Source organism: Thalassophryne amazonica, chromosome 11 (genome assembly GCF_902500255.1).
Source record: "Thalassophryne amazonica chromosome 11, fThaAma1.1, whole genome shotgun sequence".
NCBI lineage: Eukaryota > Metazoa > Chordata > Actinopteri > Batrachoidiformes > Batrachoididae > Thalassophryne > Thalassophryne amazonica.
Window position 1 is genome coordinate 76,891,835 of NC_047113.1, and position 209,201 is coordinate 77,101,035.

General features: G+C 43.8%; 2 protein-coding genes and 1 long non-coding RNA gene across 6 annotated transcripts; all 3 read left to right on the forward strand.

The window, feature by feature from the left end:
- The first annotated feature begins 7,144 nt into the window (after positions 1 to 7,144).
- LOC117520881 (cytochrome c oxidase assembly protein COX18, mitochondrial) lies at positions 7,145 to 118,289 on the forward strand. Of its 4 annotated transcripts, XM_034182217.1 has the most exons (7): positions 7,145 to 7,392; positions 7,958 to 8,349; positions 69,803 to 69,903; positions 71,851 to 72,005; positions 95,360 to 95,475; positions 102,552 to 102,659; positions 117,852 to 118,289. In XM_034182217.1, the coding sequence occupies exons 2-7, from the start codon at positions 7,966 to 7,968 to the stop codon at positions 118,026 to 118,028; spliced, it is 1,041 nt and encodes a 346-aa protein (XP_034038108.1). In that variant the 5' UTR covers positions 7,145 to 7,392; positions 7,958 to 7,965; the 3' UTR covers positions 118,029 to 118,289. The 4 variants fall into 4 exon arrangements, with proteins under 4 accessions (XP_034038108.1, XP_034038111.1, XP_034038109.1 ...); XM_034182220.1 differs by lacking the exon at positions 7,145 to 7,392 and having other exon boundaries at positions 8,264 to 8,349; positions 71,864 to 72,005; positions 117,852 to 118,288; XM_034182218.1 differs by lacking the exons at positions 7,145 to 7,392; positions 7,958 to 8,349 and adding an exon at positions 39,000 to 39,231 and having other exon boundaries at positions 117,852 to 118,288.
- Positions 118,290 to 156,855: 38,566 nt separating this feature from the next.
- igfbp7 (insulin-like growth factor binding protein 7) lies at positions 156,856 to 207,184 on the forward strand. The gene is made up of 5 exons (XM_034182223.1): positions 156,856 to 157,301; positions 168,235 to 168,344; positions 172,830 to 172,937; positions 195,263 to 195,386; positions 206,660 to 207,184. The coding sequence occupies exons 1-5, from the start codon at positions 156,887 to 156,889 to the stop codon at positions 206,680 to 206,682; spliced, it is 780 nt and encodes a 259-aa protein (XP_034038114.1). The 5' UTR covers positions 156,856 to 156,886; the 3' UTR covers positions 206,683 to 207,184.
- On the forward strand, positions 198,177 to 206,652 carry LOC117520886. The gene is made up of 3 exons (XR_004563804.1): positions 198,177 to 200,420; positions 203,077 to 203,082; positions 206,168 to 206,652. It is a non-coding gene; the product is annotated as an uncharacterized LOC117520886 (long non-coding RNA).
- Positions 207,185 to 209,201: the final 2,017 nt, after the last annotated feature.

Sequence of the window (209,201 nt, forward strand, 5' to 3'; positions counted from 1 at the left end):
GTCAGTAACGGTTACTTTTTTAGACCAAGCAGAGGGAAAAAATATGGACTCACTCAATACTGGGGAATAAATTATGGAATCACCCTGTAAATTTTCATCCCCAAAACTAACACCTGCATCAAATCAGATCTGCTCGTTAGTCTGCATCTAAAAAGGAGTGATCACACCTTGGAGAGCTGTTGCACCAAGTGGACTGACATGAATCATGGCTCCAACACGAGAGATGTCAATTGAAACAAAGGAGAGGATTATCAAACTCTTAAAAGAGGGTAAATCATCACGCAATGTTGCAAAAGATGTTGGTTATTCACAGTCAGCTGTGTCTAAACTCTGGACCAAATACAAAAACATGGGAAGGTTGTTAAAGGCAAACATACTGGTAGACCAAGGAAGACATCAAAGCGTCAAGACAGAAAACGTAAAGCAGTATGTTTCAGAAATCGAAAATGCACAACAAAACAAATGAGGAACCAATGGGAGGAAACTGGAGTCAACGTCTGTGACCGAACTGTAAGAAACCGCCTAAAGGAAATGGGATTTACATACAGAAAAGCTAAACAAAAGCCATCATTAACACCTAAAGAGAAAAAAACAAGGTTACAGTGAGCTAAGGAAAAGCAATCGTGGACTGTGGATGATTGGATGAAAGTCATACTAGGTATCTTATAAAACTAACAGGCAGTTTTATAAAAAAAAAAAATATGGATTTGATTGACATGCAATTACACCAATCATGCTTGAACCCTCGTGCGTATGCGTGAGTTTTTTCACGCGTGTCGGTGTTGTCATTTCCCTGTGGGCAGGCCTTGAGTGAGATGTGGTCCCACCCTCTCAGCTGAATTCCTTTGTTTCACACGCTGCTCCAGACGGCGCGCGTTGCTTTATCAAAATTTTTTCTGGATCTGTGAGGAATATCCGAGTGGATACTATTCGAGAAACTAAGCTGGTTTTCGGTGAAAAGTTTAACGGCTGATGAGAGATTATGGGGTGTTTCTGTCGGTGTAAGGACTTCCCACGGACCGGGACGTCCTGCAGCACTTCCAGGCGCCGTCGTCGGCCTGTTTCGACCTGAAAACATCCTAATTTAAGACTTAATTCACCCAGGACGTCGTGAGAGTACAGAGAAGATTCAGAAGAGGCCGGCATGAGGACTTTATGCGGACATTCCACTGTTTAAGGACATTTTGTAATGAAAGACGTGCGCGCAAGTTCGCCGAGTCGTTTCCGTGACAACTCTGCGAATCTGTGTGTGCCGCGACAGGAAAAACACCTCTGTGTTGAAAACCATTTGTGAAATTCAGGCGGCTTTTGATGGCTTTCCACAAGTGAGTAACTGAGAAATTGTTTAACAGCTTGGGCATGTTCCAACTTGCCCGTTAAGGTTTCCAACAGAGGTGTTTTTCCTGTCGCGACCCCCCGCGGTCGGGTCCGGCCCGACATGCGACTCTGCCCGCACGTTCTTTCATTACAAAATGTCTGTTAACAATGGAATGTCCGAATAAACTCCTCATGCCGACTTCTTCTGAAAGTTCTCTGACGACTTACTGGGTTAACAGAGCCTGAAATGTGGAAGTTTTCAATTTGAAACGCGAGACGCTGCCACCTCGAAGCGCAGATCGCTGTCAGGCGCCGTGGGCCGTCCTTAAAGCGACACTACCAGACCAAAATATCTCATCAGCCATTAAAATTTTTACCGAAAACCAGCTGAATTTATCGAATGGTGTCCACTCAGTTGTGCCTTACAGTTTTGAAAAAATTTTGATCAAACAAAGCAGCAGTCTCTGAGCCATTCCTAAACAATGAAAAAAATCGACGAGAGGGTGGGCCACTCCTCACTCAAAGACTGCCCACAGGGGAATGACGTAACCGACAGGTGTGAAAAAACTCTCGCATGCCCACGAGGGTTCAAGCATGTCTGATGTAATCACACGTGATTCAAATCCATATGGTTTATGAAAAAAATAATAAGGTCGGATACTTTTCTAATAGACCTCATATTCAGTGATGAATCTCGAATCTGCATTGGGCAAGGTGATGATGCTGGAACTTTTGTTTGGTGTCGTTCCAGTGAGATTTATAAAGATGACTGCCTGAAGAGAACATGTAAATTTCCACAGTCATTGATGATATGGGGCTGCATGTCAGGTAAAGGCACTGGGGAGATGGCTGTCATTACATCATCAATAAATGCACAAGTTTACGTTGATATTTTGGACACTTTTCTTATCCCATCAATTGAAAGGATGTTTGGGGGTGATGAAATCATTTTTCAAGATGATAATGCATCTTGCCATAGAGCAAAAACTGAAAACATTCCTTGCAAAAAGACACATAGGGTCAATGTCATGGCCTGCAAATAGTCCGGATCTTAATCCAATTGAAAATCTTTGGTGGAAGTTGAAGAAAATGGTCCATGACAAGGCTCCAACCTGCAAAGCTGATCTGGCAACAGCAATCAGAGAAAGTTGGAGCCAGATTGATATAGAGTACTGTTTGTCACTCATTAAGTCCATGCCTCAGAGACTGCAAGCTGTTATAAAAGCCAGAGGTGATGCAACAAAATACTAGTGATGTGTTGGAGCGTTCTTTTGTTTTTCATGATTCCATAATTTTTTCCTCAGAATTGAGTGATTCCATATTTTTTTCCCTCTGCTTGGTCTAAAAAAGTAACCGTTACTGACTGCCACAATTTTTTTTTCCTGATTTCTTATAGTGTTTCTTAAAGCCAGAAAGTTGCCATTTGAAATGACTTTAGTTTTGTGTCATGTCTGTGATCTGCTTTTTTTCTACAAAATTAAACAACTGAATGAACATCCTCCGAGGCCGGTGATTCCATAATTTTTGCCAGGGGGTGTATTACTGGATCGCTCATTTGTCCACACACACACACACACACACACACACACACACACACACACACACACACACACACACACACACACACACACACACACACACACACACTACGTCCAATCCGCTGAAGGAAACTGGCGGCCATCTTGCCACTCCCAACTTATGCAGACCGAACATAGACAGCTTATTAGAACGTCAACAATTTCAGGTAATAACTGAGCTTATTCTCTCATTTACTTATTTTTGTTCTTAGGATAATGTAAGATTGATCCCTCCTAATCGATGCCTACCATGATTAGCTATTTGATTTATTTTCTTTCTTTCCTTTATTACTTTGACACTTTCTTCCATTATGGAGCTAAATCAAGGCCAAAAGTTTTGTAATCTGAAAATAAAAAAAGATTGAAAAAATAAATTTTGAAACTGAAAATTAAAGTTTTGTAATCTGAAAATAAAAAAGATTGAAAAAATACATTTTGAAACTGAAAATTCAGTTTGTTCTTGAATTTTATAATAATTTAAAAAGTACGAGGTCTGTGATGAAAAAAGCGGTCCTTTTTATTTTTTTCAAAAAATAAATGTTTTTGATTCATATGTTTTTACGTCAGACATGCTTGAACACTCGTGCGCATGCGTGAGTTTTTTCACGCGTGTCGGTGACGTCATTTCCCTGTGGGCAGGCCTTGAGTGAGGAGTGCTCCACCCCGCCCGTCGGAATCTCTTTGTCTGAATAGCCGCTGCGGACGGCGCGCATTGCTTTATGAACATTTTTCTCGACCTGTGAGGAATATCCGAGTGGATACTATTGGAGAAATTAAGCTGGTTTTCAGTGAAAAGTCTAACGGCTGATGAGAGATTATGGGGTGTTTCTGTCGCTGTAAGGACTTCCCACGGAGCGGGACGTCGTGCAGCGCTTCCAGGCGCCGTCGCCTGTTTCGACCTGAAAACATTCTAATTTAAGGCTCTGTTGACCCAGGACGTCGTGAGCGAATAGAGAAGATTCAGAAGAGGCCGGCATGAGGACTTTATGTGGACATTCCACTGTTTAAGGACATTTTGTAATGAAAGATGTGCGCGCAAATTCGCCGAGTCGTTTCTGTGATGACTCGGCGAATCTCTGTGCGCCGCGACAGGAAAAACACCTCTGTGTTGAAAACCATTTGTAAAATTCAGGCGGCTTTTGATGACTTTCAACAAGTGAGTGACTGAGAAATTGTTTAACAGCTTGGGCATGTTCCAACTTGCCCGTTAAGGTTTCCAACGGAGGTGTTTTTCCTGTCGCGACCCCCCGCGGTCGGGTCCGGCCCGACATGCGACTCTGCCCGCACGTTCTTTCATTACAAAATGTCCGTTAACAATGGAATGTCCGAATAAACTCCTCATGCTGACTTCTTCTGCAAGTTCTCTGTTCTCTGACGACTTCCTGGGTCAACAGAGCCTGAAATGTGGAAGTTTTCAACTTGAAACGGTGAGACGCTGCCGCCTCAAAGCGCAGATCGCCGTCAGGCACCGTGGGCCGTCCTTAAAGCGACACTACCAGACCAAAATCTCTCATCAGCCGTTAAAATTTTTACCGAAAACCAGCTGAATTTATCGAATGGTGTCCACTCAGTTGTGCCTTACAGTTTTGAAAAAATTTTGATCAAACAAAGCAGCAGTCTCTGAGCCATTCCTAAACAATGAAAAAAACGACGAGAGGGTGGACGACTCCTCACTCAAAGACTGCCCACAGGCGAATGACGTAACCGACAGGCGTGAAAAAACTCTTGCATGCCCACGAGGGTTCAAGCATGTCTGATGTAATCACACGTGATTCAAATCCATAAGGTTTTTGAAAAAAATAATAAGGTCCGTTACTTTTATCACAGACCTCGTATTATCAAATAAAAATGTGTAAGATATATGTTTTTTAGTTTAAATAAATTTTTGATTCAGCTCTGTAATTTTTTTGATCAAATAATTTATTTTCATTCAAATTTCTTTTTTTCACCTTCAGATCTTTTTTTCACTTTCAGATCTTATTTTTTCAGTTTCAACTTTGGCCCCGTTCTGGCGTGGGAGGGCGTGGCTTCGATTGAGAGGGGCGTGGAATTGTGAGTAACGGGAAAGCAATCAGTCCTCACATGATGTTGCATTCAGGTAACGTGGGTACTTTGATAGATAATGATTCTGCTCCCGTCTCCGTCGTTTATTTACTACGCGGCTGGCGCGTGAAAGAAAGAGACAATGAAAGCTTATTACGAGGCTTTAACCCCCGTGATAAAGCTGTTTATTGTGATAGATGTACACATCGATCATCACATCGCAGTTGGTTCAGTGGATCCGTATGTTGTACCGGATAGTGAATTTAATGACAATGTAACAAAGTTGACCGCCCGTAAATCCAAATCCAAAGCCGCCCGAAAGAGCGCTCCGGCTACCAGCGGTGTGAAGAAGCCCCAACGTTACAGGCCTGGCACTGAGGCGCTGAGAGAGATCCGCCGCTACCTGAGCTGCTGATCCACAAGCTGCCGACCAAGTCAGCCTCGCCGGCCTCCTGCAGAGCATCACAGCGGAGCTCTGAAAGCGGAGTTCCGTCTTGAAATCCTGAGCGATTTCTCTCACCAGGTGCTGGAAGGGCAGCTTGTGGATCAGCAGCTCGGTGGATTTCTGTTAACGGCGAGGCTACTACACCCCCCCCCTCCCGATAGCCGGAGCGCTCTTCCGGGCAGCTTTGGATTTCCGGGCGGTCTGTTTGGTTGTGGACATATTAAAGCTTCCTTCAGATCTGCTGAGCCAGGTCTCTCTGTGTCACTTAAAAAGCTCATAGCACTCCACTGCTTGATGGACAATAACTGCTGGCAGCCTGTAAAATGAGCAACCTGCCTCATGTTCATGCGGCGATGCTGCGCTGCGTTCAGAGTCTTCATCAAAAATGACCAAGAGTGGTCTAGAATTACTTGTAATAGACATCTTTAGCATCACCTTATTTACAGGTATCAAGACAATACAGTGGAGAGAAAGTGTTAAGTCATTATCTATCAAAGTACCCACGTTTCCTGAAAGCAACATCATGTGAGGACTGATTGCTCTCCTGTCACTCACAATTCCACGCCCCTCTCAATCGAAGCCACGCCCTCCCACGCCAGAACGGGTCGAAAGTTTGAAACTGAAAAAATAAGAACTGAAAGTGAAAAAAGATCTAAAGGTGAAAAAAAGAAATTTGAATGAAAATAAATTATTTTATCAAAAAAATTACAGAGCTGAATCAAAAATGTATTTAAAATGAAAAATATATATCTTACACTTATTTTTATTTTGATAATACTTTTTAAATGATTATAAAATTCAAGAACAAACACTGAATTTTCAGTTTCAAAATTTATTTTTTCAATCTTTTTTATTTTCAGATTACAAAACTTTAATTTTCAGTTTCAAAATTTATTTTTTCAATCTTTTTTTATTTTCAGATTACAAAACTTTTGGCCTTGATTTAGCTCCATATTCCCTTCTATTTTCACTTATTCATATCTCACTGGGACAAATACTCAGTTCTAAAAATTCTTTAATCAAAGTTTATACAAGTGTTGCGGAATCATCAGCAAGCTTTCATATATATATGTATATATATATATATGTGTATATATATATATATATATATATATATATACACACACACATATATATATGTGTGTGTGTGTGTGTGCGTTGGTGCCATATCATGAACAAAAGTGGATGGATAACAAAAGTCATGATGGATAATACACAAATAGTGGATTTTTTTTAATAGTTGCACTAAAAGAATAAAACACCACTTAACTAGCTAGACGAGAGTTAGTTTTCCCTGCAATGACATTTATTACACACAGCTCTATGAGCTTCAGCCTAATATAAGTAATAAACCTCGTAGTAACAACACCTAATGCTCCAAAACTATGCACAAGTAGACCTAATAAATGTCTTAAAATAGTTCATCCAACACAAAATACAACATGTGGTTGTGTAATTATTATTATTATTATTATCTTTGTCTCTTCAAATTATTGTTCATTACTTTCTATTTCAATCACACTCACAGATGATATGTTCGTCCACAGCCTTTGATCTGGTGATTTGCGCAGTTTATAGCTGCACATGAAGGTATTTTTTTTTAAACAAAATTACAAAGAATAAAGTTGCGTGCGTCTCATTAAAGATCAGAAGAAAAGAGCGTTCGGGAGCGGGACATCGGAGTGGTAATATGGCGGCCGGTTTGCTTCAAAGATATTGGCCAATGAGCGATCCAGTAATATGTAGAGATCAGTGCAGTAAGCAAGACCCGTGACGTCATAGTAAGTCGACGCTTTGCTGTTTGGCGGACATAAACCACGAATCTCAACAAAAACATTTTAAATTAAAATCGAAAAGAAAATAAACTCTACAAACTGATCTGAGTGGAGATTATGTCCGCTGACATACACCGCGTTCTCGGCTAATCGCCTCAGCTAGCTGTTAGCTGGTCGGTTTCCTTCATGTGTCGCGCCACCTAGCGGTCAAAGTCACCTACGTCAAGCTGATCAGGTAACTATCACATCAATAATCATTAGCGTAGTGGTTACACAAACAAAGTTCAGGCTTTGGTCCTTTCTGTGTGGTCCTGTCAGTCCTGTTTCCCACCATCCAGCTCTCCCATTTATTCCTTAACCCTCTACTGATTTGATCATCTGCTGCTTGCTTAAAGGTAGAAAAGCAATGCCTCCACAGTTTGGCTATAATGCATTTTAAAGAGAAACGGGAGATGTGATACCAGAGCAAGGTTTCAGCCTTGAATCGTCTTCGATAGGATTTTTATCCACAGGTGGCCTTCTTCCTCAGGTGGTCTCCTTCTTCTTGTTCTTTCAGCACTTCTCAGGCAAATAATAATAATTAATTAATAATTCATTGCTTTTATCTCAGAATGCACATGTTCAATGCCAATTTTTCAAAGGTTTTGTAGGTTGGGGTGGGGTGAGGTGGGTGGAAAGTGTCAGTCAGGGCCAGCAAGAAAATCCAAGGGAAACCCTGCAGTGTTCTGATTTCAGTTTGACTTGCCGTTACTTGAAGGCGAATGCTTTATCTGTGCTTCTTCACTCTGACTTTATTTTAGGAGTTACCATGCTGGGTCTGAGGGTGATGGCAAGCTGCTCTGGCCTCCTGCAGCCCCTCTTGCTGTATTCCCCAGTACGGTGCGTCTGTTCTGCTGCATTTGTTAGGATTTCTCTCTCCCCTCATTACTTTGGTGCCACGCAACTGGATACTGCTGTTTCATCTGCCCGCTGTCACTCAGTGAGTGTCAGAAAGGCTTCAGGCAGCGGAGCATCCGGCTGGACTGGTGCATTTGCAGACTCGCCACCAGTGCACCTGGCTGAGCAGTTCCTTGTGGGCATACAGCAGGTGACTGGTGTGCCATGGTGGCTGAGTATTGTGGTCAGCACGCTGTCCATCAGGACTTTGATTACTCTACCACTGGCTGCCTATCAGATGGTCATCATTGCTAAGGTCAGTGAGTGTGCAAAGCATGCTGGGAATGAGTTATATATTATCATGTTCACCCAGAATTTAAGTGTCAACACAAATACCCTGCGAGCTTGTTGAGTTTGAAGTTGTGATTCATATATGAACTTTAAATATAATTGTTTCAGCGGCTGTCATTCATATCACGGGTGATCATGTCCCAGGGAAGCAGAGCTGTTAAATTTCAAATGTATTAATTTATATAGCGCCAATTCACGACAAACTCGTCTCAAGGCGCTTCACACAACATGAAACAACAACAAAAAAACTGAATTAAAAATTTAAAACACAATAAAAAAGATGACCATAAAAGAATACAAGAATAAAAACATCATAACACTAATGATAAAACAAGGAAAACAAATGAGTCTTTAAACGTGACTTAAAAGTCTCCACAGTATCAGACTGCCGAATGTGTGCCGGGAGATCGTTCCACAGAGCTGGAGCACGGTAGGAGAAAGCTCTGTGACCGGCAGACTTTTTATTCACCCTGGGAATACACAGAAGTCCTGCACCCTGAGAACGCAGGGCCTGAGCCGGTACATAGGGGCTTACCAGGTCAGCCAGATAGGGAGGTGCAAGTCCATGAACAATTTTATAAACTAATAACAGTACTTTAAAATCCGATCTTGCAGCAACTGGAAGCTAGTGCAGGGACGCCAAAACGTGTGTAATGTGGTCAAACTTTCTGCTTTGTGTCAAAAGTCTGGCAGCAGCGTTTTAAACCAGTTGAAGACCCCTAATCCTGGACTGCGGTAAGCCAGAAAATAGAGCATTACAATAGTCCAATCTAGAAGAGACAACTGCATGAATCAAAGTCTCAGCATCAGCTATACACAGGATGGGACGAATCTTCGCTATATTTCGCAAATGGAAGAAAGCAGTCCTCGTAATGTCTCTAATGTGGAGATCAAAAGACAACGTAGGATCAAAAATTACTCCAAGGTTCCTCACTTTATCCGTATGATGTATAACACACAAACCTAAGCTAAGTGCTAGCTGATCAAATTGATGCCGATACCTCGCTGGACCAAGAACCATAACTTCAGTCTTAGAATTTAAAAGTAGGAAGTTACTAGACATCCAACTTCTTACTGATACAAGGCAATCTTCCAAAGATTTTATGTGAATGAGATTACCAGCAGTTATTGGCATGTACAATTGAGTGTCATCAGCATAGCAATGAAAGGGAATCCCAAAGCTCCACAGTATATTCCCAAGGGTTGCTAATAAAGGGAAAAAAGCAGGGGGCCTAAAACGGATCCCTGCGGAACCCCAAACTTCATGTCCCTATGATCAGAGGAGGTCCCATTACACAATACACAGTAAGAACGACTGGACAGGTGTGACGTCAGCCATGCAAGAGCAGTTCCAGTAATCCCAAAGTGATTCTCCAGCCTATTGAGTAAAATATGATGATCCACAGTATCAAACGCAGCACTAAGATCCAACAGCACCAAGACTGTAGCGGTATTTGAGTCCATTGCTCGCAAAAGGTCATTCACTACTTTAGTAAGTGCTGTCTTTGTGGAGTGATATTTTCTAAAAGCAGACTGCAGTGGCTCAAAAAGATTATTCTCAGTGAGGTAGTCCACGAGCTGTCGCGAAACCACTTTTTCCAGGATTTTAGAACAAAATGATAGATTTGATATCGGTCTATAATTTTTCAATACACTAGGGTCGAGATTGGATTTCTTAAGTAATGGTTTAATCACTGCAGACTTGAAACATTTAGGAACAGATCCAGAAGTTAATGAGAGATTTATAATTTCCAGCACAGTCAGTCCAAGAATGCGCCACAGGTCTTTAGACAGTTCTGTTGGTATAGGATCACATAAACAGGTTGTGCTTTTAGTAGATGTCATGAGCTTCATCAGCATGCCTAGCGAGATACCATCAAAATCTGTAAATCTGGGTAACACCTCAGTGGGCGCATCCACCTCCATAGCAGTATGCGGTGGCTGGCCCAAAGCCTGCTGAGATATGCTCAACCTAATATCCTCAATTTTCTTCTCGAAATAGTCCAAGAAGTCCTGTGCTGAAAAGGGAGAGTGAATAACAGGTGGCTGTCCATGAATGAGAAATGCTACAGTTTCAAACAAAAACTTTGAATTACGCTTGTTTTTATTGATCAAATCAGAATAATAGGCACGCTTTGTAGGCAGTAGTGCATGCTTATAATCTAAGACAGCATCACGCCATGCAAGGTGGAACACCTCTAATTTAGAACTACGCCATTTCTGTTCCAAACCTCGAGCCTTCTGCCTAAGGTCACACAAGTAACCATTGAACCAACGCGACTGCGCCCTGGGAAGGCGTGGCCTTAAAAGAGGAGGCGCAGCCTTATCCAGTGTAGCCTTGAGCACTGAATTCAAGCCATCCGCAAGACTATCCACTGATTGAACATTCTCCAAACCTGAAGCCAAAATTTCAGGCAGTCTGGCTTCGAGTTCAGTCATAGTTGAGGGATTAATGCGTCGCCACAGAAATAGACAAGGCTTTCGGTCCACTAAACGTGGCAACATACTAAATGCACACCTAATAAATGAGTGGTCAGAGACCACCGAGGCAAGAGGCAACATGTCAGTGTTCGTGACAGCAAGGCCACGTGTGAGAACCAAATCAAGGGTATTTCCGCTAATGTGTGTTGAATCCTGAATGCATTGCTGGAATCTCAATGCATCCACAAGTTCCATAAATGACTTGCAAAGGGGATTAGAGGGCGTATTTATATAAATGTTAAAGTCACCAATAATCAAAATGTTGTCCGCACTAGCTGACAGGCTAGAGATGAACGCACCAAATTCATCTAAGAATTCAGAATATGGGCCAGGAGGCCTATAAACAGTGACAAAATAACATGACTGATTTCCATACTTCTGACCCTGACAATATGTAGCATCATGAGCAGAGCGGAGAGTCAGACGCTCAAACGAATTATATTTATGACCCCCAACAGTCAATAAGGTAAACCTGGATTTATAAATAAAAGCAACACCCCCACCTTGCTTTGCACCACGAGACGTGACCAAATGTGTACCCTGGTGGGCAGGCCTCATTCAGAGGAAGAACAGCTGTGGGTTTGAACCAGGTTTCACATAAGCCAATCATGTCCAAGTGATGATCCATAATTAGATCGTTGATCAACAGGGATTTTGAGGACAGTGATCTGATGTTAATGAGACCCAAACTGAAGACTTCTGTTGGTTTGACAGGCTGACATCTTTGAACAGGCCTGAGTAGCTTAAAATCCACTCCACGTTTTCCATCCAGCGCTCGGAGAGTGTCAGAAACCGCTGTCGGCACATCAGGACTACAAGTCCCAGAAGCTGCAGCGCTCTGATGACGTGGGCGCCGAGCGCCGATGCGCTCAGCTGACCAGATAACCGGCACAGACGACCCAGTCCGATGGAATACAAACTTTCTACGGGAGCCTCTTGTGGATGCAGCGACGTCGGCGGAGCAAACCAAGCTCTCTGATAGCGAGAATGTCCCGAGGGACGTTGTTGTTTAGGCTCCGTAGCTCAGCTGCAGAGTAGCTTAGCATCGCGCTAGCCGAGGGAGTGACGTGCGGCGTCATGCAGTGCAAAAAAGGCACTAAACAATTAAAAATGGTTAAAAATGCACACTGAAGGACCAGAACCACGTCAAGTGCTATACCCAAAGATAAAAAAAATCATACTCAAAAGCACTAAAAACTAAGTTACAAACGAGAAAAACCAGAGGAGAACACACAACGCCAGTCTCACACAAACTGTTAGTAATGTCATTTGACACGAACCAGACAAGTTTTACATTCCACATCCAGCATGGCACCAGATTCAGTTACACAAGTCTCTGTCCACAATTTTGAACAAATGTTTGCCTTGGATTAGACAGAAATCATTCAGTTGAATTAACTTCAATTTATTCACACATTCAAACATAAATCACTTTAAGGTGCTACAGCCGCGCAAGGTATAAACCTAAGCAATTGGCCACAATGCTCAGGAAAAGTTTATATATAAGAGGTCTGTGAGAAAACTATCCGACCTTTTTATTTTTTCAAAACTATATGGATTTGATCATGTGCGCTTGCATCAGACAAGCTTGAACCTTTGTGCGCATGCGTGAGTTTTTTCACACCTGTCGGTCGCATCATTCGCCTGTGGGCAGGCTTTGAGTGAGCACTGCTCCACCCCCCTCGTCGGATTTTTATTGTCAGTGAAATGGCTGAGAGGCTGCCGCTTTGCTCCATGAATTTTTTTTCAGAAACTGTTAGAGACAGCCTTTTGGAAACCATTCGAAAGATTCAGATGGATTTCGGTTAAGAGTCTGTCGGTATCACACGGATTAAGGACCATTAAAACTGACTTAAAACGGCCCATGGCGGCGGAGGGCGCACCGCGCCCCGAGCGGCCATCGACAGGCTGGAACGAGCCGATCACTTCCAAACTTAAGGCTCTGTTGATGCAGGACGTCGTGTGACTAGCAGAGAAGTTTCACAAGAGGTCGGGATCAGCACTTTATCGGAACATTCCACTGTTAAAGGAGATTTTGTAATGAAAGACATGCGGAGGATTTTGCGTGTCGGCACGGAGCCGCTCATTGCGCGCAACAAAAAAAAACACCTCTGTGTTGGAAACCATTCAGAAGATTCAGACGGCTTTTGATGGCTTTTCAGTCAAGTGAGTATCCGAGAAATTGTTTAAACAGCTGGGCATGTCCAGCTTGTCCTGTGAGACTTCCAACATGGAAGTGTTGTTGTCCAGCGGCTGTGAGCGGCTGCGTCCCGACGCGCGAATCCGTCTGCACGTCTTTCATTACAAAATCTTTAACAGTGGAATGTGCTGATAAAGTGCTGATCCCGACCTCTTCTGAAACGTCTCTGCTAGTCACACGACGTCCTGCATCAACAGAGCCTTAAATTTGGAAGTGATCTGCTCGTTCCAGCCTGTCGATGGCCGCTCGGGGCGCGGTGCACCCTCTGCCGCCGTGGCCCGTTTTTAATCCAGTTTTAATGGTCCTTAATCCGTGTGATACCGACAGAATCTTAACCGAAATCCATCTGAATCTTTCGAATGGTTTCCAACTGGCTGTCTCAGTTTCTGAAAAAAAATTCATGGAGCAAAGCGGCAGCCTCTCAGCCATTTCACTGACAATAAAAATCCGACGAGGGGGGTGGACCAGTGCTCACTCAAAGCCTGTCCACAGGTGAATGACGCAACCGACAGGCATGAAAAAACTCACGCATGCGCACGAAGGTTCAAGCTTGTCTGATGCAAGCGCACATGATTCAAATCCATATAGTTTTTGAAAAAAATAAAAAGGTCAGATACTTTTCTAACAGACCTCGTATATATATATAATTTGTAGTCAGAAACAATTGAGATAGAATGGAAAATGGTAATATCCCCCCCCCCTTCATTGCATGAACCTGAGATGGTTCCTGTTTTGTTTGTCAGCTTCATTTAATTTGTTTATCAACATCCATTCCTGCATTTAAAGTCCTGCAGCACATTCCAAAAAAGTTGGAATGTGGGGCAATGTAGGGCTACTATTGAGGTTTAAAAATTATAATATTGATGTTGAAACAGCTTATTGTAATCATGGTTTGGTACAAAAGCAGTGTCCATGTAAGGTCTTTGAGAATCAAAGATGGGCAGACAATCTCCAGTTTGTCAAAAATTGCATGAGAAAATTATTGAAATGTTTAAAAATAATGTTTATCACAGAAAGATTAGAAAGACTTGGCATATTTGTCTCTCTGCAATGCATAATATAATGTGCCAAACGTGTGTGTGTGTATTTGTGGAGTTGGGGGGAAGAATGTCCAAGTGGTAACATGCTAGATCACATTTTGAGATGAATTTTTTTCTGTTATTAGAAAAATGGCATTCTTGCTGTATGTAGTGACTCTGTGGTCGCCAAGTTCCTGCTTCACATGTTCATTTTTTAAAAAAGAGATAGACTTTTGCATTCCCTGAGACCAGAGCGCAAGCTGCAGAGCAAAGCTGAAAGCAACGTCTCTACATCTAAGTGAAAGAAAAAAAAAAATTCCTTCAAAATCCTTCATTAAATAATCTAGAGTGCCTTCTCTGTCCGTAGCTGCCATTACTTTCAGAAATTAACGCTTTATTTTACAGTTTAAAGGCTTCATGTTTCCAAAATGCTTAGTGTTTGTCATGATTCAGCCGGGTTGGGCCTGGCTGTTATTGTTTTGAAGCCTTTTTTCCACGTTTGTGCTCTCCTTCATTCCATGTATCATTGTCATGCTTCTGCTGGTCTTGTTTCTTGTCTGGTTATTTTCCTTTAGTTATTTGTTGCACTCTGTTGGCCAGTTATTTTGTGTTACTTTATTGTGCTTTAGTCACAGGGTTTTGTTACTATTTATTTCAGTGCTTCTTTTCTGTATGTTCAATTTGTTATTTATTGCACCTTCTGTTTATCAGTTATCTTGCTCCTGGTTATGTTCCTTTAGTTATTTGGTGCACTCTGTTTGCCATTTAGTTTGTGTTACTTTATTATACTTTAGTCACAGGGTTTTTTGTTATTTACCTGCAGTGCTGCTTATTTGATTATGTTCCCTTCGTTAGTTATGGCATTTTCTGTTTATCTGTTATCTTGTTTATTGTTTGCATTATTCTCTGTTTTTCAGTAGTTTATTTTGGCTGCTCTCAATTGTGATGTCTGTTACGCTTTTATGTCTGGTTTTGTTCTCATGTTCATGCTCTATTTTTGTCCTCTGTTTGATTTCTGTTCTGTTTGCCCTCACACCCATCTGTTTTGGTTCATTTCACTTCACTGTACCTGCCTCACGTCTTTCACTCACACTCTTGCCACTAGCTCATGTGTTTTTGTCTTTTACATCACTCCACTCAGTTTCCCTTCCTTCACTGTCTTGCACAGTGTTTACTCTTTTGCCAGAAGCCACACCCCTTCTAGATTGTTCCTCACGTGCACCTTGTTTACACCACCTGTCCCTCGCTTCTCACTAATTAGCCCACAAGTATTTAAGCCTCCACAGTCTCACGGCTCACTGCCAGATTGTAGTCTTTGAACTCTTTCCAGCACCATTCACAGTCTTGTTTTTGTCTTGCCTTGTTCTGAACATTGCTCTGTACCTCGACCACGCCTTTTGCTTCATCCCGGATGTCTGAGTTTGCTTGTGCCTCTGAACCCTGCTCGTTTGTGACTACGCCTCAGTCTAATCCTGTTTGTACCTCTGCCACGCTGACTGATAACCTGTGTATCGAAACCAAGCCTGGAATAAAGACCATGATTTCTCCCACACTAAAGCCTTGTCCGGGGGTTTGCATTGTGGGTCCAGCCGTCCCTGGTGACAGGCTCCTGCCCACCCTGACAGTACAATCTGGCCAGAATATGGACTCTGCAGACCCCACTCCAGCCAAGGATACTGCTGCGGTACCCCCAGATATTGAGTTGACAAAGAGGATTTTTGCTGACCTCTCATTTTTTTTTTTGTCTGTTTTCGTGACTGTCACACCCCTGTAGAGAAATTTGATTTTCTTGACCAGGCTTGGGATTTGGTGAACGCAAATCCGTGGCTGTTTGATTATTTCCCAGAGCTTCTGAGCCTGGATGACGTTTTTTGTCTTCAGAAGCGTCCAGATTGGATGAAGCGACCTGAGGCCTACTTGCCGTCTGAGGATGACTGCGAGTCTGACTGGACAGATGTGGATGAGGACGAGGACTCTGAATCAGAGCAATTAGCTTTGCAGAACTTGGCTACGTCTTTGTTCAAGATTCAGGACTTGTTTTTTTTGACTATCAGGACTGCTATATCTGAACCAGGGCTGCTAACCACGTTTCTGGAGTTAAGAGACATAAAAACGATGTTTGAGCAGGGTGAGGCCCCTTCCTGCATTGAGGACCCCATGGACCTTTTATTCGAGTCCGAACTCACCGCCACCTGTGGTGAGGAGCTGCGCGTCATTACGCTTTCTGATGCCGCTCTCGCCCCACCCTGGTACGACATAACACCGAAGCCGACCACTTACCTCACGTCTCCTGTTCCAGAGATGTCACCTCCTAAGCCTGTTCCACGACGAAACCCGGCGATGTCCAGAACTTCGTACCCAGAACCCACGAAGCCACTCATCCCCGTCGCTACCTCCACAGCGCGTCCGGCCCTCATCGCTCCGGTACCGGCGCCACGAAGATTGCGTACACCACAGCATGAGCCTCAGGCCCCAGCTGCAGAGACCCCCGCTCCGATGATCACCTCTGGTTTTGTGTTGCCCAACTCCTCTATTGCGAGCACTCCTCCAAAATCAGCTGATCACATATCTTCGAGATCGCGGATTGAGCCATCGGGAGAAGTCCTGTCGTCATGGAGCTCTGAGGAGCCCGTGTCTCATGAGCAACTTAAGCCGCCCACGTCTTCTGTGTTTCCAGTCTGTCACGGCACGCGGCCCGCCGCCAGAAGAGGAAACAGTCGTGTGTGGCCTGCTGCTTGAAGTGGAAAACGTCACGGCGCGATCCGCGTCGTCTTGTCCCTCTATTGGAACGCCCACAGCCGGCCCAGCTTCTCTGCTACCTGCAGCCCTCTCTGATTCTGCTTCCACATACATCGCGGTCTCCTCATTGGTGACGTCACGCCCATCTGCTTCCTCTCTCTCGCCTGCCGTCATCATAGCTTCACTATACTCCACCACAGATTTCCCCCCGGTGGCTACTGAGGGGGACTTCTCGCCTTCTGGGTTTCGGCCAGCGGCGGCTCTAGAGGGGGGTAGCCGCCCACATACTGACAGCAGTCCTGAGCTTCTGCAAGCTGTTCCAGTGTCAATCCTGAGGACAACCTCAGAGAATTGTGACTGTGGGACGTCAGTGTCACTTCTTTTCCCATCTGGTTTATGACGTTGTGTATACTTGCCTGTGACTCTGTCAGAAATCTGTTAAATCTACCGCATCTGAATCGGAAGCAGTTTTCATGGAAAACTGTGAGAGGTCCGTTTAACATGCTACGTCAGAGTCTGAGATGTATTTCTTGTAGGCCACTTATTCAATTACTGCTTTTTATGTGCTTTTGGATGAGTTCCAATATTCCATTCTGGGGGCTCTCTCAGGGGAAAGGTCATCATTGTGTAGGAATGAACTACACATGTGAGGTTGCGCAGTTTGGTCTGGGGTTCCTGCTGCTGCGGCTTCTGATTTGCTCAGTAGAGTTTTGTATTTCCCACATTTTGTGGAAAAGATGGGTTTTCTGACTCGCTCCATTGCTGGGGAAATTTCTCTCCCTTGCAGCGTACCCTGTCTTGCAATGGGATAATAAATCTTTTGTATCTTTTGTTTAAGGGGTATACTGTCTCATGGAAGCTGTTGCTAGGTGCTCTCTATAGCATGTTAATCAACTGGTTAAGCTCTCTTCGAAGCAAATTGAATTGCTGGTTCTCGAACGCAGTTGAGGGGAGTATAGTTGAGATTTGGAATTGGGGAGCTACGTCACACATTTCCCGGCGCATTGGGCATTTAGGGTGGATTGGGTCTTATATTTGTTGTATGGTTGGGTTGAGCATCTGAGCGCGGCTTTTCGCCTCTCTTCAGTTGTCCTCTATAATGCTCTGGTAACGCTAATTGAGCTTCCACTGAATACATTAAGTCTCCGGGGCCCATACGTAGTAGGGTCAATTGATGCCTGGGTTAGTATTCTGGACATTAATGATGTTTTCCTGCTCATTGGGTTGATGTTATTTCTGGGGTTCTATTATTGTACCTGTCTCAATGGCTTCTCTTGTTTCGTGGGCACCACCTGTATTCGTTCAGTTTTCTCCTTATGGGGTTCCAGGTGTTTCGGCTTTAAGTCTTTTCCTGCATGCCTGTCTGCCTCTGCCTTGGGGATCTGTAACCCCACTGGTCGGCTCCCTAATTCAGTCAGTTCTGTTGATAAGCCTCATGGTCGTCCCCCGGACCCTGTCTTAGGTCGGTCCCCTGACACTGTCATGCCCCGGGTCCCATCGTTTGGCCGACCACCTGCTGCAGTATGTTGCCCTGTTTTTCCGCCCTCTGGTTCCCTGGCCTGTTTTGTGGTCATGTTTTCGGTCCTCCTCGGGGTCTCCACCTTTTGGGCCTGGTGGACTACCCCTGTCCCTGGTTCCCCCCGTCCTGGGTCCCCCGGCCGCCCGCCCTTTGTCGGGTTGGGTCTGTGGTTCCCTGGGGCCCGCCGGTGGCTGTCCGTTGGGGGGGAGGTGCTGTCATGATTCAGCCGGGTTGGGCCTGGCTGTTATTGTTTTGAAGCCTTTTTTCCACGTTTGTGCTCTCCTTCATTCCATGTATCATTGTCATGCTTCTGCTGGTCTTGTTTCTTGTCTGGTTATTTCCTTTTAGTTATTTGTTGCACTCTGTTTGCCATTTATTTTGTGTTACTTTATTGTGCTTAGTCACAGGGTTTTGTTACTATTTATTTTCAGTGCTTCTTTTCTGTATGTTCAATTTGTTATTTATTGCACCTTCTGTTATTCAGTTATCTTGCTCCTGGTTATGTTCCTTTAGTTATTTGGTGCACTCTGTTTGCCATTTAGTTTTGTTACTTTATTATACTTTAGTCACAGGGTTTTTTGTTATTTACCTGCAGTGGCTGCTTATTTTGATTATTTCCCTTCGTTAGTTATGGTATGTTCTGTTTATATCTGTTATCTTGTTTATTGTTTGCATTATTCTCTGTTTTCAGTAGTTTATTTTGGCTGCTCTCAATTGTGATGTCTGTTACGCGTTTATGTCTGGTTTGTTCTCATGTTCATGCTCTATTTTTGTCCTCTGTTTGATTTCTGTTCTGTTTGCCCTCACGCCCATCTGTTTTGGTTCATTTCACTTCACTGTACTTGCCTCACGTCTTTCACTCACACTCTTGCCACTAGCTCATGTGTCTTTGTCTTTTACATCACTCCACTCAGTTTTCCCTTCCTTCACTATCTTGCACAGTGTTTACTCTTTAGCCAGAAGCCACACCCCTTCTAGATTGTTCCTCACATGCACCTTGTTTACCACCACCTGTCCCTCACTTCTCACTAATTACCCACAAGTATTTAAGCTTCCACAGTCTCACGGCTCACTGCCAGATTGTAGTCTTTGAACTCTTTCCAGCACCATTCACAGTCTTGTTTTTGTCTTGCCTTGTTCTGAACATTGCTCTGTACCTCGACCACGCCTTTTTCTTCATCCCAGATGTCTGAGTTTGCTTGTGCCTCTGAACCCTGCTCGTTTGTGACTACGCCTCAGCCTAATCCTGTTTGTACCTCTACCACGCTGACTGATAACCTGTGTATCAAAACCAAGCCTGGAATAAAGACCATGATTTCTCCCACACTAAAGCCTTGTCCGGGAGTTTGCATTGTGGGTCCAGCCGTCCCTGGTGATGGGCTCCTGCCCACCCTGACAGTGTTTTCTTGAAGAAAACACTGCAAAGACAGTGCTTCAGGCTGAGTGAGGGAGGGAGGGAGAGAGAGGAGGATGGGGAGATCATTCATTATCACATAAAAAACAAAAATTAAGTTTTCACAGAAGTGTTTACAAACTACACTGTTTACAAATGATCACAACCATTTGTGTGAACAGTGAAGTTTATTACCAAACGCTCATTAAAGCAGCGCAGCAACTTTAACCGCAGCTTTGTTATGATTTGGTGCTATGTAAATGGTAAATGGACTGCATTTATATAGCGCTTTTCCATCTGCATCAGACACTCAAAGCACTTTACAAATAATGCCTCACATTCACCCAGAGACACTCACTACACACCGGGAGCAGTAGAGGATTAAAGACCTTGCCCAAGGACCCGTAGTGATTTTCCAGTCAGACTGGGTTTTTGAACCAAGGATCTTCTGGTCTCAAGCCAGAAGAGCCTTAACCACTAGATCACGCTTCCCTGTAAATGTAAAAGAAATAAATTAAATTAAATTATTTCTTACTACTTTTTACTCTTTATTTTACTTTGTTGTACCCCCTCGCTTTTTAAGGAGGTTTGGACACCATTGGCTCTTTTGTCTGAGAAATTATTAATAGTATTCTGTCGTGTGGAATGTCTTCTTTTGTATAAAAGCTATTGTGGAGCCACTGACAAAAAAACGGATTGGATCCCACGGCTTTTCAAATTATCGCCCTAGCGTCAGTTACCCGCTTGTGTCGAAAATTTTAGGGAAATGCGTCTTTGCACAGTTGCAGCCTATTTTAGATAAAAATGGCTACATTGGATCCATTTCAGTCAGGGTACAAAGCATTTCACAGTACTGAGTCTGCACTTTTAAAGGTTTTAAATGATCTCCTTTTAATAACTGATTCTAGCAGGTCAGTCATTTTAGTGCTTTTAGACCTCACTGCAGCTTTTGACAGTCGACCATGCAATTCCACCTGAGAGACTGTGGGGGTCAGGAGGACTGTTCTGGAGGGTTTAGGTCCTACCTGCCGGAGAGGTCTTTCTCCATCAGGCTGGGGGACTCCACCATCGTCTTCAGCCCCTCTGCATTGTGGAGTCCCCCAGGGTTCTATCCTGGGACCCATCCTCTTTGTTCTACATCTCCTCCACTCAGAGAGATTTTTTAAAAACATGGCATGGCCTACCATTTTTATGTTGGTGATTGTCAAATCTACATGCCCTGTCACTAAAAACAGCCTTTGCCCCCTGACGCCCCTACTCGACTGTCTGTGTGATGTCAGGGCTTGGTTGTCACAGAATTTTTTAAAACTTAATGAGGGCAAGACAGGTTATGTTTTTGGAAGTGCCCCTCGTTGACCTTGGGACCTCTCAAGGATTTTTCACGTTCCAAAGTCACCAGCCTTGGCGTCACCATAACAGCGATTTTAAATTTGCTAAACAAATTAATAGTGTTTGAAATTGTGCTTTTATCAACTCCGGCTTTTATCAAAGGTAAAACCGTTTTTGTCTTTTAACCTTTTTGAGCAAGTTGGTGCACTCTTTTATTTCAGTCGTCTTGGACTACTGTAATGCACTTTATTTTGGCATCAGCCAAGGGGCTCTTTCTCTCTGCAGTTAGTCCAGAACGCTGCACCGCGACTTTTAATAGGGGCCTGGAAGTATGATCACATAACCCCAATTCTAGCATCTTTGCACGGGCTTCCTATTAATTTTAGAATTGATTTATTGTTTGTTTTTAAAGCTTGAATGGAATGGTCCCTAAATACATTGCTGACCTCCTACAATTTACTCCTCCGGCGCGTGCTCTGAGGTCTGAGGGCCATTTCCAGCTCGTGGTGCCTAAGACGAGGCTTAAAACCGGGGGGACCAGGGCTTTCTCTGTGCTGGTCCCAGACTCTGGAACGCTCTGCTTCTCCATGTCCAAACAGCCCCACAGTGGAGTGTTTAAGTCTTGTCTGAAGACACACTTTTGTTCTGTGGTTTTTAACATCTGCGTGAGTTGTGTGGTCCGCTGTTTTATTGTTGTTTTTGTTTAGGTTTGATTTTAGTGGTTTATCTTTTGTATGCTGTATTTATTTATCTTTGCATTTTTTATTTATTTTTATTATTATTTTTCTTATTTCTAATTTATTTCTTGACTATTGGGGTTTTATCTATCGTGATTCTATGTGCAGCACTTTGGAACATCTTTGTTGTTAAATGTGCTATATAAATAAAGTGGATTGGATTGGCTTTTACTTCAGGCAAATATCGATCTCAGCCTCCAAATCTTGTCAATATTCGGTATCGGTATTGACCTAAAAATCCAAATCAATCGACCCCTACCCCATACTGTTGGACACCTTAGTGCCTAGTCACACATGGTTGGAATGAGCATGAGCCAAGCCGAATCAGGCGGAATGTAAAAAAAAAACACAATTCGTGCCACATCTGGGAGGGAATAAGAATTGCGAAGGACAGCCATCTGAATACCCAGACTGCGCTCCGCCCCGCCCTGCCCCAACTCATTCATGCACATTCTGCATGCATCAGCTCTCAACTGTAGTCCAAATGTATTTGGAACACAGTATGAATAGTAAGAATGCTGTTAGTTTGCAGTAAAATATTACAAATGCATGCCAAATGCCGTACGACTGCGGTTCAAATGCCACCCGAAGTCTGGGTGGAGGGCAGTTAAGGGGAGGAGTGTGGCAGAGTGAGCGCTGTAGTCCGCTATCTTTTGGTGACCTACCGTGTATGTTTGCATGTCAAATGACATCCAACCTATGAAATGATGACATGTAAACCATTGGCCACTGACTATCACATCATTGTAGTGCACGTACACCCATGTGATCAGACTACTATGGCCATCAGATCACCAACGTGCACACGTGTCATTACCAGTGCGACAGTGATAGCCCCCAGCCTGTGATGTATCACAGTATACCCACAATTAGGAGAACCTGGACTACATGTATCAGGCCATATATTGGATATCATATGTAATCCTGAGAAGTGTCAAGGCAGGTGCTGATATGAAAGCACCTGCCTTGAGGTTTTTGGAGGGAACCCATCTGCCCCGCTCTCTTACCTTTTTTGTTTGCTTAACTCTTTTCAAAATGAAAGCTTCATCTGAGGCTTTATTGTCATCTGATTGGTCATTGTTTATTCGGCAAACACTTCCTTCTGTGCTGGCGGACGTTTCTCATCGGGGGCACAGTCAGAGGCAACGCTCTGTCAGTGTTCGGGACACACGGAACAGAACATTTACACCGGTTGTCTTGTTGGGGATTACAAGTTGGGGAAAATGCACTGGTGCGCTCATCAGATTTAAGGCTTACGTTTTAGCCTTTTCGGCTGATTCTCACCTTGGATTTGGACTTTCTGCCCAACATTTGATTTGGCGGTGAATCCGCCTCATTTTCCTGGAGTTGTCGCCCTTGCTTGTACCGGTGGATGGATATTCTGCTCCCACTTTGCTGACAGCTTTAGGGTCCACGCCCGTGCCGCGGTGCTCACCACGGCAACCTCCGCCAGCTGAAACATGCTACATCATCAGCCGGCTCAGATGTGTTTGGCGTAGCCCTGCTAAACACAAGGTCAGTGGTCAATAAAACTTTTATTTTAAATGACTTCTTCACCTCCCACAAGCTGGATATTATGTTTGTGATGGTGACCATACACCGTTTTCTGAACTTCTTCCCCTGATTGTTCGTTCTTATCTCACCCTGCTCCACGGGCGGCGGCGGCGGTGTAGCCTCCATGTTTAAATCCGAACTTCAGTGCCATTTGTCCCAGCCTGCTACGAACTACAGCAGCTTTGAGCTGCAGGGTTTTGAACTGAATCTGTCATTTCCCATCCTTTGCACCATTGCTTATCGTCCACAAAAATATAATGATGACTTTTTAAATGAGTTTGTGGACTTTGTGTCCAGGGTCGTGGTGAAATACGATCATATTTTAATCTCTGGTGATTTTAATATACATGAAAATTCAGTAAGGTATACGAGGTCTGTTAGAAAAGTATCAGACCTTATTTTTTTTTTTTTTCAAAACCTGATGGATTTGAATCACGTGTGCTTGCATGAGCCAGCCTTGAACCTTCGTGCGCATGCGTGATTTTTTTTCACACCTGTCGGTTACGTCATTCATCTGTGAGCAGGCTTTAGAGTGAGCACTGGTCCTCCCCCCTTGTCTGATTTTCATTGCGAGGAAAATGTCTGAATGATTGGAGCAGCGCTGAATCAAATTTTTCCAGAAACTGTGAGAGACAGCCAGGTGGAAACCATTCGGAAGATTCAGATGGCTTTCGGTGGCTTTTCAGTCGAGTGAGTATCCGAGAAATTGTGTAAGAGCTGGACATGTCACAACATGCCCTGTGAGACTTCCAACACGGAGGTGCGTTTTGTTCTGCGCCATTAGTGGCCTCCATCCCGACGCGCGAACCCTCCACATGTCTTTCATTACAAAATCTTCTTTTACAGTGGAATGTGCCGAAAAGTGCTGATGTCCACCTCTTCTGCAATTTCTGTGGTAGTCAGACGACGTCCCGGATCAACACAGCGTTCACTTTGGAAATGATCTGGTCGTTTCAGCCTGTCGATGGCCTGAGCCATTGTGCACCATCTTTAAACTGTTGTAACACTCCTTAATCTGCGTGATGCCCATAGGATCGTCACCGAAAGCCGTCTGAATCTTCCCAATGGTTTCCACCTGGCTGTCTCTCACAGTTTCTGGAAAAATTTGATCCTTTCCTTGCAATGAAAATCCAATGAGGGGGGAGGACCAGTGCTCACACAAAGCCTGCTCACAGGCGAATGACGCAACTGACAGGCGTGAAAAAAATCAGGCATGCACACAAAGGTTCAAGGTTGGCCATGCAAGCACACATGATTCAAATCCATCAGGTTTTTGAAAAAAAAAAATGTCTGATACTTTCTAACAGATCTCGTATCTTATATATTATATTCCACATTCTAAGGTGGAACTATGCCAGTATACAAAGGTATATCTAAAAGGAAGAGTAAAATAGGAAAGTAGAAAGAGTAGAGTAGAGCCACTTAGGTGGCCTGGTCTTGGAACCAGGGATGGTAGGTCTGTTGTGATTCCCGTCCTCTGGTCAAGGACTTTTTAAACCTGATTGAGTCCTTTAATTTTATCCAGTGTGTTTCTGGCTCGACTCATGAAAAGGGCATATTTTAGATCTTGTGTTGTCTTGTGGTTTATCTATCTCTATTGAACAAATCTGTGTAACTCTGTGTGTTTCACTACACCCTGCTATTGAGGTGGGTGCCATTACTGAGGTATTACCTAGATTTACAGAATTTGATAGTATCTCACTAGGCATGCTGACAAAACTTGTAACATCAACAAAAAGCACAACCTGCTTATTTGATCCTATACCAACAAAACTGTTTAAGGACCTGTGGCCCACTCTTGGGCCGACTGTGCTCGAAATGATTAATCTCTCATGAACCTCTGGATCTGTTCCTAAATGTTTCCAATCTGCAGTGATTAAACCATTACTTAAGAAATCTAATCTTGACACCAAGTTGAAGAAGAATATCATCAAGGAGTCTTTTGTGGAGTCGCTAAAAGAATGTCTGGAATCCACCATCCTTTATATCCAGGATGTGAAAGCAGACTGGAAGGCCCACAGGGAGCTGATCTACAACACAGCTACAGAGACCTTCGGGCGTGCGACCAGAAAACACAAGGACTGGTTTGATTAAAAACTGAGATGAGATTCAGCAGCTCCTGGACGAGAAACACCATCTCCACAAGGCCTACCTCAACAACCCCAAGTCCACATCAAAGAAGGATGCGTACAACAGCATACTCAGAAATGTACAACGGAAACTCCGCCATATGCACTACACATGGCTGAGCAACAAAGCCAATTAGTGGGGCGGCATAGCAAAAGCAATTGTGCATTTGTGACAAAATTTGGCACACATTTTCTAAATTAACTAATGTTTGTTTTCAGCTATAGGGCCATCCTGGAGCTGACCTCTAATGAGCTAAGGTCAATAAAGAATTACACAAGGGTTCAAAATTTAAAAATGCTCCAATCATGTTGAAAACTATACCACAGGAAGCAGAAACTTGTGTCCCTAGGGTGAATAAAAAGTCTGCGAGTCACAGAGCTTTCTCATCGTGCTCCTGTTCTGTGGAATGATCTCCCTGTATCAATAAAACAGTCAGATTCTGTAGAGACTTTCAAGTCCAGACTTAAGACGCACTTATTTTCCCTTTCGTAGGGCTAGCATACTGGTATACTATGTTTCTATGCTTTTTAATCTTTTAAATTCATTTATTAGTAAATGGAGCGGGCCACGGCCTCAACTTATCTAAAGTCTGGGTCTTTAGTGAAGCTTGGGGCTAGTGGCCGGCAATCACCTTAATATTTCTTCCTGTTTTTCTTGTGCTTAATGCTGACAAAGTATACCTTATTTGTTGTCTTTCTGTCGCCTGATTCAGTTTTTTCTTTGTGTCTGAGGCGCGGTTCCATCCAGAAGTAGGAGTTGGGTGTCGTCTCCCCCCCAGCCAGCCTCCCGTCCTGGACACCAGCATGGACTCCCAAAATTCCTGTATATTTGTATTGTCAGTTGTCTGTAGCATGGCCCAAGCATGCTACAGACCCCCCTTTGAGTGTGGTCTGCTTGAGTTTTCTTCATCAAATCATCAGAGGGAGTTTTTCCTTACCACTGTCGCCTGTGTTTTTGCAGCGGGGATTGGTAAGGTTAGACCTTACTGTGAAGCACCTTGAGGCAACTTTGTTGTGATTTGGTGCTATATAAATGAAAATAAATTGAAATTGTAGTGTGATAACCAGAAGGACAGTATGTATCATGGCATACAACATAAAGTTATTATTATTACTGTGATATATGTATAAGGAGATATGATGCTGTTAGTAGTATTACTATATATTATTATTAGTATAATATGAAGTTAGCAAAATAGTAAATTAGCCATGAGACATAGTGCACCAACAACTCCTCCAGTTGACATGACCTTAAGTCATGTAACCTAAAACAAAAAAACAAAACAAAAAATACAAACACTCAAAAACCAATCTAACTATCAAAAACAACAAAAACACCAGAGGACATGAGCCTGTGTGGGCCTTCTTGTGGTGCCTGCTGTCCCCCCAAGCAGGACTCAACGCCCCATTCGAACTCAACTCAAACCACTGAAACCAGGCTCTCCTTAGGTAAGCAATGCAGCATGTGAAGAATTTTTGCAGGATTTTACTCCGCTTATTGCAAAGCATGACATATGATAATCCTATCAGCATGTGTAATAACACGGTGAAAAGGAATGAAAATATCCTACCTACACATAAAAACTGAAACAACAAAAACAATCTCGGCTGTCCCTGCAAACAGCGTGAACATGTATTACCCTTAGCAACAAGGTGAGATCAGGAAATGTAGACCTGACCGTTGACCGTATTCTCACTATATCAGGTGGAAAGCGGTGCTGTTGCCTGGATCGCCCATCTCTCCAGCATGTGGTCCATTCGGGTCCGTTATCCAACATCTGAAACCTCAAGCAAAGATTCAGTTTCGATCTTCTGGTACGGGGGAGGTTTAAGGGAATGTCGTTCAGCAATAGCAATATCAGTAAGCCTAACACACAGAGCTCTTGCACATGGAATGCAGCAGCAACCACAAGTAATAACGACATTAAATACAATGGCAAGGGGAAGCACCAAACTTCCTATCAATCCACCCCATTGTTCAAACCACTGGCCATCCAATTCTCCCAAAGATTTTGAATACCTGCATGCTCCCTCATTTCATTAGACAGGGCTTGGAGTCCCTGTAGACCTTTGGTCAGACTACCACCCGGGGCAGTTTTATTGGGGATGAAAATGCAACATGAACAAGACACAGACCCCACCCCTTTCAGCCAATACGGCGTCCAGTGCCAATCGATTTTGGTATGCCATGAGGGACGTGGCAGCTAATTGTTCGTGAATCGGATGAAACCATCTTGGGTGAAATTTGTTAGACGCTGTCGTGTAGCGGAAATATGTTTTTAGGATATTTTGAAATTATCACTTGTGGATAATTTTACCTCGAATAATGGGGGCACCACCTATGACTAAATGATATTATAACAAGGTTATAATATCAGTGATTTTAGGGTCAGTCGATAGGAAATATTAAATCTGTCTTTAATCATCCAGTCGTAAGTTCTGCAGGTCGGGTCTAATTCCTCTGTGAAACCATACAAACCACAGACAAGTTCATACGTTTAAAACATTTATTTAACTCAGTCAGGAGTTAAATAACAGGACATAGTAGAGAAGCTTGAATCTTCGACTGGACTGGGTTGCTTGACGCGAGGACGTTTCGCTTTAAGCAACCCAGTCCAGCCGAAGATTCAAGCTTCTCTACTATGGAAACCACCTGGACAACTGAGAGACTACACAGAAACATAATAGGACATATCACAGTAAGCAATTTGATGATGATGACATTCAATGAGCAATTATTATGACGTTTATGTAATTTGTTTTAGTTGCGGGAGTTTAAGAATGAATTCCATTCTAATCAGCAGGGGATTTACTTTGGTATTTATTAATGTGAGATATGGTTAGTGACAGGGAATGAATTTAATAAAGCCACTCTGTTTATCTCTGACACCACACCCCGGTCTTACTTGGATGCGCTGTGCAGCTGGTCTCCATGAGGTCAGATGCTGGGAGCCATTTCGTTTCCAGTCGATGAACCGTCCGTCGGCACAGCTGTTTCCGGTACCTTGGCAAAGAGACTCTGCCGGTCACCTCGCCCGTTTCATGGGTTACCAGGGGCACTTTCAGTTGTGATCACTGTGACTTGTGGCGGCAGCTCTATCGCTGGAGGTGGAGTTCTCCCTCCTTACTGCGCATACAGACTGTGGATTACTGAGTGTGCGTCCTCACACTCATCTGGACTGTCTTTGTTCTCTGCCAGCATACCGGGTCTGCTGCTGAAGACAGCGGCCACCTGGGGTGCAGGGCTTGCGGCTCTGTGTTTCTCAGCTCTGTTGGTGGTGGAAGCTCTGTGGATCCGGCTTCTCTCTCGCCAGGCGTTCTTCTATCGTCGAGCCTGCCCACACGTCACCTGGTGTATGATTGACAGTCACTATATTGTTATTGTCTGTACATCGTTGTGTGATTCACAACATTAAATTGTTACTTTTTGGCTTATCCATTGTCCGTTCATTAACGCCCCCTGTTGTGGGTCCGTGTCACGTCACTTTCACAACAGGATTTCTCGGCCAGCATCATGGATCCCGAGGGGCGTCAACCATCGCTTGAACAGCCAATGGGAGAGCGAGGTGCACAGGCGCCAGCAGGCGTGTTGGGTGAGCTGCAGCACATCTTAACCGCCTTTACCGCTCGGTTGAACTTAATTACCGAGCAGAGCAGTGTTCTCAATCATAGGATGGAGGCTCTCACCGCCCAGGTGGAAGCGCGTGCTCAGGGCGCTGCTGCAGCACCTCCTCCTGCTGACCGTGTGCCAGAAACAGACATTCCGCTGGTCGTTCACCGAACCCCCCCACCTTCCCTGAAGCATACATAAGCCCTCCGGAGCCGTACGGAGGCTGTGTGGAGACGTGCGCGGACTTCTTGATGCAGTGCTCGCTCGTCCTTTCACAGCGTCCCGTCATGTACGCAGCAGACGCAGCCGGGTGGCTTATGTGATCAATTTGCTTCGAGGACAGGCACGCGCCTGGGCTACGGCGCTTTGGGAGCAGAATTCACGGCTCCTAACGGTTTATACTGAGTTTGTGAGGGAGTTCCGACAGGTGTTCGACCACCCTCATAGAGGCGAGGCCGCTTCAAGTGGGCTGCTGTACGATACGACAGGGGCGTCGGAGCACCCCAGTGCCTTTACCTGACATGCAGCCCCTATCATCAATGGACTGTGGAATTTACATGTTCTCTCAGGCAGTCATCTTTATAAATCTCATTGGAACGGCACCAAACAAAAGTTCCAGTATCATCACCTTGCCCAATGCAGATTCGAGATTCATCACTGAATATGACTTTCATCCAGTCATCCACAGTCCCACGATGCTTTTCCTTACCATTGTAACCTTGTTTTTTTCTGTTAGGTGTTAATGATGGCTTTCATTTAGCTTTTCTGTATGTAAATCCCATTTCCTTTAGGGGCGGTTTCTTACAGTTTGGTCACAAACGTTGACTCCAGTTCCTCCATTCATTCCTCATTTGTTTTGTTGTGCATTTTCGATTTTTGAGACATATTGCATTAAGTTTTCTGTCTTGACGCTTGATGTCTTCCTTGGTCTACCAGTATGTTTGCCTTTAACAACCTTCCCATCTGTTTGTATTCGGTCCAGAGTTTAGACACAGCTGACTGTGAACAACCAACATCTTTTGCAACATTGCGTGATGATTTACCCTCTTTTAAGAGTTTGATAATCCTCTCCTTGTTTCAATTGACATCTTTCGTGTTGGAGCCATGATTCATGTCAGTCCACTTGGTGCAACAGCTCTCCAAGGTGTGATCACTCCTTTTAGATGCAGACTAACGAGCAGATCTGATTTGATGCAGGTGTTAGTTTGGGGATGAAAATTTACAGGGTGAGTCCATAATTTATTCTAAGATTGAGTGAGTCCAGATTTTTTTCCCTCTGCTTGGTCTAAAAAAGTAACCGTTACTGACTACCACAATTTTTTTTCCTGAAAGCCAGAAAGTTGCCATTTGAAATGACTTTAGTTTTGTGTCATGTCTGTGATCTGCTTTTTTTCTACAAATTAAACAACTGAATGAACATCCTCCGAGGCTGGTGATTCCATAATTATTGCCAGGGGTTGTACATGCAAGAGTTTAAACACTTTAGCTGTTTTAAGGAAAAGTGTGAGAACTACAGACTTTCACAGCAAAAAAAAAAAAAAAAACAGGTCTTGCACGCTAAAGTGTTCACAGCCTGATCATTTGCTGCTTTGTTTCCAAACACTGGAAGTGTCTCGTCATAGAACGGAGCCGACGTGGTCCAACTACAACCCCTGGCAAAAATTATGGAATCACCGGCCTCGGAGGATGTTCTTCAGTTGTTTAATTTTGTTAAAAAAAGCAGATCACAGACATGACACAAAACTAAAGTCATTTCAAATGGCAACTTTCTGGCTTTAAGAAACACTAGAAGAAATCAAGAAAAAAAATTGTGGCAGTCAGTAACGGTTACTTTTTAGACCAGCAGAGGGAAAAAATATGGACTCACTCAATACTGGGGAATAAATTATGGAATCACCCTGTAAATTTTCATCCCCAAAACTAACACCTGCATCAAATCAGATCTGCTCGTTAGTCTGCATCTAAAAGGAGTGATCACACCTTGGAGAGCTTTGCACCAAGTGGACTGACATGAATCATGGCTCCAACACGAGAGATGTCAATTGAAACAAAGGAGAGGATTATCAAACTCTTAAAAGAGGGTAAATCATCCGCAATGTTGCAAAAGATGTTGGTTATTCACAGTCAGCTGTGTCTAAACTCTGGACCAAATACAAAAACATGGGAAGGTTGTTAAAGGCAAACATACTGGTAGACCAAGGAAGACATCAAAGCGTCAAGACAGAAAACGTAAAGCAGTATGTTTCAGAAATCGAAAATGCACACAAAACAATGAGGAACCAATGGGAGGAAACTGGAGTCAACGTCTGTGACCGAACTGTAGAAACCGCCTAAAGGAAATGGGATTACATACAGAAAAGCTAAACAAAAGCCATCATTAACACCTAAAGAGAAAAAAACAAGGTTACAGTGAGCTAAGGAAAAGCAATCGTGGACTGTGGATGATTGGATGAAAGTCATACTAGGTATCTTATAAAACTAACAGGCAGTTTTATAAAAAAAAAAAATATGGATTTGATTGACATGCAATTACACCAATCATGCTTGAACCCTCGTGCGTATGCGTGAGTTTTTTCACGCGTGTCGGTGTTGTCATTTCCCTGTAGGCAGGCCTTGAGTGAGATGTGGTCCCCCCCTCTCGGCTGAATTCCTTTGTTTCACACGCTGCTCCAGACGGCGCGCGTTGCTTTATAAAAATTTTTTTCTGGATCTGTGAGGAATATCCGAGTGGATACTATTCGAAAAATTAAGATGGTTTTCGGTGAAAAGTTTAACGGCTGATGAGAGATTATGGGGTGTTTCTGTCGGTGTAAGGACTTCCCACGGACCGGGACGTCCTGCAGCACTTCCAGGCGCCGTCGTCGGCCTGTTTCGACCTGAAAACATCCTAATTTAAGACTTAATTCACCCAGGACGTCGTGAGAGTACAGAGAAGATTCAGAAGAGGCCGGCATGAGGACTTTATGCGGACATTCCACTGTTTAAGGACATTTGTAATGAAAGACGTGCGCGCAAGTTCGCCGAGTCGTTTCCGTGACAACTCTGCGAATCTGTGTGTGCCGCGACAGGAAAAACACCTCTGTGTTGAAAACCATTTGTGAAATTCAGGCGGCTTTTGATGGCTTTCCACAAGTGAGTAACTGAGAAATTGTTTAACAGCTTGGGCATGTTCCAACTTGCCCGTTAAGGTTTCCAACAGAGGTGTTTTTCCTGTCGCGACCCCCCGCGGTCGGGTCCGGCCCGACATGCGACTCTGCCCGCACGTTCTTTCATTACAAAATGTCTGTTAACAATGGAATGTCCGAATAAACTCCTCATGCCGACTTCTTCTGAAAGTTCTCTGACGACTTACTGGGTTAACAGAGCCTGAAATGTGGAAGTTTTCAATTTGAAACGCGAGACGCTGCCACCTCGAAGCGCAGATCGCTGTCAGGCGCCGTGGGCCGTCCTTAAAGCGACACTACCAGACCAAAATATCTCATCAGCCATTAAAATTTTTACCGAAAACCAGCTGAATTTATCGAATGGTGTCCACTCAGTTGTGCCTTACAGTTTTGAAAAAATTTTGATCAAACAAAGCAGCAGTCTCTGAGCCATTCCTAAACAATGAAAAAAATCGACGAGAGGGTGGGCCACTCCTCACTCAAAGACTGCCCACAGGGGAATGACGTAACCGACAGGTGTGAAAAAACTCTCGCATGCCCACGAGGGTTCAAGCATGTCTGATGTAATCACACGTGATTCAAATCCATATGGTTTATGAAAAAAATAATAAGGTCGGATACTTTTCTAATAGACCTCATATTCAGTGATGAATCTCGAATCTGCATTGGGCAAGGTGATGATGCTGGAACTTTTGTTTGGTGTCGTTCCAGTGAGATTTATAAAGATGACTGCCTGAAGAGAACATGTAAATTTCCACAGTCATTGATGATATGGGGCTGCATGTCAGGTAAAGGCACTGGGGAGATGGCTGTCATTACATCATCAATAAATGCACAAGTTTACGTTGCTATTTTGGACACTTTCTTATCCCATCAATTGAAAGGATGTTTGGGGGTGATGAAATCATTTTTCAAGATGATAATGCATCTTGCCATAGAGCAAAAACTGAAAACATTCCTTGCAAAAAGACACATAGGGTCAATGTCATGGCCTGCAAATAGTCCGGATCTTAATCCAATTGAAAATCTTTGGTGGAAGTTGAAGAAAATGGTCCATGACAAGGCTCCAACCTGCAAAGCTGATCTGGCAACAGCATCAGAGAAAGTTGGAGCCAGATTGATATAGAGTACTGTTTGTCACTCATTAAGTCCATGCCTCAGAGACTGCAAGCTGTTATAAAAGCCAGAGGTGATGCAACAAAATACTAGTGATGTGTTGGAGCGTTCTTTTGTTTTTCATGATTCCATAATTTTTTTCCTCAGAATTGAGTGATTCCATATTTTTTTCCCTCTGCTTGGTCTAAAAAAGTAACCGTTACTGACTGCCACAATTTTTTTTTCCTGATTTCTTATAGTGTTTCTTAAAGCCAGAAAGTTGCCATTTGAAATGACTTTAGTTTTGTGTCATGTCTGTGATCTGCTTTTTTTCTACAAAATTAAACAACTGAATGAACATCCTCCGAGGCCGGTGATTCCATAATTTTTGCCAGGGGTGTATTACTGGATCGCTCATTGTCCACACACACACACCACACACACACACACACACACAACCACACACACACACACACACACACACACACCACACACACACACACACACACTACGTCCAATCCGCTGAAGGAACTGGCGGCCATCTTGCCACTCCCAACTTATGCAGACCGAACATAGACAGCTTATTAGAACGTCAACAATTTCAGGTAATAACTGAGCTTATTCTCTCATTTACTTATTTTTGTTCTAGGATAATGTAAGATTGATCCCCTCCTAATCGTGCCTACCATGATTAGCTATTTGATTTATTTTCTTTCTTTCCTTTATTACTTTGACACTTCTTCCATTATGGAGCTAAATCAAGGCCAAAAGTTTTGTAATCTGAAAATAAAAAAGATTGAAAAAATAAATTTTGAAACTGAAATTAAAGTTTTGTAATCTGAAAATAAAAAAGATTGAAAAAATACATTTTGAAACTGAAAATTCAGTTTGTTCTTGAATTTTATAATAATTTAAAAAGTACGAGGTCTGTGATGAAAAAAGCGGTCCTTTTATTTTTTTCAAAAAATAAATGTTTTTGATTCATATGTTTTTACCGTCAGACATGCTTGAACACTCGTGCGCATGCGTGAGTTTTTTCACGCGTGTCGGTGACGTCATTCCCTGGGGCAGGCCTTGAGTGAGGAGTGCTCCACCCCGCCCGTCGGAATCTCTTTGTCTGAATAGCCGCTGCGGACGGCGCGCATTGCTTTATGAACATTTTTCTCGACCTGTGAGGAATATCCGAGTGGATACTATTGGAGAAATTAAGCTGGTTTTCAGTGAAAAGTCTAACGGCTGATGAGAGATTATGGGTGTTTCTGTCGCTGTAAGGACTTCCCACGGAGCGGGACGTCGTGCAGCGCTTCCAGGCGCCGTCGCCTGTTTCGACCTGAAAACATTCTAATTTAAGGCTCTGTTGACCCAGGACGTCGTGAGCGAATAGAGAAGATTCAGAAGAGGCCGGCATGAGGACTTTATGTGGACATTCCACTGTTTAAGGACATTTTGTAATGAAAGATGTGCGCGCAAATTCGCCGAGTCGTTTCTGTGATGACTCGGCGAATCTCTGTGCGCCGCGACAGGAAAACACCTCTGTGTTGACAACCCATTTGTAAAATTCAGGCGGCTTTTGATGAACTTTCAACAAGTGAGTGACTGAGAAATTGTTTAACAGCTTGGCATGTTCCAACTTGCCCGTTAAGGTTTCCAACGGAGGTGTTTTTCCTGTCGCGACCCCCCGCGGTCGGGTCCGGCCCGACATGCGACTCTGCCCGCACGTTCTTTCATTACAAAATGTCCGTTAACAATGGAATGTCCGAATAAACTCCTCATGCTGACTTCTTCTGCAAGTTCTCTGTTCTCTGACGACTTCCTGGGTCAACAGAGCCTGAAATGTGGAAGTTTTCAACTTGAAACGGTGAGACGCTGCCGCCTCAAAGCGCAGATCGCCGTCAGGCACCGTGGGCCGTCCTTAAAGCGACACTACCAGACCAAAATCTCTCATCAGCCGTTAAAATTTTTACCGAAAACCAGCTGAATTTATCGAATGGTGTCCACTCAGTTGTGCCTTACAGTTTTGAAAAAATTTGATCAACAAAGCAGCAGTCTCTGAGCCATTCCTAAACAATGAAAAAAACGACGAGAGGGTGGACGACTCCTCACTCAAAGACTGCCCACAGGCGAATGACGTAACCGACAGGCGTGAAAAAACTCTTGCATGCCCACGAGGGTTCAAGCATGTCTGATGTAATCACACGTGATTCAAATCCATAAGGTTTTTGAAAAAATAATAAGGTCCGTTACTTTTATCACAGACCTCGTATTATCAAATAAAAATGTGTAAGATATATGTTTTTTAGTTTAAATAAATTTTGATTCAGCTCTGTAATTTTTTTGATCAAATAATTTATTTTCATTCAAATTTCTTTTTTTCACCTTCAGATCTTTTTTTCACTTTCAGATCTTATTTTTTCAGTTTCAACTTTGGCCCCGTTCTGGCGTGGGAGGGCGTGGCTTCGATTGAGAGGGGCGTGGAATTGTGAGTAACGGGAAAGCAATCAGTCCTCACATGATGTTGCATTCAGGTAACGTGGGTACTTTGATAGATAATGATTCTGCTCCCGTCTCCGTCGTTTATTACTACGCGGCTGGCGCGTGAAAGAAAGAGACAATGAAAGCTTATTACGAGGCTTTAACCCCCGTGATAAAGCTGTTTATTGTGATAGATGTACACATCGATCATCACATCGCAGTTGGTTCAGTGGATCCGTATGTTGTACCGGATAGTGAATTTAATGACAATGTAACAAAGTTGACCGCCCGTAAATCCAAATCCAAAGCCGCCCGAAAGAGCGCTCCGGCTACCAGCGGTGTGAAGAAGCCCCAACGTTACAGGCCTGGCACTGAGGCGCTGAGAGAGATCCGCCACTACCTGAGCTGCTGATCCACAAGCTGCCGACCAAGTCAGCCTCGCCGGCCTCCTGCAGAGCATCACAGCGGAGCTCTGAAAGCGGAGTTCCGTCTTGAAATCCTGAGCGATTTCTCTCACCAGGTGCTGGAAGGGCAGCTTGTGGATCAGCAGCTCGGTGGATTTCTGTTAACGGCGAGGCTACTACACCCCCCCCCCTCCCGATAGCCGGAGCGCTCTTCCGGGCAGCTTTGGATTTCCGGGCGGTCTGTTTGGTTGTGGACATATTAAAGCTTCCTCAGATCTGCTGAGCCAGGTCTCTCTGTGTCACTTAAAAAGCTCATAGCACTCCACTGCTTGATGGACAATAACTGCTGGCAGCCTGTAAAATGAGCAACCTGCCTCATGTTCATGCGGCGATGCTGCGCTGCGTTCAGAGGTCTTCATCAAAATGACCAAGAGTGGTCTAGAATTACTTGTAATAGACATCTTTAGCATCACCTTATTTACAGGTATCAAGACAATACAGTGGAGAGAAAGTGTTAAGTCATTATCTATCAAAGGTACCCACGTTCCTGAAAGCAACATCATGTGAGGACTGATTGCTCTCCTGTCACTCACAATTCCACGCCCCTCTCAATCGAAGCCACGCCCTCCCACGCCAGAACGGGTCGAAAGTTTGAAACTGAAAAAATAAGAACTGAAAGTGAAAAAAGATCTAAAGGTGAAAAAAGAAATTTGAATGAAAATAAATTGATTTTATCAAAAAAATTACAGAGCTGAATCAAAAATGTATTTAAAATGAAAATATATATCTACACTTATTTTTATTTTGATAATACTTTTTAAATGATTATAAAATTCAAGAACAAACACTGAATTTTCAGTTTCAAAATTATTTTTTCAATCTTTTTTATTTTCAGATTACAAACTTTAATTTTCAGTTTCAAAATTTAATTTTTTCAATCTTTTTTTATTTTCAGATTACAAAACTTTTGGCCTTGATTTAGCTCCATATTCCCTTCTATTTTCACTTATTCATATCTCACTGGGACAAATACTCAGTTCTAAAAATTCTTTAATCAAAGTTTATACAAGTGTTGCGGAATCATCAGCAAGCTTTCATATATATATGTAATATATATATATATGTGTGTATATATATATATATATATATATATATATACACACACACATATATATATGTGTGTGTGTGTGTGTGTGTGTGTGGTGCCATATCATGACACAAAAGTGGATGGATAACAAAAGTCATGATGGATAATACACAAATAGTGGATTTTTTTTAATAGTTGCACTAAAGAATAAAACACCACTTAACTAGCTAGACGAGAGTTAGTTTTCCTGCAATGACATTTATTACACACAGCTCTATGAGCTTCAGCCTAATATAAGTAATAACCTCGTAGTAACAACACCTAATGCTCCAAAACTATGCACAAGTAGACCTAATAAATGTCTTAAAATAGTTCATCCAACACAAAATACAACATGTGGTTGTGTAATTATTATTATTATTATTATCTTTGTCTCTTCAAATTATTGTTCATTACTTTCTATTTCAATCACACTCACAGATGATATGTTCGTCCACAGCCTTTGATCTGGTGATTTGCGCAGTTTATAGCTGCACATGAAGGTATTTTTTTAAACAAATTACAAAGAATAAAGTTGCGTGCGTCTCATTAAAGATCAGAAGAAAAGAGCGTTCGGGAGCGGGACATCGGAGTGGTAATATGGCGGCCGGTTTGCTTCAAAGATATTGGCCAATGAGCGATCCAGTAATATGTAGAGATCAGTGCAGTAAGCAAGACCCGTGACGTCATAGTAAGTCGACGCTTTGCTGTTTGGCGGACATAAACCACGAATCTCAACAAAACATTTTAAATTAAAATCGAAAAGAAAATAAACTCTACAACTGATCTGAGTGGAGATTATGTCCGCTGACATACACCGCGTTCTCGGCTAATCGCCTCAGCTAGCTGTTAGCTGGTCGGTTTCCTTCATGTGTCGCGCCACCTAGCGGTTAAAGTCACCTACGTCAAGCTGATCAGGTAACTATCACATCAATAATCATTAGCGTAGTGGTTACACAAACAAAGTTCAGGCTTTGGTCCTTTCTGTGTGGTCCTGTCAGTCCTGTTTCCCACCATCCAGCTCTCCCATTTATTCCTTAACCCTCTACTGATTTGATCATCTGCTGCTTGCTTAAAGGTAGAAAAGCAATGCCTCCACAGTTTGGCTATAATGCATTTTAAAGAGAAACGGGAGATGTGATACCAGAGCAAGGTTTCAGCCTTGAATCGTCTTCGATAGGATTTTTATCCACAGGTGGCCCTTCTTCCTCAGGTGGTCTCCTTCTTCTTGTTCTTTCAGCACTTCTCAGGCAAATAATAATAATTAATTAATAATTCATTGCTTTTATCTCAGAATGCACATGTTCAATGCCAATTTTTCAAAGGTTTTGTAGGTTGGGGTGGGGTGAGGTGGGTGGAAGTGTCAGTCAGGGCCAGCAAGAAAATCCAAGGGAAACCCTGCAGTGTTCTGATTTCAGGTTTGACTTGCCGTTACTTGAAGGCGAATGCTTTATCTGTGCTTCTTCACTCTGACTTTATTTTAGGAGTTACCATGCTGGGTCTGAGGGTGATGGCAAGCTGCTCTGGCCTCCCTGCAGCCCCTCTTGCTGTATTCCCCAGTACGGTGCGTCTGTTCTGCTGCATTTGTTAGGATTTCTCTCTCCCCTCATTACTTTGGTGCCACGCAACTGGATACTGCTGTTTCATCTGCCCGCTGTCACTCAGTGAGTGTCAGAAAGGCTTCAGGCAGCGGAGCATCCGGCTGGACTGGTGCATTTGCAGACTCGCCACCAGTGCACCTGGCTGAGCAGTTCCTTGTGGGCATACAGCAGGTGACTGGTGTGCCATGGTGGCTGAGTATTGTGGTCAGCACGCTGTCCATCAGGACTTGATTACTCTACCACTGGCTGCCTATCAGATGGTCATCATTGCTAAGGTCAGTGAGTGTGCAAAGCATGCTGGGAATGAGTTATATATTATCATGTTCACCCAGAATTTAAGTGTCAACACAAATACCCTGCGAGCTTGTTGAGTTTGAAGTTGTGATTCATATATGAACTTTAAATATAATTGTTTCAGCGGCTGTCATTCATATCACGGGTGATCATGTCCCAGGGAAGCAGAGCTGTTAAATTTCAAATGTATTAATTTATATAGCGCCAATTCACGACAAACTCGTCTCAAGGCGCTTCACACAACATGAAACAACAACAAAAAAACTGAATTAAAAATTTAAAACACAATAAAAAGATGACCATAAAAGAATACAAGAATAAAACATCATAACACTAATGATAAAACAAGGAAAACAAATGAGTCTTAAACCGTGACTTAAAAGTCTCCACAGTATCAGACTGCCGAATGTGTGCCGGGAGATCGTTCCACAGAGCTGGAGCACGGTAGGAGAAAGCTCTGTGACCGGCAGACTTTTTATTCACCCTGGGAATACACAGAAGTCCTGCACCCTGAGAACGCAGGGCCTGAGCCGGGTACATAGGGGCTTACCAGGTCAGCCAGATAGGGAGGTGCAATGTCCATGAACAATTTTATAAACTAATAACAGTACTTTAAAATCGATCTTGCAGCAACTGGAAGCTAGTGCAGGGACGCCAAAACGTGTGTAATGTGGTCAAACTTTCTGCTTTGTGTCAAAAGTCTGGCAGCAGCGTTTTAAACCAGTTGAAGACCCCTAATCCTGGACTGCGGTAAGCCAGAAAATAGAGCATTACAATAGTCCAATCTAGAAAGAGACAACTGCATGAATCAAAGTCTCAGCATCAGCTATACACAGGATGGGACGAATCTTCGCTATATTTTCGCAAATGGAAGAAAGCAGTCCTCGTAATGTCTCTAATGTGGAGATCAAAAGACAACGTAGGATCAAAAATTACTCCAAGGTTCCTCACTTTATCCGTATGATGTATAACACACAAACCTAGCTAAGTGCTAGCTGATCAATTGATGCCGATACCTCGCTGGACCAAGAACCATAACTTCAGTCTTAGAATTTAAAGTAGGAAGTTACTAGACATCCAACTTCTTACTGATACAAGGCAATCTTCCAAAGATTTTATGTGAATGAGATTACCAGCAGTTATTGGCATGTACAATTGAGTGTCATCAGCATAGCAATGAAAGGGAATCCCAAAGCTCCACAGTATATTCCCAAGGGTTGCTAATAAAGGGAAAAAAGCAGGGGGCCTAAAACGGATCCCTGCGGAACCCCAAACTTCATGTCCCTATGATCAGAGGAAGGTCCCATTACACAATACACAGTAAGAACGACTGGACAGGTGTGACGTCAGCCATGCAAGAGCAGTTCCAGTAATCCCAAAGTGATTCTCCAGCCTATTGAGTAAAATATGATGATCCCACAGTATCAAACGCAGCACTAAGATCCAACAGCACCAAGACTGTAGCGGTATTTGAGTCCATTGCTCGCAAAAGGTCATTCACTTACTTTAGTAAGTGCTGTCTTTGTGGAGTGGATATTTTCTAAAAGCAGACTGCAGTGGCTCAAAAAGATTATTCTCAGTGAGGTAGTCCCCGAGCTGTCGCGAAACCACTTTTTCCAGGATTTTAGAACAAAATGATAGATTTGATATCGGTCTATAATTTTCAATACACTAGGGTCGAGATTGGATTCTTAAGTAATGGTTTAATCACTGCAGACTTGAAACATTAGGAACAGATCCAGAAGTTAATGAGAGATTTATAATTTCCGCACAGTCAGTCCAAGAATGCGCCACAGGTCTTTAGACAGTTCTGTTGGTATAGGATCACATAAACAGGTTGTGCTTTTAGTAGATGTCATGAGCTTCATCAGCATGGCCTAGCGAGATACCATCAAAATCTGTAAATCTGGGTAACACCTCAGTGGGCGCATCCACCTCCATAGCAGTATGCGGTGGCTGGCCCAAAGCCTGCTGAGATATGCTCAACCTAATATCCTCAATTTTCTTCTCGAAATAGTCCAAGAAGTCCTGTGCTGAAAAGGGAGAGTGAATAACAGGTGGCTGTCCATGAATGAGAAATGCTACAGTTTCAAACAAAAACTTTGAATTACGCTTGTTTTTATTGATCAAATCAGAATAATAGGCACGCTTTGTAGGCAGTAGTGCATGCTTATAATCTAAGACAGCATCACGCCATGCAAGGTGGAACACCTCTAATTTAGAACTACGCCATTTCTGTTCCAAACCTCGAGCCTTCTGCCTAAGGTCACACAAGTAACCATTGAACCAACGCGACTGCGCCTGGAAGGCGTGGCCTTAAAAGAGGAGGCGCAGCCTTATCCAGTGTAGCCTTGAGCACTGAATTCAAGCCATCCGCAAGACTATCCACTGATTGAACATTCTCCAAACCTGAAGCCAAAATTTCAGGCAGTCTGGCTTCGAGTTCAGTCATAGTTGAGGGATTAATGCGTCGCCACAGAAATAGACAAGGCTTTCGGTCCACTAAACGTGGCAACATACTAAATGCACACCTAATAATGAGTGGTCAGAGACCACCGAGGCAAGAGGCAACATGTCAGTGTTCGTGACAGCAAGGCCACGGTGAGAACCAAATCAAGGGTATTTCCGCTAATGTGTGTTGAATCCTGAATGCATTGCTGGAATCTCAATGCATCCACAAGTTCCATAAATGACTTGCAAAGGGGATTAGAGGGCGTATTTATATAAATGTTAAAGTCACCAATAATCAAAATGTTGTCCGCACTAGCTGACAGGCTAGAGATGAACGCACCAAATTCATCTAAGAATTCAGAATATGGGCCAGGAGGCCTATAAACAGTGACAAAATAACATGACTGATTTCCATACTTCTGACCCTGACAATATGTAGCATCATGAGCAGAGCGGAGAGTCAGACGCTCAAACGAATTATATTTATGACCCCCAACAGTCAATAAGGTAAACCTGGATTTATAAATAAAAGCAACACCCCCACCTTGCTTTGCACCACGAGACGTGACCAAATGTGTACCCTGGTGGGCAGGCCTCATTCAGAGGAAGAACAGCTGTGGGTTTGAACCAGGTTTCACATAAGCCAATCATGTCCAAGTGATGATCCATAATTAGATCGTTGATCAACAGGGATTTTGAGGACAGTGATCTGATGTAATGAGACCCAAAACTGAAGACTTCTGTTGGTTTGACAGGCTGACATCTTGAACAGGCCTGAGTAGCTTAAAATCCACTCCACGTTTTCCATCCAGCGCTCGGAGAGTGTCAGAAACCGCTGTCGGCACATCAGGACTACAAGTCCCAGAAGCTGCAGCGCTCTGATGACGTGGGCGCCGAGCGCCGATGCGCTCAGCTGACCAGATAACCGGCACAGACGACCCAGTCCGATGGAATACAAACTTTCTACGGGAGCCTCTTGTGGATGCAGCGACGTCGGCGGAGCAAACCAAGCTCTCTGATAGCGAGAATGTCCCGAGGGACGTTGTTGTTTAGGCTCCGTAGCTCAGCTGCAGAGTAGCTTAGCATCGCGCTAGCCGAGGGAGTGACGTGCGGCGTCATGCAGTGCAAAAAAGGCACTAAACAATTAAAAATGGTTAAAAATGCACACTGAAGGACCAAGAACCACGTCAAGTGTATACCCAAAGATAAAAAAAATCATACTCAAAAGCACTAAAAACTAAGTTACAAACGAGAAAAACCAGAGGAGAACACACAACGCCAGTCTCACACAAACTGTTAGTAATGTCATTTGACACGAACCAGACAAGTTTTACATTCCACATCCAGCATGGCACCAGATTCAGTTACACAAGTCTCTGTCCACAATTTTGAACAAATGTTTGCCTTGGATTAGACAGAAATCATTCAGTTGAATAACTTCAATTTATTCACACATTCAAACATAAATCACTTTAAGGTGCTACAGCCGCGCAAGGTATAAACCTAAGCAATTGGCCACAATGCTCAGGAAAAGTTTATATATAAGAGGTCTGTGAGAAAACTATCCGACCTTTTTATTTTTTTCAAAAACTATATGGATTTGAATCATGTGCGCTTGCATCAGACAAGCTTGAACCTTTGTGCGCATGCGTGAGTTTTTTCACACCTGTCGGTCGCATCATTCGCCTGTGGGCAGGCTTTGAGTGAGCACTGCTCCACCCCCCTCGTCGGATTTTTATTGTCAGTGAAATGGCTGAGAGGCTGCCGCTTTGCTCCATGAATTTTTTTTCAGAAACTGTTAGAGACAGCCTTTTGGAAACCATTCGAAAGATTCAGATGGATTTCGGTTAAGAGTCTGTCGGTATCACACGGATTAAGGACCATTAAAACTGACTTAAAACGGCCCATGGCGGCGGAGGGCGCACCGCGCCCCGAGCGGCCATCGACAGCTGGAACGAGCCGATCACTTCCAAACTTAAGGCTCTGTTGATGCAGGACGTCGTGTGACTAGCAGAGAAGTTTCACAAGAGGTCGGGATCAGCACTTTATCGGAACATTCCACTGTTAAAGGAGATTTTGTAATGAAAGACATGCGGAGGATTTTGCGTGTCGGCACGGAGCCGCTCATTGCGCGCAACAAAAAAAACACCTCTGTGTTGGAAACCATTCAGAAGATTCAGACGGCTTTTGATGGCTTTTCAGTCAAGTGAGTATCCGAGAAATTGTTTAACAGCTGGGCATGTTCCAGCTTGTCCTGTGAGACTTCCAACATGGAAGTGTTGTTTGTCCAGCGGCTGTGAGCGGCTGCGTCCCGACGCGCGAATCCGTCTGCACGTCTTTCATTACAAAATCTTTAACAGTGGAATGTGCTGATAAAGTGCTGATCCCGACCTCTTCTGAAACGTCTCTGCTAGTCACACGACGTCCTGCATCAACAGAGCCTTAAATTTGGAAGTGATCTGCTCGTTCCAGCCTGTCGATGGCCGCTCGGGGCGCGGTGCACCCTCTGCCGCCGTGGCCCGTTTTTAATCCAGTTTTAATGGTCCTTAATCCGTGTGATACCGACAGAATCTTAACCGAAATCCATCTGAATCTTTCGAATGGTTCCAACTGGCTGTCTCAGTTTCTGAAAAAAAATTCATGGAGCAAAGCGGCAGCCTCCAGCCATTTCACTGACAATAAAAATCCGTACGAGGGGGGTGGACCAGTGCTCACTCAAAGCCTGTCCACAGGTGAATGACGCAACCGACAGGCATGAAAAAACTCACGCATGCGCACGAAGGTTCAAGCTTGTCTGATGCAAGCGCACATGATTCAAATCCATATAGTTTTTGAAAAAAAATAAAAAGGTCAGATACTTTTCTAACAGACCTCGTATATATATATAATTTGTAGTCAGAAACAATTGAGATAGAATGGAAAATGGTAATATCCCCCCCCCTTCATTGCATGAACCTGAGATGGTTCCTGTTTGTTTGTCAGCTTTATTTAATTTGTTTATCAACATCATTCCTGCATTTAAAGGTCCTGCAGCACATTCCAAAAAAGTTGGAATGTGGGGCAATGGTAGGGCTACTATTGAGGTTTAAAATTATAATATTGATGTTGAAACAGCTTATTGTAATCATGGTTTGGGTACAAAAGCAGTGTCCATGTAAGGTCTTTGAGAATCAAGATGGGCAGACAATCTCCAGTTTGTCAAAAATTGCAATGAGAAAATTATTGAAATGTTTAAAATAATGTTTATCACAGAAAGATTAGAAAGACTTGGCATATTTGTCTCTCTGCAATGCATAATATAATGTGCCAACGTGTGTGTGTGTATTTGTGGAGTTGGGGGGAAGAATGTCCAAGTGGTAACATGCTAGATCACATTTTGAGATGAATTTTTTTCTGTTATTAGAAAAATGGCATTCTTGCTGTATGTAGTGACTCTGTGGTCGCCAAGTTCCTGCTTCACATGTTCATTTTTTAAAAAAGAGATAGACTTTTGCATTCCCTGAGACCAGAGCGCAAGCTGCAGAGCAAAGCTGAAAGCAACGTCTCTACATCTAAGTGAAAGAAAAAAAAAATTCCTTCAAAATCCTTCATTAAATAATCTAGAGTGCCTTCTCTGTCCGTAGCTGCCATTACTTTCAGAAATTAACGCTTTATTTTACAGTTTAAAGGCTTCATGTTTCCAAAATGCTTAGTGTTTGTCATGATTCAGCCGGGTTGGGCCTGGCTGTTATTGTTTTGAAGCCTTTTTTCCACGTTTGTGCTCTCCTTCATTCCATGTATCATTGTCATGCTTCTGCTGGTCTTGTTTCTTGTCTGGTTATTTTCCTTTAGTTATTTGTTGCACTCTGTTGGCCATTTATTTTGTGTTACTTTATTGTGCTTTAGTCACAGGGTTTTGTTACTATTTATTTTCAGTGCTTCTTTTCTGTATGTTCAATTTGTTATTTATTGCACCTTCTGTTTATCAGTTATCTTGCTCCTGGTTATGTTCCTTTAGTTATTTGGTGCACTCTGTTTGCCATTAGTTGTGTTACTTATTATACTTTAGTCACAGGGTTTTTGTTATTTACCTGCAGTGCTGCTTATTTGATTATGTTCCCTTCGTTAGTTATGGCATTTTCTGTTTATCTGTTATCATGTTATTGTTTGCATTATTCTCTGTTTTTCAGTAGTTTATTTTGGCTGCTCTCAATTGTGATGTCTGTTACGCTTTTATGTCTGGTTTTGTTCTCATGTTCATGCTCTATTTTTGTCCTCTGTTTGATTTCTGTTCTGTTTGCCCTCACACCCATCTGTTTTGGTTCATTTCACTTCACTGTACCTGCCTCACGTCTTTCACTCACACTCTTGCCACTAGCTCATGTGTTTTTGTCTTTTACATCACTCCACTCAGTTTCCCTTCCTTCACTGTCTTGCACAGTGTTTACTCTTTTGCCAGAAGCCACACCCCTTCTAGATTGTTCCTCACGTGCACCTTGTTTACACCACCTGTCCCTCGCTTCTCACTAATTAGCCCACAAGTATTTAAGCCTCCACAGTCTCACGGCTCACTGCCAGATTGTAGTCTTTGAACTCTTTCCAGCACCATTCACAGTCTTGTTTTTGTCTTGCCTTGTTCTGAACATTGCTCTGTACCTCGACCACGCCTTTTGCTTCATCCGGATGTCTGAGTTTGCTTGTGCCTCTGAACCCTGCTCGTTTGTGACTACGCCTCAGTCTAATCCTGTTTGTACCTCTGCCACGCTGACTGATAACCTGTGTATCGAAACCAAGCCTGGAATAAAGACCATGATTTCTCCCACACTAAGCCTTGTCCGGGGGTTTGCATTGTGGGTCCAGCCGTCCCTGGTTGACAGGCTCCTGCCCACCCTGACAGTACAATCTGGCCAGAATATGGACTCTGCAGACCCCACTCCAGCCAAGGATACTGCTGCGGTACCCCCAGATATTGAGTTGACAAGAGGATTTTTGCTGACCTCTCATCATTTTTTTTTTTGTCTGTTTTCGTGACTGTCACACCCCTGTAGAGAAATTTGATTTTCTTGACCAGGCTTGGGATTGGTGAACGCAAATCCGTGGCTGTTTGATTATTTCCCAGAGCTTCTGAGCCTGGATGACGTTTTTGTCTTCAGAAGCGTCCAGATTGGATGAAGCGACCTGAGGCCTACTTGCCGTCTGAGGATGACTGCGAGTTCTGACTGGACAGATGTGGATGAGGACGAGGACTCTGAATCAGAGCAATTAGCTTTGCAGAACTTGGCTACGTCTTTGTTCAAGATTCAGGACTTGTTTTTTTGACTATCAGGGACTGCTATATCTGAACCAGGGCTGCTAACCACGTTCTGGAGTTAAGAGACATAAAAACGATGTTTGAGCAGGGTGAGGCCCCTTCCTGCATTGAGGACCCCATGGACCTTTTATTCGAGTCCGAACTCACCGCCACCTGTGGTGAGGAGCTGCGCGTCATTACGCTTTCTGATGCCGCTCTCGCCCCACCCTGGTACGACATAACACCGAAGCCGACCACTTACCTCACGTCTCCTGTTCCAGAGATGTCACCTCCTAAGCCTGTTCCACGACGAAACCCGGCGATGTCCAGAACTTCGTACCCAGAACCCACGAAGCCACTCATCCCCGTCGCTACCTCCACAGCGCGTCCGGCCCTCATCGCTCCGGTACCGGCGCCACGAAGATTGCGTACACCACAGCATGAGCCTCAGGCCCAGCTGCAGAGACCCCCGCTCCGATGATCACCTCTGGTTTTGTGTTGCCCAACTCCTCTATTGCGAGCACTCCTCCAAATCAGCTGATCACATATCTTCGAGATCGCGGATTGAGCCATCGGGAGAAGTCCTGTCGTCATGGAGCTCTGAGGAGCCCGTGTCTCATGAGCAACTTAAGCCGCCCACGTCTTCTGTGTTTCCAGTCTGTCACGGCACGCGGCCCGCCGCCAGAAGAGGAAACAGTCGTGTGTGGCCTGCTGCTTGAAGTGGAAAACGTCACGGCGCGATCCGCGTCGTCTTGTCCCTCTATTGGAACGCCCACAGCCGGCCCAGCTTCTCTGCTACCTGCAGCCCTCTCTGATTCTGCTTCCACATACATCGCGGTCTCCTCATTGGTGACGTCACGCCCATCTGCTTCCTCTCTCTCGCCTGCCGTCATCATAGCTTCACTATACTCCACCACAGATTTCCCCCCGGTGGCTACTGAGGGGGACTTCTCGCCTTCTGGGTTTCGGCCAGCGGCGGCTCTAGAGGGGGGTAGCCGCCCACATACTGACAGCAGTCCTGAGCTTCTGCAAGCTGTTCCAGTGTCAATCCTGAGGACAACCTCAGAGAATTGTGACTGTGGGACGGTCAGTGTCACTTCTTTTCCCATCTGGTTTATGACGTTGTGTATACTTGCCTGTGACTCTGTCAGAAATCTGTTAAATCTACCGCATCTGAATCGGAAGCAGTTTTCATGGAAAACTGTGAGAGGTCCGTTTAACATGCTACGTCAGAGTCTGAGATGTATTTCTTGTAGGCCACTTATTCAATTACTGCTTTTTATGTGCTTTTGGATGAGTTACAATATTCCATTCTGGGGGCTCTCTCAGGGGAAAGGTCATCATTGTGTAGGAATGAACTACACATGTGAGGTTGCGCAGTTTGGTCTGGGGTTCCTGGCTGCTGCTGCTTCTGATTTGCTCAGTAGAGTTTTGTATTTCCCACATTTTGTGGAAAAGATGGGTTTTCTGACTCGCTCCATTGCTGGGGAAATTTCTCTCCCTTTGCAGCGTACCCTGTCTTGCAATGGGATAATAAATCTTTTGTATCTTTTGTTTAAGGGGTATACTGTCTCATGGAAGCTGTTGCTAGGTGCTCTCTATAGCATGTTAATCAACTGGTTAAGCTCTCTTCGAAGCAAATTGAATTGCTGGTTCTCGAACGCAGTTGAGGGGAGTATAGTTGAGATTTGGAATTGGGAGCTACGTCACACATTTCCGGCGCATTGGGCATTTAGGGTGGATTGGGTCTTATATTTGTTGTATGGTTGGGTTGAGCATCTGAGCGCGGCTTTTCGCCTCTCTTCAGTTGTCCTCTATAATGCTCTGGTAACGCTAATTGAGCTTCCACTGAATACATTAAGTCTCCGGGGCCCATACGTAGTAGGGTCAATTGATGCCTGGGTTAGTATTCTGGACATTAATGATGGTTTTCCTGCTCATTGGGTTGATGTTATTTCTGGGGTTCTATTATTGTACCTGTCTCAATGGCTTCTCTGTTTCGTGGGCACCACCTGTATTCGTTCAGTTTTCTCCTTATGGGGTTCCAGGTGTTTCGGCTTTAAGTCTTTTCCTGCATGCCTGTCTGCCTCTGCCTTGGGGATCTGTAACCCCACTGGTCGGCTCCCTAATTCAGTCAGTTCTGTTGATAAGCCTCATGGTCGTCCCCCGGACCCTGTCTTAGGTCGGTCCCCTGACACTGTCATGCCCCGGGTCCCATCGTTTGGCCGACCACCTGCTGCAGTATGTTGCCCTGTTTTCCGCCCTCTGGTTCCCTGGCCTGTTTTTGGTCATGTTTTCGGTCCTCCTCGGGGTCTCCAGCCTTTTGGGCCTGGTGGACTACCCCCTGTCCCTGGGTTCCCCCCGTCCTGGGTCCCCCGGCCGCCCGCCCTTTGTCGGGTTGGGTCTGTGGTTCCCTGGGGCCCGCCGGTGGCTGTCCGTTGGGGGGGAGGTGCTGTCATGATTCAGCCGGGTTGGGCCTGGCTGTTATTGTTTTGAAGCCTTTTTTCCACGTTTGTGCTCTCCTTCATTCCATGTATCATTGTCATGCTTCTGCTGGTCTTGTTTCTTGTCTGGTTATTTTCCTTTTAGTTATTTGTTGCACTCTGTTTGCCATTTATTTTGTGTTACTTTATTGTGCTTTAGTCACAGGGTTTTGTTACTATTTATTTTCAGTGCTTCTTTTCTGTATGTTCAATTTGTTATTTATTGCACCTTCTGTTTATCAGTTATCTTGCTCCTGGTTATGTTCCTTTAGTTATTTGGTGCACTCTGTTTGCCATTTAGTTTGTGTTACTTTATTATACTTTAGTCACAGGGTTTTTTGTTATTTACCTGCAGTGCTGCTTATTTGATTATGTTCCCTTCGTTAGTTATGGTATGTTCTGTTTATCTGTTATCTTGTTTATTGTTTGCATTATTCTCTGTTTTTCAGTAGTTTATTTTGGCTGCTCTCAATTGTGATGTCTGTTACGCTTTTATGTCTGGTTTTGTTCTCATGTTCATGCTCTATTTTTGTCCTCTGTTTGATTTCTGTTCTGTTTGCCCTCACGCCCATCTGTTTTGGTTCATTTCACTTCACTGTACTTGCCTCACGTCTTTCACTCACACTCTTGCCACTAGCTCATGTGTCTTTGTCTTTTACATCACTCCACTCAGTTTCCCTTCCTTCACTATCTTGCACAGTGTTTACTCTTTAGCCAGAAGCCACACCCCTTCTAGATTGTTCCTCACATGCACCTTGTTTACACCACCTGTCCCTCACTTCTCACTAATTAGCCCACAAGTATTTAAGCTTCCACAGTCTCACGGCTCACTGCCAGATTGTAGTCTTTGAACTCTTTCCAGCACCATTCACAGTCTTGTTTTTGTCTTGCCTTGTTCTGAACATTGCTCTGTACCTCGACCACGCCTTTTTCTTCATCCCAGATGTCTGAGTTTGCTTGTGCCTCTGAACCCTGCTCGTTTGTGACTACGCCTCAGCCTAATCCTGTTTGTACCTCTACCACGCTGACTGATAACCTGTGTATCAAAACCAAGCCTGGAATAAAGACCATGATTTCTCCCACACTAAAGCCTTGTCCGGGAGTTTGCATTGTGGGTCCAGCCGTCCCTGGTGATGGGCTCCTGCCCACCCTGACAGTGTTTTCTTGAAGAAAACACTGCAAAGACAGTGCTTCAGGCTGAGTGAGGGAGGGAGGGAGAGAGAGGAGGATGGGGAGATCATCATTATCACATAAAAACAAAATTAAGTTTTCACAGAAGTGTTTACAAACTACACTGTTTACAAATGATCACAACCATTTGTGTGAACAGTGAAGTTTATTACCAAACGCTCATTAAAGCAGCGCAGCAACTTTAACCGCAGCTTTGTTATGATTTGGTGCTATGTAAATGGTAAATGGACTGCATTTATATAGCGCTTTTCCATCTGCATCAGACACTCAAAGCACTTTACAAATAATGCCTCACATTCACCCAGAGACACTCACTACACACCGGGAGCAGTAGAGGATTAAAGACCTTGCCCAAGGACCCGTAGTGATTTTCCAGTCAGACTGGGTTTTTGAACCAAGGATCTTCTGGTCTCAAGCCAGAAGAGCCTTAACCACTAGATCATCGCTTCCCCTGTAAATGTAAAAGAAATAAATTAAATTAAATTATTTCTTACTACTTTTTACTCTTTATTTTACTTTGTTGTACCCCCTCGCTTTTTTAAGGAGGTTTGGGACACCATTGGCTCTTTTGTCTGAGAAATTATTAATAGTATTCTGTCTTGTGGAATTGTCTTCTTTTTGTATAAAAGCTATTGTGGAGCCACTGATCAAAAAAACGGATTTGGATCCCACGGCTTTTTCAAATTATCGACCTATCGTCAAGTTACCGCTTGTGTCGAAAATTTTAGGGAAATGCGTCTTTGCACAGTTGCAGCCTATTTTAGATAAAAATGGCACATTGGATCCATTTCAGTCAGGGTACAAAGCATTTCACAGTACTGAGTCTGCACTTTTAAAGGTTTTTAATGATCTCCTTTTAATAACTGATTCTAGCAGGTCAGTCATTTTAGTGCTTTTAGACCTCACTGCAGCTTTTGACAGTCGACCATGCAATTCCACCTGAGAGACTGTGGGGGTCAGGAGGACTGTTCTGGAGTGGTTTAGGTCCTACCTGCCGGAGAGGTCTTTCTCCATCAGGCTGGGGGACTCCACCTCGTCTTCAGCCCCTCTGCATTGTGGAGTCCCCCAGGGTTCTATCCTGGGACCCATCCTCTTTGTTCTACATCTCCTCCCACTCAGAGAGATTTTTTAAAAACATGGCATGGCCTACCATTTTTATGTTGGTGATTGTCAAATCTACATGCCTGTCACTAAAAACAGCCTTTGCCCCCTGACGCCCCTACTCGACTGTCTGTGTGATGTCAGGGCTTGGTTGTCACAGAATTTTTTTAAAACTTAATGAGGGCAAGACAGAGGTTATGTTTTTTGGAAGTGCCCTCGTTGACTTGGGACCTCTCAAGGATTTTTCACGTTCCAAAGTCACCAGCCTTGGCGTCACCATAAACAGCGATTTTAAATTTGCTAAACAAATTAATAGTGTTTTGAAATTGTGCTTTTATCAACTCCGGCTTTTATCAAAGGTAAAACCGTTTTTGTCTTTTAACCTTTTTGAGCAAGTTGTGCACTCTTTTATTTCAAGTCGTCTGGACTACTGTAATGCACTTTATTTTGGCATCAGCCAAGGGGCTCTTTCCTCTCTGCAGTTAGTCCAGAACGCTGCACCGCGACTTTTAATAGGGGCCTGGAAGTATGATCACATAACCCCAATTCTAGCATCTTTGCACTGGCTTCCTATTAATTTTAGAATTGATTTTATTGTTTGTTTTTAAAGCTTTGAATGGAATGGTCCCTCAATACATTGCTGACCTCCTACAAATTTACTCTCCGGCGCGTGCTCTGAGGTCTGAGGGCCATTTCCAGCTCGTGGTGCCTAAGACGAGGCTTAAAACCGGGGGGACAGGGCTTTCTCTGTGGCTGGTCCCAGACTCTGGAACGCTCTGCTTCTCCATGTCCAAACAGCCCCACAGTGGAGTGTTTTAAGTCTTGTCTGAAGACCCACTTTTGTTCTGTGGTTTTTAACACTGCGTGAGTTGTGTGGTCCTCTGTTTATTGTTTGTTTTTGTTTAGGTTGATTTTAGTGGTTTTATCTTTTGTATGCTGTATTTATTTATCTTTGCATTTTTTATTTATTTTTATTATTATTTTTCTTATTTCTAATTTATTTCTTGACTATTGGGGTTTTATCTATCGTGATTCTATGTGCAGCACTTTGGAACATCTTTGTTGTTAAATGTGCTATATAAATAAAGTGGATTGGATTGGCTTTTACTTCAGGCAAATATCGATCTCAGCCTCCAAATCTTGTCAATATTCGGTATCGGTATTGACCTAAAAATCCAAATCAATCGACCCCTACCCCATACTGTTGGACACCTTAGTGCCTAGTCACACATGGTTGGAATGAGCATGAGCCAAGCCGAATCAGGCGGAATGTAAAAAAAAAACACAATCGTGCCACATCTGGGAGGGAATAAGAATTGCGAAGGACAGCCATCTGAATACCCAGACTGCGCTCCGCCCCGCCCTGCCCCAACTCATTCATGCACATTCTGCATGCATCAGCTCTCAACTGTAGTCCAAATGTATTTGGAACACAGTATGAATAGTAAGAATGCTGTTAGTTTGCAGTAAAATATTACAAATGCATGCCAAATGCCGTACGACTGCGGTTCAAATGCCACCCGAAGTCTGGGTGGAGGGCAGTTAAGGGGAGGAGTGTGGCAGAGTGAGCGCTGTAGTCCGCTATCTTTTGGTGACCTACCGTGTATGTTTGCATGTCAAATGACATCCAACCTATGAAATGATGACATGTAAACCATTGGCCACTGACTATCACATCATTGTAGTGCACGTACACCCATGTGATCAGACTACTATGGCCATCAGATCACCAACGTGCACACGTGTCATTACCAGTGCGACAGTGATAGCCCCCAGCCTGTGATGTATCACAGTATACCCACAATTAGGAGAACCTGGACTACATGTATCAGGCCATATATTGGATATCATATGTAATCCTGAGAAGTGTCAAGGCAGGTGCTGATATGAAAGCACCTGCCTTGAGGTTTTTGGAGGGAACCCATCTGCCCCGCTCTCTTACCTTTTTTGTTTGCTTAACTCTTTTCAAAATGAAAGCTTCATCTGAGGCTTTATTGTCATCTGATTGGTCATTGTTTATTCGGCAAACACTTCCTTCTGTGCTGGCGGACGTTTCTCATCGGGGGCACAGTCAGAGGCAACGCTCTGTCAGTGTTCGGGACAACGGAACAGAACATTTACACCGGTTGTCTTGTTGGGGATTACAAGTTGGGGAAAATGCACTGGTGCGCTCATCAGATTTAAGGCTTACGTTTTAGCCTTTTCGGCTGATTCTCACCTTGGATTTGGACTTTCTGCCCAACATTTGATTTGGCGGTGAATCCGCCTCATTTTCCTGGAGTTGTCGCCCTTGCTTGTACCGGTGGATGGATATTCTGCTCCCACTTTGCTGACAGCTTTAGGTCCACGCCCGTGCCGCGGTGCTCACCACGGCAACCTCCGCCAGCTGAAACATGCTACATCATCAGCCGGCTCAGATGTGTTTGGCGTAGCCCTGCTAAACACAAGGTCAGTGGTCAATAAAACTTTTATTTTAAATGACTTCTTCACCTCCCACAAGCTGGATATTATGTTTGTGATGGTGACCATACACCGTTTTCTGAACTTCTTCCCCCTGATTGTTCGTTCTTTATCTCACCCTGCTCCACGGGCGGCGGCGGCGGTGTAGCCTCCATGTTTAAATCCGAACTTCAGTGCCATTTGTCCCAGCCTGCTACGAACTACAGCAGCTTTGAGCTGCAGGGTTTTGAACTGAATCTGTCATTTCCCATCCTTTGCACCATTGCTTATCGTCCACAAAAATATAATGATGACTTTTTAAATGAGTTTGTGGACTTTGTGTCCAGGGTCGTGGTGAAATACGATCATATTTTAATCTCTGGTGATTTTAATATACATGAAAATTCAGTAAGGTATACGAGGTCTGTTAGAAAAGTATCAGACCTTATTTTTTTTTTTTTTCAAAAACCTGATGGATTTGAATCACGTGTGCTTGCATGAGCCAGCCTTGAACCTTCGTGCGCATGCGTGATTTTTTTTCACGCCTGTCGGTTACGTCATTCATCTGTGAGCAGGCTTTGAGTGAGCACTGGTCCTCCCCCCTTGTCTGATTTTCATTGCGAGGAAAATGTCTGAATGATTGGAGCAGCGCTGAATCAAATTTTTCCAGAAACTGTGAGAGACAGCCAGGTGGAAACCATTCGGAAGATTCAGATGGCTTTCGGTGGCTTTTCAGTCGAGTGAGTATCCGAGAAATTGTGTAAGAGCTGGACATGTCACAACATGCCCTGTGAGACTTCCAACACGGAGGTGCGTTTTGTTCTGCGCCATTAGTGGCTCCATCCCGACGCGCGAACCCTCCACATGTCTTTCATTACAAAATCTTCTTTCACAGTGGAATGTGCCAAAAAAGTGCTGATGTCCACCTCTTCTGCAATTTCTCTGGTAGTCAGACGACGTCCCGGATCAACACAGCGTTCACTTTGGAAATGATCTGGTCGTTTCAGCCTGTCGATGGCCTCAGCCATTGTGCGCCATCTTTAAACTGGTTGTAACACTCCTTAATCTGCGTGATGCCCATAGGATCGTCACCGAAAGCCGTCTGAATCTTCCCAATGGTTTCCACCTGGCTGTCTCTCACAGTTTCTGGAAAAATTTGATCCTTTCCTTGCAATGAAAATCCAGCGAGGGGGGAGGACCAGTGCTCACACAAAGCCTGCTCACAGGCGAATGATGCAACCGACAGGCGTGAAAAAAATCAGGCATGCACACAAAGGTTCAAGGTTGGCCATGCAAGCACACATGATTCAAATCCATCAGGTTTTTGAAAAAAAAAATGTCTGATACTTTTCTAACAGATCTCGTATCTTATATATTATATTCCAATTCTAAGGTGGAACTATGCCAGTATACAAAGGTATATCTAAAAAGGAAGAGTAAAATAGGAAAGTAGAAAAGAGTAGAGTAGAGCCACTTAGGTGCCTGGTCTTGAGAACCAGGGATGGTAGGTCTGTTGTGATTCCCGTCCTCTGGTCAAGGACTTTTTAAACCTGATTGAGTCCTTTAATTTTATCCAGTGTGTTTCTGGCTCGACTCATGAAAAGGGGCATATTTTAGATCTTGTGTTGTCTTGTGGTTTATCTATCTCTATTGAACAAATCTGTGTAACTCTGTGTGTTTCACTACACCCTGCTATTGAGGTGGGTGCCATTACTGAGGTATTACCTAGATTTACAGAATTTGATAGTATCTCACTAGGCATGCTGACAAAACTTGTAACATCAACAAAAAGCACAACCTGCTTATTTGATCCTATACCAACAAAACTGTTTAAGGACCTGTGGCCCACTCTTGGGCCGACTGTGCTCGAAATGATTAATCTCTCATGAACCTCTGGATCTGTTCCTAAATGTTTCCAATCTGCAGTGATTAAACCATTACTTAAGAAATCTAATCTTGACACCAAGTTGAAGAAGAATATCATCAAGGAGTCTTTTGTGGAGTCGCTAAAAGAATGTCTGGAATCCACCATCCTTTATATCCAGGATGTGAAAGCAGACTGGAAGGCCCACAGGGAGCTGATCTACAACACAGCTACAGAGACCTTCGGGCGTGCGACCAGAAAACACAAGGACTGGTTTGATTAAAAACTGAGATGAGATTCAGCAGCTCCTGGACGAGAAACACCATCTCCACAAGGCCTACCTCAACAACCCCAAGTCCACATCAAAGAAGGATGCGTACAACAGCATACTCAGAAATGTACAACGGAAACTCCGCCATATGCACTACACATGGCTGAGCAACAAAGCCAATTAGTGGGGCGGCATAGCAAAGCAATTGTGCATTTTGTGACAAAATTTGGCACACATTTTCTAAATTAACTAATGTTTGTTTTCAGCTATAGGGCCATCCTGGAGCTGACCTCTAATGAGCTAAGGTCAATAAAGAATTACACAAGGGTCAAAATTTAAAAATGCTCCAATCATGTTGAAAACTATACCACAGGAAGCAGAAACTTTGTGTCCCTAGGGTGAATAAAAAGTCTGCGAGTCACAGAGCTTTCTCTCGTGCTCCTGTTCTGTGGAATGATCTCCCTGTATCAATAAAACAGTCAGATTCTGTAGAGACTTTCAAGTCCAGACTTAAGACGCACTTATTTTCCCTTTCGTATGGCTAGCATACTGGTATACTATGTTTCTATGCTTTTTAATCTTTTAAATTCATTTTATTAGTAAATGGAGCGGGCCACGGCCTCAACTTTATCTAAAGTCTGGGTCTTTTAGTGAAGCTTGGGGCTAGTGGCCGGCAATCACCTTAATATTTCTTCTGTTTTTCTTGTTGCTTAATGCTGACAAAGTATACCTTATTTGTTGTCTTTCTGTCGCCTGATTCAGTTTTTTCTTTTTGTCTGAGGCGCGGTTCCATCCAGAAGTAGGAGTGGGTGTCGTCTCCCCCCCAGCCAGCCTCCCGTCCTGGACACCAGCATGGACTCCCAAAATTTCCTGTATATTTGTATTGTCAGTTGTCTGTAGCATGGCCCAAGCATGCTACAGACCCCCTTTGAGTGTGGTCTGCTTGAGTTTTCTTCATCAAATCATCAGAGGGAGTTTTTCCTTACCACTGTCGCCTGTGTTTTTGCAGCGGGGATTGGTAAGGTTAGACCTTACTTGTGTGAAGCACCTTGAGGCAACTTTGTTGTGATTTGGTGCTATATAAATGAAAATAAATTGAAATTGTAGTGTGATAACCAGAAGGACAGTATGTATCATGGCATACAACATAAAGTTATTATTATTACTGTGATTATATGTATAAGGAGATATGATGCTGTTAGTAGTATTACTATATATTATTATTAGTATAATATGAAGTTAGCAAAATAGTAAATTAGCCATGAGACATAGTGCACCAACAACTCCTCCAGTTGACATGACCTTAAGTCATGTAACCTAAAACAAAAAAACAAAACAAAAAATACAAACACTCAAAAACCAATCTAACTATCAAAAACAACAAAAACACCAGAGGACATGAGCCTGTGTGGGCCTTCTTGTGGTGCCTGCTGTCCCCCCAAGCAGGACTCAACGCCCCATTCGAACTCAACTCAAACCACTGAAACCAGGCTCTCCTTAGGTAAGCAATGCAGCATGTGAAGAATTTTTGCAGGATTTTACTCCGCTTATTGCAAAGCATGACATATGATAATCCTATCAGCATGTGTAATAACACGGTGAAAAGGAATGAAAATATCCTACCTACACATAAAAACTGAAACAACAAAAACAATCTCGGCTGTCCCTGCAAACAGCGTGAACATGTATTACCCTTAGCAACAAGGTGAGATCAGGAAATGTAGACCTGACCGTTGACCGTATTCTCACTATATCAGGTGGAAAGCGGTGCTGTTGCCTGGATCGCCCATCTCTCCAGCATGTGGTCCATTCGGGTCCGTTATCCAACATCTGAAACCTCAAGCAAAGATTCAGTTTCGATCTTCTGGTACGGGGGAGGTTTAAGGGAATGTCGTTCAGCAATAGCAATATCAGTAAGCCTAACACACAGAGCTCTTGCACATGGAATGCAGCAGCAACCACAAGTAATAACGACATTAAATACAATGGCAAGGGGAAGCACCAAACTTCCTATCAATCCACCCCATTGTTCAAACCACTGGCCATCCAATTCTCCCAAAGATTTTGAATACCTGCATGCTCCCTCATTTCATTAGACAGGGCTTGGAGTCCCTGTAGACCTTTGGTCAGACTACCACCCGGGGCAGTTTTATTGGGGATGAAAATGCAACATGAACAAGACACAGACCCCACCCCTTTCAGCCAATACGGCGTCCAGTGCCAATCGATTTTGGTATGCCATGAGGGACGTGGCAGCTAATTGTTCGTGAATCGGATGAAACCATCTTGGGTGAAATTTGTTAGACGCTGTCGTGTAGCGGAAATATGTGTTTTAGGATATTTTGAAATTATCACTTGTGGATAATTTTACCTCGAATAATGGGGGCACCACCTATGACTAAATGATATTATAACAAGGTTATAATATCAGTGATTTTAGGGTCAGTCGATAGGAAATATTAAATCTGTCTTTAATCATCCAGTCGTAAGTTCTGCAGGTCGGGTCTAATTCCTCTGTGAAACCATACAAACCACAGACAAGTTCATACGTTTAAAACATTTATTTAACTCAGTCAGGAGTTAAATAACAGGACATAGTAGAGAAGCTTGAATCTTCGACTGGACTGGGTTGCTTGACGCGAGGACGTTTCGCTTTAAGCAACCCAGTCCAGCCGAAGATTCAAGCTTCTCTACTATGGAAACCACCTGGACAACTGAGAGACTACACAGAAACATAATAGGACATATCACAGTAAGCAATTTGATGATGATGACATTCAATGAGCAATTATTATATGACGTTTATGTAATTTGTTTTAGTTGCGGGAGTTTAAGAATGAATTCCATTCTAATCAGCAGGGGATTTACTTTGGTATTTATTAATGTGAGATATGGTTAGTGACAGGGAATAGAATTTAATAAAGCCACTCTGTTTATCTCTGACACCACACCCCGGTCTTACTTGGATGCGCTGTGCAGCTGGTCTCCATGAGGTCAGATGCTGGGAGCCATTTCGTTTCCAGTCGATGAACCGTCCGTCGGCACAGCTGTTTCCGGTACCTTGGCAAAGAGACTCTGCCGGTCACCTCGCCCAGTTTCATGGGTTACCAGGGGCACTTTCAGTTGTGATCACTGTGACTTGTGGCGGCAGCTCTATCGCTTTAGCAGCTCAGCTGACCTGGATGTTTTTATCTCTTTAGCGCTTGCCATCTGGGATCGTCAGAATAAAGGCTTGAGTGTCTTTATTTTCTTTTCGCCAAAACAAAAATTTGTATTTCGTCGTCGTCTTTGGAAGCCGGATCAAATCACAAAAACTTGATACAAACTCGTTGACTTTATAAGAAAAATGTTCACAAGATGAATTTGGAGTTCAAGAAGAAAAAGGTTTTAATTTGAAAAATCGGCAAAGGAAGTTAAATGCGCCTGCTGATGCAGATGGAAAAGTTCTATATAAATGCAGTCCATTTACCTACTTAAGTTTCTTTGCACCATTGGTTTTTCAGCCACTTAGTTATCTTGCCCCAGTTCACTGCTTTTGCCTCACTGCACTCTCTTGCACTTACCTTTGTTTTCCCTGGCCACACCACCTTTCAGCACCTTCTGCACACCCGCTCCTCATTTCTCACCCTGATTTTTCCACTGGTATTCAAACCCTCACAGTCTCACAGTTCCTCGCCAGATTGTTGATTTCATGTCACTTTCTAGCCTCCATCCCATGCTTAGTTTTGTCCTGTTTTGTTTGTCGGTATTTTGACCTTGCCTGTTTTTGTCCTCGAGTTAGTCCTGCCTCTGATAGCCCAAACACTGTGTATTTTGACCTGTGCCTGTTGATCGACTACACCTCAGCCTCTCGTCTGTCTGCTCCCTCTGCGACACTGCTGGACCACATGTGCACTGACCACCTGCGTGTTGTACCTAGTAAACCTCTTTTGAACTCTTTCAGTCGTGTGAGTTTGCAGTTGTGTTCATACAGTTTGTACCATGGCTGATAGAACAATCTGGACAAACATGGATGCAGCGAGCTCACTTCCTGATGCCATAGCGGCAGATCTAGCCGCCATTAAGGACTTTTTTTTTAAAACTCTACTTCTTCTTCAGTTGTTTTCACTCCTGCTTCACACCAAAGAAGAAGTTCGGGTATCTAGACTGAGCATGGGACCTTATTGAAGCTAATTGTTGTCTTTATCAATTTTTTCCTGAGTTAGCAAAGCTGGATGACTTGTTTGTTGTGGGGAGACTCCCAGCCTGGCTCAGGCAGCCCGAACTTCACCTGCTGGCCCGCCCCCTCCTCTCTGACAGCGACTCCGAGTGGGAGGACATCAATGATGACACATCATCAGAGGTGGAAGCACAGGCACTCCAGGCCACAGCCACAGTTTTTCAGGATTCAGGACTTATATTTAGAATTTTTGCATCATCCAGATCAGGGGCACAGACAGCAGGTTTTCGAGGCATTAGACCAATTATTGCATGCTGAGCCTGAAATAGTGGCAGCATATCCGGAATTAGTGAACATTAAAACACTCTTTAGGCAAGGTCAACTCCCATCTTATCTTGAAGATCCTATGGACATTTTGTATGAATCTGATCTTCATGAGTTTGGCTCACCTCTGCCTCTTCACATCACCCTCTCTGATGCCGCAATAACACTTCCCGATTCACCCGCATCAGAACCTCAGCTGCTGCCAACGGCACCGCAGACCACGCCCACTCCGGCCCCATGCCGCGCGTCTACAGACGCTGGCCGAGCCACGTAAGCAGAAGAATGGATGCCTCAACTGGTAGACACACCGAAACCCTTCACATCACATTGGGCGGGTATAAACATCTCATTGTTCTCCACAATGCCCGACTCACATCCTGTAATGGCATATTATCATCGTAGTCAACTGTTACTACATTTCTTCCATATTTTCCTGCAGCTCTGCTACCAAATCTCCATCTGGGATCTCTGTGTCCACCACACCAGCTATTTTCATCAGAGGCATTTGTGTTTGCCTGCTCTGTCTTTTTTCCTCCAGAATGATTGCATACTTCAAGAGCCCGTGTTGTAATTGGGGGCAGGCATTGTGGTGTGTCATTCTCTTCGAGGCTGGGATATAGTGTTTGACCCGCTGTAGGTTTTTGATCCTGCTGATAATATGATTGGTGGGTGGTGTTTTTTTTCTTTTTATCTTATCAGGTCCATTATTGTTATGTGATGGTATGGCAGTAATATGGTTCCTGGCTACAATGTAATTCCAGGCTCTTATCACTCTCCCAGTCCATTTTTGGTGAACGTCTCTCTGTATTAGAGTCTTTTGGTATTTGTGTCTGCTCAAGAAATTAGTTTAATCTGCAGCGGCATTAGCGGCTTTTTGTTGTGTTTGTTTGTGATATTCAAGTAACCTTGCTGTAGGAGGAAATGGCTCATTCCATCTTCCAAAGAGACCATCTGCCTGTGCTGTAGTTGCCCATTGAATAAGGCCATGGATGATAGAGTCCTTTTCAGCAGACAGGGCCGTCTCAGTTACTGTGTGAGCTATTTCTGACATAACCCAACCAGCACTCGGTTTTTGTGAATCAAAATTTTGTGAATTTTGCAGGCGAGAGAACAGAGCTGCTCTGGTTAGCTGTGTAGACTAACACCGACACAACGTTTCCCACTCGCTTTGTCTTTTCTTCTCCACTGGGAACCAAAGAAAAAAAGACTTTTCACGGTTGCTTCGGTGATTGCAGCGGAAAACAAGACAGTACATTGTTTATCCGTTACTATATGTTAAATGGAGATCCCCGTAAGTGGTCAAATCCTGCGATATCACGGAGGGTTCAAACGAGGCTGCGGTCTCCTTTTATTGTATGTCTACATTGTTATGTGTTTATCTTTCAAAGTTACGACTAGCCATGCGCAAACGACCTTGAATTTGGTGGGAAACAGTTACTGTAAACACCATCTTCGTTCCCACGAGAAATCCGCTGTCCATACGCAGCCTATTAAAAAACCCCTTTTTATGAATACAGTAGTTTGTTGTTCTGCTTCTTTTTCTCCTCTCTTTCTGTTTTTTCTATTTTTCCTTTTCCCTCTGTTCTCTGTTCCTGTTCACACTGTAACAGATTGAATACAACACAGTTTAAATACATGAAGAATTCACTCAGTCATTTCAGCCTCAGTGCATAAACCACAATTAAACATGTCTGTGAACATGTGTGTCAAAACAGATACAGCTGGCACCGTCAGGCTGCTTCAACCACTTGCTGCTTCAAAATGCTGTCACCCACACGGCGTCTCATTCACATAACAAAACAGATAAATTACACAGTTTCACTGGACTTATAGCAGAAGCACGACTTTTACATGAGTACCAGGTCGACCCAGGTACTTCAGGTAACTACAGCCAAAGCATGTACCATCCGTGGATCCCAGCCCTGGTGTGATGCCAGCCAGGTTTTGAACTTCAAAAACGTCTCTATTCCCCGTATCTCTGCATCTCTTATTTAAGGGGTTGCACATCTCATGCACAGTGGCAATCCCCCCGGCCAGGTATTTACTTATTCCTTTATTCCTATAACTCTTATTCCCTTATGCCTCTATTATTCCATACTTCTGTGTTATTCCTGGGAGCGCCCTGGTATCGTCTCATGCTCTGTTTACCAGGCCCACAGCTCGCCGGCTGTCTGACGACGTCAACAGACTTCATCAACAGCCCAAATGGTACGCTGACTGTTACATTCACAAAAACACTATTTTCTCATTATTTACTCAAACTTTATTATCACAACTTAACACAACCTGCTGATGACGTAGACATGCGCCGTCAACAGCACAAAAACAATGACAGTAGAAACTTCCTCTTCTGTGAAGGTGCTATCAGGAAAACCTTATCAACATCAGTCTGTTAATTTACACACCAGAACATCAAGAGTGCCTCCATCAAACTCTGGACTCCAATTTTATGAACCTGAGCCCGGCAGAAATTTAGGAAAAGGCTTTCTTGCTCGCCTTTTTAATTGTGGCCACAAGAGTCCAGAACCAGCCATCAGCCATCAGATCCGGTAAAACCGCTGTGGATCACGCTCAAAGCCCACGTCGATTCACGGGTTTCGGCACAAGTGTTTGTTAGGTGTTTTTCTCATGTTGTCAGAAACTGACAGGACACGGACTTCAGTTTTCTATGTTGTATTGTATAGATACAGTAGTGTTCAGAATAATAGTAGTGCTATGTGACTAAAAAGATTAATCCAGGTTTTGAGTATATTTCTTATTGTTACATGGGAAACAAGGTACCAGTAGATTCAGTAGATTCTCATAAATCCAACAAGACCAAGCATTCATGATATGCACACTCTTAAGGCTATGAAATTGGGCTATTAGTAAAAAAAAAAAAGTAGAAAAGGAGGTGTTCACAATAATAGTAGTGTGGCATTCAGTCAGTGAGTTCGTCAGTTTTGTGGAACAAACAGGTGTGAATCAGGTGTCCCCTATTTAAGGATGAAGCCAGCACCTGTTGAACATGCTTTTCTCTTTGAAAGCCTGAGGAAAATGGGACGTTCAAGACATTGTTCAGAAGAACAGCATAGTTTGATTAAAAAGTTGATTGGAGAGGGGAAAACTTATACGCAGGTGCAAAAAATTATAGGCTGTTCATCTACAATGATCTCCAATGCTTTAAAATGGACAAAAAAAAACAGAGACGTGTGGAAGAAAACGGAAAACAACCATCAAAATGGATAGAAGAATAATGAGAACAGCAAAGGCTCACCCATTGATCGGCTCCAGGATGATCAAAGACAGTATGGAGTTACCTGTAAGTGCTGTGACAGTTAGAAGACGCCTGTGTGAAGCTAATTTATTTGCAAGAATCCCCCTCAAAGTCCCTCTGTTAAATAAAAGACGTGCAGAAGAGGTTACAATTTGCCAAAGAACACATCAACTGGCCTGAAGAGAAATGGAGGAATATTTTGTGGACTGATGAGAGTAAAATTGTTCTTTTTGGGTCCAAGGGCCGCAGACAGTTTGTGAGACAACCCCCAAACTCTGAATTCAAGCCACAGTTCACAGTGAAGCATGGTGGTGCAAGCATCATGATATGGGCATGTTTCTCCTACTATGGTGTTGGGCCTATATATTGCATACCAGGTATCATGGATCCGTTTGGATATGATAAAATACTTGAAGAGGTCATGTTGCCTTATGCTGAAGGGGACATGCTCTTGAAATGGGTGTTTCAACAAGACAATGACCCCAAGCACACTAGTAAACGAGCAAAATCTTGGTTCCAAACCAACAAAATTAATGCCTCGCAGATGTGAAGAGATCATAAAAAACTGGTTATACGAGGTCTGTCAGTAAAGTATAGGTCCTTTTTATTTTTTTCAAAAACTATATGGATTTCATTCATATGTTTTTACGTCAGACATGCTTGAACCCTCGTGCGCATGCGTGAGTTTTTCCATGCCTGTCGGTGACGTCATTCGCCTGTGAGCACTCCTTGTGGGAGGAGTCGTCCAGCCCCTCGTCGGAATTCCTTTGTCTGAGAAGTTGCTGAGAGACTGGCGCTTTGTTTGATCAAAATTTTTTCTAAACCTGTGAGACACATCGAAGTGGACATGGTTCGAAAAATTAAGCTGGTTTTCAGTGAAAATTTAAACGGTTGATGAGAGATTTTGAGATGATACTGTCGCTTTAAGGACTTCCCACGGTGCGAGACGTCGTGCAGCGCTCTCAGGCGCCATCGTCGCCCTGTTTCAAGCTGAAAACCTCCACATTTCAGGCTCTATTGACCCAGGACGTCGTGAGAGAACAGAGAAGTTTCAGAAGAAGTCGGTTTCAGCATTTTATCCGGATATTCCACTGTTAAAGGAGATTTTTTTTAATGAAAGACGTGCGGACGGATTGCAGCGTCGGCTCGCAGCCGCCGTGATGCTCCGCCACAGGAAAAACACCTCTGTTGGAAGCCTTAAGGACAAGTTGGAACATGTCCTGCTGTTAAACAATTTCTCATATACTCACTCCATTGAAAGCCATCAAAAGCCGCCTGGATTTTACAAATGGTTATCAACACGGAGGTGTTTTCCCTGTGCCGCCGCACCACGCCGGCTGCGTCCCGACGCGCGGACCCGTCCGCACGTCTTTCATTAAAAAAATCTCCTTTAACAGTTGACTATCCAGATAAAATGCTGAAACCGACTTCTTCTGAAACATCTCTGTTCTCTCACGACGTCCTGGATCAATAAAGCCTGAAATGTGGAGGTTTTCAGCTTGAAACAGGCTGACGACGGCACCTAAGAGCGCTGCGCGACGTCTCGCACCGTGGGAAGTCCTTAAAGCGACAGTATCACCTCAAAATCTCTCATCAGCCGTTAAAATTTTCACTGAAAACCAGCTTAATTTTTCGAACCGTGTCCACTTCGATGTGTCTCACAGGTTTAGAAAAAATTTTGATCAAACAAAGCGCCAGTCTCTCAGCAACTTTTCAGACAAAGGAATTCCGACGAGGGGCTGGACGACTCCTCCCACAAGGAGTGCTCACAGGCGAATGACGTCACCGACAGGCGTGGAAAAACTCACGCATGCGCACGAGGGTTCAAGCATGTCTGACGTAAAAACATATGAATGAAATCCATATAGTTTTTGAAAAAAATAAAAAGGACCTATACTTTATTGACAGCCCTCGTATAACTAAATACTAGTTTAGTGATTCACAGGATTGCTAAAAAAGCAGTTTGAACATAATAGTTTTGAGTTTGTAGCATCAACAGCAGATGCTACTATTATTGTGAACACCCCTTTTTGTACTTTTTTTTGTTTGTTTTTTTTTTACTAATAGCCCAATTTCATAGCCTTAACAGTGTGCATATCATGAATGCTTGGTCATGTAACAATACAAAATATACTCAAAACCTGGATTAATCTTTTTAGTCACATAGCACTACTATTATTCTGAACACTACTGTACCTTCACTCAACAGTTAATGTCTACATCAGCATGCAAGCTGATCACACACACACTCTGCTCTTCTCTACACCCCGCACTCCAGCCCCGCCCCCAGATGCACAGGTCGTTTCCCCTCAGTGTGGATCAGTGAATTATGTGTTTATGGTTGAAAGATGTTACATTCTGACCGTTATCTGCGGCAAGTGCACATGTTGTATTAAACGGTATGTATACAAGTAAAACTGTGTTCTGTCCGTGTAGCGTGATAAGCAGAAGGACAGTATGCATCATGGCACACAACATAAAGTTATTATTATTACTGTGATTATTTGTATAAGGAGATATGACTTTATTAGTAGTATTATCATATATTATTAGTATTATATGAAGTTAGCAAAGTAGAAAATTAGCCATGACACATACTGCTCCACCATATCAGTAGCTGTTAAAAGTGCTAACACCATTTTGCATCCAACGTTCAATAAGACTCAGTGTGAATATCGCAGATATGATCAGTTAGGCCGTTTCACCAGAACAAGACAGATTATTCCAACAAATAGACAAATAACACCTAGGAGCTGTATCAAACAGACACTGAGCTGCAATGCCATGAGAGCCGGAGAGACTCTGCTCAGCCACTGTCACTCAAAATTACACTTTGTGGTTTAAAACAACTTAAACTAAGAAGTTAGAAAAAACATTCTACACCATACATTCATCATGGAGGAGAAAACTATCTAAAGAGGCCAAAACTGTTTTATTTTTTGTGCCAGTCTGTAAATATGTTTATTTCTGCTCTAAATTTGGACATTTTAATATGTAGTCCAATGGGAACGTGCTTTGCTTTAGAGCCAGCCTCAAGTGGGCAGGCAAGGAACTACAACTTTCTGTACTTTCAGTAGGGCTTCATTTGACAACATTGAAGTTTACAGCTTGGTCATGACATGCACTGGAAAATGTTGCTGTGAAGTCCAATGATCAAACAACCACTGACAACCACTATTCTGTGATTTAACCAGCATTTCTGTTTTAGATTTTTCCTTCTTTTTTAAAGGACATGTCACATGTTATTTAATATCCTGGTTAGCAACACAAAGTGGTCCTCAAAATGTAGGAAATAGTGTTTCAAAGGGTTATAAATTTCAAAATTTTCACAGGGGGATGCAATACTACTACAATACTTGCGCTTGCAGTGCGTGTTGCTTGTTGTATGCCCCACTAAGTTCCCCCATGCTGTGAAAAATCCTGGTGAGAACCCTGAGTTCCAGAGGTCAGATGTTTCCCGTAGTTCTTGACCAAGTTTACACACTGCAGCAGGGCTTTTGGTCCACTCCTCCATACAGATCTTCTCCAGATCTTTCAGGTTTGGAGTTTCAGCTCCCTCCAAAGATTTTCTATTGAGTTCAGGTCTGGCGACTGGCTCGGCCACTCCAGGACCTTGAAATGCTTCTTACGGAGCCCCTCCTTAGTTGTAGCTGGATAAGCTGATCAGGAAGTGTGGAGTCAGTGATGGGGAGGAGGGCAGACTCTGTGTGAGCTGTGGTGGAGAGGAGGATGCGGATTTGCGGACTCTAATGCAGGGCATCCTGTGTAACACCAGGCATCCTTTACATAACAGTCTGTCTGCTCAGAGGAGCAACCGCAGCAACAGGCTGCTTTCCCTGTGCTGCAGAACGGAACGATATAAGAGCTCTTTTGTCCCCTCTGCTAGAAAACTTTATAACAGCTCGGTCTGATCATGTGCACTTTATTTGCTTACCATCGCTAGTAACTTTTTATTTAACTCTGTATGTATTTTTTAATGTGTTTTTTTATGTGTTGTATGTGTGTGTGTGGATGTGTTGCTGCTGGACAGCTAAATTTCTCTTTCGGGGATCAATAAAGTATTTATCTATCTATCTTATGTAGTAGCCCTGGCTGTGTGTTTGGGGTCATTGTCATGCTGAAGACCCAGCCATGACCCATCTTCAATGCGCTTACTGAGGGAAGGAGGTTATTAGCTAAAATCTCCCGATACATGACCCCATCCATCCTCCCTTCAGTACGGTGCCGTCATCCTGTCCCCTTTGCAGAAAAGCACCCCCCAGAGCATGATGTTTCCACCCCCATACTTCATGGTTGGGACAGTGTTCTCATCCTCCAAACACGGCAAGTGGAGTTGATACCAAAAAGCTCTATTTTGGTCTCATCTGACCACATGACCTTCTCCCATGCCTCCTTTGGATCATCCAGATGGTCACTGGTGAACTTCAAACAGGCTTGGACATGTGCTGGTGTGAGTAGGGGGACCTTGCTGCCCTGCAGGATTTTAACCATGAAGGCATCGTGTGTTATTAATGCAATCTTTGTGAGTGTGGTCCCAGCTCTCTTCAGGTCAGTGACCAGGTCCTCCCGTGTAGTTCTGGACTTTCTCAGAGTCATCCTTACCCCACGAGGTAAGATCTTGCATGGAGCCCCAGACTGAGGAAGCCTGACAGTCATCTTGTTTTTCTTCCATTTTCTAATAATTACACCAGCAGTTGTTGCCTTCTGACCAAGCTGCTTGCCTGTTGTCCTGTAGTCCATCCCAACCTTGTGCAGGTCTACAGTTTTGTCCCTGGTGTCCTCAGACAGCTCTTTGGTCTTGGTGGACAGGTTGAAGTGTGATTGATTGTGTGCACTGGTGTCTTTTATACAGGTAACGAGTTCAAACAGGTGCAATTAATACAGGTAAAGTGTGCAGAATAAGAGGGCTTCTTAAAGACAAACTAACAGGTCTGTGAGAGACAGAATTCTTGCTGGTTAGTAGGTGATTAAATACTTATTTCATGCAATAAAATACAAATTATTTAAAAATCATACAGTGTGATTTTCAGTTTTTTTTTTTTTTTTTTTTTTTGTTTTAAATTCTGTCTCTCACAGTTGAAGTGTACCTATGATAAAAATTACAGACCTCTACATCCTTTGTAGGTGGGAAAACTTACAAAATTGACAGTGGACCAAATACTGTCAGACACAAACATTCACGTTACGGTTTCTTGTTTATCATCTGAGAGCTGCAATGTTTCTAACATCCAGACAAACCATCAGGTTTCCTTCCTTCATCCTGCCCTCTTCCTCTCAGACTGTTTAAATAAATCTCAGAATGTCTCAAACATAATTTTCAGTTCAACTTCATCATTCATTTTTTTTATCTCCCTCACAGTTTTTGTTGAATTGCTGTTATTGTCAACCAGAATATCACAGTTAGGTGAGTTCTCTAAAATCTGTTCCTCAGCATTTATTATGTGCCTTTAAATGAGGATGTCAGAGGTCCTGCACAAGCACAGTAGACACACCCTGGTGAGGGGTGTGATTGGTTGACAGACAGCTCTGGTGCGTCACGTGCAGCTACACTCGTGTATTTTGTCAGACATCAAGAGAAAGGCAATGTGAGGCCATATTTCATCCGTCTGAGTTTGGGTTAAAAACCTATGGCTGGGTTCTGTCCACCCAAAAACACGACACTCACAATTCTTGAGGAATGTTTGGACAGTGAGAATGTTCTCCACTCCTGTTGCTTACATCTCTCACACTCTTGTTCTTCACAGGTGGAGGCACTGCAGGTTGAGATTTCAGAGTTGGCCAAGCGTCTTCATTATGAGGTTTCAGTCCGAGGGCAAGAGCAAGGATGGACACAGAAAGAGAGCAGGTAAGAAACAGAAGTGTTATGCTGCGTTTACACATAACGACGGCAAGTCACGAATGCCACGAAGTATACATTCTTGGCTGCTGATCACAAATGTGATGATTTGAGGCAGAGGCATCAAGTGTCCTCAATAGCATGGAACAGCGCATTGTTACGTTCTGTCATGTTGTGAATGAGGTGAATTGTCTCCACACACACACCCTTATTCATCCATCAGCTGCTGAACAATTCAGATCGCTCCAGTTTGCTCCTCAAAATGCACAGCAGAAGAACTTTGTGACTGCATGCTTAGTTGGGCTCTGTGCCGTGGAGTGGTGCAGAGAGGAGAAGGAGATGGAGAGAGCCAGATGTGTGGCTCCACGCGGCTCTCGTCTTGCTCGTTTTCCCAAACATCAGGTGCAGCAGCAGGTGGAATACCTGCAGGAGCGCGCTGAGGAGCATTGGAACAAATCGTTTAGCCGACTTGGCGTCACTGTCCTTCTTCAGCATGCTGCAGCAATGAAACTGAATGCAGTGCAGCAGGGTTTAATTGTGCGCACGTCAAAGAAGAACGCTGTCGTGCTCTGTTAAGGATCACCACTAATCAAGACAGATCAACACGCTCAATTGCGGTCTCCATGACATGAGGGGAAATGGGGGTAGTGCGTGACATTCGTGAAACATTTTTTGACTGACAGGACTGAGCGGAGGCGAGACACAGACAGAGGCTGGACACAAATGCAGGCTCACCACAGGACGTATGCGTAAAGGATGGTTTAATTCAGACCTGGGTTCAGTAACAGGAAGGCAGTCCGCGGAGCAAAAGTACCGGGCAGGGACAAGACAGAGGACGTGGTCAAAAACAAGCAGGGTCAGTACACGAGCAAACAGAGTTGTCAGGGCTGAGGCAAAAGGCAGGATCCGGTACACAGAGCAGAGTCAAAAAACACAGCTTGGCAAAACAAGACTGAAACAAAGTGCTGGTGAGTGAATGAATCAACAAACGAGCAGGGAGGAAGTGAACTGAAGCAGTTTAAATAAGAACAGGTGTTAATAAGATAATGAGGTGCACGTGGAGGAGGAAGGGCCTGGAAGGGGGCATGGTCAGGTGACAACTAGGCAAAAGAGATGCAGAAAGGCGGTGACAAATGGGCAAGTAAATGACAGATGAATGGGGCGTGGCCAACAGTGATGACAAAGTGCAGGTGTGGGACATGAGTGATCAGAAAGAGACTGTGATAACAATGAAACTGGACATGACAACTAAAGATCATACAAAGAAAACATGAGCACAAATCTAAACTTGATCAGGACTGAAAAGCATACCAGAACATGATAAACAGAATCATGGGAAATAACACATTGTGACAAAACCAAGTGGAACAGACAGACAAAACTATAAGAAAAACAGAAACTAAGTGATAACAAAACCTGGCATAACAGTACTACATAATAGAAATGAGAACAGCAAAAACAATAGGCAAACAATAACCAAATGATAAACCATGAAAACACAGACTGATAGAACAAAACTAGAACGGAACTGGAACATGGCTGAAGAATAAAAGTAACAGAAGAATGTGCCAAAGCAAAAATAGAACATAGAATAAACACATGATGAAGAAGGCAATTAATAAAACAAGGCTGGGGCAAAAGGAACAGAACTAAATAAAGAGGAAAAATAAGGGCTGAAGGCTGGAACTGGGCGGGGCATGACATTGACAGCCAAAAACATGCTCCACGAAAATCACGAATATCACGCACCAACACGCACTATTAAGAAACCTATTCAGATGCGTTAAATCACATTAAGAATGTCAGAAATGTGCCAAGAATGACACAGATATGACATTGGTAACGCGTCCTGCCTATGTGTAAACGCAGCGTTAATCTCTGCTTCAGCTGCAGATTCTGAAATTCTAAACAGTTATTTGAAACAGCCTTTTTTGGAAGCAAATGATTTGTGTTCAGCTTCCATTTTCAGAAGAACCTGCGTCGCATCGTATCTCAGCTCTACATTAGAGATAACTGTCATCCCTTCAAAGCCAGCCTGCTGGTCTGGGTTCAGCTGCCACTGTGGTTTAGCTTCTCTCTGGCCCTCCGAAACCTGAGCACCCAAATGTGTGGTAAGTTAGTCATCTTCTTTAGTAAGCTAACACTGAACTCAGACACGTCCATTAAATCCAGAACCGACAGTCAGAAACCAAAAAACTGAGCCAAAATTCCTCACAAACCCAAAAGGTGAATCATTGCAAATCTGTCATATCATCAAATTGATCTGTGTTTATATAAACCAAAATGACAAAATGTCTCAGTGGACTTTCCATCTTCCTACACATTGATCACCCTCTGGCCTTGAGTGGTGGAGAGGAAATGTTTGAGTTATAGTTGTTGGTTACTTGTTTTTGCAACTGGTTCTACAATCCCAATTCCAATGAAGTTGGGACATTGTGTAAAATGTAAAAAACAAAAAACAAAAAAAAGAATACAATGATTTGCAAATCCTCTTCAACCTATATTCAATTGAATACACCACAAAGACAAGATATTTAATGTTCAAAATGATACACGTTTCAAAAAAGCTGGGACAGTGGTATGTTTACCACTGTGGTACATCACCTTTCCTTCTTACAGCACTCAATAAGCATTTGGGAACTGAGGACACCAATTGTTGAAGCTTTGTAGGTAGCTTTGTAGGGCACTAATACACCCTCATACCATCACAGATGCTGGCTTTTGTGCTTAGCGCTGGTAACAGTCTGGATGGTCGTTTCCTCTTTTGTCTGGAGGACACAACGTCCATGATTTCCAAAAACAATTTGAAATGTGGACTCATCAGACCACAGCACACTTTTCCACTTCGCGTCTGTCCATTTCAAATGAACTCGGGCCCAGAGAAGGCGGCGGCATTTTTGGATGTTGTTGATGTATGGCTTTCGCTTTGCATGGTAGAGTTTTAACTTACACTTGTAGATGTAGCAATGAACTGTGTTAACTAACAATGGTTTTCTGAAGTGTTCTTGAGCCCACGCGGTAAGATCCTTTACACACTGATGTTGGTTTTAATGCAGTGCCGCCTGAAGGATCGAAGGTCACGGGCATTCAATGTTGGTTTTCGGCCTTTCCGCTTACATGTAGAAACTTCTCCAGATTCTCTGAATCTTCTGATTATATTATTGTACTGTAGATGATGGAATCCCTAAATTCCTTACAATTGAACATTGAGAAACATTGTTCTTAAACTGTTGGACTATTTTTTCATGCAGTTGTTCACAAAGTGGTTATCTTCACCCCATCTTTGCTTGTGAACGGCTGAGACTTTTGAGGATGCTCCTTTTATACCCAATCATGACACTCACCTGTTTCCAATTAACCTGCTCACCTGTGGAATGTTCCAAACAGGTATTCTTTGAGCATTCATTAACTTTCCCAGGCTTTTGTTGCCACTGTCCCAGCTTTTTTGAAAGGTGTTGCAGGCATCCATTTCAAAATGAGCAAATCTTTGCACAAAAACAATAAAGTTTATCAGTTTGAACATTAAATATCTTGTCTTTGTGGTGCATTCAGTTGAATATAGGTTGAAGAGGATTTGCAAATCATTGTATTCTGTTTTATTTACATTTCACACAACGGCTCAACGTTGGAATTGGGGTTGTAGTTTTCATATGGTTCTGTTTATTGCTTTTCTTTGCTTTGCACTTTCATCACAGGTTCATTCTTTTGTTATCGTCTATTTTGTAGCCGGTTATTGTATTCTTTCACTCTGGGTCCTTTAAGTTACTTTAGTCTTAGTTTAGTTCTGTTTATCACATATATTGTATAATACTTAATCACAGTTTTTTTTTTTTTATTTATCTTTGGTGTTGCTCTTCTTCCTTTTGTTGTGTATTGCATTTTCTGTTCTTCAGTTATCTTGTTTTATTTATTGCATAATTCTGTAGCCACCAGGTTTGTTTATTTTCTGTTATACCAGTAGTTTGTTTTGTCATCATCATTGTTTGTATTCTCTTTTATGTCTCAACCAGTTTCAGCTCTGTCCTAGTTTGGTTTATTATTAGATCTTTTGTTCTTTCCCCTCTTCTGACTAGTTACAGTATTTCTTCATTCTCCCCCTTTTGTTTTGCCCACGCATTATTGTTTGTCTGGAACATGTCACGTTATTCAGTTAGTTTTTCTGTCACTTACTTGTCTTGCTTTGCACTGCTTTGTTTTTCCCTCCCACACTCTCTTGCCTTTCTTCCCTCTTCTGTGTGTCAGAAGGCCACAACTCCTTTACAGAACCTTCCACACACTTACTTCACATCACCTTGATTAGTTTGCTCCTTATTTAAGCCCTCACAGTTCCACAGCTCACTACCCGATTGTTGATTTTGTTCACTCTCTCGCCTCTCATTCTCGTCCTGTTTGCTCTTGCGTATTTTTTGACCTTGCTTGTGTACTCCTACCTCCGCCTCGCCGTTACCCTGAACTCGGCCTGTTTTTGAATCTGCCTCTGTTTTTTGCCTGTATTACTCCTCGACGCCGCTTGTATGAACTTTGCCAGTTTCTGGACTACGACTCAGCCTGCACCATGTCTGATACCTCTGCCTGTTTGTCTGACTACCTGTGTACCGAATCTACTGCCTGGTTACACAATAAAGCCCTTTATTCATCAGAACCAACCATGCCTGAGAGTCTGCATTGGTCTCCTACCGATTCCTGTGTCAATCCACCACCAGTCCTGACACTGGGCTTATTCCCCATTAGAAGCTCTGCTACATTGTCATGAAGCAAACACTTGTGTGAATCAAACCAAAGCGCTGTCCACACAGACTTTTGGTGTGCAGCCATGAAATTATACAACTTCTTATGTAAACACCGTTCCAAGTCTCCGCCCCTATCAAAAGTGTAGTAACAGTGAAACCAGCCTATAGTTTGAAAGAGAGGTCCGTCACCAAATGTGAACAATGGTATTACCTGCAACCAGGTAATACCATTGTTCACATTTATTTTTGAAGGAAAGTGCCCAATCACTAGAGACGGACTGTCAGTAATGTTGGGCTGAATATGTATAGTTAATATATAGTTATAATATACAAATAATGAATGTTTATGAGTTCAATGGTACGAATATTTCATGAGGTGAAAGCTGGAACATACCATTCAACGAGGCAAAGCTGAGTTGAATGGTATGTTCCACTTTTCACCGAATTAAATATTTGTTCCATTGAAAGAATGTAAAAACATTCATTATTTGTTTTATATAACAGCTAAAATAGATCCTTGTTATTTGATATTTTATTAATTTATAAACAACAGAAAAGAGACTTATATTTTGGTGTTGCACTGCTGCTAAAGTCCAAATTGTGACGTGTAGTCCAGTGATGCTATGCACTGACTTCAGACTTCCTTAAAAAAAAGACTGTGTAGTTCCTCAGTCCAGCCACATCTGCGCCCACGCACGTGTGGGCGTGCGTACATGCGCATGCACGAGAACATGCACACGTGCACAATCACGTTTGTGTTCATGCACGAGCATGTGTGTGTGTGTTGTCGTGGCTCGTCTTTAGTCTTCTCAGGATGTCGTCTTTTAGATAACACAAACTAATTGCAAGTGATATGCTAGAAAAGGACACAACACTTTAGAATAATTCAGCCTTAAGCAAGATAAAATGCACAGAGTTTTTAAGTTTATTTAAGCCTTCGACACAGAGCTTAGACAAACTGAGTCCTCTAGAGAGACTGAATATGACAACCGCGCTCATCTATTTATTGGAGACCCGCGGGCATCGCTCCTCCTTCGACTTTTTTATTTATTTCATTCCCAAGACATGGTTTTCTATTGGAAGCGTCCTCTAGTGAACCCTAAGCAGGTGTTAGGCCATTATTTCAATGTGACAAACGCTCCCATTAAAACGTGAAGGATTTACAACTGATTTTTTTAAAAGACCTTCAGCCACAGGTGCAGCTGGCCTGAGGCCCCCCCCCGCACGTGGCCTCAGCCACAGGTGCAGCTGGCCTGAGGCCCCTGCACGTGGCCTGCGGGAAAGCACCTAAAAGGCCTTGGAAAGCCCCTGACAGACTGAATGACTAATAGAGCCCTTTGTTTTGGGTTGAACACCTGCTAGTTCAACCAGAGGACATACAGTTCGGATCAGGACACTTGATAGTTCATCACAGTTCAAATATGGACCTAAAAATTCTTCTACAGTCCCTCCTCTGGGACTCGAAAGAGTCCCATTACATCAACTATACTCTTGGGTTGTTTACTGACAAGACATCTGCATTTGTGCATTGCAATAAAAAAGAAAAACACATCACTCGAATTACTGATAACTCTGGTGCGGATATGAATATAAGTGATACTTCACTCGGTAAATATATTTAAGTGTAAGTGCAGGTGAACCTACATACTAAGGCACAAGGTGATCAATTAGCTGGATTATATCAACGCAAGGTGACATTCAAACATTGAGTTTTGGTGTAATTCAAGGCACTTAAAATGGCCACATAAAACAAGTTACAGCAACCTCTTAATCATGGCAAAGTAAAGGCTTTACATTGACATCAGTGCAACCAATCATTTTCTGGCATCTATTGTCTCACTCAACCAGAGGCTCCAACCCATTATACTTGGTTCTACATATTATTTTGTTAGAGAGTCACACATTTATTACTTAAATGCATCAAATAACCCCTACATTACCACTATTTAGTCAACCAATCAAGAAACTATTCTAAGGTTGCGCAGCTATATCTAGTTAAATGATAAACACAATAAATGGTTTCCCTTCATGTCCGTCCTTAAGTCATTTGCCTTAGTCAATCATATAATGGTTTTCATTATAGGCCATTTCTCAACATTCTCCACTTTGTTTTTCTTCTTTTTCAGCTTGTTTTCTAATGCCCTTTTTGGCCAGACGCCAAATTTAGGCGATGCATGTCTCTTGAGGCATGCTATAATTTAAGAAAAAGGGGTCCCTATGGTGCATCTTTACTACTAAATCTCCAAACACGCCGTGTAAGGGTCCCCTTTTTATAACTTTGCAATGTGATATCTATGTGTATGCATTTAGCTTTATCTGTGTTACGCAGATGATGGTAAGGACAGACATTTACCCGACCTTCGTTACTAACATATATCCTTCTTTGTTTTTTTATTTACACTCAGATTTCTGAAACCAGTCCGTAATTCAAACTCAAGAACCAAGATCATAGTCCGTGTTCAGTGCCATTACGTCAGTCCGCGCTCCTCAGCATTTACTCAGCGTCTGAAGTTTTGGGAGAAGTTGGGGAATATGGGGAGGTTGGCCTTTCAGGGGTAGTGGGGGAAGGATCAGGAATTCTGGCTTTCAGACAGTCGTGCAGTTCTCTGATGGATCTTTCCAGCTCCTTGTGCTGCTTGGCCAGGTTGTACAGGGCCCCCAGAGAATTCTTGCCCACATTCAGGGTGGTGGTGGCCAGCCCTAGCTGTTCCCTTTCCATATGCTCCATCATGCTGGCTAGCATGTCCATACTAGACTGAAGACCACACAGTTGAGTATGGAGGCCCTCCTGAGCACAAGAGATGTTGGCATTGTCACGGTGTATCCTTAACAGGTATGCAGCTGTCTGACTCAGTTGTGGCATGATTTCCTCAAATAGCTCATGGGGAATGTGATTTGTGAGGGGCAGGAGCTGCTCCAAGGTTTTTGGAACAGACTCTTGTGGAAGACGAAGCTCTCGAACCAAGATTGCCATGTCCAGTGGGGTGACCATGACCAGATTAAGGTTGTGCAGTCCAGGGGACAGGAAGTACAAGGGGGAAGGCATTTCGTGTGTGGGGGGAGTATTGTTGATGTCGCACAGGCAAGTGGTTGGGACACTCTGGGCATTTAGCAGCCTGTACAAAGCTCCCCTCTGTCCTGGTGGGTGAGTTCGACTAAGGTCCACCCCTGCTGATCCTCCTCCAGAGGTACTGGGCTGATCGGAATATCTCTCCTGCCTTGGGGGTGGAAAGCTGGGGACAGGTCCTAGCAGTGAATTGGGTCTAGGATGCACTCGGGGCAGTTGCTGCATATGGCCGACCTTGGCTGCCTCCCCTGGAGGGTATCGTTGCCACTGGCACATGTGACTGTCTCCATGGCATCTGCGGAAGGGGTGTGTTCCTGAGTCCAAAGGGTCCTTCAGGTGATGGTGGAGTCCCGACTCTTGCTGCAGGCAGATTCTGTGAAGCCGTCATCGCCAGGTGCTGGAACGATGAAGATCCTTCTGTTGCCAACTGGTTTAGCTGCTGGATGGATGGCGGCTGTGGCGAACAATCATGTCTCGACCATCCCTCCTGTATATCCTCTTCTCCAACAGTTCTGAGAGTCCAATCAGACTTGATAGAGGCAGATCAGGCATAGGTCCCTGATCAGGGGAGTCTGGTCTCTCAGCCATACTCCTGTGTCCTAGTAATATACATATACGTTCATTATTACAGCTCCATGTCATTCTTTCAGATATTGTCTATCCTATCCCTCATTTTTGTGGGTGCATGTGTGTGAATGTAAATGTGCGTGCATGTCTTCTTCCTCGTCTACAATATCACCAAGCACGGTCCGTCCCAGTCCTCCCTATCTGGGGTATACGCCACAATATTAGGGAGCTGGGGGCTGTCGGGGAGGATAATTGGTATTTCATCCATTTCCATATATTCTGGTTCTCTGTCTGTTTCGTTTGTGCTTTCTTCTAGGGCTCGGATGGCTAACAGTGGGAGCTGTCCTACTGTGGATGAAATCAATTTATTGACCAGAAATTTTATCAAGGGAATACCACAACATATTACCAGCAAGACCGCCACCCCTGTTAGTGCCAAGACTACACCTATCTGGTATAACCAGTCTTTCCATGATATCCACCCTCTCCTTAGAGTCCCAAACAGTGAAAATAGTGGGCCAATATTCATTCCATTCCCTACAATGTATCCAGAATCGTCAGTTTCATTTCTCCCTCCTATGGAGTTACTTAACAGTTCCTGTTGCATCTCTTCAAGTGTGATTAAGAGCTCTGTCAAATTTCCGTCTTCCCCTGTACGCATGGGAATAGCTGTGCAACATTCGGTGGCTTTGATCATAATACAAACTCCTTGTTCATCAGCCATCATCATCTCGATAGCTAATCTATTTTGCATTGTCATTAGCGAGGTGGCGTGCAGCTGTTCGGTTAAGGCTCCTACTGCTGCCAATGTCCAGTTCAGGTATCTTTGCTGATTATACCACAAGTAATTAATCCATTGCACCTCCTGGAACCTAGAACGGATTTTTGGAGTAACCCCGAACAGAGCCAATGCCCATCCCCATTTATCCGCATCTTCATCTGCTTTAACTCTGCTACTGTCTATGGCTTCTAATTGTCGGGGTATCCCTTCTGGTATCCCGTTTCTTACTGTGATGTTGTAGTCTGTTTTAAACGTCATTATTCCTCTTTTCTTACGAAGTTTCTGTGGCATGGGTTGTATTGAAGTTGGCATTTCAATTACTGTTATTGCTCCTGTGAGCATCACAGGAGCACAAAGGCCTTTCCAATTCGGGGACAGCGATGACAGGAGTTTCCTTTTTTGTCCGCATATCCAAAAGATGTCAGCTAAGGGTACCGTTCCCTTAGCTAAATTTGGAGTAGATACCCATGAAGCATGGGTGAGATTCAGTCCAATTACAGACCCCCCTGTGGCCGGTACTATTTGTTCACACTGTATGCCTGCTGCTGGCAGGGTGTGACAGACGGTAATGTTCCATGCTGTTTTGGCCGGTTTGTATTCTTGCTGCTTTTGCATACACTGTATGTGGTGTTTTGGCTGGGTCGTCCCTACCTGCCAATCGGTTATGTATTGTGCTACTAAGCCTTTAGCTATACAGAATGGGTGTATCATCCCTTTCTCTATTTTAATCATAGGTGGAACGGTTCCTTCTGTATTTAGAGGCACTGGACAAAGTTTACTGTCGGCAGCATATTTTTCATCACCTACTGCCATTTTCATAACACATTGTGTATAGCATTCTGCTTGGTCTGAGTTATGTTGGGGACTCCTATAACAGTTGTTGATATCAGGTAGGGGTTTAGCCTGAGGTATCACACCTTTCCGGTGACAGGCTATGCAAGGCTTTTCACTGATCTGCCTAGCCGAAAATTTCAACCATTGGTAAAATAAATTGGTCTTCAACCCTTGTGTGCGGGCTAGGTCTGTACTGGGATCCCATCTCCCTAAGTGACTGCTTGTTTCTAGGCTTCTAATTGTCCTCTTTTTCCTTGGTTTGATTTTTACCCATTTTGTGGCTTCATGTACTGTAACAGTTACGTCTTGCTTGGTTTCCCTGCATCCTCTTTATCACAAATTACCTCTATGTTGAGTGTTCCCTCCTCTTCACATTTGATGCTAATGGCTTCGCCTAATATGTAATCCCCCAGCTTTCCCTGTATTCCTATGTTCTTGTAGGCTTTTGATTTAATGTATACCAAATTATATGTTTTTCCTGTGTTTAGAATGCCTTGTTTAGCTGCTATTGCGGCCATGGCCACGGCACAGTCCGTTGTATGTTTTGGATGTCTATTTTCTCCCATACTGACCACCAGTAGTATTGTCAATCCCTTGAATAATTCCTTAACCATTGCTCTGATGACTGTTGAGATGTGCTACTAGATGTGCTACTGAGTGAGCCGTCACTAGATGAGCTGTCACTAGGGATGTGTGGTGTATCTGTGCTTTGTCTGGGTTGTACTTCCTGTGGTTCTTCTGTCGGTAAATCTACTAAGTTGCTGTCCGAGTCTGATGTCTCCTGTGGCCTGTCTATCTGTCGGTCTGTATTTCTGTCTGTCTGTTGGCCTGCGTCTCCAGTTGTTTCTGAGTCTGCATCTGAGTCTGTCGCTGCTCTATCTGGCAGGGATCCACTACTCTCTGAAGCTGTGCGTCGTCTTTGTTCAATCAGTCTCTGTGAGCGCCTTGGCCGGTGTTCGCCTGGCTGCAGGGAGGCGTGGCCTTCCCTCGGTGCTTCTTCTGGCTGCAGGGAGGCGTGGCCATCCCTCGGTGCTGCTGTAGGGTCTCTGGCTTCTCCTGCTTCCCCCCTTGGCCCGGCGGCTCTGCCAAGATGAGCTTGCCGAGGCCGCAGGGGCGCTGGGCCACCAACCCTACAGCAGTGGTTTAAATGAAACCAAGTGTCCTTACCGTCTACTTTGACTGCTGTACGTGAGGCAAGAATAACTTTAAAAGGACCTTCTCGGCGGGGCCTGTCCCACTTCTTTTTGAACACTTTGACGTAAACCAGATCACCAGGCTGGATGCTCTGATTTTCGAGTGGAATCTCTGCTTCTCTGTCTTCTGTAGCACCTTTGACCTGCAAAAAGATAGTTTTGTGTATTTGGTTTAACTGTCTCAGATAATTATGCCATTTGTCTTGTAGCTGCTCCAGCGATGGTCCTTCGTAGGGTCCTCTCAGGTATGGAATAGGCATCGGCCGACCTGTAAGAGCTTCAAATGGTGTCAAATGGTTTAGTCGGTTAGTTTGTGAGCGCATTGACAATAAAGCAAGCGGCAACGTATCCAGCCAGGTTAGTTTGCCATTGCTGTCTGCTATGATTTTTGCTAGTTTGTTCTTTAAAATGCCATTAGCCCGTTCCACCGCCCCATTTGATTGGGGGTGATAAACACACCCAAATTTCTGTTTGATACCCAATTGTTTGAATGTTTCTTGTGTAACCTTGGCTACAAAAGCCCTACCGTTGTCAGATGAGATAGTATCTGGAATGCCAAATCTTGGAAAGATGTCTCGGCACAAGAATTTGGCTACCGTTTTATGGTCTTGATTTGCAGAGGCTACTGCCTCAATCCATCGGCTGAATCTGCATATCACTACCAAAACATATCTCATTCGTTTAACTCGGTTTTCAGTTCCCATGTCTATGAAATCCATCATATGATGTCTGAATGGCCCATCAGGGACCGGAATGTGGGCTAAAGGGGCTGTGAATGATTTCCGGACATTGTACTGTGCACATACCTCACACTCATTCAACAAACGGTCCACTGTAGCTGCCATATATGGTGACCACCAGACAGCTTTTAGTTTGTTCATAATTTGGACTCGCGAACAATGATCGGGTCCGTGGACCCAAATGATTGCATGTCGTAATAAATTGGTGGGTAACACAAAATGTCCATGACTACTGCGCCACAGCTTGTCCGCTGGCCCCTGACTGCGTGTCTCAATAGCACCTCGTTTAACCCACATTCGTTTTTCTTCTCCACTGGCCCTACTTTGAGCCACTATCAGTGCGTCAAGTGAAACCAGTGGGGCACAATCTTGGATGGTTAACAGGGGAAACATATTTTCTCCTTGTGCTCCTTTGCGAGCTGCGTCATCTGCTAGGTTGTTACCTTGAGCTATGATGTTATTATTCTTTTGATGACCTGCACATTTAATGATGGCTACCTCAGACGGTAATTGGAGAGCTTGTAACAGTTGGGAAATCGCTTCTCCATGAGTGACAGGGGTGCCATCTGCTCTCAGGAATCCCCTTTGTTTCCAAATGTTCGCATGTACATGACATACGCCATAAGCGTAGGCTGAGTCTGTGTAGATATTAACACGTTGATCTTTAGCTATCTGGCAAGCCATAGTTAAGGCTTTGATTTCTGCCAGTTGGACTGAACAAGGCTGATCAATTCCTTGGGACTCCAGTAATTCAAAGGTCTTGCCATCCGTGTTCAGTTTAACAATCCCCATACCCGCATGCAATCCCGCGGCATCCCAAAAGCATGAGCCGTCCACGAACAGGGTTAGATCTGCATCTATGGCGTGATTATACAAATGTTCTCTGGCTCTCAAAAATTTCTCTGTCTCTGCCACACAGTTATGTGGAGTACCATCTAACGGTGTGGTCAGTTTGGTGGCGGGATTCACCGTGTGACAACGTTGTATTGTTATTTCTGGAGCGGACAACACAACTTCATATCCAGTGCGTCTAGCTTGTGTTAAGACAAAACGTTGACTGGTTAGCAGGGCATGTAACTGATGCGACGTGTACAACGTTACTGCATGTCCCATGATTATGGATGATGCTTTTTGAAATGCAAAGGCAGCTGCTGCTAGACCCTGATAGCATGGTGGCAATCCTGTTTCAATGTTGTCAAGCTTTGTACTATAATAGGCCAATGGTTGTTTTCCTTCATTTGTTTCCTGCATTAGTACAGCACAAGCATATCCAGCTTTTTCAGTAACATACAAATGGAAAGGTTTCCCATAATCTGGGTTACCTAACGCGGGAGCAGATTGCATGTCTGTTTTTATGGCCTCAAAAGCTCCCGTTGCCTCATCTGTCCAGACGAGGAGAGCTGCATTGCTTGTTTGCCCCACTGCTCTAATCATGGCACGCAAAGGTGCAGTTTTTATAGCATAATCACAAATCCACGGCCGACTGTACCCTGCCATCCCAAGGAATGAAAGCATCTGTCCCACTGTTTGGGGTTTGGGAGCCTTGATTATAGCCTCCACTTGGCTTGGGGCTATACATCGCGTGGTCCCACACAACTGTCTTCCCAAGTATTCTACTTGTTGTTTGCAGAACTGCAATTTGTCCTTACTTACTTTATGACCTCCATCTGCCAATGCATGCAATACAATTAATGAATCTTTTTCACACTGTTCTTGAGTCTCTGATGCAATAAGGAGATCATCCATATATTGCACCAATGTACTGGGTATGTCAAGGTGTTGTAAATCTTCAGCCAGGACTTTGTTAAAGATGGCTGGGGACAGGTTCAGTCCCTGAGGTAGCCGTGTATACGTTAGCTGTTGTCCCAGAAATGTGAATGCAAACAAATGTTGTGAGTCTGGGTGCACAGGCACACTGAAATAGGCTGAACACAGATCGATTACCGTGTACCATTTTGCTCCAGCAGGGATGCTTGATAGTATAGTATGCGGATCAGGTACTATAGGCGCATCCATTTCTATTATTGCATTGATAGGACGCAGATCATGTACCAGCCGATACTCTTCGGTATTGTTTTTAGGGATAGGGTAGATAGGAGTATTGCATGGGCTTGCAGTTTTTATTAAAACTCCAGCTGCCATTAGTCCCTTAATTACTGGTTTTATGCCTTCAATAGCCTGAGGTTTTAATGGATACTGCCTTTGGTGAGGCAGTTTTGCTCCCGGTTTTACTTTTATTTTTACTGGTAAGGCTGTTTTTACTAGTCCTACATCTGTTTTGCTTTTGGACCACACCACTGGTGGTATTTGCTCTAACAATTTCTCTTGTTGGGCCGATAACACCATCTGTCCCTCTGGTCTAGGATTGAGCTCCACTTTTTGAGCTATAGCCTCATCATTTACTTTTAAGTTAATTCGTACAAACTGCTGGTCTTTTGACAGATGTACTTGTGGACTTTCCATGTTTTGCCATTCTTCAACTTCTGAGGCTGTCTTTACCATTGGACCTAGGTCATGGGATTCGTACTTTTCTGAGACTAAAAGGGTTACATGAGGCGTGGCATTCGGCACTTGATACCATTGTTGTTCAGCTGAAGTTAGCTTGACAGAAGCTGCGGCCCCTTGGGGGCCTAAATAAATTTCTGTGGTGGTTATGTGAAACAGCCGTTGATTCATCAATACATCCCAGCAGCATGCATAGTCAGTTTGTTCTTGTTTGGCATCGAACATCAGGGTGACATGTAAGGTAAACTAGGTGTATATACTGCTTCATAGTGTTGTTCTGCCCAGGGCTTCCATTTTTTCCCATTCCAGTTGAAGATTTGAATTTTCTGGTTGTAACTTCAGCCAGTATACCATGGGTTGCACAGGTCGGACCTTGTTTTCCATGTCCATAAGCACCATAATGTTGGTGAGTTCTTCGTCAGGAAAGTGTATTTGCAGTCCTTGATGGGTACACACTATCTGGGTTTGTAGCTTACATAAAATGTCTCTTCCCAGCAAATTCACAGGTGTATTTTGTGAGTATAACAGGGGTGCTTCAATTGTTTTTCCTGCAATCGTTACAGGAAGTGGGCGTGTAAAAGGTATTATTTGAGTCTTCCCAGAGAAGCCGATGGTCTTAATTACAGACCCAGAGAGGGGGAGATGAGCGCCAATTTTCCCTATGCAAGAGTATGTTGCCCCTGTATCCACCATGAAAGGGAAATCTCTGTTTTGTATATTAACAGTGACGGTTGGCTCTTCCTTAGGTATCATCGAAATAGCCAATGCCACCGTTTCCCCCTCTGTCTTCTCTTGGCCCTCCTATTGCCAATAGGCAGAGGGTCCAACCCAAGGTTGGGCCGGACAATTTCTCATTCGATGTCCAGGTTGTCCACAGCTCCAACACTCATTAGAGGGTTGATCCCCTATTGGGGGTGTTGGTCCCATAGGCGGTCCCGCTTGACTGTTCCTGGGAGCTGAGTTCTGGAATCTGCTTCCAAATGAAGGTTGGCGAGATCCTCTTCGCCACCCTCCTCTTTGACCTTGAAAGTTCCGTGACTCTCCTCTCCACCCATGACTGTAGGTGGGTCCATTTCCGGGTGTGCCAGTGCTATGGTAGTGATAGTGATGCTCCACTGGTGCTGAGACTTCTCCTGTAGGAGTGCTTCCTGCTACTCCTTGGGGTCTCTGTGTGGCTGTTACCACAGGTGCCTGTATGGTGGCAGCAGTGTTTGCCGTAGGGCCTAGGCTTGCCGGCTCAGAAGGAACAGGGGTCATCATTGGTGCCTGGGTCTTTGTTTTTTTTCTTTCTTGACTTTGGTTAGCTCTCCCAACTGCATCTGCACCAATTTTTTTCGTCAGGGATTTTGCTGCATCTTCTTCTTTTTGTTTTTCTTTCTTGTAGATTTCAAGATGGTGACAAATATGCTCAGAGTATAAAGCCCAATTCATTTTTGATAGTCCCACGACTCCATCTAGGGCTTTCTGAACCTCATCTGGTAGAGCCTTTTTTACAGTTATTTTAAACAGGATTTCAGTTGCTGGAGAATGGTTCCATGCATTTCCTGTTAACTCCGCCCATCTCTTCTGGAATCGGTGCAGGAACTTCTTTGGGCACTCTTCAGGTATCCACTCCTCATCATCCAATTTAGAGGGATCCAAGACCTCAGGGTACTTTCTTCTCAGTCCTTCCCACATGGAGTTTCTATAGCGATTAAAGGGTACTTCATCATGTTGATTAGTGCCCATCATTTGTGTTAGTCCAACCTTTCCTGCTAATTCTTCAGTGTCATGTTTTCCCATGACATGCATTAGCAAGGCTTTTATGTCACCTAAAGACAAGGTTACCCCTGCAGTGCCTTCTTCTAAGGCAGTTATCCATCTCCCAGCTCCTTGGGTGATGTCTGGCAGCCTGTTGGCCAGCCCCACCATGTCTGTCCAGCTCCATGGGGTATACACATGATGACCATTTCTAACCACCAATGGGCATATGAGGTCTTCGTCCTCCTCTTCTTCTGTGGGGGCTCCATACTGTCTTCCAGATCGAGTGCGACTGACTGGTTCCAGGCAGTCCATCCAGTTGGTTATATTCTGTTCTAAAGCCGCTATGTCTTTGGCTACACATTGTTGTCTTTGCCTGAGTCGGGCCTCTTTTGCACTCTCAATGATGATCTCACCAGAAATCTTTCGGGTGGGTGGCTCTATAATGTGATTCCCTTGATTGGGCGTCGATTGTTGTAATATTCTTCTTTCCTCGGCGTCCCTATGTCTTTGTATTCTTTCCTTCGCTAGCCGAAGCTGCTCAGCTAGTTCTTCATTATCTCTTCTGGCCAGATCCAGTGTGTCACAGAAGCTCTTGTGCCACTCTTCGGAGCCTCTATAGCCTGTGAAGGTCCAGTCGGCTGACTTATGGTGGGAGGGGACGGTTTTCAGTGGACCTCGATGTGCAGGCGGAGCCTTCAGGTCTCTCTCTTTATCCTCGTCTGCCTCCGTGTCACTGTTATTTGTGGCCCCCCCTGCTGATCGTGGTGAGCGACCACCTACTTTCGGACTTGAAGACCTTGTATGATCCATTTGACAGACTGAAGACCTGTCTCCTTGTGGCTCTCAAGCTTTTAGTGTCAGTGTGAATTTGCCCTCCACATCCATGCCTTGGTCCTCTTCACGAGTTCCTAATACAAATTGTCCAGCTGTCTTTCCCATATCATGACGTTTATATGGGGGTGGCTCTGCTTCCCAGCTCGGTGCACTGGCCTTAGTGTCTTTGGATCTTTCCTCTGTCATTTTTTCTCTTTCTGCTGTAGCCTCTGTGCTTCCTGCTTGAACAAGGCCAAAACTTCTTTTTCTTCAGTGCGTTTTTTGTTGTTATTTACGTTCTTCTGTTGATCTTTAATTTCTTTTTTCTGTATTTCTACCGCAACTGCTTCACACATCACCGGAACAAATGATCCCTCCAAAGGCCATTGTCTGCCCCCATGTGACCTTTTGTGCCACTTTCTCATACATTGGTTGGCCTTAGTGCGTTTTCCTGGATATTTTCTTAGTACTAAGTCTAGCGGGGTACTTTCCCGACCTTGACCTTGAGAGTTACCCATGTAACCCTGACAAACGCTATGTGAGGTGTTTCTATGGTGTTCTGGTAGTCCCTCAGGGGCTGTCCTGATCCAGACCAATAACTTGCCGGCTGTAACACCTGTTTTGTATTTTAAACCCTTAAAAGGATTAAATTTCCAACTGTTTATGCCCGTCTTCTTTTTCTTTAACTAAATATGAAAATTTACCTGTTTCCCACCGAACCTTCCTTGGGACCACAGTCAGAGTCAACCTAGGAAACAGTTCTTCACCTGGATCGGTTGGCAGTGTTATTAAATGATTTAATGGTATGCTAATTTCTTTATTAGGATCTGCACAAAGCAGCTCCAGCCACGGGGTTAAACCCTGATGCCACAGACGTCTTATCAGCAGCTCCCAATTAATTAGAGGGAATTGTTCTTTCTTTTGCTTCAGATTGATTACCTTAGTAATCTGCCATAATTTCTGATTGATCTCTTGTTCGTCCTGCCAATGTTCTGCTCCTACCCTGTCAAAATAGGTCCTTTCCAGCCAAAAATGTGTCCTGATTCCCTGGGTTTCGATGTCTCCGTCAGTCAAGTAATGTTCTGGGAGTATTATTTCATCATCACTTAAGTCTCCCATCAATGACTGTCCCAAGCATTGATCAGTCTGTCTGCTTTTTCACTATAATCTAAGCTTTAACTCTTTTGATTTATAACCAATTTATTTCTTTACTCCTCTTACAACCCTAACACTTCCTAATGTCTTTGCTCCCGACTTTCTATTTTCCTTCTAATTTTTTAACTTTCTGCTTCTTGTCTTTTTCTGCTATGTTTGTTTATTAATTTTCTTTCTTTGAAATAATATCTACCTTCTCTGTATGTACATAGCAGTCTTTTCTCCTGTCTTTTTCTTCACTGTCTCTGTTTCACACTTTCCTCTCTGCCTGTCATGCACCTCCCAAGTCCTTCTGTTGGGTCTAAACGCCTCCTCCTCGTACTCTTTCACATTAATCTTGTATGTCAGCCAGCCTGCAAGCCCTCACAGCTTTACACAGATTACTCTCCACTCTCCCACACACCAATCTTCAAAAGCTTTATACACAAAAATTATTAAAAACAACTTTCTGTATATCTCTATCTAGACTTCTGCCACTTTTCACTCCGCGGCTTTAAGCAACCTTTTTAATCACTTAACACCAATGTGTTCTGTTTAAGCATGTATCTCTTCTTCACGTTAGACAGCTTCTCCGGCGCTGCCAGCAACTTAATATATATATATTTTTTTTACAAGCCCTCTTTGAGCATACAATATTTCATTTACTTCTACGCCTTACCACGCCTCGCGTGCGTATCCTGTGCTTACTATATTATTTTCACAAGCTCTTCTCTGAGCATACAATATTTCATTTATTTCTACGCCTTACCGCGCCTTGCGTGCGTATCCTGTGCCTTTCTGCACTTTCTTCTACTTTTTTTTTTTCACTTACTGAGCTCCTCGTGAGCTTAATGTGCCTTTGCACTGAAAATATTCTCTTTTTCTTTTCTTATAAAAAACTCATATTACTGTGTACTTAATTACTTATTCTTCTCCCACGCCCCACAAGCGTGTATTTGGTGCCTTACTGCACTATTTTCTGCTTCATTAATTCTCATGTATTCTGCACTAACTCTTCATTCATTCTTTTTCATTTTTTTTATAGTTTTTCTCTTTTCTTAAAAAATTACGTCCTTTATTGAGCTCTTTTACTTACTGTCAGCTGTGCTACTTTGCACTTTTCTCTTTAAATCTCTTTATCACGTACGGTATTTCTACTGCGCCCCCTCAGGCGCTTATCTTGTGCTTCCTCTGCACGTATTCTCTGTTAAACTCTTTATCTCACTTATTTCACTTCAGTCTCTGTTAAACTCTTTAAATAACCTTGTATTACCTTGTATCTATTTGTCAGTATACTCCCCTAAATTAACCCCTACAGCGCATGTTATCAGCCGGCACGTTAGTAACGAATTTCAACACCAATTATTCTCCAAGCATCCAGGTTAATTCTCCATGCACTCTTTTCCGCACCAGAGTTCATGAACATTCCTGACCTTTCACTCACACAGACATTCTTTTTCCCGGGAACACACACACCTTCTGAGCATTTTATCTACAAGGCCTGATAATTTTCAATCTTATCTTTTTTTGGTCTCTTATCAATTTTCTTAGTCCAGGTTCTTTTGGGTAAGAGGCAATTAAAAAATATCACCTGTCAACTTGGGCGGAAATCCCGACTCACTCCTCCAGATCGTGCAGAAGTTATAAAAGGTTTCTGCTTACCTTTTAGTCGTGATCACTGTTATTTACGGTCTGGAGGGATGAGCTGGACCGCCCCAGGCTGCCGGAATGCCCCTGGACCCTCCTGAAGCTGGCTCGCCAAGTTCTGTCGTGGCTCGTCTTTAGTCTTCTCAGGATGTCGTCTTTTAGATAACACAAACTAATTGCAAGTGATATGCTAGAAAAGGACACAACACTTTAGAATAATTCAGCCTTAAGCAAGATAAAATGCACAGAGTTTTTAAGTTTATTTAAGCCTTCGACACAGAGCTTAGACAAACTGAGTCCTCTAGAGAGACTGAATATGACAACCGCGCTCATCTATTTATTGGAGACCCGCGGGCATCGCTCCTCCTTCGACTTTTTTATTTATTTCATTCCCAAGACATGGTTTTCTATTGGAAGCGTCCTCTAGTGAACCCTAAGCAGGTGTTAGGCCATTATTTCAATGTGACAAACGCTCCCATTAAAACGTGAAGGATTTACAACTGATTTTTTTAAAAGACCTTCAGCCACAGGTGCAGCTGGCCTGAGGCCCCCCCCGCACGTGGCCTCAGCCACAGGTGCAGCTGGCCTGAGGCCCCTGCACGTGGCCTGCGGGAAAGCACCTAAAAGGCCTTGGAAAGCTCCTGACAGACTGAATGACTAATAGAGCCCTTTTTTTTGGGTTGAACACCTGCTAGTTCAACCAGAGGACATACAGTTCGGATCAGGACACTTGATAGTTCATCACAGTTCAAATATGGACCTAAAAATTCTTCTCCAGTGTGCAGAGTGCAGTGGTACCAAACATATAGAACCAAATTTGCACTCTAAATGTATTGCAACACAAATGGGATAAATTAATCTATGTCATGTGACATACAAAGCACCAATCTAATGACAAGGATCCACTCAGCCGTTATATAATTAATAACCATTGACCCCCAAATCATATTGATTGCAGTTTTTCCACAGTTGCAATGTACCCACTGAAATGATCTGTAGGTCTGTTCTCTGAAAGATCTCATTAGTGCAGCCAGCCCTCAATAAATCTCTTCCTGTGTGTTTAACTCATTTAAAACTACTGAAGATAACATATTTCTTTTTGTATCATAATTGCTGTCCATTCGACTTCTTAGTTCAAGATATTATGTGTGTTTCTGCGCTGTTGTCCTTTTCTGTTTATTTCTTTTTTGTTTTATATATATCCACTTACAACAAAGATCTGTCCCCTTATCTGCAATCTGTAGCTCATTGCTATGATCAGGTTTACCAGCGCACCAGTCTCACTAACCATGATCCAACATCATTAAACCTATTGCAGTAGTTTTATGAAGTATCACAAAGTCTATTTTTACCATCTGTACAAATGAGGTCATCAGTTCTGTGCAAACCTTCTTCAGCATAACAGATTGAATCAGTTGATGACTCCAGGCATGATCACCATAGTCATGTCGCATAATACCTGCTTGAATAATTCATCTGGGTCCATGTGTCCAGGAGTACGCGTGGTCAGAGCCATCCGTACACACAACCTCACCGCAGAAGGTCGAGGACCGTTAGCCTCCCTGATGAAACAAAATATGCAGGTTAATACACAAAAAAACTGACAAGTGCGTACAAAGAGTCTGAATTACTATGAAGGGTCTGCTCAGCTTGCAAACTCAGTAAAGGACATTCAGGAGTGTTTCCTTTAATCAGTGATATCCGAGAAGTAACACCCTGACTTTGTAGGTAAGGTAAACATTATGTAAGGTGTGTTCTTAAGTAACGAAAGCGTCATCGAATTGAAAAGAAGTTAATTGAAAAAGTTGCCAAGTACGAGGTCTGTTAGAAAACTATCCGTCCTTTTTATTTAAAAAAAAAAACTATGGATTTGAATCATGTGCGCTTTCATCAGCCAAGCTTGAACCTTTGTGCACGTGCGTGAGTTTGGAAACCATTCAGAAGATTCAGATGGCTTTTCAGTCGAGTGAGTATCCGAGAAATTGTGTAACAGCTGGGCATGTCACAACTTGTCCTGTGAGACTTCCAACACGGACGTGCTTTTTGTTTTGCACCATTGTGGCTCCGTGCCGACACGCGAATTCCTCCGCACGTCTTTCATTACAAAATCTCCTGTAACAGTGGAATGTGCCGCAAAAGTGCTGATGTACACCTCTTCTCCAATTTCTCTGGTAGTCAGACGACGTCCCGAATCAACACAGCCTTCACTTTGGAAATGATCTGTTCGTTTCAGCCTGTCGATGGCCGCTTGGAGCGCAGCGCGCCCTCCACCGCTGTGGGCCTTCTTTAACACGGTTGTAATGCTCCTTAATCTGTGTGACGCCGAGAGTATCCTCACCGAAAGCCGTCTGAATCTTCCGAATGGTTTCCACCTGGGTGTCTCTCACAGTTTCTGGAAAAATTTGATTCAGAGCTGCTCCAGTCGCTCAGCCATTTCCCTGACAATGACAATCCGACGAGGGGGGTGGACCAATGCTCACTCAAAGCCTGCCCACAGGCGAATGACGCAACCGACAGGCGTGAAAAACTCATGCATGCGCACGAAGGTTCAAGCTTGGCTGATGCAAGTGCATATGATTCAAATCCATATAGTTTTTTAAAAAAATTAAAAGGTCGGATAGTTTTCTAACAGACCTTGTAATTTTGGTAGGAAGAATCCTTAAAACGGAATATGGGCTTTCGGTAGTAATCATACGAGGTCTGTCAATAAAGTATAGGTCCTTTTTATTTTTTTCAAAAACTATATGGATTTCATTCATGTGTTTTTACGTCAGACATGCTTGAACCCTCGTGCGCATGCGTGAGTTTTTCCACGCCTGTCGGTGATGTCATTCGCCTGTGAGCACTCCTTGTGGGAGGAGTCATCCAGCCCCTCGTCGGAATTCCTTTGTCTGAGAAGTTGCTGAGAGACTGGCGCTTTGTTTGATCAAAATTTTTTCTAAACCTGTGAGACACATCGAAGTGGACACGGTTCGAAAAATTAAGCTGGTTTTCAGTGAAAATTTTAACGGCTGATGAGAGATTTTGAGGTGATACTGTCGCTTTAAGGACTTCCCATGGTGCGAGACGTCGTGCAGCGGTCCCAGGCGCTGTCGTCAACCTGTTTCAAGCTGAAAACCTCCACATTTCTGGCTCTATTGATCCAGGACGTCGTGAGAGAACAGAGAAGTTTCAGAAGAAGTCAGTTTCAGCATTTTATCCGAATATTCCACTGTTAAAGGAGATTTTTTTTAATGAAAGATGTGCGGACGGATTGCAGCGTCGGCTCGCAGCCGCCGCGATGCTCCGCCACAGGAAAGACACCTCTGTTGGAAGCCTTAAGGACAAGTTGGAACATGTCCAGCTGTTAAACAATTTCTCATATACTCACTCCACCGAAAGCCATCAAAAGCCGCCTGGATTTTACAAATGGTTATCAACACGGAGGTGTTTTTCCTTTCCGGAGGTGTCTTCATGTCCGGACACGAACTGAGCAGATTAAACTGAGCTGGGCGACGCTACTTGGTCTTAGGGTTAGGGTTAGGGTTAGGTGTTTAACAGTGGAATATCCGGATAAAATGCTGAAACCGACTTCTTCTGAAACTTCTCTGTTCTCTCACGACGTCCTGGATCAATAGAGCCTGAAATGTGGAGGTTTTCAGCTTGAAACAGGCTGACGACGGCACCTGAGAGCGCTGCGCGACGTCTCGCACCGTGGGAAGTCCTTAAAGCAACAGTATCACCTCAAAATCTCTCATCAGCCGTTAAAATTTTCACTGAAAACCAGCTTAATTTTTCGAACCGTGTCCACTTCGATGTGTCTCACAGGTTTAGAAAAAACTTTGATCAAACAAAGCACCAGTCTCTCAGCAACTTCTCAGACAAAGGAATTCCGACGAGGGGCTGGACGACTCCTCCCACAAGGAGTGCTCACAGGCGAATGACGTCACCGACAGGCGTGGAAAAACTCACGCATGCGCTCGAGGGTTCAAGCATGTCTGACGTAAAAACATATGAATGAAATCCATATAGTTTTTGAAAAAAATAAAAAGGACCTATACTTTATTGACAGCCCTCGTACAGTCACATCGAATGTGACTGTATGATTACTGCAATGTTGAAAGCAGAATTAGTTTAAGTACAAAAATAATTTGGAAAAGCCAAGCGTCATATGAAGTTGTTTTAGAGATGCGTATCCTTACAGTCAGAGTGAAGGAATAAGTCGTTAAACAGTTATACGTCCAATCACAATTAGGATTGGAACAGCTTAATTAGTTTTAAAACAATTAAAAATCGTTGAACAATGCATTAAGGTTAATGATTAGCATCAGGTACATACAAAAGTAAATCAAAATGTTTACAAATTTGACGCCAGTGGGTATCTATTCTCATTATTTTTTTCCTTTTGTTTTCTGTGATGTCATTCTGTGGTGGATCACATGACCGTCTTGTGTAGCATTTGGGTGCAGCAACAAGTTTTCAAAGGATTGTCCGCTAGCTAAGTAAAGGTTAAATAAATAAATGATGATAAACTGTGGAGTGAGCCTTAAGTTTGTACCATATGAAATACAAAGGATGTGGGGGAAATAAGTAAAATCTCTGAAAAAAGAAAATAAATTGTGATCTCCTGAATGCTTTGTCGTGATAAATATCTCACTGTTCCTTTAGCGATCCAACCAGACGTTTCACTTCCATACGTCTCTCAACTTCATAATGAAATTAACTAAGGATCGAACCAGTATCTCATGTTGTGGCAGACACAGTGTGTTTGACAAACCGATAGTATTATTTTTATCTGGACATTGGACAGTGGTGTCCCCCGACAACTTCCTGTTTATGTTCAGTAGGTTACTTCCGAAGCGAGTCATTAGCGTTCTGCTTAAAAGGGCGGAATAAACTTGGAAATCTAAATGTATGGGGTATAGCTTCAGGCCCGCTGCAGGGGCTGCCCTCTGTTGATTGGTCACCACTGGTGGGTGGTTTCTTATCAGGTTTGTTATTGTTGTCTGCTCGAGAAACGAGTGTGTTTTGCCGCAACATTAGTGGATTTTTGTTGTTTGTTTCCTCCCACAGCAGGGTTACTTGCTGTATGAGGAAATGGCTCATCCCATCTTCCAAAGAGACCATCTGCCTGTGCTAAAGTTGCCCACTGAATAAACAATGATAGGGCCCTTTTTTCGAGCAGTCAGGGTTGATTATAGTTGGGTTGATCTTTATTAGTGTCGACCTGTGCGAGTGAATTGATCCACTTCTTTTATTTTAACATTAGTTAGCATGCTAGTGACTAAAACTAACTTGTTGATCCTTGTTGAAAACACCTCCTGTTTATCTGTATATATTTTGATTTGTTTTTTTAATTTTATATGACATAAACCCATGATTTGTGTGTGCAGTTTTAGAAAGACACATACTTGCAGCTAAAACTTAACTGGAATGTAACCAACAGCAGACCGTTTAGAAAGCTGTAGCACAGTGCAGCTTACACTGTCAACTTCTGTGGTCCAGTGTTCTCGTGCCCGTCCTCTGATTTTTTTTTCTTCTTTTTTTTCCCATGGCCCACTTTCATCACTGATATTCCAAATATTCCGTGTCTGCTACATTTACCCTGCGTGGATCTTTATGAACGCAAACCGACTTTCAGATATCTTATATATATTGCTCTGGAACAAACAGTGTTGTCAAGGTCAATAAGCAGTCTGTGTAGTGTGAACTATAAAATGTTTGTTTTACAGCCCTGCAGGCTGAGCTCGCAGCAGGAGGCGCTCTGTGGTTTCCTGATCTGACCATACCTGACTCCACCTGGATTCTCCCTGTTTCTCTAGGACTCATCAACTTTCTCATAATTGAGGTCAGTCTGTTTTCTTTTCTTTTAGCAGATGTATCCAAAGATTTTGTTCAACCCATAGCAGAGGTGGGTAATGAGGGCCGAGACACTGCAGGTTTTCCTTGCAACCAATCACCTTGGCAGGTGGGTTTGCTGATGAGCTTCTCCCCTGAACATCAATGAAATCACCTGCTGAGGTGATTGGTTGCAAGCAAAACCTGCATTGTCTTGGCCCTTCAGTGTCACATGATTGCCCACCTCTAGGTTAAAACCTACTAAAGATTCTCTTGTGACTGGGTGATATAAATGACACAACAGGGAAACCTCTCAATTAGGGAATAACCCTGTTGGATTTGTGGACATTCATGCTGGTTACACGGTCACAAATTGAGCTTTAAAATGGATATTTACGACCGTATAACAGCATGAACGTCCGCAATGTTGTGAAGATGTAGGAACACAGACCCACAACAGGGGGCGCCAAACAGTAACAATTTAATGTTGTGAAGTGCACAACAGAATACAGACAAACACAGTTTTGGTAACAATTTAATGTTGTGAAGTGCACAACAGAATACAGACAAACACAGTTTTGGTACCACCGACAATTAAATGTTGAGTGACGTGTGGGCAGGCTTGAGGATAGGAGACGTCCGTCTAGAACCAAGCCGGATCCCACACAGCCCTCACCGCCAACGGATCTGAAGAACACCGGAGCCGCCAAGTCCTGGAGCCCCAGGTGGCCACCGTCTCCAGCTGTCAGACCGGGTACTGCTGGCAGAGAACAGAAACAGTTTTGATGAGTGTGAGTTCGCACACTCAGTAATTCCACCGTCTGTGTTCTTTTTGGAGGGAGCACCTCCACCTCCAATCACACACTCGCGCAGCTCCTGTCTAACCACTTATCTGGTTGGAGTGTGAAGCGAAGCCGTCGCTGATCACACCAAATGCCGATTCCCCAGATAAGGCAACACCACAGGAAAACGGCTGCAAAAAGAGTTCAGACTATTTGTCAGAGTTGAATACAGCAGAGAAGTTACCTCCAAGGTAGCTGATTTCTCGGCGGGGAGGTGGAGTTGCAGTCCGGCCTTTATGGTGGTGGTGGTATGATGTGGATGAGTGACAGCTGGTGCTGATGATGGGTGACAGCTGTCACTCCCGGTTGCTATGACGCCCTCTCCCTTGAAGCCCGCACTTCAAGCAGGGCTCCATCTGGTGGTGGTGGGCCAGCAGTACCTCCTCTTCAGCGGCGCACACAACACGCAAATCATTACACGCAAGGGGGTTATTCCTATTCTGCTCCAATTCCATCGTTTGCACGGTTTATTTCTCTGTAGGTAATTCAGTCGGCAAGCTTACCGTGAGGCAGTCAGGGCGCGGAGTAATCCATCACATGGGAAAATCCATCAAATGTGAAATGGTATTTCTGTGTCAAAAACCACATCTTAACCACATACTTTCACATCAACCCATTTTGGCAGCGGTACGGGACTTTCTCTCGCTCTCAGCTAACAGCGCCATTATGACATTTGCGTAGCAGTGCGCGTAGCCGGTGTTCTATCGAATTGTGTGTCTCGTCGTATAAATCGACAGTTTCGCCTTCTGACAGTATTGCGTATGTGAAATTGCGCGTAGGGCTGGCCTGTCTACAGGAATGACATCTTGACAGAACACCAGTCAGGGTGCGGAGTAATACAACCCCAATTCCAATGAAGTTGGGACGTTATGTGAAATGTAAATAAAAACAGAATACAATGATTTGCAAATCCTTTTCAACCTATATTCAATTGAATACACCACAAAGACAAGATATTTAATGTTCAAACTGATAAATATTTACTCATTTTGAAATGGATGCCTGCAACATGTTTCAAAAAAGCTGGGGCTGGGGCAACAAAAGACTGGGAAAGTTGATATATGCTCAGAGAACACCTGTTTGGAACATTCCACAGGTGAACAGGTTAATTGGAAACAGGTGAGTGTCATGATTGGGTATAAAAGGAGCATCCCCAAAAGGCTCAGCTGTTCACAAGCAAAAATGGGGCAAGGATCACCACTTTGTGAACAACTGCGTGAAAAAATAATCCAACAGTTTAAGAACAATGTTTCTCAACGTTCAGTTGCAAGGAAATTAGGGATTCCATCATCTACAGTCCATAATATAATCAGAAAATTCAGAGAATCTGGAGAACTTTTTACATGTAACGGCAAGGCTGAAAACCAACATTGAATGCCCATGACCTTCGATCCCTCAGGCAGCACTGAATTAAAAACCGACATCATTGTGTAAAGGATCTGTGACCGCGTGTGCTCAGTGACACTTCAGAAAACCTTTGTCATTTAGCACAGTTCGTCGCTACATCTACAAGTGCAAGTTAAAACTCTACCATGCAAAGCGAAAGCCATACATCAACAACATCCAGAAATGGCGCCGCCTTTCCCAGTCTTTTGTTGTCTCGTCCCTACTTTTTTGAAATGTGTTGCAGGTATCATTTCAAAATGAGCACATATTTGCACAAAAACAAAAAAGTCTATCAGTTTGAACATTAAATATCTTGTCTTTGTGGTGTATTCAACTGAATATAGGTTGAAGAGGATTTGGATGGATGGATGGATGGATGGATAGATACTTTATTGATCCCAGAGGGAAATTCAAGGCATCCAGCAGCTTACACATTAGACAAGACACACACATTGCACCAGACACACAAAATAGGGTTAAGTAAATAAAAGAAAAATGGACTAATCAATAAAAGCTACTAACTAAAAATAAAATAAATTTGTGTGCAAGTGCAGCATCCAGTCTCAGAGAATATGACGGAGGAGTAAATGTAGTAGTGCAGTAGTGAGGAGGTAGCACAGATGTAAACAGTACACAATGTGAACAGTGTAGGTTGTGCAAAGAAGTAAGCAGTGTAAACAGTGTTGGTAGTGCAAAAGAAAGCAATAAAAGGTCAAACAGATGTGTCACAGGATTATTTCTTACTGAGATGGGAAGAGTTGAACAGTCTGATGGCCTGAGGGACAAAAGACTTCCTGAATCTGTCCGTGTGGCAGGACTGGGACAGCAGTCTGCCGCTAAATGAGCTCCTCTGCCTGATGATGGCGCTGTGCAGAGGGTGCTCAACATTGTCCATGATGGCCAGCAGTTTACAGAGGGTCCTTCTCTCTGCCACTGATGTTAGTGTCTCCAGCTCTGTTCCCAGCACTAAACCAGCTTTCCTCACCAGCCTGTCCAGTCGCCCGGCGTCCCTCCTCTTCATGCTGCTCCCCCAGCAGACCACCACAGAGAAGAGGACACTGACTACCACAGACTGGTAGAACATTCGCAGGAGTTTATGGCATATCCTGAAGGACCCTAACCTCCTCAGGAAGTACAGTCTGCTCTGTCCCTTCCTGTAGAGGGTGTCAGTATTGGCTGACCAATCCAACCTATCGTCCATAAGTGTCCCCAGATATTTGTAAGCCTGGACCACCTCCACATCGACCCCCTCAATGGAGACTGGCTGCAAAGTGGGCCCGGACCTTCTGAAGTCCACTACCATCTCCTTTGTTTTGGCAATGTTCAGCTGCAGGTGGTTTGATTTGCACCACTCCATAAAGTCCTGTATCAGGTCCCTGTACTCTCTTTCCTGTCCCTCTCGCACACATCCCACAATAGCAGTGTCATCTGAAAACTTCTGCATGTGGCACGACTCCGAGTTGTAATTGAAGTCTGATGTGTACAGAGTGAACAGAACTGGAGAGAGCACAGTTCCTTGTGGTGCTCCAGTGCTGCTGATCACTGTGTCCGAGGTGCAGTTACTGAGTCTGACGTATTGTGGTCTTCCAGTTAGATAATCAGGGATCCAGGTGACCAGATGAGTGTCCACCTCCATCTCCATGAGCTTGTCTCTCAGTAGCAGGGGCTGGATGGTGTTGAAGGCACTGGAGAAGTCAAAAAACATGACCCTCACAGCGCTGTTACCCCTGTCCAGATGAGAGTGGGCCCTGTGAAGGAGGTAGAGGATGGCGTCCTCCACTCCCACCTTCTCCTTGTATGCAAACTGCAGTGGGTCCTCAGCATGTCTGACCTGAGGTCTGAGGACGCTCAGCAGCAGTCTCTCCATGGTCTTCATCACGTGGGATGTCAAAGCGACTGGCTCCTTCGGGTGTGCCTTCTTAGGAACTGGAATGACACAGGATGTCTTCCATGTGACTGGGGCCTTTCTGAGACGCAGGCTCAGGTTGAAAACATGCTGGAGGGGCTCCCCCACTTGGTTGGCGCAGGCCTTAAGCATTCTGGGACACACTTTATCCGGGCCTGCTGCCTTCCTGGGGTGGAGTCTCCTTAGCTCTCTCCTGACCTGGTCGGCCGTGAAGGAGGGAGGACGGTGAGAGTGGGTGCTTGTTCCGGCTGACTGTGACAATGGTGGTGAGGATGGTGAGGGTGAGGACGAGGGCTGATCCACTGTGGGTTTTGGTGCTGACGGTGATGATGATGATGGTGAGGGTGAGGGCTGATCTGCTGGGGGTTTTGATGGTGATGAAGTGATAACTGCTGCGGGAGGGGTTGATGGGGGGTTTGCAGAGGTAGAACAATCAAACCTGTTAAAAAAGTCGTTAAACTGGTTTGCTCTGTCCACACCCCCATCTACTGGGCTGCGGCTGCTGCTTTTGCAGCCTGTGATGGTTTTCATTGCATCCCAGACCTCCTTCATGTTGTTGTCTTGCAGCTTTCTCTCCACCTTCTTCCTGTAGGACTCCTTGGCCTCTTTAAGGCGAGCCTTTAGTTCCCGCTGTACACGCCTACGCTCCGTCCCATCTCCGTCTTTGAACGCCCTCTTCTTTTGGTTTAGAAGATTCTTGACATCGCTGGTGATCCAGGGCTTGTTGTTTGGAAAGCAATGTACAGTTTTTATGGGAACAGCAACGTCCCTACAGAAGTTCAGGTAGCCCGTGATGCAGTGTGTCACTCCATCAATGTCCTCACCATGTGTGTCCTGCAGCACGCTCCAGTCCGTAGTCTCGAAGCAGTCCCTGAGAGCTTCTTCTGCCTCAGGAGACCAGACTCTGAATGAACGTGTAGTAATGGGCTGCCTCAGTACCAGTGGTTTGTACTGAGGCTGTAGAAAAACCAGATTGTGATCTGATTTTCCCAGTGGTGGTAGTGGAGTAGCTGTGTATGCTTCCCTCACGTTGGCATACATCAGATCAATAGACCTGTTCTTTCTGGTGGGACAGTCCACAAACTGATGAAAAGCAGGGAGAGTGGAGTTCATTGTGACATGATTAAAATCACCAGAGATCGCGAAGAAGGCCTCAGGGTGTTGTGTCTGCAGCGCTGCGATGGTGGAGTGGATGACGTCACACGCCGCCTGTGCGTCAGCCCATGGAGGAATGTAAACACACGTAAAGATGGCATGTGTGAACTCCCTCGGCATGTAATACGGTCGGAGACTCACCGCCATCAGTTCAATGTCCCGACAACAGACAATCTCCTTTATGTTTACATGACTAGGGTTGCACCATCTGTTGTTAAAAAACAGTGCGAGTCCCCCACCTTTACGCTTGCCGCTTCGCATCGCGTCCCTGTCCGCTCTCAGCATGGTGAATCCAGGTAGCCCCACGTTAGCATCCGGAGTATCGCTAGTGAGCCACGTCTCCGTGAAACACAATAGACTACACTCCCTGTAGAGCCTCTGATTCTTCACCAGTCCCGCCAGCTCATCGGATTTGTTGGTCAGCAAGTTAACATTCCCCATGACCACCGACGGAACCGAGGGTTTATATCGCCGTTTCGCCGCGTTCTTAGCCTTTAGCCTGGCCTTTAGCTTAGCGCCGGCTTTGCAGCCCCAATACTTCCGCCTCAGCTCCTCCGGGATTGTGTGGACAATGCCCTCGCGTCCCTTCGGCCGTAGGGCCAGCAGTTCTTCCCGAGAATAAACACAATATTCTTCGCTGGCCTGCGTGTATGAAATAAATGAAGTGCACATATCCATCGGATATAATAATATATTCACACCAGACGTGTACTAACTTACAAAGAGGAAAAAAAAAAGAAAAGACGCACTTCAGACGGAGCTACTGGAGAGGCTGCCGCTCGCGTCGAGCAGCGCCATCATACGACCCCCAAACTGATTTTCAAATCATTGTATTCTGTTCTTATTTACATTTCACACAACATCCCAACTTCATTGGAATTGGGGTTGTACAAATGTGAAACAGTCAAATATTTTGACACAGTTACCCCGATATTATACAGTCTGAAATTTCACACAATTAACCAATTAGATTTGCAGAAAAAAATATAATTGGATTACAATATCAAATGAAGAACTTTGTTGCTCACGTAATGACACTTCAACACCAGTGGAACTGAGAACTGTAGCTGCTCAATAGAAATATGTAACCAATTTCTCATTACACTGAGTAGTAGTGGTGTCTGTTGGAGTCTATATTTAGTGCAGCTAAACACAAATGGCAGAAAAAAGTTTCAAACAAACATTCAGACTGTGGTGAAAAAAACAATAACTAAGCCACCTATGTACCCCAGAACACTGCTGTTCAAGCTTGTGTGACATTTTATTTGAATTCTGACTGGCACTCTGACCAATGGATTTGATCATTACCTGGACGCCACCTAGTTCCGTCATGTCTGTCTTTGCATATTTGGTGATTACGTTGTTTATTTAATGTGTGTGTGTGTGTGTGTGTGTGTTATTGGTAGTTTGGTCAAAGCAGGTGGTCACCACTCTGAGTCTGGTCTGCTTGAGGTTTCTTCCTACAATAAACAAAAAACACCCAAGGAAGTTTTTTTTTTTACTGACCACTCTTGCCAATGTACTTGCTCTGGGGTGTTGGTAAGGTTAGACCTTACCCTTCTGAAGCATCTTGGGATGACTTATGTTGTGGTTTGGCCCTATAAAAATAAAATGAATTGAAATTTAGTTGAATTGTAAGGTCAGGGCTGGGAGCATACACAGAGCCCACAAGTCTTCACATCCACTACACCACATAACCACATTTATTTATGGAGCATACACTTTAAATCTGAATTTTAAAAGAAATAATTTAATTGCTGTTTTGTTTTTTGGATGATAATTTTTCTTCTTTGTCAGATCTTTTCTCTTCAGAAAGTCAATCCAACTCGTCTCCAGAGGATTGTTACAAACTTCATGAGAGGATTTTCACTCCTCATGATTCCTGTTGCTGCTACAGTTCCATCGGTAGGTTTGTGCACCAGTAACATGAGTGGCATTAAGCTTTCAGGTTTATTGCTTAATGGTTTAATTTTAACGTGTAATTCCACATTAAATGTCATTTATCAATAATGTTACATATTTAAGATGCAAAGCCACACATTACAATTCTTTGTGTAACTTGATCAGGAGATCTGACAAGCAGGTTTTTGTTTTCATGTTTTTGTCCATTCGGCTGCTCCCATTTTTGTTTGGGGTCGCAACAGTGGATACAGCCAGATTCTCATTAGTATTTGGCACAAGTTTTACGCCAGATGCCCTCCCTGACGCAACTCCAGTTTTACCTGGAGAAATACACACACAGCTGCTGGTGTTCCAAAGAGGTCTCCCATCCAGGTACGAACCAGATCCTGCACTGCTTAGCTTCTGAGCTCTGATGGGATCAGGCTGGCACAGAGCAGACCAGCTGCCAGTTTTTTTATGCTGATATTATAAATGTCACATCAATCTCATAACAATAATAATTGTTGTTGTTACATTAAAGGTACCATGATGGTACACCTGCTTATAAAACAGGAGGTCCGAGGCCTCATTCTCCAGGTATATCTGGACAATGAAAGATCTTAAAATGTCTGACGGGTTTGGCTTTCCAAATTCAGTCTGTCAGAATTTAAAGGTATGGATCCATCCTGCCTTGTGGCTGGGGTGTAATGACATGGCAACTCTGATTTATTTCATGGACCAACATGAAAGGGGAATTGAGGAATTGTTCAGCACAATTTTCCAATTGATGTCACTGAGACGTAAGGCTGTACTGAAGGTGGTCCGACCCAGTACTAACAAGATGTACTGAGTAAAGTTGAATTTATCAATAATAAACACGTCATGACTGTCTTTATTCAGAAAGTAGCGACTCAGTGCCATCTTGGGTTCAAAATAGCATTGGCTATTAATCTGTCTGCATGTAAATCCAGCTAATTTATTTATTTATTCACTGAAAATGCCAGGTTGTTGTGCATTTGGAGGCACAAATACACACAACAATGGCTTCAATGACAGTCCCTTCTGCTGTGTTTACACATAACGACGACAAGTCACGAATGCCATGAAGTATACATTCTTGGCCACTGATCACGAATGTGATGATTCGGGGCAGAGGCGTCAGGTCTCCTCAGGAACTGCTGCAACCTGTTACCACGTGTTATGATTAATGGCACGTGGTGCTGGAGAATTATCAGGAACCATTACGCATGGTCAAGAATAATGTTCCGCGTTGTTGCGCGCCATCGCGTGTAACAGCGCATCGTTAAATTCTGTCACGCTGTGAATGAGGCGAATTGTCTCCAAACACACATCCATATTCATCCAACCGTCAGCTGCTGAACAATTCAGATCGCTCCAGTTTTTCCTTAACAGCCACAGCAGAAGAACTTTGTGACTGCATGCTTCCTTGGGCTCTGTGCCATGGAGTGGCGCAGAGAGGAGGAGGAGATGGAGAGAGCCAGATGTCTGGCTTCATGTGGCTCTCGTCTCACTCGTTTTCCCAAACATCAGGCACATGCAGCAGGTGGAACACCTGCAGGAGCACGCTGAGGAGCATTGGAACAAGACTTTTAGCTGACTTAGGATCACTGTCCTCCTTCAGCATCCTGCAGCAATCAAACTGAATGCAGTGTAGCAGGGTTTAATTGTGCACATGTCAGAAAAGAACACTGTCACTCTCTATTAAGGATCATCACTAATCAAGACAGATCAACATGCTCAGTTGTGACCTCCACGACATGGAGGTCACAAAAGATTTGAAAAGATTGAAAAGATTTTTTTGACGACCAAAAACATGCTCCACGAAAATCATGAATATCACGCACCAACACGTGCTATTAAGAAACCTATTCAGATGCGTTAAGTCATGTTAAGAATGTCAGGAATGTGCCAAGAATGATGCAAATATGACATTCGTAATGCGTCTTGCCTATGTGTAAACGCACCTGTAAGATCTGAACAGAAGAAACATTTGGGAAAGTAAAGTCAGCCGTGTGGGATGGAAGTGACTTCATCATCAAATTTTTGAGAGGTAAATTCATTGTTCATTCCCACGTACAGTAAAACTCACCTAAACCGTCATCATATAAACCAGATATTTTTGTATGGTTTTCCATGTAATAAGCGCTGTGTATAACGGATTTTGATAAATGGATTTTTGCTCACATTGGATAAAATGTCCTGTCCGGTCACAATGTATTTCCATTAAAACTCCTCATAATGTAACCGGACAGATCAGTCTGGATGTGCACAGTAATAGAGGTACGAAATTAAAGTTCCGCATTCTGACACTTGCTGATTCGAGGAATCTGGGACTGGAGTCATTTCTGTGATTAAAAGCCCGACCTTTTATTTTTTCAAACTCAGACGTGGACCCACAGTCTGGACATGATTTCACATTTTTCTGCTTTCACTATTTCCTCTCATATTTTAATAGTTTTTACAGTGTACACGCTGATTACAAATGGATCCGAAAAGTCCACAAATTCACAACACAGAGTCAGAAAAAGAGGAAATTGTACGCACTACCTTTGAAGTGGAGGTGATTATTGTAGAAAGAAAAGCTTTTTGACAGACAAATTAACCCATAATAAAGCATAATCCAGTGACGGAGAACTTTAAAACTGTCACGTACGTCATTGCATGACACGGACTTACAGAACTGCAGTAGCATAAATCAGGCTTTAAATTAATAAAATAGATCATCATTAATTGTAAATTTGATAGCTTACCTATTTTTGTGTTTATTTTGATAGTGCATGTACTTGGATGTGTTGCTGCATGTGCTTAACTGATTAAAAAAAATGTTGAAAACATAAAAGGTTCATTCAGTAGTTGAGCACAGTTGACCCCAAAATGGCGCTGTGTTCTCAGTTGTCACTACTCTCTGAATAAAAGGACTCTAATGAGCAGCACTTTGCTTAGTGGTTAACACTGTTGCCTCACAGCAAGAACGTCGTGGGATTGCTTTACACCTGGTCCTTTCTGTGAGGAGTTTACATGTTCTGCCCGTTTGCGTGGGTTCCCTCTGGGTGCTCCGGTTTCCCCAAACTTTCAAAGACATGTAGGTCAGGTGAAGTGGTTGGTTGGCCAGACTGGCACCGTAATATGGAGGAATCTTTTTCTCCACTTTGATGTTTTTTTTTTCTTTTTGTTTTTCTGTGGTATGAGATAAAGTCTGCCATGTTTGAGGCTCAGAGTTTACGTTCCGACATGTTTGCCAGAGTTCAGACATTCCTTTGTGCAGATCTGAATGTCACACAATCTGCTGCTGGTTGGATCATGTTGAAACATGATTCTGCATCAGCACTTTTTTACTAAACGCTCACTTTGCAAGTTGTTTGTACTTCGAAATGTTTCTGCAGAAACACATTTTATTAATTTCTGTTTTGCATTTCAATTTTAATGCCATCAGTTTTTATTACTTGAAATGAAGAGCCTTCATTGTAATTATACATACATATGTACAACGAAATTTGTCCTCTGTATTTCACCATCGTAATTACAATTAGACACGGTCCAACCACTAGGAGCATTGGGCAGCCACAGTCCGGCGCCCGGGAACCAACTCCAGATCGAGAGATGATGCCTTGGTCATGGGCAGAGAAAGGAGCAGATCCTAAATAGGCATGTTTTTCCGAGGAAACCGAAGCACCCAGAGGAAACCCACACAGACACAGGGAGAACATGCAAACTCCCCACAGAAAGGCCAGAAGTGATCCCACAACCTTCTTGCTGTGAGGCTTTAGTGCTAATCACTAAGCCACCGTGCCACTACTCACTCATCACTCATCTTCAACCACTTATCCAGGATCGGGTCACGGGAGCAACAGCTCCAACAGGGGACCCCAGACTTCCCTTTCCCAGGCTACCTTGACCACCTCTGACTGGCGGATCCCGAGGTGTTCCCAGGCCAGTGTGGAGATATAATCTCTCCACCTAGTCCTGGGTCTTCCCCAGGGTCTCCTCCCAGATGGCCGTGCCTGGAACACCTCCCTAGGGAGGCACCCAGGGGGCATCCTTACTAGATGCCCGAACCACCTCAGCTGGCTCCTTTCAAAACGAAGGAGCAGCAGCTCTACTCCGAGCTTCCCACAGATGACCGAGCTTCTCTCCCTATCTCTGAGGGAGACACCAGCCACCCTCCTAAGCAGGCTTTGGGAGTAACGGAATACATGTAATGGCGTCACATAATTAGGATACAAAAAAGGTAACTGTATTCCGCTACAGTTACAGAAAAAAAAGACATATTCAGATTACAGGTTTATTTAGTAAAAATGGGGATTAGTTCGCAGGATTACAATTTTAATGCATTTTATGATATTATCTGTATATATATATTTTTTTTTTCTTTGAAACAAAAACATGGACAGCATGACGCCTCCTAACCGGGCAAAATATTGATGAAGTTCCCGGATGTTAATGCATTTTCAATGGAGATCCACGACTGAACACACTCAGAAAAATGCTCGCAAAATACATGTTAAAAAATGACCTGGATATCGAGCCAGTAAAATTAAATTACATTAAATTATGTTAGGAAAGTATTAAACTTACTCTGACACACACACACACACACACATTCCCAAATATTAGTGTTGAAAGTTACACGGATCTGCGCTGTTCAAGCTGCTGAGTTGAGGCGTCCTGCTGTTGTGTTCAATGCAGCGCGGCTCCTAAAACCATTACATTTATATATATATATTATATTTTTACACAATTGTCCTTTATTGACCGAGTTTCATTCATAAAGTCAGTGGTGTGGGTACACATCTCTATGTGTGGGTGTGACTGTGAGCGGTACAGCGCGGGTCATTATAATCTCATTATTTTAAGGTGGAAATTAAAAGGAAAAAAATCCCCAGTCTTGTCGAACAATTTTAATTACTAACGACAAGTATTTTAACTAGACATTGGTCTAGCAGTGGAAAATATCAACTAGACATAAGTGAAGAGTTAATGGTCCGTGTCATCGGGCGACACAGGTACGGCAGGAGACATACAGCTGTTTATCATCCAAATATCACGGACAGAGTGACAAGAAGAACCAAAACCATTTACTTATGGAAGGAAATATTGTCTCCCTTGTTCCTCCGTTTCTGGCTTTGCCAACATGCGCAGCTTTCCGGCATATTCCACCTGTTTCTTGAACTTCTATGCACGCAAATCACTAACTTGCCCGGAATTAAAATGGCAATCACGCCTCCTTACTGACAGTATTTACTTAATGGTTTTCATTATGCTTTTGTTCTTATTTTGAAAGTTCAATAAGTGGACTGATATGTTAAACATGGTGCAAATGCCATGTGAAAGACTAACGTAAGATAATTTTATGTTACTGAATAATTAGCAGACTTTTTTTTTGTTTTGTATATTGTTCTGCAAGCCACTTTTAATTGCAAATTCATCCGCACACCGCCTGAGTTTTCATTATCCTTCATTTGTTTGGCATTTTTTGTTGAAAATTTAGCAGGTGAACAATGGGTGTGCTTAAAACAGTATTGTGGCACTCTTAATTCATAATGTGAAGTAAAACAGAGCATGCCATGTAAAAGAAACAGCTTTATTTTTGCTTAATAAACTGTACTATGTGGTCAAGACTATTTCTATTTAGTTTCTTTTGTCTGTATTAGCATATTTGATATTGGAGTAATCCAGAAGTAATTGAAAGTAATCAAATTACATTACTTTAATATTATGGTACGTGGATTACGTTACTGACTACATGTTTCAACAGGTAACTAGTAACTGTATCGGAATACATTTTTAAAGTAACCCTCCCAACCCTGCTTCTAAGGAAGCCCATTTCGATCACTTGTACCCACGATCTAGTTCTTTCAGTCATGACCCAACCCTCATGACCATCGGTGAGAGTAGAACCGAAGACTGACCAGTAGATCGAGAGCTTCACCTTTTGGCTCAGCTCCCTTTTCGTCACAACAGTACAGCAGAGCGAATGCAACACGGCCCCTGCTGCACCAATTCTCCGGCCAGTCTCACACTCCATTGTCCCCTCACTCGTGATCAAGACCCCGAGGTACTAGAACTCCTTCACTTGAGGCAAGGCCTCATTCCCTACCCAGAGTAGGTAATCCATCAGTTTCCTGCTGAGAACCATGGCCTCAGATTTAGAAGTACTGATCCTCATCCCAGCTGCTTCACACTTGGCTGTGAACTAATCCAGTGAGTGTTGGAGATCACAGGCTGATGAAACCAACAGGACCACATCATCTGCAAAAAGCAGTGGTGAGACCCTGAGCCCACCAAACTGTAAACCCTCCTCCCCCAACTACACCTTGATATCCAACCCCCACCAGAAAGGAGTCTGACTTACTGCCGAGCACCTGAACACAGCTCTCGCTTTGTGAGTACAGAGATTGGATGCCCCTGAGAAGGGACCCCCTCACTCCATAGTCCCACAGTACCTCCCACAGTATCTCCCAGGATACCTGATCATACGCCTTCTCCAAGTCCACAAAACACATGTAGACTGGATGGGCTGGATGTTATGCCATAACCAATGTTATGCCATTCAGGACCCGGAGCAGTTCCATGATGTGGTGAATGTGGTGACACACAGCAACAGGACATACCCTCCTCTAGCACACACCCCCAATTCAATTCCATTTATTTATATAGCACAAAATCACAACATAAGTCACCCCAAGGTGTTCCAGAAGGTCTGACCGAACCAACCTCCCTGAACAAGCACGTAGGCAACAGACCTCAGGAAAAACTCTCTCCGGTATTTTTCAGAAAGCATTCTCAAGAAGACCAGACTCAGAGTGGTGACCCACTGCTTAGACCAAAGTAACAATAACTAGGGTTCACGCTGACGCTGTTGTGATGAAAAATCATCAAGGCTGTAAGCAATTTATAAATGTACCTCAGCATCCGTGAGACACATACCTTCGAGAATGCATAGGACATCTCGTGTATTCAAAGCTTTCAAAAATCGATTTTTCAAATAACGTTGTCTCTGTTTGGTTTGAGTTTCCTTGCAGCCACCAGTGAGTCCCCGTGTCTGTTCCTCCATCTCCTGTCTGCAGGGGGGCAACCTGCTGTGTGTTTGAGCATAGATCTGTAAAGACCACTAGAGTGGACACCAGCACCCTCCAGAACATTTAGAAGAATAAATGGAATTGGTTAACCAACATTTTCTTACAAACTAGGAAACTAAAAAGCCACGACATACTGAACCACATTTGTGTTTAATGACCGCATGATGAAAAAGGCAACAGTGCTTACTACATTACACATTGTGCAAGTAGTAAAAAAATGCATAAATATTGGCAGCACAGTGGCTTAGTGGTTAGCACTGTTGCCTCACAGCAAGAAGGTCATGGGATCGGTTCCCACCTGTGTCTTTTCTGTGTGGAGTTTGCATGTTCTCCACGTTTGTGTGGGTTTCCTCAGGGTGCTCCGGCTTCCTCCCACATCCAAAGACATGCAGGTTAGATGGACTGGAAACTTTAGAATTGTCCAGGTCTCCTTTGTAAAAGAGATCTTGATCTCATTGGGACTAACCTGGATAAATAAAGGTTAAATTAAAAATAATAAACACGCTGCAGACTAAATTCATCTGATGCAAAAGACAAACATTTAATGAAAAAAAGAGGTTAGTACATTTACACTTTAATTAATGAGCTGCACTCATACATAAATATATAAATTTAAATGTTATTTATAACTAACATATAACAACAGCATTAAATATAACAAAATAATGAAATATGAACTTGGCTTCATGCATTCATTCATTTTCAATCAGTTATCCAGGTCCAGGTCACGGTGGCAGCATAGCAAGCAGCTCATCCCACACTTCCCTATCCTAACTGTAACTGTTACCGGTGGACACCAAGGCAACACATATAATCTCTCCAGTGTGTCCTGGGTCTTCCCTGCGGTCTCCTCCCAGTTGGACATGCCTGGAAGACCTCCCTCGGGAGACAACCAGGGGGCATCCTCACCATGTACCAGGAACCACTGCCACTGGGTCCTTTCGATGTGAAGAAGCAGCGGCTCTACTCTGAGTCCCTCCTGGATAGTTGAGCTTCTCACCCTGTCCAGGAGTGTAAACCCAGATACCCGATGGGAGAATTTCATTTCTGCTGCTTGCATCCATGATCTTATTCTTTCAATCATTACCCAGAGTTCATGACCATAGGTGAGGACAGGAGTGTAAATCGACTGGTAAACTGAGAGTCTCGCCTTCTTCACCACGACGGTCCAGAAAAGCATCCATAAGAATTCAGACACCACCCCAATCTGTCTGTTGATCTCACACTCCAACTTACCCCCACTCCTGAACAAGCGATACTTAAACTCCTCCACTTGGGGCAGTAACTGTATTGTAAACTTTTTTTTGGTAGCATGGCCCAAGCAGAGGGTCACCCCTTTGAGTCTGGTCTGCTTGAGGTTTCTTCCTGAAATCATCAGAGGGAGCTTTTCCTTACGACTGTCGCCTGTGTGCTTGCTTTAGGGGTTGGTAAGGTTAGACCTTACTTGTGTGGAGCGCCTTGAGGCAGCTTTGTTGTGATTAACTCTCCCCTGATCCAGAGGGAGCAATCCACTGTTTTCCGATAGAGGAGCATGGGCTCTGATTTGGAGGTGCTGTTTCTCATCCCAGTTGCTTCACACTCAGCCTCAAATCTGCTCAGTGCGTATTGGAAGTCACCGCCTGGTGAAGTCAACAGAACCACATCATCTGCAAAAAACAGAGATGCAACTCTGAGGTCACCAAACTGGACACCCTCTGGTCCCTGACTGGCTTGACAACCTGTCCGTGAACATCATGAACAGGATTGGTGACAAGGGGCAGCTCTGGCAGCGTACAAAAGAGGAACAAAACAAAACCAAAGCTAACGTTGATCTCGACGCTTTAAACAAAACGTGCCTGGAGCCACAGCTGGAGCAGTGTGTGTCTGCATCTCTGAGTTCCAGGGCTCGGCTCTGGGATGGAGCTCATAGCGCCTGAGTCCTGGAGAAACTGCAAACAGAAGCTGTGGAGATCTGTGCGCACATCAGTGGGACCACCTGCTCTGGTTCCTTGTCCAGAACAAAAGAGGGATCATCTCATTCATCATCAGAATCCTCACTGTCTGACAACACGCTGCGCGCGCCGTCTTGCTGCAGTTAAAAAAAAAAAAAAAACTCTGGTATTACGTTACTAAGCCATATATATTGATTTATAACAGAAAACTGTCAAAAGGGGGAATAAATATAAGTGTAAAGAGGATTGAATATATCATAGCAGTAAATTGATCAGTCTGTGTGAACACCGCACATTGACTCCCCATGTGCGGTTATTTCCACCAGCTGCAGCTGATCCACAAGTGAATCCTGTCTTCCAGAACAGCTCTTTATATAATCTTTTGAATCATCTACCTGTTGCCACTTGTACAGTAGTGTTCAGAATAATAGTAGTGCTATGTGACTAAAAAGATTAATCCAGGTTCTGAGTATATTTCTTATTGTTACATGGGAAACAAGGTACCAGTAGATTCAGTAGATTCTCACAAATCCAACAAGATCAAGCATTCATGATATGCACACTCTTAAGGCTATGAAATTGGGCTATTAGTAAAAAAAAAAAAAAAAAGTAGAAAAGAGGGTGTTCACAATAATAGTAGCATCTGCTGTTGACGCTACAAACTCAAAACTATTATGTTCAAACTGCAAGGAGGTTATGTTTTCGGTCACGTTTGTTTGTTTGTCTGCCTGTCAGCAGGATAACTCAAAAAGTTTTGAACAGATTTTGATGAAATTTTGTGGAGTGGTTGGAAATGACAAGAGGAACAAGTGATTAGCGTTAGCGTGTCTATGGCGTTTTTTTTTTGTTTTTGTTTTTTTTATTCTTTATTTATTTATTTGACAGGGACAATGCAGTCAAACATAGTTGGAAAACAAAGTTTGCAGCTGATGCTATGCACACAGAGTATAGCTACTGCTAGTTTTCAACTCCCGTCCCTGGTTGAGCTTTTCTACACTAACAAGACATTATCTAAAATACAAACTCATTTACATAAAAACATTTCATCTATAACTCACTGTTCAAAAACAGTTCAAAAGTTCATCACTCACCCATCTCATTCATTCACACTCTCACACATGGGTGCAGTTTTGATTTATTTTAAGCCAAGATTTAAGTTTGGATGAGAACAGTTTAAACTCGCTGATGAGTTGCAGAGTTTACAGGCTTTATAAGAAAAGGCCGACTGTCCAAACGATGTTCTACATTTGGGGATTGTACAGTTGTGGTTTAAGCTGCCTCGTGTTGTCCTACTGCTGCTTGGCCTCTGCACAAATGTACTAAGTGATTCTGGAACCAGATTATGATAACATTTAAAAAATAATTTGAGAAAGCAAAAATTACTAAACTATCAAAACTTAATAAATTATACTTGTTGAGAATTTGACAGTGGTGAAAACGGATGGGTTTTCTGTCCATAATTTTCATAGCTTGATTATAAAATGAGCCAATGCGCTTTGTGGCTGAGGGAACTGCCTGGGCCCATGCAGTAGGATATATGTGAAAATATCAATGTTAAAAGTTAGCATTAAGCAGTTGCAGCTGTCATCACTTTTGGGTGCATTTGTTTTCAAATTGTAATATTTCTTAAATTTATTTTTGTTTATATATATTAATAATCTAATGATTATTATATACAATTTTAGAGAAAGAGACAAAAAGAAATAGATCACTGTGCCAAGGAGGGAATCTCTTTAGGGTCAGTGACCCTATGGCCTTGTTTAGAGAAGTGTTTCATAAATGTTAAAAAATTCATATATTTGCAGTTTAGTTGAATAATACATTGAATTTTGTCTCTTATTTGTTTTTGTCTATAAGCACATGCAATATCAATATCAGTGCTCAGATGACAGTAACTTCTGGGAAAGGTGCAAGTTGCAATAAACTGTGATGCCAAGCGCTAAGGATACATGCTATCCACTCACAGCAGATGAAACTTTTTTACTACTGAGCAAACATCATTGTTAGACTTTTTCAGGTTCAATGATTCCACAGCATGTAGATGTTATGGCGTCAGTGACCCCATGGCCTTGGCGGATGTTTGCACTCTCTGAGTGCTTCTAGTGTTCAAACTGCTTTTTTAGCAATCCTGTGAATCACTAAACTAGTATTTAGTTGTATAACCACAGTTTTTCATGATTTCTCCACATCTGCGAGGCATGGAGTCAACCAACTTGTGGCACCTTTCAGCTGTTATTCCACTCCAAGATTCTTTAACAACGTTCCACAATTCATTCACATTTCTTGGTTTTGCTTCAGAAACAGCTTTTTTGATGTCACCCCACAAGTTCTCAATTGGATTTAGGTCCAGGGATTGGGCAGGCCACTCCAAAACATTAATTTTGTTGGTTTGGAACCAAGATTTTGCTCGTTTACTAGTGTGCTTGGGGTCATTGACTTGTTGAAACACACATTTCAAGGGCATGTCCTCTTCAGCATAAGGCAACATGGCCTCTTCAAGTATTTTGACATATCCAAACTGATCCATGATACCTGGTATGCAATATATAGGCCCAACACCATAGTAGGAGAAACATGCCCATATCATGATGCTTGCACCACCATGCTTCACTGTCTTCACTGTGAACTGTGGCTTGAATTCAGAGTTTGGGGGTCGTCTCACAAACTGTCTGCAGCCCTTGGACCCAAAAAGAACAATTTTACTGTCATCACTCCACAAAATATTCCTCCATTTCTCTTTAGGCCAGTTGATGTGTTTTTTGGCAAATTGTAACCTCTTCTGCACATGTCTTTTATTTAACAGAGGGACTTTGCGGGGGATTCTTGCAAATAAATTAGCTTCAGACAGGCGTCTTCTAACTGTCACAGCACTTACAGGTAACTCCAGACTGTCTTTAATCATCCTGGAGCTGATCAATGGGTGAGCCTTTGCCATTCTGGTTATTCTTCTATCCATTTTGATGGTTGTTTTCCATTTTCTTCCACACGTCTCTGGTTTTTTGTCCATTTTAAAGCATTGGAGATCATTGTAGATGAACAGCCTATAATTTTTTGAACCTGCATATAAGTTTTCCCCTCTTGTCTTGAACGTCCCATTTTCCTCAGGCTTTCAAAGAGAAAAGCATGTTCAACAGGTGCTGGCTTCATCCTTAAATAGGGGACACCTGATTCACACCTGTTTATTCCACAAAATTGACAAACTCACTGACTGAATGCCACACTACTATTATTGTGAACACCCCCTTTTCTATTTTTTTACTAATAGCCCAATTTCATAGCCTTAAGAGTGTGCATATCATGAATGCTTGGTCTTGTTGGATTTGTGAGAATCTACTGAATCTACTGGTACCTTGTTTCCCATGTAACAATAAGAAATATACTCAAAACCTGGATTAATCTTTTTAGTTACATGGCACTACTATTATTCTGAACACTACTGTACATAAGGGCTGGATTGTCATTCCTACACTCATATTGTTATATTTAATACAAAAAAATTAAGTGCATGCAGGAGCTGCTGCTGCCATTGAGTTCAGTTACCGTCAGAAATTACACAACATTTTTGTTGTTTTAAATTCAGCAGTTGCTTGCAAAATTAATTGTATCCGCACAAAAGATCAATTCTGGCCTATATAAGGTGCCTGAGCCCATTGAAGCTGACCCCCCACCCAGATAAAAAAAAAAAAAAAATCCAAGCAAACAGGTTGAGTTTGCCCTGTAATTTCCAACAGTACATGAACGCAGCAGTAGCAGCTGCAGTGCTCAGAAACGGCTTCTACACTATGTGAAAACATTCAGCTGGTCGAACGAAGTCAGACTAAACGCTAATGTTACAAAAACTAAGCAAACAATAAAAAAAACATCAAGAATGACAGCAAAACAAAATATGGAGGAATTGAGGTTTTTGTTGTCCTTCGTTCAAATTTTTTGACAGTTTAAAAATCCTGATGAAGTGCCAGCTGCCGGAACAATGCCAAAGAAAGTCAACGAAAGTCCAGATTTTTTGTTTCGTTTGGGCTTCATTGCCCTTTGTTAAGTGCCGTGTGACTGGGCTATTAGACACACTTAGCTTTCATGACATTATTTGCCACCTTTCTTAGCACACTGCAGCACTCTTGAGTAGCTCCTGAAATTAGCAGCTCTATGGATTGACTTTGGCACTTGTGGGACTCAGTGCTGAGCCTTGGGACTCACATTTTCAATGCGTAGTGTGTCCCAGGACTCAGTGGCCAAAACCTCTAATAGGTGAGCAGCTGTGCTTATATGATTTAATTTATTTAATTTTAATTTATTTTCATTTATATTGCACCAAATCACAACAAAGTTGCCTCAAGGTGCTTCACACAAGTAAGGTCTAACCTTACCAACCCCCAGAGCAAGAACACAGGCGACAATGGTAAGTTTATGATTCCACTGTAAGTGTAGACACCTGCTGCTCAGACAACAAGGACAATGATGGCCTTCTTGCACCACTGACCCTACTTCTGGATTGATTTATGGAAAGAATTTGGGTTCCTCTGTTGTTAACCTTCCAGGATAGACTTGTAAGAGGCAAAACCCCAGCATGCAACACAACACAATAATGGTGACAAGCAATTTGATTGGCATGTTTCAAAAACTTAAAAAGCTAAAATGTGTCACAAATGGCACATCTGACAAAGGAGATACAGAAGGTACCTGGATGGAGCTCTAGTATGATGGGTCCTATTGTGATGTTCTGTACCACATCTAGAACAGCTGTATTTGGAGTGTGTCTAACTCTGCTATGCTTAGATTACATTTCTCTTGCACTTTTCCATCTGCATCAGAAGCTTAAAGCGCTTTTACAGTAATGGCTCGCCTTCACCCATACCTGTATCAGGGTGTGGCCATGTGAGGCGCTCACTACACACGGGAGCAACTTGGGGATTATGAGCCTTGCCCAGCGGCCCTCACTGATTTTCTAGTGAGACAAGGGTTTGAACCAAGGGTTCGCTGATCTCAAGCCCACTGCTGAACCACTAGATCATCACCTATTATTAATAATGATAGTGCGCCCCTCGTGGTGGTTTGGAGGTGACCATATGCACATTGTCATCTGTCATTGTTTTTAAGAGCTCTGTGAGCTCGAACCTGGTCCACTGCTGTTTAGATGGCAGACTCAGAAGCAAGAGGTTTACTAACAAGGAAGCGGATTTGTGCACAAAATGTCAGCGTGCACACGCAGAGTGTTTATGTGAGCCTCACATCATTCATTCCTGCAACACCTCCTCCTCCTCCATTGTCATTGTTCATATCCCACACTCCTCCACTGCTCCTGGGCATCCTGTGACCAGCCTCATCTTGGTGATCCCCATCTGTGAACCCGAGGAAGAACACGTCCAGTCTGAAAATGTGATATAAACCACAGTTCTTTAAGTTTTGTGTTTTTTATTAGGTTTTGTTTTCATTCCATTTTTTTTTTTAGTTTGATGAATGATGACAAGGAATATGAACGGTAATGTGCACGCCTGCCTGTGTGGAGTCAGGTCCCACAGTATGTGCTGTTGCTGCACATTGTCACAGCCACCACACCACAGAACCGCCGTGAGTCCCAGCTGACATTTACCTTGACAGACAACTGTGCTCACCTTTAGACCAGGATTTTGGTATTCTGTGGTTTCTTCTGCCTCACAATAACTATACTCCTGACCACAGCTAATTTTCAGAAGAACATGTCCGTAGGAGCACAGACAAATGCTACTTAAACAACGTGGGTGTCAACTGTGTCAGTCAGAAATTACCAGTGACACTTGCACAGTGCTGTGTGTTATTTCACCTGGTGGAGCCCTTAGTTATATACACAACCTTCTTATGCTATTTGCTGTGACATAGAAGAGCTTTCACGAATATATGAGGAGAGGATCACACATCTGTATGGGGAGTTTCAGGTTCAAATGGCAACATGGTTGTTATGGTTGTTATCGAAGTTATTCTGAATATGTCTGCGAGCAAAAGTAGAACTTTTCAGCATCATTCAGTCCAGCTTTTTTCAGATGCGTAGCTGGGGGGGGGGCTATAAATTCATTGTGGCAAACCGTTCATGTCTGACACACTTTGAAGATCCTTCCACTTCACTGGTCTGTAAATACATATTCTCTGAGATTTATTACTTTTTATTTCTTCTTTCACAATTCTACAATTCTTCTCTCTGTCTTCTTTTCCAGTCCATGGCTCTTTACTGGGTTACCTCCAGTCTGGTGGGACTTAGTCACAATCTCCTCCTCCGCTCTCCCACCATCCAGAAGTTTCTTCGCCTCCCGACGTGCCGGTCCAGTTTCCCATACAGAGACCTGTTCGCTGCCTTCGTGGTGAAGTATCTGAGAAGAACACGGACCTCCTGAGTACCCGTGCCAGTTCAGCCAATCACAAACATAAGACTGGCATTACTGGTAATCGATTACTGATCATCAACCAGGCTAAACCAATTAATCAGCTAATTCCGAAAATGTCTTGGCAAGTGTAGTGTTTTTTTTTTTTTTCTCGAATTTTACATCCAGACTGTAAAGGTCTCAGGGCTTCTGTTCTCCCTCGAGGCCACTTGAACCATATCAAGAATGAATAAAGAAACTATGATATACATGCAGTATTTCAAGTATCAATACTTGTATTTGCTCATCATAAAAGAGGTCAGGTCTGGAAGGATGAGCTGGGGTCTGTTCCATAAAACCGCATTACCCAATAAGCCTTTCAGGGTTTGAGTTTTGTCTGGTTATTTGGTTTTTATTTTTCTAGTCTGTTTATTTTTTTCTGTTTCTGTTGTGTGTTGGGGGGTGTGGCTGGATGTTTTGGTGTTCTTTTCTTTTCTTTGCTCCTCAGGTGGCATGGAAACTGATTTGTCTGTGGAGAAGGTGCTGGCTGAAGAATCCTCACCCTCATCAACATCACGTGAAGCACCTGTGACTGGTGCTCACATGCAACCTTAAAGACTTTCAGCTGAAGCAGATAATTGGATGGCGTTCTGCTTTTAAGGCATGTGTGATTCAAGCAGAACGGCCGGGAACGCGACCTTGTGATGTTCGTTTGTGAGACGCTGAGGACCGCACCTGGGTTTGACACATCGAGCCCGTGGAGCAGGGAAGGGTGAGGACACATGCTGTCAGCACACATTAAAGGTAATTAAGTATTTGACTAATTGTTGATAGTAACTTGGTGTTTTGTTACACAGTATACTTGAATTGTGATGAGAATTGTGCAGTTTGCTTCTCACTGCTGTGGCGTGCAGGATAAGTGATCCTCCACTTGTTGTGAGAAGCTGCTCATTTGCATAAAGATAAAAAGTACAGACCTGAATGTGTTGCTGATAGCGTGTGTCTTTTGAAAGACGTTGTAACTGCTGACTTACCTCACATCTTCTTTGCTTCACAGAGAGTCAGTTTGTCGTGTCCACCTGGGGGGTGTTTGTCTGGTGGTAGTGGGTCCAGGAGCGCCGGACTTCTCTCCTTGCGGGCGCTGGAGAGCGTGCCAACAGTCACTCCTCCAGAAGGACGTTGGTTTTGGTTTTGTACATTTTATTTAGGCACAGGTGAAAAATAAATTGTTTTTGTTGTTGGAACCGCTTTCTGGTTATTTTTAGCGCTGGGTTCTGTCTGACGCAGGTTCGCTCCTCAATCCGCGTCGACACATAACAGTTTCATTGGTTTTGGTTTGTTTATTCTCTTGCTGGGTTTTTCTGCTTGGATCTGCTTGGTCTAAATCTGGCCAATTTTTTGGGATCCTCCAAACTGTGACTGTCTAGCGTTGGGACCAGGAGGCAGAGCTGTGGTCTTATACACCTTTCTGCAGCTTCTCTCCCCCTGCCATCCCCCTATTACCCCATCCCCGTAGAGACGGTGCCTGCTCCCAGACCACCAATAACTAGCAAAAATCTATTTAAGCATAAAAATTCAAAAAGAAAAAATAATATAGCACCTTCAATTGCACCACAGACTAAAACAGTTAAATGTGGTCTATTAAACATTAGGTCTCTTTCTTCTAAGTCCCTGTTGGTAAATGATATAATAATTGATCAACGTATTGATTTATTCTGCCTAACAGAAACTTGGTTACAGCAGGATGAATATGTAGTTTAAATGAGTCAACACCCCCGAGTCACACTAACTGTCAGAATGCTCGTAGCACGGGCCGGGGCGGAGGATTAGCAGCAATCTTCCATTCCAGCTTATTAATTAATCAAAAACCTAGACAGAGCTTTAATTCATTTGAAAGCTTGTCTCTTAGTCTTGTCCATCCAAATTGGAAGTCCCAAAAACCAGTTTTATTTGTTATTATCTATCGTCCACCTGGTCGTTACTGTGAGTTTCTCTGTGAATTTTCAGACCTTTTGTCTGACTTAGTGCTTAGCTCAGATAAGATAATTATAGTGGGCGATTTTAACATCCACACAGATGCTGAGAATGACAGCCTCAACACTGCATTTAATCTATTATTAGACTCTATCGGCTTTGCTCAAAAAGTAAATGAGTCCACCCACCACTTTAATCATATTTTAGATCTTGTTCTGACTTATGGTATGGAAATAGAAGACTTAACAGTATTCCCTGAAAACTCCCTTTTGTCTGATCATTTTTTAATAACATTTACATTTACCCTGATGGACTACCCTGCAGTGGGGAATAAGTTTCATTACACTAGAAGTCTTTCAGAAAGCGCTGTAACTAGGTTTAAGGATATGATTCCTTCTTTATGTTCTCTAATGTCATATACCAACACAGAGCAGAGTAGCTACCTAAACTCTGTAAGGGATTAGAGTATCTTGTCAATAGTTTTACATCCTCATTGAAGACAACTTTGGATGCTGTAGCTCCTCTGAAAAAGAGAGCTTTAAATCAGAAGTGTCTGACTCCGTGGTATAACTCACAAACTCGTAGCTTAAAGCAGATAACCCGTAAGTTGGAGAGGAAATGGCGTCTCACTAATTTAGAAGATCTTCACTTAGCCTGGAAAAAGAGTTTGTTGCTCTATAAGAAAGCCCTTCGTGAAGCTAGGACATCTTTCTACTCATCACTAATTGAAGAAAATAAGAACAACCCCAGGTTTCTTTTCAGCACTGTAGCCAGGCTGACAAAGAGTCAGAGCTCTATTGAGCTGAGTATTCCATTAACTTTAACTAGTAATGACTTCATGACTTTCTTTGCTAACAAAATTTTGACTATTAGAGAAAAAATTACTCATAACCATCCCAAGATGTATCGTTATCTTTGGCTGCTTTCAGTGATGCCGGTATTTGGTTAGACTCTTTCTCTCCGATTGTTCTGTCTGAGTTATTTTCATTAGTTACTTCATCCAAACCATCAACATGCTTATTAGACCCCATTCCTGCCAGGCTGCTCAAGGAAGTCCTACCATTATTTAATGCTTCAATCTTAAATATGATCAATCTATCTTTGTTAGTTGGTTATGTACCACAGGCCTTTAAGGTGGCAGTAATTAAACCATTACTTAAAAAGCCATCACTTGACCCAGCTATCTTAGCTAATTATAGGCCAATCTCCAACCTTCCTTTTCTCTCAAAGATTCTTGAGAGGGTAGTTGTAAAACAGCTAACTGATCACCTGCAGAGGAATGGTCTATTTGAAGAGTTTCAGTCAGGTTTAGAATTCATCATAGTACAGAAACAGCATTAGTGAAGGTTACAAATGATCTTCTTATGGCTTCGGACAGTGGACTTATCTCTGTGCTTGTTCTGTTGGACCTCAGTGCTGCTTTTGATACTGTTGACCATAAAATTTTATTACAGAGATTAGAGCATGTCATAGGTATTAAAGGCATTGCGCTGCGGTGGTTTGAATCATATTTGTCTAATAGATTACAGTTTGTTCATGTAAATGGGGAATCTTCTTCACAGACTAAAGTTAATTATGGAGTTCCACAAGGTTCTGTGCTAGGACCAATTTTATTCACTTTATACATGCTTCCCTTGGGCAGTATTATTAGACGGTATTGCTTAAATTTTCATTGTTACGCAGATGATACCCAGCTTTATCTATCCATGAAGCCAGAGGATACGCACCAATTAGCTAAACTGCAGGATTGTCTTACAGACATAAAGACATGGATAACCTCTAATTTCCTGCTTTTAAACTCAGATAAAACTGAAGTTATTGTACTTGGCCCCACAAATCTTAGAAGCATGGTGTCTAACCAGATCGTTACTCTGGATGGCATTTCCCTGATCTCTAGTAATACTGTGAGAAATCTTGGAGTTATTTTTGATCAGGATATGTCATTCAAAGCGCATATTAAACAAATATGTAGGACTGCCTTTTTGCATTTACGCAATATCTCTAAAATCAGAAAGGTCTTGTCTCAGAGTGATGCTGAAAAACTAATTCATGCATTTGTTTCCTCTAGGCTGGACTATTGTAATTCATTATTATCAGGTTGTCCTAAAAGTTCCCTAAAAAGCCTTCAGTTGGTTCAGAATGCTGCAGCTAGAGTACTGACGGGGACTAGCAGGAGAGAGCATATCTCACCCGTGTTGGCCTCCCTTCATTGGCTTCCTGTTAATGCTAGAATAGAATTTAAAATTCTCTTCTTACTTATAAGGTTTTGAATAATCAGGTCCCATCTTATCTTAGGGACCTCATAGTACCATATTACCCCATTAGAGCGCTTCGCTCTCAGACTGCGGGCTTACTTGTAGTTCCTAGGGTTTGTAAGAGTAGAATGGGAGGCAGAGCCTTCAGCTTTCAGGCTCCTCTCCTGTGGAACCAGCTCCCAATTCAGATCAGGGAGACAGATACCCTCTCTACTTTTAAGATTAGGCTTAAAACTTTCCTTTTCGCTAAGGCTTATAGTTAGGGCTGGATCGGGTGACCCTGGACCATCCCTTGGTTATGTTGCTTTAGACGTAGACTGTGTTTCATAATTATTGTATGGCCTTGCCTTGCAATGTGGAGCGCCTTGGGGCAACTGTTTGTTGTGATTTGGCGCTATACAAGAAAAAAGTTGATTGATTGATTGATCTCTCTTGTCTGTCTCTTGGTTCTTGGTGATGGGTGTTTCTCTCTCTCTCTGGGCACACCCTTGTTCTGGTGCTTTCCACACATACCTGTTCCTGAGTTGCAGCTCATCACCTGGGGTTATATAAGCTCACTGGGTGCTTGAGTCCCTCACCAGATTGATGCGCCATTGTGCCTTCATTCCAGCTCTGTTCCTTGTGTTCCATAGTCCTGCCTGGCACATTGTGTTTTATGATCTCTGCCTGTTTGACCGACCACACCTAACCCTGATGATTTTTGTACTGCTGCTTTTTCTGGACTGCCTACTTGTGTACCAACTTCTGCTATCCACCCGAGTAAAGCCTTTTTACAACCATTTGTGTCAAACAGCTTCTGACCATCCAGCCTGTAAGAACCATCTGGCCAACGATGCACACAGCTAGCTCTGACCCGTTCCAGCTGGCGGTACGCCAACACAGTAGGCAGTTTGCGCAGCAGGAAGACCAGCTCACCGCTCCCTCTTCCAGGTTTAGCAAACTTGCTAAATGCCAGGACTCGTTTATGTCTTCAGTGAGCACCCAGATGGAACAATTACTGTCTAAATTAAATCCTCAGGCTAACTCTGTCACAGCTACGGGTAGCTCCACTGTTCCACCTCCGGGGCCATCAGCAGTACCTGAGCCTGTTTTCTGCAACCAGCTGTCTTGACCTGAGCGTTTCTCAGGCAAGTCCAGTGATGTCAGACCGTTCATGACTCAGTGTGATTTACATTTCAAACTCATGTCATCAATGTTTCCGTCCAACAGGACAAAGATAGCATTCATGATAACTCATCTGACCGGTCATGCTTCAGCGTGGGAAAACAGCAGAATGGGGTCACCATTCCACCACCTGTGCTTCTCTTCCAGCTTTCATCGATGCCTTACATCAGGTGTTCCAACACATATGCGAAGCTGCACGTACTCTGATGAGTCTCAAGCAGGGTGTCCGCCAAGTCACAGACTACGCATAGATTTCCGTATTCTGGTGGCTAAAAGCAAGTGGAACCCAGTGGAACTCCTAGATGTCTTCTTCCAGGGGCTGTCTGACAACATCCAGGATCAGCTCTTGCCATTGACCTCCCCGAAGACCTCGATGAGCTCATTGCACTGGCCATCCAGACTGACCGACGTCTACAATATTGTCCTCATCGAGCAGCTCGGTTATCCAACCGACGCTCCGCCACACCGCCAAACTGTTCATCATCCTCCAGCCATGTCGGAGCCGATTCGCCACATCATGGCACCGAAGAGCCCACGCAACTGGGTCACATTTGTCTGTCTTTGACGGAACGACGACGACGCGAGGACGGACTCGAAAATGTACCAATTCGATCGTATTTCAAGCTTATAGAGTCATAGTTTTGCAATTTTAAACCAATAATTAAAGTAATAAATATATTTCTCATTTTCTAAGTATCAAATCGCAAACAGCAGAAATCAGAAGGTCAGCGCGTTCTGTGGCCACAGCTGTGAATGGAGGCAGCTGAAAACAGCGTCTCTGCAATGAGGTGAAGAAAAAAAAGCTACCATGAAAAACTGACATTAATCCAGGTCCTTCTGTATCCGTATCTGAAGATACATTCAGAAATTTGGTTTATTTTACAGCTGAAAGGCTTCGTGTTGAGTTTGAAAAACAGCACATGAGAGCGAGAGAGCAGAGGAGGAGGGGAGGGGCACATTGCCAGTGAAAGGAAAAGCGAAGTTATTCACAGTTTTCATTTAAAACAATAGGTTTGACAAATCAGTCCACATTCAGCTCTTGTTCAAACAAGGCAATTAGGTGTTATTTTGTTTAAAAAGAAAAAGTGATGCAATCCCATTCAAATTGCTGAAAAAAAAAAAAACAAAAACTGTCAGGATGACAGAAACACTGCCTGCTTCACTGGATTAAAATTTAGTGTGTCATTTTTGAAGAAGACTAAATGCTATGTATATTAAATATTAATGTGTTTTTAACATTTTAAATGTTATTTAAAGCAAAGCTAAATCACTACCGTCTCACCGGGAATACGATTGTGCTTTTGAGCTCCTCCACGGGGCAAGCCCATCTCGAGAGAAGCTCTTTCTCTGTCTGCTCCTGAACGCAACGCAATGAATGAGTACATTCAAGAATCGCTTGCTGCGGGTTTGATTAGGCCATTGTCGACGCCAGTTTCTTTTTTGTAGAAAAGAACAACATGTCCCTCCGCCCATGTATTGATTATCAGGGGGTTAATGACATTTCTGTAAAGAACCGCTATCCGCTGCTCATCTCGTCTGCCTTTGAGCAAGGAACAAAAATATTCACAAAACTTGACCTTTGCAATGCATATCATTTGGTCCGAATTAAGCAAGGTAATGAATGGAAACCGCATTTAAAACGCCCTCTGGTCCCTACGAGTAGCTAGTCATGCCTTTTGGCCTCACAAGCGCTCCAGCAGTTTTCAAAAACCTGGGTGATAACGTGCTGCGTGAGTAGGGATGGGTATCATGAACTGGTTGTTTTCGGGTATTGATAAGAAATGATTCCATCCACCGACATCAGTATCCTTTTTGCTTAACGATTCCCTTATCGGTCCTTCAGAGCGCCCATTGATTTGAGGGTGTCGGGAAAATGATCATTTCTCTACACTGATTACAGACCCTGCAGCGGGTCTGTAATCAACCGTTTCTGCAGCACGGCTTGCTTTGAACCTTGAACCAATGAGGCAGTGTTTTGATCCGCTGCTTCATTGGTTCATTGTTTTGCTCCTCTTCAGAAGCGGCAAGTCCGCTTCTTAACCCCTCTCAAAGCCATTAAAATATGTCAAACGTGAGTCACTTTTGTGCGGATTAAAGTGACTAACTGGGACTCCTGTCTTGTTGCGAGAAAGAAACAAGAATCGTCCTCCGTTCCGTTGCTCCAAATGCTGTGCCAGATATTTTTACCATAAACTTATCATGAATGTGCAGCCCACCCTTGAGCCCTAGTAGAGTGCATGCATTTTTTTTCTTATTAAATTATTGCACAGTATGTAAAACAGTAACAAAAAAAAAATCCAGTAGAGCTAAATGCCACTCTTTGCAGCTTTGAGTTCATCTTTTGTAGGTTTGAACAGTGGTGGCCACAGCTAACCAAAAGGTTAACTTCAATAACTGTTAATCTGCTAACTGAAAAGTTATCTTTTATAAAGCTAAAGTGATAAACCTCTAAAAAATTAGCGGAAGTTACAGATAAATGCTAAACCAATAACTTTCAGTATTAACTTCAGTACACTGACATGGAGCTACTGACACAAGTCAGCACATCTGTCTCAGATCGGCCTCCTCTCAGCAAAAGAGACCTGGTGATCAGAGAGAAAGGAAAGGAAGAGGGAGGGGAAAAAAGATCATTTATTTTTTTTACACCATACAGACCTACTGGCATATTACTGGAGTCATGCACAGGCAGACAGTTTTGACTTATAGTTAAACTTTTAAACAAACTAATTCTGGACAAGTTATTGAAGTTAATGTCATGTGTTTCATTTTACAAAGTGAAAATATCAGCTATATGTTTTAGTTTTAATGTAATGCACTAATTTTTAAGGTTTTATCGTTTAGACATACATGCCGCAGTGCATTATGGGAAGATTAGTTTCCTGACAGTGGTTGGCTGGTCGGTATAACACACAAGTTACTGAAATGTTATGTGTGGTGGGTTTTACAAATAAATCTGTATGTGTAAATGTATTTTTTTATTTGTAAAAAAAAAAATTCAAAACTGAAAATTCTGTTTGTGATTCAGCACTTTTAGTGAATGTGTGGCTGCTCACACTGCCATCCAGTAGATGGCAGTGTAGCTCCAGTACACCAGCCACGAACTGAAGGATTTTCTGAGGTCATTTTCAAAAATCAGGAGCTTTATGTGGACTCATGTCCGTCTGATGGTGAATTGGACTGAAATGAACAGGTCAGACTTTATATTTTTTCCCGTGTGTGAATGATTGGCTACTGATTGGCTTTCAGTCAATCAGTATGCTGGCCCAGCATTAATAGACGGATTTAGAGTTATGAGTAAATTACGAGGATCGTCGCCAACAATCACATAACTTACCTATAACTTGTATCCAGCATGATGTATGAGTCACACGCTGGCATACATTGAAAATTTTGCACAACTTTTTTTGAGGACTCAGCTTATCAAGATGTACATCAGCAAGTTTCAGAGTGTTTCAACATGCTTCAACTTGCTCTTAATTTATAAAAAAATTACCCTTAACTTATTGGACTTATGCCAGCATTTTTTAATACGGTTGGCATACGCTGGCTAAATCATCAAGGTGCGACAGGGCCATTAGTGGGAAGCAGCAGAAGAACTACCAACCACTCAGGATTAATGGGGTCAGGTGAACAAGGTGATCTGACATGGTGTGTGTTATGTTTGTCTCTTTAACATTCAGTAAGTGATGAATAGAACCACAAGGTACACTTTAACACTTGACTATCCAAGTGCAAATTCAGGTATCCATCCGCTGACATACCATTTAACCAAGTTAACTAGTATTCTAACTTCTGTATCCTAACCAAAAGTAGCACGGAAAATAAAGTACTTTTGCAAATACATAATACCGATCACATTAATGTCCAGGGCCCGTATCCACGAAGCAGCTCAAAGTCCTCTCAAACACCTCCTAACTTAGCCTAAAAATTCCTGGCAAGGAATCTTAGCCAAAGAGACATCCAAGAGGTGTCTGAGAGCAAGTCTGAGCAAGGAATGGACAGAAACCTTTATCTTTGTGAGGAGGCGGGGTTGACCCTGTTGCTAGGTATGACGCAGTCCTCTAAGAGCTGTGATTGGTGTCACAGAAAGGGAAGGAGTAATTAAAAACAAATGCACTCTGAACTATGAATGGACAGTGAAATTAACCGATTGTATAACCTGAACTGCATTAACAAATGTCAAATGTGTAATCCTGAAAATTAATGTCATGATGATGATACTCGGCAAAATTAAACTGTAGCAATCGTCGAGCCGGTCGCTAAACCTGTCAGTGTTGTGCTGCAATGCATTATGGGAGTTTGGAGGTTTTGTGTTTTAAATGTTATTGTAATTCATGTTAGTTTAACAGTGTTGTTAGTGTTATTGTGGTTTTGTAGTTCAATTGGTTTTGTCAGTTTAGTTAAGTGTCACCATGCTGTCACCATAAATACAAAGTGTATTGTGTTTGATGTCATCCCTTCCACTGTCTGTGTTATTTTATGTGAAAAATGAGAGCAGTACCTTGCAGCAGAGTGCAGAAAAGAAAAACACTGTGGCTTGCCCCAAAATGAATTGTTACACAACCTGAGAATGTTTGAATGCATCTCATCCCCATGCTGAATATTTATATATTAAAAGTGTGCGTGAGTTTATTTAATACGTCCATTGTAAGTACATAATATAACTGTAAATATGTTAAAAATACATCTGTGACAAGACAGTGACATTTATTTCCATTGTGGTCCATTTAAAAATCAAATGGCAAAATAGAAGTAATAATAAAAGAAAATAACAATATTAATAATACTGATAATAATAAAAATGATAATAGTAACCATGTGTATGGTCAAAAGAACCTAAACCATTTATAAATACATTAAGACAGCAAAATTAACATATAATGACATAGATCAGGCAGGTATTGTGTTACTGACTCACTGTCATCCTACTTACTGAGAATATCTCTGCTTCCTCTCTGTCTTTTGTACCGCCTTTTCTGTTTAAGACACTGTTAGGCTTCTTAAAAGTCCTCCTCCCTCCTCTTACCAGTTTGGTATCTTCGGAACTCTCTTAAGGCTTAAGGTGCTTTGTGGACAACTTTCATCTTACCAAGGGAAAATTCTAAGAAATGTCTAAGAATTCAAGGAATTCTAAGATTTTTCTCAGAATATCCATAGAAGTTGTGAGATGGAACGCCAACTCTTGATCTCGGGGGCTGAGGTTGTGCCGCGCAATGCGCGAGAGGACTTGGGGTTCTTCGCTTGCGGTCTTTTGCTCTGCAGCCAGCGCTTCACCCACCGGTATTATAAACTTCTTCTGCTTGGAATCAGCGATATCAGACATCACTAAATAAGGTTATTTAGTTATTCTGAATAATTTACTGAGCCTTACATTTTGTAGCTGCCCCAATTATCGCTCACAAAGTCACGCTGCTCTCAGAATGAAAATGCATCATCGGTGCTGCACTGTTATTGCTGCAAAGGTTTGCAAACAACCGGTTAGGTTGAAAGATCAAGATATAACCCACGTATCCCACACGTCGGGAACTATTCAGATCAAATATATGATATATAAAATATGATCTTGAAGTTGATCTGCAACAAGGCAAGTTTTAAAAGACAGTTAAAGTCGATTTTATTCAGTCAGCTAAGGGAAGAGGATCACACCACCCTTTTATTTATTTTTATTTTGTAATGTAATGTGAAGACGAGCTTATCTTCTCATCCATTTTTTTCTAGTCCAAATCTTCTACAGGGATATAGCTGCTATTTATTTTAATTTATTAAGATTTTATTGTTCTCTGTTAAATTTGTACTTATTGTATTTTATTGGTATCCCAGTGTAAACGATTTTTTTATATATACAGTAGTGTTCAGAATAATAGTAGTGCTATGTGACTAAAAAGATTAATCCAGGTTTTGAGTATATTTCGTATTGTTACATGGGAAACAAGGTACCAGTAGATTCTCACAAATCTAACCAGACCAAGCATTCATGATATGCACACTCTTAAGGGTATGAAATTGGGCTATTAGTAAAAAAAAAAAAAAAAAAAGTAGAAAAGGGGGTGTTCACAATAATAGTAGCATCTGCTGTGACGCTACAAACTCAAAACTATTAGTTCAAACTGCTTTTTTAGCATCCTGTGAATCACTACATAGTATTTAGTTGTATAACCACAGTTTTTCATGATTTCTTCGCATCTGTGAGGCATTAATTTGTTGGTTTGAACCAAGAATTTTGCTGGTTTACTAGTGTGCTTGGGGTCAGTGTCTTATGAAACACCCCTTTCAAGGGCATGTCCTCTTCAGCATAGGTACCATGACCTCTTCAATTATTTTATCATATCCAAATCTGATCCATGATACCTGGTATGCGATATATAGGCCCAACACCATAGTAGGAGAACATGCCCATATCATTGATGCACCACCATTGCTTCACGTCTTCACTGTGAACTGTGGCATGAACTTCAGAGTTTGGGGATCATCTCACAAACTGTCTGCGGCCTTGGACCCAAAAAGAACAATTTACTCTCATCAGTCCACAAAATATTCCTCCATTTCTCTTTAGGCCAGTTGATGTGTTCTTTGGCAAATTGTAACTTCTTCTGCACATGTCTTTTATTTAACACAGGGACTTTGCGGGGGATTCTTGCAAATAAATTAGCTTCACACAGGTGTCTTCTAACTGTCACAGCACTTACAGGTAACTCCAGACTGTCTTTGATCATCCTGGAGCTGATCAAAGTGGTAGCTTTGCCATTCTCGTTATTCTTCTATCCATTTTGATGGTGTTTTCGTTTTATTCACGCTGTCTCTGGTTTTTTTGTCCATTTTAAAGCTTGGAGATCATTGTAGATGAACAGCCTATAATTTTTTGCTCCTGTGTATAAGTTTTTCCCCTCTCCAGGCAACTTTTTAATCAAACTACGCTGTTCTCTGAAACATGTCTTGAACGTCCCATTTTCCTCAGGCTCTTTCAAAGAGAAAAGCATGTTTCAACAGGTGCTGGCTCATCCTAATAGGGGACACCTGATTCACACCTGTTGTTCCACAAAATTGACTAACTCACGACTGAATGCCACACTACTATTATGTGAACACCCCTCCTTTTCTACTTTTTTTTTACTAATAGCCCAATTTCATCAGCCTAAGAGTGTGCATATCATGAATGCTTGGTCTTGTTGGATTTGTGAGCCTTCACTGAATCTACTGGTACCTTGTTTCCCATGTAACAATAAGAAATGTACTCAAACCTGGATTATCTTTTTAGTCACATAGCACTATATTATTCTGAACACTACTGTATATCAGAGCCACTTCGGAGCCTCCCAAGATGACTGGATCTTTTGGGTGATTTGGGGAAAATTTCAGGCTACAAAATAAGCATGCAGAAAAGCGAATATACGCCCATAAACTTTGAAAACTAAACATATATGTGAAACTTCCCAATCAAACTAAGTAAATAGACAGATTTAAATATTTAGGTGTATGATAACTAAAAATTACAAGATATGCTATAAAACAAACTTTATTCAATTACTATATTGTATAAAACAGGGTTCCGCACGCTAGACTACATTACCAATATTGTCAGGGGGCAGAATTAATGTAATTAAAATGAATGTCAAATTTCTGTATTTATTTCAGTCTGTACCCATATTTTTAACAAAAACATTTTTCTCAAATATAGACAAGTTAGTCTCATCTGTATATGGAATGAAAGCGCCCACTATATCCAGAATATTCTGCAATGGCACAGAGAGCATGGAGGATTTTCGCTTCTAAACTTCCAGCTTTACTACTGGGCATCTAACATCGATGAAATGTTGTATTGGCTTCACCCTCCCCATAATAGTGGTAAATGGCAGAAACTCAAAGAGATGTCATGTAAATCTACCTCTCTGCGTTCTCTGCTGTGTTCAAGATTACCTCTTATACTTCCTCAACCATTATGTACAGTATGTATTCAACAAACCCAGTGGTAAACATTCACTTAAAATTTGGCTCAATTCAGAAGAGCTTTTGGTTTAATCAATCTATGAATTCATGCACCTGTTGTACAAAATCATTTGTTTGTTCCCTCCATTAGTGATGACTTTTTTACAATTTGGGATACACATGGCCTTAGGTCATTGAAAGATATGTATATCGAAGGACTATTTCAAATTCCTGACTCTCATCTCTTCAGATATCTTCTACATATCTTCTTCTGTATTTGTAACTCATGGTTCTGTTTTACAATTTTCTTTCATGGTGCAACAGGGTGGGTGGGTGGGTTGTGGGAGGTTTAAAAATGCTGTTGTATTGTACTGTATTATTATATTTGACTGTAGTTTCAATAAAAACACTTTGAACAAAAAAAAAAAAAAATGAGGTTGGTTGCATAAAGTGATGGTTTCCATCTGAAATTTCTGTTTAATTTGAGGAGATGTTGAAGGTCGCGGTGAAATTTTTTTCTTTTCTCTTTCCTTCTTTTTTAATATTTACGGTAATTTTGTTAGTTGGGGAAAGTCCAACCATTTCATGGTTCGGCTGATGCCAAAGAGAGGAGGGTCTTTGATGCCATGGGATTGGGAAGGCCCATGATGCCAAGATTATATGGACTCGATGAGGGTTGCATATCAAGGACTGGTCTGCCTTGATGATTGTAGAATAGTTATTTACACTAATTTTATTGTTTGATTGTTGCAATTTGGCTTCACAAAAAGAGACATGTCAAATCACATAAAGGAATAATCAAGATTATATTGTCAGTGGATACAATATGCAGACTTCACCGATCGAAATCCAAATTTTACAATAGCTAAAATAATTTATGAGACTAATAGTGTTGTGTGGGCCGCTGAAAAGGAGGTACTGCTGGCCCACCACCAGATGCCGCCCTGCCATGTTGGCAGCGTTTGGGCCTCTAGAGGGGGCACTGGCCTTTTTGGTACCACCAGGTGTGCCCGTTAAGCCGTCATCAGCTGTCTGTCATCACTCATCACCACATCCATAAAAGCCTGGGAGAGACACCATAACTCTGCCGAGTTATCAGCTTACCACACAGGTAAACCTACTCAGCCGTTTTGTGCCGTACGCACATTCATTGCTACTGAAGTCTTTGCAGTTGTGATTTATATACTTGCAGCTCATAGCCGGGTTTGTGGGAGGTTTGGAGGAGTTGGCGCCTCCACTCCTCACTTCTTACTTGCTAAGTATTTCAATTGACACTGCACGTTTTCCAGTTTTCCTCTGCACTCTGGGAGTATTTGGATCTATTCCTTCAGGAGGATTACTGAGTTTTGCTGACTGTTTGCTGGGTGTACACACACCCACCTAATCTGTTTTTGCTCCTGCCAGCAGTACCGGTCCGACAGTCTTGAGCGGTGGCCACCTGGAGTACCAGGGCTTGGCGGCTCTGGTGTATTGCAGGCCTCCGGCTGGCGGTGGAACTTTGTGGGTTCCGGCTCTTCTCTGGATAGGCGTCTCCTACCCTTGGGCCTGCCCACGTGTCACCATTTCTGTTATTAATTGGACTCAGCATATTCGTAACCTGTATGCACTTTTGCATAATAAATTGTTATTTATTGGTATTCCTATTGACCGCTCATTTACGCCCCCTAACGTGGGTCCGTGCATTCACTTTCTCAACAGGATAACTCAGCCACGTCATGGACTCCGGAGGGCTTTTACCACCTGATGAACGATCACTGGAAGTGCAAGGTGCGCAGGATCTACCGGCAGGAAAGCTGGGTGAGCTGCAGCATATATTGTCTAACCTCACTGCTCGTTTGGATTTATTAACCGAGCAGAATGCTCACCTCAGCCGTTGGATGGAGGCTCTCACAGTGCAGGTAGACACGAGCGCTGCAGCCACTCCTCCTCCAGTAGATCTGCCGTCAAACAGAATAAATCTAGTGGTTGTTCAGAGGTCTCCCCCCTCGTCACCCCAAGCTTACATTAGTTCCCCGGAACCATACGGTGGTTGTGTTGAAACGTGTGCAGACTTCTTCATGCAGTGCGTGCTCGTTTTTCACAACGGCCCGTTATGTACGCGTCTGAGCACAGCCGGTGGCTTATGTGATTAATTTGCTTCGGGGCGAGTCACGCGCCTGGGCTACGGCGCTCTGGGAACAAGATTCACGGATCCTCTCAACTTACACTTAAGGGAGTTTCGACAGGTGTTCGATCATCCCAATAGAGGCGAGTCCGCTTCAAATATGCTGCTGTCAATGAGACAGGGACGACAGAGTGCAGCTGATTACGCAACCGACTTCCGTGTTGCGGCAGCCAGGTCCGGTTGGGATTCAGTCTCACTCCGCGCCGCCTTTGTAAACGGGCTGTCTCCAGCCCTAAAGGAGCATCTGGTGGCTAAGGATCAGCTGCGGGATTTAGATGGGCTTATTGATCTGGTTATTCGTTTAGACAATCGGCTTGAGGAATTCAAGCGGGAGCGAGATGAAGGGCGTGGCTGGGTGCGCACCGTCCCTCTTCCCTCCAGATCCGAGTTAGTGTCGTCTTCTCCCAGCTCCAAAGCCAGGGCTCTCCGCGTTGCACCAGCTCCCCCTGCTGACGTTGCTATGGACACTAGCAGGGCGAAAGTGACAGTAAAGGAAAGACAAAGGAGGTTGGCTCGTGGAGAGTGTCTTTACTGCGGCTTGAGTGAGCATGTGCAGAAGAATTGCCCCAAGTGGTTAAAACTTCAATGCTCACCCTTAGAGACTGGGCTAAGGGTGAGCCATACAAACCACACGGGTGTTCCACGAAAATGCGCACGACTCCCAGTCGCAATCCTCTGTGGGGATTTAACCCTTACCGCTCCAGCACTGATTGACACAGGATCGGAAGGGAACCTACTGGATAGTAGGTGGGCTAAGGCTTTGGGGCTCCCTCTGGTGGCTGTTCCTTCACCATTAAAGGTGCGGGCACTAGATGGCACCCTACTACCAGAAATCACACACCAGACACGGCCTTTAATCTTGGTCGTCTCTGGTAATCACATGGAGGAGATTGTGTTTTTGTAACACCTTCTACCTCCAGAGTTATTTTGGGCTATCCATGGATGATGAAACACAATCCCTGGATTGCTTGGCCGTCTGGGGTTGTGGCTCAATGGAGCAAAACCTGCCACCGGGAGTGTTTAAGATCCTCGGTGCCACCTGGTGATGAAGTTAAAGAGGAGGTCAGAGTCCCCCCCAATCTCACGGAGGTGCCGGCTGAGTATCATGACCTTGCTGACGTCTTCAGCAAGGATCTGGCACTCACCCTGCCCCCGCATCGACCGTATGATTGTGCCATTGATTTGATTCCAGGCGCTGAGTATCCGTCCAGCAGACTGTACAACCTCTCACGTCCTGAAGGCGAATCAATGGAGACCTACATCCAGGACTCATTAGCTGCCAGGCTAATCTGAAATTCTTCATCCCCGTTAGGTGCAGGTTTCTTTTTTGTGGGCAAGAAGGACGGCGGTCTCCGTCCATGCATTGATTATAGAGGGCTGAACGAGATCACGGTTCACAACCGATACCCGTTACCTCTATTGGATTCAGTGTTCACGCCCCTGCATGGAGCCAAAATATTCACAAAGTTGGATCTTAAAATGCTTACCATCTAGTTTGGATAAGGAAGGGAGACGAATGGAAGACGGCATTTAACACCCCCTTAGGGCACTTTGAGTACCTGGTCATGCCGTTCGGCCTCACCAACGCCCCTGCGACGTTCCAGGCTTTGGTTAATGACATTCTGCGGGATTTCCTGCACCAATTCGTCTTTGTATACCTGGACGATATCCTCATCTTCTCCCAGGATTCTGAGACTCATGTTAAGCATGTCCGTCAGGTCCTTCAGCGGTTATTGGAGAGCCGGCTGTTTGTGAAGGCCGAGAAGTACGAGTTCCACCGCATCTCTTTGTCCTTCTTGGGGTTCATTATCTCCTCCAACTCCGTCGCACCCGATCCGGCTAGGGTAGCTGCGGTGAGAGATTGGCCCCAACCGGTAAGTTGTAGGAAGCTGCAACAGTTCCTAGGGTTCGCCAATTTTTACAGGACGTTTATTAAGGGCTATAGTCAGGTAGTTAGCCCCCTTACAGCCCTGACCTCCACCAAAGTCCCCTTCACCTGGTCGGATCGGTGCGAAGCCGCGTTTAGGGAGTTGAAACACCGGTTTTCAACTGCACCAGTTCTGGTGCAGCCCGATCCTAGCCGCCAGTTCATTGCTGAAGTGGATGCCTCTGACTCAGGGATAGGAGCCCTGCTGTCCCAGAGCAGGGAGTCTGATAGTGTTCTCCACCCTTGTGCTTACTTCTCCCGCAGGTTATCCCCCGCCGAATGGAACTATGACGTTGGCAATCGGGAACTCCTGGCTGTGAAAGAGGTCCTTGAGGAGTGGAGACATCTGTTGGAGGGAGCTGTGGTCCCATTTGTGGTTCTCACTGACCACCGGAACCTGGAATATATCCAGACCGCTAAGCGTCTGAACCCCAGGCAAGCCCGGTGGTCACTGTTTTTTTGGACGCTTTACTTCAAGATCACCTACCATCCTGGGACCAAGAACGTCCGGTCTGACGCCCTGTCCCGGGTGCATGAAGAGGAAGTTAAAGCAAGGCTGTTGGACCCACCGGACACCATCATACCAGAATCCACTATCGTCGCAACCCTCACGTGGGACATGGAGGGAGTTGTTAGGGAGGCCCTGACGCGACACCCGGATCCCGGAGGTGGACCACCCAACAGACTGTACGTGCGACCAGACACTCAGACTGCCGTGTTGGACTTCTGTCATGGTTCCAAGCTCTCCTGCCATCCGGGGGTGTGAAGGACCGTGGCAGTGGTCCAGCAGCGGTTCTGGTCAGTGGCTTTGACACCAGGGACTACATCCGGGCATGCACCACCTGCGCCAGGGGCAAGGTTTCCCACCAGCCGGAGAAGGGGCTCCTCCAGCTGTTGCCTGTGCCTCATTGCCCCTGGTCCCACATTGGTTTGGACTTCGTCACGGGTCTCCCTGCCTCCCAGGGGAAGACAGTCATCCTGACGATAGTGGACCAGTTCTCGAAGGCGGCCCACTTCGTGGCCCTCCCGAAGCTCCCGACTGCCCAGGAGACTGCAGACCTCCTGGTCTACCACATCGTCCGTCTGCATGGTATCCCCACGGACATTGTATCGGACCATGGTCCTCAGTTTTCCTTGCAGGTCTGGAGGAGTTTCTCTAAGGAGCTGGGGGCCACGATGAGCCTGTCGTCCGGGTACCACCCACAAACTATCGGTCAAGCAGAGAGGGCTAACCAGGACTTGGAGCAGGCCTTGAGATGCGTCACCTCTGCGCACCCGATGGCCTGGAGTCAACACCTGGCCTGGATCGAATACGCACATAACAGCCAGGTGTCGTCATCTACCGGCCTCTCCCCGTTCGAGGTCTGCTTGGGGTATCAACCCCCGTTGTTTCCGGCAGTCGAGGGAGAGGTCGAGGTGCCCTCGGTCCAGGCCCACCTCAGGAGATGCCGTCGGGTGTGGAAGAAAGCCCGTTCTGCTCTCCTGAAGGCCCAGACGCGGGCTAAGGACCATGCGGACCGCCGACGTGCCCCGGCCCCAACTTACCAGCCCGGGCAGGAGGTTTGGCTATCCACGAAGAACATACCTCTGCAGACGAATTCACCAAAGCTAACTGACCGTTTCATCGGACCATTTAAAATAGTCAAGGTGATCAGCCCTGCCGCAGTAAAACTGTAACTCCCGGCATCACTACGTATCCACCCTGTTTTTCATGTGTCCAGGATAAAACCACACATCAGACCTCTGCACCCCCGGACCGGCGCCACCTCCTGCCCGGATCATTGACGGAGAACCAGCTTGGACAGTGAGGAAACTCCTCGATGTTCGTCGGAGGGGTCGGGGGTACCAATATCTGGTGGACTGGGAGGGTTATGGCCCGGAAGAACGCTCCTGGGTGAAGAGGAGCTTCATTCTGGACCCCGCCCTCCTGGCGGATTTCTACCGGAGACACCCAGACAAGCCGGGGCAGGCGCCAGGAGGACCTGTTGTGTAGGCCGCTGAAGAGGAGGTACTGCTGGCCCACCACCAGATGGCGCCCTGCCATGTTGGCAGTGTTTGGGCCTCTAGAGGGGGCACTGGCCTTTTTGGTACCACCAGGTGTACCCGTTAGGCCGTCATCAGCTGTCTGTCATCACTCATCACCACATCCATAAAAGCCTGGGAGAGACACCATAACTCTGCCGAGTTATCAGCTTGCCACACAGGTAAACCTACTCAGCCATTTTGTGCCATACGCACATTCATTGCTACTGAAGTCTTTGCAGTTGTGATTTATATACTTGCAGCTCATAGCCGGGTTTGTGGGAGGTTTGGAGGAGTTGGCGCCTCCACTCCTCACTTCTTACTTGCTAAGTATTTCAATTGACACTGCACGTTTTCCAGTTTTCCTCTGCACTCTGGGAGTATTTGGATTTATTCCTTCAGGAGGATTACTGAATTTTGATGACTGTTTGCTGGGTGTACACACACCCACCTAATCTGTTTTTGCTCCTGCCAGCAGTACCGGTCCGACAGCCTTGAGCGGTGGCCACCTGGAGTACCAGGGCTTGGCGGCTCTGGTGTATTGCAGGCCTCCGGCTGGCGGTGGAACTTCGTGGGTTCCGGCTCTTCTCTGGATAGGCGTCTCCTACCCTCGGGCCTGCCCACGTGTCACCATTTTCTGTTATTAATTGGACTCAGCATATTCGTAACCTGTTTGCACTTTTGCATAATAAATTGTTGTTTAGTGGTATTCCTATTGACCGCTCATTTACGCCCCCTAACGTGGGTCCGTGCATTCACTTTCTCAACAAATAGTACAATTTCAAAATTATTGGGGATGCTTAGAAGGACCTTGTTAACATTTTATCTTGGGACAACAAAATAATGGATGGAATCTCAGGGGGATTATCCCACCAAGTTAGTGAAGGTTTGTGCTGATTTATATTGGTATTGAGAGGGACATATATTAAGATATACCCTTCCAGACAATTAGAAAATGGACTATGGAATATACACCATTGTTTCCTTATTGCTCCATTAACTACTTCTAATATGATGGAAAGGGACTTAATTCAGTATTCTAGAGATTATAGAGTAAAAAGGAGGCCTGCTAGTATTTTACATATAATATTTGGAAAATAGGACAGTTCAGCACTTAGGGGGGTGCCAAAAATGTGGACGGAATCAGTTATGTTTATTTTAAGGTGCAAAGATGAGTGATCTGACCAGAGGCGCTGTGACTGGACTATATGAATAATTCTCAGCCAATTCACTGATAGCTCATATACGAGGTCTGTTAGAAAACTATCCAACCTTTTTATTTTTTGCAAAAAGTATATGGATTTGAATCATGTGCGCTTGCATCAGCCAAGCTTGAACCTTCGTGCGCATGCATGAGTTTTTTTCATGCCTGTCGGTTGCGTCATTCGCCTGTGAGCACGCTTTGAGTGAGCAGTGGTCCACACCCCTCGTCGGATTTTTATTGTGAGGAAAATGTCTGAACGATTTGGAGCTTTGCTGCATCAAATTTTTCCAGAAACTGTGAGAGACAGCCAGGTGGAAACCATTCAGAAGATTCAGACGGCTTTCAGGGACGATTCTATGGGGATCACACAGATTAAGGAGTGTTACAACCGGTTTAAAGACGGCGCACAATGGCGGAGGGCGCGCTGCACTCCGAGTGGTGTTCGACAGGCTGAAAAGACCAGATCATTTCCAAACTGAACGCTGTGGTGATCCGGGATGTCTTCTGACTACTACAGAAATGGCAGAAGAGGTGGAGATACCACTTTTACGGCACATTCCACTGTTACGGGAGTTTTTGTCATGAAAAGAAGTGCGGAGGAATTCGCGCGTCGGGACAGAGCCGCTCATGGTGCAGGACAAAAAGCAACGCCGTGATGAAGCCTCACAGGACATGTTGTGGCATGTCCAGCTCATCCACAATTTCTCGGATAGTCACACGACTGAAAAGCCACGAAAGCCGTCTGAATCTTCCGAATGGTGCAAGAGCTGGGCATGTTCCAACATGTCCTGTGAGACCAACATGGAGGTGCTTTTGTCCCGCACCATTAACGGCTCTGTGGCGAATTCCTCCGCTCCTCTTTCCATGACAAAAAGTCCTGTAACAGTGGAATGTGCCAAAAAAGTGGTATGTCCACCTCTTCTGCCATTTCTGTATTAGTCAGACGACGTCCCGGATCAACACAGCGTTCAGTTTGGAAATGATCTGGTTGTTTCAGCCTGTCAATTGCCGCTCGGAATGCTGCGCGCCCTCCGCCATTGTGCGCCGTCTTTAAACCGGTTGTAACACTCCTTAATCTGTGTGATCCCCATAGAATTGTCCCTGAAAGCCGTCTGAATCTTCCGAATGGTTTCCACCTGGCTGTCTCTCAAAGTTTCTGGAAAAATTTGATGCAGCAAAGCTCCAAATCGTTCAGACATTTTCCTCACAATAAAAATCCGACGAGGGGTGTGGACCAGTGCTCACTCAAAGCGTGCTCACAGGCGAATGACGCAACCGACAGGCGTGAAAAAACTCACACATGCGCACGAAGGTTCAAGCTTGGGTGATGCAAGCGCACATGATTCAAATACATATAGTTTTTGCAAAAAATAAAAAGGTCGGATAGTTTTCTAACAGACCTCGTGTTTATTCTAGTAAAGAATAAAAAAGAATATTTCACATACTTGGATAAGAGTGTTTCTCCCAAACCATATTGTATCTGACGGCCCTGTAACGAGAGCCCTGGCGGGACTAAAGACGTGCTGAGGGATTGGCTATGAATTTGGCATTAACCTAATAGTTGACAGAGTTGGGAGAACATGTTGGCAAGTGGTTGGGCTTTTACGTTGATATTATTATGTTCAAGCTGCCTTGACTTTAGCAGTACCTGCACTGATCCTGTGTATAAGACATTTGTTTTCCAAATGCATCACCACTGCCTGAGACACCAAATTAGAAGTACCTTTCCCCTATCAAATGTAATAGGTCTGTTAAAGTGATACCCATAATTTCCACCTCCTGAAGAAGACCCTGGAAGAAGACTGATGTGTTTTTATTGCCTAATTAAAATGTGCTGCTAAGTGTTAACACATATAGGCCACGGTTGTTTTTGGAGATGTCTTCTGTGTTTTATTTTTCCTCTTATCAGTTAATTTTTAATTTTGATTCGCTGATATCCTGTTTAGATTTTTTGCGTGATACATTGCGCAATGATGAATCCTTTCTGCATTTAATCTGATCTGGTAATGAAGTCCTGCATACATCATTTTTGTTATTGATATAGGTATTGCAGTGCCTATAATTTGATTCTCCCATACATGGAGAGACTCTGACATTATACACTTTTATTAATTTTTGCTGTGTTCTAATTTGTCTGGTTATTTGTTTGGAAGTTCTGACAAATATAAGTTAAGATTTACTTCCATCATTTATGTCTAAGTTATAAATACAGGGAGGGAGGGCTCCCCCTATCTGTGAGAGCCTGTAACGTTAGAAACATGAGACTATACTCGTATTCTGAATTGATCAACAAAAACAAGCATAACTCAAAGTTCTTGTTTGATACGGTGGCATTTCTTATTCATGGACAGCCACCTGTTGGTCGTTCTCCTTTTTCAGCACAGGACTTTCTGGACTATTTGGAAAAGAAAATAGAAGATATTAGGTTGAGCACATCTCAGCATATTTTGGTTGAATTGTATCCAGCTACTGAGCTGGGGACTACTACTGAGGTGCTACCTAGATTCACGGAATTTAACAGTATCTCACAAGGTGTGCTGACGAAACTCGTGATGTCTACTAGAAGCACAACTTGTTTATTTGATCCTATACCAACAAAATTGTTTAAGGATCTTTGGCCCATTCTTGGGCTGACTGTGCTGGAAATTGTTAACCTTTCTTTAAACTCTGGATCTGTTCCAAATTGTTTTAAATCTGCAGTGGTTAAACCACTACTCAAGAAATCTAATCTTGATCAATGGTGAATTGAAAAATTATAGGCCGATATCAAATCTATCATTCTGCTCTAAAATTCTGGAAAAGGTGGTTTCACGGCAGCTTGTGGACTATCTTACTGAGAATTGTTATGTGTCGACGCGGGTTGAGGAGCGGACCTGCGTCCGACGGAACCCAGCACCAAAACAACCAGAAAGCGGTTCCAATAACAAAATAATTTATTTGTGTCACCCTCTGGTGCAAAACAAAGTGTATAAACAAAAGATGCGTCAGTCTGGTGGAGTGAAGGCTGGCACGCTCTCCAGCGCCTAATAGGATCGAAGCCCGGCGCTTCTGGACTCACTTTTACCGCCAATCACCCCCCAGGTGGACACGACAAACCGACTCTCTGCGAAGGATAGAAGAGGTGAGGTAAGTCAGCAGTTACAAGCAATATCCTTCAAAAGGCGCACACTATCAGCAACACATTCAGGTCTGTATTTAAGCTTTATGTAAATGAGCAGCTTCTCACAACAGGTGGAGGATCAGTTGTCCGCACGCCACAGCAGTGAGAAGCGAGCTGCACAATTCTCATCACAATTCAAATATACTGCGTAACAAAATACCAAGTTACTATCAACAAGTAGTCAAACAATCACCTCTGATGTGTGCTGACAGCATGTGTCCCTCACCCTTCCTGCTTCACAGGCATGATGTGTCAAACCCAGGCGCGGTCCTCAGCGTCTCACAAACGAACATCACAAGGTCGAGTTCCTGGCAATTCTGCTTGAATCACACATGGCTTAAATGCAGAACGCCATCTAATTATCTGCTTCAGCTGAAAGTCTTCAAGGTTGCATGTGAGCACCATGCACAGGTGCTGCACATAATGTTGATGAGGGTGAAGGATTCTTCAGCCAGCACCTTCTCCACAGACAAATCAGTTTTCATACCACCTGGAGAGCAAAGAAAAGAAAAGAACACCAAAATGTCCAGCCACACCCCCCCAACACACAACAGAGAATGACCTTTTTGAGCCACTGCAGTCTGCTTTTAGAAGACATCACTCCACAGAAACAGCACTTATTAAAGTAGTTAATGATCTTCTGCGAGCAACGTACTCGGATACTACTACAGCATTGGTGTTGTTGGATCTCACTGCTGCGTTTGACACAGTTGATCATCATATTCTACTCGATAGGCTAGAAAACTGTTTCGGGATTACTGGAACTGCTCTTGTGTGGCTGACGTCTTATCTGTCTGGTCGTTCCCATTGTGTTTTGTGCAGTGACACTACCTCTGACTTTAAGGGCATGAAGTTCGGGGTTCCGAAGGGATCCGTTCTGGGTCCCTTGCTTTTTTCCCTGTATATGGCACCCCTTGGGAACATTTTGCGGCGTTTCGGGGTTGCTTTTCATTGTTATGCTGATGATACTCAGTTGTATATGCCGATAGCTGCTGGAAATCCTGTCCACATAAAATCATTACAGGACTGTCTTGCAGCAGTGAGAAGTTGGATGTCTAGCAACTTTCTACTTTTGAACTCTGATAAGACTGAAATGATGGTTCTTGGCCCAGCAAGACATCGGCACCAATTTGATCAGCTGGTGCTTAGCCTAGGTTCATGTGTTATACATCATACTGACAAAGTAAGGACCCTTGGGGTAATCTTTGATCCTACATTGTCCTTTGACCTCCACATTAATCAATCAATCAATCAATTTTATTTATATAGCGCCAAATCACAACAAACAGTTGCCCCAAGGCACTTTATAATGTAAGGCAAGGCCATACAATAATTACGTAAAAACCCCAACGGTCAAAACGACCCCCTGTGAGCAAGCACTTGGCGAAAGTGGGAAGGAAAAACTCCCTTTTAACAGGAAGAAACCTCCAGCAGAACCAGGCTCAGGGAGGGGCAGTCTTCTGCTGGGACTGGTTGGGGCTGAGGGAGAGAACCAGGAAAAAGACATGCTGTGGAGGGGAGCAGAGATCAATCACTAATGATTAAATGCAGAGTGGTGCATACAGAGCAAAAAGAGAAAGAAACAGTGCATCATGGGAACCCCCCAGCAGTCTAAGTCTATAGCAGCATAACTAAGGGATGGTTCAGGGTCACCTGATCCAGCCCTAACTATAAGCTTTAGCAAAAAGGAACGTTTTAAGCCTAATCTTAAAAGTAGAGAGGGTGTCTGTCTCCCTGATCTGAATTGGGAGCTGGTTCCACAGGAGAGGAGCCTGAAAGCTGAAGGCTCTGCCTCCCATTCTACTCTTACAAACCCTAGGAACTACAAGTAAGCCTGCAGTCTGAGAGCGAAGCGCTCTATTGGGGTGATATGGTACTATGAGGTCCCTAAGATAAGATGGGACCTGATTATTCAAAACCTTATAAGTAAGAAGAAGAATTTTAAATTCTATTCTAGAATTAACAGGAAGCCAATGAAGAGAGGCCAATATGGGTAAGATATGCTCTCTGCTTCTAGTCCCCGTTAGTACTCTAGCTGCAGCATTTTGAATTAACTGAAGGCTTTTCAGGGAACTTTTAAGACAACCTGATAATAATGAATTGAGAGAAAGAGTCTAACCAACTACCGGCATCACTGAAAGCAGCCAAAGATAACGATACGTCTTTGGGATGGTTATGAGTAATTTTTTCTCTAATAGTTAAAATTTTATTAGCAAAGAAAGTCATGAAGTCATTACTAGTTAAAGTTAAAGGAATACTCGGCTCAATAGAGCTCTGACTCTTTGTCAGCCTGGCTACAGTGCTGAAAAGAAACCTGGGGTTGTTCTTATTTTCTTCAATTAGTGATGAGTAGTAAGATGTCCTAGCTTTACGGAGGGCTTTTTTATAGAGCAACAGACTCTTTTTCCAGGCTAAGTGAAGATCTTTGTTGTGAAAGTGTAGGTACACGGACCCACAACAGGGGGCGCAATGAACGGACAATGGAGAAAAGTAAGAACAAGTTTTACTGTTGTGAAAATAGCACAACTGATACAACAATTAGCAATTTGTAAGCCGAAATCTGCTGGTGTCTTGTGGGCAGGCCCGAAGGTAGGAGACGTCCGTCCTAGTTGAACCGGAACCACCCAGATCTCCTCTGCCACCGAAACCCAGAAGTACTGGAACCGCCAAGTCCCGAATTCCCAGGTGGCCACTGCCTCCGCTCGTCGGATCCGGTACTGCTGGCGGGAAAGAACACAAACACACAGGTTGGGATGCGACCGCACCCAGTAGATGAGAGGGGCAAAGCCGCCTCCACCTCTTGTCACACTGAAGCAGGAAAGGTGAGTACTTATCCGAACACTTGGCCTTCCGCTGTCCTGAAAAGTTTATAATGTATTGTCACAAAGATACAGTATCTGTTGCAGAGGTGATTACCTTAAACTCAAGGTGATATCTCGGCACTGAGGTGGAGACGCTGTCCTGCTGATATACTTCCGTACTGAGTGAAGTCAGCTGTGTCCAGTAATGGTGACAGCTGTCATCCTGGCTGCTCTCATCAGGCGGCGGCGCCCTCTGGTGCCTGGAGCCCGCACTCCAGGCAGGGCGCCCTCTGGTGGTGATGGGCCAGCAGTACCTCCTCTTCAGCGGCCCACACACAACAGGACCCCCCCCTCAACGGGCGCCTCCTGGCGCACGACCGGGCTTCTCCGGATGGCGACGGTAAAAGTCGGCCAGGAGGGCCGGGTCCAGGATGAAGCTCCTCTTCACCCAGGAGCGTTCTTCGGGGCCGTACCCCTCCCAGTCCACCAGGTACTGAAGACCCCGGCCCATTCGACGGACATCGAGGAGCCGACGCACGGTCCAAGCCGGTTCCCCGTCGATGATCCGGGCAGGAGGTGGTGCCGGACCCGGGGTGCAGAGGGGTGAGGTGTGATGGGGTTTTATCCGGGAGACGTGAAACACTGGGTGAATCCGCAGTGAGGCCGGAAGCTGAAGCCTCACTGCGGCGGGATTGATGACTTTGAGGACTTTGAAGGGACCGATGTATCGTTCTTGGAGCTTGGGGGAGTCCACTTGAAGGGGAATGTCCTTGGTGGACAACCACACTGCCTGCCCAGGACGATACGTGGGAGCCGGGGCCCGCCGCCGGTCTGCATGTGTCTTCGCCCTCGTCCGGGCCTTCAACAAGGCAGAGCGGGCGGCACGCCACACCCGACGGCACCTCCGTAGGTGGGCCTGGACCGAGGGCACACCGACCTCTCCCTCGACCACCGGAAACAAGGGGGGCTGATACCCCAAGCACACCTCAAACGGGGAGAGGCCGGTGGCAGATGACACTTGGCTGTTGTGAGCGTACTCGATCCAGGCCAGGTGGGTACTCCAGGCCGTCGGGTGCGCGGCTGTCACACAGCGTAGTGTCTGCTCCAATTCCTGATTCGCCCGCTCTGCTTGCCGTTGGTCTGGGGTGATACCCAGACGAGAGGCTGACCGTGGCCCCCAGTTCCCGGCAAAAACTCCTCCAGACATGTGAGGTGAACTGGGGACCGCGATCGGAGACGATGTCTGATGGGATGCCATGCAGACGGACGACGTGGTGGACCAGGAGGTCCGCTGTCTCCTGGGCCGTTGGAAGCTTCGGGAGGGCCACGAAGTGGGCCGCCTTGGAGAAACAGTCCACTATCGTGAAGACGACGGTGTTTCCCTGGGACGGCGGGAGACCCGTGACGAAGTCCAGGCCGATATGGGACCAGGGGCGATGAGGCACGGGCAGTGGCTGTAGCTGCCCTGAGGTCTTCTTGTGGTCAGCCTTGCCCCTGGCGCAGGTGGTACAGGCCTGGATGTAGTCCCGGACGTCGGCTTCCAGGGATGCCCACCAGAAGCGTTGCCGGACGACTGTCACGGTCCTTCGCACCCCTGGGTGACAGGAGAGCTTAGAACCGTGACAGAAGTCCAGGACTGCAGCCCTAGCCTCTGGTGGGACGTATAGTTTGTCCTTTGGTCCGTTTCCGGGGTCCGGGACACGGGTCAGGGCCTCCCGGACGGTCTTCTCCACGTCCCAGGTGAGGGCGGCCACGATAGCGGACTCCGGGATGATGGGATCCGGGGGATCCGACGGTTCCGTTTTGACTTCATCCTCGTGCACCCGGGACAATGCGTCCGATCTTTGATTCTTGGTCCCGGGGCGGTAGGTAATCCGGAAGTCAAAACGGCCAAAGAACAGTGACCAGCGGGCTTGCCTGGGGTTCAGACGCTTAGCGGTCCTGATGTACTCCAGGTTCCGATGGTCAGTGAAAACCGTGAATGGCACGGCTGTTCCCTCCAACAGATGTCTCCACTCTTCGAGGGCCTCTTTCACAGCAAGGAGTTCCCGATTGCCGACGTCATCATTCCGTTCAGCGGGGGTCAACCTGCGAGAGAAATAGGCACACGGGTGAAGGACCTTATCGGTCTTCCCGCTCTGGGAGAGCACCGCTCCTATCCCTGAGTCCGAGGCATCCACTTCAACCACTAACTGGCGGCTAGGATCGGGCTGCACCAGAACTGGTGCAGACGAGAAGCGCCGTTTCAACTCCTTGAACGCGGCCTCGCACCGGTCCGACCAGGTGAAGGGAACTTTTGGAGAGGTCAGTGCTGTCAGGGGGCTAACTACCTGACTGTAGCCCTTAATGAACCTCCTATAGAAATTAGCAAAGCCGAGGAACTGTTGCAGCTTCCTACGGCTTGTGGGTTGGGGCCAATCTGTCACCGCCGCAACCTTGGCCGGATCCGGGGCGACGGAGTTAGAGGAGATGATAAACCCCAGGAAGGACAAAGAAGTGCGGTGGAACTCACACTTCTCGCCCTTCACAAACAGACGGTTCTCCAACAACCGCTGCAGGACCTGACGGACATGCCGGACATGAGTCTCAGGATCCGGGGAAAAGATGAGTATATCGTCTAGATATACGAAGACGAACCGGTGCAGGAAGTCCCGCAAGACATCGTTTACCAACGCTTGGAAGGTCGCGGGAGCATTAGTGAGACCGAACGGCATGACCAGGTACTCAAAATGACCTAAGGGGGTGTTAAATGCCGTCTTCCATTCGTCTCCCTTCCGAATCCGAACCAAATGATACACATTCCTAAGATCCAGCTTGGTGAAAATCTTGGCTCCATGCAAGGGGGTGAACACTGAATCCAACAAGGGCAACGGGTATCGGTTGCGGACCGTGATCTCGTTCAACCCCCTGTAATCAATGCATGGACGAAGTCCGCCATCTTTTTACCCACAAAAAAGAAACCTGCGCCATCGGTGAGGTGGAATTCCGGATCAACCCGGCGGCTAATGAGTCCCGGATGTAGGTCTCCATTGATTCGCGTTCCGGCCGTGAGAGGTTGTACAGCCTACTGGACGGGAACTCACTGCCTGGAACCAAATCAATGGCACAATCGTACGGGCGGTGGGGAGGAAGCGTGAGAGCCAGATCCTTGCTGAACACGTCAGCGAGGTCATGGTACTCCGCTGGCACCGCCTTCAGATTGGGCGGGACTCGGACCTCCTCCTTAGCTTGGGAGCCGGGAGGAACCGAGGAACCGAGACACTCCCGATGGCAGGTTTCGCTCCACTGCACCACTACCCCGGACGGCCAATCAATCCGGGGATTGTGCTTAAGCATCCATGGAAACCCTAAAACCACACGGGAGGTGGCCTGAGTCACGAAGAACTCGATCACCTCCCGGTGGTTACCTGACACCACCAGAGTTACCGGAGGTGTCTTATGCGTGATTGGTGGGAGTAGGGAGCCATCTAGTGCTCGAAGCTGCACAGGCGAGGTAAGAGCCACCAGAGGGAGCCCTATCTCCCTGGCCCATCTGCTGTCAAGCAGATTCCCCTCAGAGCCCGTGTCCACCAGTGCTGGGGCCTTCAGTGTCGAATCCTCATACAGGATTGTGACTGGGAGTCGTGTAGCAATGTGGGTGTGTCCCACATGAATGTTTTGGCCCACCCCTGGCCCAGTCTCTAAGGGCGGGCGTTGGAGTTTAACCGCTCGGGGCAGTCGTTTGCCATATGCTCACTCGAGCCACAAACATAACAAGCTCCGTGGGCCCGCCTCCTTTGTGCTCCAGGTGCCCTAAATGTTGCCCTGCTCGTGTCCATAGCTTCGTCAGCAGGGGGAGCCGTAAGCGCACGGAGCGCAGGAACAGAGGAGCGTGGGGAGGGCGGAGCTCGATCGGACCCGGAAGGGAGAGGGACGACGCGTGCCTGGCCACGCCCTTCGCCTCGTTCCCGACGGCGTTCTTCTAACCGGTTGTCGAGTCGTATGACTAGATCAATGAGCCCATCTAAATCTCGCGGTTCGTCCTTAGCCACCAGGTGCTCTTTTAGGACCAGAGACAGTCCGTTTACAAAGGCAGCGCGGAGGGCAGTGCTATTCCAGCCGGATCTCGCTGCCGCGATGCGGAAGGCGACTGCATAGGCAGCTGCGCTCCGACGTCCCTGTCGCATGGACAGTAGTGCGGTTGAAGCGGACTCTCCTCTGTTGGGATGATCGAACACCGTTCTGAGCTCCCGTACAAACCCATCGTATGTATGAAGGAGCCGAGAGTTCTGCTCCCAGAGCGCTGTAGCCCAAGCGCGTGCCTCCCCGCGAAGCAGGTTTATCACATAAGCTACTTTGCTAGCATCAGTCGCGTACATCACGGGACGCTGAGCGAAGACGAGCGAACACTGCATAAGAAAGTCCGCGCACGTCTCCACACAGCCTCCGTACGGTTCTGGAGGGCTTATGTATGCTTCTGGGGACGGAGGGAGGGACCGTTGAACGACCAGTGGAACGTTACTTTCGCGCGCAGGGTCCTCGGGAGGGAGAGCCGCAGCGGCGCCCGAAGGGCGTGCCTCCACTTGTGCGGCGAGAGCCTCCACCCTGCGGTTTAGGAGAACGTGTTGCTCGGTCATTAAATCGATCCGAGAGGTGAAAGCGGTGAGGATCCGCTGCAACTCACCGATTACCCCTCCCGAAGCCTCCGCCACGTCTTGGTCTTCCAGTGGCCGTTCAACAGCCGGTTGACGCCCCTCGGGATCCATGACGCTGGCCGAGATATCCTGTTGTGAAAGTGTAGGTACACGGACCCACAACAGGGGGCGCAATGAACGGACAATGGAGAAAAGTAAGAACAAGTTTTACTGTTGTGAAAATAGCACAACTGATACAACAATTAGCAATTTGTAAGCCGAAATCTGCTGGTGTCTTGTGGGCAGGCCCGAAGGTAGGAGACGTCCGTCCTAGTTGAACCGGAACCACCCAGATCTCCTCTGCCACCGAAACCCAGAAGTACTGGAACCGCCAAGTCCCGAATTCCCAGGTGGCCACTGCCTCCGCTCGTCGGATCCGGTACTGCTGGCGGGAAAGAACACAAACACACAGGTTGGGATGCGACCGCACCCAGTAGATGAGAGGGGCAAAGCCGCCTCCACCTCTTGTCACACTGAAGCAGGAAAGGTGAGTACTTATCCGAACACTTGGCCTTCCGCTGTCCTGAAAAGTTTATAATGTATTGTCACAAAGATACAGTATCTGTTGCAGAGGTGATTACCTTAAACTCAAGGTGATATCTCGGCACTGAGGTGGAGACGCTGTCCTGCTGATATACCTCCGTACTGAGTGAAGTCAGCTGTGTCCAGTAATGATGACAGCTGTCATCCTGGCTGCTCTCATCAGGCGGCGGCGCCCTCTGGTGCCTGGAGCCCGCACTCCAGGCAGGGCGCCCTCTGGTGGTGATGGGCCAGCAGTACCTCCTCTTCAGCGGCCCACACACAACAATCTTCTCAATTAGTGAGACGCCATTTCCTCTCCAACTTACGGGTTATCTGCTTTAAGCTGCGAGTTTGAGTTATACCACGGAGTCAGGCACTTCTGATTTAAAGCTCTCTTTTTCAGAGGAGCTACAGCATCCAAAGTTGTCTTCAATGAGGATGTAAAACTATTGACGAGATACTCTATCTCACTTACAGAGTTTAGGTAGCTACTCTGCACTGTATTGGTATATGGCATTAGAGAACATAAAGAAGGAATCATATCCTTAAACCTAGTTACAGCGCTTTCTGAAAGACTTCTAGTGTAATGAAACTTATTCCCCACTGCTGGGTAGTCCACCAGAGTAAATGTAAATGTTATTAAGAAATGATCAGACAGAAGGGAGTTTTCAGGGAATACTGTTAAGTCTTCAATTTCCATACCATAAGTCAGAACAAGATCTAGATATGATTAAAGTGGTGGGTGGACTCATTTACATTTTGAGCAAAGCCAATTGAGTCTAATAATAGATTAAATGCAGTGTTGAGGCTGTCATTCTCAGCATCTGTGTGGATGTTAAAATCGCCCACTATAATTATCTTATCTGAGCTAAGCACTAAGTCAGACAAAAGGTCTGAAAATTCACAGAGAAACTCACAGTAACGACCAGGTGGACGATAGATAATAACAAATAAAACTGGCTTTTGGGACTTCCAATTTGGATGGACAAGACTAAGAGTCAAGCTTTCAAATGAATTAAAGCTCTGTCTGGGTTTTTGATTAATTAATAAGCTGGAATGGAAGATTGCTGCTAATCCTCCGCCTCGGCCTGTGCTACGAGCATTCTGGCAGTTAGTGTGACTCGGGGGTGTTGACTCATTTAAACTAACATATTCATCCTGCTGTAACCAGGTTTCTGTAAGGCAGAATAAATCAATATGTTGATCAATTATTATATCATTTACTAACAGGGACTTAGAAGAGAGAGACCTAATGTTTAATAGACCACATTTAACTGTTTTAGTCTGTGGTGCAGTTGAAGGTGCTATATTATTTTTTCTTTTTGAATTTTTATGCTTAATAGATTTTTGCTGGTTATTGGTGGTCTGGGAGCAGGCACCGTCTCTACGGGGATGGGGTAATGAGGGGATGGCAGGGGGAGAGAACCTGCAGAGAGGTGTGTAAGACTACAACTCTGCTTCCTGGTCCCAACCCTGGATAGTCACGGTTTGGAGGATTTAAGAAAATTGGCCAGATTTCTAGAAATGAGAGCTGCTCCATCCAAAGTGGGATGGATGCCGTCTCTCCTAACAAGACCAGGTTTTCCCCAGAAGCTTTGCCAATTATCTATGAAGCCCACCTCATTTTTTGGGACACCACTCAGACAGCCAGCAATTCAAGGAGAACATGCGGCTAAACATTAGGGACATTACGAGGACTGCTTTCTTTCATCTGAGAAATATAGCAAAGATTCACCCCATCCTGTCTATGGCTGATGCTGAGACTCTGATTCATGCATTTGTCTCTTCTAGATTGGATTATTGTAATGCTTTATTTTCTGGTCTGCCGCAGTCTAGCATTCGAGGACTTCAGCTCTTTGGAATGATCTACCTGCTGTTATTCGGCAGTCTGACACGGTGGAGATTTTTAAATCAAGACTGAAGACCCACTTTTTTAGACTGTTATCATTAATTTTTTAATCTGTTTGTGTTTGCTTTGTAATTTCTTTTTATTCTACTGTGTTTTATCTTTTAACTGTGCTTTTCTTGCTTTTAATTTTGAATTTAGATTAATTTGTGTTGTTGTAAATTATGTGAAGCGCCTTGGTGCGACTTTGTCGTGATTTGGCGCTATATAAATTAATAAATTAAATTAAATTAAATTGCTAAACTACACCCACTGTTAATATCCACAATGTATAAAAGTGTTGTACAAACTACTTCATGTGCCTTTTATAAGATGGACACTGTCTGTGAGTCCGATTTACATTGTGAACTTTAATAAATCCAAAATGAGGAATACGAGGTCTGTCAATAAACTAACAGTCCTTTTTATTTTTTTTCAAAAAGTATATGGATTTCATTCATATGTTTTTACGTCAGACATGCTTGAACCCTCGTGCGCATGCGTGAGTTTTTCCACGCCTGTCGATAACGTCATTCGCCTGTGAGCACGCCTTGGGAAGGAGTGGTCCCGCCCCCTCGTCGGATTTTCATTGTCTGGAAATGGCGGAATGAAAAGGACTTTTTTTCCATCAGAATTTTTTCAGAAGCTGTTAGAGACTGGCACCTGGAAACCATTCGAAAAATTTATCTGGCTTTCGGTGAAAATTTTACGGGCTTCACAGAGAATAAGGTCTGTTAGTACAGCTTTATGGACCCCTTTAAGGACGCTCGGCGCACCGAGCACCGAGCTGCGACAATGTGGCACAAGCCACCGGACCATTTCTAAACGGATGGCTCTGTGGATAAGAGACCATCGTGTGCTCTTTCTCTGGTTATCACAAGAGCTGGACATCAGCCATTTTCCAGCAGATTTCACGTTTAACAAGAGATTTTGTCATGGAAAGTGGCGCAGAGGCTTCGTGCGTAAAGACCGATTCGCTTTGGAAGTGAGACAAAAGAACACCTCCGTTTCAGAGTGATAAAGGACCAAGTTGGGACATGCCCAGCTCTCCACAATTTCACTGATACTTACTGGACTGGTAAGCATTGAAAGCCGAGATAGACATGTCCAAACTTGTCCTTTGGTAATATCTAGGTAATACCTCAGTAGTGGCGCCCACCTCAATAGCATGGTGTAGTGGCTGGGTTAAGGCATGCCGGGATATGTTTAACCTAATGTCTTCTATTTTCTTCTCAAAATAATCCAGGAAATCTTGTGCTGTAAAAGGAGAGCGAACTACAGGTGGCTTTCAATGAATAAGTGTTGCCACCGTGTTGAACAAGAACTTTGAGTTATGCTTGTTTGTGTTGATCAAATCAGAGTAGTAGGTCCGCTTTGTAGCCAATAATGCATGCTTATAGTCTAAGATAGCATCATGCCACACAAGGAGGAATACTTCTAATTTTGAACGACGCCATTTCTGTTCTAGACCTCTTGCTTTATGCTTGAGGTCACGCAGGTAATCATTGAACCAAGGTGACTGTGATTTAGGGGAGCGTGGTTTTAACACAGGTGGTGCAATCATGTCGAGTGTAGTTTTGAGCACTGAGTTTAAACTATGCACAAGTCTGTCTAACGACTGGGTATTTGTCAAATGTGAAATTAAGACATCAGGCAGTCTAGGTCCGAGTTCAGTCTTAGTTGAGGAGTTGATGCAGTAATGCCGTAATGATATATGTGGCGGGATGAAGGTCCCAGGTCCTGATTGAAAAAACGTTCCCGCTAGCTTGGCTAACAGGGATTTCCCCTTTGGCTGAGGAATGGTCTTTAGTGCGAGCCATCTGGGTTCGATCCCACTGCCGTCCCGGCCACAAAGGTCCTGCGGTCACAATCTGGCGTCACGAACAGGATGTGGGTAGTCACAGAACATGCTTAAATGCACCTGTGACTTCGGGACAGAGTCAAAAATGGTGGGGAGATATGTAGCGGGATGAAGGTCCCGGGTCCTGATTGAAAAGACGTTCCCGCTAGCTTGGCTAATGGGATTTCCCCTTTGGCTGACCTGGTAGAGGAATGGTCTTTAGTGCGAGCCGTCTGGGTTCGATCCCACCGCCGTCCCGGCCACAAAGGTCCTGCGGTCACATATATAAGGTTGTTGTTCCACTAAACATGGCAGCGAAACTGTTAACTTAATAAGTGAGTGATCAGAGACCACTGATGTAAGATGTAAGGCATGATGTCAATATTCGTGACAGCAATACCATGTGCGAGAACCAGATCCAGGGTATTTCCACTAATGTTCGTCGAATCTCGAATGTATTGCCGAAATCCTAATGCATCCACAATTTCCATAAATGATTTGCAGAGGGGATCAGAAGGCTTATTTATATGAACGTTAAAGTCGCCAATGATCAGAATGTTATCTGCACTACTTGACAAGTTAGAGATGAAAGCACCAAATTCATCTAAGAATTCAGAATATGGGCCAGGAGGCCTATATACAGTGACAAAGTAATACGGCTGATTTTTATTCTTCTGACTTTGGCAATGCGTAATATCCTGAGCAGAGCGGAGAATCAGATGCTCAAACGAGTTATATTTGTGACCCCCAACAGCTAATAAGCTAAGTCTAGATTTATAATATGAGCAACATCCCCCACCTTGCTTCGCATCACGAGGGACGTGACTAAATGTATATGCTGGTGGGCAGGCCTCATTCAAGGGGAGGACAGCTGTAGGTTTAAGCCAGGTTTCACATAACCCAATCATATCTAAGTGATGATTAATAATTAGATCATTGATCAACAATGATTTTGAGGACAGTGATCTTATTGAAGCAGCAGGACCTTCATGGCCGGGATGACGGTGGGGGATCGAACCCACGCGGCTCACACAAAAGACCGTTCCTCTACCAGGTCAGCCAAAGGGGAACTCCCCGTTAGCCAAGCTAGCGGGAACGTCTTTTCAATTGGGACCCGGGACTTTCATCCCGCTACATTATGTTAATGTAAAGGACCTCAGTGGGGTTGACAGTTGAACTGTTTGGGTTTAGGGGTGGTTCCAGAGTAGCATATATAAGATGCCTAGAAGCAGGTTTAGGTTTGAGATTCCACGCGCATTGTAGGTAGCAGACACGAAATCTTTGCTATTGCTGGAACAACCACTGGGCCATCCTCAATTTCAACATCATCCAATATAGTAATGGGTATTAAGTTTGGAAAGCATATCCCTCTATGATTTTTATGGACACGTCTACAGAAGCAGGCCACAGTCTCAACTTGTTGAGTTTCCCTCCCTGGCAGATAAACTGCACTATCACCATAGTGGATTTTTTTGCACTGATTTCCCTGCTAAGCTAATGGATTCCACACCCACATTTGTCATAAGCCTTGCAGGGTCTCTAATCACCTGCTCCGTGGGCCTGCTGTAGATCCTAATTTTACCCTCCCTGTAGAGCTCTATCTATGTTCGCAGACCAGATGGCGGCACCTTTCCCAGTAGGGTGGTGGCCGCCAGCATCAGCAAGTCCAACGCGGCCCCAGAACAAAGGCCAGTTATCAATAAAAGCTAAAGCCTTGCTGTCTACAAAACTGCGGCCAGCCCCTATTTAATGATGTCAGCCTGCTTAATGCCTCATCAGTACCCCAGGAGGGGAGGGGACCAGAGACTATTAATCGATGCCGACACATGTTTCTGGCAAGGTCACAAGTCCTCTCTATGTCCATTTTTGTGACCTTTGAGTACTTTATCCTGATATCATGGTGCCGATCGAGCTTTCTCTTATCTTGCCCCTGTTCTGTGGAATGATCCTCGCTGCGTCAATAAAGCAGTCAGTTTCGGTAGTGACTTTCAAGTCCAGACTTAGACGCACTTATTTTCCCCTTTCGTATGGCTAGCCTACTTGCATAGTATGTTACTATGATTTTTATGCTTAATTCCTTTATTAGTAAATGGAGCGGGCCGTGGCCTCAACTTATCTAAATTCTGGGTCTGTTAGTGAAGCTTAGGGCTAGTGGCCAGTGATCACCTTAGTATTTCTTGTTTTTCTTGTTGCTTAATGCTGACAAATTATGCTGTATTTGTTGTCTTTCCGATGCTGATTCTGTGTTATTCTCTCTGTTAAGGTGTGGCTCCATCCAGAGATTGGGTGTGGTGTTGTTATCTGAAACCTCCTGTCCTGTGCAACCAGCAAACATTTTCTGTATATTTTTGCAGAGAATTGTTTTGTAATTTGTGTCTGTAGCATGGCACAAGCAGAGGGTCACCCATTTGAGTCTGGTCTGCTTTGGGGTTTTTTCCTCAGACCATCAGAGGGAGTTTTTCCTTCCCACTGTCGCCTGTGTTCTTGCTCTGGGGATTGGTAAGGTTAGATCTTACTTGTGTGAAGCACCTTGAGACAACTTTGTTGTGATTTGGTGCTATATAAATGAAAATAAATTGAAAATGGAGTTGGACACACCCCACATACACTGGCGTGATGTGCTGTAGGCGATGTCGTTACCTTTGATTTATTGTCTCATCTGTTACTTTTTCTCAGGTATGTAATGTGATGTAATCGGGAACACGCCCCTTAATTTTGTAGTCATGAAGGTAAATGTTGTGTGAAGAAAGACAAATCGTAGAAAATTGTCTGATATTTTTTCAGCCAAGAGAAGCAGAATTGAGTATAGTACTTTCCAACAAGTATGACAAACAAACCATAAAAGGCATTTTTTTTAAAAAACTGCAATAATGATAACAAACTCAATGATCCTGTTCTGGATCACTATTTTTATGTCAAAATCTACAAGGACAATCACCATAAAAATTTATAGCAAGGTGAAGTCCAGATTAAAGCTTAGCCTATTAGCTTGGCTGGAGGGGAATTCCCCTTTGGCTGACCTGGTAGACTCCTGGTCTCGAGTGCGAGCAATCCGGTTTTCAAATCCCACCACCGTCCCTGCAACAGAAATAAGTCATCCAGTCACAAATTGAATAAAACTTCATGAGCTGCACAACAGAAAAGGTCACGACACAGATGATATCAAAGCTGAAGAAGAAGACATCCTCCACTCCACTGAGCCCAGAGAAGGAATAACTTTGTGGTTCTTTATTGTTCTTTATTGTTTTTTTTTACTGGTGACATTTTGACCTTTGTGTCATGTCTGTGTCTGCCCGAGAGTCTGTGTGGAGGAGGCGGAGTCAGCAGCTTGACACGGAACCTGCTGCTGGTCACAGTCTGAGTCAAACTTGAACATCATGTTGTCTCTGTGTGTCTTTCTGTCTCTGCTCTCTGTCTTCTCAGTTACAGAGGGGCAAGTCTGTAGTCCATGTGACCCAGCTCAGTGTGCTCCTCTGCCTGCTGATGGCTGCCCTGCCGGCTCCGTGCAGGACGCTTGCAGCTGCTGCTCCATCTGTGCTGCCGCTGAAGGTGAACTGTGCAGCAGGCGCCGCTCACTGGCACGCCGCTGTGGACCTGGTCTGGAATGTGTCAAAAGCAATGAGGACAAGAAGAGCAAGCTCGGACTTTGTGTTTGTAAAAGTAACTATGAAGTTTGTGGAACCAACGGAGTAACCTACCGCAACAGCTGTGCTCTGAAGGCTGCGAGCCGCAAAGCTGAGAGCAGCGGAAAGACAGCAATCGGTGTCCACAACAAGGGCCGGTGCGCAACAGGTTAGTCCTCAGAGAGCAGGTGAGACAGAATGCAGACTGAGAGTGAGACAGACTGCAGACAATCTGAGAGTGAGACACAATACAGACTGTCTGATAGTGAGACACAATACAGACAGAGTGAGACAGACTGCAGATTGTCTGAGAGTGAGACAGAATGCAGCATGAGAGTGAGACAGACTGCAGACAGTCTGAGAGTGAGACAGAATGCAGACTCTGAGAGTGAGACAGAATGCAGACAGTCTGAGAGTAAGACAGAATACAGACAGAGTGAAACAGAATGCGGACTGTCTGAGGGTGAGAAAGAATACAGATGGTTTGAGAGTGAGACAGAATGTAGCCTTCCTGAGAGTGAGACAGAATACAGAGTTTGAAAGTGAGACAGAATGCAGACTGTCTGAAAGTGAGACAGACTGCAGACGGTCTGAGAGTGAGAAAGAATGCAGACGGTTTGAAAGTGAGACAGAATGCAAACGGTCTGAGAGTGAGACAGAATGCAGACGGTATGAAAGTGAGACAGAATGCACACTGTCTGAGAGTGAGGCAGACTGCAGAGGGTCTGAGAGTGAGACAGAATACAGATGATTTGAAAGTGAGACAGAATGCAGACGGTTTGAGAGTGAGATAGAATGCAGACTGAGAGTAAGACAGAATGCAGACGGTTTGAGAGAGACAGAATGCAGACTGTTTCAGAGTGAGACAGAATGCAGACAGTTTGAGAGTGAGACAGAATGCAGACTGTTTGAGAATGAGACAGAATGCAGACGGTTTCAGAGTGAGACAGAATGCAGACTGTTTGAGAATGAGACAGAATGCAGACTGTTTGAGAATGAGACAGAATGCAGACGGTTTGAGAGTGAGATAGAATGCAGACTGTTTGAGAGTGAGACAGAATGCAGACGGTCTGAGAGTGAGACAGAATGCAGACATTTGAAAGTGAGACAGAATGCAGACTGTATGAGAGTGAGACAGAATGCAGACAGTTTCAGAGTGAGACAGAATGCAGACAGTTTCAGAGTGAGACAGAATGCAGACAGTTTGAGAGTGAGATAGAATGCAGACTGAGAGTGAGACAGAATGCAGACAGTTTGAGAATGAGACAGAACGCAGACGGTTTCAGAGTGAGACAGAATGCAGACAGTTTGAGAGTGAGACAGAATGCAGACTGTTTGAGAATGAGACAGAATGCAGACGGTTTCAGAGTGAGACAGAATGCAGACTGTTTGAGAATGAGACAGAATGCAGACGGTTTGAGAGTGAGACAGAATGCAGACGGTTTGAGAGTGAGACAGAATGCAGACGGTTTGAAAGTGAGACAGAATGCAGACTGTCAGAGTGAGACAGACTGCAGAGGGTCTGAGAGTGAGACAGAATACAGATGATTTGAAAGTGAGACAGAATGCAGACGGTTTGAGAGTGAGACAGAATGCAGACGGTTTGAGAGTGGGACAGAATGCAGACTGTTTGAGAGTGAGACAGAATGCAGACAGTTTCAGAGTGAGACAGAATGCAGACAGTTTCAGAGTGAGATAGAATGCAGACAGTTTGAGAGTGAGATAGAATGCAGACTGAGAGTGAGACAGAATGCAGACTGTTTGAGAATGAGACAGAATGCAGACAGTTTCAGAGTGAGACAGAATGCAGACAGTTTGAGAGTGAGACAGAATGCAGACTGTTTGAGAATGAGACAGAATGCAGATGGTTTCAGAGTGAGACAGAATGCAGACTGTTTGAGAATGAGACAGAATGCAGACTGTTTGAGAATGAGACAGAATGCAGATGGTTTCAGAGTGAGACAGAATGCAGACTGTTTGAGAATGAGACAGAATGCAGATGGTTTGAGAGTGAGACAGAATGCAGATGGTTTGAGAGTGAGATAGAATGCAGACTGTTTGAGAGTGAGACAGAATGCAGACGGTTTCAGAGTGAGACAGAATGCAGACGGTTTGAGAGTTAGACAGAACTGTGTGTTTTTTGTTTTCCTTTGTTTTAACATTCTTGGAGTGTTTAACTTGTCATTTTACTATGTATAGTTGTTGTGACAGATATATATTTAAATTAGAATTTTCTGTCAGCATGAGAGCTGCCCTCTGCTGGATTAGAGAGGTATCACCTGCATTTTTGAAATTATGATCCCTGAGATTTTCACACTGTGATCTATTTTATTTCTACTCTCTCACACCTCATAGGTAAGGAAAACAGTGGGGCACATGTATGGAGGAGGGATGGGGAATGATTCTGCCAAATAGTCATTAAATTAAATTTATTTTAATTTATGTAGCACCAAATCACAACAAAGCTGCCTCAAGGTACTTCACATGAGTAAGATCTAATCTTACAACCCCCTTGACCAAGATCAAGAAAATTCTGAGAAATCTGATGCAGACCAGACTCAGAGGGGTGAACCACTGCTTAGACCATTCTAACAGTTACAGGGCTTTTACAAAGTTTTTACAAAGCTGAAGAAACAGAAAACAGAAAAAAGAGAATAGCATCAAAAACAAAGTGCATTATTGAGATGAGCACACAGTCATTGGTGCCACAGGCAGAGCATCATGAGGTCAATCCAGCAGCATCCATCCATCGACTCGTCAGCTTCACTCTTGTAAAAACTGTGTTCATGGAAGACGACATTCCAAAAACAGACTGTAATGGTTCAGAAAGGTCACCCTAAGATGGTCCACAGGTCGCTGAGTCAGCTTCAGCCAGGGCATCTCATGGTCAGTGCAGTGGATGTCTCCTCAGTGCCTTTGACAGAGAGAAGAAGAACAGAATCAATCAGCTGGAAATAACTGCACCTAAGGTCTGAATTCACCAGCAGTAAATCCACAGAGAAACAGAGAGAATACTAAGGTGAACAGGTAACTACATCTGAGCTTCACTAACATACCCAGAATTTAGATAAAGTCAGGCTGAGACCTGTTCTGCTTATAATAATATGAATTAAAGGGATAAGAAGCATAGTTCCATACTATGCAAGTATGCTAGCCATACGAGAGGGAGAATAGATGCGTCTCAAGTCTGCACTTGAAAGTCTCTACAGAATCAGACTGTTTTATCCCTGTAGGGAGATCATTCCACAAAGTGCACAATAAAAGAAAGCTCTGTGCCACTTCATCATGAAGCTGTGTAACTGGGGATACAAAATGCAAAACATGCACTATTTCTTCAGTCACAGCCACATAAGCCTGTAACATCTTCTGGGTTGTCTGGGTGTCTTGGTGGCTTTCCTCACTCTTCTCCTTCTTGCACAGTCACTCAGTTTTTGATAACTGTCTACTCCACACATATTTACCATAGAGTGCCATACTGTTTGTATTTATTCAAAACTAATAAAGTTCAAGACATATTCAGTGACTTGGAAATGTTCATGTGTCCATCCCCTGACTTGTCCAAATAAAATTGGCAATTAAACTGATTATTTACAGGTATTATACCAAAGGGGCCCATTACTTATGCAACCCATCATCTTGGCTTTTAGATTTTAATTAATTTATATCAAGTTGTAGAGATTTGCTTTCAGTTTAAGGGGGATAATTTTGTATTTAAAATGGCATAAACAAATTAAAATATGTGAAATACCAAGTGTTCCCAAACTTTTGGAAGGCCCTGTAAGTATTCACAGTCTGTGCTCAATGCTTTATTGATGCACCTTTGCCAGCAATTACAGCCTCAAGTCCTCAGGTCTTCTTGAATATGATGCCACAAGTTTGGTGTACCTATCTTTGGGCAGTTTGGTCCATTCCTCTTTGCAGCACCTCTCAAGTTCCATCAGGCTGGATAGGGAGCGTCGGTGCACAGCCATTTTCAGATCTTTCTAGAGATGTTTGATCAGATTCAGGTCTGGGCTCTGGCTGGGCCACTCAAGGACATTCACAGAGTTGTTCTGAAGCCACCCCATTTGATATCTTGGCTGTGTGTTTAGGGTCATTGCCCTGCTGAAAGATGAACTGTCGTCCCAGTCTGAGGTCAAGAGTGTTCTGGAGCAGGTTTTCATCCAGGATGTTGCTGTACATTGCTATATTCATCTTTCCCTCAATCCTAACTAGTCTCCCAGTTCCTGCTGCTGAAAAACATCCCCACAGGATGATGCTGCCACCGCCATGCTTCACTGTAGGGATGGTGCCTGGTTTCCTCCAAACATGACACCAAAGAGTTCAATCTTTGTCTCATCAGACCAGAGAATTTTGTTTCTCATGGTCTGAGAGTCCTTCAGGTGCCTTTTGTCAAACTCCAGGTGGGCTGCCATGTGCCTTTTACTAAGGAGTAGCTTCCATCTGGACACTCTACCATACGCCCCTGATTGGTGGATTCCTACAGAGATGGTTGTCCTTCTGGAAGGTTCTCCTCTCTCCACAGAGGAATGCTGGAGGTTTGACAGAGTGACCATCGGGTTCTTGGTCACCTCCCTGACTCAGGTCCTTCTCCCCCCGATCGTTCAGTTTAGACAGGTGGCCAGCTCTAGGAAAAGTCCTGGTGCATCTGAACTTCTTCCATTTCCAGATGATGGAGGCCACTGTGCTCACTGGGACCTTCAAAGCAGCAGAAATGTTTCTGTACCCTTCCCCAGATTTGTGCCTCCAGACCTGTCTCTGAGGTCTACAGTCAATTCCTTTGACTTCATGCTTGGTTTGTGCTCTGACTGTCAAATGTGGAACCTTATATGTAGACAGGAGTGTGTCTTTCCAAATCATGTCCAATCAACTGAATTTACCCCAGGTGGACTCCAGTTAAGACTGGGTTCAGAGCTCTAGTCAAAAGGTTGTTATATTTTGGTCAAAAAATCAACTATTGAATAAACTACCAAAAATATGTTTTCCTAGTGTAGAATTTTCCCAGGAATCAAAAATTGAAGTCAAAAATGCAAAATCTTTTACCAGTTTGATGCTATAAGCCTTTTAAGTACATGATATCAAAATCGTTTTTGTTCTCCAAGTAGCACACGGACCTTACAGTGTATAATGTTAAGAGCTCATATGAAAGTTGTTACACATACGCACAGTTTATATGATATGAAACAATTACAAAAATATCAGTCCTGTCTCAATTCAGAGACAGCAAGCTGGTAATACTGATTAATCTTGTCATTTTTAGCTGCATGCGCTGCATCAATCTTATTTTCGGCTCGTATATCAACATTTTGAGTCTTTACTCTGCTAAATCTGTCCTCTCCATTCCATTTCACCATGACAGCATCTTAGTGCAGCACATTACTGAAACAATACTTCACATGGTGATACAAGCACCAAATCCAGCACAAATTCTCCTTAGACATTTCTCCAATTTTAGTAAAAAATGGTGCAAATTGTTGATTGAGCTACTTGGATTAATAAATGGAATAGTTTTGACTGTGTTGAAGGTCAAATAATGTTGATGTCCATTGAATTCTATGACATGTGACATATGTTACCCCATAACATGATAACTAAGCATGATACATGGTGCAAACTATTCCTTTTTGAAACCCTACTGACTCAACCAATAATTTGCATCACCTTTGAAGAAAAGAGGAGCAACTCTAATTTTTGACCGATGTACAACTGAAACTGAACTTTGTCACCATTCTTGTTGTTTTACCCCATAACTCTATAGAATTCAGTTATAGATAGTCCAAAACTATACCTTTCTGGAATCTTTACAATAAGACAAATAATGTGGTATAATTTTCAATATGACTGGAGCATTTTTATATTTTGACCCCTATGAAATTCTTCAATTGACCCCTACGTGGCCGCCAATTGAAAAATCAAGTGGCCAGTCGGTTTTTTCAAATGAGTAACATCTAAGGTGTACTTTTGCCAAATTTGGTGCTTGTATCACCATTTGAAGGATTCCTCTGTAAATATTTTCCCCAGGTTTTGACTCGGCAGTGACAAACAAACCTGGTCACCCTACAGTCTTTTGTTCTGTGGAACACTCTTGAGAAATACTGGCACTGTCTTGAGACTGTGGTTCTTTGCCCGTTGAAATGTTACTTGCTCGAGCATGATAGTCCTTTTCTTCCTCGGTCAGCTTTGCATAGTCACCAGGAGGGCGTCCTCCAACTCCTCCTCCTCTAGAACCTTTTACACCTCGGCATGGTGTCTATAGTCAATTACTCTGTAAAATAAAAAGAATAATATATATTTTTACTTTATTTTAATTGCAATAACTTTGGTGCTCTTAAATACAAAACTAAAAACTTATATTATTGGTCATCTTTGAGTTACTTCTGCTGTTGAAATTCAAATATGCCTTATAATACACAGGTGAGCTTAACACTATAATTGGTAAAATCTGTTGTGTAAAAAAAAAAAACTTACACTCCAATATGTAGTCTCATACAAGTATTTCAAAGTAAACTTGTTGAAGCCAGTACAGTTAGGTTCATCAAGCTCAAATTTGGTGACTCTGTGATCAATAATGAAGCCTAGTAATTTTTTTTTTTTTTAACAATGTCATGTAATTTTAACATGCTCGCAAAAAGGTAAGGGGGTGGGTTAGTCAAAAAATATTTATTTCTTATCTAAGGTTAAAAATATAAAAGGTGTTGCTGTTAGTTTGTTCTTTTAAATCTCTAAAGAATGATGTATAACACATGCAGCTTTCTTGAAAATTATGGCTACAAATTCTTACCCCTTGGTGAAAAAAAATCTGTAAAAATTGCCTGCCTGCTCCTCAGGATTCTCCTGCACAGTTTGGCATGATGACATTCTGTAAAAGCTTATGGTTATATTTTATAGGCAGTATTAGTCATATGGATGGAACATTTTAAGAATGCGTACATTAAAAATGTGACTTGAAAAGTTTTTGCCCACCAAAATCTGCTGTTTTTGCCTGTTTTTTAGCAACAAAAAAAAAAAACACTCAAATCCAACATAAGATCAGATAATAGACTTTTTTCTTTATTACCATCAGAAAGTATACATAATTTTCCATGGAGTAAAGTGAAAGCATTTGGTACCGATAAATTTTGTAGCCTCAATAATTTTGACACAAAAATGTCACAAAGATGTGACTCAAACCTTGAACCTTGTCGTAAGCTGTAGAAACTTCTCAAGGATGATCAGTGGAAACTGGAGGCACACCTGAGCTCACTTTAGAGCTACAGTAGTGTTCAGAATAATAGTAGTGCTATGTGACTAAAAAGATTAATCCAGGTTTTGAGTATATTTCTTATTGTTACATGGGAAACAAGGTACCAGTAGATTCAGTAGATTCTCAGAAATCCAACAAGACCAAGCATTCATGATATGCACACTCTTAAGGCTATGAAATTGGGCTATTAGTAAAAAAAAAGTAGAAAAGGGGGTGTCCACAATAATAGTAGTGTGGCATTTGGTCAGTGAGTTCGTCAATTTTGTGGAACAAACAGGTGTGAATCAGGTGTCCTCTATGTAAGGATGAAGCCAGCACCTGTTGAACATGCTTTTCTCTTTGAAAGCCTGAGGAACATGGGACGTTCAAGAAATTGTTCAGAAGAACAGCGTAGTTTGATTAAAAAGTTGATTGGACAGGGGAAAACTTATACGCAGGTGCAAAAAATTATAGACTGTTCACCTGCAATGATCTCCAATGCTTTAAAATGGACAAAAAAAAAAACAGAGACGCGTGGAAGAAAATGGCAAACAACCATCAAAATGGATAGAAGAATAACCAGAATGGCAAAGGCTCACCCATTGATCGGCTCCAGGATGATCAAAGACAGTCTGGAGTTACCTGTAAGTGCTGTGACAGTTAGAAGACGCCTGTGTGAAGCTAATTTATTTGCAAGAATCCCCCGCAAAGTCCCTCTGTTAAATAAAAGACGTGCAGAAGAGGTTACAATTTGCCAAAGAACACATCAACTGGCCTAAAGAGAAATGGAGGAATATTTTTTGGACTGATGAGAGTAAAATTGTTCTTTTTGGGTCCAAGGGCCGCAGACAGTTTGTGAGATGACCCCCAAACTCTGAATTCAAGCCACAGTTCACAGTAAAGACAGTGAAGCATGGTGGTGCAAGCATCATGATATGGGCATGTTTCTCCTACTATGGTGTTGGGCCTATATATCGCATACCAGGTATCATGGATCAGTTTGGATATGTCAAAATACTTGAAGAGGTAATGTTGCCTTATGCTGAAGAGGACATGCCCTTGAAATGGGTGTTTCAACAAGACAATGACCCCAAGCACACCAGTAAACAAGCAAAATTTTGGTTCCAAACCAACAAAATTAATGCCTCGCAGATGTGAAGAAATCATGAAAAACTGTGGTTATACAACTAAATACTAGTTTAGTGATTCACAGGATTTCTAAAAAAGCAGTTTGAACATAATAGTTTTGAGTTTGTAGTGTCAACAGCAGATGCTACTATTATTGTGAACACCCCCTTTTCTACTTTTTTTTTTTACTAATAGCTCAATTTCATAGCCTTAAGAGTGTGCATATCATGGAATGCTTGGTCTTGTTAGATTTGTGAGAATCTACTGAATCTACTGGTACCTTGTTTCCCATGTAACAATAAGAAATATACTCAAAACCTGGATTAACCTTTTATTCACATAGCACTACTATTATTCTGAACACTACTGTACATAGCAAAAACAGCAAATACTTATGTGCATGTGATTTATTAGTTGTTGGTTTTTTTATATACTCAACCAAAATATAAACGCAACACTTTTGGTTTTGCTCCCATTTTGTATGAGATGAACTCAAAGATCTAAAACTTTTTCCACATACACAATATCACCATTTCCCTCAAATATTGTTCACAAACCAGTCTAAATCTGTGATAGTGAGCACTTCTCCTTTGCTGAGATAATCCATCCCACCTCACAGGTGTGCCATATCAAGATGCTGATTAGACACCATGATTAGTGCACAGGTGTGCCTTAGACTGCCCACAATAAAAGGCCACTCTGAAAGGTGCAGTTTTATCACACAGGACAATGCCACAGATGTCGCAAGATTTGAGGGAGCGTGCAATTGGCATGCTGACAGCAGGAATGTCAACCAGAGCTGTTGTTCGTGTATTGAATGTTCATTTCTCTACCATAAGCCATCTCCAACCAGCCGTCTCCAACCAGCCTCACAACCGCAGACCACGTGTAACCACACCAGCCCAGGACCTCCACATCCAGCATGTTCACCTCCAAGATCGTCTGAGACCAGCCACTCGGACAGCTGCTGAAACAATCGGTTTGCATAACCAAAGAATTTCTGCACAAACTGTCAGAAACCATCTCAGGGAAGCTCATCTGCATGCTCGTCGTCCTCATCGGGGTCTCGACCTGACTCCAGTTCGTCGTTGTATCCGACTTGAGTGGGCAAATGCTCACATTCGCTGGCGTTTGGCACGTTGGAGAGGTGTTTGCTTCACGGATGATGCAAAGGAGATGTGTTGCACTGCATGAGGCAAATGGTGGTCAAACCAGATACTGACTGGTATCCCCCCCAATGAAACAAAACTACACCTTTCAGAGTGGCCTTTTATTGTGGGCAGTCTAAGGCACACCTGTGCACTAATCATGGTGTCTAATCAGCATCTTGATATGGCACACCTGTGAGGTGGGATGGATTATCTCAGCAAAGGAGAAGTGCTCACTATCACAGATTTAGACTGGTTTGTGAACAATATTTGAGGGAAATGGTGATATTGTGTATGTGGAAAAAGTTTTAGATCTTTGAGTTCATCTCATACAAAATGGGAGCAAAACCAAAAGTGTTGCGTTTATATTTTTGTAGATTTGCAAATGTCTAAAAAAAAAAAAACCCTGACAACTTTTCTCACATTGTCATTATGGGGTATTGTGTGTAGAATTTTGAGGGGAAAAATTAATTTACTCCATTGTGGAATAAGGCTGTAACATAAAATGTGGACAAAGTGAAGTGCTGTGAAAACTTTCTGGATGCATGGCATTTATATATATATATATATATTATATCTAAACTCTGGGTCTGTTAGTGAAACACAGGGTTAGCTGTCAGTGAGCACATTAGTACCCTCTGTGCTTCTCTGTTGGTTTGCTGCTGGGAACTGGTACTTTAGGTGTTGTTAGCTCTGGCCGACTGATTTTGCTGTCTTACTGTCCGTCCGGAAAATTGACCTGGGATCAGTGTTTTTGCCACCATCTGCTAGACTTCACAACCTTCCAAGATGGCTGGCCTGAAGGATACTGCAGATAAACAACACTTTAAAATGACTTAAAAATTTGGGACTTTTTTTTTTAGAGTCAGATCCACTCTGGACTTTTTTTGCATTCTGTTTTTTTCTGTATTGTATTTTCTTTTATCCTCTCTGTTGCTGTTAGTGTGGTCTAAGCAGTTTGTCAATCTTCTGAGTCTGGTCTGCTTGAGGTTTCTTCCTCAGAGGGAGTTTTTTCTGACCACTGTTGCCTGCGTGCTTGCTCGAGGGCTTGTTGAGGTCAGACCTTACCCCGAAGCCCCTTGAGGTGACGTTGTTGTGATTTGGTGCTATATAAATAAACTGAATTTAATTGAATGGAAGGAAAACTTTTTTAGAGTTTTAGGATGGAAAAGCTGTTCAACAGAAACCTGATTATTACCTATCATCAGTCCACCATCTGCTGACTGTCCAGCAGGTGGTGGACACGTCCTCCTTATATGTTCTTTAATATATTTTATGTCTCCTTTTCCCTCACTTCTTAGAAGCGCTACAGCTGCTGGACTTTTTACGCTCCCAGTGTTTGGACAAAGTTCAGACCTGCTGCTGGTTTATGGTTCAGATGATTAAAATAATAATTCTCTTTGACTTCACAGTCATCCATTTGAAAGCAAGCAAGCTTTTGAATTCCTTTCAAAATGAAAATCCACAGCGCAGTTGCTCCGAGCAAACTGAATTCTTGCAGGGGTACGGAGGATTTACTGTCAATGCCAATTCATGTGTTGGTATTTGGGCGCGTTTCTGCCTGTCCTGGACTGATACGCTGACTCTTATCTGTCTGTCTGCAGCCCCCGTCATCGTCACCCCTCCAGCTGAAGTGTACAATGTCAGCGGCTCGCAGGTTTACCTGACCTGTGAGGCAGTCGGCGTGCCAACACCTGTGCTCACCTGGAAAAAGGTCAGAAGGTCACAACCATGTGGTGGATCTGCTCTCTTAGTTCAGAGACTTAAGAGTAAAACTGTCTGACCTTCATTTTGGATCCCGCCTCCTTTCTTCTTCATCATCTTTCTGTGTGTGTTCACGTCTTTTTTTCTCCTCTTAAAAAGTTTATTAAAAATATGTTCAAAAAGAACATATTTTTGAAAGGGATGATGTGAGTTCAAATTCTGACACACATTGAAAAAACTGAAAGATATACGAGGTCTATTAGAAAAGTATCCAACCTTATTATTTTTTTCAAAAACTATATGGATTTGAATCACGTGTGATTGCGTCAGACAAGCTTGAACCCTTGTGCGCATGCGTGAGTTTTTCCACGCCTGTCGGTTGCGTCATTCGCCTGTGAGCAGGCTTTGAGTGAGGAGTGGTCCACCCCCTCGTCGGATTTTCATTGTCAGGAAATGGCGGAATGATTTGGGCTTTTTTTCCATGAGAATTTTTTCAGAAACTGTTAGAGACTGGCAGCTGGAAACCATTAGAAAAATTTATCTGGCTTTCGGTGAAAATGTTACGGGCTTGGTAGAGAATAAGGAGTGTTACTGTCGCTTTAAAGATGGCCCCCAGCGGCTGTGGGGCGCGCCGCACTCCGAAGCCGCCATCGACAGGCTGAACGATCATTTCATTTCTAAACGGATGGCTGTCTGGATCCGTGACCATCGTGTGCCAGTTTTCTGGTTATCACAAGAGCTGGACATCAACCATTTTCCGGCAGATTTCACTTTTAACAAGAGATTTTGTCATGGAAAGCCAAGCGGAGGCTTCGCGCGTCACGATGGATTCGCTACTGGAGCGAGACAAAACCACCTCCGTTTTGGTCTCACAGGACGGCTTTGAGATGGCGTTCAGACAGCTGTCGGTGGTTTTTCCATTGAGTGATTATCCGAGAAATTGTGGATGTGCCTGGACATGCCAGAACATGTCCCGTGAGGCTTCATCACAGCGTTGCTTTGCGCCATGCGGCACTGCCACGACTAGCGGAATTCCTCCGCACGTCTGTCTCAATGTGCCAAAAAAGTGCTGATGTCCACGTCTTTTCACAATTCCTGTGCTAGTCAGACGGCGCCCTGGATAAAACACAGCGTCCAGTTTGGAAATGAACGGCACATTCCACTGTTACAGGAGTTTTTGTCATGGAAAGAGGAGCAGAGGCTTCGCGCGTCGCGGCGGTGCCGCATGGCGCACAGCACACGTGATTCAAATCCATATGGTTTTTGAAAAAAATAATAAGGTTGGATACTTTTCTAATAGACCTTGTATATATATATATGAAGCAGCAGGACCTTCGTGGCTGGGATGACGGTGGGGGATCGAACCCACGTGGCTCGCACCAAAAGACCGTTCCTCTACCAGGTCAGCCAAAGGGGAACTCCTCGTTAGCCAAGCTAGTGGGAACATCTTTTCAATTGGGACCCGGGACTTTCATCCCGCTACACATCTCCCCACCATTTCTGACTTTGTTCCGAAGTCATAGGTGCATGTTAGCATACTCTGTGACCCACATCCTGTTCGTGACGCCAGATTGAAGCAGCAGGACCTTCGTGGCCGGGATGACGGTGGGGGCTTGAACCCACGCGGCTCGCACCAAAAGACCGTTCCTCTACCAGGTCAGCCAAAGGGGAACTCCCCGTTAGCCAAGCTAGCGGGAACGTCTTTTCAATTGGGACCCGGGACTTTCATCCCGCTACACATCTCCCCACCATTTTTGACTTTGTCCTGAAGTCACAGGTGCATGTTAGCATACTCTGTGACCAACATCCTGTTCGTGACACCAGATTGAAGCAGCAGGACCTTCGTGGCCAGGACGACGGTGGGGGATCGAACCCACGCGGCTCGCACCAAAAGACCGTTCCTCTACGGTCAGGTCAGCCAAAGGGGAACTTTCATATATATATATATATATATATATATATATATATATATATATATATATATATATATATATATATATATATATATATATATATATATATATATATATATATATATATATATATATATATATATATATAGAAGACAAGTTTGGACATGTCCTCTGACACGCTGAAATGGAGGTGTTCCTTTGTCTCGCTTCCAAAGCAAATCGGTCGTGACACGCGAAGCCTCCGCACGGCTTTCCATGACAAAATCTCTTGTTAAAAGTGACATCTGCCGGAAAATGGCTGATGTCCAGCTCTTGCGATAACCAGAGAAAGAGCACACGATGGTCTCGTATCCACAGAGCCATCAGCTCAGAAATGGTCCGGTGGCTTGTGCCGTGTCGTCGCAGCTCGGAGCGCGGCGCGTTGAGCGTCCTTAAAGGGGTTCATAAAGCTGTACTAACAGACCTTATTCTCTGTGAAGCCCGTAAAATTTTCACCGAAAGCCAGATAAATTTTTAGAATAGTTTCCAGGTGCCAGTCTCTAACAGCTTCTGAAAAAATTCTGATGGAAAAAAAACCCAAATCATTCGGCCATTTCCAGACAATGAAAATCCGACGACGGGGCGGGACCACTCCTTCCACAAGGCGTGCTCACAGGCGAATGACGTCACCGACAGGCGTGGAAAAACTCACGCATGCGCACGAGGGTTCAAGCTTGTCTGACGTGAAAACATATGAATCAAATCCATATAGTTTAAAAACAAAATAAAAAGGTACGATACTTTATGGACAGACCTCGTATGCCACATTAACCATTTAGGAATTACAGACATGGCCCCTCCATTTTCAAAGGCCACAAGTAACTGGACAAACTAAATATAAACATTCTTATTACTTTTCCAGCCACTTTTCTTTAAACAAGTTGGGGGATGAACACATTAACATTTTCTTGTACTTCATTTCCATCAATCACCAAGAAAAACAATGTCAATGTCAATGTTTATATAGCACATTTAATACAGAAAAACTGCCCAAAGTGCTGCACACACCCTAAAAATAATAATAGTAATAATGAAAAACACAACAGGAACAAAATGGCTAAAATGATAATCATAACCAAATCAGGAATCGGCTAGCTTGAGTCAAAAGTCAGAGCAAACAAATGAGTTTTTAACCAAGACTTGAAGATGTTTAAAGACGGGGCCATACGGACATTCAAAGGAAGCCTGTTCCAGAGTCTCGGAGCCGCCACTGAAAATGCACGGTCTCCCCTAGTTTTCAGCCGGGATCTCAGCACTTCCAGAGTCAGCTGATTGGCCGATCTCATATTTCGACCTGGAGCATGAACCGACAGAAGCTCGGAGAAGTAGGAAGGAGCCAATCCATTTAAACATTTAAAAACCAACAACAACAACTTGAAATGAATCCTGTAACTGACTGGAAGCCAGTGCAGAGAGGCCAGTACAGGAGTTATGTGGTCCCACTTTCTGGTGCCTGTAAGCAACCACGCTGCGGCGTTTTGGACCAATTGCAGACGATGAATGGACATTTGATCTAGCCCACAATACAGGGAGTTACAATAGTCCAAACGACAGGTGACAAAAGCCAGTCTGGTACTTTACAGTAAATCTGTCTGGAGGAAGCAGTTCTCAGAAATAAGCAAACGAGTGAAGAAAGACACCTCTGACGGAGTTCCAGGCTTCTGTGGCTGTGACTGGAGAAACTGTACAGTGACATTTTTGTGCATTTGGAGTATATCAGGGACACACACATCTTTCACTTGGTTGCTGCAGATAGATGGTTACTTTTGGATGTGGGGATGGATTGGGTGTCTGCCTGGGTGGTTGCCATCCAGGACCCAAGGCGGTTCTGTAATGTGGTGGATAATGCTCTGCATCAGAGCGAGGTCCTAGACCTAACCTTTCCATGAGATTAAGCTTGGATAACTTTAAACAGACTGGTTTCAGCACTTTGAGGACTGTGTGGACCAGGTGTCCTCTTCCCAGTGAATTCTGCTGCTGTTTGGCAGCAGTGTGTTGTGCCTCCTGCTCTCCTGAGTCATGTTCTGGAAACCAGTCACTTTGTTGGTGAGGAAAAGTTTCCTGACCTTGACTTTGTAGATGATGCTGTGATCTTTGTGGATTCCATTTGATATCCTGATTGAAGCTCAGTGAGAAGTCAGTGTGTCTGGGTTTCTGGGATTATTCTGGATCAAGACTAAAATCCAGACATTCCGTTTCTTTGAGGACTTGGCCATCAGAGGTCTGTCTGCAGGTTTCCACTGTGCCAGCTCTGTTTTAATCAGAAAACTATAAAACGACTAACCTGTGGTGTCCACACCAGGGTCAGATCAGGCGCATCACTGCATCTGCCTCACTGTAGAACTGCCTTGGGTTGTGGATGGCAACCACCCAGACAGACGTGTGGTAGATCTTCACCTCTCCACAGTAGCTATCTACCTGCTGCAGCCAGGTGAAACGTGAGCGTGTCCTTCAGGTGCCAGCTGCATGCTTCTTTTACTTTGTTGTTGGCTTTCGTCAGTTCTCTGCATCTCTTAAGATCACTTTGGTGTGTCCTTCTTCAGGTTATCATGGGCAAGAAGAAGATGGAGCTTCTTCCAGGAGACAGAGAAAACCTGGCGATCCAGACCAGAGGAGGACCTGAGAAGCACGAAGTTACCGGCTGGGTGCTGGTCCGTATCATTGTTCCATTCAGATCTGTAGCACACTTTATGATCTGACCTGATGACAGTGATGGACACAGTATACCACTAGAAAACACTCTGTGAGTGTAGATATGATGAGGGGCTTCAATTAAGGACAGATAGTGTCAGTCTTCACCTGGAGAGTTCTGGAACATACAGATGTGCTCAAACGTTTACATTCCCTGGAAGAATTTTTTTTTTCCCCATTGTTCAGAGAATATGAATGATACACAGTAACTTTTTTCCTCTCATGGTTAGTGGTTGTTTGAAGCTATTTATTGTCAGAAACTGTGTTTCCTGTTTTTAAATCATAATGACAACAGAAATGATCCAAATGACCCTGATCATCAATTTATTTTATTTATATATAACGCCAAATCACAACAAACAGTTGTCCCAAGGTGCTTTATATTGTAAGGCAAGGCCATACAATAATTACGTAAAAACCCCAACAGTCAAAACGACCCCCTGTGAGCAAGCACTTGGCGACAGTGGGAAGGAAAAACTCCCTTTTAACAGGAAGAAACCTCCAGCAGAACCAGGCTCAGGGAGGGGCAGTCTTCTGCTGGGACTGGTTGGGGCTCAGGGAGAGAACCAGGAAAAAGACATGCTGTGGAGGGGGGCAGAGATCAATCACTAATGATTAAATGCAGAGTGGTGCATACAGAGAAAAAAGAGAAAGAAACACTCAGTGCATCATGGGAACCCCCCAGCAGTCTACGTCTATAGCAGCATAACTAAGGGATGGTTCAGGGTCACCTGATCCAGCCCTAACTATAAGCTTTAGCAAAAAGGAAAGTTTTAAGCCTAATCTTAAAAGTAGAGAGGGTGTCTGTCTCCCTGATCCGAATTGGGAGCTAGTTCCACAGGAGAGGAGCCTGAAAGCTGAAGGCTCTGCCTCCCATTCTACTCTTAAAAACCCTAGGAACTACAAGTAAGCCTGCAGTCTGAGAGCAAAGCGCTCTATTGGGCTGATATGGTACTATGAGGTCCCTAAGATAAGATGATTATTCAAAACCTTATAAGTAAGAAGAAGAATTTTAAATTCTATTCTAGAATTAACAGGAAGCCAATGAAGAGAGGCCAATATGGGTGAGATATGCTCTCTCCTTCTAGTCCCGTTTGGACTCTAGCTGCAGCATTTTGAATTAACTGAAGGCTTTTCAGGGAACTTTTAGGACAACCTGATAATAATGAATTACAATAGTCCAGCCTAGAGGAAATAAATGCATGAATTAGTTTTTCAGCATCACTCTGAGACAAGACCTTTCTAATTTTAGAGATATTGCGTAAATGCAAAAAAGCAGTCCTACATATTTGTTTAATATGCGCTTTGAATGACATATCCTGATCAAAAATGACTCCAAGATTTCTCACAGTATTACTAGAGGTCAGGGTAATGCCATCCAGAGTAAGGATCTGGTTAGACACCATGTTTCTAAGATTTGTGGGGCCAAGTACATAACTTCAGTTTTATCTGAGTTTAAAAGCAGGAAATTAGAGGTCATCCATGTCTTTATGTCTGTAAGACAATCCTGCAGTTTAGCTAATTGGTGTGTGTCCTCTGGCTTCATGGATAGATAAAGCTGGGTATCATCTGCGTAACAATGAAAATTTTAAGCAATGCCGTCTAATAATACTGCCTAAGGGAAGCATGTATAAGTGAATAAAATTGGTCCTAGCACAGAACCTTGCGGAACTCCATAATTAACCTTAGTCTGTGAAGAAAATTCCCCATTTACATGAACAAATTGTAATCTATTAGATAAATATGATTCAAACCACCGCAGCGCAGTGCCTTTAATACCTATGGCATGCTCTAATCTCTGTAATAAAATTGTATGGTCAACAGTATCAAAAGCAGCACTGAGGTCTAACAGAACAAGCACAGAGATGAGTCCACTGTCTGAGGCCATAAGAAGATCATTTGTAACCTTCACTAATGCTGTTTCTGTACTATGATGAATTCTAAAACCTGACTGAAACTCTTCAAATAGACCATTCCTCTGCAGATGATCAGTTAGCTGTTTTACAACTACCCTTTCAAGAATTTTTGAGAGAAAAGGAAGGTTGGAGATTGGCCTATAATTAGCTAAGATAGCTGGGTCAAGTGATGGCTTTTAAGTAATGGTTTAATTACTGCCACCTTAAAAGGCCTGTGGTACATAGCCAACTAATAAAGATAGATTGATCATATTTAAGATCGAAGCATTAAATAATGGTAGGGCTTCCTTGAGCAGCCTGGTAGGAATGGGGTCTAATAGACATGTTGATGGTTTGGATGAAGTAACTAATAAAAATAACTCAGACAGAACAATCTGAGAGAAAGAGTCTAACCAAATAACGGCATCACTGAAAGCAGCCAAAGATAACGATACGTCTTTGGGATGGTTATGAGTAATTTTTTCTCTAATAGTTAAAATTTTATTAGCAAAGAAAGTCATGAAGTCATTACTAGTTAAAGTTAAAGGAATACTCGGCTCAATAGAGCTCTGACTCTTTGTCAGCCTGGCTACAGTGCTGAAAAGAAACCTGGGGTTGTTCTTATTTTCTTCAATTAGTGATGAGTAGTAAGATGTCCTAGCTTTACGGAGGGCTTTTTTATAGAGCAACAGACTCTTTTTCCAGGCTAAGTGAAGATCTTCTAAATTAGTGAGACGCCATTTCCTCTCCAACTTACGGGTTATCTGCTTTAAGATGCGAGTTTGTGAGTTATACCATGGAGTCAGGCACTTCTGATTTAAAGCTCTCTTTTTCAGAGGAGCTACAGCATCCAAAGTTGTCTTCAATGAGGATGTAAAACTATTGACCAGATACTCTATCTCACTTACAGAGTTTAGGTAGCTACTCTGCACTGTGTTGGTATATGGCATTAGAGAACATAAAGAAGGAATCATATCCTTAAACCTAGTTACTAGATCATAAGTTTCCATCCCCCTGTTCTTCATACCGTGTTAACATCAGTGACATCTTGGAGTCTTTTGTGGTGGTTGTGGTCGAGGCTCTCTGATGGTGAAGCTGCCACTGAATACGTCTCAGACTTTATTTACATCAGTTATGAAGAAATACAGACAGTATGACACCCTGTGGTAAATCTGTGTGGAGTAGACAGGGGAGGTGATTGTCTCGTGGTTAAGGTGTTGGGCTTGAGACCAGAAGATTCTCGGTTCAAATCCCAGCCTGACTGGAAAATCACTAAGGGCCCTTGGGCAAGGTCTTTAATCCCCTCGTTGCTCCCGGTGTGTAGTAAGCACCTTGCATGGCAGCAGCCTGACATCGGGGTGAATGTAAGGCATTGATGTGTAAAGCGCTTTGAGCGTCTGATGCAGATGGAAAAGTGCTATATAAATGCAGTACATTTACCATTTAGCTTCACCATCAGAGAGCCTTTTCCACAATGACCACAAAAGACTCCAAGCTGTCACTGACGTTAACACGGTATGAAGAACATGAGGATGGAAACTTTTGATCATTATGGTTTAAAAAGAAGAAACAGTAAGTGGCTTCACCCAACCACTACAGTTGTATGTAAAAGTTCGGGCACCCCTGATAATTTTCATGATTTTCCTTTATAAATCATTGGTTGTCTGGATCAGAAGTTTCAGTTAAATATATCATATAGCAGACAAACACATTGATATTTGAGAAGTGAAATGAAGTTCTAGTATTTACAGAAAGTGTGCAATAATTATTTAAACAATATTAGGCAGGTGCATAAATTTGGGCACCCTTGTCATTTTATTGATTTGAATACATTTAGCACTAATTATTGGAACACAAAATTGGTTTGGTAAGTTCATTGACCTCCTTACACAGGTGAATCTATCATGAGAAAGGGTATTTAAGTTGGCCATTTGACCTACAACATGATCTTGCTGCAGATAGTGTCTCTGTGCATCGTTCAACTATACAGCGCACTTTGCACAAAGAGATGCTGTATGATGCTGTAATGCAGATGAAGTCTTTTCTGCGTACACACCACAAACAGAGTCGCTTGAGGTATGCTAAAGCATATTTTGACAAACCAGCTTCATTTTGGAATAAGGTGCTGTGGACTGATGAAACTAAAATTGAGTTATTTGGACATAATAAGGGGCAGTATGCATGGCTGAAAAAGAACACCGCATTCCAAGAAAAGCATTTGCTACCTACAGTAAAATTTGGAGGTGGTTCCATTATGCTGTGTGGCTGTGAGGCCAGTGCAGGTACTGGGAATCTTGTTAAAGTTGAGGGTCACATGGATTCCAGTCAATATCAGCAGATTCTTGAGGACAATGTTCATGAATCAGTGACAAAGTTGAAGTAGCGCCGGGCTGGATCTTTCAACAAGACAACGACTCTAAACACTGCTCAAAATCTTCTACGGCATCATGCAGAGGAACAAGTACAACATTCTGGAATGACCATCTCAGTCCCCAGACCTGAATATTATTGAAAATCTGTGGTGTGATTTTAAGCGGGCTGTCCATGCTTGGAAACCAACAAACCTGAGATGTTTTGTAAAGAATGGTCCAAAATACCTTCAACCAGAATCCAGACTCTCATTGGAAGCTATAGGAAGCATTTAGAGGCTGTTATTTCTGCAAAAGGAGGATCTACTAAATAATAATAATAATAATACATTTTATTTATATTGCACTTTACATTTGTAAACAAATCTCAAAGTGCCACAGAAGTTAAACAGAAGCATAAAACAACAATCAACAACAATAAAAAATAAAAAATAGGATCAATTAAAATCAATTAAAATTAGCAACTATAATTCATAAGCTTTCTGAAATAAAAACTTTTTAAGATTTGATTTAAAAGAGTCCATTGACTGTGGCGCCCTCAGGTGGATGGGCAGGGCATTCCACAGGCGTGGTGCTGCTGCCTGAAAGGCTCTGTCCCCCATTGTGTGGAGCTTGGTTTTGGGGACCTGGAGGAGGTGACTGTTGTTTGAGCGGAGGCGTCTCATGGGCTCATGGGGGGACAGAAGTTCTTTGAGGTACACTGGTGCACCGCCGTAGACACAATGATAGATCAGGAGGCAGATCTTATATTCCACCCTGAACCTAACAGGAAGCCAGTGGAGTTTATTGAGGATGGGAGTAATGTGTTGAGTTTTGGGCACCCCCATCAGGATCCTGGCAGCATAGTTTTGAATGGACTGGAGACGTTGTAAATTTCTGCCAGAGATCCCGATGAGGAGTGCATTACAGTAGTCCAGCCTGGAGGAGACAAAGGCGTGGACCAGCCTCTCAGCATCAGACAACGACAGGGAGGGGCGGAGTTTGGAGATGTTCCTGAGATGAAAGAATGCTGTTTTACAAATATGCTGGATATGGATGTCAAATGAAAAGTTGGGGTCAAAACGGACTCCCAGGTTTGTAACAGATGTTGATAATGGAATGTTGTGGCCAGAGAATGAAAATACTTTGAGGGGGGATGATTTCAGTTGATGTGGGGTGCCAATGAGAATGGCTTCAGTTTTTGTGCTGTTTAGCTGGAGAAAATTGTCATTCATCCATGCCTTTGTCTCCTCCAGGCAGGCAGTGAGGGTGTGAATGGAAAATGAAGAAATGGGGTCCAACCTGACATAGAGCTGAGTATCATCAGCATAGCAATGGAAGGATATTCCATGTCTGCTGATGATGTGGCCCAAGGGGAGCATATAGATGGAAAATAAGGTCGGTCCAAGGACCGACCCCTGGGGGACCCCAAAAGTTGCAATGTGGGGCCTCGACCTGGCTTCCCCAAGGGCCACATACTCAGCTCTATCAGTCAGGTAGGACCGAAACCACTGGAGTGCTGTGTCTGAAAGGCCAACGAAATGCTGGAGTCGGTGAAGAATGGTATGGTCTACAGTGTCAAAGGTGGCCGAGAGTTCCAGGAGCAAGAGAAGGGATGGAGAGCCTTGGTCAGAAGCCACCAACAAATCATTGGTGACCCTGACCAGGGTTGTCTCAGTGCTGTGGGCAGAGCGAAACCCTGAATGAAACTTCTCATAGAGGCTGGAAGATTGCAGATGATCATGGATTTGGGTGGAAACAACTTTTTCTATGATTTTTGAGAAGAAAGGAAGATTTGAAATGGGTTGAAAGTTTGAAAGTAGTGCAGGGTCGAGAGTAGGGTTTTTTTTTAGCAGAGGATTTATTAAGGCGGTTTTAAGAGTTTGTGGCAGATGACCGGATTGCAGAGAGTAGTTTATAATACTGATGTATTTTTTTTTGATGGTGTGTCCAAATTTATGCACCTGCCTAATTTTGTTTAAATAATTATTGCACACTTTCTGTAAATCCTATAAAGTTCATTTCACTTCTCAAATATCACTGTGTTTGTCTGCTATATGATATATTTAACTGAAATTGCTGATCCAAACAACCAGTGATTTATAAAGGAAAATCATGGAAATCGTCAGGGGTGCCCAAAATTTTACATACAATTGTAACCATGACAGAAAAAAAAGTTACTATGTTATCATTCAGATTTTCTGAAAAATAGCCCCCCCCCCCCCCCCCCCAAAAATTCTGCTAGGGTTTGTAAACTTTTAAGCACAACTGTAAAGGTGTAACTGCTAGTAGTAGCTTTCCTGCATACGAGGTCTGTTAGAAAAGTATCGTACCTTTTTATTTTTTTCAAAAACTATATGGATTTGATTCATATGTTTTTACGTCAGCCAAGTTTGAACCTTCGTGCGCATGCGTGAGTTTTTTCATGCCTGTCGGTTGCGTCATTTGCCTGTGGGCAGGCTTTGAGTGAGCACTGCTCCACCCCTCTCGTCATTGTTTCATTGCGAGGAAATGGCGGAATGATTTGGGCTTTTTTTCCATCAGAATTTTTTCAGAAACTGTTAGAGACAGGTAGCTGGAAACCATTTGAAAAATTTATCTGGCTTTCGGTGAAAATTTTGTGGGCTTCACAGAGAATAAGGAGTGTTACTACAGCTTTAAGGACGGCCCACAATGGCGCATGGCGCGCCGCGCTCCGAGCCGCCATTGAGAGGCAGAACCCACCACATTTCTAAACGGATCGCTGTGTGGAGCCGGGACCGTCGTGTGCAATTTCTCTGGTTATCACAAGAGCTGGACATCAGCCATTTCCCGGCAGATTTCACTTTTAACAAGAGATTTTGTCATGAAAAGCCGCACGGAGGCTTTGCGCGTCACGACTGATTCGCTGATGAAGCGAGACAAAGGAACACCTCCGTTTCGGAGTGTTAGAGGACAAGTTGGGACATGTCCAGCTCTCCACAATTTCTCTTATACTCACTCGACTGGTAAGCACTGAAAGCCGAGATAGGCATGTCCCAACTTGTCCTCTAAGCTGATGTCCAGCTATTGTGATAACCAGAGAAATTGCACATGACGGTCCCGGCTCCACACAGCGATCCATTTAGAAATGATGTGGTGGTTTCTGCCTCTCGATGGCAGCTCGGAGCGCGGCACGCCGTGCGCCATTGTGGGCCATCCTTAAAGCTGTAGTAACACTCCTTATTTTCTGTGAAGCCCGTAAAATTTTCACCGAAAGCCAGAAAAATTTTTCGAATGGTTTCAAGCTGCCAGTCTCTAACAGTTTCTGAAAAAATTCTGATGGAAAAAAAGCCCAAATCATTCCGCCATTTCCTCGCAATGAAACAACGACGAGAGGGGTGGAGCAGTGCTCACTCAAAGCCTGCCCACAGGCGACTGACGCAACCGACAGGCGTGGAAAAACTCACGCATGCGCACGAAGGTTCAAGCTTGGCTGCCGTAAAAACATATGAATCAAATCCATATAGTTTTTGAAAAAAATAAAAAGGTATGATACTTTTCTAACAGACCTCGTATATGAAAGTTAGAGGGTGGACTCCCTACAGCACTAATGCAACGTTGCCGTGTCTACATGGGGACACGGCCGCCACTACCGATTAGGGCAAAAAGGACACGAAGTACTTGGATGTGCAATACAGCGTGCATGTTGAGGGAAGAAAATTTATCCAACTGGGTCATTCTGTGTGAAATCATCAGGTGCCTCCCAGGTCACTGACTTGGATTGTCATGATTTTTTAACCATATATGTCTGATGAACACAAAATATTTTGGCTTAATTCCAAGTAGTTTTTTTTAGATATAATTTTTTTAAATTACGGTACCCACAATCCTATTTTTCACTCGTGAATGCATTTTTAGCTTTTTTTCATTTTTAAAAGGCATTATCTCAGCTAAGAATGCAGATATAAAGCTCAAATTTGGAATACACCCTATTTGGGCACCCCAGAAACAGTAGTAAATTTCAAAAATGGGATACAGAGCTAATTTTTCATTCTGTAGCATCACAAAAATGGCAGTTTGTCCATTCTCTAAAAACATTACAAAATTTCAAAGAACTGTACTAAAGAAGGGATTCAATGGATAATCTTCATATTGTAGAATACACACATCTGGGGCAGAAGTTATATGTGTGTAAAACATTGTGGTCATAACTTGAAGGGTTTTTGAATTATTGACTCTTGAAAATTGAACATGATCGTAGAATGTAAAAAATAGGACTCCAGTCTCTTTATGATTTGACCATGTGGGCACGTGCTCAGCCATTTCATAATTTTTTTGTGGAGAACATATTGATATACCAACTTTATGTCAAAATTGTTGTATCTTGCTCATATGCCTTCATAGTGAGAAAAATTTGCAAAGTAGGGTACCGTAACATGGCGTGAACCAATTTTGAACCTGTATTTGTATTTTCAGAAAGCAATATATCAACTCTGAATGGAAGCATAAAGCTCAAATTTGCTATTTACAATATTTGGCACCCCAAAATAATGGATCAACTTTGAAAGCTTACTGAGCTTATTTTTTTCTTTCATTGCATCATAAAATTAGCAATTCAGTCATCAACGCAATTTTGTTACAAAGTTTTGAAGAGCTGTACTCCGAGAGTAAATTGAAAGATAATTTAGATTTTTCAGAATTTACTTGCTCTAAGTAAAATATATTTATCAGGACCGGGGTTTCTCTCTCAAAGCAGGTGAAATCCTGCATGGTGCAGTAAAGTCTATACTTAGTCTAGTATTATATTAATAGTGCTTAGTTCAGTAGCAAAACCCCAACCCTGGAACTTCCTCACCATCTAACCATCTCCTTTAGGTTCTTCCTTTTTTAGTAAAATGGTTCTTGGGAGCATGAGCATGACTCAAACCTTTCACCTTCTTTCATACCCCCACCTTTTTAATCATTTTTCTTTTTTTGCCTTTCAGCTGACCCCCCCATTACAGCCCTCTTAACTCCCTGCCACTTTAATTTTTAATGTAGCTGTAAATTAATATTCAAAGTTTTCAGCTAGTTGACAGTAGGGCTGCACAATATGGCCAAATTATCATATCTCAATATTGTCATATCAGTATGATATACGATATGACCATTATTTGACACAAAGTGCAGCAACAGTGAAAATTAATCAATCAATCAATCAACTTTTTTTATATATAGCGCCAAATCACAACAAACAGTTGCCCCAAGGCGCTTTATATTGTAAGGCAAGGCCATACAATAATTATGAAAAACCCCAACGGTCAAAACGACCCCCTGTGAGCAAGCACTTGGCAACAGTGGGAAGGAAAAACTCCCTCTTAACAGGAAGAAACCTCCAGCAGAACCAGGCTCAGGGAGGGGCAGTCTTCTGCTGAGACTGGTTGGGGCTGAGGGAAAGAACCAGGAAAAAGACATGCTGTGGAGGGGGGCAGAGATCGATCACTAATGATTAAATGCGGAGTGATGCATACAGAGCAAAAAGAGAAAGAAACAGTGCATCATGGGAACCCCCCCACAGTCTACGTCTAAAGCAGCATAACCAAGGGATAGTCCAGGGTCACCCGATCCAGCCCTAACTATAAGCCTTAGCGAAAAGGAAAGTTTTAAGCCTAATCTTAAAAGTAGAGAGGGTATCTGTCTCCCTGATCTGAATTGGGAGCTGGTTCCACAGGAGAGGAGCCTGAAAGCTGAAGGCTCTGCCTCCCATTCTACTCTTACAAACCCTAGGAACTACAAGTAAGCCTGCAGTCTGAGAGCGAAGCGCTCTATTGGGGTGATATGGTACTACGAGGTCCCTAAGATAAGATGGGACCTGATTATTCAAAACCTTATAAGTAAGAAGAAGAATTTTAAATTCTATTCTAGAATTAACAGGAAGCCAATGAAGAGAGGCCAACACGGGTGAGATATGCTCTCTCCTGCTAGTCCCCGTCAGTACTCTAGCTGCAGCATTTTGAATTAACTGAAGGCTTTTTAGGGAACTTTTAGGACAACCTGATAATAAAGAATTACAATAGTCCAGCCTAGAGGAAATAAATGCATGAATTAGTTTTTCAGCATCACTCTGAGACAAGACCTTTCTGATTTTAGAGATATTGCGTAAATGCAAAAAGGCAGTCCTACATATTTGTTTAATATGCGCTTTGAATGACATATCCTGATCAAAAATGACTCCAAGATTTCTCACAGTATTACTAGAGGTCAGGGAAATGCCATCCAGAGTAAAGATCTGGTTAGACACCATGCTTCTAAGATTTGTGGGGCCAAGTACAATAACTTCAGTTTTATCTGAGTTTAAAAGCAGGAAATTAGAGGTCATCCATGTCTTTATGTCTGTAAGACAATCCTGCAGTTTAGCTAATTGGTGTGTGTCCTCTGGCTTCATGGATAGATAAAGCTGGGTATCATCTGCGTAACAATGAAAATTTAAGCAATACCGTCTAATAATACTGCCTAAGGGAAGCATGTATAAAGTGAATAAAATTGGTCCTAGCACAGAACCTTGTGGAACTCCATAATTAACTTTAGTCTGTGAAGAAGATTCCCCATTTACATGAACAAACTGTAATCTATTAGACAAATATGATTCAAACCACCGCAGCGCAGTGCCTTTAATACCTATGACATGCTCTAATCTCTGTAATAAAATTTTATGGTCAACAGTATCAAAAGCAGCACTGAGGTCCAACAGAACAAGCACAGAGATAAGTCCACTGTCCGAAGCCATAAGAAGATCATTTGTAACCTTCACTAATGCTGTTTCTGTACTATGATGAATTCTAAAACCTGACTGAACCTCTTCAAATAGACCATTCCTCTGCAGGTGATCAGTTAGCTGTTTTACAACTACCCTCTCAAGAATCTTTGAGAGAAAAGGAAGGTTGGAGATTGGCCTATAATTAGCTAAAATAGCTGGGTCAAGTGATGGCTTTTTAAGTAATGGTTTAATTACTGCCACCTTAAAAGCCTGTGGTACATAGCCAACTAACAAAGATAAGTTGATCATATTTAAGATTGAAGCATTAAATAATGGTAGGACTTCCTTAAGCAGCCTGGCAGGAATGGGGTCTAATAAACATGTTGATGGTTTGGATGAAGTAACTAATGAAAATAACTCAGACAGAACAATCGGAGAGAAAGAGTCTAACCAAATACCGGCATCACTGAAAGCAGCCAAAGATAACGATACATCTTTGGGATGGTTATGAGTAATTTTTTCTCTAATAGTCAAAATTTTGTTAGCAAAGAAAGTCATGAAGTCATTACTAGTTAAAGTTAATGGAATACTCAGCTCAATAGAGCTCTGACTCTTTGTCAGCCTGGCTACAGTGCTGAAAAGAAACCTGAGGTTGTTCTTATTTTCTTCAATTAGTGATGAGTAGAAAGATGTCCTAGCTTTACGGAGGGCTTTTTTATAGAGCAACAAACTCTTTTTCCAGGCTAAGTGAAGATCTTCTAAATTAGTGAGACGCCATTTCCTCTCCAACTTACGGGTTATCTGCTTTAAGCTACGAGTTTGTGAGTTATACCACGGAGTCAGACACTTCTGATTTAAAGCTCTCTTTTTCAGAGGAGCTACAGCATCCAAAGTTGTCTTCAATGAGGATGTAAAACTATTGACGAGATACTCTAACTCTCTTACAGAGTTTAGGTAGCTACTCTGCTCTGTGTTGGTATATGACAATAGAGAACATAAAGAAGGAATCATATCCTTAAACCTAGTTACAGCGCTTTCTGAAAGACTTCTAGTGTAATGAAACTTATTCCCCACTGCAGGGTAGTCCATCAGGGTAAATGTAAATGTTATTAAAAAATGATCAGACAGAAGGGAGTTTTCAGGGAATACTGTTAAGTCTTCTATTTCCATACCATAAGTCAAAACAAGATCTAAGATATGATTAAAGTGGTGGGTGGACTCATTTACTTTTTGAGCAAAGCCAATAGAGTCTAATAATAGATTAAATGCAGTGTTGAGGCTGTCATTCTCAGCATCTGTGTGGATGTTAAAATCGCCCACTATAAGTATCTTATCTGAGCTAAGCACTAAGTCAGACAGAAGGTCTGAAAATTCACAGAGAAACTCACAGTAACGACCAGGTGGACGATAGATAATAACAAATAAAACTGGTTTTTGGGACTTCCAATTTGGATGGAAAAGACTAAGAGACAAGCTTTCAAATGAATTAAAGCTCTGTCTAGGTTTTTGATTAATTAATAAGCTGGAATGGAAGATTGCTGCTAATCCTCCGCCCCGGCCCGTACTACGAGCATTCTGACAGTTAGTGTGACTCGGGGGTGTTGACTCATTTAAACTAACATATTCATCCTGCTGTAACCAGGTTTCTGTTAGGCAGAATAAATCAATACGTTGATCAATTATTATATCATTTACCAACAGGGACTTAGAAGAGAGAGACGTAATGTTTAATAGACCACATTTAACTGTTTTAGTCTGTGGTGCAGTTGAAGGTGCTATATTATTTTTTCTTTTTGAATTTTTTTGCTTAAATAGATTTTTGCTGGTTATTGGTGGTCTGGAAGCAGGCACCGTCTCTACGGGGATGGGGCAACGAGGGGATGGCAGGGGGAGAGAAGCTGCAGAGAGGTGTATAAGACCACAGCTCTGCCTCCTGGTCCCAACGCTAGACAGTCACAGTTTGGAGGATCCAAGAAAATTGGCCAGATTTCTAGAAATGAGAGCTGCTCCATCTAAAGTGGGATGGATGCCGTCTCTCCTAACAAGACCAGGTTTTCCCCAGAAGCTTTGCCAATTATCAATGAAGCCCACCTCATTTTTTGGACACCACTCAGACAGCCAGCAATTCAAGGAGAACATGCGGCTAAACATGTCACTCCCGGTCTGATTGGGGAGGGGCCCAGAGAAAACAACAGAGTCCGACATTGTTTTTGCAAAGTTACACACCGATTTAATGTTAATCTTAGTGACCTCCGATTGGCGTAACCGAGTGTCATTACTGCCGACGTGAATTACAATCTTACCAAATTTACGCTTAGCCTTAGCCAGCAATTTCAAATTTCCTTCAATGTCGCCTGCTCTGGCCCCCGGAAGACAATTGACAATGGTTGCTGGTGTCGCTAACTTCACATTTCTCAAAACAGAGTCGCCAATAACCAGAGTTTGATCCTCGGCGAGTGTGTCGTCGAGTGGGGAAAAACGGTTAGAGATGTGCACGGGTTGACGGTGTACACGGGGCTTCTGTTTAGGGCTACGCTTCCTCCTCACAGTCACCCAGTCGGCCTGCTTTCCCGACTGCACGGGATCCGCCAGGGGGGAACTAACGGTGGCTAAGCCACCTTGGTCCACACCGACTACAGGGGCCTGGTTAGCTGTAGAATTTTCCACGGTGCGGAGCCGAGTCTCCAATTCGCCCAGCCTGGCCTCCAAAGCTACGAATAAGCTGCATTTATTACAAGTACCGTTACTGCTAAAGGAGGCCGAGGAATAACTAAACATTTCACACCCAGAGCAGAAAAGTACGGGAGAGACAGGAGAAGCCGCCATGCTAAATCGGCTAAAAGCTAGTAGCTACGCAACCTAGTGGATTCCTAAAAACACACAAAGTGAATAATGTGTAAATAATTTAGAGGTGATTCAGCAGAAGGAGTGCTTTAGTTAAGGCACCAGACAGGCCATGAAGCAGCACAAGTAACGCACGGCAACAGCGAACGCACGACAACGGTGCAAAAATAAAATAAAAATCCACTAGACAGGCTGTGGAGCAGCACAGGTAACGCACGACAACAGTGGTAGAAAATAAAATAAAAATCCACTAGACAGGCTGCGGAGCAGCACAGGTAACGCACGACAATGGTGGTAAAAAAAAAAAAAAAAAAAAAAAAATCCACTAGACAGGCCGTGGAACAGCACAGGTAACGCACGACAACGGCGGCAAAAAATAAAATAAAAATCCACTAGACAGGCTGCGGAGCAGCACAGGCAACGCACGACAACGGCGGCAAAAAACAAATAAAAATCCACTAGACAGGCTGCGGAGCAGCACAGGCAACGCACGACAACGGCGGCAAAAAACAAAATAAAAATCCACTAGACAGGCTGCGGAGCAGCACAGGCAACGCACGACAACGGCGGCAAAAAACAAAATAAAAATCCACTAGACAGGCTGCGGAGCAGCACAGTAACGCACGACAACGGTGGCAAAAAACAAAATAAAAATCCACTAGACAGGCTGCGGAGCAGCACAGGTAACGCACGACAACAGTGGTAAAAAATAAAATAAAAATCCACTAGACAGGCTGCGGAGCAGCACAGGTAACGCACGACAACAGTGGTAAAAAATAAAATAAAAATCCACTAGACAGGCTGCGGAGCAGCACAGGTAACGCACGACAACAGTGGTAAAAAATAAAATAAAAATCCACTAGACAGGCTGTGGAGCAGCACAGGTAACGCACGACAACAGTGGTAAAAAATAAAATAAAAATCCACTAGACAGGCTGTGGAGCAGCACAGGTAACACACGACAACAGTGGTAAAAAATAAAATAAAAATCCACTGGACAGGCTGTGGAGCAGCACAGGTAACACAACAACGGTGCTAAAATAAAATAAAAATCCACTGGACAGGCTGTGGAGCAGCACAGGTACGACAACAGTGCTAAAAAATAAAATAAAAATCCATTGGACAGGCTGTGGAGCAGCACAGGTAACACACGACAACAGTGCTAAAATAAAATAAAAATCCACTAGGCAGGCTGTGGAGCAGCACAGATAACGCACGACAACAGTGCTAAAAAATAAATAAAAATCCACTGAACAGGCTGTGGAGCAGCACAGGTAACACACGACAACAGTGCTAAAAAATAAAATAAAAATCCACTGGACAGGCTGTGGAGCAGCACAGGTAACGCACGACAACAGTGCTAAAAAATAAAATAAAAATCCACAGAACAGGCTGTGGAGCAGCACAGGTAACACACGACAACAGTGTCAAAAAACAAAATAAAAATCCACTGGACAGGCTGTGGAGCAGCACAGGTAACACACGACAACAGTGCTAAAAAATAAAATAAAAATCCACTGAACAGGCTGTGGAGCAGCACAGGTAACGCACGACAACAGTGCTAAAAAATAAAATAAAAATCCACTGGGCAGGCTGCGGAGCAGCACAGGTAACGCACGACAACAGCGCCAAAAAACAAAATAAAAATCCACTAGACAGGCTGCGGAGCAGCACAGGCAACGCACGACAACGGCGGCAAAAAACAAAATAAAAATCCACTAGACAGGCTGCGGAGCAGCACAGTAACGCACGACAACGGTGGCAAAAAACAAAATAAAAATCCACTAGACAGGCTGCGGAGCAGCACAGGTAACGCACGACAACAGTGGTAAAAAATAAAATAAAAATCCACTAGACAGGCTGCGGAGCAGCACAGGTAACGCACGACAACAGTGGTAAAAAATAAAATAAAAATCCACTAGACAGGCTGCGGAGCAGCACAGGTAACGCACGACAACAGTGGTAAAAAATAAAATAAAAATCCACTAGACAGGCTGTGGAGCAGCACAGGTAACGCACGACAACAGTGGTAAAAAATAAAATAAAAATCCACTAGACAGGCTGTGGAGCAGCACAGGTAACACACGACAACAGTGGTAAAAAATAAAATAAAAATCCACTGGACAGGCTGTGGAGCAGCACAGGTAACACACAACAACGGTGCTAAAATAAAATAAAAATCCACTGGACAGGCTGTGGAGCAGCACAGGTACGACAACAGTGCTAACAAATAAAATAAAAATCCATTGGACAGGCTGTGGAGCAGCACAGGTAACACACGACAACAGTGCTAAAATAAAATAAAAATCCACTAGGCAGGCTGTGGAGCAGCACAGATAACGCACGACAACAGTGCTAAAAAATAAAATAAAAATCCACTGAACAGGCTGTGGAGCAGCACAGGTAACACACGACAACAGTGCTAAAAAATAAAATAAAAATCCACTGGACAGGCTGTGGAGCAGCACAGGTAACGCACGACAACAGTGCTAAAAAATAAAATAAAAATCCACAGAACAGGCTGTGGAGCAGCACAGGTAACACACGACAACAGTGTCAAAAAACAAAATAAAAATCCACTGGACAGGCTGTGGAGCAGCACAGGTAACACACGACAACAGTGCTAAAAAATAAAATAAAAATCCACTGAACAGGCTGTGGAGCAGCACAGGTAACGCACGACAACAGTGCTAAAAAATAAAATAAAAATCCACTGGGCAGGCTGTGGAGCAGCACAGGTAACGCACGACAACAGCGCCAAAAAACAAAATAAAAATCCACTGGACAGGCTGTGGAGCAGCACAGGCAACACACGACAACAGTGCTAAAATAAAATAAAAATCCACTGGACAGGCTGTGGAGCAGCACGACAACAGTGCTAAAAAATAAAATAAAAATCCACTGGACAGGCTGTGGAGCAGCACAACAACAGTGCTAAAATAAAATAAAAATCCACTGGACAGGCTGTGGAGCAGCACGACAACAGTGCTAAAAAATAAAATAAAAATCCACTGGACAGGCTGTGGAGCAGCACGACAACAGTGCTAAAATAAAATAAAAATCCACTAGGCAGGCTGTGGAGCAGCACAGGTAACACACGACAACAGTGCTAAAATAAAATAAAAATCCACTGGACAGGCTGTGGAGCAGCACGACAACAGTGCTAAAAAATAAAATAAAAATCCACTGGACAGGCTGTGGAGCAGCACGACAACAGTGCTAAAATAAAATAAAAATCCACTAGGCAGGCTGTGGAGCAGCACGACAACAGCGCTAAAATAAAATAAAAATCCACTAGACAGGCTGTGGAGCAGCACGACAACAGTGCTAAAAAATAAAATAAAAATAAAAACGAAAGCGTTAGCAAGCTAGTTAGCTTGCCAACGCTGATGAAAGTTAGCTGATAAAAGTGCTCCGTCGCGATGTTTCGACCGTTAGAGGTCTTCTTTAGGCGTTGGAGCACGGTGAAAAAGTAAAAAAAAAAAAGTAAAAGTAAAAAAGTCTTGAAAAAGACTGTTAATTCAAAGAACTCAAACAGCTCAGTTCAAACAGCTAACAGATACAGCAGAACACCGCTGTGCTCCGGAACAGGAAGTCACAGGAAGTCAGGAATCATGCCAGTGCATCCCCATGGATGATAGAAACTATTCTTTGTGTACAGCCTACAAATGTTATATTTATATAAAATTAAACATTCTTAAACAAAACAGTAATAATACCACACTTGTTTTGCACTCATCATAAGGTTAGGATACAGTGCCCTCCAAAAGTATTGGAACACTTGGTATTTCACACGGCTCCAATCATATCGAAAACACAACATTATTTGCCTGATCATTCTTGCTGTTTTCACCCCATAACTCCATAACATTCAGTCACAGATACTCCAAACTATACTTTTTTGGAATCTTTATAATCAGACAAGTAACTTGATTGATCAAGTAACTTGATCAATTTGATTGGCGCATTTTCAAATTTTGAGCCCTGTATAATTCTTCAATTGACCCCTACCTGGCCGCCTATTGAAAATTCAAGTGGCCAGTCGGGTTTTTTTAAAAGTGTAATGTCTAAGCTGTATTTGATGCTGAATTTGATGCTTGTATCACCATTTGAAGGGTTGCTTCAGTTATCTGCTGCACTAATAAGCCAACATAGCATGAACCAGCTGCTGTCTGTTAGCTTAAATATGTGTATATAAGACCCCCCAAATTAAAGGAGAAATGCTGCTTTTAACAACCTGGACCTCATTTCTGGCATAAAATACAGTCGTTTACTCACCAGTATAAGTTTGATGTGATTAGAAGTCCATAGTTCAAATGACGTGTTCAGTTCAAATCTGAGGCAAACATTTTTCTTCTTGTGTTAAGGTGGATTCAAACTTTTTGTGGTACACAGCACAAACTACTGGACAGGAAAAACCTAGCAGTCAATGTGACTCACTGATTTGAAAATGCAGCTCTTTCAACCAGACGTGTGGTGCCGTGACATGTCAATCATCTATGTCCAATCAGATTTCAGGGGAGTCCAGTGACACCCCAGCCTCCACTCTAGCTCCACCCATGCCAGGAAGTGTTCAACATTTGACATTTCCTGTTTCACTGTGACTGAAAATTTGGCACTTCCTGTTTGAGTGTGAGCTTGCCACTGAGTTCCCTTGAGACTCCATGGGAACTCGTCTGTCAATCCAGGAAGTGTTTGATTGATTGATTGATTTTTATTTGTATAAAATGTAAACATGTGTGAAATAATACAGTATAAAAATGTATTAAATAAACATTGGTACATAAATATACTGGGTAACACAAAAAAGCATGAACGCTTGTTTCCATTGTGGCCCAGCTGGAAATAAAACACATATCAACATAACAAACAAACAAAGACAAACGTGACTGTGAAACGGTCCAACAAACAAAACACAATTGGTTTAATAATAAATAAATTGACTATTTTCAAGTTGGGACATTTTGCAAAATAAAAAGTGTTTCGCCCTGTTTTTAAATAAGGACATTTGACATTTCCTGTTTCACTGTGGATTAAGAATTAGGGACTTCCTGTTTGGGCCACAGTGTACCATGAGCAAGCTTCGCGCCGTTACGCCTCACTTCGCTCATATAAATATAAAAGGCAGTCTATGTATGTATGTATGTATGTGGCACGGTTTGTGTTCTCTGTGCACTGCCACAGTAATTAAGCAATCAACACCAAACTTGGTATGGTGACCAGAGGCACCAAGGGGGAGGTCACTGGGGCCCTTAGGGTGACAGCGTACATGCACGAAAACACACACAGACACACACACAGCCTTATATATTAGATCACGACCCGTTCACTGGAGCAGTTCACGTGGTTCCCAGGTCATATAGCAGCATCACACTTTACTTACTACGTAGTAGCAGCTGGCTAGTGTTAGATAATATCTGTGCTAATTTCTTATTCTATGTTAGTTATCAAGTGTCTGTGTTATTTGTTTGGATGTTTTTGAGAGTTCTTTCACTTCCATCATATGTGCAAGTTTCAGAAACTAGGAGAGCTCCCGCTGTTGGTGAGAGCCAATAACATTAGAAATGTGAGAATAAACCACACCCATTGTTAACACCCACACTGTATAAAAATGTTGACCAACCTACTTCGGGGGCCTTTCACAAGATCGACGCTGTCTGTGAGGGACACAGGCCTGGTTTCTAACGTGACCTTTAAGAAACTGAAAATGAGAAATATAGTCGTTTGGTTTTTGGTAATGTCGTGGCTCGTCTTTAGTCTTCTCAGGATGTCGTCTTTTAGATAACACAAACTAATTGCAAGTGATATGCTAGAAAAGGACACAACACTTTAGAATAATTCAGCCTTAAGCAAGATAAAATGCACAGAGTTTTTAAGTTTATTTAAGCCTTCGACACAGAGCTTAGACAAACTGAGTCCTCTAGAGAGACTGAATATGACAACCGCGCTCGTCTATTTATTGGAGACCCGCGGGCATCGCACATCCTTCAACTTTTTTATTTATTTCATTCCCAAGACATGGTTTTCTATTGGAAGCGTCCTCTAGTGAACCCTAAGCAGGTGTTAGGCCATTATTTCAATGTGACAAACGCTCCCATTAAAACATGAAGGATTACAACTGATTTTTTTTAAAAGACCTTCAGCCACAGGTGCAGCTGGTCTGAGGCCCCCCCCGCACGTGGCCTCAGTCACACGTGCAGCTGGCCTGAGGCCCCCCCCGCACGTGGCCTCAGTCACACGTGCAGCTGGCCTGAGGCCCCTGCACGTGGCCTGCGGGAAAGCACCTAAAAGGCCTTGGAAAGCCCCTGACAGACTGAATGACTAATAGAGCCCTTTTTTTTTGGGTTGAACACCTGCTAGTTCAACCAGAGGACATACAGTTCGGATCAGGACACTTGATAGTTCATCACAGTTCAAATATGGACCTAAAAATTATTCTACAGTCCCTCCTCTGGGACTCGAAAGAGTCCCATTACTTCAACTATACTCTTGGGTTGTTTACTGACAAGACATCTTCATTTGTGCATTGCAATAATAAAAAAGAAAAACACATCACTCGACTTACTGATAACTCTGGTGCGGATATGAATATCAGTGATACTTCACACGGTAAATATATTGAAGTGCAGGTGAACCTACATACTAAGGCACAAGGTGATCAATTAGCTGGATTATATCAACACAAGGTGACATTCAAACATTGAGTTTTGGTATAATTTAAGGCACTTAAAATGGCCACATAAAACAAGTTACATCAACCTCTTAATCATGGCAAAGTAAAGGCTTCACATTGACATCAGTGCAACCAATCATCTTCTGGCATCTATTGACTCACTCAACCAGAGGCTCCAACCCATTATACTTGGTTCTACATATTATTTTGTTAAAGCGTCACACATTTATTATTTAATGCATCAAATAACCCCTACGTTACCACTATTTAGTCAACCAATCAAGAAACTATTCTAAGGTTAGCGCAGCTATGTCTAGTTAAATGTTAAACACAATAAATGGTTTCCCTTCATGTCCGTCCTTAAGTCATTTGCCTTAGTCAATCATATAATGGTTTTCATTATAGGCCATTTCTCAACATTCTCCACTTTGTTTTTCTTCTTTTTCAGCTTGTTTTCTAATGCCCTTTTTGGCCAGACGCCAAATTTAGGCGATGCATGTCTCTTGAGGCATGCTATAATTTAAGAAAAAGGGGTCCCTATGGTGCATCTTTACTACTAAATGTACAAACACGCCGTGTAAGGGTCCCCTTTTTATAACTTTGCAATGTGATATCTATGTGTATGCATTTAGCTTTATCTGTGTTACGCAGATGATGGTAAGGACAGACATTTACCCAACCTTCGTTACTAACATATATCCTTCTTTGTTTTTATTTACACTCAGATTTCTGAAACCAGTCCGCAATTCAAACTCAAGAACCAAGATCATAGTCCGTGTTCAGTGCCATTACGTCAGTCCGCGCTCCTCAGCATTTACTCAGCATCTGAAGTTTTGGGAGAAGTTGGGGAACATGGGGAGGTTGGCCTTTCAGGGGTAGTGGGGGAAGGATCAGGAATTCTGGCTTTCAGACAGTCGTGCAGTTCTCTGATGGATCTTTCCAGCTCCTTGTGCTGCTTGGCCAGGTTCGGATCAGGACACTTGATAGTTCATCACAGTTCAAATATGGACCTAAAAATTCTTCTACAGTAACAAGCAGAATCTTGCATACAACAGTTGGGGGGAAATTACACTAGGGTGCACTTTAATTAGAATCTGAATGGGCCATCACGCTGCGTGCGAGTTAATGCTCTTTTTTGATTAAAATGCACCTGCTGTGTACAGATTGCAGAGATATGACCTGTTCTCACCTTTTTATCATTCGAGTCTCATAAATGTCACAAATTGCTCTATGAAAATTAATGATGACAACATTCTCATGATGTCATTGTCCCAAGATACTGATGGCATGAAATTTCCAGCTTGCCACAAAGTAACGCTGGAAACACACACTGGAGTTGATGTGGGATTAAAGAGAGTGAACGCAAACATGTATTTAAGTAAACTCCAGTCCAATCTGTCCAAGTAATATGCATCCAAGTAAAAGTCCAAATTCAAGTAAAGTTCACTTTAAAACACGACAGCAGCACTATCAACCTGTGTAACTTGTAGCACTTAACTGTGCAGTAAACATCGCTTTCTGCCCTCGGCGATCATGGCGACGCATGCTCCTTATCGGCACACAGCCAGCCCTGACTCCACCCTCTAGCTTTCATATATGTAACTCTATGGTTTATTGGAGGGAATGAATAGTTCAAGAATTTACTATTATTATTTTCTGTACATAAAGTCAGTGAATGAGCACTTTATTGATGACATATCATTCTGACGTAGACATTTCATTGTATGTTGTGTTATTCTGCATCATTTGAAAAATGGCCTTTGACCCCTAACCAGTGTTTCGGCAGGGCTCACTCAGGAGCTGACCAGCAGATGTTGTTGTGTTTTAGATCTCCCCTCTCACCAAAGAAGAAGAAGGGTCATATGAATGTCATGCCACCAACTCTCAGGGGGCGGTATCAGCTTTGGGCACCATTCATGTGGTTGAGTCTATTGATGACATCATTAAGAAAGGTACGAAAAGAACTGCTCCTCTGCACTCTTTCTGATGAAAGCTCCACCCTGAAGAATAATTAGGGCTTTCTGTTGCAGGGACAGACTGAAATGTTGTCTGCACAAGCTGCATAAAATTGCTTTCTCACGGTTTGCGGATTCTAAAACTCTGAGGGTCCTCTTGCTCTTGTGTGTGTGATCAGATGCAGCACTGGCATGTTGATATGTTTCTTTTCTGTCTAATTACATTCTGTGTTGCCAGAGCATGACCATGCTCTCTTTTGAACATTGGGAGTTATTTATCAGACTAAATGTTTCAGACAGTTAAATAATGGCATTCTTTGAGATTGACCTGGATCCAGACTAAAGGTCCTGTCAAACTGGCATTTAGAAGGATTTGCGTATGGATTGCGCACAAAATTGGCCCATATTGGCCAAACATCCGCAATATCCGTGTAACATGCCTGTATGAGTTGGCCGTCATCCGTACACGCCCATGATCATCCGCAGAGGCACGCATGTCCGCAGCCAGGATTTTTGAGCTGTTCAAAAATCTGGATGCGGATGACATCCGCCTTACATACTCCATATATACTCAATTCATACACAATACATACTCACTCTATGCGCTGTATATCTGCCATTAACCGCTGATATCCGCAACTGACGGGGCTTTGCGGCTTGGCAGCTGACCGGGATAGTGTGTAAAACAGATATATATCGTGCCTAACACGTCCACATCACAAACTAAAATATGTTGTAGCGAATGCATACAAATTGGCCACGAATAAAGTGTTTTTATTACATCTGCTTTGCAGCTGATTTGCCCACAATCTGTGAATGCATAACAAACACATCACGTAAACCCAAAGTACTATATGTGGCAGAAAGCGACATACCTGCCAGTCAGTGCCGGTCCGGCTGTGTAGATCCACAAAGACGTAGCTGCTGCAATCCAGGACTTTTATTTAACACCAACAAAAGGAAGAGTTGCTTGTTTACCCACAACTCACTCAAAAAAAAAAAAAAAAACACCGTCTCACAACCTGAGCGGCTTCCCCCCTCCTGCTCGCCAAACTCATGAACAGTTAACAGTTGCATTCGATGACGTTAAAATTGAGGATGGCCCATTGGCTATTCCAGCAATATCAAAGCTTTTGTGTCTGCTACCTACAACTCGCATGGAATGTCTCAAACCGAAACCCACTTCTAGGCATCTTATATATGCTACTCTGGAACCACCCCTAAATCCCAATATTCCAATTGTCAACCCCACTGAAGCCATTAGTCTGGGTCTCATTAATGTAAGGTTACTGTCCTCAAAATCATTGTTGATTAATGATCTAATTATGGATCATCACTTAGATATGATTGGGTTATGTGAAACCTGGCTTAAACCTACAGCTGTCCTCCTCTTAAATGAGGCCTGCCATCAGCATACAAATTTAGTCACGTCCCTCGTGATACGAAGCAAGGCGAGGGTGTTGCTCTAATTTATAAATCTGGGTTTAGTTTACAAACTGTTGGGGGATCTCAAATATAACTCATTTAAACATCTGATACTCTGCTCTGCTATGTATTGCCATGGTCACAAGAATAAAAATCAGGTGTATTACTTTGTCACTGTATATAGGCCCCCTGGCCCATTCACTGCTTTATCGTTTCCCATAATCCCCCTGGTGGCCCCCTGCTTCCCGGAATGCACCGCGGTGCCAGCAGAGTTTCAAAGCCATTTAAACAATGGCTAGCGGGGATGTGGATGGCATCGATTCAGCAAGTTCACAAGGGATTATGATGATGACACGTTCTCCCAAGCTATGAGGGTTATCAAGAGGAGGTGAAGCACCTGTTATGAACTTCTCCTGTGCCCCGATATTGTCTTGTTGTCCATACTTCATGAGGTGTGTTTACATTGTGCCCTGAACTGGATCTCTGCTGAAACTGACTTCTTGCGTAAGTCACAGACCGCGAGACGGCACGGGATTCACAACTGCGAAACAGAGAATACTCTGAATTCTTAGATGAATTTGGTGAGTTTATCTCTAATTTGTCAACCCGTGCAGATAACATTCTGATTGTCTGTGACTTCAACATTCATATAAATAAGCCTTCTGACCCCCTCTGCAAATCATTTATGGACATTATGGATATACAAGGATTCCAGCAATGCATTCAAGGTTCGACACACATTAGTGGAAATGCCCTGGATTTGCTCCTTGTTTGTGGTATTTCTGTCACAGATATCAACATTATGCCTCTTGCATCAGTGGTCTCTGACCACTCGCTTATTAAGTTTACAGTTTCACTGCCATGTTTAGTGGAACAACCTTATTTATCATTGTGGCGACACATCAACTCTTCAACTATGACTGAACTCAAAGCTAGACTGTCTGATATCTTCTTGTCACTTTTGGAAAATGACCATTCAGTAGACAGTCTTGTGGACAGTTTAAACTTGGCGCTCAAAACTACACTCGACATGATTGTGCCACCTTTATTAAAACCAAGCCCCCCAAAAACACAATCATCTTGGTTCAGTGATTACTTGTGTGGCCTCAAGCATAAGGCTAGAGGTCTAGAACGGAAATGGCGTAGTTCAAAACTAGAAGTATTCCACCTCATGTACCGTGATGCTATCTCAGACTATAAGCATGCACTACTGGCTACAAAGTGGACCTATTACTCTGATTTGAGTAACAAAAACAAGCATAATTCAAAGTTATTGCTCAACATGGTGGCAACACATATTCATGGACAACCAACTGTAAGTCACTCTCCTTTTACAGCACAAGTTTTCTTGAATTACTTTGAGAAGAAAATCGAAGACATTAGGTTAAATATATCCCAGCATACCTTAACTCAGACACTACGCCCTGTTATCGAGGTGGATGCCATTACTGAGGTATTACCTAGATTTACAGAATTTGATAGTATCTCACTAGCCGTGCTGACTAAACTTTTAACAACTGCTAAAAGCACAACCTGCTTATTCGACCCGAAACCAACAAAACTGTTTAAAAAGTTACAATCTGGTAAGTCCCCTGGTCCAGATGAACTCAGTGTGGAGTTCTATAAATAATTCCATGATATATTAATTGATCCTCTGTTGTACATGCTTAATGACTCCCTAACTAAAGGCACATTACCACAGTCCCTTAGAGAAGCAAATATTTCCTTGATTCTTAAAGAAGGCAAGATTCCTGAAGACTGCACATCATATAGACCCATCTCATTATTAAACATCGACCAGAAAATTCTTTCTAAAGTGTTAGCAGTCAGGTTGGATAAAGTATTACCCGTCTTAATTAAAGAGGACCAAACTGGATTCATGCACCGTATACTAAATATAAGTCGATACTTCCAATATCACTCTAAAAGCAGCATTGTGCTCTCCCTAGATGCGGAGAAGGCATTTGACTGCATAGAGTGGTCCTACTTGTTTAATACACTGAATAAGTTTGGTCTGGGAACAATCTTTGTAAACTGGATTAAAATCCTGTATAAAAGTCCTCTCTCAGCAGTACTCACAAATGGATTGCTCTTACCCTACTTTGCTATATCTCGAGGAACAAGGCAGGGGTGCCCCTGGCTGAGGTCATCAGAGAGAATGATAGCATTAGTGGTCTTTGAATTGCGGCTAGGGAACATAAAATCACACTTTATGCTGATGATGTTTTGACTGTCATGATGGATCCAGAGACCTCTATTCCCTGCCTTATTGAGACAATCAATGTTTTCAATAGTTTTTCAGGCAACAAGATAAACTTTACCAAGTCTGAGGCTATGCCTCTGGGCCTTTTTAACTTGTAACAAGCTTCTGTGAGATCTTTTCCCTTTAAATGGTCTCTGGAGGGTTTTACTTACTTGGGAATACACGTAAGTCCTAAATTTGAACAGATGTATAAAGCAAACATTCCCCCTTTGTTTGACTGCATTTGGCTTGACCTGGAGAGATAGAACACACTTCCTATTTCCTGAATGGGTTGAATAGCTTTATTAAAAATGAATGTTCTCCCCAGGTTACTCTTCCCACTTCAAATGGTTCCGGTAATGTTGTCTCACAAGATAATTAAACAGTTTAATAGTTGGTTTGGTTCCTTTATTTGGTCTAACAGAAAGGCATGCCTCAAGATGGCCATGTTATGGTGCCCCTCTGTAAAGGGAGGATTAGATCTTCCAGACATTAAAAATTACCTCCTGAGCACACATTTACGAATCCTAGCCGACTGGGTGCATAATAAACCTAACTCATTATGGACGGATATAGAAAGTTCCATGTCTGAATGTCCATTAGCAACCCTATTGTTTCTCAGAAAGATCTGATCCATAAGGCTCGCTTGCTCTAATCCGATTATTCTTAATACAGCTACAGCATGGCGGACGGTAAGAAGCCTAGAAAGCCGTACAAATATAATGTCTATGTTTACACCATTATGGAATAATCCTGAGTTTGTACCAGGCATGAAAGATAATAGATTTCAAAATTGGGCACATACAGGTTTATCTAAACTGAAGGACTTTTTGAGGGACATGTTCTTATGTATTTTAATCAGTTAAAAGGAAAATTTGATATTCCTACAAGGGATTTTATCAATATCTGCAGGCGAGGGATTTTGTTTGTAGGAATGTTCCAGATTCTGTACATCAGGGCATATCAGACACAGAGAGGCAATTTTTTTTTTTTTTTTACCAGGTCACCTGGCTCCATTAGAATATTCTACAATATCTTTAAAAGGACTCTACAGTCCACACCTGACATTTGAGGGAACTGTGGGAGAAGGAACTCAACTGTATAATTTCTGAAGATGAGTGGAAGGATACCTGGAGCAATATGAAAACTTTATGTGTCTGTAATAGAGTTAGAGCAACTCAGCTCATGATTCTCCACAGAGCCCATATTTCTCTGTATCTTTGCCATAAATTTAAGCTTGATTCTTCCCCATTGTATTTAATGTGTAAAGTTGAGACTGGTACCCTCACATATCGCTTTTGGTGGTGCTCAAAAGTACAACATTTCTGGCAGATGATCAGACAGGAACTGAACAAAATATTCTTGTTGTGTGGGCCGCTGAAGAGGAGGTACTGCTGGCCCACCACCACCAGAGGGCGCCCTGCCTGGAGTGCGGGCTCCAGGCACCAGAGGGCGCTGCCGCCTCACAGGAGCAGCCGGGATGACAGCTGTCACTTATCACCGACGACAGCTGTCATCAATCACCAGATCTACAGAGGTATATCAGCAAGACGGCATCTCCACCTGTTTGCCGAGATATCGCTCTACTAAGGAGGTAATATTCTCAGCTGACTGTGTTTGTTGACAGGAATATCTGTTACTTGTGTGAGTTGAACAGTATTCATTCTGTTCCTTTTTTCGACGAGAGGTGGAGGTGGTTTTCCACCATACGTGTTGCTGGGTGCACACGCACCCACTTCTAACTGTGTTTGCTCCTCGCCAGCAGTACCAGATCCGACACGCGGAGGCAGTGGCCACCTGGGAGTTCGGGACTTGGCGGCTCCAGTATTCCCGGGGTTCGGTGGCGGAGGAAATCGTGTGGTTCCGGTTCGACTTCGGACTGATGTCTCCTATCTTCGGGCCTGCCCACATGACATCTTGTATTTGACTTCATTCACTATTGTAATCTGTTGTTGTTGTGAATTTTCACAACAGTAAAGTGTTGTATTTGGCTTTATCCAGTGTCCGTTCATTTGCGCCCCCTGTTGTGGGTCCGTGCTCCTACACTTTCCCAACAGGATATCTCGGCCAACGTCATGGATCCCGAGGGGCGTCAACCGGCTGTTGAACAGCCAATGGAAGAACAGGGCGCACAGGCGTCCGCAGGAGGAATGATCGGTGAGTTGCAGCGAATCCTCACCGCTTTCACGGCTCGGATGGATTTAATGACCGAGCAGAACGTCCTCCTTAACCGCAGGGTGGAGGCTCTCGCCGCGCAGGTGGAAGCGCGCCCTCAGGGCGATGCTGCGGCTCTCCCTCCTGCCGACCCTGTGCGAAACAATGACATTCCACAGGTCGTTCAACGACCCCTCCCACCATCCCCGGAAGCATACATAAGCCCGCCAGAGCCGTACGATGGTTGTGTGGAGACGTGCGCTGATTTCCTTATGCAGTGTTCGCTCGTCTTCGCACAACGTCCCGTTATGTACGCGACTGATGCTAGTAAAGTAGCTTATGTCATAAATTTGCTTCGTGGTGAGGCACGCGCTTGGGCTACAGCGCTCTGGGAGCAGAATTCACGGCTCCTTCAGGTGTATGATGGGTTTGTGAGGGAGTTCAGAACAGTGTTCGATCACCCAAATAGAGGTGAGACCGCTTCAGCCGTGCTGCTGTCAATAAGACAGGGGCGCCGGAGTGCAGCTGCCTATGCAGTCGACTTCCGCATCGCGGCTGCAAGGTCCGGCTGGAATAGCACTGCCCTCCGCGCCGCCTTTGTAAACGGACTGTCACTGGTTCTAAAGGAGCACTTGGTGGCTAAGGACGAACCGCGGGATTTAGATGGGCTTATCGATCTCGTCATACGTTTAGACAATCGGTTAGAAGAACGCCGTCGGGAACGAGACGAAGGGCGTGACCGGGCACGCGTCGTCCCTCTCCCTTCCGGTTCCGACCGCGTTCCGCCCTCCCCACGCTCCACGGCCCCTGCGCTCCGTGTGGTGACAGCTCCCCCTGCTGACGAAGCTATGGACACGAGCAGGGCCACATTTTAGGGCACCAGATAGACAGAGGAGGCTGGCCCGCGGAGCGTGTTTTGTTTGTGGCTCGATAGAGCATCAGGTAAGAGACTGCCCCAAGCGGTTAAACGCCAACGCCCGCCCCTAGAAACTGGGCTAGGGGTGGGCCGAGACATTCACGTGGGACACACCCACATTGCCACACGACTCCCAGTTACAATCCTTTATGAGGATTTAACCCTGAAGGCCCCAGCACTGGTGGACACGGGCTCTGAAGGGAATCTGTTAGACAGCAGATGGGCCAGGGAGATAGGGCTCCCTCTGGTGGCTCTTACCTCGCCTGTGCAGGTACGGACACTAGATGGCTCCCTCCTCCCTCCAATCACACACAGGACACCACCAGTAACTCTGGTGGTGTCAAGAAATCACCGGGAGGAGATTGAGTTTTTTGTAACTCCAACTACCTCCCGTGTGATTTTAGGGTTCCCTTGGATGTTAAAACACAATCCCCGGATCGATTGGCCGTCCGGGGTAGTGGTTCAGTGGAGTGAAACCTGCCATCGGGTATGTTTAGGTTCCTCGGTACCTCCCGGTTCCCAGGCTAAGGAGGAGGTCAGAGTCCCACCCAATCTAGGGACGGTGCCGGTGGAGTACCACGACCTTGTGGATGTGTTCAGCAAGGATCTGGCGCTCACCCTTCCCCCCCACCGTCCGTACGATTGTGCCATTGACTTGGTTCCAGGCGGTGAGTTCCCGTCCAGCAGGGTGTACAACCTCTCACGGCCTGAGCGCGATTCAATGGAGACCTACATCCGGGACTCTTTAGCTGCCGGGTTGATCCGGAATTCCACCTCCCCGATGGGTGCAGGTTTCTTTTTTGTGGGTAAAAAAGATGGCGGACTTCGTCCATGCATTGATTACAGGGGACTGAACGAAATCACGGTTCGCAATCGATACCCGTTGCCCCTGTTGGATTTGTGTTCACGCCCCTGCATGGAGCCCGAATATTCACCAAACTAGATCTCAGAAATGCGTATCACCTGGTTCGGATCCGGAAGGGAGACGAGTGGAAGACGGCATTTAACACCCCCTTAGGTCACTTTGAGTACCTGGTCATGCCGTTCGGTCTTACTAACGCCCCCGCGATGTTCCAAGCTTTGGTTAATGATGTCTTGCGGGATTTCCTGCACCGATTCGTCTTCGTGCAGCGGTTGTTGGAGAACCGGCTGTTTGTGAAAGGCGAGAAGTGTGAGTTCCACCGCACATCTTTGTCCTTCCTGGGGTTTATCATCTCCTCCAACTCCGTCGCTCCTGATCCGGCCAAGGTTGCGGCGGTGAGAGACTGGCCCCAACCCACAAGCCGTAGGAAGCTGCAACAGTTCCTCGGCTTTGCTAATTTCTACAGGAGGTTCATTAAGGGCTACAGTCAGGTAGTTAGCCCCCTGACAGCCCTGACCTCACCAAAAGTCCCCTTCACCTGGTCGGATCGTTGCGATGCCGCGTTCAAGGAGTTGAAACGGCGCTTCTCGTATGCACCCGTTCTGGTGCAGCCCGATCCTAGCCGCCAGTTAGTGGTTGAAGTGGACGCCTCAGACTCAGGGATAGGAGCTGTGCTGTCCCAGAGCGGGAAGACCGATAAGGTCCTTCACCCGTGTGCCTATTTTTACCGCAGGTTGACCCCGGCCGAATGGAACTATGACGTCGGCAATCGAGAACTCCTTGCGGTGAAAGAGGCTCTAGAAGAGTGGAGACATCTGTTGGAGGGAACGTCCGTGCCATTCACGGTTTTCACTGACCACCGGAACCTGGAGTATATCAGGACCGCCAAGCGGCTGAATCCCAGGCAAGCCCGCTGGTCACTGTTCTTCGGCCGTTTTGACTTCCGGATCACCTACCGTCCCGGGACCAAAAACCAGAGATCGGATGCTTTGTCCCGGGTACATGAAGACGAAGTCAAAACGGAGTTGTCGGATCCACCGGAACCCATCATCCCGGAGTCCACTATCGTGGCCACCCTCACCTGGGACGTAGAGAGAACCGTCCGGGAGGCCCTGGCACGAAGCCCGGGCCCTGGAACTGGACCGAAGAATAGACTTTACGTCCCACCAGAAGCTAGGGCTGCAGTCCTGGACTTCTGTCACGGCTCTAAGCTCTCCTGTCATCCAGGGGTGCGAAGAACCGTGGCAGTTGTCCGGCAGCGCTTCTGGTGGGCGTCCCTAGAGGCGGACGTCCGGGAGTATATCCAGGCCTGTACCACCTGCGCCAGGGGCAAGGCCGACCATCGCAAGGCTTCGGGATTGTTACAGCCGCTGCCCGTGCCTCATCGCCCCTGGTCCCACATCGGCCTGGATTTTGTCACGGGCCTCCGTCCCAGGGCAACACCACCATTCTCACGATAGTGGACCGATTCTCCAAGGCGGCCCACTTCGTGGCCCTCCCGAAGCTCCCAACAGCCCAGGAGACAGCGGACCTCCTGGTCCACCACGTCGTCCGGCTGCATGGGATTCCAACAGACATTGTCTCCGATCGCGGTCCCCAGTTCCCCTCGCACGTCTGGAGGAGCTTCTGCCGGGAACTGGGAGCCACGGTCAGTCTCTCATCCGGGTATCATCCCCAAACCAACGGGCAAGCAGAACGGGCCAATCAAGAGATGGAGCAGACCCTGCGTTGCGTGACAGCCGCGCACCCGGCGGCCTGGAGTACCCATCTGGCCTGGATCGAGTATGCCCACAACAGCCAAGTGTCGTCCGCCACCGGCCTCTCCCCTTTTGAGGTGTGTCTGGGGTATCAGCCCCCGTTGTTCCCGGTGGTTGAGGGAGAGGTCGGTGTGCCCTCGGTCCAGGCCCACCTGCGGAAGTGCCGTCGGGTGTGGCGTGCCGCCCGTTCTGCTTTGCTGAGGGCCCAGATGAGGACAAAGTCCCATGCAGACCGGCGGCAGACCCCGGCTCCTACGTATCGTCCTGGGCAGGAAGTGTGGTTGTCAACCAAGGACATTCCACTGCAAGTGGCCTCCCCAAAATTACAGGAACGGTACATAGGACCATTTAAGATTCTCAAGGTCATCAGTCCCGCCGCAGTGAGGCTTCAGCTTCCGGCCTCACTGCGGATCCATCCCGTGTTCCACGTGTCAAGGATTAAACTGCATCACACCTCACCCCTCTGCACTCCGGGTCCGACACCACCTCCTGCCCGGATCATCGATGGCGAGCCGGCTTGGACAGTGCGCCAGCTTTTGGATGTCCGACGGATGGGCCGGGGCTTCCAGTATTTGGTGGACTGGGAGGGGTACGGCCCCGAAGAACGCTCCTGGGTGAACAGGAGCTTCATCCTGGACCCGGCCCTCCTGGCTGACTTCTACCGCCGCCACCCGGACAAGCCCGGTCGGGCGCCAGGAGGCGCCCGTTGAGGGGGGGGTCCTGTTGTGTGGGCCGCTGAAGAGGAGGTACTGCTGGCCCACCACCACCAGAGGGCGCCCTGCCTGGAGTGCGGGCTCCAGGCACCAGAGGGCGCTGCCGCCTCACAGGAGCAGCCGGGATGACAGCTGTCACTTATCACCGACGACAGCTGTCATCAATCACCAGATCTACAGAGGTATATCAGCAAGACGGCATCTCCACCTGTTTGCCGAGATATCGCTCTACTAAGGAGGTAATATTCTCAGCTGACTGTGTTTGTTGACAGGAATATCTGTTACTTGTGTGAGTTGGACAGTATTCATTCTGTTCCTTTTTTTGACGAGAGGTGGAGGTGGTTTTCCACCATACGTGTTGCTGGGTGCACACGCACCCACTTCTGTGTTTGCTCCTCGCCAGCAGTACCAGATCCGACACACGGAGGCAGTGGCCACCTGGGAGTTCGGGACTTGGCGGCTCCAGTATTCCCGGGGTTCGGTGGCGGAGGAAATCGTGTGGTTTCGGTTCGACTTCGGACTGATGTCTCCTATCTTCGGGCCTGCCCACATGACATCTTGTATTTGACTTCATTCACTATTGTAATCTGTTGTTGTTGTGCATTTTCACAACAGTAAAGTGTTGTATTTGGCTTTATCCATTGTCCGTTCATTTGCGCCCCCTGTTGTGGGTCCGTGCTCCTACACTTTCCCAACAATTCTCAGTCAGTCTGAACTGCAACCCTTTGTTTCTGTTGCTTGGGTTAACTGATCCTATTGTCACTGACAGATTTCATAAGAAACTGTACCGAATGCTCACTTTTTGTGGCAGAAAGTGTTTGCTTATTAATTGGATTTCAGACCAGATTCCCAATAGGACTTAATGGCATAAGACTGTTTTCAGTATGTTTCCCTGGACTGTCTCACCTGTCGATGACACCACAAGGATGACGTCTTCCATAAGACTTGGGAACTTTTCATGACATACGTGGGACCGGAAATTTCATTCATCGTTAAAAGAGCATTTGTATTTTGAACATAAAAGTGTCACCATCTGTACGGGCCACTGTTTGTTTGTTGGTTGGTTTGTTTATCACCTTATTTAGTCTTTTATTTGTTTATTGTCTCTTTGTATGAGAGTGTTTATAAAATGAAAAAGGCAATAAACATATTTTGAAAAAAAAAAAAACCTGTTTAATAACCGCTAATGTGTTTGTTTCAGTGACTAAGGAGGACGAGCTGTGAGGACGACCTGATGTCCATCAGTCACCACGTCATGGTTTTCTTGTGACCCTCTTTTGTTTATTTTTTTAATTCTTGATTATTACTTTTACTTCTACTTTTTAATAACCTTTAAAAAGATACAAAGCACACAAACTGTTTTTCTGTGTTTTTGTTGTTTTTTTAATTTGATATTTTTTTATTTAAACTGGCATGAAACTGGTTTTCATGTTGGTAAGATGTGAAAAATATCAAGTATAATCAATTAGACTGAATATTACCACTTACATATTTCATTCCGAATATTTTTGCTCCATTTTACCGGCTGTGCAAATAAACAGTTGCAGGAATTGAAATGAAATCACAAAGTATGCCACAAACAACAGAAAATAAACTTTTTAAAAAGATATATCTGTGTTACTAAAAAAAAGGACCCTCTGAGTTACTGATGGAGATTTCATAAAACAAATCTGGAACAAACTTGGCATCAGCTGTAAGAATAAAGCATTTTTCAGTCTTTTGTGAACGACATGTAATTTGTGTTGTTTGTACGAATGTTTGTTGGCGCCTGGCGTTATTCTGCCGACAGCTCTGCTGAAACAGGTCAGATTGCTGACAAAATCTGCCAAGGAATGGCATTAAATTCTTCTCTTCCACTGAAGATGGTGAGAACACACTGACCAAACTACAGGACATGAAAAGTAGAAGACTTGCTGAGCCATTAAACTCCCCTGTGATCAAATTCCTGATGACTTGTCTCCAAACCATGGCTATCAACGGAATTGTTATAAGAGATTTACCATGAACATGACTCGGTTTGCGTGTCCACCAGAGCAACAACAGTCTACATCTAGACCTACACGGAAATCTGGAGATCATACACTCTTCACACTGGAATGTTTATTCTGCAATTCAGAAAAATGCAAGAAGATTAAAGTCAAAGGATGTTGTACTACTGAAGGTGGATTTGAGTTTGGAGGCTGGCAGGATATTGAACGAGAAGCTGAAGCTGAAGGACTGCTCACTCGAATTAGAGGAAAGGATCTTTTCACTTGTGAAGCCAAGTATCATAGTTCATGCAGAAAGGCATTTCACATCCAGGATCCCAGAAGTTGGCAAAGTGCTAATAATGAGCAGAGGCATACAAAGAAGGCACTGGAAGAAGAACACAGCTTTGCATTCAGTAAAGGTTGTGAAGTCACAGAGAAAGAAGTGCTGATTAACAAGAAATTGATGAAACTGAGTGACCTCAGACGACTGTAGGGCATCCTGAAGGTACAGACTTCCCTAATCCAGAGTACAGGGGCAGCAAGCTAAAGTACAAACTCCAGAATCATCCCAAGTACACAACAACATTGTTGTATTGTCAAGTGAATGAAAGTGGACCACAGTACCATGGCTACATAGTGTATAGCAGTGGCATGAGCATTGATGATGCTATACAAACGGCGTATGCACTGGGATCATCAGACACCATAAAAGAATCAGGGAATCACCTTCATGATGTCATCCAATACAGCTTCAAAGAAGCCAATGACCTGAGATGGCCTCCAGCGTCCACACTGTTTAAAGCACTGTGAAGCTGCGGGTTTGAGTGAGAGGAAAGCCGCGTCGTTACCAGTGATAAGAAGCTGATTCTGAACAAAAGTTGAGCGCGTTGCAGCGCATATTTAGTCAATGACATGTACACACAACAGTATATATTTGATCACTTATTTTTTGACATTTTAGGGGAAGCTGAGCTTCCCTTGCAGTCTTAGAGCAATCGCCTCTGACTTTAAGACACCTAAAGCACTTTACACTAAACGAACGGATCATTTCGCAAATAATAACAAAAATTGTAATATTGGACATGCAAACCTACCTTTTTCTTGTTGTTTTTTCTCGTCTTCCAACTTCTTTTTTCTTTTCTCCGCTCCAGAGGGATAATTTCTTTTCTGAGACATGACTTGCACTCACTTCGTTCCTCATGATTAGTCATCGACCACCTGACCCAAGCGATGCATCTAAATTTGCCCAACGGTGGCAGCAGCCAACAGGAGGCATCAATTAACCTAGTATTGGTATTTTGTCAAAATGAATTTATTTTTTTCGGGTGTAATACAATTTCGTTTAAATTATTCAATATTATTTTAATTTCATGTATATATTTACTTTTTTATCACAACGTCTCGGTGCTCTCGGGGACCCCTGGTGGCGTGGAGGCCCTAAGCGACCGCGTAGTTGGCGTATGCCTTGGGCCGGCTCTGGTTAGAGTGGTTTAGCTCTTACTTGGTTCGTAGAACTTTTCGTGTGTCTGTGAACAATGTAATGTATGAATCTGCTGATCTTTAGTGGGGTGTGCCGCAGGGCTCAGTCCTGGGTCCTATTTTGTTCCTGCCGTATATCCTTCCTCTTGTTAAGTTGATCCAGCAGTTCAGTGATGTGTTGTACCATCTGTATGCTGATGACTTGCAGCTGTACAGTTCTTTTAAGACAACTGAAGCCCAGAAACTATATTCTCTCATAAATTGTCTCACCAAAATTACAGAATGGCTTACTGA

Excerpts from the sequence above, each read along its gene's own strand:
- LOC117520881 (XM_034182217.1), top strand. The coding sequence starts at position 7,966 with ATGCTGGGTCTGAGGGTGATGGCAAGCTGCTCTGGCCTCCTGCAGCCC. Across the intron at positions 69,904-71,850 it reads TGGACACAGAAAGAGAGCAG|CTTCCATTTTCAGAAGAACC; the intron begins GTAAGAAACAGA and ends ATTTGTGTTCAG. Across the intron at positions 102,660-117,851 it reads TTGCTGCTACAGTTCCATCG|TCCATGGCTCTTTACTGGGT; the intron begins GTAGGTTTGTGC and ends CTTCTTTTCCAG.
- igfbp7 (XM_034182223.1), top strand. The coding sequence starts at position 156,887 with ATGTTGTCTCTGTGTGTCTTTCTGTCTCTGCTCTCTGTCTTCTCAGTT. Across the intron at positions 168,345-172,829 it reads CTGTGCTCACCTGGAAAAAG|GTTATCATGGGCAAGAAGAA; the intron begins GTCAGAAGGTCA and ends GTCCTTCTTCAG. Across the intron at positions 172,938-195,262 it reads AAGTTACCGGCTGGGTGCTG|ATCTCCCCTCTCACCAAAGA; the intron begins GTCCGTATCATT and ends GTTGTGTTTTAG.